This window comes from Diabrotica virgifera, chromosome 3 (assembly GCF_917563875.1).
Source record: "Diabrotica virgifera virgifera chromosome 3, PGI_DIABVI_V3a".
Lineage (NCBI taxonomy): Eukaryota > Metazoa > Arthropoda > Insecta > Coleoptera > Chrysomelidae > Diabrotica > Diabrotica virgifera.
Window position 1 is genome coordinate 80,544,754 of NC_065445.1, and position 288,358 is coordinate 80,833,111.

Below are 288,358 nucleotides of genomic sequence, written 5' to 3' on the forward strand. Positions count from 1 at the left end.
ATTAATATTAAAACCTAAGGTTCTTTGTAATACTATAGTAAATACCTATTATTGTACAGTATGTCCCTGTAAGTTGTATCCATATGGAAAAGTTTTTTATTATTAATTTTACGAAAAAAAGTTATTCTTCATAAAAAGCTCTGCATGGTCATAAACCTACGGTTCAACCATCAGATATCAAATTTTATGAATATTATACGAGGTATGTCAAAAAGTTTGAATTTCACTCAAGAGTAAAGTAGCTTTATTTTACACAATATTGAAAATTGCTATTATGAAAAGTTGTTTGGGATTAAAAATTCTATTCGAATATGCAATTACATCCTTCTAATTGACAAACATTTTTTTTGAAAAATTATGGATAATAACATTATTTTCAGTAATTTTAATTCTAATAATTCTTTTATTAATAATTTTACGAAAAAAGTGATTCGTAATAAAAAGTTCTTTATGGTCTAAAATACTCTAAAACCTAAAATACAACCATCGTATGTCAATTTTATACGAGGTGTGTCAAAAAAGATAAATTTAGATCAAAAGTAAAGTACCTTTATGGTTCAAAATATTTCAATAAGAAGGATGTAATTACATACTGAAACATGGTTTTTAATTCTTAATAACTTTTCATAATAACAATTTTCGATATTGTGAAAAATAAAGGTATTTTACTCTTGAGCCAAAATCATATTTTTTTACATACCTTGTATAAAATTGATAAAATTTGACATAAGATGGTTCTATTTTAGGTTTCAGACCATGCAGACCTTTTTATTAAGAATCACTTTTTTTCGTAAAATTAATAATAAAAGAGTTATCAGAATTGAAATAACTGAAAATAATGTTAGTTATCCATAATTTTTCAAAAAAAAATTTTCAATTAGAAGGATGTTATTGCATATTAGAATATAGTTTTTAATTCCAAACAACTTTTCATAACAGCAATTTTCAATATTGTGAAAAATAAAGCTACTTTACTCTTGAGTGAAATTCAAACTTTTTGACATACCTCGTATAATATTCATAAAATTTTATATCTGATGGTTGAATCTTAGGTTTTCGACCATGCAGAGCTTTTTATGAAGAATGACTTTTTTTCGTAAAATTAATAATAAAAAAGTTTTCCATATGGATACAACTTACAGGGACATACTGTATATTGCAATAATATAATATATTATATTAGTATTATATAATTGCATTATATTATTATTGCATTGTGTAGCAAAGAAGTGAACATAAAATACATACTTATTGAACTGATATGTAAATGAAAATAGAGTCTGAATTTTATACTCCATTAAAATGATCCCCACATGTCTTCTGTGAAATATCTTTCTCATTTATTTTGCATGTCTTTAACCATTTTATTCGACGTTTTTGATCTTGAGTTACACGAATAAATAATATTCAGGGCGTTTTATAAGTGGTATTGAAACACATGGAAAGTATACAATATTTGTAATATTGTTTTTGTGTTGCTTCCATTATTATTATCAATATTATTAAAGCACAGATAAAAAGAAATTATACACGAAAAAAATCTAACCTTCAAAACACAATTTTTTAAATTAACGAACTGTCAATTTTAAATACAAACAACCTTCCAGTGTTGCCAGTTCTTTGCTCTCTTATCAGCGTGGTACGAGCAGCGTGACGTCACATAGCGTGCTGCGCTTTTCGTGTTGATAGCTGGCGATCACAACTTTTAATGTTCATTGTAAATTGAATATTGCGATTTGAGGATTGATATTTGGTATGTGTTGTTTCTATATGTAGACAAATATAATAAATCAATAAAAAAAATGGTCAAGTTCCCTATTTCCATTGTTGGAGCCTTATGTTGAAAACCTATAACGTGAAATTTCGATGTTGAGTTTTGGTAACGAATATGAAGCATTTGAAATATGTCTAAAAAAGGCTGAATTTAATGTTTCATATTACAAATGATCTTAAACGTTTAAAACTGATTCTTGTCGATTACACATCAACGTATTTCTAAACTACGCAACTTCAGCTTAATGCCCAGTCATTGGAAGTGATAATTTTTTATGATCTCATGAGAATCATAAAAAATGGTAAAACATAATGTAACCTTAATGTCTGCTCTTCATTATCGCCGATGATGGCCGATCATGTGATTGTCTATGATCGGCACACTCATCGTGCAAGTGTCCACATAATCGTCCGTAGTCCGTAGCATGTTGAACGACAACCATCAAGATGGACGTGCAGTCTGTTGCTACTGCAACAATTTATTTAATAGCGGTATGCAACCATTATGTCAATATGGCCCAAAGAAAAGTTGTAAAAAAATGGAGGAAAAGAAGAGTGGCCTTTGACAACTACCTTTAAGACATGCTTGTTCGAGATAAAATCAAATGAGTTTAGATACATCAAACTTCGCAATTCGATAAACATATTTTTCACTCATCGCTGTGCACTTAGATATACTTTTCCAAAAAAATTATGGAGAATCTGCTTGCTGAATTATTGGTTAAACCTTCTGGAGAATTAGAAAACTTTATACGTATGTTACCGAGCGATTTCAATTAGGTATTTGGTACGAAAAATATCCCCATTAGTAGCTAAACAAGACACTACTTTCAGAAAGTCCATACCAGTTAAAATACGACTTGCAATCGCACTGAGATTTTTCGGTACGGGGGGATAATTAAGTCTGCATCAATTTTTAGTATAAAAAATTACACCTGTTTTAAACTAAGCACAATATTTTCCGACGGGAAATGAATGATCGGTGATCGCGTGTGATTCCCTTTGAAGCGTCTCCAAAAAAACCGCAAAATCACGGATCGTCTGCAGTCATGGGCGATCATAGACGATCATGGGCAACTATAGCCGAGTATGCCCTCTACACAATCGTGTTCGCGCTTGATCGTCTGTAATCGCCGATTATGTAGAGGAGCCACACATATTTAAAGCTTTACAGAAACTAACTTCAGTTGCAGCAGAATGCAAATAGTGCATACAAAATATATTATCTGCGTCACCTTTAAAACGAATTTTGATTTTTATAGATAGGGCACTATTTTCAAGAGATCAATTTAATACAAATTTTATTTAAAAAATTATTATCGCGCGCATAATTGACATTCAAAATAGCCGGTCGCTTCAAGCGTTATTTCCGTGAGAACGATTCATTCTACACAAAAAGTATAGTAAAACCAATTTGTCTATAACCGTGAGGAGAAGCGATGACAGACGTTCGTTTATGCGCTGCAACTGACCTTGAGGGTTTTTGTTCACTCTGGTTACCTATACCTACTAATACACATTTTTGTTCAAATTCATCTTAGCTACATTTCTTGTTTTAAACATTTTTTTACCGGCGCGCGCCGGCATACGGATTCTAGGTAAATCAATGTTTTCCCTTTTTCCTCACGGGGGAGGGTAGGGGAACCCGCAAAATTCAGCTTGTTTGTATGATTTTTAGAGATCGAATCTCTGAATACTGGACCGCTCTGGTTCAAAGTGTATTATTATTTTTACATTATTGATTCCATATTTACTTATTATTTATTTAATTTTGTCACTGTAAGGCGTAAGGTGTAAAGAAAACTGTAGGATAAATAAAACGGTAACACCTGTCATAAAAAATGGCGTATATTTAATATAAATAGAGATTAAAATATATATTGTCAACATTTTCTTAATTTATTATGTTAAATAACAAAATTCAATATCATTACAAATATTTTGCAATTGATGTGGTGATGGTCAAAAAATCTACATGAACAAATGTTTCCAACAAACAAATTACCTAATACAACAAATAACGACTTTCGAATATCTGGGAATTAATCTATCAGCCGACAACAACATCGAAGAAGATGTAAAAGACCAAATAATTAAAGCCGGATATAATAAAGTAGAACGGCCGGATGCCGAAACGACACAATTTGGAAAAACAAACACCTAAGAGTGGAAACAAAGGCCCGAATATACAGAGTGAGTCTGTAATTTGGAATAAATTCAATAGTTCAAATATTAATTGTTTTTTTGAAAAATGCTCACACCTGTTGATTATTATTTCAAATCGAAATTTACAATTTACAAATTTACAATAATAATGTATAGAGTGTCCCAATTTAGAGATATGACGTCGCCGTTGGTTTTCTTAAGTGGGAACACTGTCATTTTCATAGCTATAGAATAGAAATAGAAATATGCTTTATTGTCATGAAAAATTTAACAATTTTATAGACAAAGCTTACAAGAATCATAAATAAGAACAATAACAAATACAATTTACTAAAATGATATAAATCGTCAATATAAATAAAATATAATGAGTGAAACAAAAAACAGTAACAATCTATTGCAAAATTTTAAAAAAAATTGCAAATTGCATAATTTACCTTAAGAAATTTAATAAGTTAAGTTAAGTAATTTAATAAGCTACTGCATATGGTATTATATAGCTATTTTGATAGGGTGTGTAAAGTTATACATAACTGCAAAATATCAAATTTTTATTCCGTACCATTTACAAGATAATAAAAAATAACAAAGTTATGTCAGTAATTTGGAATAAATTCAATCGTTCAAATACTAACTATTGTTTTTCTGAAAAAGTATCAGACCTGTCGATTAGTATTTCAAATCTAAATTTTTTACATACAATAATAATGTATACAGGGTGTCCAAATTTAGAGATATGACGTCATCGTTGATTTTCTTAAATGGCAACACTGTCATTTTGATAGCTACTTTGATAAGGTGTATAAAGTTATACATAACTGCAAAATATCAAGTTTATATTCCCTACTATTTATAAGATGATCAACGATGACGTCATATCTCTAAATTGGGACGCCATATATACATTATTATTGTATTTAAAAAATTTCGATGTGAAATACTAATCAACAGCTCTGAGCATTTTTCAAAAAAAAAAAACAATTAGTATTTGAACTATTGAATTTATTTAAAATTACAGACATAATTTTGATATTTTTTATCTTGTAAATGGTAAGGAATAAAAATTTGATATTTTGCAGTCATGTATAACTTTACACCCCCTATCAAAACAGCTATCAAAAATATTCCAAATTACAGACTTACTCTATATAAGTCAGTTATTAGGCCAGTTATGAATTACACGGCCGAAACATGACTAGATACAAGCAAAACACAAAGACATCTGAGAAATGAAGATCTTAAGAAGGATTGCTGGAAAACGCTGGGAGACAATATAAATACCTGGGTAAAGAACAGAAAAGAAGAGTGGAATCAACACGTAAGCAATATGTCTGAATCAAAGATAGTAAGGATAGCCAGGGACAAGTCACCGTTAGGCAGAAGAAGTATAGCACGCCCAAGGAAAAGATGGAATGACAATTGAGGGGCAAAATGAAAGGCACCGTTGAAGAAAAACAGGCAGTACTGTCTATATAAAAAAAAGAAGAAGAAGAGGAACTCGCGCCTATTGAGAAAGTTATATCTGATTCCAAATGACAAATTTATTTCTGATGAACATAAACCAAAAATATAGCATCCGTAATAATAACGACAGCGGATATAAATGGTAATATATTTGAAGCTTTCCAGAATATTGTCGTTCGGAGTACACATTTTCACCCACAGGAATAGCTAGACGGAGCAACGACAAAACAAATGGATCACATCCTAATAGAAACGCGAAAAACTTTTCCAATCTCATAAATATAGCAGATATTTCGTAACGCGACAGTTAGTAAGCCCAAAAATGGTAACGGCCAATACGTAATGCATTTCGTAACATCGACAGTTCGTAATTATTCGCAACAGTATAATTTGTAACGTCAGAAAAGAATTATTCTGTTTAACAGATAAAATCATTCTTTTAAACCAGCATCAGGATAAATATTTTTAATATTTCGTGTAGAGTATTTTTATTTTTCGAGAGTTTCAAGAGTAGAGTTTTCGTATTTTTATTTCAAAAAAATATATTTTTTTGAAAATTTTGTTATAAAATAAATATAAATCTACCTGTAACAGTAGTTTTACTACTTTAAAGTGATAACTTGGCTTTAAAGTGATAAAAAATTAGAAAAATACTCTTTAGTTGTCAAATTTACAAAAATATATGAAAAAATGGTGTGAAGTATACAGGGGTCGGCATAAGTCAGGCAACAAATCTGCATTAACCCCTTAATGCACAATTTTTTGGAAAAAGACCGGCCAAAAAAAATCAATTTATTTTAAAGCAAAAAGTGATCCTAGCGCGCAGGTGAGCCCAACTAGTACTTGCATTTATCCGATTACTAAAATAATCGTCACGAAACTGTCACTAGACGATCACAATTGTTGTTGGAATAATGCAAGGACGATACGATGAACGATAATTTTTCAATCAAAAATGAGCGAATCAGAATACAAAATTGTCTGAAAGCGGCTCACAACAAAGAGATAAGTCGTAAGTGATACTTAACTAGAAAAAGGAGTATATTTTTTCTTAAATATGTAAGTTTTATAGCTTACAATTCCATGTATAGCATACAAACCAATTGTTATTTCTTACTTTCACATTATTATTTTCAATTCTCGATCGCATTAGAGCGTGAAAAATTATAGTAACATAAAGTAAAATGCCGCTCGAATTATATCGAGAGTGCACATTTTGGCCAGTTTAGCGCTCTCGAGTTAACTCGAGTGTGCACGTTAAGGGGTTAAGAGAAAATAATGCACCGTCAAAATTATTTTATTCAAAGAAATTAGAAGAGGGATTCGAAAAAAGGTTACTGTAAGTGTTCAAATTTATGCCAATCTTGATCAATGCATTTATTGCAACGTTTCGCAACGGAGAGGCAGGTCCAGCGAAGCACGTCAAGCTGACAGCGAAGATATTCAAATTCCTCTTCAATTGTAGTTCGGAGGTTGGGATGGGAAGGGTGCGTAGTTCCCTTGCAAAAGCGCAGTCCTTTAGAAGGCCCCACAGGAAGAAATCACAGGGTGTCAGGTCACATGACCATGCGGGCCACTCAACGATTCCTCGTCTGCCTAGCCATTCTCCAAAATGAGCATTAAGGTACTCCCGCACACATGCCACGTAGCTCGCCACGTAGTTTGCCTGACTTAAGAGCGTTGCCGGACTCATGCCGATTTTTCAAGAGCGTTCCCTGGCTTATGCCGACCCCCGTATATTAGAAGAAGTAGTCTTATGATGGCGTTACGAATAGTTATAGTTACTAAACGTCGATATTTCAAAGTGTCACCGTTACTAAGTAATTACGAATTGTCCGTTACCAATTGTGAAGTTACGAACTGTTGCGTTACGAGATGTCATGGAACTCTAAAATATATAGGATCATTAATGAATTCATTCTGAAATGCATATTGTTTTCACCCATTTTACATTAAAATGTGAAAACCTTGAATTATCCATGTCTGTCCGTCCGAGAACACAACTCCTTCGTTATTAGAACAGATATACTGACAAATGAAGTGTCCAATGAGAACTTATAACCCAAAGATGGTATTAGTGGAGTAGAAATGTGACTTCCGGTTCCATAATTATAACCGGAAGTACCGTTTTAAAGTCGCCGAAATATTATAAGCGGTATATTATTTGACGGGTCTTAGCAAGACAATAACAATTATATACATCCTGGTTTGATATAATTTCCGGTTAAAAGCCACGTAAAGTTACACGAAGAGTTCAAATATCGACTTTCTGAGGGGTTGGGTGAAAACTTAGGACTTGCGAAGTTCATATTTTTCTTGCACCCTTCCCAATTATCACCATTACATATTAATAAATTCTCTAATTTGTTACTTCCTTTTTTGATATCTTCTTTAGTTTTTTCCCTTATACAGGGTGATGGATTAGTGGGGTAAAGCTCAATAGATCCGCTATAGTAATAGATAGCAATAAAAATTAATAGCAAAAATTGTAGCCAACTTTGAGCTTCACATTACAAAATTAGTTAGAATGTTACAGGTTGTTCGATAACACAGTGGCAGATCAAACTTATGTTTTTTAAATGAAACACCCTATATTTTATTTTATATTCGAAATCCTGTTAACTTCTCCATTACAAAAATATAAAGGTTTGTTATCTTATACAGGGTATTTAAAAAGTTATAACCAATTTTGTATGAAAATCGTAACAAGTTCAACTCCCTGTATATATAAAAATAAGCACAACAGCAATGGTTTATTAATGGCATATTTTTTATTTATTGTCAAAATTTTCAAGAATTATTGACATTAATAATTTTCTTTATATCAAATACAGGGTGAGTCAAAACGCAAGTACATTATTTTCTCAGTAATGTTAAATGGAACACCCTGTATTTTATATCATTATTAAAAAGTAAAATTGCCGTACTTTAATTTTTATATAACATTCCCCATGTCCAAATTTATTAGTTTTCGAAATATTTTCATTTTTCAGAGCAAATTATTTTAGGTGTCTAAATGTATCTAAATTTTAAGTAAGCCATGACTGAATTGACAATTGACGATTACTGACTATCAATCCGCTAATCAATGTAACAATGTAGCAAATAAAGAAATAAAAATAATTTAAAATAAAAAATATTTAAAAAATACAATTAAAACAATTAAAAACTACTTAGTATGTACATAAATGTAACAAATAAAGAAAGAAAATTAGTAATAAATTTTACAAAAAAAACACACAAACCCAAAATATAACATTTTTTGAAGACAATTAAACACTACTTTTGTATGTAAATGTAACAAAGTAACAAAAAAAGAACGAAAAATAATTTATCAGTAATACATTTTGCAAAAAAAAACATGTTTGAAAAAATTAGAAACTACTTTTAATAAAATATTTTTAATATTTAATTACATAAGTTGTTCAAAATTAACACTAACACACCTCCTAACACACTTATGCATGCCTAAAAACGATCATTGAATGAGCTACTTACTCTACGAAGCATCTGTAAATTAACACATCGAAATACACTTTGTATTCTATTTTTCATCTCATCAGTTTCTTAAATTCTGGTGATTTGGGTGGCCACGCTACTGGTCCATTGAAAAATGAAAATATCTCGAAAACTAATAAATTTAGACATAGGGAATGTTATCTAAAAATTAAAGTACGGTAATGGTACTTTTCAAAAGTGATATAAAATACAGGGTGTTCCATTTAAAACTACTGAGAAAATAATGTACTTGCGTTTTGACTCACCCTGTATTTGATGTAAAGAAAATTAGCAATATCAACCATTCTTGAAAATTGTGATAATACGTAAAAAATATGGCATTAATAAACCATTGCTGTTTTGCTTATTTTTATTTATACAGGGAGTTGAACTTGTTACGATTTTCATATAAAATTGGTTATAACTTTGTAAATACCCTGTATAACATAACAAACCTTTATATTTTTGTGATGGAGAAGTTAACAGAATTTCGAATTTAAAATAAAATATGGGGTGTTCCAATAGAAAAAAACATATGTTTGGTTTGCCACTGTGTTATTGAACACCCTGTAACGTTCTAACTAATTTTGTAATGTGAAGCTCAAAGGTGGCTAAAATGTTTGTTATTAACTTTTACTGCTATCTGTTACTATAGCGGATCTATTGAGCTTTACCCCACTAATCGATCACCCTGTATATATATTTATTGACTATTGGTTATTAATGGTATCAACGTTATTTGTATGTCGCATATTCCGTAAGAGGTATATTAATAAGATGTTATCGTCTGGTTAGGATTTTTTCTTCAATCTTTATCAATCTAAATATTCTTTTAGTCTTTATTTCATAAAAAACTATATAGAGATAATAACTTTAAATAAAAACTAATTTTTATGACTGACTTCAACAAAGAGAGTAATCAACTTATAATAAATTAGTTACAAAAATGTCATTTCCTTGAAGATGTGTCGGCCCATGTGCTGCTTCAGGTTTGATTTGATCTTGGTCGTGAATTTGCATCCCCTAACTTCGCATTTGAACAAGGGCAATTTTCCACATTCGAACTTTTTATGCCTGTGCAAGGACTGTTTGTGTCTGTAACATTTGTAACATCTACTACAGCTATAGAGAATATTTCCTAAAAACATACCATGATTACTAAACATTAACAGTGTCTTGGGTTTAGCTGAATATTTAACATACAAAAAGCTCATAGACAATGACAACAATGAAGGACAATCTTGAACTAGTTTTGTGTAACCCACGCCATGTCCATGAATCTCTCATTTTTTTTAAACCAATTGTTATAGAATATCACAAGGAAAAAATTACTGTAACCGGGTGTATACCGTAAGTCGCAAAAATAAAAACCTTATCTTGTAAAAGGTATATCTAAAATCCCTAAAAGGGTTATATCACAACAGAACGATTTCGGAATCAATATTCCATCATCAGTATTATGACAGGTTTTAAGGACACATTACATGTTTTAAGCCACAAAGGTATACGGGTAAAAATCCTTAAGTTGTTTTAAATTGTGAAGTTATTTGTGTAAGAACAATATATTACAAAAAATTTGAGGGATGTTAAAAATATTCCCAAATTAACTCCCGACATTACATGACATCAACCATATTGGTTGTCATATTTAGAGGTAGAACCTCACATGGCCGAGTTTAGGTGACAACTGGGGCCAAATGGTTGTCACCTAAACTCTGCCATGTGAGGTCCTAACTCTAAATATTACAACCAATATGTAGTTCAGAGAAATAAGGAAAAAAATATTCTGTTGGTGACACAAGCCCCTCCAGGCCGAAACCAAATTTTTTGAGTAGTATGGACATCTATGTTAATAACCTATTATGTTTCCTGCAGCCAATTTTGATGATATACATTCATAGTTATAAACAAATGAAGATCAAAAAACGCTAAATTTTCGCTATTTTCGTCTATTACTAAAAAGTGAAGCATTTTAAGCAAATTTGAGTGTAAGAAACTGATAAATCGTATAAAAAACTTCAATATGGCGTTCGCTGAATATGCCTATCCTTATTGGTTGCTTAGAAAATTGCAAAATAAATCATAAATTTTGAGTTTTTATAAATATTCGTAACTTAGAACGATGTATGATTTATGTAAAAATTAACTTAGAACCTCCTTAATACACGGAATGCTGAGACTTCTGGTGCTCAAATCATACCCTAAATTTCAAAACAATTGGTCAAATAGTTTAAAAGTTATTTAATTTGTTTATCCCAAATTAATTTTTTTTGCAACAATATAAGTCAGAAAATGACGAAGTTACAGTAATACTTTGAATAGTATGTATATGAAAGAAGAAGATTTACACTATTAATTTAATTTAGAAAAAATGACAAAAAATAATTCTAAATATTGCAAAATTATTTTGCAAGAACATGTGAATTAAAAAAACGGGGGCTAACTTCGTCCCTAATTGTCCTAGGACAATTGTTTTTTTTTTCTAAATGTGTATAAAAATTCAGTCTTTCTAAATATGAAAAAATAATTTTTCTACGGGGAACGGTCAAAAAGTTATTCTAATTGTTTATAAGTAAGCAAAAAATCGACATGTATGTGCAAAATAATTTTACACTATTTAAAATCACTTTTTGTATTTTTATTAATTAAGTTAATAGTATAAAAATGTTCTTCTTTCATAAACTTTCCGAAGTATTACTATAACCTCATAATTTTCTGACTTATAGTGTTGCAAAAAAATGAATTTGGGATAAACAAATTATATAACTTTAAAACTATTTGACCAATTGATTTAAAATTTAAAATATAATTTAAACACAAGAAGTCTCAGCATTCCGTGTATTAAGAAGGTTCTAAATTAATTTTTACATAAGTTATGAATATTTATAAAATCTCAAAATTTATGACTTGTTTTGTAATTTTCTAAGCAACAAATAAGGACAGACATATTCAGCGAACGCCATATTGAAGTTTCTTATACGATTTATGAGTTTCTTACTTTCAAATTTGTTTTGAATGCTTCACTTTTTATTAATAAACGAAAATAGCGAAAATTTACCGTTTTTTTAACTTCATTTGTTTATAACTATGTATATCGGCTGCAGGAAACATATAGGTTATTAATATAGGTGTCCATATTACTCAAAAAATTTGGTTTCGGACTGGAGGGGGATGTGTCCTGAGAAAAATCTTATTTCTTTGGACTAATGGTTGATGTCGTGTAATGCCGGGAGTTAATCTGGGAATATTTTTAACATCCCTTAAAATTTTTATAATATAATGTAAACTTCACAATTTAAAACAGCTTAAGGGTTTTTACCCGTATATCTTGTTGGCTTAAAACATGTAATGTGACCTGTGATAGCACTGATGATGGAATATTGATTCCAAAAACGTTCTGTTGTGATATAACCCTTTTTAGGGATTTTAAATATACCTTTTGCAAGAGAAGGTTAAGAGCCTCGGGCTGATACAAACTCACGCCCAGCCGTCCGAAAAAGGCTTCTGGCAATTTCCCACTTCAAGTGGATAGCTACAAAAGTACCATCTACTCTGATGGCCATAAACCAATGATACCGATTCATACACAGAAGGTTTGATGAATTGTTCTATTGTTCCATATATTTGGCTTTAAATGCATCTAAGCGACAGCAAAGATTTTGATGAATCTTAAACTTTTCACAAATTTCGGCAGCTCAAAGGTACAGAAAACGATTCTTTCGAACTGTGTTTCGTTTATGGTCATCAGAGTAGATGACGCTTTTGTAGCTATCCACTTGAAGTGGGGAATAGCAAGAAACATTCTTCGGCAGGATGAGTGTGAGTTGGCTTGGCAAACCAAGACCTGTCACTAAGCTATGGATGCTGTAAAACGTCAATTTTAATCATTCAGAGAAAATGTCCCATAATACTGGACTGTGAGATTGGATTTGGTTCCAATGGTTCCGATTCAACTTTCCAGCGCAGTAACCTGTGCCTGGAGGTTGTTATTACAATGTCTCACCATACACAACAAATAATAACCACTTTATATCCCATATTTCTTTTTAAACGAAGTAAAAAAATTGGTCTAGCATACAAAACCTTAGATATTGAACATTATACTCTATGTCCATTCGTTAGTTAATCCTCCGTGAAGCTCCGGAAGTAACCGCATGCAGTGACGCATAGTTTCTCGCTTCAGCAGTATTTGATATGTCATATTAAAGTTAAACTTAAAACTGACATAACTTTAGTGCTCGAGCACCTAAAACTTTGCATAGACTCTTAAAATTTAGGTTTTTTCACATATTTTCATAATTCGTTAAACATATGAGATAAACCATTAACTTTAACATGTGTTGGCTGACGTATGAAGCAAGACGCCAAATTTTTATGGGGACAAAAAAATAGTTAAAGGCTTGGATCAAGAAATTCAATAAGTAGGGATTGTTGCATACATATAGAAATACCTTTGCCGAAATATTTAGGCAATTTAATATTTTAAAAAGTGCGATTTTCAAACATCAGTGCGAAACAGAGTTCAGTTGAGAGATTCAAGTATAGTCCTGAAAGAGAAAAATCGAAGAAGTGGCTCTAATTATGCTAAATGAAACCAATTGTGTCGCAAATTCCTCGGTAGAATGCAGTAGGGTGTGGGTCCCTATACTAAAAGAGGAAGTCAATAGAAATAAAATACCACGATTAGTAAGTCAACAACATATCGAGGATAGCACATTTTAAATTTTAGTATTATTTATATATCTGTGTATTATTAATATTATTTATAATTTAAATAACATATATACATTAAATTCAGAATTTAGTATTCGCTTTGAGAGAAAACTAAATGCAAGACCAAATACTTACGATGTCGGGATAGTATCACAAGGTTTTATCCTGGTTTTTCCTAGTGATTTACTATTGAATCTCCAACGCGAGAATTTTACTGTCACCGTTGCATGTGTTTGTCTTTTTAAAGACAGATCACATGCTATGATTTTGGGCGGATATTCTTGCGTTGGGTTTGATTTCAATTAATCGAATGAACTATCTTTCAGTCAAGTCGTCCCAGGAACGCAACTCATAAATATTGGCAATATCATTGTAAAGTCTTCTACTTTAAAATGTATAATATATATGTCTGAATTGTCTGAATTTTTTACTAAGCAACATTTTTGTTTAATTAATTAATATTTTGTAATTTGACAACGACATCCGATGTGGACGTCGAAACGTTAATAAAATCATTTTTTTAGTTAATTGTGGCTTATTTCCCATTTAGAATAGTTGATTAAAAACTGGCTATTTTTAAATAGCCGTATCTTCATATAAGTACACTAAAAGGATTTTACGTTACAAATGCTTATTTGAAAGGTATTTAAAAACCCTTCCATTTGATGATTTCTACATCTCTTTCCTCGTTTAGTTAAATTTTGAAAAAATTTAGTTGAAAAATCATAAAAGGTTTCTTTTCGTTCTTCTTAACGTATAAAATTTACCATATCCTTTGCGGATTTGCAAATTATTTCATCAAAAAGTTGACATTATAACAATAAAAATGATACTCTACAAAAACAACAAAATTTTGTGTAATATGTATAATTTAATGAAGAATAAGTATAAAATAGTACTAAAATAAATTGCATAAAAAACAATACGGTAAAATAGTTGCCGTTCTCTAAAGATGGCGGGCCATATGTTGTTTAAGGTGACCTTTTCTCCTGGCTCTATATGGGCAATACGTACATTTGAAAATTGGTTCTTTTCCACACTCAAATTTCTTATGGTTGTATAAAGACTGACTGTGCTTGTAGGTTTTGTAACATATTGGACATATATACAAACCTAAAATTTTAAAAACTATAACAATCCTGTAACCCGACCCGACGTGTTTATTCAATTTGTCTTTGATATTAACAAATTTGAACATTAAAAGAGGTCCAATATTCGCGGTGTGCAAGTACTTGGAAGGGAAACGAGAAACGACCGTGCGCGAGTCGCGGAGAAATATTGCAACTATCTTAAATAATTCATATTGTCAATTGAAATTGTCAATTTTTTCGATTGTCGATTTTTCAACCCCAGGAAAGGGATGCCGGGTCAATTACCAACTCATCCACCCGAAGCTGTTTGTCAGTAAGTGGAATATTGCAATGTAAGCATATCTTCATAAATAAGTAAAGTTTGTTGTATTGATGCCGAATTAAGAACATATATTGGTTTAATAGACCAGGACGCATCTGTAAAAATATTAGTACATTCGGATGTTGAGAGGTGACTCATATTTTTTTGCAGAAATTGCTTGAAGGTAACTCATATAATAATATTTATGAGTTATCCTCCCACTCAAAAAGGTCCGGAACATTGTTTGAATAATCAAAATGTTTCGGGAAACAGAAAAATTTCGATCTTTTTCTTCCTTTTTTGATTATAACTTTAAGAAAAGTATTCACTGAGGATGCATGAGGATGCTAAAATAGCTATATGGAGATGGTGGTCCAACTCTGAATCAAATATAAACAAAAACTGCCTTTATCTTTAAAAGTATTCATTTCCGAGAAAAGTTGCACTGACATAAAAGTTGCGTAATTAAATTTTCTACAATATAGGATTAGTTAACAATTTTAGAAATTGTCACCATTGTTGCAAAATAGCAATAATTGCGAAAAAACTATAAACGAAAGAAGTATTCGCATTTTACGTTTTTCAACCATTTATGCTACACTTAGGACCTTCATATTTCAGCAGGAAAAACTTTATGATATAGTAAAACAATGCTGTAAATTTTAATAAGATCGGTTTAATAGATTTTGCAAAATAAATTTTGCAATCCAGCTTTCGCAAAAAAAAATTCATTTTTTCAAAATGTTGCAGGGCTGAAAATAAAGCAGACAGCAAGTTGATTTTTTTACATATAGAAGAATACTGTTCCTTTCATTTGCAATTTGCAAAATTAAAATCGGTTAACTACCACGGCGTCAGGATTTTTTTAAATAAACATTAATTTTTGGTGCTACGCGCAGGACAGCAGATACGTTTGCTCTGATTGGGCATTCCAATGACCTTTGATAATTATTGATAAATTTTAATTTTTACTACATTTCGATATAAATAAATAAATTTGTTCATTGCAAAATAAAAATACCTGTACTTTGAAATTACACTTTTTTAGCAAAATCTTTCTTTGTTCATATCTTCGTCTTCTTTAAGTACCGTGCCCAAATTTTTAGGCGTGGGTAGCTTCCATAACAATTTGCCGATATCGTTCTCGATCTTGTGCGGCATGTAACAATTGATCTGCTTATAAGCCAGTCCATTGACGAAGGTTTCGGAGCCAGAATATTTCTTTCGACCAATTCCTCTTTTTCCGTCGATCTTTCCATTGAGTATTAACTGCAGCATCCTGTATCTGCTACCTCTCATTATATGCCCCAGATATTCAAGTTTTCTCTTTTTTATCATTTTCATTAAGTCACCTTCGCCTTGACCTACTCTGTTTAAGACTTCTCTGTTTGAAATGCGTTGAACCCAAGATATTCTGAGCATTCTACGATACGACCACATCTCAAAGGCTTCTAATTTGTTCATCATGTTAACCTTCATGATCCAGGTTTCACATCCATATAGTAATACAGGATACACATAACATTTTAGGAACTTGATTCTTAGTTGTAAATTCAGCTGAGAGTTGCTCAGAATAGATCTAAGTTTCATAAATGCTCCTCTTGCAATTTCTATACGAGTTTTAATTTCTTCATCCGGATTTAGTGTCTCGTTTATCCAACATCCTAGGTATTTAAAATGGTTAACTTTTGTTATTGATTCATCACTGACAATTAGTTGCATAGGGCCGACGTCTTGTTTACTAACCACAAGTAACTTTGTCTTTGTTGCATTTATGTTAAGTCCGTTATTGGAGCATTCTCTAGTGACTCAATTTGTTCATATATTTTAACTTAAAAAATAAAAGTTTATTATTTTTAAACATATGCAATTGTTTAAACAATATTTCACAAACAATAATCAAATTAGTTTGATTTTTGTGGAATTAAAATATTAAAATACAACAAAATATAGAGTAAAAAAAAATATATTAGATAAAGGTTGGAAGAAATTTTGGTGGAAATCAACTTTTGTTAATCGAACACCGCTGTCCTGCGCGTAGCACCAAAAATTAATTTAAAAAAAATCCGGACGCCGTGGTAGTTTTAATAACCGATTTTAATTTTGCAAATTGAAAATGAAAGGTACAGTATTGTTCTATATGGAAAAAATAGTTCAACTTGCTATCTGCTTTATTTTCAGTCCTGCAACATTTTGAAAAAATTATTTTTTTGGGAAAGCCCGATTGCAAAATTTATTTTGCAACATCTATTGAACCGATCTTAATAAAATTTACAGTATTGTTTTATTATATCATAAAGTTTTTTAGGGTAAAATATGAAGGTCATAGGTGAAGCATAAATGGTTGAAAAATGGAAAATGTGAATACTTGTTTTTTATAGTTTTTTCGCAATTATTGCTATTTTGCAACGAAGGGTGACAATTTTTAAAATTTTTAACCAATCCTATATGGTAGGAAATTTAATTACGCAACTTTTCTCGGAAGTGAATACTTTTAAAGTTATAATCAAAAAACGAAGAAAAAAATCGAATTTTTCTTTCATTTTTTGACATTTTGATTATTTAAACAATGTTCCGGACCTTTGTGAGTGGGAGGATAACTCAATTATTATTATATGAGTATTTTCCAAGCAATTTCTGCAAAAAAATATGAGTCACCCCTCAACATCCATCTCAAAACAGATGCGCCCTGGACTATAAATAAAGCTTCTGGTGATAAAAATGCAAACAATTGAGGCATGCACCGGAACAATGATTGTTACATATTGGCAACATGTAACATAAATCGTTGTAAAAAAGAATAACTTTGGGAAAACATAAAGAGTGTCGGTGGATCCTTCATTGCTCATATAAGTTTGCTTTTCTTAAAACTTTGTAAGATTCGTCGAACTATAGCATCTTCTTCTTCTTAAGGTGCCTATCCGTTCCGGATGTTGGCGACCAGCATGGCTATCCTAACTTTGCTTGCTGCTATTCTGAATAGTCCGGTTGTCGATGTATTAAACCACTTTCTCAGGTTTTGAAGCCAAGATATTCTTCTTCTCCCTGGTCCTCTCTTTCCAAATACCTTGCCTTGAAGAATGAGTTGCAACAAGCCATATCTCTGTTCATTCCTCATAACATGGCCAAGATATTCTAGTTTGCGCTCTTTGATTATGTTAATAATCTCGCATTCCTTGCCTATTCTACGTAGAACCTCAATATTAATCACACGATCCACCCACGAAATTCTCAAAATGCGCCTGTAACACCACATCTCAAATGCCTCGAGTTTTCTCAAAGAAGCCTCGGAAAGTGTCCAGGCATCTACTCCGTATAATAACGTAGAAAATACATAGCATCTGATGATAGAGATTTTGGTAGCAAGAGGTAAATCGTGGCTTCTGAAAAGAGACTTCATCATTATGAACGCTGATCTCGCTTTTCCTATGCGTTGTTTTATTTCACTTGAGTGGTCCCACTGGCTGTTTATGTTGGTACCTAGGTATGCGTAGCTGTCGACCCTGTCAATTAGTTGTTGGTTAACCAAAAGCTGTGTATTTAATATTTCGCGCTTACTGACTACCATATACTTTGTTTTTTTCGTATTGAGATCAAGTCCGTATTCTCTACTTATATCTGATATGCGCGACATTATTCTTTGCAAACCATCAGACTGTCTGCAAAAACTACAGCGTCGTCGGCATATCTAATGTTGTTCAGACGCACTCCGTTGACTAATACGCCTTCCTGTAGTTCTCCCAGCGCTTGCTCGAAGATACATTCAGAGTATATATTAAACAGCACCGGGGACAGGATGCATCCTTGCCTCACTCCTCTATCTATGGAGACTGCCTCTGTTAATTGGTCTTCCACTTTAATATTGGCAGTTTGGTTGTAATACAAATTATATATGATTCTCAAGTCTCTATCATCTACTCCCGCTTCTTTCAAGATGTTTATGAGTTTATCATGTTTTACTCTATCAAACGCCTTTTTGTAGTCGATAAAACAAATATACACTTCACAGTCAACATCCCTGCATCTTTGCATAAGCACTTGGACAGCGAATAGAGCCTCTCGGGTGCCTAAGGCATCGCGGAATCCAAACTGCGTCCATGATATCTGTTGTTCGCATTTTTTATATATTCTGCCATGTATCACCTTCAGAAACGTTTTGAGTAAGTGGCTCATTAGGCTAATTGTTCTGTAGTCTTCACATGTTTTGGCATTTACTTTTTTGGGTAAAGTTACGAAGGTCGACTTTAACCAGCTTTGGGGTATTTTTCCAGTTACGTATATTTTGTTGAATACGGTTGTTATCCATTTTATTCCTTGTTCATCCATAAGTTTTAGGAATTCTACATAAAACTGGTCAGGCCCTACAGCTTTACCATCTTTAGTTGTTTTAATAGCTGACGTGACTTCTTCAATGGTAATCGGGGGTCCTGTTTGACATTCAATGTCTTCAATGGTATTCTGCCTTTCATCTGCAAAAGTTACTTCCACATATTTCTTCCACGTGTCTAGTTTTTCTTCCACACTTAACAGTGGTTTGCCTTGGTTATCTGCCAAACACCCAACTCTTCTAGGTTTGTATAAGCCTGCAGCTTCTTTAACTTTTTTGTGCATATTGAATGAATCGTGTTTATGTTGCAATTGCTGGATTTCCGCACACTGTTCTCTTAGTCGTGTATCCTTAGCTATTCTAATTGCTTTTTTGATATCTTTATCTATTCTTTTGTATAATGACATGTCCTGATCTTTGGACTTTCGCCTCTCTTCCATCATATCTAAAATCTCGTTTGTCATCCACGATTTCTTCTTTATTTTTGGTGGTTTGAGGAATTTCTCACGTATGTCTTGTGAAACTGTATGCAACTTTTCTATCTCCTGGTCCATTACATCCGATTGAATAACGGTATTCAAGTTGTTCTGTATATACCGTTTTACACTCTGTTCTGTGTTTTGGTCTTTTAATAGCCTTATGTCGAATTTTGGATTGACACTACGTCTAACCTTCTTTAGCCTGAGCTTAATTTTGCCAATCAGTGGGTTATGGTCTGACTTGATATCAGCTCCTGGGTATGTCTTGACTGATGTTATGCTGTTACGGAATCTTTTATTAATCATGATGTAATCTATTTGATTTCTCACTATGCGGCCTGGAGTGTCTTGAGGTGATTTCCATGTATATAATCTTCTGTAAGGGAGTTTGAAGTAAGTGTTAGTAATCACAAACTCTTCTTCTGCCACAAATTCACCCAGTCGGTCTCCTCGCTCATTTCTTTCTCCAAGTCCAAATTGCCCTATGAATTCTCCCGATTGTCCCCTACCAATCTTAGCATTTAGATCACCCATAATCAAAGTTAAATCCTTTTTGGGGAGGCATTTTAAGGTGTTGGATAGTTCATTATAAAATGCTTCAATTATCTCGTCCGGTTTGTCAGCTGTAGGGGCATATACCTGGATAATGTTAGTTGTAATTGGGTAGGTATTAAGTTGAAGGAGGAGTATTCTTTCCGATATAGGTACAAAATTTTTAACATGTCTGGCAGTTTCTTGATTTAAGATTATACCTACCCCATTTTCGTGTCTTCCATTAGGGTTACCTGAATAATATATGTGATGATCATTAATTTTACATTGCCCAGAGTTCGTCCATCTCATTTCACTTATTCCCATTATGTCTACTGATAGTCTATCCATCTCCTTGATTGCATTATGAGTCTTACCTGCCTCGTATAATGTTTTAACGTTCCATGTGCAGATCGTGAGGTTTATCTTTACACTATATTGGCAAGGATTTCTTCTGCTGGCGACCGAGAAGGCCTTGCCGTCTTGTGATTGTCCTTCTCTGCCGGATCTTGGTATCCGAGTTCCATGATCAGTAATATCGTTTCTATGATTTGTCGTAGTCATGCTAATTGTACTAGGGGTACTCTCCGAGTCTTTAATGCAGTGGTTCCCCGTTGCCTTCTGCATCTTTATGCCGTTGACCGTTACGTTGTTATTAGGTTCATCCGCCTTCGAGACCGATTTATCAATCTCAGGACAAAAAGGTGCCCTTCCACTTATCAGCTCATCCGCCCGAAGCCGTTGGCCAGTAAGTGGGAACTATAGCATACTTAGTAAATACACATGTTTTATGTGTATACCTTTTTCTTCAAAATATTGTCACCTTAATTTTCATAAGTTAATTATTTTATATTATTATTTCAGTATTGAAAAAAAAATAAATGGGGACTTAGAGGACATCGTACTTAAAAAAAGTAAGAAATTAGTTAAATGGTAGAACGATTATTATTATCTAAGATAAATTAATAAAGAAATTAGAAATACACATAATTTAAACTATTAGTGCCTTAATAGATGTCGCTGTAAATGATATCTTCGCTTAAATTTATAATTACAAATATGACAACTAAATTTTTTTGTGCCACATTCTTTTTCGTGAGTGATTAGTGATGTATGATATGTGTAAATTTTGGCACATTTATCACACTGGAAAATTGTACCTAAAAATAAACCATTATACATAAATATATATATAGCTACTTTATTCAAAAACAACCAACATGCAAAAAATTCAAAATAAAACAAGGTAAAGGAACACGAAACGTAGAGGAACACAATATCATAGCTTAACAACCCGATGGTGGCTTTGAATGGTGCAGATTTATTTGGTGGAGCAATCAAAAAATTCCCTGTGGAAGATGGAAGTTAACGAAGAAGATCCGAAGACGGCAGTCATTTATTACAGTCTGCTAATAATCAGTAGTAGTCCAAGTAATGAAGCTTAAAATAGGACAAAACCTCGCAATTTTTACAGAATGGATCGATTTGCTTGAAAATTTGAGAATACGTAGTGGATAATCCAAGTATCAAAATCTATATGAGGCCGAAAGGCGCTTTTACCATGGGGTGGTTGCCACCCCATCTCGGGGGTGAAAATTTTTATTTTATTTTGACCGCAAAAGTTGGTAAAACATTCATTCTAAGCAAAAAACTTTCTATACATTTTTTTCATAAAATTAATAGTTTTCGATTTATTCGCTATCGAAAGTGTTAGTTTTATATCGAAAAAATCAATGTTTTTAATCAGTTTTCTGCTAATAACTCAAAAAGTTTTCGTTTTATCAAAACAACTTTTCTTAGCAAAAATGTACCTTTTGAAAAAATAAACAAAACAATCGTTTTTTATTTTTCTTTAAGACCAATAGTAATCGAGCTATATATATATACAATAGCACTAAAGGCCTTAGATGCCCATGGCTTGAAAAGTTTGTTTTTTTTTCTTTCTTCATTTTCACGTTTCTTTATGTGCTGAGCTTTCTCTGGCTTGATATGTGATTTTCCTCCATTCCTTCCTGTCACTCATTTTTCTTTTTTGGCCCTCTAGCCCCATTCTTTCCAAATCTTTTTCGACGTCTTGCTTCCATCTATTTTTCGGCCTTCCTCTTCTCTTTCTTGAAGTTATAGTGTAGTTTAGTACCTTCTTTGGAGTCCTCGTGTTTGGCATCCTTTCAATGTGACCTCGCCATCTAAGTCTCTGAGCCTTTATCACTCCTATTATATTAGGTTGGTTGTATAATTGTTTTAACTCATCATTTGATCTTCTTATCCATAAACCGTCCCTTATTTTTCCTCCATATATCTTCCTTAGTATTTTCCTTTCCCAGATCTCCAGTAAATTTTGTTCATTTTTTGTCATTGTCCATGTCTCACTGCAGTATGTTACTATTGGCTGTATAGTTGTTTTGTATAGCTGTACTTTTGCCCTTCTTGATAGAAACTTGCTTTTCAACATTACATTAAGCGCATGTACACTTCTATTGCCTGCCATTATTCTAGCTTGTATTTCTTCTTTAATGATAGGTTTACGTGATATTATTGCCCCTAGGTATGTAAATCTTTCTACCATTTCGAATTCGTATGATGTTCCTTCTTCTACTTCTACTTTAAACTTTTGACCATTCCTAAACTGACCATCTGTCCACTCCATACATTTTGTTTTAGTTGAATTTATATATAGTCCCATTTTCTTCGCTGCTTTTACTATTCTCTGTACCATCTCATGTAGCTCTTTTTTTCCTCTTGCCAGTAACACCACATCATCCGCAAACGCCAAAACTTTATATACCGCATACTTCATTATATGTTAGCTCTTCTTCGCCAAATGCTAAATATTGTAGTTTCAAAGTCAAAAGACGGAAAAACTATGCATTTTTCGAGGATAACTTGTTGACACTATTTTAAAGTATTTAAAAATATTTATCTCCAGAAATAAAAAAATAGTCTCTAGCTCAAAAATTAAGTGACTTATAATAAAAAGAATGTCAGTTCCTATTTCTTTCAGCGAAAAAGTGATTGGAAACTTCCCCCTACTTACCACCCTAATTAAAATTAGTCATTGACCTTATTTGGTCTTCTTTATGTATGCTTTGTTAATAGGTTCTAGAGGTTTGACCGTCTTAGAATGATTAATTTAAAAAAAAATGGAGTTAAAAACGAATAACGAATTTTTGTAGTTTGGTAAAAAATGCCCTTTTCTTCAGAATAGAAAGATTAGCATCAGAGATACGAAAAAATATTTAAATATAAAATTGTACCTTATTTAATTCCCAAGAACTTGGTTTGCAAAAATTTTTTCTACAGCAAAAATTGAGTGAGCTATATTGACAATTAAAACTTATAATAACATGCAAAAACCAACTTTACCAACTCTTTCAAAGGCACCTTTTTTGCGACTGAGGTAAAAGGATTTAATATTAATAGCCCAATAGATCATATAAAAACCTACAAAATTCTTTTTTACCAAACTTTCTAGGATAAAAAATAGTTACGGTTAAAAAATCAATATATTTTTTTGAAAAAAAAAAAGGAGAAATCCAATTGGAAGCATAATAATGTAAGTTAGCGGTGTTTTTAGTCATTGTCCTTATTCATACACTTCTTTATTTATGTATTATTAATAGATTCCAGAAGTTTGACTGGCTTAGAATGATTAATTTAAAAAAAACTGGAGTTAAAAGCGAATAGCGAATTTTTGTAGTTTGGTAAAAAATGCCATTTTCTTCGGAATTTAAAGATTAGCATCAGAGATACGAAAAAATGTTTAAATAAAAAATTGTAGGTTATTTATTTCCCAAGAACTTGGTTTGAAGAATTTTTTTCTACGGCAAAAATTGAGTGAATCGTAAATGAGTATAATATCGAAAAACTTTGATTTTTTCCATATAAAACTAACACTTTCGATAGCGAATAAATCGAAAGCTATTAATTTTATCAAAAAAATGTATAGAATATTTTTTGCTTAAAATTAATGTTTTTATCAACTTTTGCGGACAAAATATAGTAAAAAATTTCCACCCCCGAGATGGGGTGGAAACCACCCCCATGGTAAAAGCGCCTTTCGGCATCATATAGATTTTGATCCTTGGACTATCCACTACTTATTCTCAAATTTTCAAGCAAATCTATCTGGTCTGTAAAAATTGCGAGGTGAAAAGCTTCTGTTCCTGGACTATAATAAGTGATAATGTCGGTTTCATGAAAGATTGACTTTCTTTTTAATTTAAAAAGTAACAAGTTCTGTAAGTTTAAATGTACTTGTTTATTTTGAACTGGCAACCCTAGTTTCAACATGCTGGTCACCGTGGCACCTAGTGTCCAGGATGTTCCTCGTATCCTAGGTCCTAGAGTATTCAGTGAATTCGCTAGAAAAACAGTGCAACCTTGTTACTCGGTATTTTTTAGGATCGCTGAACATGAATAAAAAAAACAAATATCATGTCAGCTATGGTTTTTGGTGCCCACGACGAACTTCGCCTCCTGGAGTTTTGTGAAAATTTAATACAAGATCAGTACCTACTTGTTACTAGGGGTTTTTGGACTCGCTGAACATGAATATCATGTGGGCGATGGTATCCGAGGCATCTGGTGCACTGGAAGAACTGATTTTGTATTGAATTTCCATAAAACAAAAGACGCGCCCCCTCCTGGGCACCAGGTGACGCGGAGACCATTGCCGACATGATATTCATCCCAATTCGTCCCCATTCGATATTAGCGACCCAAAAAAACCCAAATATCGAGTTTGCACTAATTTAGTAACGAATTTTCACAAAGCTCCTAGAAAGGAGGCTCGTTATAGGCACCAGGTGCTTCAGAGACCATCACCGACATGATATTCGTGTCCGGCGGTCCCAACAACCTTCGAGTAGCGAATTTACACTGATTTTTTATCAAATTCCTACAGAAGTTAAGGAGATGAGCCCATTCTGGACACCAGCTGCCTGTGAGACCATCTTCGTCATAATTCGTGATCAGCGACCCCTGATCAAAATTCCCGAGTAATGAATTTGCACTGAGCTTGTACGGAATTTTTATACTCCTGAAGATGCCAATCCTAGGCACCCGGTGGCTTGGAGGCTACGGTCGTCATGATATTCGTATTCAGCGACCTCAGAAACTTGCCGAATAGTAATATTGAACTAATTTCCGTCAAATATTTCCGTAGTTTATTATTTTTCACCATTTCGAAGTGCAATTTGAAAAATGAATTTTTCTTATCTATATAATATATAAAAACTGGTTATTCCATATAACTTTATATTAAATCTATTATTAGAACAAAGGAATTAGAAATACAAATAGTATCAGATTTTAGTGAGTTAATAGATGCCGCTGCAAGTGATATTTTCGCTTAGCTTTATAATCACAAATATGACAACTATAGGCTGGTTCTTTGCCGCATTCGAATCTTTCATGATTATATAGTGACGCATGGTGTTTGTAACTTCTAGCGCATTTGGCACACGTGAAATGTGTACCTGAAAATAAAATTTTTAGTTATTCTAATCACTATTGAATCTTATCGAAGCAGTGAATAGGTCATCTTCGATCACTGTGTAACTGTATTACGAGGGTCATTCGTAAAAAAAGGTTCGAGAAATCCGGCAACACACCTTCGCCTTGCTACATTGCTCAATGTCGTCCTAGCAGCCTTCGAAGATGGAGGTCCCGGACCGCCAATGTGAAATTCATGCTGTGATACGGTTTTTAGATGAAAAATGGATTTCATCTATTGAAACGTCACCTATTGACATTCATCGTATATCGATATTTATGGGTAAATATGCATATATGTTCAATGTACAGTAGACTCCTGTAAGTTCGGCCTCGGTTAGTTCAGTCTCCGCTTAGTCCGGCTGGCTCTCTGAGTGTAGCGGCCACCAATTTTTCTGCAAGATTTAAAAAAATCATGGGTGACCTAAACTTGAACCCAGAGCAAATAGACAGCGTCGGCGAAACTTGCTTAAATTTTAAACTTCTGCCCAGAAAAACCTTAGCCACCCCGTAAGAAACATCTGCTGCGGGGTTTAAAGTCAGCAAAGAGATGATAACGGTCGCCTTGTGTTCAAATGATTCTATGATCCACAATGACCCCTATTTGTCGTTGGCACAGCAGAAAAACCGAGAGCGTTTATGAACATAAACGTGGAAACTCTCCCAGTGTATTATCGGTCGCAGAAATAAGCGTGGATGGATACATATTTGTTCAGAGAATAGATCGGTTACGAATTTGTTCCCAAAGTGAAAAAACATTTGACAAAATTAAAACTGCCCATCAAAGCACTTCTACTTCCTGACAACGCGCTTACTTACCAGGAAGATGTTCAGTGTGACGATGAAAAATAAAGTAAACTGCTGTTCCCAGTCTTTAACAGCCGATGGACTCAGGGGCCATTGAGTGCTTCAAGAGGAAGTATCCCAATAGGAAGTTTGGCCGAATATAGAAAATAAGATTGACCAAGCAAACACAACAGCAGATGATCCAAACGAACGATGTTAACGAACCTGATGACAATGCAGTTCTTTCTCACGATCTTCAGCAACTACCGAACCGTTGTCCCATTGTTGAAAAAGGTGTTCTGGAGTGGATCAACTTTGAAAATGAGAAGGATAACGACGCAGATGCTGCTTAGATAGAGAAGGGAAGATGAATGAAATAAAATAAGTAACGCTGAAGGCAAAGCAGCTTTGCAACTGGTAGCTACCTATATCGAACAAAAAATAGCAGATTTTTTTAAGTGTTTACGAAGCCAAACCATCAATGTACAGTAATATTTTTAAATTTTATTAGGCCTACTTACAGTTCTGTAAGTATTATTTTGTAGTGTTTTGTAACCTACTGTCTTTTCATATGTGTTAAATATATGTCATAGTATCCCTCTGTGTTGTATTTTACATGGTGTGCAAGTGTTTTGTGTTTGCTAGATACTTACAAACAATAAATAAGCATTTTTTAGGTAGACATCGGTAAGTTCGGCCTAGGGTCTAGTCCCGAGGTGGCCGAACTTACGAGAGTCTAATGTCTAATGTATTCACAAATGGTCGAAGAAGATCGCAAAATATCTCAGCGGAAGGCGTTCAGATTCATCGTGAATTTTCGTTCGGCCTTCACTGAATTCTCTACACCATTTGCGAACATGTTGAACAGGTATGCACTTATACCCATAAACTTCGATTAACTGACAATGAATGGCAATAGGCGAAATCCATTTTGCAATAAAAAAACGTATCACAGTATAAAGTTCACATTGGCGGTAACAGCGACCGGCACCTCCATCTTCGAAGGCTGTTAGGGCGACACTGAGCAATGGAACAAGGCGAAAGTGGTGGAGTAAGAGGGAGAGAGAGAGATGATGCGTAGGGCAGTGTTGCCAGATTTCTCCCAGCACTGCCGCATTCTTTAAGCTTTTTTTACGAATGAATCTCGTATGTAGCCTTGAAATTGTGCTTGTATATCTCGTCAAATTTAGTAACACGTCTTACGATGTCTTGTATGTCAACATAAAAAACGAGAATACATGCGAAAGAACGTAGACACTGTATGTACAACCAAGTCACTACGAGATTAATTTCGCATAGCAGTAATATAGTTATATTTCGTTCAACAAACGTTCATATAATATCCAAATGTAGACATTTCAGTCACTATAAAATTTTATAACTTACCTACAGGATCTCGATTCCTCGACTGTCACTTTGGGATTCCGGACCATTGCTATCCGTGCATCTTTCTCACTTGTAAGTTTACTACTAGAGCCGAGCTTTTCTTAACAAGCTTGTCAATATTTTAGCTAATACCATTGTTTATATTCGCGGTGTGCAAGTACTTGGAAGGGAAACGAGAAACGACCGTGCGCGAGTCGCGGAGAAATATTGCAACTATCTTAAATAATTCATATTGTCAATTGAAATTGTCAAATTGACGTATATTTCATATCTTCTGTCATTGAAGCAAAAATTTTTTATATTGCTCCACAATATTGATATGATTTGCAATTATTATATAAAGGTAAATTTAATTAATTGTATTTTGCTTGCAGTACTGCATTTTAATAACTAACTTTATTTACTACATACAATTGTTGAAGTTTGCATAACATAACCTGCATCTTATTTTTTCTTCTTATTATTTTTTTGAACTATGGCCTTGACAATTATCCAGCAACCAGGACTAATATAATTGGCCAATATAATTAAAAGTGCGAATAAAAGTACAGAGCGTAGAAATAGAGGTCGGTTTGCCGAACTTGCACGGTCCCAATAGGGAGATAGTTGGTCAGCCCAATAGGAAAATTTGTTTGATTCAAATTGAGACAGTCACCAGATGTCCCCACAATTTCTGTCAGATTCGCAACGTCAAAATGCATAGACACCAAGTTGGATACGATCCTATTCATAACACCCCAACTCGCATACATATTAAGAAAAATAAATATATATGGAAGAATATATTTAGAAATTGAATTAATGGTGTCATGCTACTATAGATTATATATGTACAATAGCATGACATCATTAATTCAATTTCTAAATATATTCTTCCACATATATTTATTTTTCTTAATATGTATGCGAGTTGGGGTGTTATGAATAGGATCGTATCCAACTTGGTGTCTATGCATTTTGACGTTGCGACCCTGACAGAAATTATGGGGACATCTGGTGACTGTCTCAATTTGAATCAAACAAATTTTCCTATTTGGTTGACCAACTATCCCTATATAAACAATGCTAATACTCTAATACTTTTTCTAATTCATTTATTTCTGTTACGACTGATACTTTTGTTTCAGAATAAGTAATTTAGACTACAGATATGTACTTTCAATATACCGGTTGTTCGTAATAGGTATATGGAATAAATTCCAACAGAGCCCTCCTCGACTCAAAATATTCGAGCCGAGCCGGCAATAGTGATGTTGATTATAGTTAATTTCGAGTATTCGTTACAAATCGTTACTTTTGTATAAAGTAATCATTTACAGTATTCGTTACTTTGATTACTTTTGTTACTTTTGTATGTATTTGAGTACCGGTAATCATGTCGAGAATCGTATTTCTCAGTAGGTAGGTATTTTGTATAGGTATTCCGATATAATAACGACCTTCACGAAGTACGAAGTAATCAGAGTAATCAAAGTAATCAAAGTAGATACAATAGTCGTTACTCGCTGGAATACGATTGGTATGAAGTAACGAAGTAATCAGAGTAATCAAAGTAATCAAAGTAGATACAATATTCGTTACTAGCTCTGATACGATTGGTACGAAGTAATCAGAGTAATCAAAGTAACGATTTGCCTCTCTGTATAGTAATCGTTACTTTCGCTATTCGTAAGTAACGAGTACTTTGTAACGAATAGTTACTTTTTCAACATCACTAGCCGACACACTTATTCTACCATTTCATCTTTTTTTCTTTGCTCATACTGGGATATCGTCCTACTCGAACATTGTAATGTAGATCATAACCTATAGTCCAGGGTAATAAGGTTTTTTCCATGACACTTCAACAGCCAGGGTACTGAAGCGTTTTTTCGACAGGTAATACCTCTAAGAACAAATTGTAACTATTTCCTGCGTAGGATCTGGCGGCCATTTTTATTTATAAACAATTGTGTCAAAAAACGGTCTTTTTTCCTTTTTTTGTTCAAATTAATGTAAAACGCTAAGACTTATGGTTTTATTAGTACAAACATCTTCGAGAGAATGGAAGAAGCTTTAAAATGGCGTATTATAAAGTTTAATATACTTATTTATTGTTAACATAATTGCGAAAGAAGGTCGAAATTTCAAAAAAATTAATTTTGCAATAATTATTGTAAAAGTAAGTGTACAGCTTTGAAGTTTTTGTCAAATGAGGGCTGCTTAGTGCTTAATATGTGACACAAATTTCAAAGCGATTCATTCAATTGTTTAAATTTTATTTAAATTGTTTATCCCAGAGAGATTTTTTTGCCGTAACATAAGTCAGAAAAAATTATGTTAGAACCTTCTACAGGTGTCAAATGAAAGAGTATGAGCTAAAATATCAAATTGGTTAAAAAAAGTGAATAAAAAATGCATTTATTAGTAATAAATAATTATGCAAAAGTAGGTTCAATTTTTCCTTATAAACTTTTTATTTTTTTATATAATAAATTATATATTATTTAGTACAATTTTTCATCAATTATCATATACATAACATTACTTGGTAGTTGTGCATCTAAAAAAGGGTAAAAAATAGATTTTTTTGAAAAAAGTTATTCAAAAAGTTTATAAGGAAAAATTGACGATACTTTTGCATAATTATTTATTACTAATAAATGCATTTTTTGTTCACTTTTTTAAACGAATTTGAAAGTTTAATTCATGCTCTTTCATTTGACACCTGTAGAATGGTTCTAGCAATATTTTTTTCTGACTTATGTTATTGCAAAAAAAGCTCTCTGGGATAAACAATTTGAACAAAATTTAAACAATTGAATGAATCACCTTGAAATTTTTGTCATAGATTAAGCACCAAAGAGCCGTCATTTGACAAAAAGCTGTACACTTAGTTTTACAATAGTTATTGCGAAATTATTTTTTTTTAAATTTCGACCTTTTTTTGCAATTATATTAACAACTAATGAGTGTATTAAACTTTGTAATGCGCCGATTTAAAGCTTTTTCCATTCTCTAGAATATATTTGTACGAAGAAAACCATGTCTTACTGTCTTCCATTAATTTGAAAAAAAAAGGAAAAATGGCCGTTTTTGACACTAAATTGTTTATAAATAAAAATGGCCGCCAGATCCTACGCAGGAAATAGTTACAATTTTTTCTTATTGGTATTATCTGTCGAAAAAACGCTTCAGTACCCTGGCTGTTGAAGTGTCACGAACAGTGTATATTTTTGTCTTATTACCCTTGCCTACTATGAATAAGACACTAATTGGTTGTAAATTAGGAGTAACTAGGGTAATTTCGCCTGTTCGCGTCCATTTAGTGCAGTTGGTAAGTTTGAAGAAGAAAATAGAAATGTCCCAGCACTTATTTCAATGAAAGATTTATGTAATGTGTTCATTATATAGTCTATTTTAAGGTTAACTCTTAGTTTAGTTCAAAACATCTTGTGTTTTTCTTTTAAATAAACAAATTTCAGAATTAGGCGTTTCACCCACTTTGCGTCCACAAAATCCAAATTGCGTCCACTAGTAGACCATTTGGCGTCCACCAGGTTAGAATAGGAATGTAAGGCTAATATTTTTAAGATCATGTAAAGAAAGACTGGATTTTAACAATTTCTTTATTTAAGAATATATAGTTATTTAAAAATCAAAATTATCATGTTTTTGGCTATATCATAGTCACAAAACAATACAATAATTTTGTCTAATCTTACCACCACAAGAAATGTTGAATCATATTAACTATGAGACAAGGTATGATTATTAAGGCCTTAGAATTTTAATCAATGACACAAGTCACATTAAAAAGACTTTGGCCTCTAAATAACTTAATCCTACAAATCGAGTGCATTTTAGATGATACCATCTAATACACTTCTTGTCACAGCCAATGTTTTTCTCATCGTCATCTTCTACATCTGAAATTAGTACATCGTCACATTCAGGACATTTTACTCATTCCACGACTGGTTAATTTTCTTTCTTAAATGCTATATCTACCATTTCCTGTGTGACTTCTTGAAGAGGATGTATCTTCTTTTTTCGTTTCGGAGCAGTTTTACGAACCATGTTAGAATCTTTTAAAGTTTTTTTCTGTTCTTGTTTCTCTATTCCTTCTAACTTTCTTTTTTTGTATTGCTTCCTGCTTTTCGTTCTTGATCTTCTCTTTATCTTCATAATACTTTCTCCAAGCAGCAGAATATATGACTGCTGGAGTTCTTTGATTTTCTTTTCTTGCTTTGTTAGAAATTTCAGGCAACATCAGGTGGTTTTTAAATGGATCAGGGATTTTCTTTTGTTAATTCTCCAACACAGCTGAAGCTGGTCGTACTCGAGGAGACTTTTCTAAAAAGGTTGGTAGCGATGCAATTGATGCTGATAAGTCGAAGAAGTCGAAAGCGGTTCTGGCTTTTGTTCCTTAGTAAGAGTATCTAACAATTCCTGTTTTTTTAGCCATGCACCTTTTTTCATCTACTCCTAGCGCTGGCTCCGGTCCAGTTTCTTTACTCCATCTGGTCTGCGCCCACTGATTTTGTCCAATATTGTGGTCTTGGGAATAGCATATCCTTTTCATATTTGTCTTATCGATTTCTTCTTCTCTCGAATTTCTTTTAACGCTTTTTTTAAATCTTCTTCTATGTATGTTCTCTTTTCCTTATTTTTCCTTGTCTCTGAAGAACTGATCTTAAACAGAACATTTGGAATCAAAAAAATTACTTACTTCATTCAAATCATTCATTTCAATCAACTATATAATACATTTTAAATTTCCAAAGAATTTAGTCGTATGTTGAAAAAAGGACGCAATTTGTTCTCTTGATATCCCTTGTAGGTATAGTTTGCGTCCATTGCGGACGCAAAGTGTAAGTTTTAGAAATTCGGTGTACTAATTCGCGTCCACCTTATTTTAACTGTTAACTATAAAAAATATAAGCAAATTCATAATTAATATTACTCCTTTTTTAATTATTAAAGTCTAAAAACAGCTATTTATCGTAAAATTCACATAAAAAAATAAAATACTTACCGTTAACCGTGCTGCTGCACACTATTTTTTTCTCAATATAAGGCACATCCGCACTTTCTTTTTGACAAGACAAAACTAAAAATTATTTTAAACAGGATTGGTTGGGCGTATGAAAGTTTTGTCTGTGTGTGCATGTGTCTTATATATTGAGGTATTAGCGGTAATAACTCTTCGTTTTATTGGCGCGTTAGTATACTTATTTTCGAGAATTTTCAAAAGAAGAGCCGTAAAATGGACGCGAATTGGGCGATGGACGCGAACAGGCGAAATGACCCTATATCTCCTAGCCAATTGAGGACATGTAAGGTGAGCGTGACTTACGAAAGTTCGCGATTGGTCGCTTCCTACTATTACATCAGTTGTGGCAGTTTACATTACTACGACTCACTAATGGAGTGCGGTGGCATATGAAGCATATTTGAGGTTTGAAACTTTCCTGAGGTTTCATTAGCTTTGTTCGCAGACAGTCCATAACTGGCTTCTGGCTGATTCGCATGCGCAGTTACGATTTCAAGCGCTTAAAAACGGAACTGTGCAAGCGACTCGTTCAGAAACCAGTCATCGTCTGTCTTTGCGCACAAAGCTAATGAAAACTTTTTTGTAAACCGATCAGAAAGCAAAATATTTGTTTTGAAGTTACGTAATTTTTTGTGTGCACTGTATAATTTATTAAAGCATCAAATATAATTAAAAACAACATGTTATAAGACAAACTTTATTGAAAAATATAGAATATTACTATTGTTAATAACAACTTTACACAAAACCTAACATTATGTTAAATAACGGCTTAACAATAAATATTCAATTTTTAATATCTTCAGATGATAAAAAAAATTAATAAAACAAAATCCTGTCGTTCAAAATAAAGAACAATAACAATTATATGTAACTAGAATACCATATTTCTTGGCATATAAGATGTAGTAGAAGTTTATAATGTGTACATGTGTATAGTACCTATAAAAATATATTAGTAAACTTTAATCGTAAGGATATAGGAATTGAGTCAATACTCGCAATCTTAAGTTTGTATTTTATTAGTTGTTACATAATCATAGGGCAACCGGTTTCGAGTCTTACAATTTATCACTCATCTTCAGGACCAGTACAAAAAGTCTTCACAATACAAAAGTCTTGTATTGCATTTTGGGAGTCCGAAATAAGTATCCCAAAAATTAAATTTGTATTTAGGTACAGTGTGTTCGTGATTATCTGGAACGCAAAGAAATCACGCTGTGCCAAATCAGGACAATATACAGGAAGGCCTAAAAAACGATGTTTTCGTATTGTTCTGAGGCAAGAGGATGTGACAATTTCGGTTATATTTGCGGAGTTCGTCAATTATTTGTGGTAAACAAATGGTTGTATAACATTCATCATTGACTAACACAGCATTCATTTGTTTGCTAAAACTGCACTCCTTCCGTTGATTGGTTTCTCGGTTCAGGCTCACAGCACTGTATTTGAGCTACCAAATCTGAGCTGCCTCCGCTGAATCATTTGAGTGTGGCGCAGCACCAATCGACATATGCCCTCTTATAGCAAATAAATTGTGTAGAATCCACCAACTGCACATCTTTCTCACTACCAAACGTTTATGCAAAAATGCTTGTATTTGACTCATGCCTATGCCCAATGAGTCTCTCTCTTCAATCCTGACCCCCCTGAGGGAGTGTAGTGGTCGACGTGATGTCGTGTATTGTCCGTCTCCAAAGATCTCTGCCTCAGGTCATTTCTTTTAACTCATGCATAGGTCTTTTACATATTCCTGTAATTTGATCGATCCATCTTGTTGGGGATCTTCCTCGTGATCTTCGGCCTTCCTCCTTTCCTTGTATGATGAGCCTTTCCATGTTTTCTGTGTTTGCTCTCATAACATGTCCAAAGTATTTTTATTGTTGCAGATGGACTTTACTGGAGAGTCGTTGGCTAACTTTTAGCTCTCTTAGAATTGAATTATTTGTTCTATGGTCGGTCCAAGGAGTCCGTAGCATTCGTCTCCAACAGAACATTTCAGTGGCGTCTATGTTTCTTATTTCCGAATTTCTCAGGGTCCAAGATTCACATCCGTAGGTCAGTATTGGGAATATTAAGCAGTTGATCAACCTCATCTTTAACGCTTTTGAAATTTGACAGTCCTTCCATATTGTGGTCATTTTTGCTGTGGCGACTTTTGCTAGATCACATCTACGTTTTATTTCTTCCTGTAGTGACCCTGTGTTTGTGATTAATGATCCCAGATATAAGTATGAGCTCACAACCTCAAACCGATCAATTGTGGTTATGTGTGGATGATTGTTATGTAGTCTATCCACTATCATGATCTTTGTCTTTGATATGTTTAATTGCAGACCAAATATTTGACTTTCGTTTTCAACCAGTCGTATAAGATCAATCAGCTCTGCTTGACTATTTGCAAGAAGGGCTGTGTCATCTGCGAAACGTAGGTTGTTAATTTTATGACCATTTATTGAGATGCCTTTTTCCCATCCTTCAAATGCTCTTCTCATAATATGCTCTCCATATATATTGAATAATTGTGGAGATAGTATACATCCCTCTCTGACACCCCGTTCTGGATGAAATTCGGTTGAAAGTGTGTCAAGCACTTTAACTGATCCATTAGTGTGTTCGTATAGTTCAGTTATAGGCGAAATAAGGTTTTGGGGTACGCCTACTTCTTTTAGTATTCGCCATAAGTGTCTCTACTTGACCCTGTCGAACGCCTTACGATAATCTATAAAGCATATGTACAATGGAATATTGAATTCCCTAGATTTTTCGATTATCTGTCTTATATACAACAGGTGTTCTCGAGTACCTATACCTTTGGTAAATCCAGTTTGCTCTTGTGGAATTTCTCTTTGAAGGAATGATTTTAGTCTCTCATTGATTATATGTAGCATTATTTTACTGGCATGTGATATAAGAGAAATAATTCTATAATTGTCGCATTTATGGAAGCTGCCTTTTTTATGAATTATCGTTATTGTAGATTTTGTCCAGTCTTCAGGCCATTGTTTAGAATGTCATATTTGGTTACAGAGTAGATGAAGTAATTTTACGCCAGTTTCTTCTGTGGCTTTGAGCATTTCGGCTGTTATCATATCTGGACCTGGTGCTTTATTATATTTGAGCTTACTGATCGCGAGTCTTACTTCATTTTCAAGTATATCAAGTTCTTCTTCCACCTCGTCAAAGATTTGGTTAACAGGTCCTTGGCGTTGATCATCTCTATACAGGTCCCTGCAATACGATCTCCATGTCTCTGCTATATCTTCTCTTAGTGCGGCAGATATGTGAAACAATTGCACATTTAATGATACAAGCATATAATTTGCACCACATATACTACACATGTAAAGGTTCAAATTTAGATATGAGGCCATCTCAGATTTTGTCTTTTACAAAAACGGCGGGCGTTCAAAATGGCGGCTATACTTATGTGTTTAATAGTACCATAACTTTTGAACGAAAAGTCTGATTTCAACCAAATTTGGTATATAGGTTTTCTTTTTGATTTACAAGAGGGATATGGTGAACCGGAAGAATCGGTTTACCAGAAGTTGTGTTTTTACTGGTTGTTTATGTAAAAATATGTTTTTTTTTCAATTTTTTCCCTCTGTATATATTAATTTTTCAAAAAGGTAATACCGCAATTGAAAAGAGCGTAAAAATATTTTGTAGAAAATATTTTGAAATTTTTAGTTATGTTAATTATCATTTAACAAATGCATAACGTATCATCACAAGTACCTATGTGTGGCAAATTCGTGCAAACATTATAAGAATTATTATTGTGCATTTAATGGTAGAAGCATATAATTTGGAACACATATACTACACACATCAAGGTTCAAATTTAGATATAAGGCCATCTCAGATTTTACCTTTTACAAAAATGGCGGGCATGCAAAATGGCGACTATACATATGTGACTTATAGCACGATAACTTTTGAACGAAAAGTCCGATTTCAACCAAATTTGTTATATAGATTCTTATTTTGATGTGTTAGACCAAGGTCTTGAACCGGAAGAATCGATTTACCAGAAGTTGTGTTTTTCCTGATTTTTATGTAAAAACATGTTGTTTTTTTACCAATTCTTTCACCCCGTATATATTAATTTTTCAAAAAGTTAATACCGACGTTGAAAAGAGCGTAAAAATATTTTCTAGGAAATATTTTGAACTCTTTAGTTATATTAATTACCAATTAATAAATGCATAACGTATCTTAACATGTACCTATGTGCGGCGTATTCGTGCAAATAATATAAGAATTATTGTACATTTAATGGTAAAAGCATATAATTTGGACCACACACACTACACATACAAAGATTCAAATTTAGATATGAGGCCATCTCAGATTTCGTCTTTTACAAAAATGGCAGGCATTCAAAATGAATCTACCGCACATAGGTACATGTGAAGATACGTTATGCATTTATTAAATGGTAATTAACATAACTAAAAAGTTCAAAATCTTTCTTAAAAAATATTTTTACACTATTTTCAATGGCGGTATTACCTTTTTGAAAAATGAATATATACAGGGTGAAAGAATTGAAAAAAACAACAACATATTTTTACATAAAAAACAGTAAAAACACAGCTTCTGGTAAACCGATTCTTCCGGTTCAAGACCTCGATCTTATTCATCAAAAAAAGAAACTTGATACCAAATTTGGCTAAAATCGGACTTTTCGTTCAAAAGTTATCGTGCTATTAGTCACATATGTATAGCCGCCATTTTGAATGCTCGTCATTTTTGTAAAAGGCAAAATCTGAGATGGCCTCATATCTAAATTTGAACTTTTGTATGTGTAGTATATGTTGTCCAAATTATATTACTCTACCATTAAATGTACAATAATTCTTATAATATTTGCACGAGTCTGCCACATATAGGTACATGTGAAGATACGTTATGCATTTATTAAATGGTAATTATAATTAACATAACTACAAAGTTCAAAATATTTCCTAAAACATATTCTTACGCTCTTTTCAATAGTGGTATTACCATTTTGAAAAATTATTATATACAGGGTGAAAAAATTGAAAATAAATTATTTACATAATATAAAATAGTTTTACATAAAAAACCAGGAAAAACAAAACTTCTGGTAAAACGATTCTTCCAGTTTACGGCCTCGATCTTGTAAATCACAAAACGAACCTACGTACCAAATTTGGTTGAAATCGGACTTTTCATTCAAAAGATATCGTGCTATTAGTCATATATGTATAGTCGCCCATTTTGAATGACGCCATTTTTGTAAAAGGCAAAATCTGAGATGGCCTCATATCTAAATTTGAACCTTTATTTGTGCAGTATATGTGGACCAAATTATACGCTTGTATCATTAAATGTGCAATTCTTATAATATATTGCACGAATCTGCCGCACTATCTATTTGTTCTCAGAGTTCTAGTGTTGTCTTCAATGGCCCAAGTTCTGGCTTTAAAGTCTCTTGTTAAGTAGCGTATTTTTCTAAATAGATCTATCGGCTGATTATTCTGATCATGTCTCTCAATTTCTTTGCATATACTTTGATAGTACTGTTTTTTATCTGCCTTGCATCTTCGTTTTATTTCTCTATTGAGGTTTCTTAAACTAGCTTTTTCCCTTTCACTATGCACTTTGACAAAGATTTCTTCTATTCTCAATGATTTGAATGGTTTCATCTGTTATCCAGTATTCCCGTTTCACACGATTATTTATCTTTGGATGATCAATTGGTGTTGTTACACAATGTTTAAAAGTCTCCCATATTTCTTGTGATGTTCCGTTACGAATAGAGGGCATTATTTTATGTACTTCCTAGGTCGTCCTTCTTTCTTAGTTCTATCCTATTTGTCTCATTTCGTTTGTTGGGAGCTTTAAGTTTAAGCTTTACTTTAGTTACGAGTAGAGTATGATCGGATCCGCATATCGTCCCTGGATATGATCTGACTGTTTGAATTGACGATCTCCAGCGAATATTGGTAAGGATGTAATATATTTGATTTCTAGACCTGTCTCCAGGATGAGAAACGAATCTCATAATGGGTAACATGTGGAGCTGCCTCAATCATTACGAAAATTTCACGGCTTAACAATATCTGAGCCGCATTGGACTGCGACAGATTTGCCAATGTAGTCGCTAACTTCCACTAAAGTACACAGCACCACAAGCAAAAGATCCAAAGATTCATTCAGGTTGCCTCAACCAAAATATTACTACCATACTTGCCATGCCATATTAAGTGAAGTAACAAGCAGTTGAAGCGTATAACTAACTTTATTGACCTCATTGTATACACTAGTTCCAAACAGCACCTGACTAATCTTCTAGAGTCCAAAATTGTTCTTGGCGTACTTCTATGAGATTCTCATTATAATAAAATGATACTCGTACACCAGCTTTAAAAAAAATCATTACGATACTCTTGGATTCTAATGGATTATTTTAAACAAATGTCACAGGATAAAAATGTTAACCGAATACTTATTAATAACTACAACAACTTACATGTTGTTCAGAACTTTTCTCCAAACAGAACCTTCCAAACAGTAGTCAAACGTTTGAGGCTGAGGTAGGGATGGGAACAACCTACCGGTTATAACCTAAAACCGGTTTTTTTCTTCTGCAATAATCGGTTTTTCCGGTTGTTTTTCTGTCACGGTTATAACCGGTTTTTATTTTTAAAGTAATAACCGGTGAAAAACCGGGTAAGTGGAAAAAATACTGAATTCAGAGAAAAAATGTGAAAATTTTTCACCCACCGCGCGAAAATGAGAAATTTTAAGCTGACTGAAACCGATTTCACAACACTGATGACTGATTGCTATACTGATATGGACTGATATCCATTCGAATGGAGTATCGCAAACTGAAGCGCAATGTAAATGTAACCTATTGGGTATTGGCTGTGACTAAAAAAACCGAACACCGGTTTTTGGAACAACCGGTTTTTTTGACCGGTTATAACCGGTAGGTTAAACCGTAGGTAAAAAAACCGGTATAGCCGAAAACCGGTGTTTTGTCAACAACCGTCATCCCTAGTTTGAGGGAGAAGAACACTACAGCTCCCGGAATGAACCATGGCCGGTGGCCAACGGTGTCGTCGGTCGTACACCCACCTAAACTTTACGCAGGCAGGATTTCTCTCATCGGCCATGGTTCGGTCCGGAAGCTGTATATTATCTTAACCAGATTTTCAATCTGGTAGTAGAACTTGAGAATCAAGTGAGATGCAGTCAATCATTAACAATAATGAATATAATATATAAAATTAAACACGAGTTTATACGCCAATCAATGGGAGCAAGAATTGGATAATACCTCCGAATTCTATCCTACTGCATGGATTTTAATGAAATTTTGGAAATAACCTCTACTTATCTCTTAATTCAAAGTCTACCCTATGCCGATGTGAGCTTTTATCTTGGGGTGGTTCCCACCCCTCCTCGGGGGTGGATAATTTCTTGGTTAAAATAACCACGGAAGTGGCTAGAGAACCTAATTCTAAGCAAAAACTGTTCTATAATTTTTTTTAAACTCAACAGTTTTTGAGTTATTCGTGGTTGAAAATTGGCCATTTTCATTGAAACATAACACCTTTTCGAATGTTTTTTGCGAATACCTTAAAAACTATGCATCTAACTAAAAAAACAAAAAAACAATATAAAACATTTTTGTATCTTATAAAAAAACAGGGCCGGCGTAGCGCAGGTGGTAGTGTGCTTGCCTCGCATGCGGGTGGTCCGGAGTTCAAATCCTACCGCCGGCAAGAACAACTAGACATTTTTAAAATGTCTATAGGCCCCAGGTCGACTCAGCCTGAATAAAATGAGTACCTTGGGTAAAACCAGGGGTAATAATAGGCGGTTGAAGCGTAGCACTGGCCCTGTTACCTTCCTTGTATACCGTAGACCCTAGATATAGCAGACTACCCTGCTATACTCCCAAAGCCGCGTGCGGTATAAAACGGGAGACTATTATTATTATAAAAAAGCAAAGAGTTCCTTCATAAATCTTCTAGTTATAATACAAAAAGAGATATGGTAGGTGAAAATAGTTTGTTTTTTTGGTGCATGTACAAATCGGTGTATTCAACATGAAATAACAGAGAAACGGTTGATTTTAGGTGTATAATGCTACCAATACCTTTTGTAGTGCTTGAAAAGGCCTTTCAAATAAGCAATATTAAAGGTCGATTACATTTAAACTAAGCGAGATATGCTGCAAAAAATATTGATGACTAATGTATTTTAAGAAAAAATTAGAAGTTTATTTGACCCCTCATCGACCCAGAATTTTAATGCATCACTTTACTTCTACAATACCCTTTATTATAGTGTTATTACTATGTTCAAAAAGTTGGACGGGTTTAAAATGAATGGTCTTTGAAAAAAATAAGATCAATTTATAGAACGCATTTTTAAATTTTCTTAAAAATTTTCCTTTTTCTATATGTAACTTGAAAATGATAGGAGATACAATAATGAAAAACAAAAACAAATTTTTTACCTAATAAAACCCTACATTTTTGTGTGGTATCTTTTTTCGTATCTCTTATCATATTCGAGTTACATCGAGAAAAAGAAAGATTTTTAAGAAAATTTAAAAATGCGCTCTATAATTTGATCTTATTTTTTTCAAAAACCATTCATTTTAAACCCGACCAACTTTTTGAACATAGAAATAACACTATAATAAAAAGTTTTGTAGAAGGATAACAATGCATTTAAATTCTGATGGATGAGGGGATAAATATACTTCTCATTTTTTCTTAAAATACATTAGTCATCATTTTTTTTTGCAGCATATCTCGCTTAGTTTGGATGTAATTTACATTTAATATTGCTCATTTTAAAGGTCCTTCGAAGAACTACAAAAGGTATTAGTAGCATTATTCACACAAAATCGACCGTTACTCTTTTATTTCAAGTTGAATACACCGATTTCAGCATGCACCAAAAATCAAACTCTTCTCATCTACCATACCTCTTTTTGTATTATAACTAGAAGATTTATGAAGGAACGAATCTGTTTGTTTTTTATAAGCTACAAAAATACCCTTTATAGTTCTTTAATTAGATGCATAGTTTTTAAAATATTCGCAAAAAACCGCCTGAAAAGGTGTCATTTTTCAATGAAAACGGCAAATTTTCAACCACGAATAATAAAAAAGTATTGCGTTGTCAAAAAAAAATTATAGAACAGTTTTTGCTTAGAATTGTGTTCTCTAGCTACTTCCGTGGTTATTTTAACCAAAAAATTTTCTACCCCCGAGAAGGGGTGGGAACCACCCCCTAGATAAAAGCGCACATCAACGTAGGGTAGACTTTGTTTCTTGAGCTCTTCTCTACTTACTGTGAAAATATGAAGTAAATCGATGTAGTAGGATGGAATTCGGAGCCAAATAACCTCATCGACTGCCCTATTAAAAGTTTTAATAATTTTTTAAACATAATACTTACGCCTACTATATGCCGAGGTATCTAATAATTGATTGTATAAATATAAATATACATTATGTATGTGTACTAAGAAATATAGATATAATTTCAAATCAACAACGATTAGTTAAATGCAAAATTACATTCAAATTTAATAACAGCTAATTTGCGAGATTTAAACATATCACTATTATTGTAATCACCACCTTCTTTCAAATCTGAACCTTATTTTAATATTGAAAAAAAAAATAAAAAAAATAAAGTACAAAAGTTTAAGTATAAGCAACTTATAATTTTCGGAGCCAAAAGTTCAACGAAAAAGAGATTTATAATAGTCATCTGCCTCAAACCAATATAACTAGCAGAATTGCTAAACAGGAAACAGCTAGCAAAATGGATAACATGAATTTCATTTTTTGCTTTATACTCCGTCCATTTCAATCTTACTTCAGAAGTATCATTGGTACCATTTTACTATTTTTGACACAACTGAAAAATATGCAGTTATAGATTTCACAGAAGTCGATTGACCTCGTAGACCTTTCGACGTAGAAGATCTTCTGCGTATAGGTACCCTACATACATATATATTCAGTCAAATAGGTCTAGGTTTTTAAGAAAGTTGGAAAATTGATCTTTGTTACCTGGTCAGGCTTTAAAAAGACCTATTCCAGATACTTACGGCGTTGATAAACAATTGCCTGGGATTGACAACAATACGTTCGACCGTTTCATCCGCATGTTGCTCTTTACCCATTAGCGAGCAGAAGGTTGTAATCACCTTTTCCCTTGACTCTGGCCTGAAATATTTTCCCTGTAGTAAGTTTATCCCTACACTAAGTTTTTGTTTTTTCCCTACACTAAGTTTCATTTCCAATTTTGGGCCTTCCCCCAATATGCATTTTCTTACACGTAGAACGGCTCTGATCCGATCTTCTTGTTGCAGTACCGTCTATCGGAGGTTGGCTACCATCACAGCAATCTTAACTTTGTTGGCTGCAGCTCTGAACAACTGTATTGAACTGCACCCATACCACTCCCTTAAATTTCGCAACCAGGAAATCCTCCTACGTCCCACATTTCTCTTTCCCGAGATTTTTCCTTGGATTATGAGTCTTACCAGAGAGTACTTTTCTCCTCTCATTATGTGGCCTAGATATTCCAGTTTTTTCGTCTGTATGGTTTTTATGACTTCGCATTCCTTCCCCATCTTCAGCAAAACATCTTAATTGGTTACTCTTTCTGTCCATGGTATTTTCCACATTCTCCTGTAGCACCACATCTCGAATGCCTCAATGTTTCTGATCCGATAAAAGACGTATTTGCTCCTTCTTTAGCAAGATTATCGACAATGGAACCGGGCATATGACGGGATTATGAACTAGAACTAGAAACACTTCGCATTCTTCGCATACTCGCTTTGCTAGAATTGGTTGTGATGAGCCAGATCTCAAATAACGGGTGCGGCATGCGGGCGGTGTCGTGAAGGAATGGATGACGCAACATGGGAGAGACGACCAAGCCCTTATTCTGGAAGGCAAAAGAAACAGGCGAAGAGTAGAACTGCAACACACGGAGGCATGTCTAACACCCAAGAAACCTGGGAGTGACCTTGCATCACAATGAAAAGTAGGGAGAGTAGGTGCGGATAGTGGTCTGAAAGGCTGCGAAAAGTGCGGTTGCGCTGGGGAGGATAATGCACAACATTGGGGGGACGCAAACCCGAAAGTAAGAGGGCCTTACATGGTGTTCTCTACGTGACACCAGTCTAGAATGAGGCGGTAGATATAGCGGCCTACAGAACAATCATGACACGAGTGGGCAGAGCAAGTAGTCTGCTGTCGACGCATGCACCTACAGGACTGTCTGCGTCAGTCTAGTGGGCTATCACTGGATGTGTTCCTCTGTATCTGTTGGCAGTGGACAGAAAACAACTATATGAGAGAAGAAACTTACACCTTACTGTCGACGAGGAAAGACAAAAAAGTGAAATGTCATTTGAAAGAGGGCAACAAGAATGTAACAGTCGGAACAAGACGGTGGACCAAAGTGGACAAAGATGCTGTTCCTTGATTATTAGGGACTACTTCACACTCACCTCAATCCACCCAATCTCTTAATTCTTAAGAGATTGTGTGGTCTGTGGTCACAGATTACTGGATTATTTTCTACGCAGGTGCTCACAGGATTGGGGTATTTTAGGACCTACCTCTCCAGGGTCGAAAAGGCTAACACGGATAAATGTCTATACTGCGGACATCCGGACACTGCAACACATGCGGTGTTTTAGTGTGCAACACATGGATGGCAGAAAAGAGCAGAATGGAATAAAGACAGGTATGAATTTTGTGACAGTGAGAAAAATAACTGAGAGAATGATTGAAAGCAAATTGAAGTAGTCTACATCAGTACATTCATGCAGTGATCAAAAAAAAGAAAAACAGATCAACGGCAAGGTAAGAGGGAACGATCTTGTAAGTTGATAGTATAAAGAATACGTCTGGAAGAAAAAGTGGTCAAGGCCATTTTTACAATTTCGTTTTGTGTTACAAAACACTACAATACATAGTATCAGTTCACAATTGTATTTTACAGACATAATGCATGTTCATGGATTCTATAGGAAATTACAAGTGTTCCCATATACGATCCTTAGGGGAACATGTAATTGTTACCATATTTTAAATTTTATGACAGAATATTATAAAAAAATATACAAATTTCTAGTGAATTTGATTCGAAGGGCTCATAAAATATGTAGGGTTTAATATATAAAAAATTAAATTCTAAACAATTAACTACCATTAACATAAATGTTTATTAGAGACTTACTCTTCTTTAGCTAAATACACAGTCTTTATAAAATCATTAAACTTATTCATAAAGTTTCATTTACGTTCAAGATAGAGCAACAAAATCTAGGACAACTAAAAATAAAATGAGTACGTAAGTATTGTATATAACGAAGATTTGTTCTCAATATTGTTTTCAATATAATATATTTTATTGTATGAGATTAGAAAATTCAGATTTGATATCAAGTTGGATCTTTTAACACAAATTAATTTGCTATCTTTAACAAATGATCCGGATAATTGTATATCCATACATATAAACATGATTGTAATTTGAGAATAAAATTTTAGAAAAATATAGTATTAATGCAAGTAATAATTTATATATTGCTTTTTAACAATTATTATTGTCTTTTTATTACTTAAATGAAAAAATATACTTATCTACAAATAATATACAGACTATTTTACAGCGTGCTAAAGGCCGATTTCTCATATCGAGTTCAACTCCAGTTTAACCTGAACTTCTAGTGAACGTCAGTTTAAAGTCAAAATCGTCTTTCTCAATTCACGTTCAACCGATGATACCGATGGCAGTTTAACTACGATCAGGCTTGAACCATGATACTATAAATAAAGAGATATTATTTTCCCGTAGCTCAAAATACGTCCGAGGTCGCGCATTGGTTACGTAACTGGAGACCGGAAGTTGAATTTGAATTCTTGTTAAAGTTAAATGGGATTTGTATGCATTATGTGATGAAATTATTCAATTAGCAAAATAACATTAACTTCAATGTATTCGAAAAGAATTTAGAGTCGAGATTCCAGTCAAAATAACTGTCAAAGATAAAATATAAAATACAACCGCGAACAATTCAAAATAATCGGACATTACGAATGATTACGAACCATTACGAACTTGCCGGTCTCCAGTTAAGTCACGACTTCCGGATGTGCAATATATTATCTTGTTATTTACAGTATCATGGCTTGAACCTTTCTTGAACGGTGAAATTCGGCCGTTCAGAACAATCAGAACCCAGTTCAGATGATTTCACGGATAACGCATGCGTGGTATTATTGCAACTTATTATGAGACGCATATTAAGCATAACGATAAACGATAACATTATTTTTGTATATTAGATTTATTTATAATTATTAAAATGACTGTTTGACTATTAATACTTAAATTTAACTTTATTCAGAAACAGCATAAAGAATAGTAATACAAAATGGCGATGGTTTTACCGTACTCCATCTATTGGCATTTCTCGAAAGCTGTAGAACTTGAACTGACAATGAGAATTACATTTCCAAACAAACCGACGTTCACGGTTGAACCGTAGTGAACTGAACTACAGATTAACGCAGGTATAGTCTGTTCGCTAAACTCAGACGCAACTGGCTAGATATTTTAGTCGGTAATTTTGCCAATTTTACTAAAATTGGCAAAAAATAATTACTAAATAGTCAGTAATTTTGCCAATTTTTGCAAAATTGGCAAAAAACAAAAAAATTACCGACTAAAATATCTAGCCAGTTGCGTCTGAGTTTAGCGAACCGACTATATGAGAAATTGACCCTAATAAAAGGGATTACCCAAATGAAAAAATTTCAGAACCATAAATGATAAAATTATATGTTGCGAATGCACAATAAGCCTTTGAGATAGTTAATAGGTGCAATAATTGATCGAGCAGAAGCTAGGAACTTACTCGCTTTTGAAACTTTGAATCATAACTACTTTTCGGAATCCAATGCCCCGTGAAGAACTGGGAGAAGGGAAGTTTGAAAGCCTAAGGGCCGATTTCTCAGTTTAAAGTCAAAATCGTCTTTCTCAATTCACATTCAACCGATGCGATGGCAGTTTAAACTAGTTTCAGCTTGAACGCTGAAATTCGGGGGTTCAGAACCCAATTCAGATTATTTCAAGGATTACGTATGCGTTGTATTATTGCAACTTGACATAAAACGCTGTCGTAATATAAAATATAACCTATTATATTATATTAAGCATAACGATAAACGATAACATTATTTTTATTTTTATTAGATTTATCTATAATTATTAAAATGACCGCTTGACTATAAATAGTTAAATTTAACTTTATTCAGAAATATCATAAAAAAGGTCATCCAAAATGGCAATAGTTTTACTTTTTGACATCTATTGACATTTCTTGAAAGCTGTAGAACGTGAACTGACAATGATAATTGCATTTCCAAACAAAACCCAAGTTCAAGGATGAACCTCAGTCAATTGAACTATAGATTTACTCAGGTATGAGAAATCGACCCTAAAAGGTAGATATATCAATGTGTTCTTCAGGCTAACTTCAAAGTAAAATACAGATGAAGAGACCAGGACATTTTTAGAAGAACGAATTACAGAGTATTGTGAGATGGATTGTGAATAACGAACATTACATCACAATTGAAAGTACTAGATTAATATATCGGAATCAGGAAGAGTAAAAAAGAAATAGGCATGTACAAAGTAACATGTAAAAGACAGTATGGCAAGAGATGGAATACCAGAATAAACAGGATCATCAATGAATCTAGACTTTTGCGACGATGTTTGTACATTGTGTTAGGGGTTTATAGGCATTGATCTGAAATTGTTTCTTCCTGATGTTTTACGTACACCTAGGGCAGAGATTCAAAAACATTCCAAGTTAGAACTCAAAGGCGATGAAGAGAGTACGAAGGGGTAACTTCCAATCGCTTCTATCAGTCTATCATATACTTGGAATACTGCGCTGATGAGTGTGATGTCCAACATTCATCATCATCATCAGTAGCTCGACAACCCTTTTTGGGTCCTGCCTTGTTCTAGGATTTTCCGCCATTCTGTTCTGTTCCTTGCTTTGTTCTTCCAGTGGGTAATCTCAAGTGTTTTCAGATCTTGTTCCACTTGTTCCATGTATCTAAGTTTGGGTCTTCCCTTTGACCTTCTCCCTACTGTGTTTGCTTCATTATATGTTTTGGTGTTTCGGTCTCCAACATTCGTTCAACATGGCCCATCCAGCGCAGACGTCCGATCTTTATGGATATTATGACGTCGGGTACGTTGTATGCTGCGTATAGTTCAAAATTATATCTTCTGCGTCATTTTCTTTCACCCCCTTATATATGTGTCTAAGGATTTTTCGTTCAAACGTGCCTAATAAGTTCTCATCGCTTTTCGACAGTGTCCATGTCTCTGATCCATATATAAGGACCGGTTTTATCAGGGTTTTGTATATTTTGCATTTGGTTTTTCCAGTGATGTTGTTAGATCTTAGATATTTAATGAGTCCATTATATGTTTTATTATCAATATGTATTCTTCTCTTAACTTCTTCGCTGACATTGTTATCTGCGGTAACTAGTGAACATAGATATGTAAAAAATTTTACGTTTTCGATGTTATAGTCTCCTATTGTCAGATTCTGTAGGTTTCTTTGGCCTGTCGATTTGCTGGCCTCCATGTATTTGGTTTTTATTTCATTGATATTTAGGCCACTGTTTTGTGCCGCTCTTTCTATAGTATTAAATGCTTCTATCATGTCTCTTTTGCTTCTAGCTATGTCCAACATTGGGAACCCAAATTCTAAAGCAGGAGGGCTCTACACGGTGTTGTAATGTCAGTCACCCTTTATGTGGCACCAGTCTGACGTGAGGCGGTAGAGATACTGACCTAGAAGGGGCTCATGATACGAGTGGTCAGAACGAGTCTGTTGTGAGTAGCATGCGCCTACAGCACTGTATCTGCAGCGGTCTAATGGACTATCACAGGTTATGTTCCTGTGCATGCGTTAGCAGTATAAAGGAAACATCTCTATAAGAGAAGAGAGCATTTGACTACAGCCACAGTATAAAGAGGGACAGTAGAACCACTCTCCGAAAAATTGGAAGTAAAATCTTTATCCGTGCATGGCGACCGCGCAACATTCGCAGTCGCTTTTGCCCCACTCTCGCATTGCTAGTCGCATAGAAACGTACGGGTTTTAACAGGGAAAACCCGCATCCACCACTGGTGAATTACCAATTGCGTACTGCCGGTATTACTTCTTGAGATCAAAGTGCCGACATGGAAGAGGTTTTACTGTCCTTCTTTATACTGTGCTACAGCCATAAGAAAAGAAGAAAGGAGAAAAGATCAATGGGACTAAGATGCTAATCTCGAGTCTAAGGGACTGGGTGGACTGTGGCCACAGGCGACTGAATTACTTCCTGACGCAAGTGCTCACAGGACACGGATGTTTTAGGGCCTGTTACTCTTAGAGAGAAGTAGAATGCATAGAGAAATAGGTATGAATCCTGTGACGCAGGGAGAGATATGATCGCAAATATGACGGGAAGACGGGATGGATGGAATAGTGTGCAGAATTACGTTCGTGCAGTAATTACGAAGAAGAGCATAGATAAGATGTAGATAAGGGAACCCGGACCAATGGCATAGATAAGATGTAGGTAAAAAAAGTATATCAGTAATTTAATGACGATCTTTGGTGAGTGGTAGGAGCGAGAGAAGGTTACGTCTTCTTTCGTATCCCCATGGCTTTTTATAATGGCTATCTAGGCCATGAGACTCCAGAAAGAAACAACTCCAGATTACGGGTTATAAACCACATTACAAAAAAGATGTTTTGTTACAAAAAAATAAAAGAACGTACTATAGAACAACCACACATGGGAAGATCCAGCAAAAATAAATATATTTATTATCTTCACTAATGATAACAGTTCATTTTTTAAAATTATAATAAATCATACCAAATGATTTTATCTGTATAGGTACTGATATAAACTCTTCACTAATCTATTTCAATTTTCGTCACTTTAGTCAAATGTCCACTAGGCACTTCGATTTTGTGTTTGGTAGCATAATGCATTTTCATGTTAAATCTTCTCTTGGACGTGAATGGACAAGCTCTACAAGTAAAAAAACTGGTCTTCATGCAATCAAGTGACATGTGGGCCCGTAGACTGTTGACATTCTTGAATGTTTTTCCACACGTTTGGCAAGATGCTGGTACAATTGTCGGATCTAAAAGGAAAATGGTTAAAAATATTGAGTAAATGCATCAAAATACCAATCCATCCATTTTTTAAAATATTCAATATGTAAAAAATTGTTTTATTTTGGAAAACACGACAATACAGTGATTAGAAAGTCAAAATCAGTGGATAAGCAAGTGTTTTTCTAGCGTAGAATTGTTTTGACCTTCTATAAATAAATATAAAGAAGTTTATAAATGAATATATATGTTATAGTCAAAGCCCGAATTTCAGGCACTCCTAGGTTTGACTAGGCAATCCTCAGGTCTGACTGACGGTCTTAGTCAAAGCCCGAAATAAATTACAGTTTCGGCCTTTAACTAAAGTCAAACCTAGGAGAGACTAAGTTGGTCAGGCAAAGATCGAAATTTAATTTTATGAAATCGGGGTTTGACTAGTCAAACCCCGATCAGCTTTTAAAATGTCGTAATTTGTTAGATTAGGTTTAATAAAACGCCATTTTTTAATTTTAATGCTAATTATTTTTATATTGTCGTAATTAAAATAAAAAAATTAGTGTTGATTCTCACATGTTGAGGCATTATGGCATTTAGTTTTTCCAGTATCTCCAGCTCCAGAACACTTCTATTTAGAAAAATGAAAACTGGAACGCTTATTTATCTCCCAGAGATAGAAGGGCAACGGATTTGGCCCTACAACGTTGTTGCCCGATGTTGCATACAGTTGCAACAGATATTTCATCGCATAACTTTTTTATCATTGACTTCTAAGCACTTTTGACACTGGATTATTAAATTGTGAGGTTTAGAAAAAAGTACCTTTTAGTACTATAAGTCGGTAGGATGCACCGTTTCTAGAAAAATCGATTTTGAAAATTTTTCGTTTTTTTTTAATTTGAAAAAACATAAAAAAAAACTATTTAGAATAACGAAAACTGGTACCTTTTTTGCGAAATTCTAGTACAGGTCATATACGTCCGTTTTGGGTAGGTCGACGGTTATTTTATCGCATAACTTTTTGTCTCTAATTTTTAAGCATTTTTGATACTTGATGATTAAATTATGAGGTATTCTAGTACTAATAGCTACTTTTGTTTTAAGTGGGTAAAATACACCGTGTTTTTCTGATTATTTCATTCATAGGAGATTCTGACCAATAGAAAGCTACAGAAATGCAAATTAAGGTGATAATTTTTGATAATATCCCGTCGTTAAGTATATTACGTCAGATGCCCTTCGTTGCTACGAAAAAATACATTCAGTGACATTAATGACAATTAATGTTTTAAAAATTATAAAAGTGATGACTTTCAATCGTCAAATATTTATAAAAACTGTGATTTTAATGGTACTAATTTGTATTTACATAAATAAATTACAATAAAATTTTGGTTTTGAACACTTTTATTCATGAAATAATAGCAACAAACTGCACACGATATCTGAAATTAATATGCTCTCGCGACACTTTGACATAATTTCACTCGCCTTCGGCTCATGACATTAAAACTGTCAAAGTGTCACTCGGGAAAATTCAATAATTTCAGAGCTCTTGTGCAATTACTACTGATTATTTCATTCATAGGAGATTCTGACCAATAGAAAGCTACAGAAATAAAAATTAAATTGATAAATTTTTAAATTATCCCGTCGTCAAGCATTACGTCAGATGCCCTTCGTTACTATGCAAAACTGAACATTCAGTGACATTAATGACAATTAATGTTTTACAACTTGTCACAGAGAACACCAAGAAACACGTTTAGCAAATATTCGGGTAAAGATATTAATGAAATATTAGTTCAAATTATTAAAAAAAAAACAGTTTTATTCATGAAATAGTCTCAGCCAATTACCCTGGATCTCTAAAATTATTATCGACTTGTTGCCCTCGTGCCACTTTGACATAATTTCACTCCCCTTCGGGTCGTGAAATTAAAACTGTCAAAGTGTCACTCGGGAAACAAATTGATAATTTTAGAGCTCTCGTGCAATTATTATTGAACAATTTTTCCAAATTCAAAACACTAAAAATTTTGAAATCGATTTTTCTAGATAACGGTGCATTTTATAGACTTAAAGTAAGAGTATCATTTAGTACTAGAATGCCTTATAATTTAATCCAGTGTCAAAAATGCTTAGAAATTAAAGACAAAAAAGTTATGCGATAAAATAACCGTTGCCCTACTCAAAACGGACGCCTATGACCGGTACTAGAAATTCGTAATTATTGATGGAATCGATTTATCTCTGGAAGATAAATAAGCGTATCAGTTTTCGTTTTTCTAAATATAAGTGTTCTGGGAATATTTAAGAAAAACTAAATGCCACAATGCCTCAACATGTGAGAATAAACACTAATTTATTTTATTTTCATTACGACCATATAAAAATAATAAACAATAAAATTAAAAAATGACGTTTTATTAAACATAATCTAACAAATTACGATATTTTAATAACTGATCGGGGTTTGACTAGTCAAACCCCGATTTCATAAAATTAAATTTCGACCTTTGCCTGACCAACATAGTCTCTCCTAGGTTTGACTAGTCAAAGGCCGAAACTGTAATTTATTTCGGGCTTTGACTAAGACCGTCAGTCAGACCTGAGGATTGCCTAGTCAAACCTAGGAGTGCCTGAAATTCGGGCTTTGACTATAACATATACACAAAATTGGCCAAATGCAAAGGCAAAGACCTCCCCTCATAAGATAGGCAAAATACCCTCTCTCAAAGAATTCAATTGTTTTCTCATTTTTTACAATATATGCGATTAAAATAAGACTCAGCGCAAATTTTAACCCTCCTCTGTCTTCCCCCTCGTCCTCGCCAAAAACGTCACTTTTTTGTTTTTATTTTTTTCTAGGTGGGATGCAATCAATTTAAAAATTTCAAGAAATTCATTGTTTTGGAGATGGCTGAAGCATTTACTCCTTTCTATTGTGTATATTTTATCAAAAATTGTATTTCTAATTTTTTTCAGATAAGTACCTTCAAAAAAACCGAACAACTGTTTTTTAGGAGTTTTGGTCATTTTCCAATTTAATAGAGTTAAATTAAATCAAGGAATTAACTGAGTCCTTTAGGACATTCAAAGATTGGACGATATACGTTCAAACCTCCACAAAATACCCTCATAAAAATACTAAAAATCCAGCTTTTCAGGTTTTTGAATGTGGCGAACCAAAATTCTGAAACTTATAATTAGAAATACAGTTTGTGATAAAATACACGAAATAAAAAAAATAGAGATGCAACATGCAACTTGGCCTATCTTAACGGGGGGTACCCTTTCTGAGAAAACGTTATGTTAACACTTACATAGTCTTAATATGTTTAAACATACTATAACAAAAACATGGTATAAAATGGTTGGATTGGTTATCAAGTTACTACTACTACTTACCTATATTTCTTTTGTCTTAAAGGTTCAATAAATTACTACACTGTATAATTCAGCATGCTTTAAAGTACTTTTAGTTTTGCACTCCCCCACCCCACCGACCGTTTTCTGTACCATCAAGCATAAATTAATTAATTTGGATGTAAATGAACTAACATAGTGGCCTTAGCGTTGATAGTTTTATTTTTTTAGTGGTACAATCATAAGAAATGGTGGAAGGACACCCACCATTTTGTAAGATTGTTTTAGATAGGCTCACATGGCAAAGAACCATGGACCTGTTCGACCTATGAATAATGAATAATTTCTTCGTTAAATAAAGAACTTTTTTTTATTTTTTCATTCATCTTATAAAAAAACTATAAGGTTCAGTTAGCCAAAAACTTATTAATTTAAATTATGTGGTTCAGAGAATAGTTGTGGAGAAACTGCAGTAGGCGTACTAGACTGATTTTTTATACCAATTTAAATCTGTTTAGTGTGTAAATTTGCATGTGATATTTTTTGATAGGTTTTCAAGTTATTTTGTTACAAAAACACCGCTAAACAAGCTGTACAGCGATGAGCGTGCTAATATCCGGCAAAATAACGCAAAAAATGGAAAACCTATTAAGTTGTGAGATAAAAAATAAATAAATAAAAAAACTTACAAACTTACATTTCTATTGTTTCCCACCTTTACAAGTATCAGAGGAGTATATCAACTAAAACTGTCATTCTCACAGTGGCAGTTGCCAAACTCGTCCGATACGTCTAAAGGTGGAAAACAATAAACATAATATAAATTTATAGATTTTTATCGCTAAAGTACCCCGCACAAACCTTATGGAAATTAGGTCCCAGTGGATTTAGTTCATACTTTGGGAAAATACTCTTTGAAGCATTGTGATGAAAAGTTCTCATGGGCACAACTCAATCGTATGGAGGATTTTCAAGATATAGAGGCACAAACTCGGAAAATTTTAAGATTTACTGGGTATTCCAATTCTTTGAGTTATCGTTATACTGGTTATCTGGCAACATGTAGAAGTTTGGATCATAGAAAAGTACTAGTAGTCTAGGATTTTTTCCTGGCTATCCAATGGCGACCTATACTTTGACCTTGACCTTCAACGGACGTCATCTTCTAGAGTTTCGAGGGTTTTCGGCATTAAATTGATAAAAACAGATTACTCATGGGTTTTTGGGATCCCTAAACACGAATATGCCATCAGAATTGACCTCCGGAGGACGTCATGGCCAGGGTCACTGCAAGGGACGTCATCTTCTAGAGTTTCGATGGTTCTGGGCATTTAATTGATACAAATGAATTACTGGAGGGATTTTTGAGGTCGCTAAACACGAATATGCCACCAGAACCGACTCCCGGAGCACCTGGTTTCCAAGGTCAATGAAAGAGGCCCCTGGAGATTCGAGTGTCTTCGGTACTACATTAATGCAAACGGGTTAGTTACAGGTTTTGGGGGTTGCTGAAAACGAATACGTGATCAGCACAGACACAGGAGCACCTGGTGCCTAAGACAGGTTATCTTCTGGAGTTTCGGAGGGATCAAATGGATTACTCTTCTTAGGTTTTTGGGGTTGCTGAACTTGCATACACTATCAGATCCGACGTACGAGTCACACTGTGCCTACGGCACGTCATCTTCTGGAGTTTCAAGGTTTTTCGGCATTAAATTGATAAAAACGGATTACTCATGGCTTTTTGGGGTCGCTAAACGTCACGTTCAGCAGCCCTAAAAACCTGTGAGTAATCAGTTTACATTAATTTAGTACCGAAAGCTCTCGAATCTCCAAAGCATGACGTGCCTTAGGCACCAGGTACTCCGATGTCCGTTCTGATGGGGTATTCGTGTTCAGCAACTCCAAGAACCTAGGAGTAATCCGTTTGCATCAATGTAGTACCAAAGACCCTCGAAATTCCAGGAGCCCCTTTCATTGACCTTGGAAACCAGGTGCTCCGGGAGTCGGTTCTGGTGGCATATTCGTGTTTAGCGACCTCAAAAAACCCATCCAGTAATTCATTTGCATCAATTAAATGCCGAAAACCATCGAAACTCTATTCTCTGGCCGCTGAAAAGATGGACTGATCACGTGAACGGCACGCACTCTTAAACGTTCATCTCTCGATGTTATCACTTTTCCTACGTTTACATGGCTCAATAAAAGCGAACTAACTCTCGCTATAATATATTTTATACGGTTTGTTACGGGTGATTGATTAACACTAAATTTAAACGTTATGTTGGCTTTTGCGTATGGATTTAAAATCTAAATTTCAATTTTTATATATAGGGTGGACAAATAAAAAAGTTTATAATATGTTAAAAGTAATAAACTTAAAAAAATAAGAGATAAATTCGGTTTATAAATTTGACGGAAGGCGATTCGTTTGAATACAATAGAATATCTTTATGCGTAAGAATCGGTTGAAAAACAAATATATGATTTAAATGATTGAAAAACACGTTTTTGTTTCGATGAACCTTATAAAATTTAAATTTAGTAAACTTTAGTAAAATTTAAAATTAATAATTGTAAAAGTAAATGTTAAATATATGTATGTATAGTTTGTTATTTCCTGACTGTGCTTATTGAAAATGGCAAGTAGCTGAAACGTTTAAGCAAGAATAAAGTGTTATTTATCAAACCGACAAACCCAGGAATAAAAAAGTTTCTATATTTGGCAGTAGTTATTAGATTTTAAGGAAATGCCGAAACAAGTCGATTTTTGTTCTAAGGGGGGGTGGCACATTTTTTCGATACATACATCTGTCATTTGTCAACCCCCACCCTTCCACGTCCCTGACACCTTATTCTTAAATAGGGAATAGTGATCGTGTGGTAGCTCATTTAAAAGAGAATTCAATTCTCTATTCAGTAATATAAACATTATCAACAGAACCAAGAGGCAGGTGGATGGCGGGAGCTGGCTTGAACATTAAACAGCGAAAATCAATGTTTATTTGTGAAATAAACATTTATTTCTGTTTTCTGGCAACAGTAAAATGTATTTTAAATAAAATAAATTACATACATTCTTCTTTTTTTTTAGGGTTCTGCTAACTCTTGGGATGCTTTTTTATAAGTGTTCATTATTACACCTTTTTCCTCAACAGTTAAATGTCTTTTTTTTTATCTTTTTCGTGGAGGTGAAAGAGTGTTTCCATTCATATTTAATAAACGTAACACACAATTAATAATACTCGTTAATAAACGTAAAACGTAATCCACAAAAATTTAATACAAATTAATTTACGTACGCGTAAACTCTACAAACAAATTTGAGCAATGCCCGACTGCCAACAAAATAATTCACCAGCCAGCGGAAGTGCAAAACACAAATAATAATAATGACCGTGTAAACAGTTTCTTAGAAGGTCTACTTACGGACGGCCTGTCGATGCCTGCATCGACTGAACACGCGACCTTCGATTCCATCTTTTAGGCGGTTCCACTATAGAAGATGACGTCCCTTGCAGTGGCCCTGGCCACGACGTCCTCCGGAGGTCAATTATGGTGGCATATTCGTGTTTATCGATCCCAAAAACCCATGTGTAATCGGTTTATATCAATTTAATGCTGGAAACCCTTGAAACTCTAGAAATTGACGTCCGTTGAAGGTCAAGGTCAAAGTAAAGGTCGCCATTGGATAGCCAGGAAAAAATTCTAGACTACTAGTACTTTTATTTAATCCAAACTTCTACATGTTGCCAGATAACCAGTAACTCAGGGAATTGGAATACCCAGTAAATCTTATAATTTTCTGAGTTTGTGCCTCTATATTCTTGTGCTCTGTTTGTGCCCATGAGAACTTTTTATCAGGATGCTTCAAAGAGTATTTTCCCAAAGTATGAACGAAATCTACTGGGACCTAATTTCCATAAGGTTTGTGCGGGGTACTTTACCAGCTCTACTAGTTTCATTTCTTTTTATCCCACAACTTAATATTATATTTTCCATCGTTGTGTTATTTTGACGGTTATTAGCGCGCTCATCACTGTATAAGCTTATATAAGCTTACTCATACAGCTACATTTTTACATAGCTATATTTTTATAATATACATATTATAAGTAACAAAGATTCGTGTCTTAGTTTGTTTTTTATTGTCTATTTGATGGGGTAATTCCAATATATACAGGGTGAGGCAGATAAAGGGCCTATTAGAAATATCTCGAGAACTAAAGCCAACAGAATCATGAAAATTGGAATGAAGGGGTTTTGAAGAGTGATCTATTTAATGAAAATATTTTCATCTATTTTCTACTTCCGGTTATACCGGAAGTTGCTTATAACTTCGTTTTTTTAAATAGGACACCCTGTATATTTTTACATTTTTGTATTCTCCTCGACGTCTCCTTTCTTAAAATATGAGGTTTTATATTATTATACAGGGTAGTTTAAAAGATAATTACGTGTTTTTAGTAATTTCGTAGCAACTTTCACACCCTGTAGAATTATAGTAGTTTGACATCAAAAACTCTATTTACGTTCAGATGATTTTTAATATAGTCTACTATTGTTAAACATTATTAATATAGCTATATATTGAATTTTAGTATACAGGGTTGGTCAAAACACGGAATGAATATTTTCTGAGTTTTCTTAAATGGCACACCCTGTATTTTAGTATTCTAATGAAATGATATTTAATGGTACTATTTTATTTTATAAACATTCCCTATACCTAACTGCTTTAATTTGTGAGTTATTGGTGATTCAAGCCAAACATTAATTGCAACAAAAAATACGTGAAATTTTATTAGGTTGGCCTTGAAAATATTCAGTCACAACTAATTTTTCGGAAATAAATACATATTAATCTAGACTGATCGTTAAAATTCCCAATAATTGTTGAGCTATCAAAATACTTTATGTAGTTAAGATTGTTGGCGCGATTAACAATTAAGCACAAATTAAAGCAGTTAGGTATAGGGAATGCTTAAGAAATAAAAAAAGTAACATAAATATTATTTCATTACAATACTAAAATACAGGGTGTTCCATTTAAGAAAACTCAGAAAATACTCATTCCGAGTTTCGACCAACCCTGTATATTAAAATTCAACAATTAGCTATTCTAATAATTTCTGACAATAGTAGACTATATTAAAAATCATTTGAACATAAATAAAGTTTTTGATGTTAAACTACTCCAATTCTACAGGGTGTTAAAGTTGCTACGAAATTAATAAAAAAAACGTAATTATCTTTTAAACTACCCTGTATAACACTACAAAACCTGATATTTTAAGAAAGAAGACTTCGAGTAGAATCCAAAACTGTAAAAATATACAGGGTGTCCCATTTAAAAAAATGAAGTTATAAGCAACTTCCGTTATAACCGGAAGTAGCAAATAGATGAAAATATTTTCATTAAATAGATCACTCTTCAAAACCCCACTCTTTTCATGAGTCTGTTGCCTTTAGTTCTCGAGATATTTCTAAATGGCCCTTTATCTGCCTCACCCTGTATATAAAACGACATTGTCTTTTTTATTATACATATATGGTGCGTTTAATTGTTTTCATCCATTTTACAAGAGTAAAATGTGAAAACCTTGAATTATCCGCCTGCCAGAAACATAACTCATCTGTTATTAGAAGAGATAGATTGGCAAGTGAGGTGTCGAATGACAGCTTATAACCCAAAGATGGTTTTAAAGGTAAGACATTTGACCTCAGACTTCCAGTTTCAGAGTTGCAGCCGGAAGTATTATTCGGAAGTTCGGAAGTTTTAAAGTCTTCGAACTAGTACAAGCGATATATTACTCAGCACCCCATAGCAAGACGAGAATAAATATATACTTCCGGTTTTATATCACTTCCGGTGTAATCATAAGTGCCACAATATAGTCGCAGAATGTATAGTATAGAGTACATGTAACCCCATGGTAACCCATGGTAACCCCATAAATGGATGCGTATTAAAAACTCAAACTCAAATTTTTAGTTCTGGTTTTTGTCGTTTCCGGTTAAAAAGTTCTGAGCGGAAGTTTGGCAAAAATGATTCCGGTCGCGTTGAGTTAAAACTTAGGACTTACGATATGGACAATACCTACCTACTGATGAAATAATGAAATCAAAAATGTTAATTAAAGTATAATATTTCTGGGCGTTTCTTTTCAATCTGTCACCTTCTTCCATATTAATTTTATTATAAGTGTAGTGACTTTACCTGATATTTTTCAAAAATGAGAATGGTTTGGGCTTTTAAGTTCAGTTTGATTATATGGTTTTTTTAGTAGATTATTTGCTACAAATATGTTTTACTTAATTAGATCTTCCAGTTCTCTTTTCAACCCAGTTAATTAGCCAGGTTGCCAACCCCTTATTGAGATTTTAAGGAATCGAGGTAACTCCAAATCTAGCAACTACTAAAGAGGCCATTTATGAAAATAGATTCCAGGAAATCTTGAACGTTGTCTCCTTCGTTCTTTTTGAGTAAGAAGAGATGGCAGTAAAAATTATTTATTCAACTATAATATACATATTTTTGAAAAACGGAAGAGTATATCAAAACATTTCAACAATGTAATAACATTAATCTTAAATCTAACCTGATAATAAATGCTTCTAAAAATATCGCATCAATAGTAACCGTTAAGTCTCTTCTCACAAAAAAACTGCCAATTATTAAAAAAGTGAAAAATTAAAATAGGAAATGTCAAAAAAAACAGCATAAACAAAGGTTCGTAAACAGTTTTGATGAAGTACAATAACATCTAGGACAATCTACGTACATGTAGTTCATAGCACTAAAAATTTTTTCTACCCAAATTAATTTTATTTTTTGCTGCACAATTTTAATTAAGATTCTTTTTTTTTTCTAGTACAATTTTGATGCAGAAGAACTAAATGGTATATATTTCTAGTAACTACAGCAGTATGTAATGGGAACAATGGTATAAAAATTGATACAAAAGGCACTAGGTTGGTACTGTTTCTAAAAATATGGTAATAACTGTAATAAGGCAGTGTTTTTCTTTGACATGTAAAGAAATGGAGTAAATTAAATGTAGAATAATTTTAAAAATATTGTCTTGTAGTGGCTCAGCTTTAAACACATAGCATAATTGCAACACAAGTTATAATTATAAAACAAACTATGCACTTGACGTTTCGGCTTCTATTTAGAAAGCTATTTTCAAAATACAGTGTTATCACGATCACATACAGTTGGCAAAATGAAAGAATACCCATGAACGAACATATAAAACACTCTGTATTTTCCTGTCACCGTGTCACAAAGAAAATTGCCCAGCGCAAGTACATGTAATAATAATTATTACATGTACTTGCGCTGGCCAATTTTTTGTGTGACATGGTGACAGGAAAATACAGCGTGTTTTATATGATCGTTCATGGGTATTCTTTCATTTTTCCATTTTTACAATCTACTCTATATAGAAAGTAATAAGTAAATGGTATGTAAGTCAATTAACATGGGTTAGGTACCTTCCAGTGACGGTTCTCTAAGCATTATTGTGGTAGGTCGTCTGGCCATATTCTCTTCAGTCTTCTTTCAGCAAGTGGTTGGGTGAATAAATTATTTATCAATTCGTTGGTGTGGTCAGTGGTGCGATTTTTATATTTTATTGAATAATTCCTTATTAAGTCCTTGATTAGTGGGATGTCCAGATCATTGTGAAGTGTCTGGTTGGACACGTACCATGGAGCTTTACTTATCATACGGAGTATTTTGGACTGGAATGTTTGGAGTCTCTTCGTATTTGAAGGTTTACTGCAACCCCGTAGTTCTATTTCGTATGACCAAACTGGTATAAGTATTGGTTTGTACAGAAGTAGTTTATTTTCAAGAGATAACTGAGACCTCTTGTTAAATAGCCAGTTGATATTTTTGAGTTTAAGATCTAATTGTTTACGTTTAGTTTTAATGTGCGTTTTCCATATGAGTTTTTCATCCAGATGCAATCCCAAGTATTTGACAACTGGTTTGATGGGAATCGGAGTATTATTTATAGAAACTTGAGAACATGAAGATTTTCTGATTGTAAAAGTAATTTGTACTGATTTGCTGGCATTAACATTTATTTTTCATCGCTTGAGCCAGTTTTGTAATTGGTCTAAATGATTTTGTACTTTTTGTGAGGCTACATTAGGGTCGACATCCACTGCTAAGATTCCCGTATCATCGGTAAAAGTAGCTAAGAAGGTATCATTTCTGGTTGGAACGTCGAGTGGTTTGAACATATGAGAGAGTGGTTTGGCTGTGCCACTAAGGACTCTTTAGGTCAGCTGTAAACAAGATCGGGATATCCTTGGTGATTTCCAATCTCCGATAGGGGTGTCACAAGAAGAAGAAGAAGAAGGACCGTAAGAATTTTATACGAGATATGCCTATCGAATTAGGATTGAAGTCAGTCCTGATAACTTACAAATTTTCAACGATAGAATATTTATAAGAGTACATAATATATTTGTGAATTTTTTATAAACATTTGTATTTGAATAAAAATATTCGGATATGTTAACAACATTCAAAAATTATTCTACACCTAGTTTACTTTTATTGCATGTCTAAACAATCATATAAAAACTAAAAAATGGAAGTTAATATTATTTATACAGTTTGATAATCAGTAAATATTAACACTTATTTGGTTAAATTTTAGGCCGTCTTCATCTAGCCAGCTAGGTACAGTCACACATATGGAGTAAAAAGTTATCTTAGAAATGTTATCTACAATGCCATCCTATTATAATTATGAAACTTTACGATAGACTAAAAAATGCAGCTATTTTTACCTGTCAAATCATGATAATTATTTCCTTTTAAAGGAAAAAACGTTTGGTACTATTTTTATTAAAAATATTCAGGATCATATAAAACAATAGATAGTAGATAATTTTTGATTTGAAAGTATGTAGAGAGTACTTTATCAAAATAATAAATATAATGAAAAGATTATTATAAAATCACACATTTTTAAAAAAGTTCACCAACAGATTGCAACAATTACCGTACTTCAAAAAGGCCTATGAATTCTATGGGAACTGTGTATCCATTATGTGCCTAAAATATGGACATTAATTTTCTATGGACTAAGACTATAACACTAAATCTGGTATGGGAAGAAGCCCCAACTAGAAGAAGACCATGTGGACGCCCTCGACTCGGGTGGCGAGATAATATAGCAGGAGACTTGAAAGCTATGGGCGCGGAGAACTGGAAAATTACTTAAGACAGAGAAAAATGGAGGATTGTTGTCGAGTCGGCTAAAACTCACGAAGGCCCACGGAGTAAGTAAGTAAACTGATTATCCCGATTTGGCTCTATCGGAAACGTCTCTTAAGCTGGCAGAGCAAGGTCAGCAGAATCGAAAAATTTTTTGTGCAAAATTTAAGGCTAATTAAAGGCTAATTAAATGCCCTAATTAAAAATTTAGGGCTCAATTAGTTTGCCGTAAAATGAATGTTCTGCTAGCTTAAGTTTAAGTCAGCAGAACAATGCGAAAAACAGTGCTAAAACTATTTAATTCGCAATTCTATTGAGCCCTGAATTAAAGGCTATTTAAAGGCTCTAAGAAAAACCAAAAATGAAATTGATTGAATAAACGATTTTCCGAAAAATTAACCATATCTATAATCAGAAGTTCGAACCAGCAGAGCAATGCAGAAAAAGTAATAAAAACTATTTTAATCGAATTTAATCCAACGTCATATTTAAAGGCTATTTAAAGGCTCTAAGAAAAACCGAAAATGAAATTGATTGGAAAAACGATTTTCCGAAAAATTTCCCATTTCTATAATCAGAAGCTCGAACGAGCAGAGCAATACAGAAAAAGTTATAAAAACTATTTAAATCGAAATTTATCCAACGTCATATTTAAAGGCTTTTTAAAGGCTCTAAGAAAAACCGAAAATAAAATTGATTGGAAAAACGATTTTCCGAAAAATTTACCATATCTATAATCAGAAGCTCGAACGAGCAGAGCAATGCAGAAAAGGAAATAAAAACTATTTTAAACGAAATTTATCCAACGTCATATTTAAAGGCTCTTTAAAGGCTCTAAGATAAACCGAAAATGAAATTGATTGGAAAAACGATTTTCCGAAAACTTAACCATTTCTATAATCAGAAGCTCGAACGAGCAGAGCAATGCAGAAAAAGAAATAAAGACTATTTCAATCGAAATTTATCCAACGTCATATTTAAAGGCTCTTTAAAGGCTCTAAGAAAAACCAAAAATGAAATTGATTGGAAAAACGATTTTCCGAAAAATTTACCATATCTATGATCAGAAGTTCGAACCAGCAGAGCAATGCAGAAAAAGTAATAAAAACTATTTGAATCGAATTCAATCCAACGTCATATTTAAAGGCTATTTAAAGGCTCTAAGAATAACCGAAAATGAAATTGATTGGAAAAACGATTTTCCGAAAAATTTACCATTTCTATAATCAGAACCTCGAACGAGCAGAGCAATACAGAAAAAGTTATAAAAACTATTTAAATCGAAATTTATTCAACGTCATATTTAAAGGCTATTTAAAGGCTCTAAAAAAAACCTATAATGAAATTGATTGGAAAAACGATTTTCCGAAAACTTAACCATTTCTCTAATCAGAAGCTCGAACCAGCAGAGCAATGCAAAAAAAGTAATAAAAACTATTTTAAACGAAATTTATCCAACGTCATATTTGAAGGCTCTTTAAAGGCTCTAAGGAAAACCGAAAATGAAATTGATTGGAAAAACGATTTTCCGAAAACTTAACCATTTCTATAATCAGAAGCTCGAACGAGCAGAGCAATGCAGAAAAAGTTATAAAAACTATTTTAATCGAAATTTATCCAACGTCATATTTGAAGGCTATTTAAAGGCTTTAAGAAAAACCAAAAATGAAATTGATTGAAAAAACGATTTTCCGAAAAATTAACCATATCTATAATCAGAAGTTCGAACCAGCAGAGCAATGCAGAAAAAGTAATCAAAACTATTTTAATCGAATTTAATGTTATTAAAGTTACTACCTATTAAACGAGGACTGTAAAACAATTCTTTTTGTACATTAATGAAACTCACGTCTGGCTAGAGGGTTGTAGTATTTTTATTTATTTTTTTAAATTATTGCAGATGGCTGATGGAAGAAAAAAACTTTCTGGTTTCCAATATCGGAAACGGAAACTGGAAAAAGAAGAAAAAGTGAAAAATTTTTGGATAAAAAAAGTTGGATAAATTTCGTTTAAAATAGTTTTTATTACTTTTTCTGCATTGCTCTGCTCGTTCGAGCTTCTGATTATAGAAATGGTTAAGTTTTCGGAAAATCGTTTTTCCAATCAATTTCATTATAGGTTTTTCTTAGAGCCTTGGAATAACCTTTAAATATGACGTTAAATAAATTTCGATTTAAATAGTTTTTATAACTTTTTCTGTATTGCTCTGCTCGTTCGAGCTTCTGATTATAGAAATGGTAAATTTTTCGGAAAATCGTTTTTCCAATCAATTTCATTTTCGGTTTTCCTTAGAGCCTTTAAATATGACGTTGGATTAATTTCGTTTAAAATAGTTTTTATTACTTTTTCTGCATTGCTCTGCTCGTTCGAGCTTCGGATTATAGAAATGGTTAAGTTTTCGGACAATCGTTTTTCCAATCAATTTCATTTTCGGTTTTTCTTAGAGCCTTTAAATAGTCTTTAAATATGACGTTGGATTAAATTCGATTAAAATAGTTTTTATTACTTTTTCTGCATTGCTTTGCTGGTTCAAACTTCTGATTATAGATATGGTAAATTTTTCGGAAAATCGTTCTTCCAATCAATTTCATTTTTGGTTTTTCTTAGAGCCTTTAAAGAGCCTTTAAATATCACGTTGGATAAATTTCGTTTAAAATAGTTTTTATAACTTTTTCTGTATTGCTCTGCTCGTTCGAGCTTCTGATAATAGAAATGTTAAATTTTTCGGATAATCGTTTTTCCAATCAATTTCATTTTCGGTTTTCCTTAGAGCCTTTAAATATCACGTTGGATAAATTTCGTTTAAAATAGTTTTTATAACTTTTTCTGTACTGCTCTGCTCGTTCGAGCTTCTGATAATAGAAATGTTAAATTTTTCGGATAATCGTTTTTCCAATCAATTTCATTTTCGGTTTTCCTTAGAGCCTTTAAAGAGCCTTCAAATATGACGTTGGATAAATTTCGTTTAAAATAGTTTTTATTACTTTTTTTGCATTGCTCTGCTCGTTCGAGCTTCTGATTAGAGAAATGGTTAAGTTTTCGGAAAATCGTTTTTCCAATCAATTTCATTGTAGGTTTTTCTTAGAGCCTTTAAATAGCCTTTAAATATGACGTTGAATAAATTTCGATTTAAATAGTTTTTATAACTTTTTCTGTATTGCTCTGCTCGTTCGAGCTTCTGATTATAGAAATGGTAAATTTTTCGGAAAATCGTTTTTCCAATCAATTTCATTTTCGGTTATTCTTAGAGCCTTTAAATAGCCTTTAAATATGACGCTGGATTGAATTCGATTCAAATAGTTTTTATTACTTTTTCTGCATTGCTCTGCTGGTTCGAACTTCTGATCATAGATATGGTAAATTTTTCAGAAAATCGTTTTTCCAATCAATTTCATTTTTGGTTTTTCTTAGAGCCTTTAAAGAGCCTTTAAATATGACGTTGGATAAATTTCGATTGAAATAGTTTTTATTTCTTTTTCTGCATTGCTCTGCTCGTTCGAGCTTCTGATTATAGAAATGGTTAAGTTTTCGGAAAATCGTTTTTCCAATCAATTTCATTTTCGGTTTATCTTAGAGCCTTTAAATATGACGTTGGATAAATTTCGTTTAAAATAGTTTTTATTTCCTTTTCTGCATTGCTCTGCTCGTTCGAGCTTCTGATTATAGATATGGTAAATTTTTCGGAAAATCGTTTTTCCAATCAATTTTATTTTCGGTTTTTCTTAGAGCCTTTAAAAAGCCTTTAAATATGACGTTGGATAAATTTCGATTTAAATAGTTTTTATAACTTTTTCTGTATTGCTCTGCTCGTTCGAGCTTCTGATTATAGAAATGGGAAATTTTTCGGAAAATCGTTTTTCCAATCAATTTCATTTTCGGTTTTTCTTAGAGCCTTTAAATAGCCTTTAAATATGACGTTGGATTAAATTCGATTAAAATAGTTTTTATTACTTTTTCTGCATTGCTCTGCTGGTTCGAACTTCTGATTATAGATATGGTTAATTTTTCGGAAAATCGTTTATTCAATCAATTTCATTTTTGGTTTTTCTTAGAGCCTTTAAATAGCCTTTAATTCAGGGCTCAATAGAATTGCGAATTAAATAGTTTTAGCACTGTTTTTCGCATTGTTCTGCTGACTTAAACTTAAGCTAGCAGAACATTCATTTTACGGCAAACTAATTGAGCCCTAAATTTTTAATTAGGGCATTTAATTAGCCTTTAATTAGCCTTAAATTTTGCACAAAAAATTTTTCGATTCTGCTGACCTTGCTCTGCCAGCTTAAGAGACGTCTATCGGAAATCAAAACGTGTTTTGATTTCCGATTATACAGATTATAAAAAAAAAAATTTTGAAAGCCTAAACAATCAAGAACTTTTCAGACCACATTATTATACCTAACCAAATAGGTATTGGAATAAATCAATTCAGTTAGGAAAACGGCTTGTTACTAATTTATAATCGAGAAGTTATGATCCTAGTCATAGATTGTCCCTATAAATATTGAAACAAATTTTATCTAAAATTAAAAGTTTTTTTTGGGATGCAATTTATAGAATATTTTTATTGAAGTACAGTACAACCTGAAACATCCGGACCTGTCATATCCGGACCTCCCCATATCCGGACGGTTCTGCCGTCTGCATCTACTGAAATCTACCGAGAAAGGCAGTCCTGCTGTTGGATAACTCACCCTCTCATCACCACCCAAAAGAACTAAACGATGGCGAAATAAAGTCTCTTTTTTGCCCCCAAATGTGACATCCCTCTGTAAGCCTATAGATGTGTGTCTATCGACGAAAGTTATTGACGGCGTTGATTACTGGAATGTATGAAGGAGAAAACGTTTCAGAGACTATAAAAGAAGTGGCTTTGATATCCGGAATTTTTCATATCCGGGTCGGTCTGTCGCCACATTGATCCGGATATGACAGGTTTTACTTTATACAGTGCTAGTCAAAAGTCCGTACCCCCCTCGTATCTTTTGAACGGTTATACCTATAATAGTGAAATTTGGGGGAGAAAATAAACGGACATAAGCTTCTTAACTAGTCATGACAGGTAACGTAATAGTGACAGATGCCGTTACAGAGCCACTGTGACCGATAATTTTAAATAGGACCTTATGGCAAGTGATACCTCGTTTGAAAGGCATTCAAAATACCTATTTAGCCGTACTAATTGTTTTGGGTTTTAGTTGATTTTGATTTTGGTGAATAAATTAAATAAATATAATATTGTAGTTTCGCATTTAATTAATAAAAATTCAAATGTCCGCCTATGGTTTTTTGTCAAAAAAGTTGACGTTTTTTAATTCTCTAGTTGCTTTTACGTCAACGTCAACCTTTTTGACACGGAATCATATGCGGAATTTTGAATTTTTATTAATTAAATGCGAAACTACAATTTTATATTTATTTCATTTATTCATCAAAATAAGCTTAAACTCAAACAAAATTAGTATGACTGAATAGGTATTTTCAATACCTTTTAAACGAGGTATCACTTGCCATAAGGTCCCATTTAAAATTATCTGTCACAGTGGCGCTGTAAAGTCATCTGTCATAATTACGTCACCTGTCACTAGTTAAGAAGGTTACATCCGTTTATTTCCTCTCTTTAAATTTCACTATTATAGGTATAACCGTTCAAAAGATACGAGGGGGGTACGGACTTTTGACTAGCACTGTATGTAAATGGAACAATAAAACTGCATTTTAAATAGGGCTTCTATAAAAGTAACCAATAAGTATTAGATACTTAAACTGAACACTATAATAACTTTATGGTGCTTCTTCTTCTGTATACTTCTGATTTGACAAAATACGTAATATTTAAAAGATCAACAAAGAAATCGAACAAAAAATTGAAACGATTTCCATCTATATAATTGTTATTGATCATAAATATGCAGACATACTTACATACTCACAATATATGTTTTCTAGAATCAGAATATCTATGAAAAAGATAAGCAAGTTTCATACTTTTATATTTTGTCAAATGAGATATTTACAATTAAAGCTTAATAAGTGAGAAAAGTCAGTACTTAGTAGAGAGAAATATGACAATAAATACTTATTTCTCTATTCTGTGTAAAAAGTTTATGTAAAATAGAGACTGATACTGTAAGTTTCTGTTCATGTGCTCCTTTATTTAAGATCTTACTAAAATGAGAAAATACGAACACGTGTATTGAGCACGTGCACGAAGCACTTATTGTGAATAAGTTTGATCTATTATTTATTCTGAGATGAGCCCACTCAGATGAACACATTTCTCTATTCTGTGTAAAAAGTTTATGTAAAATAGAGACTGATACTGTAAGTTTCTGTTCATGTGCTCCTTTATTTAAGATCTTACTAAAATGAGAAAATACGAACACGTGTATTGAGCACGTGCACGAAGCACTTATTGTGAATAAGTTTGATCTATTATTTATTCTGAGATGAGCCCACTCAGATGAACACTTGCAATGATTGATATAATTTTTAAATTGTCAATAATTGGAGCTGTCTCTTAATAGTGAACATGAACTATAAACAATCACTTACATGTATCAACCTCCTCCTAGAATTATAAACATGTACAGATATTCTTATTGCTTAGAATATAAAAATATATATGTATAAAACTGGTAAAAAACTACTGATGTATAAAAGGCACATTGGGTATAATATAAGTTGTAGGAAACTATATCATTAGGAATCTAAAACGGCAGCTTATGGGGCAGTAGGAAGATTTTTATCACAAAATTTATTTACTTTTTTATTAATAATTTTGCAGTTGCGTTCTTGACAATGTAAAAAAATACTACTTAATGGAAGTATGATATATATTATAAAGAAAAATAGCAACAATATTAAAAAATATATTATAATTTTATAAAATTTTTACGTAAAAATTGTTTAAAATCAAACACAAATCTCTAGGTGCATACTGACTTAAGCATTTTTTTCCGAACGAACCGAACGAGCAGTGCACGCTGTAACAAATTGCTCTAGTTAGTACGTGTTCGCGAACAAAATTCTGCCAAACCGAACGAACCCATCATTTTCGAAGAAGTGTCGGTAACCGTTCAACGTATGTTGAAACAGAAAAATGTTTAGATCGAATTGGGCAATATTATAATAAAATAAAATAAATGATTGAACAACAAGGATTCAGATCCGGAAGATCCTGCGTAGACGCCTTATTTGTACTAAGACAAATCACAGAAAAGGCTATTGATTACCTACAATAAACCAGCATATCTATGTTTTATAGACCTGACAAAGGCTTTCGATTGCATCCAAGTCGAAGACGTCTTACATTTATTTTATAGATGAAACATACCAAACAATATTATACAAACCATCGAAAACATCTACTTTCATAATCGAATACAGCCAAAGATAAATGTAAAACTAACGCAGTTTATACCAATACAAAGCGGAGTCAGACAAGGTGACTCATTAAGCCCACTGCTCTTTAATATAATAATGTACGAAATAATAGAAGCAGTACGTAAAGGTCATGGTTACAGAATGGGGAACAAAGAAATCCAAATATTATGTTATGCAGACGACGCCGCATTAATCGCCGAGACAGAAGACGATCTCCAAAGATTAACACACATTTTCAATACAACAGCTAAGAAATACAATATGAATATCAGCAGAAAAAACCAAATGTGTGACAACATCTAAATACCCACTACGATGTAAAATAGAAAATGATGGGAAAATAATAAAGCAGGAAGCAAGGTTTAGACACCTGGGAATAGATATAACCAGTTGCGGAGATGTTGAAGAGGAAGTACAACAACAAAGCTTAAAAGCAAGTAAAGCGGCGGGATCTCTTAATGACACAATCTGGAAGAACAAACACCTAAGACAAGATAGAAAAGCAAGAAGCTATAAAGCAGCAATTAGACCTATATTAACATACACGGCGGAGACAAGACCTGACACATCTAAAACGAGATGATTACAAGAAACAACAGAGATGAAAATACTCCGACGAATATCACGGAAAAGTCTGTTGGATAGGGAGGGGTGACAAAACGGAAACAGGAGTGGAACGAACACATTATAGAATGGCAGAGGATAGGACAGTATTAGTTGTCAAATATAGGAAAGAGTTTGAAAATCTTACAATCGCCATGCGGTGTTATGGCGATTGTGAGATTCTCAAACTCTTTCCTATATTTGACAAGTAATACGAATAGCACGAGATAAGTCACCAAATGGACAAAGAAGTATTGGCAGACCAACAAAAAGATGGTGCGATAACTTAAACAATTTAGGAGGCTAATGTTGAAGAAGAAACAGGCTTTAAAGCCTACATACAAGAAGGAAGAAGAAGAAGAAGAAGAAGAAGAAGAAGAAATAAATGATGATTGTATATTGATAGCTGAAATAGTAGAATTTACCTCCGAAGAATGTACGTTAAAGAACCTGAGGAAATGGTTCTCCGCAACACAACTAATCTATTTAAAGCATCAGTTAATAAAATAATTATAGCCAGAATGACTATAAAGACTTCAAGAAGACAAATGGCAAAAAGTGCCAAATCGACAAGTACAGGAAAATATGATTTTTTCAAAATTCTTACCACAACTAATAATAAGATTATTGTTTACTTTTTTGGGAACGGATGGAATATAATATGTGTCTACCTAAATGGTTTGCTTTTTCCTCTATACGTTCTTATCGAATGTATTTTTGATGTGTTTTTTTAATTTCTTTCTATTTGTAAATTGAACAGGAAAAAAACTACAGCAAGTATAACCAGATTCTCTGCTTCCATGGTCGGACGAACACTGAAGTAAAATGAACAGAACCTGAGCATTTGCTTGCTTGTGTGTGCTCGGTTCGTTTGGTTCGTTCGAATGAAAATACTCTTAGTCAGTACGCACCTTAAGAATGATCATGAAATTTAAAATCCTCTTAATGTTTACATAAATAAATATAGAATTTTTAGATCATAATTTCAAATCTTATTGTGTACGTCATTCTCTCACTGTTAAATACATAAATGTATTGTTATGAATAAAGAATGTCTTACTCAAAGAACACAATTGAAAAATTGTTAATATTTATGTATATTTATGTAATTTTTAACTATCACAATAATGTATGGATATTGTTCTTTCACCTGTATACTTAAAATCTAATAGGTAGTTCTTAAAAATTATTTTATAATAATGTAAAACTGTAAGGTCCTTCGGGTAATATTTTTCAGAGTGAATATTGGGTAATATGTTTCTGGTTGTATAGATTATCGTTTAATTAATAGTAGCTGTGATATAAAACAACATAAAAGAAACACTGTTTGTAATTTCGACAAAATATAGTCAGCTTGAAGTTCATCAGATTTCTCAGAAGAACAATAATTTGAAGCTAACTACATCCTATCATTCTTTTGAGAAACTTGATACTTCAATGAAACATATCAACTCAAGAAAAATTAGAAAACAAAACAGTGTGGGGTTTTAAAACTGTAGACTTGTGGCATGTTTAAGTAAAATGTTAATGGGATTAGCCACACTTTGGTTATAAAAACAATTATGTTAACTAAAAAAATACTTAACGTTTCGATTTCCATTCCGTAAATCGTTTTCAAAAGGTTAAAGAGAAATATATTGAAAAATGTGTTTAAATCACTATGTTGTATCTACTGTTGTATAATCACTAGTTGTTGTTGACGTTATGGTCGTATATGTTAGGTTATAATCACAGTCAAAAAAATTTAAGGTCAAACCAGCAAAGGAGTGTATGTTCTCAAAAAATTGATAGTGTGTAAAAAATGTTTTATTATCAGCTAAGTACTTTGAACACATAACGTGCGATCATCAGAGCTTCCTAAAAGGACATTTAAGATAAGATTTTTTTATATAAAGATGAAAGATTGAAAAACTTACGTCCTCTTATAAAACCTTCATAGAAGAGCAATTGCTAAACGACACAATAATAAACATAGATCCTGGGCAAAAGCCACAGATATCGGGTATAACAACCCCTTAAATTGAATAAATTAAATCTAAATTCTTTTTTATTTTAAAAAGACAACATGGCTGAGTAAAACCATTTTTGAGCCCACGTGAACAGCTGAGGAGGACTGTCATTCATTAAAATGATAAAGAAGGAACCACTATCCTATGCGACCTCTATATTTACGAATATTTACGAAAATAGAGGTCGCATAGGATAGTGATTCCTTCTTTATCATTGTAATGAATGACAGTCCTCCTCAGCTGTTCACGTGGGCTCAAAAATGGTTTGACTCAGCCATGTTGTCTTTTTAAAATAAAAAAGAATTTAGATTTAATTTATTCAATTTAAGGGGTTGTTATACCCGATATCTGTGGCTTTTGCCCAGGATCTATGTTTATTATTGTGTCGTTTAGCAATTACTCTTCTATGAAGGTTTTATAAGAGGACGTAAAATTTTCAATCTTTCATTTTTATATAAAAAAATCTTATCTTAAATGTCTTTTTAGGAAGCTCTGATGATGGCACGTTATGTGTTGAAAGTACTTAGCTGATAAACCATTTTTTACACACTATCAATTTTTTGAGAACATACACTCGTTTGCCGGTTTGACCTACTTAGAAGTGTGTACAAGTCTTACAGTCTTTTCCAAAAAAATTTAAGTTTGAATGTACTTGATTTGAGGCTGAATGTTTTTGTACACTTCTTCCTCTTCTAGCGCCATCTTTACTAATGAAGGTTGGCTATAACCATTAGAAATTCGCCTGTATCTTTTGCTTTTCTTAAAAGCGTCTGCGTGTTTAACGTGGTTTAGTCTCGAATGTTTTTTAACCAGGATATTTGTTGTCTACCAGGACACTTTTTTCTTTCGATGTTACCTTCATAATCAGCTGCAACAACTCGTACTTGTCATTTCAAAGTATGAGACCCAAATATTCTGTCTTTCGCCTTTTAATGTGGTCAAAAGTTCTATGTTTCTTCCCATTCTGTGTAACACCATTTTGTTCGTAATATGATTGGTCCATCGTATTTTCAAAATTCTCCTAAAAAGCCACATCCCAAAAAACGTCCAGCTTTCTCAATAAGTTAATATTAACAGTCCAGGATTCGATACCATAAAGAAGAAGAATAGTAGAAGAATAATATGAAGAATATGCACTATCAAATTCTCGTAATTCATCAACTGTTCGTAATTTTTGGGGCAAAAATTTGGAAATTTTGTTTTTGTGTATTTAGCCCAAGGCGCATCTGTTTTGAGATGAACGTTGAGAGGTGACTCATATTTTTTGCAGAAATTGCTTGGAATTAACTCATAATATACTAATAATTAAGTTATCCTCCCACTAAAAAAGGTCCGGAACATTGTTTAAATAATCAAAATGTCAAAAAATGAAGGAAAAATTCGATTTTTTTTTTCGTTTTTGATTATAACTTTAAAAGTGTTTCTTCCCGAGAAAAGTTGAGCTGACATAAAAGTTGGGTAATTAAATTTCCTACAATATAAGTAATAAACCATAAAAAACAAGTATTCGCATTTTACGTTTTTCAACCATTTATGCTACACTTAGGATCTTCATATTTCACCCAGAAAAACTTTGATACAATAAAACAACACTGTACATTTTATTAGCATCGGTTCAATAGATTTAGCAAAATAAACTTTGCAATCCAGCATTCGCAACAAAAATGCATTTTTTCAAAATGTTGCAGGACTGAAAATAAAGCAGACAGCAAGTTGAAATTTTTTATAGATATAGAACGATACTGTACCTTTCATTTGCTATTTGCAAAATTAAAATCGGTTAATCTCGGTTTGCTCTGATTGGGCATTCCAATGACCTGTCAAAAACTATCGAATATTGCGGCTGTGGACAAACAAATGTGTTATTGTTAATAATTGTTAAGTTGATGTGTTAGTTTTTATTGTTTTGAGAACAGAGACACTAAGTTGATACTTGTAGTGACTTTTTAAATAGTTTTTAAAAGCAACAGGTACTTAAGTGTAAATATTTTAGAATTGTAATGAAAAATTATGTATTCTATTTGGAAAATGTAAAATCTTCGATTCACACAAGTTGATTTCCACCAAAATTTCTACCAATCTTTATCTAATATATTGTCTTCTTACTCTATATTTTGTTGTATTTTAAAATTTTAATTCCACAAAAATCAAACTAATTTGATTATTGTTTGTGAAATATTGTTTAAACAATTGCATATGTTTAAAATTAATAAACTTTTATTCTCTAAGTTAAAATATATGAACAAAGAAAGTTTTTGCTAAAAAAACTATTATTTCAAAGGACAGAGTATGTGTTTTTATTCTGCAATAAACAAATTTATTTATTTATATCGAAATGTACGAAAAATTAAAATGTATCAATCATTATCGAAGGTCATTGGAATGCCCAATCAGAGCAAACGTATCCGCTGTCCTGCGCGTAGCACCAAAAATTATTGTTTATTTAAAAAAATTTCTGACGCCGTGGTAGTTAACCGATTTTAATTTTGTAAATTGCAAATGAAAGGAACAGTATTCTTCTATATGTAAGAAAAACTCAACTTGCTGTCTGCTTTATGTTTAGTCCTGCAACATTTTGAAAAAATGCATTTTTTGCGAAAGCTGGATTGGAAAATGGAAAATTTATTTTGCAAAATTTATTGAACCGATCTTAATGAAATTTACAGCATTGTTTTATTACATCATATAGTTTTTCTGAGTGAAATATTAAAGTCCTAAATGTATCATAAATGGTTAAAAAACGTAAAATGCGAATACTTGTTTTTTATGGTTTTTTCGCAATTATTGCTATTTTGCAAGAAGGGTGACAATTTTTAATATTTTTAACCAATCCTAGATTGTAGCAAATTTAATTACGCAACTTTTATGTTAGTGCAACTTTTCTCGGAAATGGACAATTTTAAAGTTATAATCAAAAAACGAAGAAAAAATCGAATTTTTCCTTTACTTTTTGACATTTTGATTATTTAAACAATGTTCCAGACCTTTTTGGGTGGGAGGATAAATCAAATATTATTGAGTTATTTTCAAGCAATTTCTGCAAAAAAATTTGAGTCACCTCTCAACGTCCAAATCTACTAATATTTTTACAGATGCGCCCTGGTCTAATTGTGTGTTATATGTGTATATTGTTTGATAGAGATGTGTGCTTCACATTTTCCTATCCTCTATTATTGGTATCTTGTTGTTGTTCACTTCCTCTTTAAGTATTGGCAACCAAAGACTGTTGCGTCCTCCTGATGGATTTGCTATACATTTTTCTTCATTTAGTAGGATGAGGGCTGCTTCTTCGATTTTACCCCTTTTCATGTATGTTTCTCTTGTGAGAAATTTCATGAAAAGAGTATTTTGCGGGTTTTTCTACATTTTTTGGAGATTAACAGTCAGTTAAGAGATTGGAAGTGAATGATTATCCTTTTATAAACTAGGAACAATTTGGATGATGACATAATTTGTTTATTTTTACAATCTGATTAATAAAGTAAGATTCCACAAGTATTGTAAAATGTGGATGAGACCTTTTCGTAAGGTTTAATGACGGTAGATTACCCTATAGTAACTACAAACGATAATCTATACAGAGTTTTTACATACCTTAGGACCTTATGTTCTGCTTATTTCTAAAAAAATATCAATAAACACGTTTTGACTTGCGCGTATATGAAAAACTATTTTAATTGAGAACACTATGGATTAAAGTATATCGGAATGGGAACTACGAATAAAGGAAGATATTTACTGTTTGATTCTGCTAGAATATTCTCTGTGAAAATACGTCTCTTACAAAATGACAAAACTCACATCAACTATTGGTTATATAACCATCTAGTTAATAAATCGGTAACTCCGTAAGAACCAAACTATTTTTTCCCTTCCTTTTTTGTTAACTAATGGAAAACACTATTTTAATTAAAGAAATCACAATAGTCTTTTATACGTATTATTTTGTTCAAAAATTTGATCACCTAAATATCAACAATTCGAATTTATTTAAAACATGTTGTTCAGCGTGACCCGTCAAAAAAGCCCCGTCAAAATAGCCCGGAAACAAAATAGCCTCGACAAAATAGCCCGCAACCAAAATAGCCCCGACAAAATAGACCGCACACAAAATAGCCCCGGTCAAAACAGCCCCGACTAAAATAGCCCCGGCTAAAACAGCCTCTTAGAAAACACCTCCAATAAAAAGTTTTACCTTTTAAAGGAGTACCATTTATTTTAAATTACTATTCTAATTGGGAAATAAGCCACAATTTACTTAAAAAAAATATTTTATTAACGTTTCGACTTTCACTTCGGACGTCGTTGTCGAAATACAAAATATTAATACTTAAATTAAACAAAAATGTTATTCATCACTAAAAAAATCTAATAATTTAATTTAATCTGACTCATTCATATCGGCAATTCAGACGTAGGTACAGTATGGTGCAAATGGATGGAATAAATTCGTTATTTCGTAAACCGGTGACGTTAAGGATAAATCCTGAAATAGATCGATTTTTATTTTTAAATTACGATATTCTGTTATATATGTCATACTAGTGACGTCATCCATCTGGGCGTGATGACGTAATCGATGATTTTTTTAAATGAGAATAGGGGTCGTGTGCTAGCTCATTTGAAAGGTTATTTAATTCTCTATTTAGTAATATAAACAATTACATAATTATTTATACAAGGTGTCCAAAAACTTTTTTAAATTTAAATTATTTGACAAAAAAGAAGAATGTATGTAATTTATTTAAGTTAAAATGCATTTTACTGTTGCATCACAAACAAACATTTATTTTCGATTAAATTAAATGTTCAAACTTCCAAGAGGCAGAGAAGACAGGACTCTGAAAAGGCCATTTTTATTTAATGTGGTTAAGATAAACATTTGAATAGAGGATAATTACCATTTCCAAAAAAATGTATCTTTAAGGGATTATTTCATGATGAATTATGAAGGAAGATTTTTTGTCTGGGCTATTTTGTCGTGGCTATTTTGTCGGGGCTATTTTTTCGGGGCTATTTTGTCGGCGGGCTATTATTCCGCGACTATTTTGTCTACAGGCTATTTTGTCGGAGCTATTTTGTGTACGGGATATTATGTCGGGGCTGTTTTGTCGGAGGTTTTTCGACGGGGCTATTTTGACGGGGTACCGTTGTTCAGTTGAGAAATACTATTCTTATTATAGGATTATTTTCTGTTTACTTTCAATAAGACAGAAGTGAAGATTGTGAGACATGAGCAAGTATGAGTGAATAACAACTAGTGTTAGGACAGGAGTGGGAAACTGATAAATTTCATGTGAAAATAGGAATGCCTCAGGGTTCAGTGGTTAGTCCTTAGTTATTCTCAATAGTGTTCGATCAGATACCAGTGAAACTACAGACTAACGTTCTCTGATTAATGTATGCCGATGATGTAGTATTAGTAGGAAATACTGAAAGGATTTAGAATTTAGAACAAAAACTGAAACAGTGGAGACAAGTTCTTGAAGATAATGGTTTAAAAACAAAGTACTATTTGGAATGTTTATTTTAAGTGGAGTTAACTTTGGATCTACAAAGATCTACAAGAAAGATCTACAAAGAATTTTAGATAAGGTTGTTGCAACGAGTGAAGAATTTGGTTTGTCACTAAACATAAAGAAAACAAAATTCATGGTTATATCAAAGAAAAATATTACGAAACATCAATCTACACGTGAATAATAAGACGATAGAACGAGTTCAGAATTGTAATTATTTAGGGACAAACATTAGTGAAAAAAACGATTATACCAAAGAAATACGAAGTAGAGTAGAAAAGGCTAGAAGTGCATTCACTAATATGAAACAAATATTGTGTAGTAGAGACCTCAGCCTAGATCTTAGAAAGCGAGTACTAAAATGTTATGTATTTTCTGTTCTTTTGTATGGTGTGGAGACATGGACTCTTAATAAACAATGCCTCAATAGATTGGAAGCATTTGCGATGTGGACATATCGAAGAATGCTGAGAATCTCCTGGACAGACAGAATAACCAATGAGGAAGTACTAAGAAGAATACAGAACAGCAGGGCGATACTGGATTCCATCAAAATAAGAAAATTTGAATACATGGGTCATATAACACGTGGTGACAGAACTCCTAAAACTCCAGAACTCCTGGTGATGAACTCCTAAAATTGATTATGCAGGGAAATATTCAAGGAAGGCGCAGCATAGGTAGGAGAAAAAAATGTCCTGGCTGAGAAATCTCAGAGAATGGTTTGGATGCAGCTCAACTGAACTCTTTCGGGCTGTAGTGTCAAAAGTGAGAATAGCAATGATGATTGCCAACCTTCGTCGCGGAGATGGCACGTAAAGAAAAAGAAGAACTTTGGATGGCGAATGAATTGTGAAAAATAATAGTTTTAAGTAACTGGTACCACAAATGTATTAGTGGTATAAGTGGTATTACAAAGTGATGAGAAAATAACTAACTAAGCTAATAAGTAAAAGGAATCAAGAGGTGTGGTCACGGAAATATATCAATGAAACGGAAAGGAAAATTGTATAAAATATATACCAATCCAGCTACAATGTTCTGAAACGGTACAGTCAAAGAGGTACAAATATATGTGGCGGAAATGAGACTGCTTAAATGGTTCGGGCATGCTCAAACGTTGAGACGCTAATCATCCAATACGAAGAATTCTTAGTTTGCAAACTTTTGGAAGGAGTAGGACGGGAAACCAAATAAGACCTAGGGGGAGCCGCTTAGGCATATCCTGTCGATAGAAGATTGATGTTGGTATGAAACAGGAGAGAATATTATGGATAAATATACTTAGGAATGGTAAAGAGAATGATGATGATGCATGTCCTAAACGAGTATAACATAAATAAGACCATAAATGAGATTTTTTACAAAAATGCTTCAGTCTCCTCTCAGAATCACCAATACCTTTGGGCAGCCGCGGATCTAAAAATTCATAATAGGGGGACCAGACTTACCGCAAATATTATATTATCCAGATTTAGCCATACGACTCACACTTACTCTAAGGATAAAATTCACTCATCCCAGATATTTATCTGGGATAATAAATAAATACGGTATTAAAAGGATTGAGATCTGTTGGGACTATTTCCGTGTTACGGATGAAACAGAAAATAGTCCGGTGGGGTCATGGGTGGGTGTCCAATACAGTAGGGGGGTCCATGGACCCGTTGACTCCCCTGCATCCGCGCATGCCTTTGGGCATAAGAGTGATATTGAAAAATAATAATAGTATAACTTACAAGATATTTTCCATAAATTCGTATTTGTCTTGACTTAAATGTTTTAAAATATTCTACGAATAACTCTCATTCTTACTGAGACAAAATGTGTTTATGGGTAACTGGAATAGTATGTAACTTATAATAAAAAGCTCGATTTCGTATTTATAATAAAAGAGTATTCATTCTAATAACTAAACAAAACCAATATATTACCAAGCGAAATAAAAACAAGGTTAAATAAGACAGATTCCGATTCTATATAGACATATAACGCAGACAACATTTACGACCACTGGGAGAATCTGAGCAGCGTATTTAGAAAAAAAGAAATCGATTTTCAAATACAGCTCCTATGGACTTGCAATTTTTTGAATTGTATTGAGGATGACGTCAGGAAAAACTCTACAATTGATAAATGGGTGGAAATGCATAATTACATTAAATTGCATAAAATGCATTTCCACCCATTTTCCTATTGTAGACTTTTTTCAGACGTCATCCCGAACAAAATGCAATTAGTTGCAAGTCCATAGGTGCTGTATTTAAAAATTGATTTATTCCGGTGTGTTTTGTTCTAAATGCTCTGGTCTAAAACTAGAATATCTTTAATGATAATAAAAGTAAAATTCAAGGAATAATGAGTATGAGTCCTGTGCTGCTCTAAAGAAGCCAAAAAATACAGTTCGAGAATGCACTTTAGAACAGAAACAGACGAGCCACTCTGCAGCGCTACTGACTGAGTGGATTCACAAAGTGGCTTACTTAAACAAGCGATTTTGTAGCGCCAATGATTTTGTAATGGACGCCAATAGCAGCGAGGATCGCCTATCGCCGATCCTAGTTGCTAGTGGCGTCCATTACAAAGTCATTGGCGCTACAAAATCGCTTGTTTAAACCGCTTGTTTTGTTCCACTTTGTGGAACCACGAGTGGCTCGTCTGTTTCTGTTGTTCTTCGCCACATCAACAAGCTGTATAGTTTCGGTGACCAGGTTTTGGTTCGCTTTACCGTTACTTATATAAATGCGTGTCTCTTGATCACCGATCCTAGTTGCTAGTGGCGTCCGTTACAAACTCATTGGCGCTACAAAATCGCTTGATTAAGCCACTTTGTGGAACCACGCAGTAGCGTTGCAGTTGGCTCGTCTGCTTCTGTTGTTCTTCGCCACATTAACAAGCTGTATAGTTTCGGACACCAGTTTTGGTTCGCTTTACCGTTACTAATTTAAATGCGTGTCTTTTGATCACCGATCCTAGTTGCTAATGGCGTCCATTACAAAGTCATTGGCGCTACAAAATCGCTTGTTTAAGCCACTTTGTGGAACCACGCAGTAGCGCTGCAGTTGGCTCGTCTGCTTCTGTTGTTCTTCGCCACATTAACAAGCTGTATAGTTTCGGAGACCAGTTTTGGTTCGCTTTACCGTTACTCATTTAAATGCGTGTCTCTTGATCACCGATCCTAGTTGCAAATAGCGTCCATTACAAAGTAATTGGCGCTACAAAATCGCTTGTTTAAGCCACTTTGTGGATCCACGCAGTAGCGCTGCAGAGTGGCTCGTCTGTTTCTGTTGTTCTTCGCCACATTAACAAGCTGTATAGTTTCGGTGACCAGTTTTCGTTCGCTTTACCGTTACTAATTTAAATGCGTGTCTTTTGATCACCGATCCTAGTTGCTAATGGCGTCCATTACAAAGTCATTGGCGCTACAAAATCGCTTGTTTAAGCCACTTTGTGGAACCACGCAGTAGCGCTGCAGTTGGCTCGTCTGCTTCTGTTGTTCTTCGCCACATTAACAAGCTGTATAGTTTCGGTGACCAGTTTTCGTTCGCTTTACCGTTACTCATTTAAATGCGTGTCTCTTGACACTTTTTAAACGTTAATCTTGCACATAGGCTGTTAACGTGTTCCCAAAAGATCTCCTTTCAAGATCTGAATTTTACTTCTTAATGCAACTTATGGCCCTCATTGAAGATTGGCAACAAGATGCATCCTTGTCGTATCTCTAGTTGCCTTTATTTAGTCTAGTTGCGTTTAATCCTATTCGTGTGCCACTAATGGAATCTGCAAATTTTTATTTCGAATATTTCTTGCCCTGTATTGGTTTAATTTAGCTTAATATTAATTAAAATATCTAGTTACTTTTTGAAATTCCTTCACAACTTAACGTATAGATGAGAGTTTTTCTTATAACAGAGAAAACATTACTCAGTTCTTTCCACGGAACAGAATTGTAGTATTCGACTTATTATAGTGTATTCTCTAGGCAGCAACTTTTAAAAACATTCACCATTTTCATCTATTCTAAAATCACAATAAAGATGCATTAGAAATAAAGAAACCAAGACACGAATGTTACAAGGGACACTCCCGAATCATGATTTACAATGTATAAACTTTGTAAATCATGATTTGGGATTTACAATGTACATACATTGTCAATTACGATTTGCGAGTGCTCCTCGTAACATTCAACGTGTCTTGGTTTGTTTATTTCTAATGCATCTTTATTGTGATTTTAGTATAATGGTCGGTTTAGAGACTATTAACAATAGAAACATTTCTCCAAAGCAATTCCTTGAATTTTCTTAATTTCTTTTTAACGTCTATCAAAAACTATATTTTAATGTTACTTGTCACTAGGACAATTATTATTATATTTCGCGAGTAAGTAAGTAAGTATAAGAAATAAATTTGAGCAAAGACAATAATATCAATAAGTTAACATCAAAATCTGTCAAAACGCTTAATGTAAACTATAAATATAAAGGCAACAATATTTACACCCGCACGTAAAAAATTGGTAATTTTTTAAAGGAAGAATGCATACATCTACGCATTTTTACAAGGGTAGACAGAACTATGTTGGAAACGACAGTAATAACTGTGGGGCCAATATTAATGTCGACTATTTTTTAGTGGTTTTATCGCTCTTTTTTCGATGGCCTTTTTTTCAATTTATAATAATTGTATTATCAAAAGTAAAGCAACAATTAAGCCCACTGAAACAATTTGAATATTAAACCCTTTATTTTTTTATACAAGCAAACTTTGTTCAATTAAACATTAAAAATGCTGAACTCTTTCCCCCTCTCCCAACTACTGGTATAAAGTCTAGTAGAAAAAATACCATTATTAACCATTCATGACAAGAAACAATAAGATGTAAGTAAGATACACAGTCCGGGATATTTCCCATGATAGATTAATAATTTAAAAGAGCGATATAATGACAAAATTATGTTTGTAACGTCGGCAATAACGATGTCCCCTTTTTGCCTGTCTACCCAATATAGGCCACTTTATAGTAGATCTTAAAATATTAAGAACCTGACAATCATGTGTAACATAATTCGACGATATGTACTTTAAACTACATAATTGATAAACTATAACCAAAAATAAATTTATCTATGTCAACTTTAAAAGATCTGTTGTTAATTTGTTTTTAGTATTATTTTTTGTTACAAAATTCATGTAAAGTTTGTCTCCTAGTACCTTATCATCTCAGCTTTTCCTTGCTTATAATTTTGTTTGTTTTGAATGTTTGAATGTTTATCACAATTGTCTTTAATAAACACCTTTTTGGCATTTTTTCAAAATCTGGTGGGATTTTACCACATATTTATCTAATACAGATGATAGGAAAGTATATCGTTTAAACAGGAAACGCCACCACAAGATATACTTTAAGACATACTTAACACAAAATTCACATATCACTTCATTGTTTAAATAATATGATTAAACACCCCAGTATTTTCAGTCCAGAAAGCATCCGTTAGGAAAAATATTCTGATTCGGATTTTTTGCAGTCTTACTCAAAAAAGGCCCTTTTAACAAATTTGCATGTTGCCAGGTCCAAAAGTAAGTCAAACATTTTTTAAACGTTTTTTTTTTTGTTTTTTTCTTCCTAAAATTATTTTTTTTTGCAGCGAACAAGTTTTTTTATGTTTTTAGGATCCTTCCAAACAGAAAAGGTATTCAGTGACGTTTCTCTAAAGTTGATAGTTTCTGACATATAAGCGATTAAAAATTTAAAAATTGCGAAATCGGCCATTTTTAAACTTCAAAAACTATGTGAAAAACTGAAAAATTTCAATGTTGCCAAGGCAGGTAGATATTCTTTAAACATCGATTGATGAAATCCTTAAGAGGAAACAGTAGCGATCAACAGGTAGCAAAAACGCGTTCCAAGATTGCGGCTGTAATTTTGAATATTTTTTCGAGATATTTGGCACACGTATTCGTAATATAATAAAGAATGGCGGTACAGAGCCCAATTTGAAAAATATATTAATATGTGGAAATTACTCTGTGATTAAATACAATATTAAAAAAACGAGCCTGTACCGCCATTAAAAGAACAAAAAAATACACTTTATTTAAATAAAAAATTTTATCCGATGCCTAGATTTTGTGTCATTTTGGAACTACTAGAATTTTTTATTTCATTAGTAGTTCCAAAATGACACAAAATCTAGGCATCGGATAAAAAAGTTTATTTGAAAAAAGTGTATTTTTTTGTTCTTCTTAATGGCGGTACAGGCTCGTTTTTTAATATTGTATTTAATTACAGAGTAATTTCCACATATTAATATATTTTTCAAATTGGGCTATGTGCCGTCATTCTTTATTATATTACGAATAAGTGTGCCAAATATCTCGAAAAAATATTCAAAATTACAGCCGCAATCTTGGAACGCGTTTTCGCTACCTGTTGATCGCTACTGTTTCACCTTAAGAGTTTTTTGCAATACAATATCGAAAACCCCATTGTTTTTAAATTGATAATCAAGCAGGCGCGACACTATTTTCAACCGTTGCATGTATGTAATATGCGTAAATATATGTGCGGAAAAATATTCTGATTAAATTTTTTTTTACCATCTTGCTTGAAAAGGTCTCCTTTTAACAAATTTTCATGTTGCCAGTGGAATCAAAAGGCAGTAAAAAATTTTTTTAAACGTTTTTTTTTTGTTTTTTTCTGAAACTAATGTTTTCGCATCGGACAATTTTTTTTTAATTATTTGGATCATTCTAAATAGAAAACATCTCAAGGAAATTTCTAAATGTGATAGTTTTCGAGGTATAAGCGATTGAAAATTTAAAAATTGCAAAATCGGCCATTTTTAACCCTCGAAAACTATGTGAAAAACCGAAAATTTCAATGTTACCAAGGTACGTAGATATTATATGAGCATCGATTGATGAAATACTGAAGAGCGTTTTACAATACAATATCGATAACCCCTTTGTTTTTTAATTGCTAATCAAGCGGGCGCGACACTATTTTCAACCGTTGCATGTAGATGTAATCGGAAAACATTTGAGGTTTAAAAAATTGATTAAAAAATTTTTTGACCCATTTTTGACTCTGGCAACATGCAAATTTGTTAATAGGGAACCTTTTCAAGCAAGATGGTGAAAAAAAATTGAATCAGAATATTTTTCCGCACATATATTTACGCATATTACATATACATGCAACAACGGTTGAAAATAGTGTCGCGCCCGCTTGATTAGCAATTAAAAAACAATGGGGTTTTCGATATTGTATTGCAAAAAACTTTTCGGGATTTCATTAATCGATGTTTAAAGAATATCGAACTACCTTGACATTGAAATTTTCAGTTTTTCACATAGTTTATGAGGGTTAAAAATGGTCGATTTTCGCAAAAAAAATAAAAGAAAAACAAAAAAAAAACGTTTAAAAAATGTTTGACCCACTTTTGGACCTGGCAACATGCAAATTTGTTAAAAGGGGTCCTTTTTGAGTAAAACTGTGCAAAAAATCCGAATCAGAATATTTTCCTAGTGGATGCGCAGTGGCTTTCTGGACTATATGTAAGTACACTAATTGTAAGTACACTCACCGGCACAAAATTCCACCACCCAAAATTTTTGATTAAGTTTGACAATCTATAACTTTATTATTTGTACTCCGATTTTCAAGATTCTTGCATCCCGTAGTAGGTACATATATTGATATCGTTTATTATTCCGGTAACAAAAAATTTTTGATTAGATGGCATTATACGGGGGTGAATTAATATAAGCGTTGTTTTTTCTCCTAACTTTAAAAAATTCTGCGGAAAAATTGGAGGGCTGATTTTGTTTCATACTCCTTTTGTATTATCCTGGAGGTATAACTAAGGTTTTGTTTTTTGAATTATCCGAAAATCTCTTTTCTTGTAAGAGCTGTAAATAAAAACACTGCTTGGAAGGTCTATTTAATTAAAAATATCAAACGCACTAAAATTAACAAAACAAAACAAAATTAACAACAAAACAAAACAATTCAATAGCGGGTATGTCCACCTCTTGCAGCAACGACTGCTCGCAATCTGTTTAGCAACGAATACAGATGTGTTATTCTTGCCTGGGGAATAACCCAATATTCCTCTACCAGGGCCATAACTGCACCAAATTTTCTGGAGGCCTAGGATGACGGCGAATAGCTTTTTTTAATACATCCCATAAATGCCTAATAGGATTGAGATGTGGGCTGCATGCGGACCATTCAAATCTTATCAATCCAACCTCTATTTTATGAGTGTTTTTATTTACAAAAAATGGTACAGCCCTTACAAGAAAAGAGATATTCGGATAAATCAAAAAGCAAAATTTTAGTGATGCCTCCGGGATAATATGACAGGACTATGAAACAAAATCAGCTATTCCATTTTTTCACAGAATTTTTTAAAGTTAGAAGAAAATACAACGCTTTTGTTCACCCCTGCATAATGCCATGCAAGCAATTTTTTGTTACCGGAATAATACCAAACGATATCAATACATGTACCTACAAACTGGTGCAAAAATCTTAAAAATAGGAGCACAAATAATAAAGTTATAAATTGTCAAACTTGATCAAAAATTTTGGGTGACGGAATTATGTGACGGTGAGTGTATATTAGCAAATCAAGTTAAGTTAGCTTATTTCATAATAACACTGAACAGAGAAGTACCCAACACCGAAATAGCTAAAAAAGTCTGAATATTGGTAAATTGTGATACACGTGTAAAAATATAATGTATCAAAAATATTATGATGTATACCTACAAAAACGAAAATACTTGTTAGTCCAGAAAGCCACTGCGCATCTGCTAGGAAAATTATTCTAATTCAGATTTTTTGCACAGTCTTACTCAAAAAGGACCCCTTTTAACAAATTTGCATGTTGCCAGGACCAAAAGTTGGTCAAAAATTTTTTAAACGTTTTTTTTGTTTTTTTCCTAAAATTATTTTTTTTTCATGGAACAAAGTTTTTTTAGGTTTTTTGGATCATTCCAAATAGAAAAGGTCTTAAGTGACTTTTCTCTAAAGTTGATAGTTTTTGACATATAAGCGATTAAAAATTGAAAAATTGCAAAATCGGGCATTTTTAACCCTCAAAAATTATATGAAAAATTGAAAATTTGAATGTTACCAAGGTAGGTAGATATTCTTTAAACATCGATTGATGAAATCCCGAAGAGTTTTTTGCAATACAATATTCAAAACTCCTTTGTTTTTTAATTGCTAATCAAGCCTGCGCGACACTATTTTCCACCGTTGCATGTGTATACAGTATGGTGTAAATGCAAGGAATAAATTCGTTATTTCGTAAACCGTTACCTTTAAGCAAAAATCCCAAAGCAGGTCCATTTTTTATTTTTAAGTTATGATATTGTGGCGTATATGGCATACTAGTGACGTCATCCATCTGGGCGCGATGACGTAATCGATGATTTTTTTAAATGAGAATAGGGGTCGTGTGCTAGCTTATTTGAAAGGTTCTTCAATTCTCTATCCAGTAATATAAAGATTTACATAATTATTTATACAGGGTGTCCAAAAAAATTTTATTAAATTAAATTATATGACAAAAAAGAAGAATGTATAAATAATTATGTAAATGTTTATATTATTGAACAGAGAATTGAAGAAGCTTTCAAATCAGCTAGCACACGACCCCTATTCTCATTTAAAAAAATCATCGATTACGTCATCACGCCCAGATGGATGACGTCACTAGTATACCATATATGCCACAATATCATAACTTAAAAATAAAAATCGACCTGTTTCGGGATTTTTCCCCTTAAGTCGACGGTTTACGAAATAACGAATTTATTCCTTGCATTAACACCATACTGTATACACATGTAACGGTGGAAAATAGTGTCGCGCAGGCTTGATTAGCAATTAAAAAACAAAGGAGTTTTGAATATTGTATTGCAAAAAACTCTTCGGGATTTCATCAATCGATGTTTAACGAATATCTACCTACCTTGGTAACATTCAAATTTTCAGTTTTTCATATAGTTTTTGAGGGTTAAAAATGGCCGATTTCGCAATTTTTCAATTTTTAATCGCTTATATGTCAAAAACTATCAACTTTAGAGAAAAGTCACTAAAGACGTTTTCTGTTTGGAATGATTCAAAAAACCTAAAAAAACTTTGTTCCATGCAAAAAAACTAATTTTAGGAAAAAAACAAAAAAAAACGTTTAAAAAATTTTTGACTAACTTTTGGTCCTGGCAACATGCACATTTGTTAAAAGGGGTCCTTTTTGAGTAAGATTGTGCAAAAAATCTGAATTATAATAATTTTACTAGCGGATGCGCAGTGGCTTTCTGGACTATGTTGACAAGAGGCAGACTAAATAAAAGTTCGAATTTTAAAAAGTGGCTGTAAATAATTAATTAATCATAACTAATTTAGGCGTTTTGGACTTCGCTTACTCTTCATACTTCATTATCACCCATATAGCATTTGTTTCAATATAACATTTAAAGCACATCTTTTAAAGTTAACTCCACTGGTATATTAAAAAAGCTATTTAAATTTATCTATCACCACGTTCAAAAAATGGAATGATCTAATTGGTATAAATGCTAATACACTAGTTCGTTGCATTGGAATTAACAGCTTCAGCAGGTTCTTCTTTCTTAACAGCAGAATAATCAATAACTTTGTGCATTCTCTCGATATGTCTTGTAATGTGCATCTTCTGTTTCGCTTTGTATGTGCAATAAGGACACTTGAACTGAGGTTCTTTGCCACATTCCCATTTCATGTGGTTGCGTAAGGAACTTTTTAGTTTGTACCCTCTGCCACAAGCAGGACAAAAAACTTTAGGCTCATCTGGACTTCCGAATTCCGACTTCACTCTCGTTATGCTCAACATCGAATTTTTCATGTTTTGTTTCATTAGTAGCATCGGTAGTACTAAATGAGGAGGTATGCCACCGAACTTGTTTGCATTTGGACCTAAAAATAAATATAGTTAGTAACAATAAAAATTGGGTAGGGGGGCATAATCGTAAGCTGCACCGAGGCATACTGAAGGCCCCAAACCAATCTAGCACTATATATGATTTTTAAATACCATTAAAAGGTATTAGACGAAAAAAGTACATAGTTTTTCAGAATACCTTTACACTTATTTTATAGCCAAGCAATGAATGATTTAGATTTACAGAAATAACTATATTATTTCATTCATGGAACAGCTATTAAACAACACTCAAACATGGTAATGTATGCCACAAGTCACTGTGTGTGCAAGCCACTTCGGCGACTTGTGCCGGTGTGCAGGCGACTTTGTCTTTATGACAAAAGAAACTGTTTTTACGCCTATCATCACAAATAAGGAGTTACCTAGATTATAAGGACTTTATTTATAATATAATAATTATATTTTATAAATAAATAATTCTATTTTAAATTTACAATTTTTTTTTTGGAAAAAATTATTTCCTTAAAATTTAATCGATGGGGAGGGGGCATTATGACCTGAGAATACTCCCATGAACTCAGATATAAGAAGTTTGAACTTTGTTTTGAGAAATCGTTTCAAACCTTAGAAAATGCATGGATCATCCTGATAACAAGGTTTATGGTAGTCTTGGCAATGTAACAAATTTGTAACAAATTCAAATTTGGTACTTATCCGATACTTTGGCGATACTTTGGTACTACTTGAAAAGGTACTTTGGCGATCAATTAAAGGTGAAATATCTATTTCATAAATTTTTAAATAATTCTAGAAGGGCATTAGTAGAAAGAAAACAGAGTTTTCACATTTTTATTTTGGTTTGCCAAGAAAAGGGTTAAACGAATATTATGACTCCTGGTTTTAACCAAGGTACTCATTTTATTCAAGTTGTGTCGATCTGAGTCCTGTAGGTATTTGAAAAGCATTACGATATTTAAGATGAAGAAGTCAGACACTCCTGAGCCTGAGCTACACGACTGAGACACCGCCTGAGCTATAGGGCTTATTAGTGATTTTTCACTTTACTATTATCACTAATTACTTACCTTTAAAATTTCACTACTTTCATCTACCAGGAAAGCATAGAAATACATACAAAATAAATATGATTATGGACCGTTTAAAAATACACATTAACTATTACAATTAAGTAAATACCTCATTAAAATTATTATCAGATAAACATCATATAAACCATGCTCACAATTATTATAGTGCCTAGACTTAAGTATGCATAATTGTGGTAAGTGGTAAACCAGGAAATAAACACAGCGGGGGATTAAGAAGCTTTGAAACTTTCAAACTTTCAACAATTGATGGTTTATAAAGGGGGGCTATTTTTATTACTTTACCACCATTTTTAAGAGGCCATTATGATAATGAAGTCACTACTTATATTTGAGAATCTTCTTACCTACCTAAATCAAAATAAAAATAAACAAAAATGCATATGGAATCTCTAGCCAGTAACAAACAGAAATAATTATTACTGTAACATTTTTGTCTGAAGACAACTACTTAAATTTCTTTTCTCACAAAACTACCGATTTTATACAGAGCAGTTTAAATAGATTCGGAAAGAGGTTCAAAAATAAATATAACCTTCTTTAAGATATAATGCTATATTTCACTACAATTCGAAACAAATATAATTAAATTGCACTAAAAAAGTATACACACAAAAGGAAATAATACAAAGGTTCTTTAGTTTTATTGAATGTAACAGATACAGTATAATATAGTTTTAAACTTAGTGTATAAGTATAGTTCTTTTTTCTCTATCAGTCGAGTCTAATAAACAATAAAAATATTATGGTGTTAGAAAATATTCTACAACACGGCTAAAACCCTCTCAATCATCAAATAATTAGTCATAATTTTTAGGCCTTTAAATGTATTTAAATGGATTTGGGTCCAATTTTAATCGTGGTATAAAAGAGAAAAGCTACCAACGAGACACAACCAAAGTGAGAGGGAAAGTGGTAAAACTTATAGGCAAACTGAAAGACAACATAAAACTAATAGACTACATCATGGGGTATGAAATCTGCAAGGTCACTTTTTGGCGTCCATAAGAATAAAAGAGGGAAGCGAAGTGGGAAGAGAAACATAAAAATAAGGCACCATATGTATATAGATAGTACAAATAGGCAGCAACTAGTCTTCTTTTTCAGCCAGTTTGCTTTCACAATAGGGCTTTTCATCGATTGTCATTTGTTTCGAGCTTCTGTCATGTGTCACATAATATTAATATATCTACGTCATACGTCTTTGGTTTGTGTCGTGGTATCATAGAGTTATATATTAGCATAGAGAGAGTGTCATTCGGAGCGAAGTAACGACGCCATCTTTTTTATTTGGATTAGTGCTGTTTCACTCTTACGCATAGTAAAGCTGCTACAGTTGTCCTCCCCTTCCGTGCCTATACGCACACTAAATGTCATCGCAGATTCTCGATACAATGTGTTAGAAAGAGATGCCGCAAACCAGTCCATGAGATCTTGTCGTCAGGAAGCGCGGAAAGTAGGCTTACTCTATGTTAATATACAGCGTGTCTACTTAAGTTGGAAATATATGGGAAACTTTTTTGTTATTCATTTTACGAAAAAAAGTTATTCTTTATAAAAAGTTCTGCATGCTCTAAAACCTAAGATTCAATCATCAGATATCAAATTTTGTCAATATTGTACAAGGTATGTCAAAAAATATGAAATTCGTTCAAGAGTAAAGTACCTTTATTTTTCACAATATTGAAAACGGTTATTAAAAAAGTTGTTTAGAATTAAAAACTATGTTTCAATATGCAATTATATCCTTATAATTGAAATATTGTGAAATATAAAGGTACTAAAATCTTGAGCGAATTTCATATTTTTTGACACACCTCGTATAAAATTAATAAAAGGTAATATATCATGGTTGTGTCTTAGATTTTAGACCATGCAAAGCTTTTTATGAAGAATAACTTTTTTTCGTAAAATGAATAATAAACGAGTTATTCTATTTGTAATAATTAAAAACGATGTTGGGTCTCCATAAATTTGAGAATTTTTTTTTTCAATTAGAGGCATGTAATTGCATATTTGATCTTAGTTTTTAATTCCAAACAACTTTTTATCACAAGAATTTTCGATATAGAGAGAAATAAAGGTACTTTACCCTTGACCGAAATTCATATTTTTTGACATACCTCGTATAATATTGAGAAAATTTGGTATCTGACGATTGAATCTTAGGTTTTGGGGCATGCAGAACTTTTTATAAAGAATAACTTTTTTTCGTAAAATTAATAATAAAAAAGTTTCCCATATGTTTCCAACTTAAGTAGACACGCTGTATACCTCTATGCGTGGTATATATCAATAACGTATGACGTAGATATGTTAATATTATCTAACAGATGACAGAAGCTCGAAACAAATGACTGTGAATGAAAAGCCCTATTGGACAAAGACGTCCCCATGAGTTCTCCGCGCTTTTCTGTTTTGTGATTCTTGACACCAATTTCTCCCCACTTTTACTTTGACGTCGTCTAGCAACGGCTTTTGTGATCTAGGTACTGATATTACGACTGTGTTGTAGTGGTCAACGTTAACGGTGAATATATAACGTTGAATGACATAAATTTAGAAACAGTAAGAGAATACATCTAATACTGGGACAGATAATGAAAGTTAACAAAAAAAAAATCAAACTGCCGAAATTACCAAAAGAATAAGGTTAGCGTGAGCAGGATTTGGAAAACTGAGTTGGATCTTGAAAACACTAAAGTAGAACAATATTTGAGAACCAGAGTTTATGATCAGTGTATCCTCTCTATACTTACGTATGGACACTCACCAAGGCCAATATGGATAAAATAGTAAAGGCACAAAGAGAGATGGAAAGGTCAATGCTCGGGGTGAGGCTTATATACAAAAAAAAAACAAATAAATAGATTAGAAGCAAAACCAAAGTAAAAGACGCAGGAGAACATGCTGCCAAATTAAAATGGAGCTTCGCAGGAGACAATGCCCGACTGAAGAATAAAAGATGGAATCACGAAATACAACAATGGAGACCGTAGTTAGGAAGAAAAAGCAGAGGAAGACCACAAATGAAATGGGCTTAAATTGGGGAGGCCTAAGTATGTCCAAAGTTGGATTACTGAAGGCTGAAGAAGAAGAAGAAGAAGAAAAATAAGAAGTTATGGTGGTCTTCAATATACAATGTTTCTCGTCCATCTTTCGTTGTCTTGTCGTGCCACGTGTCCCATTACATCTTGCACCTTCGTCCTGCCTCATAAGTCTTTATATCGGTCAGAGAACTTCCTAACATAGTTGTGTCACCATCTTCATTCCTTATACCATAACTGGTAGAAGATAATTGTTGAATACCCTTTTCTTTAAATTTATTGCGTCCTATTTGTTTTTCAACACTACACTGAGTCTTCCTTCCGCTACCCAAATCATTCGGATTCTTCTAGTGATATCTGTCATTTGGTTCTGTTTTCTCAGTTTGATCGTGTGATCATCGGCAAATCTTAGATGACATAAAAATCTTCCATCATTTTAATTCCACATTGTTTCCAATTTAACTTCTTAAAAACATATTCTAATGAAAAAATAAACAATATTGGAGAGGTCGTGTCAGTTTCTCTAACTCATTTTTTCGATCTTATTTATTTATTTGTTATTGTATATCTAGGCACACATTTCAATGTCAAAACTGAAAGACGTGTAAAGGAAATACTCAACCCCAACACTCAGGCTCCCCTTCGGAATATTCCACACGTATAAAAATTTTCTTCTAAATTAATCCTAAATTATTTTGCTCAAATAACATAGACTTTGCCATATTCACACAGTTTTGTAAAACACTGCACCATTCTATATTATAATATTAATTCCAATTGTGTTAATAAATGTGTAAAAAAATCTTAAATGTTAACAATATATATATATAAAATACTTCCTAATACAATATTGTACGATAAATGTCAGTCATACCTAACACCAAAAAACTCTATTTTTTTATTTTTATATAAAACCCCACCACAACAAAAACAAAAAAAAATCAAACTTAATATAAAATTAGAGATAAGACATCTATAATAATTATTAAAAATATTTGGTATATATGAGACAACAGTGGATTGACGTGTGCAACACTTCAGATTTTTTCCAATTATATAAATCGGAAATAACAATAAAAATTCATATTAAAATATGTCAATTTTTGAAAACATTGAAGAATGTAAAAATTTTTTTATTTGACTCACAAAAATATTTAATTTTTAGCTAATTTGTGTCATTTAGTTTTTTTATTTGCCTCCAGTGGCGGCTTGTCCTATGAGGCAGGTGAGGCAGTGCCTCACCAGTATATCAATCGACTATTTACGTTATTTCGTTATTTCATTATCAGTTTTTTAAATATAATTTAGTTTTTAGAAATTTCCTAAATATCTTTATTTTTATGAAAAAAATTAAAATCGGTACGGCCCTGACTCTTAATTTTGTATCCGTCTTCCACGTGCCAGTATTATATGCATCATGCATCTCATTCCAACTTTCTCAAATCATTACAGATGAGGCTTGCTACAAACCTCCTTGTCTAGCATACTACCATTTCTTAAAAAGGGACAGTAAAAGCGGAAAAATTTGAAAAATGTGCCACCAATTCTGAGAACGAAATTCATCCATCCTTGAGGCACGCTTCAAACATGTGTTTTTTTAGTTATGAAGTTAAGTACTTGACCTTGCTTCCCTTATTTGCTATGGACGCTTGTATTGTAGTTTTGTAAAGTAGATTTAGATATAGTAGTCCAGAAAGCCGCTGCGCATCCTCTAGGAAAAATATTCTGATTCGCATTTTTTGCACAATCTTACTCAAAAAGGACTCCTTTTAACAAATTTGCATGTTGCCAGGACCATAAGGTGGTCAACAATTTTTTAAACGTTTTTTTTTTGTTTTTTTCCTAAAATTATTTTTTTTTTCATGGAACAAAGTTTTTTTAGGTTTTTTGGATCATTCCAAACAGAAAAGGTTTTTAGTGACTTTAAATATAAGCGATTAAATAATGACTTTACATATAAGCGATTATAAATTGAAAAATTGCGAAATCGGCCGTTTTTAACCCTCAAAAACTATGTGAAAAACTGAAAATTTGAATGTTGCCAAGGTAGGTAGATATTCTTTAAACATCGATTGATGAAATCCCGAAGAGTTTTTTGTAATACAACATTCAAAACTCCTTTGTTTTTTAATTGCTAATCAACCGTGCGCGACACTATTTTCCACCGACAGTATGGTACAAATGAAAGGAATAAATTCGTTATTTCGTAAACCGGCGACTTTAAGGAAAAATCCCGAAACAGGTCGATTTTTATATCATCCATCTGGGCGTGATGACGTATTCGATAATTTTTTTAAATAATAGGGGTGTGTGCTAGCTCATTTGAAAGGTTCTTCAATTCTCTATTCAGTAATATAAACATTTACATAATTATTTATACCGGGTGTCGAAAAATTTTTTATTAAATTAAATTATTTGACAAAAAAAGAAGTAGAAGGACACCCTGTATAAATAATTATGTAAATGTTTACATTACTGAATAGAGAATTGAAAAACCTTTCAAATGAGCTATCACACGACCCCTATTCTCATTTAAAAAAATTATCGATTACGTCATCACGCCCAGACGGATGACGTCACTAGTATACCGTGTATGCCACAATATCACAACTTAACAATAAAAATCGACCGGTTTCGGGATTTTTCCTTAAAGTCGCCGGTTTACGAAATAACGAGTTTATTCCTTTCATTTGCACCATACTGTCGGTGGAAAATAGTGTCGCGCACACTTGATTAGCAATTAAAAAACAAAGAAGTTTTGAATATTGTATTGCAAAAAACACTTTCGGGATTTCATCAATCGATGTTTAAAGAATATCTACCTACCTTGGCAACATTCAAATTTTCAGTTTTTCACATAGTTTTTGAGGGTTAAAAATTGCCGATTTCGCAATTTTTCAATTTTTAATCGCATATATGTCAAAAACTATCATTTTTAGAGAAAAGTCACTAAAGACCTCTTCTGTTTGGAATGATCCAAGAAACCTAAAAAAACTTTTTTCCATGCAAAAAAATAATTTTAGGAAAAAAACAAAAAAAAAAAACGTTTAAATAATTTTTGACCACATTTTGGTCCTAGCAACATGCAAATTTGTTAAAAGGAGTCCTTTTTGAGTAAGATTGTGCAAAAAATCCGAATCAGAATATTTTTCCTAGCGGATGCGCAGTGGCTTTCTGGACTAATATACTTTTATATTAGTTTCTTAGATTATGTTTAACATTTTATCAATGTCATACTGGCTGTGTGGCATTTATCAATGCCAATTAAATATGTAAATAAATAAAAAATTTAGAAATCATGCTTTCTTTCATAATGATTTATTTTCTAATAAGCACGCTTTTTATAAAAAACATAAAATAAAATACCAAAAAACGAAGTTTAACCCTTAGTTTACGTAACATAAAAATCAATCTTATAATATAACAGTAATTTGCTTACTTGCTTGTTTGTATTTCCCTATATTCAATACATTTACAATATAAGATTGGTTCTAAAATGAAGTTATCACGTGTTTATGGGTATATTGTTTGCGTACAATAATTTCATTTTGGCAACTGATTAATATTAACAGAATCAGTTGTCCGTTGTTGTCATGTAGTAGGTATGTAATGTAAAGTTTGCTTAATCTGGCTGTACAACGCTGATGAGACCAAGGAAGGACGAAACATATGATTCATATTGGTTTGATATGTGGTATTATAGTAATTATTTTTAGCTAAAAAACAGCTCCTATGTGTGTGAACCTGTTGCAGGCTTAGAGCTTTCGTTGCTGTTCTGTTGCGAATAAAATTGTTATTTAATATTTTAATATCTAAGCATTAAAATAAATACGGTGCCATTCTGTAGACGCCCTAGCGAGGGTTCGGCAAATAATCCCCGGACAAATAATCCCAGGACAAAAAATCCCGGACAAATAATCCCCACAATTTTTTTTGGACAATGGCAATGTTTTGAACATAGTTATTCAAATCAGAGTAAGCAAAAGATTTAAGCAAATAATATTGGAACATGATTCTCACAGCCTTACCTCATTCCCCATATCTTCCACGATTTTTGAAAAAACTCACACTGTTTTGTTTGAAGTTTGTACGTAAAATTCACGTAAAATTTGAAGTTTTCGATATGGAATTGGAATTCAAAATAACTCTATACACTGAGGCTGAAAGCGTTTGAGTCGATCGCATTCACGGGAAAACTTTTAGAGAACTAATCGGCAGCAAATATTTCTTAAGGATTTTCTGTCCGGAATTTTTTGTGGAGATATTTTGTCTAAATAATTTGTGGAGATTATTTGCCCGGGATTTTTTGTGGGGATTTTTTGTCCGGGGATTATTTATCTGAGGATTTTTTGTCCAGGGATAATTTGTGGGGATTTTTTGTCCGGGATTATTTGTCCTTGCTTCGTTCTAGCGTTATGCCGTCACAAAATCGACCTTCCGGCCATTAAAGAGAACCATCGTAATAAAATTCCTCAGGTGTAGTGTGCCTCACCACCTTCTACTATCACGAGCCGCCCCTGTTTGCTTCACAATTTGTAAATTCTTATTTAATAAGTAATAAGGTAATCAGGGGATCAGGTAAAAAATAACTAAAAATAGCTGTACACCAAAGTAGTAAACTGTTAAAATTACCATGGTTAAACTATCCGGTTCCACGACATTTCGTAACGCGACAACCGGTAACACCACAAATCGTAACGGCCGATTCGTAACGCCGTCAATTCGTAACGCCGTCAATTTGTAATGGCGACAATTCGTAACATCGACAGTTCGTAACTATATCTATTCGTAACGGAAGAATTCGCAACGCCAATATTTAGTTGTTTAGCAAATTTAGCATTACTCATTGTCTACAATGTATTTTGCATACTTTCCTACACTAAAAGTTGAAGTACTTTTTTAAGAACACTTCTTTTTAAATATATATTGCACATATATTTTTACATATATTTGTGTAAATATGAAAAATAAAGAATATATTTTTTAACTTTTATCTTAAAACTTAACTCTTACGACTTAAAAAAGGATACGACACTGTGCCACAAAGTAAACTTTGGGAAGCCCTCGTAAAAACTAACATCAGTCTGAACCTCATTAAAGCTGTAAAAAATCTATACAACCACAATATAGCACCACAAGCTAGGCAAGGAAATCTCATCAGGATTTGAGTGAATAAGGATCTGAAACATCGTCTAAGGATCGTCTATCGCCGACGCTATTTAAAATATGTTTAGAGCAAGTTTTGAAATACTGGAAAAAAATATGGATATACCACTAAATGAAAACATGTTTTACGCTCTATGTTTTGCGGATCAGATTCTTATGGCCCAGGATTATCACGGTATTGAATATATGAACAGCAAAATCATAGAAGAGTACCGGAACTGGGGTTTAGAACTGAATACCAAAAAGACGGAATATATTATGTGCGTAGTAATCATACAGTAGGATCTAGCGTTGGAAAATGAAACAACTGTTAATCAATGCGTCAGGAATATAAATACCTGGGCCTAAAAATTACACAATATGGAACATTAGGACAAGAATATCCAAGAAAGGTGCACACAAGAAAGGAAAGCTATCGCATTATTGAACACAAGCCTATGGGACCAAAGATTTCCAAAGAAAATCAACATAACATAATATGTAGTAACAGCATTGTTAAGAGCATTATAACATATAGCAGCGAAATTTGACTACTTAAAGGAAAATCCGAAAATATGCTCAGAACAACTGAAATGGACTTCTGGAGAAGACCTGCTGGTATATCAAGAAGAAATAAAATCAGAAATACAAGAATATTGGAGATAATTGATGTAAAACATAATATATATATATACTTGACGATATAAAAACAAAGCAACTAAAATGGTTTAACCACGTACAACGTATGGAAGACGAAGGATTACCCAAGCAAGTGGGTACGGTGGGCCCCAAAAGGACGGCGGAAAGAGGAAGACCTAGGAAAAGCTGGAGAGACGGAATTTATAGGTAAATTAAAGAAAGAGGCTTGAACGAAGACATGTGTTACGAGAGAGAACAATAGCGATTGGGAATCGGAAGACGTCTTAGAACGTTATGAACCGATTATATATACCTATACGAATTGTTAGTTACCATTTGTGCGGTTACGAACAGTCGCGTTACGAGATGTTTTATCACAAAAATATCTATCCTGTTACTTTTGTTTGTTCTTACATTCTTCAATATTTTGGATTTATTTTTGAACTATATGGTTTAACCCGTGTATATACTCTCATATCTAATGAATAATCGTATACTCCTCAAACTGAATGACGCACTTCAGCTTTTGGTGCCTCATCAGATTCTTCTTTTCATAATACGTTCGACCGCAGATGCAACGATAATCTCCTCTACCTTTCGGTCTTCTCATAGGAGTAGTCGGTCCTGGAAATTTTCGAAAACAAAAAAAAACAATGAAAAAAAAAGTAAAACAAAAAAGACATCCCATGGCACCCGTTAGAAGCACAATCATTAGTATAGCACTAGAAGTTAGTAGTGAAATGTAAAAGCTGTTAATCGTTAGAGTTTGTGGTTGGCTCAAACCATGAGTGATTTAAACAATCCTGTAAAATGAAAATGTAAGTAAAATGTAATTCAATTAAACGATCCTGTAAAATGTAATTCACTTTCCAAAGTAATAAACTAAAGACATGTATCCACTATGTCCGCGCTCTTCTTGCGCTCCGCGCTCCTGCTCTAAATAGAGGATACGCTCAGCGGTCCAATCGATGAGGGTTTATATGTAGAGGAGCACATGCCGTATCCATTGGAGCAGTTGCAGTGAGCACGGAGCGCAAGAGCTTCGCGAACATAGTGGATACGTGCCTTTACAATTATTAGTTTTAAAACACAACCGACATCTTATAACACTTTTTTTGTAGAAACACACACAATAATATTTTGCGTATATGTGTCCTTGTTCCTTTTAAAAAACTCAACTTGAACTCATGTAAATATGAAGTTGAATATTTAATATCGTGAACAATTTAATTCAACAATTAGCATCAATGATATAGAAACAGAACACACTGTAATTTATAATTACTTTGTTGTTAAGTCCATTGCGATAACAACTACTAGGCATGGAAAAAGTGTACTAAGCAATGAACATTAAAAAGCTAGAAGTGTTTCGAGTAACACATTCCGGAGGATGCACCAAAGAAATAAAAAGAGGGTCAGTCACGGCCAAGGCAGCAATGGCAAAGCTCTCCAAAGTATGAAAAAGCTACAACATTACCATGGATACAAAGATAAAGCTTGTAAAAACGATGGTCTTCTCCATTTTTCTGTATGGATCCGAATGCTGGTTTTTCTCTTCTTCTTCATGTACCATGTCCTTCCAGAACGTTGGTTACCATCATAGCTATCTTAATTTTATTCACTGCCACCCTAAATAGCATGCTTGTATTAACACCATACCAATCTCGCAAATTCTTCAAAAATGAGGTTCTTCTTCGTGCTGGACTGCGTTTGCCTGCTATTTTTCCTTGCATTTTGTAGCAACCTATATTTGGGACCTCTCATTACATGTCCGAAATACTCCAGCTTTCTCTGCTTGATGCTTTTTATGATCTCAGTAGTCTTGATGAGACGTTCTAGTATTGTGGAGTTTCGAATCTTCTTCACCCAGGAAACTTTTAAAATTCTTCTATAGCACCACATTTCGAAAACCTCAAGGCGATTTAGATCGATTTTATTCACAGTCAAGGACTCCATAAAGTAAGACCGAGAACACGTAGCAGCGAAGTAGGCGGATCCTCAATGCCAATTTTAGGTCTCTGTTACATAACACCTTGGACATCCTTCTAAAAGCGGCTCTAGCCTGCTCTATCCTAGATCTAATTTCGCCGTGACTTTCTGCGTTATAAATTAATTGCTATCCAAGGTAAACGATTTTATCAACTTGCTCAAATTTGGTATTATTTACATATATAGATGGTTTTATATGCTGTTGTTTACTTATTACGAGTATTTTGGTTTTCCGTATGTTCAGATCCAGACCTGCCTCCCTACAAATCTCAACGACACTATCAGGTAGTGTTTGCAGATCTTTTTGACTAGAAGCTAGGAGTACTGTATCGTCCGCATATCGCAAATTATTGATGACTTCACCGTTCACAAGTATTCCTTCTTGTTTTTCAGAAAGTGCTTTTCTGAAAATTCTTTCGGAGTAAACGTTGAAAAGCAGGGGTGACAAGATGCATCCCTGCCGTACTCCTCTTTTAATATTAAGAGCCTGTGATTCCACACCATCTACTAAAACTGATGTTGCTTGATTCCAATATAAATTTGCAATTATTCGAACATCTCTGCCGTCCAAGCCAATGTCTTTTAGAGCTTCGATCAATATAACCAATATAATCAATATAAACAACAGTATATGTCTACAGATATATCTCGACATCTTTGAGCAAGTAGGTTCATTCCAAACAGTGCCTCTCTCGTTCCAAACCCGTTACGGAAACCAAACTGTGTGTCATCCTCGCATTTTCCTCGCATTTTTTGTAGATACGACCATGTATTATCTTCAGAAAAATTTTCAAAAGTGGTTTAAAAAACTGATGGTTCTATAATCAGCACAGGTTTTTGCTGTTATCTTCTCAAGTAGAGCTATAAACAGTGAATTAGACCAACCATTAGGTAGTTGTCCGCTGGTATAAATGATATTGAAAAATGAAGTTATAGCCTCTAAAACATTGCTATCATTTATAAGCTTGTATATTTAAAAAAAAATGTATATTTTTTTAAAAATTTAGTAGTACTTTAAAAAACTTGTATATTTTAGTTGGAATTTCATCATGACCAGTCGCTTTGCCATCTTTTGATGATTGTATGGCTTTTATAACCTCAGAGCGTGTTATTAGGGGTCCGTCGCAGTTAGTAATATCGGGAGGTGAACTACTCCTATCATCTTCGAATAGGTTCGTAACGTAATTTTCCCATTTTTTTAAGTTTGTCCTCTACTTAAATAATACTTAATAAATATTACTTTACCATGTTCATCCTGTAGCAATGCAGTTGTGTCTTATTGAAGATACCAGCCGCTTCTTTCACTTTTTTATTCATGTTAAACGTGTCGTATCTGTTTTCAAGTTCTTTAATGTCATGACACTGTTTGGCTAGATGTTGACTCTTTGCTTCTCGTATTTTACGTCGAATTTCTTTTTCTATGCTGTTATAAAGTGTTTCGTTGTCTTTCGCTAGTCGCCGTTGTTCCATCAAATCCAATATGTCATCTGTCATCCAAACCTGCTTTTTTTAGCTTTGATCTGCCTTGTAAATTTCTCACACAGATTTCTTTTACTGTTGTTACGATTTTATTTAAGCCCTCATCGACATTTGGTTCATGCTGGTCTTTGAAGGAAGTTAATAAATGCAATATAGAAGCATTTGAAATGTTTTGCTGGCGAATAATGTTGCGACTACCCTGGACCGCAAGAACAGCGCTTACTTTGGTCATGTAGTGAGCAGAGATGGTCTGGAGAAGCTGACATTACAAGGATGGATGGTGCAAGGAGCGAGAGCCAGAGGAATATCACCAACAAGGTATGTGGACCAGATTACAAAAAAGATCGGAGCTCCACTAAACCTTTGGTTCAGAGTTGCAGAGGATAGAGAAAGTAAGAAGAAGTGTGAGTGCTATAGGCATTTATATCAAAGTAGTTTCATTGAGAGTTTCCCTGGATGTTTGTTATGCCGAATTGTTATTGTTGGAATGAAATATTCTAAATATTCATACTACTGAAAAAAATGTTTAGTGGATTAGGTAACCTATAAAAAATTGGAAAAGAGTTGGACACATATATTGCAAACTTAGAGGAAAACGAATGAACTAGAGTAGGTTGAAAAGACGATGGAACAGATATTAACACCGTAGTGAATAAAAGATACTGCACGAATGGAGGGTACTTTAAAGGAAAGGATAAAAGATAGCAACTTGTCAATAAGTTTTGACATTTGATCAAGGCAAGGGAAAAGAAAAAGAGATAAATACTTTACTATAACACGCTATATGTCCAGACCAATAATAACGAACAAGTGAATACTATGACAAAGAAATATATCCAAGCTGAAATGAAAAACGGGGTTTTACTTTGAAAATTTTAAAGTTGCCCCTTCTCTCTATCCCAAGGCTGTGGTGGTGGAGGGTCGTGTTTGGTGTTACTCGATAGATTCTTTAAAAATAATAAACAAGTGTTTTTTGTCAAAAATGAATAACCATTTTCAAATTCTATTGAAAATGCTATTGTTTATTATATTTTTATTTTAATTATTCTAATTGTTTTAAAAGTAGTAAACTTTGTATCTAGGGCTTTTCGTTGTTTTCCTCGTATTGCGAGAGATGTCGCTAGATTGCGTCTCAAAAGGTGGAATCATTTTATCGCGATGGTTTCCCTTAAATAGGCAGGGTTGTTAATATTCGCTTCAGAGTTTTGACTGCACAGCTTCACTGAAGATGCATGGGATGCTGAAATACCTATATGGAGATGGTGGTCCAACTCTGAATCGAATAAAAACAAAAACTGCCTTTATTATTAACTTTCAATTTCGTTGCAACACGAAACTACAGCTGCATCATTATTCCAGTTCAATCAGAGAGTGCAGCAAGCACCTCTACCGGTTTCGAAACTATGAAGAAACTCTACCTATAGATTCTAAACCGGTAGAGGTGCTTGCTGCACTCCCTGATTGAACTGGAATAATGATGCAGCTGTAGTTTCGTGTTGCAACGAAATTGAAAATGGTTATTCATTTTTGATTTACATGTTTACTCTGATTGGAGTACGAAGGGAACCATTCTCGTTGGAACTTTACCGCGATGAGCAGATGGGAAGTGAATTATAAATTGTAAAATTCCCTCATCTTCCTTAGTCTCAGCATCCGTTATAGCTTGCAAATTGTAGAAGCCTCGGAGGTGTTACCAGAGAAGGTTCCCATTGTTTTCAATCTGGTAGGATGTACAGTAACATTTTTGGATGTTGTTTTATGTGCTATTAGATTGAAAACTTAGTTTTTTAAGTGTTTTTTGGTTTTGATTTTTGGTTATGATATTATTTCCCATAATTTTCCTAGGATATCAGGACCAATCGTTTTTTTTTCGATTACAGCGCCATCATTCCACAATTCGACAAAAAAAAATTATTTATTTTTTTATGAAGAATCCAAATCTGCAATAAAAACATTGGGGTTCGCATTTACGATTTTAGAGTTGGTCCCTGTCCGCCCACAGATGGGGTGGCTGGGGGATCGTGTTTAGTGTCATTCGATAGATTTTTAAAAATATTGAACACATTTGGGTATGTTTTTCGATCCCTTGTACATTTCGTGAAATAATCTACCGTCCCGTTTCTTTTGGTACACCAGAGATATACTGTTTCAAATGGATCATATATTTTAAAATAAAATCAAAAAATTTACGGAGTAATTTCGAAGTATTTTAATTCACTACAATAATTAAAAGTATACATACAGTCTAGAGATAAATAAATAAATAAATAAATTAAATAAATATCGTTACACAGCTTTCATGAAAGTACATACTATAATATACACTACTCTTAAAAAAACATCCTAATAATTTATACGTTGTCTTTACAAAGATAAACCCATATTGCAAGTTTGACTGATTTTACTAATGTATAAGTCTAGTGTTCAGTGAATACTAAGATAAGTCAAAGAGAGTTAATTTTATGAAAGGGTCAACCATAAAGTGATCTGTTATTACATAGAAGAGATCAATATACGATTTCCGAACAGGACAGTAAGGCCGTCATGTATTATATAGTTAACTCAAAGAAAGAAAACGATATGAGTATTAGGGTGGTGCGAAAAAAGTCAAGTTGATAATTCCGTGTCGCTATAGTGCGGAAAAGTTGCGATTGGTAATTAGAAGAAAAACAAAAAACAATTATTCAAATCGGACTTTATCTTCCGATCCCGCAACGGGCCTAAAGATTATGAAAAAAATGAAATGTTACCTATTTTTCAAATTTTTTTATTTATTATCCATGTAAGTTTTATTTATCGCTATAGTAAAATTTATATACAGTTTGCATGGTTGAGTGATAAAAAAATAGTTTTGCGCATTTAACGAATATCTTCCGATCCCGCAAGGTCAATCAAAATATATAAAAATTTGAAATTTTTGATGATTTTGATAAATTAAAAAGCATTTAGTTATCCCATTTTTCTGTTACATTGTAAAGCTCTTCGCTTGTTTAGATATTGTGTGATAATATTAAAACAAAACAGAACTCAAAACGAGGGGGTGGTTGCAATTCTGGCTCCACACGCACTCTTTTCTCTAACCAACCAATGAGTGTGTGTGTTTTACATTATTTACATATATACATTTCTTTTTCATCTGTTTGTGTCCAGCTTTTAAACGCCAACTTTGTATTGTGATTTGGTTGTAAAACCTGGCAGCATGGACCTTGACTTAAGTGTTGCCCTGATAAATCCATCCCTTTGTTGAGGCCCACATACATTATACATTAGACGATGATTCCATGACCAACTTTGCGCACCGCCCGACAGCTTGCTTGTGCCACGGATAGTTTTTTATATTACTGCCTGGCATGTAGCCTGATGTAATGCAGGAACTTATATCTTCATGTGAAACTCTTCGAAGAACTGATGGAGAAGTTAGTTTTGTAACATTCTAGTTTATTATTTCAGTGTAGTCCTTTGCTCGAAAAGGACATCGCACACATCTTATGGAAAATATAATGTCACTCAAATTCAATAAAATTTATACGAATAGATTTGTTTTAAATTAACGGTCAAATCTTATCATTGCGCCAACTCTTAATTATGATTAATTACGGCGCAAATTGCAATTAAAGTTTATCGAAATCACATTTTTTGAGTCAGTAAAAGTGTCAGTTACCATCATTATTGCTCTGGGTGCTATTTAAAAGAGCTTAAACCCCCCGCTGGGCCTAAGCGAATTAGTGAAACTAATCCTCTGATTTATGGAGTACCGACAATTTGGGTGTTTTAAAATATTTTTTCTCTCTCTAACTTATGTACGTATCCATTTGATTTCAGATTTATTTATATCAATTTCTGCTCTTATTATTGAAAATATAGAGTTGGCGCAATGATAAGATTTGACCGTTGATTTAAAACGAATCTATTCGTATAAATTTTATTGAATTTGAGTGACATTATATCTTCCATAAGATGTGTGCGATGTCCTTTAAAGGAGGAGGGATGAAATTTCTAATACTTCTGCCCTTGGCTTTAGTCTGTCCGGCTTTTAACACTCTCCTTAGTCCTAGCTCTCTAATGTGTTCCCTTTCTCCCTACTACTTGAAATTTTGAAGCATAGGACTAAACTAAAATAATAGACTGGAATGTTACAAAACTATCTTCTCCACCACTTCCTCGAAGAGTTCTAAATAAACATATAACTTCTTGCATTAGATAGGGCGACATGACAGACTGGAATGTACAAAACTATCCCTGCCACACGCAAGCTGACGAGCGATGTCTAAAGTTGGTCACGGAAGCATTGTCTAATGCTAATTATGTGGGCCCCAATCGAGAGATGGATTCATCAGGACAACACTTAAATCAAGGTCCATGCTGCCAGATTTTATCAAGAAATCACAATACAAAGTTGGTGTTTAAGAGCTGGACACAAACAGATGAAAAAGAAATGTAGGTACATATGTAAATAATGTAAAAAAACACACACTCATTAGTTGGTTGAAGACAAGGGTGCATGTGGAGCTAGAAGTGCAATCACCTCCTCGTTTTGAGTTCTGGGTTATTTAAATATTGTCCTACAATATCTTAACAAGCGAAGATCTTTACAATGTAACAGAAAAATGAGATAACTAAATGTTTTTTAATTCATCAAAATCATCAAAAATTTCAAATTTTTATAGATTTTGATCGATCTTGCGGGATCGGAAGATATTCGTTAAATGCGTAAAACTATTTTTTTTTTGTTACTCAGCCATGTAAACTGTAAATAAATTTTACTATAGCAATAAATAAAACTTACACGAAGGATAAATAAAATTTTTTGAAAAAAGGTAAAATTTAATTTTTTTTCGTAATATTTAGGTCCGTTGCGGGAGAACTGAAGTCAGATTTGAATAATTCTTTTTTTGTTTTTCTTGTAATTACCAATCGCAAGTTTTCCGCACTATAGCGACACGGAATTATCAATTTGACTTTTTTCGCACCACCCTAATGAGTCTACAGGTCCAACATTCAGAGAACCCATATAAAATGTTTTCCATTGATTTACGAATTTTCTAGATGTATACAGGGTGAGTGGGGAGGAACGCAGCAAACTTTAAGACTATAACATACGTAATAATAATTAAAAACAACTCATACGTTGTTATTCGATTTTCATTTGTTTCCGAGATTCAGGGAGTAAAAGTTTTCTTACAAACTGGCGATTTATTTAGTGCTCTAAAACCAGTTGAGATGTGTAAATGAAATTTGGTGGGTTTTAAGACGTAGTTATTGCGCATTTTTTGACATACAATTAAGAATTTTACATTCACCATTGGCACGCGTACGGGTAATAGTCTGAAATGTTTTAAAGATAAAAATGGTACGCCACTGAGATATTTCAAATTAAAAATCTTTCTTGAATTCCTCGTTTAATTTGCGATCTAGAAAAATCTATCTTCCCTTTTTTTATGTGACACAGGTAGAGAAGACTTAATAACCCTTAGGAAAAAGGAAGACTGAGAGGGGTAAGACACCTTGCACACACACACAACAGAACAATTCTTCCAAACGTCTTTATGTCAGTCTAGATGTAAATGATGATGAATGGTTTTATCTAATTGTGAAATATCTTTCAAGTAGCATATCTTACAAAATTCGTTTTAACTAACTTAACGAGTACACACTGAATGTTTCACTTAAATGATTTACTTAAATGACTTGTTAAAAATCACTGATTTTGAATCTAACCTCTACATGCGTATGGGCACCTTTATTCTAAATATTATTCAGTGACACTTTGAGTAGCCATAAAATGTTGCTGCCGAATGTGCCGCTTCAAGTGATGACTGTAGAAATAAGCGGCACTACAGAGGCTACAAAAAAACGTTCGCTTATTCTCGCAGGAAAATCTGAAATGAGTGTACATAGCTTTTCTTGATCTGTAAGGTTTTCCGCATCGTGTGCACGGAAAGATTTTGTTTCCTAAAAATCAAAACATTAATGTCGAGAAAATAGGAGTATGTTTGTTTGGCGACGTTGGGCTGTGTGATAGTAAAAGTGTAAACCGCAGTTTGATATAATATCCTAATAAACCTGACCCAACCTAACCCTACTCCCTACTCAATAGCAAGTTATTAGTTTGCTAATTCATTTCTATGATTCTGTTTTTTTTTATTTATGTTGTGATAACATTTTTGTAAAAACACCTCCGTAGCTCAGCGGTAAGAGAGCCTATCTTTGGACCCAAGAGTTCAAAGTCCCAGTGGGTGAAAAAGATAATTTCTATCCTTGTGGGATCGGTACTCACCTGAGGGACAGCAGCCGTTCGGATATGAGTCTCTTTGTAAAGACAATAAGTCGATTTTACTAAGTAACAAGACATTTCAGTACTGAACACAGACAAAAATAGAAGTACAACTAAGCGAAACACAGTTTGGTTAGAAACAAACTTGGAAGCAGAGAACCATTAGGGTAAGAACAGAACAAGTGGGTCGCGGTGGAGGTATAGGTCGCGGTCGATGTCGATATCCATGTAAAACAAACACATTGTAGTGAATGGAAGAGAACAGAGCAGGTAAGTCGCGGTGGAGGTTTAGCGCGATGCCATCCAGGAGGTTTACATCGATACTTTTGAAAATAAAATGAATTTGTTTTACATGGATGTCTACAGCGCGGCCTACAAGGATGCTTCCCTGTGATTGGTCCGTTCGAAGCCAAGTTGTTGATTCTTTTTATATAATCCCTTTTTTGTATTCAGTTTGTTTTTGAAGTTCTAAAGTAGTGATGTGCCGTGGGTATTTACCCGATGGGTAAATATATAAAGACCGGGTATTTATCGGGTAAATACCCAAAAATATATTTACCCACCCAAATTTGGGTTTTTTCCTCTTTTTAACCTTAACTTTGTTTTTACGATTTTAAAAGCTTGCAAGCAGGCAAGAAGAATAAAATCAAACCTAACCTCATTTTTTTCGCGTTTTTCTTATATTTATTTCGAAGTAAGAAATTAGAATTGTTAGAAGTTTATTTTCATTAAAAATTCTTCCACTTGCACCCCTTGTACCCCGTTATAAACATGCCACGTAAAAAGCATGGCGTTTGGAAAATGTGGAACATTAACGAGAATAAATCTGTTAGTTGTAAATACTGTTCGAAGTGTTACAAGTTTGCGAATGTGAATAAAATGACTGGCCATATAAATAAATGCCTCAAGTATCTCAAGGAAGCAAAGAAAATGATCAACCTAAAATCAGCTTCAACTTTCGAGTCAGCCAAGGTTGAGCACAGAGAAACTGAGCAGGTAGGAAAAATCAAATAATTGAATTGTTTAATTAAAAGGAAAGGGTAAAGGCGTAAAGGTAAAGGTGACATATATTTTTTCAGCTGGATCTAGATGAATATGTAATAATTGATCCACCACAATGTTTGAATCCAAGCACGCCTGCGAGAGAAAACCGTCCAAGTCCAAGCTCATCATGTCTATCTTCTTCATCCATGTCAGGAATGTCAGGATGTGCTTCAAGGTGTTCCATTCCATTTAAAAGTACACACATTCCAGAAACTCCAATGAAATCAATAAGAAACAGGACTTAACAGGAGGACCCCTAGCTCTATATCTTGTTCACCCCATGCCTCTGCGGTTCCCTCTGCCTCTGGCTTCCAGTGACTTGGCCAATTATATTGCAAAGGATGGACTATGGAGAAAAGAATTTGTGTAGATTTCTGCAGCATCAGTGTCGCCATTATTATGGTGGAAAGGGATCTGCAAAGGTAGTCGTCTTTCAGAAGTTGCTGTTCGCATATTATCAGCTCCAGTTAGCTCTGCAGCAACTGAAAGATCGTTCAGTACGTTCAGTTGGATCCACAATAAAAAACGTAATCGTTTGACAAACACTAGGGCTGGGAAAATTACATATTTGGATCACAACTGGAAATTACTACACGAAAACGAAAAAGGGAAACATGAAATTGATGAATTGACAACAGGCCAAGCTGAAGAGACACCAAATCCAAATAATGACTATATTGACTTCAGCGATGATACTAGCGATGATGAGGGTGAAAATGAGAGTGAGATCAGTGAGATAGATGGATATTCCGTATAGAGATGATAGCTCAACAGCTAGTGAGAATGAGAATCTCAGTGATTTACATTTTAGTATGTAATATGTGTTAATGTTTCAATTTCTTGAAAAATTTTTTTTTATTAACAACTAATTTTTTAATAAAAAAAAAACATAAATACCCAAATCGGGTAAAAACTCTGGGTATTTACCCAAAATATATTTACCGGGTATTTACCCATCACTATTCTAAAGTAATTAAATACAGTATATATATATCGGGTGTTCTACAGCATTCGCCGTTTCCCGCATCCTATTCGCCATGCTTTTCGGTCACGAATATCTTCCTCGTTGAGTTGTCTACTGTTCATTGCTTTCTCTACATCTTGTATCCATGTTCTCTTCGGTCTGCCTCTTTTTCTTCTCTCGGGTGGTACATACTGGATCATTTTCTTGGGCCATCTTGTTGGTCCCATTCTCTGGACATGCCCGTACCATATTAATCTTTTTTGTTCTATTCTGTCTATAATATCCTTTTCTACTTCCATTCTTTCTTTTATTTCTTCGTTTGGGATACGCTGCAGTTTAGATATTCTGCAGCTTCTTCTAAGCGCGTCCATTTCTAAAGCTTGAAGTCTTTTATTTTGTCGGTCTTTTACTTCCCACACTTCCGAGTTGTACAGGACAATTCCTTCCACGATAGTTTGGTAGATTTTTTTCTTTGTCTGATTTTGCAGTCCTGTACTCCACCAAATGCCATTTAGCTGTTTTATAGCTTTTCTTCCTTGGCTTATTCGATATTCTATATCTTGATCGCATGTGGAGTTTTTGTCAAAAATTGAACCTAGATATTTAAATTCATCACATCCTTTTATGTATTCCCCTTCTAATTCTAAGTCTTCAGTATCACCTCCGACTACAAGGTATTCAGTTTTCTCCATGCTCATTTCCAAACCCCATTTTTGGTACTCCTCTTTCAATTTTCTAATCATGTAACTGGCGTCATCTTTATCAGCAGCAATCACAACTTGGTCGTCAGCAAATAGCAACGTATACAAATAAGAATCTCCTACTGGTATCCCCATTGTTTGGCATTTCCTAATCCAATATTTTAACACATGTGTAAGGTAAATTTTAAATAAAGTGGGCGACAGACAGCATCCCTGCAAAAGGCCTTTCGAAGTTTCAAAGGTATTTGAAAGTTTCGTTCCAATTTTATACAGTAAATTTTTGAAATATGAAGGAGGATCTGATTATTTACAGCTGACATTTCATCACTATCATCACTTGACTGACACAACATTGCAAAAATCACAGTCTTTTTGTCATTCAAATTTCATTAAACTACTTTACTTGATAGTGGTTCTAGCTCGACTGACAGCGTAGATGACCTTGCTATGTGCTGTCGACATCGACCGCGATTAAACTAGTAGCATCCACCGCGACCTACACCTCCACCTCGACCCACTTGTTCTGTTCTTACCCTTATTTAGTTTGCAGGTCATGGTTCAAAGATCTAGGGATATACAACAACTGCTGTATATATGTGTTTTATCGACTTCGAAAAGGCCTTTAACCGACTGACCCGCGACAAACTGATAGGTGTCTTTCAACATGTGGGAATTGATGGCCAAGACCTCCGTATTACCAAAAATTTGGCATCAATGTGCAAACATATGAATTAGTCAAAACACGAAGAAATCAGTGGAAAAGCGACGTGGAGAGAGGCATTTTATAGCCTCTTCTTCTTCTTCAGATGCAAATCCACTAGTGGATGTTAGCGATCACATTTTTCATTAACTCTCTGTTTCTTGCCATGTGTATCACAGATTGAATGTCGTTAATCCCTGTCCATTGCCTTATGTTTCGGAGCCAGGACATTTTCTTGCGTCCTATTCCTCTCTTGCCTTCAATTTTACCCTCGATTATAAGTTGAAGGAACTGGTGTTTTTCGTTTCGCATGATGTGAACCAGATACGCCGTTTTTCTTTTCTTGGTGGTTTCGAAAAGTTGGCGTTCCTGGTTGATTCTTTTAAGGACATCTACATTTGTGAATTTCGCCGTCCATGGTATCTTAGGATACGGCGATAAAGCCACATTTCGAAGGCTTCTAATAATTTATTTATATCCCTCGTGTTAAGTGTCCAACCCTCTACGCCATATAGCAGCACCGACCATACGTAGCACTTACTAAGCCTTAGTCTCAGTTGAAGATCGAACTCTGAACAGGTCAATACCTTCCTGAATTTTACGAAAGCTTGTCGAGCTTGCTCAATGCGACATTTTACTTCCCTGTCCGATGCCCAGTCTTCAAAAAGCCACGTCCTCAGGTATTTAAATTTATCGCCTCTACTTTTTAATCTCCGAATTTATTTTCAAAGACGCCTCAGTTGGAGATGCAGGCATTAAAATCAACGGAACTAATGTCAACAATCTCAGATTCGCAGACGACACGGTACTGATTGCTTCCAATGAAAAAGGTCTGCAACGACTTAGTAACAGAGTGCCGCTATATATTCCCCACATTGCTGTAGATATGGCATGGAGAGCTTGACCTTTACGAGATATGGATCCACATTGCTGTAGATATGGCATGGAGAGCTTGACCTTTACGAGATATGGATCTACCGAAGAATATTGCGGATAAGTTGGGTCGATCGGATAAGAAATGAAATAGTTTTGCACTGAATGAAAAAGAGCACACAAGTAACACAAACAATACAAATTCGAAAGTTACAATACAGTTACATTTCACAAAGAAATGTTCATTTTTCTGAGACAGCCATTAATGTACTTACTGGCTGCAGGCAAACATTCAAATTACAATTTTAATCTTTCTGCAATGTCTTTCTTAGCACGTCGTTGAACACACTCAATATCTTATAAATATATTATTATCGATACTTCGATATTTGTATAAACATAAAGTGTGAAACACATAAGCTTTGAAAGTCGCCAAACAAACAAAAAAATTGGTACTAATATACTTAACTAATTTAAAAGAAAAACACAAGCAATTCGCTATTGTCTAAATACGTACATTCGTAAACGTGCTAAAATAAAATGAAATGTAAAGAAATTACAATAAAATTTCATAAAAAACAAAAGTTAACATCCGCAACAACTAAATTCTTCTTAAATAAGAAATTTTATTAAGGGATAACACATATTATGGAAAATATAATGTAACAAAAAGGCAATAACATTTACGTAAATAAATTTGTCTCGAAAATATAATCATTTCATATAATTGCGCTAACTCTGAATTTTGATTAATAACGGCACAAACTGTAATTAAAGTTTATGGAAATTACATAAAACCAGTTCATAATACTATCATCCATAAACATTATTAGTCTAGTAGCTATTGAAACTAGCTTAACTCAGCATGAGCTAAGTCGATTAGAGGAACTATATACTTTGGTTTGACCCACTAAATTATACCTAATTTATTATCTATAAGATAGAGTAAGTCTCTGCCTTAATACCTGCAAAAAGATTTATGAACTGGCGATTCACAAAATTTTTTTCTCTCTTTGACTCACGTAAATTGCCATTTGATTTTAGATTTACTTATATTAATTTACGCCGTTATTAATCAAAATACAGAGTTAGCGCAATGATATGAAATTATTGTAATTTTGAGACGAATCTATTCATGTAAATTTTATTGCATTTGAGTGACATTATAATTTTCCACAATATGTGTGCAGTGTCATTTGAAAAAAGCCACTGAATAAAATATTTTGAAAAATAATTAAAAATTTTCTTGGGGTCATAAGTAGCTTGTTCTTAACTAATATTTTAGTATCCGGTTAGTCGCTGGTCCAAACATGAAACCAAATATTTGCTTTGATTTTTCCGTAATATATTTTTGATTGTAGTTAGTAGGTATACATTTAATTTTGTATCAATATTTTACCTGTTACAACTGGGCTAGATTATTATAGAAAAAAATATTTGTTAAAAGAAAGAAGTAACAACTAAATAAGTCCCCCATTTGTTGAAAGCAATCCCAGAAGTGTAAGACCAAAGATGTAAACAAAAGATGATTTTGGTTATTTTGCTGTTTTTGGAGCAACAAATTATGTACTTTAAAAAAATACGCCATCTTGAAGGTTTGTCTATCTATTAACAGTAAAAAAGTTTACATTTAAGTATAGAGTGATGAGTACGTTAATAACCGGCAAAATAACGCAAAAGATGAAAAACATAATAAGTTGTAAAATAGAAAGAGATGAAACCAGTAGAGGTGGAAAAGTTAGCGATAGAAATCTATAAAGATTATATTGATTGTTTCGCACCTTTAGCCGTATCAAATGAGTATGTCAACTAAAACTGTCACTGTCACACAGTGGTAGTTGCCAAACTCGTCCGATACGTATAAACGTGAGAAACAATCGTTATAATGTAAATTTATAGGTTTCTATCGCTAAAATCCCCACCTCTAATAGTTTAATCTCTTTTTATTTCATAGCTTAATACGTTTTATATCTTTTGCGTTATTTTATCGGTTATTAGCGCGCTCATCACTATAAATACACAGCTTTTAATGGTAGGTAAGCCAAAATTCGAAAAAATCACATTTTTCGCATGAAATTGTTAATAATTAGAAAACCACGCTATTTTGTTTTTACCGAAAACGTATAAGTTTGTTTAATATACACTCACCGGCGCAAAATTCCGCCACCCAAAATTTTTGATTAAGTTGGACAATTTATAACTTTATTATTTGTGCTCCGATTTTCAAGATTCTTGCGCCAGTTTGTAGGTACATGTATTGATATCTTTTGGTATTATTCCGGTAACAAAAAATTTTTGCTTGCATGGCTTTATACAGGGGTGAATGAAAGCGTTGTATTTTCTCTTAATTTTAAAAAATTCTGTGGAAAAATGGAATAGCTGATTTGGTTTCATAGTCCTGTCGTATTATCCCGGAGGCATAACTAAAATTTTGTTTTTAGAATTATCCGAATATCTCTTTTCTTGTAAGAGCTATACCATTCTTTGTAAATAAAAACACTGATTGACTCATAAAATATAGGTTGGATTGATAAGATTAGAATGGCCCGCATGCAGCCCAGATCTCAATCGTATTAAGCATTTATGGGATGAATTAAAAAAAAGCTATTTGCCGTCATCCTAGACTTCCAAAAAAATTTGGTACCGTTATGGCCCTGGTAGAGGAATATCTGGCTATTCCCCAGGCAAGGATAACACATCTTTATTCGATGCTAAACAGATTGCGAGCAGTCGTTGCTGCAAGAGGTGGACGTAGCCGCCATTGAATTGTTTTGTTTTGTTGTTAATTTTGTTTTGTTAATTTTAGTGCGTTTAATATTTTTAATTAAATAAACCTTCAAAGCAGTGTTTTTATTACAGCTCTTACAAGAAAAGAGATATTTGGATAATTCAAAAAACAGAACCTTAGCAATACCTTCAGGATAGTACAAAAGGAGTATAAAACAGAATCAGCCCTCTAATTTTTGTGAAACTTGAGAACAGAAACTTAAGTCAAAAAACAAAAATAACCATATATAAAACCCTTATACAACCAGTGTTAACATAATATAGATCGGAGATATGGACCATCTAGACTAGAAGGCAGATGAAAACCTCCTGCTTATATTTGATCGAAGGATCCTGAGAGGAATATTCGGTGGCATCTGTGAAAATGGTGTTTGGAGAAGAAGGTACAACTATGAGGTATACCACAGATATAAACCTATATTTGGTGGTAAAGACGTAGTATCTCTAATAGGAAGACTAAGATGGGCAAGTCATCTAGCAAGATCACAGCAGAACAACCCTCCTAGAAGAATCCTTATGTCACAACCTGTGGGAAGTAGAAATAGGGGTAGGAAAAAACTCGGATGGAAGGAAGGTGTGGAGGAGGATGGGAGAAAAATAGGCGCAGCAAACTGGCAACGGTTGGCAATGGATAGGACTGACTTTCGTAATAGACTTGGGAAGGTCGAGGCTCTTTCATAGGGCTGTAGCACCATTGATGATGATGATGATGACATCTACCATATGGTAAATGGTGAAAAATGGAAACAATTCTTACCGGTATATCAATATTTATTTCTAAAAGTATTTGTTAGCATCTAGAAACGCCATGCTTTATTTTAAGATGTTTGTCTAGGGTAAACTTTCTATGCGTTTTAAAACCGCAACGCTCAAAACTACACGCGAATGCGGGGATTTTCCCGCATTCGTACTTCATGTGTCTATTTCTTGTGCCTATCTGTTTATAGGTTCGACTACATCTAGGACATTGCAGTAAACCTAAAATAAAAATAGTTAATATAGAACCATCGAACAAATCCTATAGACCTGGGTATTTAGAACAAAAACTCCGGAATAAATCGATTTTTAACTACAGCACCCTGAGACTTGCGACTTTGTGCGTTGTGTTCGGGATGACGCGACGTCAGTAAAAAAGTCTATAATAGAAAAATAGGTGGAATCCATAATTGCATTTGAAAGTGCATAAAATGCATCCAAAATTACATAGATGTGCCAAAATCAGTATATGAAGGGTAATCGGGAATTTTGGGGATGCTGAACATGAATACGCCATCAGAACTAACCCTCGAAGCACCTGGTGCCCAGGGTTACCACTAAGGCACGTCATCTTCCGAAGTCTCGAGGGTATTCGACACTAAATTAATGCAAACCGATCAAGGGTTTCTGGGGTTGGTAAATAAAAATACGCCATCAGAACCAAGCCTTGAAACAAATGGTGCCCAGAGTCACTGTTAGGGCACATAATTTTCTGGAATTTCGAGGGTGGCTTCTGATGCCATATTCGTGTTTAGCATCCCCAAAAACCTCACAGTAATCTATTTGCATCAATTTATTGATGAAAACCCTCGAAACTCAGGAAGATTATGTGTCTCAGCACTGAGCCTGGACGTCAGGTAGGTACTCCGGTGGTTGATTCTGATGATGTATTCATGTTCAGCGATTCCAAAAACCCATGGATAATCTGTTTGCATCAATCTAGTGCCGAAACCCCCCGAAACTCAAGATGACGTGCCTTAGCAGTAACCCTGGGTACCAAGTGCTCCGGGAGTCGGTTCTGATGGCGTATTCATGTTAAGCGACCCCAAAAACACCCATCTAACAAAATTTGGTCCTTAATATACAGACTTTGACATGTTTATGCACTTTTGAATGCATTTTATGCACGATAAATGCATTTCCACCCATTTTTCCATTGTAAACTTTTTCGTTATGTCATCCCGAACACAAAGTCCATTCTTTCACGGTTTTTGCTCTAAATTTTAAAGAACCGCTTGGTTTGACATGAAATTTGGCATACAACGTATAGCTTACATGTCAAAGAAAAAAAGTGATATTGTGCCGACGTGTGCTTTTGTTCTGGGGGTGACTTTCACCCCCTCTTGGGGGTGAAAAAATATATGTCCCAAATAAGTCCGGAAATGGGTAAACTGACTAATTTTAAGTAACTTTTGTTCTATAGAGCTTTTTCGCCAAGTCAACACTTTTCGAGTTATTTGCGAGTGAATATGTTCATTTTTCAACAAAATAACCACATTTTTTGACGGTTTTAACACAAAAAGTAAGTATTTTGTCGAAAAAAACGTTCTTAAAATATAGCACATAAAAGAGTAAAAAAATGGTGTACACGTTAGGTCTCTGGATCTCGTAGAACCAGAGTTATAGCCAATGAAAATAGATTCATATTCACCAAATTTCAAATAGATTATTTCGACGTAAAATATCCAAAAAATTAAGCACTTTTTGGGGAAAACCCATTATAACTTTTTTAAAGTGTTTAAAACAAGCCTTATTTCTGTTTTTACAAAAAGTTTCTAGCATTAAATTTAAGCAAGTTACGCTCAAAATAAAGTTGGTTTCTTTTGTTTTTGCAAAAAAAAATCGGGAAGACCACCCACTAATTAGCAACTTAAATGAAATTATTCGTTACCGCTCCACAAATTATTTTACTTATGTTGTGTTTATATGATCTGTAAGTTTGATTGAGTCAAAGTGCTTAAAAAATAGAAAAAATTTGGTTTCAAAATAGAATTTTGAAAAATTTAAATTTTGAAAAATATGTTTTTTTCAAAATAACTTAAAAATTGTTAGAGATACCAAAAATCTCGAAAAACAAAAAAAGTCAGATTTACTTTTCTGAATATCATGTATTTTTTGCTTTTCTGTTAGACAAAAATTGATTACGATTTGGTGTTTCTAAATTTGCATACATTCGTGATCAGTGACTCGTTCAACCCGTTTTAACTACAGCCCTTTCAATAATAAGTACTTTGAACCGATGAAACTTACAGATCATATACACAATATATACACGAGTCAAGAAACTTGTGAAGTCGTAACGATTAAGTTCATTTAAGATACTAATTAGGGGGTGATTTTCTCGATTTTTTTACCAAAACCAAAAGGGACTAACTTTATTTTGAGCGTAACTTATTTAATTTTGATACTAGAAATTTTTTTTATAAAACAAAAATGAAGATTTTTTTAAACACTTTAAATAAGTTGTAATGAATTTTTCCCGAAATGTGCTTAATTTTTGGGTATTTCACGTTAAAATACTCAATTTGGAATTTGACGAATATGAACCTATTTTTCATTAGCTATAACTATGCTTTTACTAGGTGTAGAGACGTGATATATACACCATGTTTTTAAATTTTTTACAGGCTATATTTTTGGTAAGAATGTTTTTTCGACAAAATACTTACTATTTGAGTTATTTACGAAAAACCCTCTAAAAGCGTAGTTATTTTGTTGAAAAAATGAACATATTCACTGTCAAATAACTCGAAAAGTATTGACTTAGTGAAAAAACTCTATAGAACAAAAGTTACTTAAAATTAGCCAGTTTATTAATTTCCTGACTTTCTTTGAACGAATATTTTTTCACCCCCAAGAGGGGTGAAAACCACCCCCAAGGCAAAAGCACATATCGGCACAATATCACTTTTTTTCTTTGATTTGTTAGCTACGTGTATGCCAAATTTCATGTCAATCCAAGCGGTTCTTTAAAATTTAGAGGTTTTGCAATATTTTACCGTTAAAGAACGGACTAGCAATGCACAATATTGGAAGCCGATGAGTGCTGTACTTATTTATACATCGATTTATTTTTTCCTAAATGCCCTGAGCTACTAACTAGGATTGGCTGCGCAATAAAAAATTCCTTTGATTGGGATTTTACACGGTTTCACACAAGATCCACACAAGAGTAGCTACATAATACAGACATATTACATAACCCGCTGCTTATAAGGTTGTGCTTTCAGCTTTCACAAACATAAGAAAATATGAAAATCTAAAACAAAATCATTCTACTTACCTTTATGAGATCAATATGAGAGTTATTTATGTTAAAAAGACCCTTTCGAACTACATCACAGAAGTTTTCGGAATGACAATTACATCAACAGTAGTGCTAACAAGGTATACCTACATGGTTGAGCCACTAAAAATATCTGGGTAAAAACCCTTTAAGTAAATGGTGTACCTACTATATAATGGTGTAGTTATAATGTTTCATTTTTATAGTTCGTATTATGTGATGTTAGAACTTTTACTTGATTTTACATCATGACAAAGCAGCAGGTACTCCCAACTATGTACGTTGCTGACCCTGAGGAGAACAAAATTCGTTTGTAAACTAAATGAAGACCATGGGAAACACATTTCGGCCCTGTTGTATTTTTTGCTGGATGTCCCGTTTCGATATTCCTTCCTTGGCTATTACTTTCCTATAAGATATTTAAATTCTTCGTATTTTTTGATACCTCGTTCCCGATATTCAAATAACAAAAAGTTATAACTAATTTTACAATGACAAAATATTCTGACATTTTTCAATACATAGGTATATATAATATGTAAATATAATGGTAAAACTGGTAATATACAGCAGGTAATATGAAAACTGTTGATGAGGATTGTATATAAAAAAAAACATGAGAATAAATAATAAATACTTAATAATAATAAGATCCACTCCGGACATTAGAACGGTTTTGGCAATGCATACCTAATATTTCAAATAAACAAATAAGTTGTTCTTTATTGTTCATTGGTTCATACCAGAAAATTCGTATTAATCACAAATACACTTTTCATAATTCCAAATAACTAACAAAAAAATAAGACATTAAAAATTCATACTTTTTCTGCTATATACCTGCATCCTGGTGACGCCGGCAACACCGCACCGAAGTTCAAGTTCAAGTAAACAATATGTAGGGGAGAAAGGTGTTTATTTGGCAAGTAAATATGAAGTGGAAAAATTGGGAAGTAGATATTATTATTTACGTCTGAGAAGCCGCAAAGTTCTCAGTTAAAATTAGTACGTGGTCCATCATTAAAACGATCTATAAACTAAGATGGTTAATGGGCAATAATTTATAAAACAGACCTACTTTTTCCGGCATCTGTAGTTTATTTTACTAGATCAACATTCTTGTAGGTACTTTTAGTGATTTTTGAATTTATATCATATATTTATAAACTATCACATCACATAAGTAAGGAAAATATTTTAATATAGTGCACTATTTATTAAAAATAAACAAGTAAAATCCTTTATAAAAGGTATATTTATTAAAATTCCATAACAAGGGCTAAATTACAAGCAGAACTAGTTTTCAATCTGATAACAGATCATCATCAGTGCTCACCTAATAAGTTAAAGCAATATTTTTGAAGTGTTGACTACGGTTAAAAAGATATAGGTTATACTCACAAGATGCTGGCAACAGTTAACCACCAAAATGAAAATATTAGGGTAAAAACCCTTTAAACTTATTTAGTCATGGAAACATTGACTATAATTATTAAATTAAACAAGGATGCATAAGATATCACACGTACCATGCCCAGGGTATCATCTGACCCCAAATACCCTGGCATAACACATGTGATATCTTGTGCATCCATGTTTAATTTAATAATTATAGTTAAGTTCCTATGACTGATTAAGTTTAAAGGGTTTTTACCCTAATATTTTCATTTTGGTGATTAGCATGTCAGCATCTTGTGAATATAACCTATATCTTTTTAACCATAGTCAACATTTCAAAAAGTTTGCTTTAACTTATTAGGTTATACTTATTTTAGGTCAGCACTGATGATGATCTGTTATCAGATCGAAAACTAGTACTGCTTGTGATGTAGCCCTTTTTAGGGAATTGTAATAAATATACCTTTTATAAAGGATTTTACTTGTTTTTTTGTAATAAGTATATGGTATACAGCCAAATACAGGAAAACCTTTTTCCTTGTGTACCAAATGTACACAAATGTGTACCTTGTGAAAACCAAATTTTAAATTTGTAATGAAGATTTGTGTGCTTTTTAATTTATCCATATCTGTGGTTTCTAACCACGTTGGCTTGGGATCATATTTTAGAGGTTAAAAAGAGATCATTCGAATAACAAGGTAGACCCATTCTGTATAAAATGTTTCTGTGATAATATACCTAAGGTGAGTTACGTTAAGATTTGCACAGTCAAATGCCTTTTGTAGACCTAGATTAGAGTAGATCGGGACGTTACGAATCTAATGATTAATTCACGATTTGTTTCGTGAAATAACCCCTACGTTTGTACATAGTATATATGGAATAGTTCTACTTAGTAGGTTCAATTAGTTCAAAGAGTCATAGCTCGTGTCTCTTTGAGCTAACTATTTTTCGGTAAGTTCCGATGCTGTTTCTAGTTTTTCCTTTTCTCTCGCAAATTGTATTTGCTCTATTTTCAATGCTAGTATATTCTGATACAATTTTTTGGTTGATGTTTACCAGTCTGTCAATGTTTATTCTTTGACCTTTTTTCACACACACTTAACATACCCTAACAACAAAAATGACAATTGGGTTATGTACAGTGTTAGCCAAAAATCCCCACCTCCTTGTATTCTTTGAACGGTTAAACTTATAATAGTGAAATTTGGAGGAAGGGAATAAAAGGACGTAGGTTCCTCAACTAGACATAGCATTTGACATAATAATCATATAGCCCGAACAAAGAACAATCTGACCCCAAAAAAAATAAAGGAAGGATGAAAATTTGGGAATAGGTAGTTGAAATTGTCTATTATTATATAAGAAAAAGTTTACAATTCTATATCCCCTCCATTTTACAAAAATTGGAAAATAAGGGGTGAAAAAATGCTCCCCTCTTAAAGGTAAAAAAAATACATTCAAAATAAGACCGGAATTGGATAAAATGACTAATTTTAAACAACTTTTGTTCCATAGAGTTTTTTCACCAAGTCAATACTTTTCGAGTTACGAGTGAATATGTTCATGTTTAACAAAATAAAACATGTTTTTGAACGGTATTTCGGAGACAACTCAAAAAGTATTTTAGCGAAAAAAATATTATTAGCCAAAATATAGCTCATAAAAAATTGAAAAAAAATGGTGTATACATGAAGTCTGTAGACCCAGTAGAAGCAGAGTTGCAGCTAATGAAAAGTAGGTTCTTCTTCGTCAAATTCCAAATCGAATATTTCAATGTGAAATAACCCAAATACGAAGCACTTTTCGGGGAAAATTCATTTTAATTTTTTTGAAGTGTTTAAAAAAGGTTCATTTTTGTTTTTTAAAAAAACTTGTAACATTAAAAGTGAGTTAGGCTCAAAATATTGTTAATCCCTTTTATTTTTTGTTAAAAAAATCACGAAAATCACCCCGTAATTAGCATCACAAATAAAATTTATCATTACCACTTCACAAGTTACTTTGTCTATGTATTATTTATATTATCTGTATGTTTCATCGGTTCAAAGTGCTTCTTTTTGAAAAAGATGTATTTAAAATGGCTTGAGCGAGTAACTAATCACGAGTTTAGGCAAATTTGGAACAGCCCTAGCATAACCAATTTTTGTTTAACAAGAAAACAAAAAATCAAAAATATTCAGAAAAGCAAAAGGTACATTTTATAACTCTTTGAGATTTTTGGTATTACTAATAATTTTTAAGTTAATTCCATAAACAGATTTTTTTTAAAGTAAAAGAAAATGTTTTATTTTAAACCCTATTTTTTCAAAACTGAGCACTTTAAACCAATGAAACTTATAGATAATATAAATAATACATAAATAAAGTAACTTGTGAAGCGGTAACGATTAATTTTATTTGAGAAGCTAATTAGGGGGCGATTTTCGCCATTTTTTTACCAAAAAATAAAAGGGATCAACAATATTTTGAGCGTAACTCACTTACTTTTAATATTAGAAGTTTTTTAAAAAAACAAAAATAACCGTTTTTAACACTTTAAAAAAGTTGTAATGAATTTTCCCAGAAAAGTGCTCCGTTTTTTGGTTATTTCACATTGAAATATCCGATTTGAAATTTGACGAAGAAGAACCTACTTTTCATTAGCTGCAACTCTGCTTCTACTGTGTCTGCAGACCTCACACATACACCATTTTTTTCAATTTTTTATAAGCTATATTTTTACATACATATTTATACAATATTTTTTTCGCTAAAATACTTACTTTTTGAGTTATCTCTGAAAAACCGTCCAAAAACATGTTTTTTTTGTTAAAAATGAACATATTCACTAGCAAATAACTCGAAAAGCATTGACTTTGTAAAAAAACTCTATAGAACAAAAGTTGCTTAGAATTAGTCATTATATCCAATTCCGGACTTATTTTGAACGTATTTTTTTTCACCCCTGAGAAAGTTTTTTTATACAATAATAGACAATTTCAACTACCTATTCCCAAATTTTCATCCTTCATTTTTTTGCAGATTTTCGCAAAATTTTGTGTTCCTTGATCAGGCTAATAGATAACGTTACAGAACCACGTGACCGATAATTTTAAACCTGGTACCTTATGGCAAGTAATATCTCGTTTGAAAGGTCCCGTAAATGGCCTTTGAAACGAAGTATTATTCGAATATTTATTTCTACAGGATTAACCAAAATTATGTAGGTACTTATCTAATTATGATGTAAAAGTATAGAATAAATTTAGAGACGACTTATCGACGACCATCAATTGCTATATATTTGTTGGACATTGCGTCATCAGTGTTGGCGTAATGACGTAAGCGACGATTTTTTTAAATACAAACCGAGGTCACGGAATACCTCATTTGAAAGATCTCCTAATCGGCTTTGCAACAATATGCTATTTTAATATTTATTTCTACAGGGTTTGGCAAAATTATGTACTTAGTTAAGTAAAATGGGATTACAATAAAAACTCATTCACTAAACTAAAATATGTTACGATTATTTCTTATAATTTTACTGTACCTATGTTACTAAACATTTATTAAAGTCAATTACAATAGTAAACCAACAGTTTTGGTTAAGCTTGTAGAAATAAAAATTAAAATATTTGTATCGTTGCAAAGCCGATTAGGCGTCCTTTCAAATGAGGTATCCCGTGACCTCGGTTTGTATTAAAAAAAATTGTCGATTATATCATTACGCCAACACTGATGACGTAATGTCCAACAAATATATCGCAATTGATTCTGTTTTAAAGTCGTGTGTTTTTTAACTAATGAATTTATTTTCTACTTTTGCATCATAGTTGACTAAGTACATAATTTTGGTTAACCCTGTAGAAATAAACATTCGAATAACATATCGTTGTAAAGCTGATTATGAGACCTTTCAAACGAGATATCACTTGCCATGAGGTCCCATTTAAAATTATTGGTCACAGTGGCCCTACGACGTTATCTATTTACAGTTGAGTCCGTGAATCTTTACCCGTGCGTCATCATTTAAAGCATAAGAAATAAGTCGATGATAAGTCGGAAATTGAAATTTACTAAATGCAACAGCAAGTGACAGTAAGTGACTTGCTGTTGCGTTTAGTAAATTTCAATTTCCGACTTAGCATCAACTTATTTCGTATGCTTTAAATGACGATGAACGGGTTAAGATTCGCGGACTCAACTGTATATTATGTCACTTGTTATGACTAGCTGAGAAGCCTGTCCGTTTCTTTCCTCCCTCCAAATTTCACTATTATAAGTATAATCGTTCAAAAGATACGAGGGGGAGAGAACTTTTGGCTAACATTGTATACATAGTATCTATTATTATTATTTACAGTCGGAAAAATAAAAAATTACACATGAACGATCATATTTATATCAAGCACATATTTTGTATTTGCTGTCTTTTTCTATAAAGAACAAGCGAGAGAGATAGATTAATCTCCCTCATTAGTTATTTATAGTAAAACAGAAACACAGCAAATACAAAATATGTGCTTGATATGATCGTTCATTGGTAATCTTTTATTTTTCCGACTGTACTTTAAGTATACACTATAGTGCAAAAGGAATAAATTCGTAAACCGGCGACATTAAGGAAAAATCCCAAAACAGGTCGATTTTTATTTTTAGATTATGATTATAATATTTTAGCATATATATAACACGCGTGACGTCATCTATCTGGGAGTGATGACGTACTTAATCGATATTTTTTTTAAATGAGAATAGGGGTCGTGGGCTAGCTCATTCGAAAGGTTATTCAATTCTCTATTTAATAATATAAACATTAACATAATTATTTATACAGGGTGTCCAAAAACAATTTTTTAAATTAAATTAATGGACAAAAAAGAAGAATGTAATTTATTTAATACAAAATACTTTTTACTATCAGAAAATAGAAAAAATGTTTATTTGAAAAATAGACATTGCTTTTTGCTTAAATTCAATGTTCAAGCCAGCTCCCGATAGGCACCTGCTTTTTGGAAGTTTGAACAATTAATTTAAGCGAAAAGCAATGTTAATTTTTCGAATAAACATTTTTTCCTGTTTCCTGACAGCAGTAAATGTATTTTAAATTAAATAAATTACATACATTCTTCTTTTTTTGTCATTTAATTTAATATAAAAAAATTGTTTTTGGACACCCTGTATAAATAACGACGTTAATGTTTATAATACTGAATAGAGAATTGAATAACCTTCCAAATGAGCTTGCACACGACCCCTTTCTCATTTAAAAAAAATCTCAATTACGTCACCACGCTCAGATGGATGACGTCACTTATGTAATATATATGCCAAAATATCATAATTTAAAAATAAAAATCGACCTGTTTCGGGATTTTTCCGCAAAGTCGCCGGTTTACGAAATAACGAATTATTCCTTTAGTTTGCACCATACTGTATAGGGTTTCTCATCGATTGTCATTTGTTTCGAGCTTCTGTCATATATTGTATAATATGTGTATAATTATTAATATACACGGTTTAGACAACATATGACAGATGATCGAAACAAATGACTGAATGAAAAGCCCTATTTAAGAAACATAAAACAGTAGAGCTAAAAGTGTCAAAACACTCCAGTTTTCCCCAAAACTAAATGGTTTTCATGACTTGGAGCGTTTTTTTTTACATCGATCATCGATCCAATTGTGTTTTTCCGATGACTTCATAGTTGTTATTGACATTGTTCTTAATAATATTTTGAATACTTATGTATGTTTAACAAACAACCTTTATATTGATACGAACAAATACAGGGGCGTCATTTAAAATTTTGATTTGGGGGGGGGGGGGGGGGAACAAGCATTATACAGTGAGCACGTAAAGGTTGGAATAAATCCATTTTCTCGAGAATGCACAATTTTGGAAAAAAATCCCGAAGCAGGTCAATTTTTATTTTTAAATTACGACTTTTTGGCATATATATCATACTAGTGACGTCACCCATCTGTGCGTGATGACGTAATCGATCATTGTTTTAAAGAGAATAGGTATCGTGTGATAGCTCATTTGAAAGGTAATTCAAATCTCTATTCAGTTGTATAAACATTAGCATAATTATTTATACAGGGAGTCCAAAAAAAATTTTTTTAATTAAATTTATTGACATAAAAAGAGGAATGTATGTAATTTATTTAATTCAAAATACATTTTACTGCTCTCAGAAAACAGAAAAAAAGTTTATTTAACAAATAAATATTGTTTCTTGCTTAAATTCAATATTAATGCAGGCACCCACCTGCCTCTTGACAGTTTGAACATTTCATTTAAGCGAAAAGCGATGATTATTTTTCAAAATAAACATTTTTTTCTGTTTTCTGAGAGCAGTAAAATGTATTTTGAATTAAATAAATTACATACATTCCTCATTTTATGTCAATAAATTTAATGCAAAAAAATTTTTTTGGACACCCTGTATAAATAATTATGTTAATGTTTATACTACTGAATAGAGGATTGAATTACCTTTCAAATGAGCTATCACACAACCCCATTCTCATTTAAAAAAATCATCGATGACGTCATCACACCCAGATGGGTGACGTCTCTACTATGATATATATGCCAAAAAGTCGTAATTTAAAAATAAAAATTGACCTGTTTCGGGATTTTTTTCCAAAATTGTCCATTCTCGAGAAAATGAATTAATTCCAACTTTTACGTGCTCACTGTATATAGAATACATTAAGTATACATTACTATAGTAATAAAATTGATGTATGTTTTGTAAATTTCAGTCATTTTCAGGGTCAGGGGGGCAAATAACGCCCCTGGACAAATACAGTCGGAAAAATGAAAGAATACCCATGAACGATCACATCAATCACTTATTTTGTATTTGCTGTCTTTTTCTATAAATAACAAACGTTTGTTATAGAAAAAGATAGCAAATACAAAATAAGTGATTGATTTGATCGTTCATGGGTATAGGGCTTTTCATTCACAGTCATTTGTTTCGAGCTTCTGTCATGTGTCACATAATATTAATATATCTACGTCATACGTTATTGGTATTTTACAATGATACAAACCAAAAGCGTATGACGTAGATATATTAATATTATGTGACACATGACAGAAGCTCGAAACAAATGACAATCGATGAAAAGCCCTATTCTTTCATTTTTCCGACTGTACATGTCGTGTAAGTACTCATATTATTTATGATTTGGGAAAAGGGTCAATTGCCAACACCTACTTACTATATAAATGTACATAAATTAACTCTCGGGTCTAATTTGGTACATATATAGTTAACAACTGATCGCATTAATTATGTAGGTATTTTATAAATTATAATAACGGCTAAAAATAAAAAATTGGCTATAAAATTTAATAATTATAATTGCTTCTCAATTATAGTTGCTTCTCATCTCCATCATAAAAAAATAAATAGTATCCTAAACAGTGTAAGTGTCACAAGAATAGGTATAATATCTTCCTCCTATGTAATGTTGTACCTTTAATAATGTATATTATCTACTTTACCTGATGAAAGTGCATAGTATTGACACTATTGACTAAATTGAAACAATATTATACACACAACTAGTACCTAATATTAATTTATAGATATGTAAATAAACAATTGACTGACTTTGTATACCCTCTAGAAGAGACGAAAATTCTTAATTATTTTGAAACAAATCCATCAACAAAACAGTAGGGATTTGACAGTTACAGCTACAGCAAAAATTTTCGTTGTAATATGTTTACAAATACCATGCAAAAATACTTACCCCGCTCCTCCCTACAGGAATAATCCAAACACTGACCGATAATCCAAGATCTAGGTTAGGAACTTCATACGAACTGTATCACTGTCAACACAAGCACAATTAATAATTAACCATATTCACAATCACTTCGATTTGGACACAATATTCACCAAAAAACACTAAAAACTAACGAAAAACTACCGATCGGAAAATTATAGAGCCACCAATAAGCCTCTAAACGCGTAGAATCAGCCATAACTAACCTCACTAAGTCTTGGCAGTTTCCCGCCAGGCATGCATAGCTGTCTGACGTCACCGTCAACGTCACGGCCTACTTGTTGGTTTAGCGGTTCTCAGTGCCATTTTCACGGGCGCAGTGTTGCCGCTGATGACATTTATCCCCAGTTAGAAGAACTTTTGGAAGTAGTTTAAAAATATACATGGAAATTAGAAAGAATAAGAGAGGGTCTGTTTCACTGCACTAGATTAAAGGTATTAGGCGTTGATAATAGTATAAAAAAGTTATATTTTTTTCTAATATTTAAAATAAAATAGTAGCACAAAAATTAAATAATTAGATATAATTAGATATAGGATTTAATTATGAAAGTAAATAATTAGATATCAAATAAGATATAAATATTAAAAGGTGAATTTGGACCACAATGTTAACACTGTTGTGTGGTAAATACGTGTGGTAAAACCAGCAGTTTTTTTCTCAAAAATAACTATGCCGTTTTCTCAATTCGGCGTGAAATTTATTTGTAAAACAGCATGTTTGGCATGAGGTACATCGGGGAATGTCTTGAAAATTGTCTTGAAAAATACGGAAAAATTGACACGGAAAAATACGGAAAAATTTGTTACAATATACTAAACAAATTCTGCATCCCGTATTAAAATCGATAAATTTAGTAGAATTCGATAGATCTATATTATCAGAAGTGCCTTTTGTCTTTAAGTAGGTATATAAAAAACGCAATATTAAAAAATATTCCCCAACAAGTTAGCCAGACTAGTTCTCTTATCAAAAGCTTGCTAAAATATGTATGTTGAAAAACGCTACGAATTTTGTTCTAAGCTGATTCACTTTGCAGACTCTTGATGCTCGCTTTAAAGAAGAATAATTTAATGAAGACCAACTAATGGCAGCCATAGACTTCATTTCTGAAATGGCTTGTTTACTACTATGGCCCGGTCTTTTCACCTCCGAATATCTAGTTATCGGGAAGTTTATTTGACAGATTTACATGTAATCTGCCGGATAAACTTCCTGATAAGTATTTATTTGGAGGTGAAAAGACTGGGCCTAAACCTAGATGTAGGGAAGTGGTGGCAAATCTAGCCCAATTTAGAATAAAAACTGGATTTTTTAGTCGAAATTCTTTATGGGATGGTGCAAATATGTAGTACTAATCCCGTTATATGGTAGCAAGATTTATGGAAGCATCCATAAACTACGTCGTTGAAAAGGGGGAGGGGGAATTTGCTTATTACGACGGTATACGACAGGGGGAAGGGGGCCATAAGTGCACATCCGACGTCGTTTGAAGTTCACAAAAATAAAAAATATACCCTATTTTAGAATGAAAAAGAATTTGTATATTACTTTTATCGTATACTTTTCATTTCGCTTTTATCACTCACAGCCTTATTAATATTGCTAGCAGTTTTATACAGAATAACAAACAAAAAACATTGTCCTATGTCTTTAAGCAAACGCTTCGTTTCCGAACAAAGTCTGGAAGCAATAAATATTAAGCTGTACACTTATTTACTGAATATTCTGTGTGAAAAATTTCTTAAAGAATGAATAGAAATAAAATATTCTATTTAGTTAGTACATTGTATCTATTTATACTTAATAAAAGAAATGGCATTGAAATCAAAACAAAATAAGTAAAACTCCGGAAAAATAGGAACTCCGATAAAATTGTTGTCTTTTGTCCCTATAAAGCTAATTATTAGTTGTACAGTGAATTGAGAGAGTACGAGGAAATTAATGAGCTACATAGTAATACTGATTTGGATAAGTTCGTAAATAAACTTTGAGAGCTAACTTTTAAAAATCTAGGAATAACATGGAATTAAAAAAAATTTAAAGTACTCATGGGAGTGCATATACGGGATGACGGTCGCTAATTCAATACTTTTTCCCCATCTAAAAAGACACAACGTTTCTACAGACGTCTTCACTTCAAAAATGTATTTCGCCGAAGCAATGACGGTCGCTAATTTAATACTTTTTCCCCATCTAAAAAATGCACAACGTCCCTAAAGAAGTTTTCATTTCAAAAATTTATTTCGGCGAAGCGATGACGGTCGCCAATTCAACACTTTTTCCCCACCTAAAAAGTGTATAACTTCCCTAAAAAAGTTTTCGCTTCAAAAATTTATTTCGTCGAAGCAATGACGGTCGCTAATTTAATACTTTTTCTCCATCTAAAAAGTGCACAACGTCCCTAAAGAAGTTTTCACTTCAAAAATGTATTTCGTTGAAGCAATGACGGTCGCTAATTTAATAATTTTTTCCCATCGAAAAAGTGCAAAACTTCCCTAAGGAAGTTTTCACTTGAAAAATTTATTTTGCCGAAGCGATGACGGTCGCTAATTCAATACTTTTTCCTCATCTAAAAAGGGCACAACGTCCCTAAAGAAGTTTTCACTTCAATTTATTTCGTCGAAGCATTGACGGTCGCTAATTTAATACCTTTTCCCCATCTAAAACGGGCACAACGTCCCTAAAGAAGTTTTCACTTCAAAAATTATTTCGTCGAAGCAATGACAGTCGCGATGACGGCCGCTAATTCGATACTTTTTCCTCATCTAAAAAGGGCACAACATCCGTAAAGAAGTTTTCACTTCAAAAATTTATTTCGTCAAAGCAATGACGGTCCGGATGACTGACGATAATTCAATATTTTTTCCCCATCTAAAAAGGGCACAAAGTTTCTACAGAAGTTTTCACTTCAAAAATGTATTTCGTCGAAGCGATGACAGTCGCTAATTCAACACTTTTTCCCCATGTAAAAAGTGCACAACGTCCCTAAAGAAGTTTTCGCTAATTTAATGCTTTTTCCCCATCTAAAAAGTGCACAACGTCCTTAAAAAAGTGTTCACTTCAAAAATTTATTTCGTCGAAGCAATGACGGTCGCGATGACGGTCGCTACTTTAATTTATTTTTTCCCATCTAAAAAGTGCACAACGTCCCTAAAGAAGTTTTCACTTCAATAATATTACTCTTATTATACGTACAATATAATAATATACGTACAAAATTTATTTCGTCGAGTCGAAGCGATGGCGGTCGCGAAATCAATCCTTTTGCCCCATCCCAAAATAGATTTTACATATATTTTAAATTTATATACTTCTACACAATGTATATACATACACATAATAAATATACATACAAAATTTATTTCGCCGAAGAGATGACGGTCGCGATGGCGGTCGCGATGACGGTCGCGAAATAAATCCTTTTTCCCCATCCTAAAATAGGTTTTACATTTATTTTAAATTGAAATACCTCTACACAATAATATATAGCATAAGCAATGACGGTCGCGATGACGGTCGCGAATTCAATGCTTTTTCCCCTATCCAAAAATCGCACAACGTCCCCAAAGAAGTTTCACTTCAAAAATCACTAAAAAGGGGGGTCATGAGTTGCAATTGCGACGTCGGTATGAGGGGGGGTCAATTGCAAACGACGCTTTACGACGGAAGGGGGTGAGGGTATTAAAAACTCCAAAATTTTTACGACGTAGTTGATGGATGTTCCCTATGTACATCGCAGCCACTTATGCCAATTGCCTCCCGAATTTTAAATGGACCTCCATCTTCCACCTCTTCAGAAAGAAACTGGTCTTTACACGGCCTCATATATACAAGCGATTGTATAGTTGTTGTTGCTATTCATTTAAATTTGGTTATAAACGAAAAACATATTTATTTACTATACTAGACTAGATCCACTTTTAAAAGAGACTGACAAAAATTATGTTGTGTTATCCGTTCAGGATGGTGAAGCGGAGATCGAGTCTGAATCAGATGCTTGGTCTGAAGATTCAGATTCAGACTAAGATAAAAGTATACCACTGAGCAATTTGGTTAAATAATGTGCTTTCTACTTTTGAAGTTTCGGTTTTGACACTTACAATTAAAGTCTCTTAATTTAATTACACTTAAGTCTAAATTAAAAAATATTTTCAAATTTTCCCATTTTTTCCAATTTTTCCAATGGTCTGGAAAAAACGGAAAAACCTGTTTTTTCCCAAGTTTTCCCGTTTTTTTCCGATATGTTAATTCTCTAGCGCATTCTCAAAATATCATGGATGGCGTCACTAACACGCAAGTACTCCAAACTTTAGACAAAGATGCGAAATTATAAATGAGATAAAAACTAGAAAGATGGAATACTTGGGGCATATTATGAGGGGTGAAAAGTACGAACTTTTAAGAAATATCATGCAGGGCAAAATTAAGGGCAAAAGAAGTGTGGGAAGAAGAAAAATATCGTGGCTTCGAAATCTACTTGAATAGTTCGGGTGTAGTTCGATTGAACCTTTTAAGCTCGCTGCTAACAAAGTCGCAGTGACCATGATGATTTCCAATCTCCGCTAGGAGTGGCACGTGAAGAAGAAGCAAATATGGTAGCAGTGGTAGCCAACATGATATCAACCGATCGATAACGGTCATGGACCTAGAAGAAAACGGGTTTAGAAGTTGCACCACTTGTACGAGTAGAAGAAAAAGAAGAATAAAAAAAATAAGAATATTATCAAGGAGAATAATATATAAAAAAGAAAAAGATGGTGAACAAACAAAACAAGGATTTATATGAACTAGAATAAAATAAATTAAGCTATTGATTAATATTTTGACAACTTAACGTAAGCAATTACGCGTAATCAAATAATTATTATTACTAAAATTTAGACCTAACAAAAATCCCTCGTAGTATTAATAAAATACCACAGATTTTTCTTGCCTACTAAAAATTCACAGTACCTCACAGAAAATTAAAAACAAAAAGTAGGACACCTCTGATGAGAAATTTTTCTATTCGAATACAGTTAATTTCTAAAGTGCTTGGCACAATAAACGAAGCAACTTTCTAAAATACGTTGATACAAAATACCGTTAAGAAAACTATACAATACATTCAACTCAGGATTTAAATAAATTTATTTGATAATTGCCAAAGGTACACTTGGCAACGCTGTGAGGTAGTATGATAATGTTTTACACGTGCTTTCATAGAGTGTTGGTCCCTAATCACAGAACCGGGACATATTATTGCGTTGTTGCCGGTAGTTGCGTAGGGGGAAGTGATATGCATGTTGTTGACCCAAGCTGGGGGCATAAATATTTTTATTGATATTATTTATAAATAGGTATTATAGTAGGTGTCTAGACGTAATCAGGTAAAGAAAGATAGTACGATTATTATGTAACAGAAATTTATATAATATTAAATACATAAATAGTATTTTTTGATTTTGCTACTAACTTATTTTTTTAATTAAATGGTGGTTTTAACCCTTAACTACAGAGATCCGGTATTTTTTACCGGCGGGCATTCCCAAAATGTGGATTTCATGGTAACCTTACCACTTACAAGTTCATGTGTCTCTGTACCTCTCGGGTAGTTTGTATAACAATTCTAGTCAAAGCGTGTAGTGTGTATTGTCAATATTTTCTTTTCTAGCATACATCAAAAATCTTAACCGGTAAAAATTACCGGATGTCTGTGTTAAGTAAGTATTTTTATATGGGTACTATATTTGTAAATCTGAAATGTTTATATTATTTTTTGGAGTTTGTAGGAAAAAAGTAAAGAAATGGACTGTGGAAGTCATCCTGGACCTTCAATGAAGGTTAAATTTGACGATAAAAATTTTGAGGTCACTTTGCAAAAATGGAATTGCCATTTAATTTTGTGATAATTTTACCCCTTGTCGATTTTTTCTCATGGATGTAAAAATTTTTGTAAATGCTATTTTATGTTTCCTTTGTGATTCTATGTTACGTTTATTTGTTAAAAAAAAGTCTAAATTTTTTTTCATAGCATTTATGGTCGTTTGTTTCAATAGACCAAAAATGTTACCAAAATTCTGGTTTAATAGATTATTCTTTAAAAATCTTGTATTATATTATTAAAATCACTCGTTTTACCATTTTTCCCATATCTAGAGACTCCATAAAAACTCATAATGCAAATTTTTTTTGTTTTTTATTATTAACTTTATATTTTGACTCTATTTTATTATGACCGGTAAAAAATACCGGGGATCTGTAATTACGTGCTAATATTCGGATGTCTGTAGTTAAGGGTTAAACAGAAAGAAAAATGATACAAGTTAAATTAGAATATGATTTTGTTATTATAGCCCGATAAATGACCGTTTTGGAGTTTAATTTTCAGGGGCAACTCCGAATTGCATCAAAATTTGGATTTAGGTTCTACTTACCCTCCACTTCAAAGTTGAATTTGTGCCGTTGGTTGCTTTTACTTTGGAGGTGACAGTCAACCGTTCTCGGGGGGTGAAAATCACGTGTTTAAAATAAGCCCGGAAATAGGTAAATTGACAGATTATAGGTCTTTTCGCGGTGCACATCCTGAATGTACTCTGAACTTAACCCAGATACAAATATATGCGCAAGCGTGTCTCCGAATATATTCTGAATTTGTTTCTGCACGAACAATTTCCGGATGTTTTTTGGGTTGCATATGCCAATTGCCTAATTCTTTATCTTTATCTACGCTACGACATAACATCGACAATCGACACCTCCGAGACAGGAAAAGTAATTTTACATATTTAAAAAAAATGCATTTTTTGGAACATTTAAAAGTTCTACAATCCCTTCCAAATCTTCATCACTTGAACTGAGGTTCATCATCTAAAAAGGTTTTAAAAATAAGAAACTGAATTAGATAATACAATTTAAAAAACCTTATCTTTTACAAAATTTTTATGATAACAACAATTTAAAATCTGTTAAAAATTTGTTAGGTTAGAAATAGAATCTCGAATCTCTAAACAAAATAAATAAATTTGTCAAATCAACTTCTGCACATGTGCGGACAATAAATCATCTCTTTAATCCCAGAACTTGTTGAACGCATTCCGAATACGTTCAGGACAAGTTGTTACGCTCCGCGAACAGAGAACTTTTTGAGGATTTTTGAACACCGCGAACAGCCAAAATTTTAATGCGCAAGCGTTCTTCCTCTGAACACGTTCAGGATGTGCACCACGAAAACACCTTATAAGCAACTTTCGTTCTATAAAGTTTTTTACTTAAGTCAATACTTTTAGAGTTATTAGCGACTGAAAATGTTGATTTTTCGACAAAAAAACTATGTTTTCAGACCGATTTTCGCAAATAACTCAAAAAGTAAATATTTTATCGAAAAAAATATTCTTAGCAAAAGTGTAGCTTATAAAAAAAACGAAAAAAAAGGTGTATCAACAAAGTATATAAATTGAGTAAAAGCAAAGTTGTAGCTCAATAAAAATACGTTCTTATTCGTCTAATTCCAAATCGAATAACTCAACGCGAAATCGCCGAGAAATTAAGCACTTTTCGGGAAAAGCTTACTAACGTTTTTAAAGTATCTAAAAATAGCTTTATATTTGTTTTTTACAAAACTTTCTACACTGCGGTGCAAAATTAACCGGACACCTTAAAAATGGGTCGTTTTTGATGTCTCGATATACTTTATTGTATATTTTTTAACATACAAGTAAGAATTTAATATTCACCATTGGCGGGCATACGGGTAATATGAGCCGTCATATTACCCGTTTGCGCGCCAATGGTGAATATTAAATTCTTAATTGTATGTCACAAAATGTGCAATAACGACGTCTTAAAACCCACCAAATTTCATTTGCATATCTCAACCGGTTTTAAAGCAATAAATAAATCGTCAGTTTGTAAGAAATATTTCAACACCCCCTATCTCGGAAACGAGGCATTTGCGGATATACCGTTTATAAAGTACATTGTCATTATTTTTTAATGCAGGATTACCCATTAAAGTTTCCCACACTTATTTAAAAACAACCTGTATTGAGAAACACCTTGAAATATTCGATATGGAATTAGACGAATAAGAACGTATTTTTCATGAGCTACAACTTTGTTTTGACTCGATTGATAGACTTTACTGATACACCAATTTTCTCGGTACTTTATAAGCTACACTTTCGCTAAGGATAATTTTTTCGATCATATATTTACTTTTTGAGTTATTTGTGAAAAACCGTCTGAAAACGTAGTTTTTTTGTCGAAAAATAAATATTTTCATTCGCAAATAACTCGAAAAGTATTAACTTACATAAAAAAACTTTATAGAACAAAAGTTGCTTAAAATCTGTCAATTTATCCATTTCCAGTCTTATCTTGAACGTATGTTTTTTCACCCCCGAGAAGGGGTGACTGTCACCCCCTAAGTAAAAGCAACCAACGGCACAATTTCAACTTTGAAATGGAGGGTAAGTAGAACCTAAATCCAAATTTTCATGCAATTCGGAGTTGCCCCTGAAAATTACACGGTATCGCCGTATTTCCCGTTCATTTACTGGGCTATTAAATGTAGTTGAGCAATAGATGAGAAGTGTATTATCAGTCTTAGCATTTCATATCGCTGTCCCCTCATTACGTGTCTCAGATATTGTTACTTTCTTCTTTTTATTGTGTTTATTATTTCCTATTATTTGCCCATTTCTCGCAATACTTCCGTGTTCGTTTTCTTCTGTGTCCATGCTATTCTACGCATCCTTCTGAAACACCACATTTCAAATAACTGTAGCTTATTTATGTGTTCTTGCTTTACTGTCCAGCTTTTAAGTCCATATTGCAGTATCCAAAACACGTAGCATCTCAAAGCTCTTAGTCTCAGTTCTAATTTAAGGTCTTTATTGCCGAGAATTGTTTTCATATTTAAAAACGCACTTCATGCTGTTTCTATCCTGGCCATTATTTCTGTTTTTTGATCATTATTGTCTGAAATCTAGGTTCCTAGGTATTTGTATTTATCAACCCTTTCTATCGGTACATTTCCCAAATGTATGCTTGTTTGTCTGTGTGTTTTCTTAGTTACTGTCATGTATTTGGTCTTTTTTATTTTTATTTTTAGTCCATATTTTTCACAGAAACTGCTTGTTTTGTTTAGTAGTAATTGGAGTTGTTCAGCTGAGCTTGCCATTATCACGGTGTTATCTGCATATTTTATGTTGTTAATAGATCTTCCGTTAATTATTATTCTTTCACTTTGAGATAGTAATGCTTCTTGAACTAGTAATAAGATACAATACTTGTACCAAAATGTGAATATCCGTAAAGATAAAACCACAAAAGCCAAAAAAACACAACCAAAAATTCAAGTCACCAAATTTGACACTGTTTTTTACAAACACATTTTAGTAAGATCTTACCAACATAAATTAAAGGTTGATTCTACTTGTCCTCCTCATCGGCCCTTAATCCCTTATAGGCATGGATCCCGCGTACCAAAAAAAAGTTGATTAATAGCAAGCTGAAAATTTGTTAAGAGCTTAACAGTGTCTTGTCGGACAAACAGTTTGTTAAATTGACCTCTCCTCAATAAAGGTTATCTACTACAATTGAAAACTCTTCTCTGTCTTCAGTTGTTCTTATTATCTGTTCAAAATGTATCCACGTCTATTATCGAATATTTCTTAGCAACGATAAGAAATTCCTTTCCTTCCTAATCCACTCCTTCCCTCGATATTTCCTTTTACTCTTAGTTGAGTACTTACTATTTCTCAGTATCTGGCATAGGTATGAATGTTTTTAACTGTGTTAAAAAGTTTTCATTCTTTGTGTGAAATTTTGAGGATTCTTCGGTAGATCAACATTTCAAAGGCCTCCAATTTATTTGGGTTGAAGGGTCAACGTCTCAACTGCGTAGGGAAGAGTCGATCTGGCGTAGTCGAATTTCGAGTTTTATTCGAGAATCACATAGCAGTTTTTTGATTTCTGCTATGTATCTCCTTTTAAGGTGTTTTAGTCTGAAACTGTTATAATAATATTAATATGTACTATCGTATGGCATTTTTGCCGGGGAAATCCTTTCGTATAGGTCTCGGCGCCACTTGCATCGTTAACCCTGTTTGAAGTAGCTAGTGTCGATGCTCACACTAGCCCAGGAGGACCGACGGCTTAACGTACCCTCCGAAGCACGGTGAACGGCTCGTATCATTTTTAGAAATGAAAATGTCGTTGTTGGTGCCGGGAATCGAACCCGTGCGCTCTGGCTTATGTAGGGGTCGACAAGACAAAAATTCTTGTCTTGACAACAACTTCTTGTCTTGTCTTGAAAAAAAATCAAGAAATTTAAAAAAATCTTGTCTTGGCGTTTTCTTGATATCTTATATCTTGTCGTGACTCAAGAAATTTCAAGATCTTCATAAAATTCACGTCAAAATACAGTTAATCCCATTTTTTTGTAAAAACATTGTGAAAATCTCCACCTATTTAGCAACCCAAATGAAACTAATCATTATCGCCTTACAGATTACTTAACTTTTTCATATTACCTGTAAGTTTCACCGGTTCAAAGTGCTTTTTAAGAGGGTTCTAGTTAAAAGGGCTTGAACGAGTCACTAATCATGAGTATATGCAAATTTTAAACAGCCATATCTTAACCAATTTTTGTCTTACAGAAAAACAAAATAAAGCCAAAATATTTATAAAAGCAAGACCTACAATTCTTTACTCTTTGAGATTTTTCGTATCTAAGTTATTTTGAAAAAAGGCATTTTTTCAAAATAAAAAAACTTTTTTACTAGGAAACCAAATTTTTTCAAAAATAAGAACTTGGAACCGGTCAAACTTACAGATTATATAAACAATAAATATTTAAAGTAAATGGTAAAGCGCTAATGATAAATTTTATTTGGGATGCGAAATAGGGGCAGATTTTCACGATTTTTTTTTTACCAAAAAAGGGGCCAATTTTATTTTGATCGTATAGTTTTGGTGCTAGAAGCTTTTATAAAAAATAAAAATTAAGCTTTTTTTTAAACATTCAAAAAAGTTTTAATGAGTTTTTCCCAAAAAGTGCTTCATTTGTTGGTTATTTCAGGTTGAAATATTCTATTTGGAATTGAACGAATAAGAATAATTTTTCATGAGCTTCAACTGTGCTTTTACTGTGTCGATAGACTTCACGAATAAGTACACCATTTTTTTGTATCTTATAAGCTACATTTTTGCTACACAAATTTATATGCTATATTTTTGCTATATTTTTTAGATATCTAATATTTAATTCGATAAATACTTATTTTTGAGTTATTTGCGAAAAACCCGTCTGAAAACGTTGTTTTTTTTTGTTGAAAAATAAACATTTTCACTCGCAAATGACTTGAAAAGTAATAACATAGATAAAGAAACTCTATAAAACAAAAGTTGCTTATAATTAGTCAATTTATTATTATCACTTCCGGACTTATTTTAAACGTATGTTTTTCACTCCAAGGAGGGGTGTCACCCCCCGAAGTAAAAGCAACCAACGGCATAAATTCAACTTTGAAGTGGAGTGTAACTAGAACCTAAATCCAAATTGTCAAGCAAATACGTCCGTCGTGACGCTGATAATTTCACTCCAAAACTGTCATTTACTGAGCTATTATTGGTGTATTCATGAATTGTTTATGACGACTTACATTTTTCATCTTCATTGGTATAGCATAAAATAGAACAAAAATTACTAAATGATTACGTTAGTATTATTTTGAGATGAACAACTTTCTTCGTGCACTATCTACTATCAGCGAATATATCTACAATTTTATTAATTCGGATGGGCAACTTCATTTTCAATACTGCACTGCTTAAAAAACGTATGTATGCAAATAATATAACAACACATTTTTACATATTATATTAGACAACAAGATGGGGCCCTTGACCTATTGGGGACCCCTGTAAGCTTCATGCTGCGGGGGCCTCCGTTACGCCTCTGGATAAATGTATCGAAATACTAAACGTAGGTAAAGATCAAAGAGAGAAAACCCATTTCTAGATTTAGAAATATTGTTCTAAAATTCGGCAAATTGCAATTCATAGTTTATTGTCGTCATCATAAAGTTCGTGAGACCGGAAAGGATTAAGTTTCTAGATATGAGATGATTCACTTGCCGAATACGCCTATTTAGAAATTTACGTTTTTAAATTTAAACACAAAAAGTAAAATCATATACCTATAACAGATTTTTACATAATATCAGACGACAAGATGGGGCCCCTGTTAGATTGGGCCCCCCGCAAGCTTCACGCTGCGGGGGCCTCTGTTACGCCCCTGTGGGTAGGTATTTAGTTTTTTCCACATTAATTTCCAAGCCCCTCTGTTCATATTCCTCCTTTAGTTTTCTTGCCGTTTACTCTAGACTCTAGATCGTCGTAAAATTAAATACCTTGTCAAAAAAAAATAAAAAACTCAGGGCAAATGCAACTTAACAGTGCTGACAATCTTGGAAGTATGAAATTGAAAAATGCTTAAATGAGCCTAGGTCAGAAGATTCTGAGAATATACTTGATTGCTGGAGAAGACACGAAAATACCTACCGGTCATTACCGAAAATAGCCAAGGATTTTCTCAGAACACCAGCAACATCTGTACTTGCGGAAAGGCTATTTTCAAGAGCAGCTTTAATAATAACTAAGCCCAGAAATCGGCTCGGCGTTGACTCCATGAGAAGTGTTATCTGCCTTAATTCATGGCTTACCAATTTCGATTTAAAAATGTGCTAAATTTGATATTTAAAATAAAAAAATATGAAAAAAAAATTTTTAGGAAACGCTTTTCTTTAGTTCCGAGTGACTAAAATTAAAAATATTAAAAAATCAACTAAAAAGCAAAAAATAAAAAAAAATTGAAAAAATCCAACACATTCGTCAAAGAAAAGCGTGGTGCGTCTTCATCGAATAAACGGTTTTCGCCCCACGCTTTTCTTTGACGAATGTGTTGGATTTTTTCAATTTTTTTTTTATTTTTTGCTTTGTAGTTGATTTTTTAATATTTTTAATTTTAGTCACTCGGAACTAAAGAAAAGCGTTTCCTAAAAATTTTTTTTTCATATTTTTTTATTTTTTACTTTTTAGTCTTACACTTTTCAAACATTAAAATATATCGTCATGTTTATTAAAATATGTATAAAACATATGATGAACAAACATGAAAAGTAGTCGGAATCGGCAAAAAATTTGGAACTCTATTGTTTATTTATGAAACATAACGTAAACAATTAACGTAAAAAGTGAAATTATATAGTTCATACAATTAGCTACAATCTGTATTGTTTATTTATGAAACAACGTAAACAATTAACGTAAAAAGTGAAATTATGTATAGTTCATATAATTAGCTACAATCTGTAAAAGTTTCAAGTTTCTTCATTGTAAAAAACAAGAGAATTGAAGCATTTTCTGGTAAAATCGTTTTTATATTTAAACAATTAACAAACATAAAAAAATTATTGACTATTCGTGTATTGTTCCCGCGAATGCATATGTCTGCAAATTTTTAGTCATTTGCATTGAAGAAAAGGCAGTAAAATTAACGTCCAAAAATTTAACCCAAACGATTGAACTAAAGAAAAGCGTTTAATTAATACGCCAAAACGAATTCTAATGTTAATTGTAGCACAAAACGTCTCCACCGGTGGTTTTTCTAAGACTACGATAAAAACACGAATTTTTTTAATTCGAGTTTTGGATGAGGTTCTGTTTCGTATTGTATTGAAATTTGACACGAATAAGTGCCGATTTTTATATAAACAAATATATTTTCGTTCAATATTTCCTTATAAGCGTTCAAAATTTGAAACTTTATTGTTTATTTATAAAGCACAACGTAAACAATTAACGTAAAAAGTGAAATTATGTATAGTTCATATCATTAGCTACAATCCATAAAAGTTTTAAGTTTCTACATTGTAAAAACAAGAGAATTTAAGCATTTTCCATTAAAATCGTTTATTTTTATTTAAACAATTAATAAACATAAAAAAAATGTTTATTGACTATTCGTGTATTGTTCCCGCGAATGCATATGTCTGCAAATTTTCATTCATTTGCATTGAAGAAAAGGCAGTCAAATTAACGTCTAAAGATTTGACGCAAAATATTGAACTAAAGAAAAGCGTTTAAAAAAAAGAAGAATATGTGTAACTTATTAAATTTAAATTAAAATACATTTTACTGCTGTCAGAAACCAGACAAAAATGTTTATATCACAAATAATCATTGATTTTCGCTTAAATTGAATGTTAAAACTTCCAAGAGGCAGGTTTCTGGCGGGAGCTGGCTTGAATATTTTTTAATTTAATCGAAAAGCAATGTTTATTTCTGAAATACACATTTTTTTCTGTTTACGGGCAACTGTAAAATGTATTCTGGGTTAAATAAATTACATACATTCTTCTTTTTTGTCAAATAATTTAATTAAAAAATTATTTTTGGACACCTGTACAAATAATTATATAAATTTTTATATTACTGAATAAAGAATTGAATGACCTTTCAAATGAGCTATCGCATCCCTATTCTCATTTAAAAAATCATCCATTACGTCATCGCGCCCAGATGGATGACGTCACTAGTATGAAATATATGCCAAAATATCGTAATTTAAAATAAAAATCGACCTCTTTCGAGATTTTTCCTTAAAGTCGCCTTTTTACGAAATAACGAATTTATTCTTTTCATTTGCATCGTACTGTATAAACAAATATATGAGTGTTCAAAATTTAAAACTTTATTGTTTATTTATGACGCATAACGCATAACGTAAACAATTAACGTAAAAAGTGAAATTATGTATAGGTTATATCATTACCTACAATCCGTAAAAGTTTCAAGTTTCTACATTGTAAAAAACAAGAGAATTTAAGCCTTTTTCCATTAAAATCGTTTTTTTTTATTTAAACACTTAATAAACATAAACAAACATTTTTTGTTGTCTATTCGTGTATTTTTCCCGCGAATGCATATGTCTGCAAATTTTCATTCATTTGCATGGAAGAAAAGGTAGTCAAATTAACGTCCAAAGATTTGACGCAATCTATTGAACTAAATAAAAGCGTTTAATAAATTACATACATTCCTCTTTTTTGTCAAATAATTTAATTAAAAAATTGTTTTTGGACACCCTGTACAAATAATTATATAAATTTTTATATTACTGAATAAAGAATTGAATGACCTTTCAAATGAGCTATCGCATGTCCCCTATTCTCATTTAAAAAAATCATCGATTACGTCATCGAGCCCAGAAGGATGACGTCACTAGTATGACATATATGCCAAAATATCGTAATTTAAAAATAAAATCGACCTCTTTCGGGATTTTTCCTTAACCCTGGATTGCTACAATTATTTTCTAAACTCAATCTGCTACATCGAGGTACAGTGGTACCCCAAATAAAATCGACCTAAAATATTTATATATGTATGTTTTAAGAACTTATGACAAAAACAATCTTAATATAACATGCTAAGAATTTATTTTGAATACAAAAATATTTTATTATATTATTATTCACAATTTTCTACACCCAGTACTGCAAATTGGTGTAACTTACAAACAAGGTTGGGGTACAAATGTACCCCAGGTAGCATTCCAGGGTTCAAGTCGCCTTTTTACGAAATAACGAATTTATTCCTTTCACTTGCATCGTACTGTATAAACAAATATATGAGTGTTCAAAATTTAAAACTTTATTGTTTATTTATGACGCATAACGTAAACAATTAACGTAAAAAGTGAAATTATGTATAGGTTATATCATTAGCTACCATCCTTAAAAGTTTCAAGTTTCTACATTGTAAAAAACAAGAGAATTTAGGCCTTTTTCCATTAAAATTGTTTTGTTTTATTTAAACAATTAATAAACATAAACAAAAATTTTTTTGTTGTCTATTCGTGTATTGTCACCGCGAATGCATATGTCTGCAAATTTTCATTCACTTGCATGGAAGAAAAGGTAGTCAAATTAACATCCAAAGATTTGACGCAATCTATTGAACTAAATAAAAGCGTTTAATAAAATCTAGTTTCCAATTTTATTTTTAACGGGATTAAGTATTATCATTAATTCTGATTTTTAATTTACATTTTTGTAAATCGTTTTAGGAAAAAAGTGTTCAATAAATTAAAATATGTTATGTTATGTTAACATAATGTTATCTTTTTCACAAATAAATATCAGTCAAGATATTTCAAGATTTCTTGTTTTCTTGACAAGAAATCTTGGTATTGACATAAAATTTCTTGTCTTGTCTTGTCTTGAAATCTAAAATTACTTCTTGTCTTGATCTTGTCTTGAAGTCAAGACAATATCAAGACAAGGTCTTGAAATTTTCAAAAAGTTGGCGACCCCTAGGCTTATGAAGCCAGTATCTAGCCGCTGAGCTACAGCCGCCCGCCACACAAACTGTTATTAAAACTACAAACTTAAAACATATTTTATTATAAATAAAAGAAAATATAATACTAGTTATTCAAAATTTTCCCCGATTCACAATATAAAATACGATAAATCAATACAAATACTGAAAACATACAACAAACAACGAATACACACAATAATATTCGGAAGATTTGAAGCCGCTAAATTAATCAGTCTGTACAAAGAGATCAAAAATTTCATTTACTCGTAAAGTAGTACCAGCTATCTAAGACACTCATTAATATTCAGCTCAGCGGGTGTTATTGTTCGAGGTGTGGAATTCCATAAACAAGGGATCTACTTGTTTTATGCAATAATCCTTTGTTTATGCAATTTCACACCTCCAACAATAGCATCCCGCTTAGCTGAATATTAATAAGTCTTTTAGATAGCTGGTACGGGTATAACTACGAACTTCTCCAAAAACGTTGTCAAAATTTTCCTATTCTACTTTTTGGACCGTTAGCGATTTAAAAATTAAGGTTAGACTTTTCGACAGACGCAGTTTCTTAATTATTGTTCCTATTATTGAACATTGCTCTTACGAAAAAAAATATTGCTTTATAAATTTAACGCTGTAAGAACTAAAAAATGGAAAACGCGAAAATTGCTTAAAAAATTGCAATGGCTGGTTAATAGTTTTATCAAAACCCATTTTGATACGTCCCATTCTTTGGGTAAAATATATCGGATTGTACGTAAAATTCCTGGACAGAGCAAGTAGTCCACACAATATTAAAAATAAAAAAATAAGATGACTTAAAAAAATAAAAAGTAATAAACAGTTACAGAAACGTAGCATTCAAGTTTAGCTTATTCCAATTTATAACTTGTATAAAAAAGAGCGTAACATTATTTAATGTTTCAGGAACTTGATAAACTGGAAGAACTCATCGAGATTTTTGAGTGCACGGCGTAAATCCGGCATATTTTCTCAGCTATTGCCACTGCTCTGACTGAAATATTGCCCGAAATACGATATCGACGCGAGTGAGGTGTTCATGTTCACATCAGTTCCTCGCCAATGTCCTCACAACTCATTACCGAACGACTCACAAGAATGGAATGTGACGACAGCATCGTCTTGCTCCCTTCGCTTTGCCGGCGGCGCGGCAAGTGAGAAGTGAGAGAGTGAGTAGTTGAATGTGAATGCTTACTCGCGCTCGCACTGCCAGTTCTTTGACTTCCATCTCGAAAACCGACTTTTGACGCATCGTCGTGCAATGGCAGTAGCATGAGCGTGAGCAGCGCAAGTGAGCTATTTACACATTCACGCTGCCCACTTCCCTGTCCAACAGGACTGAGTATAAATGCGGTATATGAAACCGCCGACGACATTTTAATACTTTAACGTCACATATGTGACTTATATATTAAAAAAAATGTGCAAATGCACCCATTAGCAGACCAACTTAATATAAAATATATTCATAAAAAATGAATAACCATTTTCAATTTCCTTGCAAAACGAAAATACAGCCGCATCATATTCTAGTCCAATCAGAGAGTGCAGCAAGCACCTCTACCGGTTTCAAAACTTATTAGTCTCTCATCAGGAGGCACATATGCTGCTCTCTCTGATCCAACCAAAACAAACCCCGGCGTGCAGTCACGGATTGCAACGAACGAAATGGCATAAATGCCCTAGCGGCAACTGCTAGCAAAAGACTAAGTTTTCAATCAAATGGCATATAAAACAACATAATGGTATTCTACATCCCACCAGACTGAAAACAATGGGAACCTTCTCTGGTTACACCTCCGAGGCTTCTACAATTTTCAAGCCATAACGGATGCTGAGACTAAGGAAGATGAGGGAATTTTACAATTTATAATTCACGTCCCATCTGCTCAGCGCGGTAAAGTTCCAACGAGTTCCGGGGTTTGTTTTGGTTGGATCAGAGAGAGCAGCATATGTGCCTCCTGATGAGAGACTAATAAGTTTTGAAACCGGTAGAGGTGCTTGCTGCACTCTCTGATTGGACTAGAATATGATGCGGCTGTATTTTCGTTTTGCAACGAAATTGAAAACGGTTATTCATTTTTGATTTACATGTTTACTCTGATTGGAGTACAAAGGGAACCATTCTCGTTGGAACTTTACCGCGCTGAGCAGATGGGACGTGAATTATAAATTGTAAAATTCCCTCATCTTCCTTGAGGTGTCGGAGGTGTCACCAGAGAAGATTCCTATTGTTTTCAGTCTGGTGGGATGTAGAATAACATTATGTTGTTTTATCTGCCATTGGATTGAAAACATACTCTTTTAAAATATATTCACTTCTGCATATTTTTAATATCAACACTGACCAGGTAATACTCTCTTTGAGTAATTATAAGAATAAATGAAACTTCACGTTTTTATTAAACCATGCCATGCCATCAACCATGCCATTGCAAATTTTTTCATTTTCAACTATAATTTTTCAAGGAGATTAAAAAACCCGTATTTAATCATAATTCACTTTTTTCAATGTAAATGGAAAATAAATATTTCTATAATAAATAAATAAAATAACAATAATAAATCTTTTTCAGAATTTTAGAAAATATATATACACTAATAGGTTTTCTGAATTATTTGTACAACTAAATTGATAATGCTACTACAAAAATCATTTTTAAAGTAACCCAACATCTGTATGTGTTCATAACAAAGCACGTTTATAATAATGTAGTTCGAAATAAAAATGAAAATTACAAACTGGCTACAGTCGGAAAAATGAAAAATACTCATGAACGTTCACAACAATCACTTATTTTGTATTTGCTGTCTTTTTCTATAACGAACATTTGTCATTTATAGAAAATGACAGCAAATACAAAATAAGTGATTGATGTGATCGTTCATGGGTATTCTTTCATTTTTCCGACTATACGCTCTGAGCTTCGCTGGTATCGCTCCTAGCGGTTACTAATTCAACTTTTACTGGTAATTTTTAAATTTATTATTTAATTGTTATCGCTTAATATTTACAACGCAAAAAAGTAATTAAATTGTAATCGATTTTTTAAGATTTTTCTAATCATTTTGACGTTCTATTGATAAAATATCAATTTCTTACTTCGGATACTTTGACAATAATCGTGTAGATGGCGCTAAGATTATAATAGATTATTTATAATTAGATATTACTGAACATTAAAAAAACTTAAACTCAGTATTTAAAACGTAAGTATATTTAAGGTAAAAATATATACCACAGCTTTGACCAACTAATATTGTTTATAATTAATGATTTTAATTTTAATTTTAAATTAATCACTTTGACATTTATGTCTTTCCGGTAAACGTTTACAAACTTGTCACTACTGGCGTTCGCGAATTTGTAAATATCCCCTCTACGTACGAGCTCACAGCGTATATATGAAAATATAATACCTACAAATTATTGTAATTGGGAAATGAGCCAAAATTTAAGTTGAAAAATGATTTTATTGAAGTTTTGACCTCCACTTCGAATGTGTAACGACATCCGAAATGAAGTCGAAAGAAATCGAAATACAAAATATAAATAAATTAAACAAATTTTGTTTATAGGCGAAGCAATAAAGCAATAAAATCGGTCTTACCTCCAAAAAACAAACGACAAGACGGATCTTAATAATTCTTTTTGCATTCGATTCGTGAATGCGCCAGGAAACTTTGTGACCCGCAACCATGATATAATATTGAAAAACTGCATACAAAAAATGCATTCTAAAAAGTGCATCTCAAACAGACAATAAAAGAATTCAGAACTCGTCAATTATCGGCGGAAATGAGTTCAATTTTGTTACTCTGGGGTTTTTGGAGTCGCTGAAAACGAATATGACGTCGTAAGTGATCTGCGGCGTACCTGGTGCCCAGGGTATCTACTGTTTACCACGTCATTAAAATTCTGGTGCCCAGAATACCTACTGTTTACCCCGCCTTGTGGAGTTTTCTGCAAAAAATTTATTAAAAAATTAGTCAAACATCATTACTTGGGGGGTTTTTGGGGTCCCTAACGACAAATATGACATCGAAAGTGATCTTCGGAATATCTAGTGCTCAGGGTACTTCGTCTTCTGGAGTTTTCGGCAAATTCATTAAAAAATTAGTCAAAATTCATTACTCGGAGGTTTTTGGGTCGCTGACGACGAATATGACATCGGAAGTGACCTGCGGAATACCTGGTACCCAGGGTACCTACTGTTTACCGCGTTTTCTGGAGTTTTCGGCAAATTCATTAAAACAATAGTCAAAATTCATTACTCGGGGGGTTTTTGGGGTCTCTGAATACGAATATGACATCGGAAGTGATCTCCGGAGTACCTGATGCCCAGGGAACCTACTGTTTACCTCGTCTTTCGAAGTTTTCGGCAAATTCATTAAAAAATTAGTCAAGAATCATTAGTCACGAGATAAACAGTAGGTATCCTGGGCACCAGGTACTCCGGAGATCAGTTCCGATGTCATATTCGTCGTCAGCGACCTCAAAATCCCGCTGAGTAATGATTTTTGACTAATTTTTTAATGAATTTGCCGAAAACTTCCGAAGACGAGGTAAACAGTAGGTACCCTAGGCACCAGGTATTCCTGAGATCACTTCCGATGTCATATTCGTCGTTAGCGACCGCAAAAACCCCCCGAGTAATGATTTTTAACTAGTTTTTTAATAAATTTTTTTGCCGAAAACGCCACAAGTCGAGATAAACAGTAGGTACCCTGGGCACCAGGTACTCCGTAGATCACTTCCGATGTTATATTCGTCGTTAGTGACCCTAAAAACCCCCCGATTAATGATTTTGACTAATTTTTTAATGAATTTTAATGACGAAGTAAACAGTAGGTACCCTTGTCACCAGGTACTCCAGAGATCACTTACGACGTCATATTCGTTTTCAGCGACCCCAAAAACCTCAGAGTAACAAAATTGAACTCATTTCCGCCGATAATTGACGAGTTCTGAATTTTTTTTTATTGCCTGTTTGAGATGCACTTTAAGAATGCATTTTTTGTATGTAGTTTTTCAATATTATATTATGGCTTGGAGTCACAATGTTTCCCTGCGCATTTGTTTTTCGGAGGTTCAATGCTTTATTGCTTTGACTATTATGTTGCTTGGTAGAAAAAAAATCCTTAAATAAAGAGAAAAAAAAAACGAAAATACAATGCAACAATTATTGGAAGAAATTGAGGAAATTACAAAAATAAAGATATAAGAAATCTATATCGAGGGGCAAAAATAAAAAGAAAGGATATTGTGTTAAACCTCTATTTATAAGAAACCAAAATAGAAAAGCTCTAAATACATGACAAAGACATTTTAAACAGATGAAAGGAATATTTCGAACATTTGCTGAATGGACAAGAAAATCTGGAAGTTAACATAGATAGAAGAATATCGTAGTACACAGACAAATCCAAATCATATCGACCAAATGTCTCCCAATAGGGAAGAAGTTAAAAATATTATAAATAGACTAAAAAATAACAAAACTCAGGGAAAAGGAAACGACCAAATAACATCTGAGATGTTCAAATATGAAGCAACTTGCATACATGAAGGAATGCAGATATTAATACATTAATATATTTTATTTATATAACGACGTCCTAGGTGGAAATCGAAACGTCAATAAAATCATTTTTTGTTAAAATTTTGGCTTATTTCCCAATTAGAATAGTTAATTAATTAAATTTTTTGCCGGACTTAGTTTGTATAGCGTAAAGTTTACAAGCCAATACAAACTTTTGTTTAATTTAAAAAATATTAAATATTAAAAAATATAATCTATCCGCTATAATTTATACATTAGGATACTTTGAGTTAATGTATGTTTCTTTAGTATCTATTTATTAAATTATATTAAATGGCCTAAAATAAAATATAACGGAAAACTACTGTACCATTATGATCAACAAGAAAACTGTGTGTGTACAATGTATATCGATTAATAGAAGAGCAGATGTTAAGGGATGTATTCCCCTAATTATGTGAATACCCAGATATCATACAGATGTTGGGTAACATGCTCATTGTTCAAGATCGCATGACTACAAAGCATACAGTCAGACTTCAGAGGAAGGGCCATGTCTGATTTGTTCAAATAACAGTATTTTTTACAATATGAAAAATACTATATATTACAACTTTTTAAACTCATTTTATATCCATTTAATATATAAATATGAGCATTAATTATTTATTGATTGCTATTAAAAACACTTACATATATAAAATGAAATTGAATGTTATTCTGGCAGTTAAATCTCAACTAAAAAATATATTTCAAAAATATCTGCATCATAAATGTGACCAGAGTCTCCAGACAATGAATAATTTTGATTATATTTGATGTCTTAATAAATTTTCATTTCCGTTTTTAGAATTAAGTATTAAAACAAACATTCATTGAAACAAACAAAAATCGATAACAACAACACAGATATCTACTTTTGTCTAATACATGTAGTAGATTCTTACTTCGCTTAGTCTTCTTTATGGCACCATAGTGTGACATACATTAGGTACAAGACAATTGAGAGAATCTTAAAAGGATATATGTAAAATAAAACATACAAAGAGTTAAAAACCAAAATATAAAAAGTAATTCATATTACTTCTTCTTCTTTGGATCATCATCACTATATTTACCCTATCTACCGCTACTCTGAAGACTTCTATTGACTGCATTAAAACCAGAGTCCCTTAACTTTTTCAACCATGACACTCTCCTTCTTCCGATACTCCTTCCTCCTCTTATATTTCCCTGTATTATCAGTCTTAGCATTTTATATCGCTGTCCCCTCATTACTTGTCCCAGATATATAACTTTCCTATTTTTGTTGTGTTTATAATTTCAAACCACATTTCAAATGACTGTAGACTGTAGCTTATTTATATATCCTTGGATTTTTCAAACGCAATTCTTGCTATTTGTGTGTGTTCTATATTACTTTAGAATATGCTTTACTCGTCTACTTTACGCGTCGATTTGTTCAGTATCTGTATTGTTTATTAAATTTGTGGATATTCCATTGTGTATATGCAATATAATGAATTTTTTCATTAAATAGAGATTAAATACAATAAAAAAATAGTTGTTTTCTCATTTATCATGGATTATATTTTATTTTTTAATTATAATCCAAGTTCTTACTTTAATATCAGTAAAATTACCAGTAACGATATTATAGCAGGTGCAAAGAAATTAAAAAACAAATTTTCCTGCGGTCCTGATAACTTTCCTGTTTCGATACTTAAATGTCACGTCGAGTCATTCATAGAACCACTTGTTGTAATTTTTAACCTCATTCTTAAGACAACAACATTTCCAACTGCGTGGAAAAATACAAGAGTTTGTCCTATTTTTAAATCAGGTTCAAACTCTGATATATCTAACTATCGACCTATCGCTCTTATATCAGCATTCTCTAAACTGTTCGAAATTATTTTGATAGATTACTTGTATGCTCATGTGCATTGTTTGATTACCAGCAGTCAACATGGTTTTGTGAAGGCTCGGAGTACGGCAACAAACCTTTGTATATTTACAGAATATGTTTCGTCAACTTTAGATTCAAGACAACAGGTGGACGTCATATACACTGATTTCAGTAAAGCGTTTGACCGAGTCTTACACAATAAATTGCTAACAAAATTAAATCAGTTTGGAATTTCCAATAACTTTCAAATATTACTGAAATCATATTTAACTGATAGGAGTTTGTTCGTAGAATATCAAGGCTTTCGATCTTTTCGTTTTGTTGCCACGTCTGGAGTAGGTACCTCAGGGATCAAATCTGGGTCCCTCATTATTTCTCCTTTTTGGTAATGATATCTGCTCCATCGTAGACTCTGAAACACTGTTGTATGCGGACGATATGAAAATATTTCGCAAAATTAACCATATTTCCGACTGCGTTAAGCTTCAACAGGATATCTCTGCCATTAATGAATGGTGTTTCAATAATCAACTATCCTTAAATATAAAGAAATGTAATGTCCTATACCCGAAAGATCAATAACATACATTTCGATTATAAGGTCAACAACATTTTACTGTCTTCTACCTCAGAGTTTAAAGATCTTGGTGTTATATTTGACAGTCAATTAACATTCTCAACTCATATTAATACCGTGGTCTCTAAAGCAACCAAATCTTTAGGATATATTATTAGAAGCTGCAGAGATGTAACGTCTGTTGAAGCTTTGCGAAGTTTATATTTTGGACTTGTTAGTAGTAGACTTAATTACTGCAGCGTGGTATGGAATCCTAATCATGCAGAACTTGTCTCTAATCTTGAGTCTGTTCAAAAAATATTCTTAAGATATTGTTACCTCAAAAAATATAACAGATATCCGGTTAGAGGCTACAGCTATAATTTACTCCTTTCTGAGTTTGGATTCCATTCACTGCGTAAGCAGCGTGAAATAAACGACCTAATATTCATCTTCAAAATTGTCAATTGCCTAATTAATAGCGATGTTTTGCTTAGTCTTATAGACTTTAATGTACCACGAGCTGTGTCACGTTCAGGTGTAACTTTTCATATCTCGGTGCCTAATTCGCAACATAATTTCTATTGTCCAATAAAAAGTATGTGCAGAAGTGTTAATAACTTAAGATCTGTGGACATTTTTTTTCTTAGTTTTAACATCTTTAAACGCGAAATACGCAATAGCTTATCGAATTGATGTCATGTTATTTTTCTTTATTAAGGTCTTTGTTTTTTTTTATTATTGTTTATGTGTATTAGCAACAGAAACATTTTTGGTTATTTTTTATTTAATTTTATATTTTGTCATCAAGTGTTCAGTCAATGTAGTTTTCTTATGTACACCTTTATGGGTTTATACCTGGTGGATGTATATTTCAATAAATAAATAAATATCAATTTCGACATGATTCATTATAAACCGAAAGTATAGCATGGCACTGATATTAAGTTATCTTCCTAGGACTTCGTGTAGGAAGCATATTATCCGATTGGGGGGGATTAACTTAAGGAGGGGTATGGTTTGAAATTTCCAATTTTTTTTTATGAAAATGTATAACATCAAGAATACTCTGAAAACTTCAGGTTGTTCGCAGTTCCGGTGTGGCGTGTTCGCTCGCGGGCAGACCAGGCTCAGGAATCGTTTCGGGGTCGTAGGCCCCGATAACATAATTGAGTTGGCATTGGGAAGCAGGGATAATTTCGAGTTCATAATAGACGTGATAACAGATATAATTAAAGATAGGGCAGCGCGTGAAAGGGCACAGCAGGGTGTAAAAAAAAAAAAAAAAAAAAAAAAAAAAATAATAATAATAAATCCTATGTCTATTGGTTATTGGTGGTATGGTGGTAGGTACAATATTTTATAGTGTAGGTAAGTATGATTTGCGTATGTCGGTTAGTAAAGGCAGACAAGGGTAGAGAGTTACATAATGGGCTTGAACTAGATATACAGGTAAAAAATAAATGTAGGGGGAAAAAAAAAGAAAAAAAAAAAACAGGCGGCCCTCCCGTCTAGGGCCGCCCCCAGTCCCATGAATAGTTCCAACCGTCTCTTCGATCCCACATAGGGATCACGTAACCCAATTACGGCCCTATCGTTTCCGATAGGTGCATAAGAAACCCCTCCTTGTAGGGACAAGACACTCCAACTCTCCCCCTACCGTTTTTAGGTAGGGGGAAGTATATAGGCCATTTTCAAGAACATGTTTACGGACAGCGCGGGATGTCCCCATGTATCGTTCTCTACAGAACACGTCCAGGGACATTCCGGGTCGGAAGAAGGGGTGGTTTTAGTTGGTAGGCGGCTGGTTATGGGGGGCACGCGGGATGCATCGACCACACGTGGTTTGCGCATCCTAGCGTGTTCTCCTCTCCTGTCGAGTCCAACAGTACTAGGGACATCTTCCCTAGTCAGCTATGAGCGTTCCCCTCGGTCAAAAAAAAAAAAAAAAGGTTGTTCGCAGTCAAATTACCAAAGATACAACATGTTGAATATTCCTCCTTTCAACTCGGTTGGCACCCGTGTTGAGCTGCCCCCCCCCCCCCCACTTGCAAAAATCAAAAAACAAATAGCCCTGATTTATGAGCTATTTATGAGCTCTCATATTCCGCAAACTAAAAATTTTGAGCTCGTTCCACTGAGCAGGAATTTGATACTTTAGTGGGGGGGCTGAGTCAGCCCCCCCCACTACTTAAAAATAGGAATATTGAATCGGTTTTTGCGGCAGAATTACGAGCTATTTATGAGCTCTTGAAATTATATAGTTTCGATTTTTGAGCTCATCCCCTTCACCCTTAAACAACCCTTTAATTGATTTTACTTAAGAGAAAAATGCTGAGAAAACTTAAAATATGTCGTATTGCGGATATAATTTCTATAGCTTATATACTCTAAGAATAAACTATTAAATCACGTGCATTTCGATTATTGAGCTACAACCCCTTCGCAAGAAAACCACCCTATCTTCCCGGCTTAAGAGAAAGTTGTACTTCAAATGCATTAAACTAATTATTTGGCGACTACATATCCTTGAATAATTTATAAGCTTGAAAATTACGCGCATTTAGATCAGTAAATTGCAATTTATTTTGTATAGTGCAGTCACTGAAGGTAAAAATCAACGATTACCTTCAATTTCGGTGAACCTTCATCGATTTTCACGAAAATTGGTCAGTGATTAGGGGATACGTCAAGAAACAAAGGTGACATGGTACCACCTTGCGCCTTAACCCTAAGGGTGGATGCCGCCCCTTCTCGGGGGTGAAAATTATTTTATTAAAAATAACTGCACAAATCAATAAAAGAACAAATTAAAAGCAATATTTATTATATAAAGTTAATAAAATAAGTCAATACTTTTTAAGTTATTAAAGATCAAAGATTTTAATTATTTGTGAAAAAAATTCATGTTATGAAGCGGTTTTTCGTAAATCACTGAAAAACTGTAAGTTTTTACAAAAAAGTTAATAGTAGTTTAATTCGTATAGCTTATATTCTAAGAATAAACTCTTAAATCACGCGCCGTTCGATTATAGAGCTACAACCCCTTCGCAAGAAAACCATCCCATATTCCCGGCTTAAGAGAGAGTTGTACTTAAAATAATTTAAATTGATTATTTGGCGACTACATATCGTTTAATAATTTATGAGCTTGCAAAATATACCCATCTAAATTATTGAATTGCCATTTTCTTTCTATAGTGCAGTCACTGAAGGTAAAAATCAACTATGACCTTCGATTTCGAAGTACGAATTAACAATAACAACTTGGGGTTTTAACCTGAGGTATATGTCACCCCTTCTCGGGGGGGGGGGAATTACTTTATTAAAAATAACCCCACAAATCGAGTGAGGGACAAATTGTAAGCAAAATTTGTTATACAATGTGATTAAAATAAATCAATACTTTTTGAGTTATTAAAGATCAAATATTTTAATTTTTGTGAAAGAAAATGCATGCTTTAAAGCAATTTTTCATAAATAACTCAAAAACTGTAAGTTTTTACAAAAAAGTGTTTATCACTTAAATTGAAACTAATAAAAAATATAATAAATTGCTGACTTGAAAAACCCTTTAATGTTAATTTAAAGAAGTTATTGGTAATTAAATGTATATTTTTTCTGCGACTGTTCAAATCTAAGGATTCAAGCTTAAATAACGGGAAAGAGATGCATTTTATAACTTAGGTACTAAATATTTGTCAAAGTACTTAGAAATACCTATCAAAAATGAGCTCCAGAAAAAGTTGATAGCATCAAAATCCGCTCACCAATTTTCGTGAAAATGAATGGAGATTTACCGAAATCGAAAGTCATAGTTGATTTTTACCTTCAGTGACTGCACTTTAGAAAGAAAATGGCAATTAAATAATTGAGATGCGTATATTTTGCGAGATCATAAATTATTAAACGATATCTAGTCGCCAAATAATTAATTTAAATTAATTTAAATTATTTTAAGTACAACTCTCTCTTAAGCCGGGAATATGGGATGATTTTCTTGCGAAGGGGTTGTAGCTTAATAATCGAAAGGCGCGTGATTTAAGAGTTTATTCTTAAAATATAAGCTATACGAATAAAACTACTATTAACTTTTTTGTAAAAACTTACAGTTTTTCAGTGATTTACGAAAAACCGCTTCAAAACATGCATTTTTTTCACGAATAATTAAAATTTTTGATGTTTAATAACTTAAAAAGTATTGACTTATTTCAATAACTTTATATAATAAATTTTGCTTATAATTTGTTCTTTTATAGATTTGTGCAGTTATTTTTTATAAAATAATTTTCACCCCGAGAAGGGGCGGTATCCACCCTCAGGGTAAAGGCGCAAGGTGGTACCATGTCACCTTTGTTTCTTGAGGTATCCTCTAACCACTGACCAATTTTCGTGAAAATCGATGAAGGTTCACCGAAATTGAAGGTAATCGTTGATTTTTACTTTCAGTGACTGCACTATACAAAATAAATTGCAATTTACTGATCTAAATGCGCGTAATTTGGAAGTTTATAAATTATTAAATTATATGTAGTAGCCAAATAATTAATTTAATGAATTTTAAGTACAACTTTCTCTTAAACCGGGAAGATAGGGTGGTTTTCTTGCGAAGGGGTTGTAGCTCAATAATCGAAATGCACGTGGTTTAATAGTTTATTCTTAGAGTATAATATACGCTATAGGAATTATATCCGCAATACGATATATTTTAAGTTTTCTCAGCATTTTTCTCTTAAGTTAAATCAATTAAAGGGTTGTTTGGGGGTGAAGGGGATGAGCTCAAAAATCGAAACTATATAATTTTAAGAGCTCATAAATAGCTCGTAATTCTGCCGCAAAAACCGATTCAATATTCCGATTTTTAAGTAGTGGCTAGTATTAAATTCCTGCTCAGTGGAACGAGCTCAAAATTTTTAGTTTGCGGAATATGAAAGCTCATAAATAGCTCATAAATCAGGGCTATTTGTTTTTTAATTTTTGCAAGTGGGGGGGGGGGCAGCTCAACACGGGTTCGGTTGGCCGTGGTTTAGTGCCAGCACGCTTGAGCGTAGTGAGAGACAGAGAAACGTTCAACAACTGTTCTCCTTTTCTTTTGTAGATTAGTCTGCGATTCAAAAGTATATTCCGGTGTGCATTACTTTACGATTTGACAGCCAAACAAGAAGACGAAGACGAAGTTGTCAAAACTTTAAACGCGTTTTTCTCAAAACTGCTTTTTCAAAGGCGGTGGACATTGTAACTCAAAAACTGTTTGACCAATCCACCTAAAATTTTGCATACAATTTCTTTAGGCACGCTGTCGAGATATATTTATTTTTATGCTTATTTTTTGTTTAACAATAATAAATATGTTGATTTTCACCCTTTTAGTTTTCTTTGATTTCCGAGTGATACCATGAACTTAAAAATCGTAAAGACCTTACTAATAAGCCAATAAAATTTTTATGAATTTTTTGTTTTACATGATCTAGTGACAAGTTCTGATGTCCACCGCAAAATCCATTTTTTTAGGTGTCTCTAAATATTTGCCACCGTTGGCGTTAACTTATTTTTCAATATTTTTCTTGAAAATGTTTTTGAGTTTCTTTGAATTGTAATAAGATTATTTAATTTAAAAATAAAATAATTGTAACATGGTTCAAAAAACACAAAAATGTGATCGAGATGTTGATTTCAAATCATACTCCCCTCCTTAACATGAAATATTAATTGAATATAATATACAAACAAGGGCATTTTAAGCCGAATACTCTGCCATCTGCCGTCTCTTCGCTATACTGAATTTACTGAAAGGTAAATGCGGGATCACTCCTCATCTCAGAGTTGCCAGTTGCCACTACTGCATCTTCAACAGATGACGCTGACTGTACGCTTTGCTCTCATGTTTGTTACATTTTTAAATTACTATAAACTACACTAAATAAAAAGGTAACCAATAGTTTACACATCTTTGTCTTTTTAAGGTACTTTAGAGATATATAATAAATTCGGGAGTTCAGGATATTACAATTATATACTTCTGAAATATTTTGTCGCATTTCATTGTAAAAAAATCACGTAAGTAGTTTAAAATTTACAAAAGAAGTACAGTGTCAGCCATAGAAAACGTTTAAAATCTGTGCCAGTGTATGTTTACTTTTAATGTTATATTATGAAACCGTTTTAAATAAAAAATGTAAGCTGAAGTTCAGTGGAATTAGAAATGTGGAAGAAAAAGAAGAACTTACAACTTCCCAAGGCAAATTGTTTAAAAATAAAACGGGATAGTTCGCGAGAGTTGGCTGTATACCATCTAGTTAATAGACCTGGATCCCGCATACCAAAAAAAGCTGATTAATAGCAAGCTGAAAATTTGTTAACAGCTTAACGGTGTCTGGTCGGACAAACTTTGATGTATGGGAACACTGGAACAGGGGAAGTTTTAATTGTGGAACAGGTTAAAAATTTTGAACGTCAGACTACGAAAACTTTCCATGTATTTTGTCGGACAGAACTTCGAATTGATTTGTTACCATTTTATTAAACTCTCATGCAAAAATCAGACTGGTGTTTATCACCAATCTGGACATTCTAATGAGTGGAACACGAAGAACATGTCAAATGACAGGAATCACGTTGGTTAGTAATAGCAGTCTGATTTTTGCATGAGAGTTTAATGAAAGGGTAACAAATAAATTGGATGTTCTGTCCGACAAAATACATGGGACGTTTTCGTAATCTGACGTTCCAAATTTTTAAACTGTTCCACAATTAAAACTTCCCCTGTTCCGGTGTACCCGTACATCAAAGTTTGTACGACTAGACACCGTTAAGCTATTAACAAATTTTCAGCTTGCTATTAATCAACTTTTTTTTTGATACACGGGACCCAGGCCTATAAGTAACTTTTAACATGAAGTAAAAACTCCCTTGTGTAGTTGGTATAAAATGTAATAAAGAATTAAAATTTTAAAAATCCAAAAAATTACATTTTAAATAATAGTCCATGTGGTGAGACCGCTCCCGTCTGGAAAAAATTTCTGATTCGGTTTCTTTGTGGATTCCTATTCAAAAATGTCCCCTTTAAACAAGTCTGAAGGGTGCCCGGCGGAAGTTTTGGGCAGAAATTGTTTAAACAATTTTTTTAAACAAATACAAAAGATTAAGTTTTTTTGCCCTGGAACATATATTTTTAGGTTTTTTGGGTCATTCTAAACTAGAAAGGTATCTTGTTATTTTTCTTAAAAATTGACAGTTTTCGAGTTATAGGCGATTTAAAATCTGAAAAATGCGAAAATACGCATTTTCGAGGCTTAAAAACTCATATTTAAATTAGTATTTTTGAGGTTGCCAATACTTAAATAGAAGATTAAACATTCCACTTCAATATTCTGAAGAGTGATCGCGTCTAACCTTAATTTATACCGTTGTTTTTTAATTGTTAAATATGCGTGTTTATCCGATTTTTTGCCGGTGCGGCTCGCTCTATTTCAAAAGTCTCCTATTTTCCTCCGAAAAATATTTTTTCTAGATTCTTTGGGATATTCTAAATAAAATAAGTTTCTTGACATTTTTTTCAGAAGTTAATAGTTTTAAAGTTATAAGCGATTTAAAATCCGAAAAATGCCAAAAAAACGCATTTTCGGATTTTAAATCGCTTATAACTTTAAAACTGTTAACTTTTGAGAAAAATGTCTAGAAACTTATTTTATTTAGAATATCCCAAAGAATCTAGAAAAAATTCTCTTTTGGAGGGAAATTGGAGATTTTTGAAATAGAGCGCGCCGCACCGGCAAAAAAATCGGATGGACATGCATATTTAACAATTAAAAAACAACGCTTTAAATTAAGTTTTGACACAATCACTTTTCAGAATCTTGAAGCTGAATGTTTAGACTTCAATTTAAGTATCTGGCACCTCAAAAATACTAATTAAAATATGAGTTTTTAGGCCTCGAAAATGCGTATTTTCGCATTTTTCAGATTTTAAATCGCCTATAACTCGAAAACTATCAATTTTTGAGAAAATTTACAAAATACCTTTCTTGTTTAGAATGACCCACAAAACTTAAAAATATATGTTCCGAAGCAAAAAAACGTGATCTTTTGTATTTGTTTAAAAAATGTGTTCAAACAATTTCTGCCCAAAAATTCCGCCCGGCACCCTTCAGATTTGTTTAAAGGGGACATTTTTGAATAGGAATCCATAAAGAAACCGAATCAGAAATTTTTCCAGACGGGAGCGGTCTCACCACATGGACTATAAGTGAAAATAATGTAACTAAACGTCCATCTCGCAGACTAGCGTGGTCCAAAGTAGACGTTTAATTATGTGAAAGCACATAGAGTACTCACATGTGTTTGGAGTTTTTGGAATGGAACATTTCATCTAACCAGTGTTTGGCATTGTGGCTATTTTGCAAGGACACGGAGTTCACTGAAGATGGACTGATAAGTCCGAAAACGTTCGTTCTGAACAATCAATGTAATCCTTTTGAACAAATTTTATACCAACTATACAAGGGAGTTTTTACTTCACGTTAAAAGTTACAGATTGTTTCTTTTAAGAAATCTTAACTCCAGAAAGACAATTTATGACCGTCGACAAGAAGATTATAGGAATAGAAAACGCTGCATTGAAATTCCACGAATTCACAGACGAAGAAAAGCTATGGCACCCAAAAGAAACATCCTCTAACGCAGACAACGATGAATAAACAAAATACTGACTTGAGTACAAAAATATGCTCATTGGTCAGAAGAACACTGTATTATTTTCAATTGAGACGCATTCTTTTGTGTAGGGGTACCTATCAAATTTTGTACGGAGAGGTGTGGACGAAAAGTTACGTTTAGCTCAGTTGGTCCAAACAGGGACCGACAGCTCCCTTGGGATGTTGTGGGTCTGTAAAAACAGACGACCAGAATTACAAACACTCACCACCATAAATTCAGGTCACGTTTTATATTAGAACTCAGAATAACCGAGACAAAGACCCACACATAAGCGGAGCAGCAATATTATTGATCAGAAGAAGCAAAATCGGGGATAAAAGGGTAGAATGCGAAAACATGGAGTTGATTCCAGCTTACTCCAATTAGCCTCTTCTACTCAAATCCAGCTCTCACCTTCACGCTGGTGTCCCCTGTAAATCGAGTAACCCAACTTGAGATCCGGTATCCAACCCCGGGCGGATCGGGAACTAACGAGAGCGGGTGAAATGGCTCTCTGAAAAGGGGGTTTGGGGTTGGGTTACTACCCAACCCTATAAAAAGCCTATTGTTATGAGAGCTACAAAAAAAGAGACCGGTCTAACCTGCAACGAACTCGCAAAAGATGGAGGGAAGTTGCCAGGACTAGACAGGAGTGGCGACTCCTTTACGAGCAGGCCAAGATTCACAACAAATTGTCTTAATATCAGGTAGGGTTAGTTATACAGGGTGTCCAGAAACTCTACCGACAGACGAAAACAGAAGATTTCTCAGATAATTTTAAGACAATTTAACCCAATTCATCTAGTCCGAAAATGCTTCGTAAAGGAGCTAGAGCTATTTGAAGATGGCATCTGGTAATTAGTTTTTCTTAAATATCTCCAGAACGCTTCTATTTAGAAAAACGAAAATTGGTACACATAGGCGTCCGTTTTGGGTAGGGCAACAGTTATATTATCGCATAATTTTTTGTTTTTAATTTTTAAGCATTTTTGAATCTGCATTATTAAAACCTAAGGTATTATAGCACTAAAAGATACTCTTACTTTAGTTCAATAGAATACACCGTTTTCTAGAAAAATCGATTTGAAAATTTTTCGTTTTTTGAATATCAAATAAAAATTTAAAAAAAAATATTTAGAAAAACGAAAACTGGTACGTTTATTTATATTCCAGAGATGAATCGATTTCATTAATTTCGAATTTCTAGAACCGGTCATATGCGTCCGTTTTGGGTAGGTCAACGGTTATTTTATCGCATAACTTTTTTGTCTTTAATTTTTAAGAATTTTTGACACTAAATTATTAAATTATGAGGTATTCTAGTACTAAAAGTTACTCTTGCTTTAAGTTGGTAAAATACACCTTTTTTTGGAAAAATTTTTTCATTTTTTTTTAAATTCAGGAAACGAAAAATTTTCAAATCGATTTTTCTAGAAAACGGTGTGTTTTACCGACTTAAAGCAAGAGTACCTTTTAGTACTAGAATACCTCACAATTTTATAATCTAGTATCAAAAATGCTTAAAAGTTAAAGACAAAAAAGTTATGCAGATAAAATATCCGTTGCCCCGCCGAAAACGGACGCCTATGACTGGTGCTATAAACTCACATTGGGTGGAATCTATTTACCTCTGGAAGATAAATATGTGTACCAATTTTAGTTTTTCTAACTATAAGCGTTCTGGAGGTATTTAAGAAAAACTAATTACAAGACGCCATCTTCAAAGAGCTCTAGCTCCCTTAGGAAGCATTTTCGGACTAGGTGAATTTATTTAAATTGTCTTAAAATTATCTGAGGAATCTCCTGTCTTTGTTTGTCGGTAGAGTTTCTGGATTCCCTGTATATGTAGCCCTTCAAATATCGTAATGATACAGATTACAGCTAATATAAGTATATGCCTCACAACAAGCGCTGCAGAAAGAGATAGAACATAATATGTATGAAGATGGCACGAAAAGTAGAAAACTCGAACTACTGCATCATTTTGGACGATTGTAACGTCAAAATAGGTGAAACAAACACTTGAAATATTTCATTTCGTGTGAACGGTCAACAAATAGCAAGAGTAAAAACATAACCTACCTTGACACGAATCAAATATAGGAGAGAGAAAACAAGATTTAAAAAAAAGGCTAACCTATTCAAATGACATGATGTATCAATGCCCATAAAATTCAGGTTAATAGCATGTCAGGTTATTATCATATATTTCCTATAATATTGTAATGAGTTGAGACGTGGACTCTCACAGACGCCATCTGCAAGAAAATTAAGGCTTTCGAAATGCGGTTTTATCGTCAAAACCTGAAGATATCTTATACCAACCGCGTTACTAATCAGAACGTTTGATTAGGAATACAAAAAACAAAAGAGCCGTTAACTACAATAAAAACAGAAAAAATCGAATACCTCCGTCACATCATAAGGAACAGTGATATGAATTGTTTCAACACAATACGCGTTTCAACATAATAACCACAAATCTTTTCAGAACAGTAGTGTGCAAATTACCTACAAATTGTCATGATGGTCGCCAACTTCCTACACGGACAGGCACTGCAAGAAGAAGATGACCAAATAAAATCAATATCAATAATCAAGGGAAGAGGAAAGCAGCAAATAGATCCTACTCAATACTATTTTCTCTACATGTTAAATGGAATAGTATGATCTAATGTCTACTATTAATATCTTGTACCAAGATGGATATTTTTATTATTATTGTTTACTTAATTTCACATTTTAATGAATAATAAATAAGCGTATTTAAGGGTATTAAAATAGTCCAGTTGAGTTAGACTAATAACAGGCCTAACCTTGCATTAGGAGCTGCCCCATATTTTATTTTTCTAATCTTTAGGGCGGTCAATAGTAGCGTAAATTTAAAATCTCGGCAGAATTCCGGCATTGCGTTAGTCGCCATCTTGATTTTAAACGAGAACCGTTTTTGCTCAATATCTCCGCCATTTTCAACTGTTCGACAAAAAGTATATCATTTCTATTTTTACAATTTTTTCGTGCCGTCGATATTTTCCGAGTTATGGCGGAAAATAATGACAGTTAGAGCATAATTATTCAATTATATCGTTTATTATTAGTTTTACGACACAAATGTTTCTATACAACAATAGAGAGAATTAAATTCTACACAATTTTAATCTCTTTCATTTCTTTGCTAAAGTTAATATTTAAGGTAGTACGTATGCGATAATGGCGCGAGCGTAAGACCAGATTGATTTTGTAGCAATTGTTTTCGTTCAATATCTACGCCACTTTTAACTAAAATTATTCCAAATATGATTTCCTACAATTTATTTTTAAAAAAATTTTTCATGCGGTTGATATTTTCCAAGTTAAGCGGGAAAATAGTAAAAAGTGGTGGGGGAGCATAATTACTGAATTGAATCTTGTTTCCGAGCTGCCCCAAATTTTATAATTCTATCCTTTAGGGGAGACCAATAGTAGTGTAAATTTAAAATCTCTTTAAAATTTAAAAACAATTGCTATAAAATCAATCAGGTCTTGCGCTCGCGCCTTTACCGATGCGTACTACCTTAAATATTGATTTTAGCAAAAAAATGAAGTAAATCAAAATTGTAGAATATTTAATTCTCTTCATTTTGTATAGGTTCAAATTTGTTGTAAAACTAATAATAAACGAGATAATTCAATAATTATGCTCTGTCACTATTTTTCCCCATAACTCGGAAAATATCGACCGCACGAAAAAAATTATAATAAACTAAATTATAGAAAATCGTATTCTTAGTAATTTAAGTTTGTACATTTTGTCGAAAAGTTGAAAATGGCGGAGATATGGAGCAAAAACGTTTCTCGTTTAAAATCAAAATGGCGGCTAAAGCAACGGTCAAATTCAGTCGAAAGATTAGAAAAATAAAATTTGTGGCAGCTCGTAATGCAAGGTCAAATGCTATCCCGACTGGGCTAAAAATTTATTTAAAATGAGCCTCTTATCCATTAAAAGGATTTGCTAGGTTTTGCAATAGCTAACACAATAATTCTTTTATATAATTTTACAAACAGAATTAACGAAAATATTGCTAATGTTGATATAAATGTCGAATCAGTTCTCCTCTGTCGCTACAAACGAAATCACAATTATCAGACATACATTTAAATTTTTCTGGTTGGTTTCCGGCAGCCATTTTTGATTCAATGTCACATTTGACACTTTCAGTCTTCATACTCTCTGATTGTTCTTTTTCTGAGTCATCAGTCTCTTCCTCTACTTTTTTAATGCCTTTTAAGTATCTTATACATTTTTTGGTACTTGTTTGGTAGCGCTTTGGTTTTACTGTTTTATCTAAAAGAAAAAACTATGTTAATATACAAAACAAATTAACAAATAAGAAATAAGTTTAAAAATAAAACCAGTCTAAATATCTTTCTCTTAATGTGCCTCTTCGTGACGAATGTTGGCGATCATCATGGCAATCTTTATCTTATCTGCAACAGAGCGGAAACGCTTCACAGATGTGTTGGACCAGGTTCTAAGGTTCCTTAACAATCATGCTTTTCTTCTTCCAGGACCTCGCTTTCCAATTTTTTTTTCTTGAAAGATATCTTGTAGGATTTCAAATCTGGATTCATTTAGCATATTGTGTCCGAAGTATTGTATCTTTCGAGATTCGATGGTAGCCAGTAGGTACCTCTCGGTTGTTCTTCATTCTTCTGCGGACCTCCTAATTTGTGACCCGGTCAGTCTCTGGGATTTCCTATTTAAGTCTAAATATACATTGAACGATATACAATGACCATTAACCATAACATCAGAAAGGAAAATATTAGAAATAGTCCAAGTATTGAAGCTTAAAATAGGACAAAACCTCGCAATTTTTACAGAATGGATCGATTTGCTTGAAAATTTGAGAACAAGTAGTGGATAGTTCAAGGATCAAAATCTATATGAGGCCGAAAGGCCGAAAGACCGCAAAAGTTGGTAAAAACATTCATTCTAAGCAAAAAACGTTTTATACATTTTTTTGATAAAATTAATAGTTTTCCATTTATTCGCTATCGAAAGTGTTAGTTTTATATCGAAAAAATCAATGTTTTTAATCAGTTTTCTGCTAATAAGTCAAAAAGTTTTCGTTTTATCAAAACAACTTTGCTTAACAAAAATGTACCTTTTGAAAAAATAAACAAAATAATTGTTTCTAATTTTCTTTAAGACCAATAGTAATCGAGCTATACATTATTATGTGGTACCTCTTCTTCGTCAAATTCTAAATATTGTAGTTTCAAAGTTAAAAGACGAAAAAATTATGCATTTTTCGAGGATAACTTGTTTAAACTAATTTAAAGTATTTAAAAATATATATCTCCAGAAATAAAAAAAATCTCTAGCTCAATAATTAAGTGACTTATAATGAAAAGAATGTCAGTCCCTATTTTTTTCAGCGAAGAAGTGATCCGACACAACCTCTTAATCACCACCCTAACATAAGTTAGTTATTGACTTTATTTGGACTTCTTTATTTGTGTATGATAATAGGTTCTAGAAGTTTGACTGCGAGTAACGAATTTTTGTAGTTTGGTAAAAAATGCCCTTTTCTTCAGAATAAAAAGATTAGCATCAGAGATACGAAAAAATGTTTAAACATGAAATTGTAGCTTATTGGATTCCCAAGAAGACAGTTTGCAAAAAAATTTTCTACGGCAAAAATTGAGTGAGCTTTTGACAATTAAAACTTGTAACAACATGCAAAAACCACCACCAACCCTTTCAAAGTCACCTCTTTTTCCGACTGAGAACTTTAAAAGGATTTAATATTAACAGCCTTATAGACCTTGTAAAAACCTATAAAATTCTTTTTTACCAAACTTTTTAAGACGAAAAATGAAAAAGCTACGGTTAAAGAATCAATATATTTTTGGAACTTGGTTCGAAAAAATTTTTTCTACGGCAAAAATTTAGTGAATCGTAAATGAGTATAATATCGGAAAACATTGATTTTTTCGATATAAAACTAACACTATTGATTAATAAATCACTGAATAAATCGAAAACTGTTGATTTTATCAAAAAAATGTATAGATAATTTTTTGCTTAGAATGAACGTTTTTGTCAACTTTTGCGGTCAACATATAATAAAAAATTTCCACCCCGAGATGGGGTGGCAACCATCCCCATGGTAAAAGCGCCCTTCGGCATCATATAGATTTTGATCCTTAGACTATCCACTACTTACTCTCAAATTTTCAGGCAAATCAATCCATTCTGTAAAAATTGCGAAGTGAAAAGCTTCGGTTCCTGGACTAAAAGGAAACTGAAGTAAAGAATGTGATTAATATACGAAGATCACGATGAAAAACTTTTTTTACCAAATTCGTGCCAAACAGAATTATTATGTGTCAGTCATCTAAAAACAGCTATGATTTAGTAGGGAAAGCAATGTAGAAATAAACGTACTAATTTTTTATAGTTGGATGGATCCCAAACTTGTTGCATTCGACTCGTAAGAGCGTTAGGAAATGTTGTGAACTAAATTGATGATGTCGAAATGAAAACTGCATTATTGAATAAGAAAAATGCATTTTTCAAAGTGCATTTCAAAATGATGAAGTGATACATAAATTTGTAATTCGATAATTCGATTGGTAATTCGAGTTTTGTGAAAATTCGATAAAAAATCAGTGTAAAGTCGTTACTAGGGTGTTTTCGGGGTCGCTGATCAAGAATATCATGAATGTGATGGTTTCCAAGGCACCCGGTGAACAGGTCGAGCCTCGTCTCCTAGAGTTTTGTGAAAATTCGAAACAAAATCGTTACTCGGGTGGTATTTGTGGTGGCTGAACACGAATATCATGTCGGTAGTGATCTCCGAGGCACCTGAGGCACAGGAGAAGACTTGTCTCCTGGAATTTTATGGAAATTTGCTACCATATCAGTTCGTTTTGGCCTCCAGGTGCCGCAGAGACCATGGCTGTCATGATATTATTGATCAACGACAGTTAGTTATTTCCGCGAAATTTCCGTTTTTAGGCGAAAACGGCAGGTTCGTTGGGAAAAATATTCCCATGGAATTTTTTTGCATAATCACATTCGTGCGACATCCCAGAATAAGATTCAACAAGTCGCCCACGTGAAAAGTGGTCCAAATTTTTTTAACAATTTTTTTTAATCAAATTGCAAAAATCAATATTTTTGTCCCGGACAATATTTTTGTAGATTTTTTGGACCATTCTGGATAAAAAAGATCTCTTATAATTTTTCTCTAAAGTTGATCGTTTTCGAGTTATAAGCAATTTAAAATTGGAAAAAAAACGAAAAATGGCGATTTTCAAGGCTTAATAACTCGGTTAAAAGTTATTAATATGAAAGTCAGAAAGTGACTAAATCAAAGTTTAATGCCCCCCTACAAGATCCTGAAGAAATCTTTGTCATTATTTTATTACTAAGCTGTTATTTTTAAGTAATAATAATGAGCGCCATGCACGTGTTAGGCGGCCGTAAATGCTGAGTGCGAGAGAGATGCCATTCCGGCAGTCCAATTGTGTATCTTACTTGCACTCATATTTACAGCCGCGTCAATACGATCTAACCGCCCATTGTTATTAATTAAAAACATCAGCTTAGTAATAAATTTCTAACACAGATTTCTTCAGGATCATGTAGCAGAGGCTTTAAATTTTGATTTAGTCACTTTCTAACTTTCATAATAATAATTTTTAACCGAGTTATTTAGTCTTAAAAAGGGTCATTTTCGCGTATTTCAAATTTTAAATTGCTTATAACTCGAAAAAGATCAACTTTAGAGAAAAAGGATAAGAGACCTTTTTTGTCCAGAATGGTCCGAAAAACCTGAAAAAATTTGTCCGAGCCAAAAAAATTGATTTTTTGCAATTAGATTAAAAAAATTGTTAAAAAAAATTTGGACCACTTTTCAAGTGGGCGACTTCTTGAACTTTATTCTGGGATGTCTCACGAATGTGATTATGAAAAAAAATCTCATTGGAATATTTTTCCCAATGAACCCGCCGTTTTCGCTTTGTCTATGTTCAATAATGCAATTATCATTTCGACATCACCACTTTAGTTCACAAAATTTCATAATGCTCTTACGTATCGAATGCAACAGATCTCCTTGAGGTATATCTACCTGCAAAAAATGGTAAGTTTTGGGCTTTATTGTTTCATTTCTTGCTTATACCCGTAGATCAACTTGTATTTGGTGGGCATCGCGTCGGTTTGAAAAGTTCATCATCAAAATTCTTGAGCAGAAAAACATGAAGCAGAAGAACTATAAATACCAAGAATTAATTATTAATAAACTTAACAACAGAAATACAATAAGTGTATCAATGAAAGAGGCAGTATGAGAGGAAATGCCTAGTATACAAAAGCACAATGATAAGTACAAAGAGAAAAATCAAAATCTATAAAACAAGAGTAGAACTTATGTACGCCACACAATCCAGAGCAGAAATACCGACGAAAAAAAAAATGATTTGAATGGCCGAAATGACAGTATTAGGGAACTAACTCATAAGGGAGAAATAGAAAAAGAAGCCAGGAAAAGGAACAGGGAGTACCTACATGGTATGGAGTAGTGGATTAGAGAACAGTAGTAATTTTGGACATATCACGTTAACACGATGCTAGAAGATAGACGGAAACTTCAAAACCAAGATTCAAAAACTAAACAGACGGAAATTATTAACACGAATTAACACCAACGAAAAGATGGTAAGAGAATTGAAAGTCAACATCAGAAGATGAGTTTACAGGTAATAGGCTATTGATTATGTTCAAAATAAGAGAGCTAAAAGGAACTACATACAACGTTAACGAGGTTTTATTGTTTGATGTGGTCTATGAAAATCTAGATATGAAAAACCGCGGAGTGCTACTATTTAAAGGGGTGCGTTTTGGGGAATTGGGTGAATTAGTCTCCAAACACATGGTGCATTAGGGTGAGTTCTAGTACTTTTGGTACCAACATGTTTACAGAAACATTGTTACAGGTTAAATTTATTATCTAAATATCACCTTTTAAAATCAGAAATAATTTCTTTACAAAAATATAATAAAAAAAATTTCAAAAAAAAAACACGAAAGAAAGCAATTTTGTTTTTTGCCCCATAACTTTTTTCCACGGGGATATAAGTATAGACATTGCTTCACAGAAAAAAAACTTCTGTCCTTTCTCTTTAAAACGGCGTTCAGTAGAAGTCTTTATGATTTATAATTTCCGAAATGTGATTTTTCAAATTTCGTCACTCACAGCATTTTTGGGTCATTTTCCCTATTATTTTTTCAAACATTATTCTTTAACTTTGTTCTACGCGGGTTTAGGTATATGTAATGGTACATTTGGTAGGAAGAGAAGTCAATTGCTTCTAGAATGGTCCATTATAAAAGGTTGTATGACTTTTTACATGTCATGCAACGGTGGAAAATAGTGTCGCGCACGCTTGATTAGCAATTAAAAAACAAAGGAGTTTTGAATATTGTATTGCAAAAACTCTTCGGAATTTCATCAATCGATGTTTAAAGAATATCTACTTACATCGGCAACATTCAAATTTTCAGTTTTTCACATAGTTTTTGAGGGTTAAAATGGCCGAATTCGCAATTTTTCAATGTTTAATCGTTTATATTATGTCAAAAACTATCAACTTTAGAGAAAAGTCACTAAAGACCTTTTCTGTTTGAAATGATCCAAAAAAACCTAAAAAAAACTTTTTTCCACGCAAACAAAATAATTTTAAGAAAAAAACAAAAAAAAACGTTTAAAAAATTTTTGAACCAGTTTTGGTCCTGGCAACATGCAAATTTGTTAAAAGGGGTCCTTTTTGAGTAAGATTGTACAAAAAATCCGAATCGGAATATTTTTAAGATGTTTATATTAAATAATATTAAATAGGCTTATATCTGATCTTAATGGGAATATAATCTAATACCATACAAACCTTAAAAATATATTAAAACTGTTTTTCATATTTTAAACTTTACCTTGTAAGCTCAATTTGTCCAATACTTTGCGCAGTGCAGAAGGCATCTCGTTCATTCAGTTCCAACAAAATCTTCAAAATCTGTGTCGAGCCAAAAACTGTTAAATACCTTTATAAAAAATGTGTCACATTACGACATTCATACGGCTTTAATACCAACTATTAATTGCAACTGAAAAGAACTAAAAGCAGGTGATTCACTAACGAATGGTCGTTCGCAAGTAAATAATAATAAATACCTACCTAGAGATAACAACAAAAGAAATTTGAAAGACATTAAGCTCAATTAATATCCGGAAAATGTTTAGTCAGCATTGTTATTATAATAACTTACAGAGATAAGAATCACTGTTTATTAAATTATTGTTTGAAGATTATTGATTGTTGACAACAACTTAAGGCTGTTTTATCGGTGCACCAAAACCTAGGGACAGTGTTTTCTCTGTTATTTACCGACAGAATGTCTCGAAATTTGGACACGTTGTTCGAAATTATGTTGCCTTTAAAATGATGGTTTTACTTTTTTTATTTTTTTGAAAATTCTGTTGAAAAATTAGATTATAATGTTTAACGTTCTATTATAACCAAACTTTTTACTCCCATCACTCGAAAGAGTTTTTTTTTCTGTAATCGTTGATTTTTTTTTCACCTTTCTGTGTCCAGTAATAATCGAGAAAAGCGTGTTCCAACTTTGAAGAAAATTTGCTAAAAATATTGAAATCTAATAATGAAACGAGTTACGCAGCATTGGCGATTAGTTTCATCGTTATCGCCTTCGTGACGACAAATCTCATGAACGTACGGTCAGTCGGTCAGTTCGCTTGAATTATTAGAATCCATTTCCAGTTATTCATTCTTGTATTTTCTTCATCAACTTGCTTAGTGTTTACAGTTTACAGTATTCTTAGTTATTTTGAAAACATTAAACTTATTTAGTTTACTGGTATTTTAAGTACATAATATATTATTAGTTTAGTGGTATAAGTTACAAGTTCTTTTGTTTACGCGTATTTTTAAGTATTACATTAGTTTAGGGATATAAGTTGACAAGATAAGAAATGAGTCCCAGGGTGTTTTAAAATAAGACAGAAAATTATACTACTATCCACGATTTGTGTTTTATTCATCAATTGGATACTTTTTTTATGTAACTGCAACCTATAAATATATTAAAATAATGTATATGTTACCGGCCAAACCCGATTTCGGGACAAACTAGTTTGGCCTAGGCCAAACTACTTTGTCCTAACCGCCTAGGATAAACTAGTATGACCTAGGTCAAACTAGTTTATCATATCACGCGTAGGCCAAACTAGTTTATCCTGATATAAATAAACACACTTCAGGCCAAACTAGTTTAGCCTAGGCCAAACTAGTTTATCCTGATATAATAAAGATTCACACTTCAGGATAAACTAGTACGGCCTTCTTCTTATTCTTCTTCTAGTGCCTATCCGTTTCGGATATTGGCGATCATCATGGCAATCTCTACTTTTCTCACTGCTGCTCTGAAAAGACTTTTAGTGGTTGTGTTGAACCACGTACGTAGATTTTTCAGCAAGGTGTTAAATGAAAGCTTTTAATACAAGGATGGTACTAAAAGTTAGGAATTTGAACTAGGCTGTCTGTCTGTCGGTCTGTCCGACCGCGAATATAACTGCTCCGTCACTATACCAGGTAGAATGACAAATGAGGTGTCAAATGAAAGCTTATAATCCAAAGATGGTACTAAAAGTGACAAAATTGACCTATGCTGTCTGTCTGTCGGTCCGTCCGACCGCGAATATAACTGCTCTGTCACTATACCAGGTAGAATGAAAAATGAGGTGTCAAATAAAAGCTTATAATCCAAGAATGTTACTAAAGCCCAAACTAGTTTGGCCTGAAGTGAGCGTCTAGAACCGGAAGTCCTAGAACAAAGGACCTCGCAGAAACTTTATGGGAAATGGCTCTCTGTCAAATGCTCTGAAACTTAGGATTGTGGTAATTCTTGATGTGTAGAACAAAAGACTCCATGGACGCGTAGCTCCAAAAAATCATAGTTCTAAGATATAAGCCTCTGAAGATATAGGTATAGAGAGGACGTTTGAGTTGGAATAAATTCATTTTCTCGAGAATGGGCGACTCTGGAGATAAATTACGAATCAGGTCAATTTTTATTTTTAAATTATAATTTTTGGCATATATATCATACTAGTGACGTCATCCATCTGGGCGTGATGACGCAATCGATGATATTTTTAAATAGGAATAGGGGTCGTGTGATAGTTCATTTGAAAGGCTATTTAATTCTCTATTCACTAATATAAACATCAACATAATCATTTATACAGGGTGCCCAATTTTTTTTTAATTAAATTAATTGAGACAAAAAGAAGAATGTATATAATTTATTTAATTCGAAATACATTTTACTGCTGTCAGAAAACAGAAAAAAATGTTTATTTGATAAATAAATATTGTTTTTTGCTTAAATTCAATATTAAAGCTGCCACCCACCTACCTCTTAGCAGTTTGGACATTTAATTTAAGCGAAAGGCAATGTTTATTTTTCAAATTAACATTTTTTTCTGTTTTCTGACAGCAGTAAAATGTATTTCGAAATAAATAAATTATATACATTCTTCTTTTTGTCTCAATTAATTTAATTAAAAAAAAGTTTTGGCCACCCTGTATAAATAATTATGTTAATGTTTACATTAGTGAATAGAGAATTAAATTACCTTTCAAATGAGCTATCACACGACCCCTATTCCTATTTAAAAAAATCACCGATTGCGTCATCACGCCCAGATAGATGACGTCACTAGTATGATATATACGCCAAAAAATTATTATTTAAAAATAAAAATCGAGTTCATTCGTAATTTATCTCCAGAGTCTCCCATTCTCGAGAAAATGAATTTATTTCAACTCAAACGTCCTCACTGTACCTATAATTTCAGAGGCTTATATCTCAGAACTATAATTTTTTGGAGCTACGCGCCCATGAAGTCTTTTGTTCTACATATCAAGGACTACCAGAATCCAAAGTATCAGAGCATTTGACAGAGAGCCATTTCCCATAAGGTTTCTGCGGGGTCCTTTCTCACCTTTAGTACCAGCCTTGGATTCTAAGCTTTCATTTGACACCTCATTTGTCATTATATCTGGTATATTGACGGAAGAATTACATTCGCGATCGGACGGAAAGACGGACAGAAAGCCTCGCTAAGATTTCTCACCTTTAATAACATCTTAGGATTAAAAGCATTTATTTGACACCTCATTTTTTATTCTACCTGGTATAGTGACGGAGCAGTTATTTTCGCGGTCGGACGGACCGACGGACAGACAGCCTAGCTCAAATTTCTCACCTTTGGTACCATCCTTGGATTATAAGCTTTCATTTGACACCTTATTTGTCATTCTACCTAGTATAGTGACGGAGCAGTTATATTCGCGGTCGGACGGACCGACGGACAGACAGCCTAGGTCAAATTTCTCACTTTTAGTACCATCCTTGGATTATAAAGGACGTAATTTGGGAATTCCCCGCATGTAAAAGTCCTTACATGTTCGTCAAATTACTTTCGACTCGGCTAAATTAGTGTAGGCTAGGCCGTACTAGGCGAAGGATTTCCTGGCTGAAAAATCTACGTACGTGGTTCAACACAACCACTACAAATCTTTTCAGAGCAGCAGTGTGAAAAGTAGAGATTGCCATGATGGCCGCCAACATCCGAAACGGATAGGCACTACAACAAGAAGAAGAAGGCCGTACTAGTTTATCCTGAAGTGTGAATCTTTATTATATCAGAATAAACTAGTTTGACCTAGGCCAAACTATGTGACAAAAATGTGATAATTCTTTTTAAAATATTATCCACGATAAAATCAAACAAACAAGGTATTCCCGACAAAACTAATTTGAATGGAGAATAATGCATTTTGTTGTCATTAAAATACTTGTCCGCCGGCGCCACTGAGTAAAGATCGAAGTGTCGGTCGCACTCCCTACTTCCAATCAATTTCAAGTAGGGAGTCACGTGTGTCTGACGTAAGCAGTCTACGAAAGTAAGTGATACGCCCACTTAACATTGTAATGTGCTTCAACTGATAAAACAGCCTTAATTCAATAACTGTTGATTAGGCATAGTTAAAAATGTTACTAATGTATTAAATATGTTTACATAATGAGGGTATTATTTATGGCACTTAAATTCGTAATCGATTATTTATGTGTTATTATTAGATTAAGTTTCCTAACCAAAGATATAATAACTAGTAGATTAGGCAATGTATGGACCGCTCTGTGCATCGAGGTGTAACCTATCTTAAGCCATCTTTGTCTGTCACATGCGTGGGATCGCTTGGTTAAGAGATAGATAGACTACCGATCGACTGCTTTCGCGTTACGCTTTTTGCTCAGTATCCCTTGTCTACCCTTAATATGTCTATGTCTCTGACAATTGAAAGGAACTAGCTAAATACCTGAGTTTACAGAAAAATCTGAGAATTTTAGGCACTTTATTTAATAGCTCTAGAAAGGTAGAAAGGTAACCTTCGCAGAATACCTACATGTTAAAAGTACTCTTCGTACATTTTACCAGCAGATATTTGATGATAACTTTTTGCGGTTTTATTTTTTTTTAACAAAACCATAGTTATTATTGAAAAATAAAACTTTATTAGCTAAAAATTAGACCAGGCCATTTAGAACAAAAAACACCGGAATAATTCGATTTTTAGATACAGCACTGTGTTCGGGATCACGCGTCAGGACAAAAGTCTGCGTCAGTCTGGGCATGAAGACCTTCAATCGCCTTTCCTTTACTTATTTTAATCTTTTCTGTCTGTGCACCACGCATGCATGTAACTTCTCTTTCGAAATCTTCATAGTATGCACCAAGTGTGCTATCAGCGCACACAACATGTACCACCTGATTACAAATTATGCACGTATGTGCGTCAGAGCTCTCTCTTTGGCAAATACAACAAACCACATCTGAAGAAGTAATCTGAATTTTATTGTAGCACAAACAGATGGAATGGGAATGCCATCGTCAACTGTGAAAGAAGATATTGCAATCGGAGAGAAAACTAAGGATCACCATAATACTAACAAAGCCCTTGGACCGTCGCACAGTGGTCCAAAAACCCGAAAAGATGGCCAAAATATGAAAGCGTTTTTTGATTTGCATAAAATTAGGCATGTAGGGGTTTTCGAGGTCGCTAATTACGAATCCGAAGTCTAAACTGGAAAAAACAAAATGGCGGATGTAATATGGCAGGTTTATGTATTTTAAATATATTTAATACCGTCAAAATCCGGCGATATCCGGCGGATTTTGAGGTTGCTGATTACGAATCTGAAATCGAAATTTTAAAAAACAAAATGACGGATGCAATCTGCTAATGTTTTATTCCAACGTTAAATTCGATTATTAATCATATGAAAGTCAACACTAATTTTTACTTTATTTTTCAACAATACTGCACCTGACCATTTTATCTACGCTTTTACCCTACGATACTGAAATAACTAAAGATCTACGGTCATAACAACTACCTGAATGCCGCGGCATGATCTGTTTATTCTGCGTTGTTAACGGTTAATATTGAAACTCATAGCGCAGAGCGCTTATACAAAAAATTCTAGCAAAACCAAAGGGACAGATAGTGGCAGCCAATTTTTTTTATATCTTAAAGAGATAAATATAAGCTAAAAGATGATAGTAGTAGCATCTTGGAATTTGATGGAATACATAACTATTTGGCTATCTAAAAATTTAATTATTTCAAAATATATAATTTTTTATTACTTAACTTCAACTTAAAATTTACTAAATATAACACATGTACAAATATTTTGATAATATCGGGTTTTATTTTGCTCTATTTATTTTGCTTTTGATAATATGCTCCATTTTGCAGAATTGAATTTGCGCACTTCGTTTTCGAGATACACGCACGTATAAAATATTCGTTATTCTTAACTGCAAGTATGTTCAGTACGAAGGTCAACTTTGAACTGAACTGGAAATTCAGATATAGGAGATATAGCTCTAGGGTTGCCAACACTGAATAGGGAATTTTTTTTTTACTTTTGGCCAGCTTTTCGGGATTTTGGACCACTGTGCGTCGTCACTAGGAGAGGAAGAAAATTGTCAAACAATTCAGATTACTTCTTCAGATGTGGTTTGTTGTATTTGCCAAAAACAGAGCTCTAACGCACATACGTGAATAATTTGTAATCAGGTGGTACATGTTGTGTGTGCTGACAGCACACCTGGTGCATACTATGAAGGTTTTGAAAGAAAAATTGCATGCATGCGTTGTGCAGACAGAAAAGATTAAAATAAGTGAAAAAAAATTCCTCCAATTTCGATCGGAAAAACTGTAACAATACCTATCCCCAGCTTTGATAGAGCCAAAGGAGATGCTCGAAATATTTTGGGTATCATAAAAGATAAAACAATTGACGGTTTATTTAAGTTGGTACGAAATACGGAACAATAAACACACTTTTTCAAGAAATCAAATTAGAGAATGGAAAGAGAATTTTGTTAACTTCTAAGATTTTCCCTTACGTTAAGCTGTCTCTAAGAGAAATTAGTACAAAAGATTCTAAATTTGGAGGACAGGGCTTTATAAAATGCTACTGCAATAAGAAATACTCTTCAAAATTATGTAAGAGTAAAAGGTCTAACGTATTGTGCAACTTTAAATGCCATAATGCCTCAACATGTGAGAATAAACACTAATTTTTTTATTTTAATTACGACAATATAAAAATAATAAACATTAAAATTAAAAAATGACGTTTTATTAAATCTAATCTAACAAATTACGACATTGTAATAGCTGATCGGGGTTTGACTAGGCAAACCCCGATTTCATAAAATTAAATTTCGACCTTTGTCTGACCAACTTAGTCTCTCCTAGGTTTGACTAGTCAAAGGCCGAAACTGTAATTTATTTCGGGCTTTGACTAAGACCGTCAGTCAGACCTGAGGATTGCCTAGTCAAACCTAGAAGTGCCTGAAATTCGGGCTTTGACTATATATCACATTTGTGGATTTGTGGAAGTTATCTCAAAATGACTAAACTATTTTTATAATATGTAATAATATGTATCTTACTGTTTGTGCATGTCGTGCTAATAACCCTTAGTGGCTGATATATAGTGGCTGGGTATATTTGTGTTAATTAGAAAAAAAAAAGAATATATGTGATAATAAGATCTGGTTACAAAGATCAACGGCGTAACCAGGATGGCTTTAGGGGGTTACAAGGCACTAAGGGGGGGGGGGTCACAACTACTGGAAGCTCTCTAGCGGGTATGGTGTTAAGCGTATAGAGCTCAAAGTACATCCCAATGGGGTGTTATAACCCCCAAAACCCCCCCTGGTTACGCCTATGACAAAGATATGAATTGCGATCAAAATTGTTATGAAAAAATTTAAGATCTATGCTTTTTAAACTAAAATGTAAAATTATGTATTATACGCAGAAATAAAAGCCATTCAATATTAAAAGTTATATTTATGGAAAACTAAAATTCCCCCTTCTAGCATTATACTGACATCTTTTAGACATTTGATGGCTCTTGAGATGATCCAGATGCTTGAATTTACTATTGCAGGAAAAACAGACGAATTGCTTTTCAACACCACATTCGTACTTTATATGCCTTCGTAAATGGGACTTTTGCTTATAACTATGGAAGCACTTAAGACATCCGAAACGTCCCTCGTCAGTAAAAAAGAATTCTATATCTGAAAAAAATAAAGGTTGGTAAAAATATTCATTGTGTACAGATGTGAAAAAATATGTATTTAGATTTTGCATACAATAACACATTCATTGTGTATAATTTCACGGAATTGTGCACTTAGTGTCTATTTTTCCGGAATGGGACGTTTCATCGCCGCCGGTTCATCGCCGCCGTTTCGATGCCGCCGGTTCATCGCCAGTCCATTTCATCGCCGGCCGTTTCATCGCCAGTTAGTCAGTTGATCTTGTATTATGGGAGATGACACGACACGACGTTAAATTCAGTTCAAAACTTATGACAAATAAATAGATAAAAAATATTATTATATTAATTTACTGTTCTATTTCTACTTCCCCTAAATTTGATACTAAACAGTATTAAGTGAATAGTGTTAAATTATATTTTATATTATTAAAGTTTAAAAGTCTATTAAAAGATTAAGTATGGCAACGGGAATGGTCATATCTCGCATTTCCTAGAATTCCTAATTCATACTAAAAATAAATAATAAATATAACTGTCGAAAATTGGTCGAAAATTCGGAAATATATCAGTTAGCGATTAACTGACTGGCGATGAACAGGCGGCATCGAAACGGCCGGCGATGAATCAGCCGGCGATGAACTGGCGGCATCGAAACGGCGGCGATGAACTGGCGGCGATGAAACGTCCTAGACCCCTATTTTTCACTGCACTTTTAATATTCATATTTATTTAAAATAAAAACATAGACGGTTGCGTTTCGATTCAATTCGAGTCTCTTACCACCCTCACACGTGTTTCTAGGTCTACCCGTCATCATAGAGGCTCGTAAGAAAACTGTAACTGAATCAAAACGCACCGACTGGTTGGCATATTAAAATATTATACCAACGCATGGCTTTAATGCTCTCTCGATAGAGAGAAATGAGTGTCGATAGCGATTAAGGTAAACTGCAAATCCAAGCATAATCACGCCACTAAGAGCGATGCTCGGTATATTTTTATTCCACTAATGCATCAACAGTTTACCCTTCTAAATTAGCTTCATTTTGTAGTATGTGTAGAGTAAGAACGTGAAACAAAATAAATATAGACAATTACAAATGTTGAATGGGTTGCATATGTGAGTTAGTTTTAATTGAAGTAAAGAAACACACACACTCTCTTATTTAATCAATTACTCACAATCATTTAATAATAGTTCGACGACCGGTTTCGATCTCTACAATATTCAGATCATCTTCAGGTCGGCGTTACAAGTAGTTAAATGATGCCGTTACAAGGGATGCTTTGTAAGTTCATCGATAACATGTTTAAACGTCCAGATTATGCTAATAGGATAGCTAGGTGAGGGACTGGGTAAGCGGACATGCTTCATAGGTTAAAACACAGTGAATTGGAATGGATCCTGAAGGCAGATGTGTGATGTGAAACAGAGACAGATGTATTAGTTATGAGGAAGACAACGTTCGGGTGGGAATGTTCATAAATGCAGCTAAGGTGTAAATTGACTTATTGTAAACCCTTGTACGATTGTGAAGGTCTTTGCTTTTAGGTATTTTGAGCTATGGGCAGAGGTCGAAGTAAGGAAAATGACAAATAGGAATAAATTTCAAGTTTGTATTGTTCCCGGTCACAGGACTACGGGATGTCAGTTAGTTTGTATCATTGTAGGTGCCTAACACTAGGAAATCTATGAAATGTAGAGAACTATAAGAAAATTAATTAGATAAAAAGAATGTCAAATTAAAATTGGTTGAAAAACTGTAGAATATTAAAGGTGATCTGAGAAAGGAAGGGGTTTGTTTAAGCTATTGTATGATAGTGTATGTTCAGAAAAAAATATTGAATAAATCATTACAGGGTGTAGGCACTTACATTCAGAAATTATTAAAATAAATAAATAAATTAACACAGAACACATAGGATTATTATAACTACACAGACAAAACAACAAGTGGTTTAAATTTTGATGGGAAGTAGCACTACATTTGTAAAATTCACTTAAATAACCGATTTTTATTTTTTTAAAAATCAAACTTAGTTTTTGTGTTTCATCTTATGAAGATGAAACAAATGATGATCAAAGAAAAATGATGATCGAAGATGAAACACAAAAACTAAGTTTGATTTTTTAAAAAATAAAAATCGGTTATTTAAGTGAATTTTATAAATGTAGTGCTACTTCCCATCAAAATTTAAACCACTTGTTGTTTTGTCTGTGTAGTTATAATAATCCTATGTGTTCTGTGTTAATTTATTTATTTACTTTAATAATTTCTCAATGTAAGTGCCTACACCCTGTAATGATTTATTCAATATTTCTTTCTGAACATACACTATCATACAATAGCTTAAACAAACCCCTTCCTTTCTCAGATCATCTTTAATATTCTACAGTTTTTCAACCAATTTTAATTTGACATTCTTCTTCTTCTTAAGGTGCCGAGACCGCTTGTCGATCGTTGGCTCTCATGTTGCCCAGCATATTAACAATCATTGTCCTATTTACAGCCGCACGAAATAGTACAGTGCTAGTTTTCCCAAACCATTGGCGTAGGTTTTTAAGCCAAAAAGTTGTACGGCGGCCCACACTTCTTTTTCCCATTATTTTACCTTGCATGACAAGGTGAAGTATGTCATATTTTTCTGGGTGACGCATTATATGACCAAAGTATTCCAATTTGCGCCTTTTAACCGTGTTCACTACTTCGCAACTTTTATTCAAACGTTGCAAAACCCTTTCGTTTGTGACTCTTTCTACCCAACTGATCTTCAGAATACGGCGGTAGACCCACATCTCAAATGCTTCTAGGTTTTTTAAAAGCGATTCTGTCAGGGTCCATGCTTCAACTCCGTAAAGTAGTACTGGGAATATATAACATCGAACCATTCTTATGCGAAGTTCCAAATTTAGATCATGACTGCACAGGATTTTCTTAAATTTCATAAAACTTGTTCTTGCTTTGGCAATTCTACTTTTTATTTCTATATTAGGGTTCCAGCTTTCATTAATATGAGTACCCAGGTATACAAGATTACTTACTCGTTCAATTGAGTCATTACCGATTGTTACGTTATAGTTATTATTATTTACGGCTGCCTGTTCACTAATAACCATAAACTTTGCTTTTCTTGCGTTGAGTTTGAGTCCATATATCTCGCAGAATGCCACCATTCGGTTCAATAACGCTTGAAGATGTTCAATTGATCCAGTCAGCAACAGTTGTTCATAAGCATACCATTAATGAGTATTCCCTCTTTTGCGTTCTCCAACACTTCATTTAAGATTGTTTCAGCGTAAAGATTAAACAACATTGGTGACAATATACACATACAGCCTTGTCGAACTCCACGCTTGATTTTTACTTCTTCAGAGCACTGATTCGCAACCCTAACACATGCAGTCTGGCCCCAATACAAATTTGCGATTATTCTAATGTCCCTACAGTCCAGATCGGTAGTTTTGAGAATATGTAGCATTTTTTCATGGCGAACTTTATCAAAGGCCTTTTCAAAATCAATCGCGCACATGAAAACGTCATGATTTACATCTCTGTATCTTTGAATTAAAACTTGGGTTGCGAATAGTGCATCACGCGTTCCAAGGCCACAGCGAAAACCGAATTGAGTACTTGAGATTCTTTCCTCAATTTTTCTATATGTTCTTTGATGAATTATTCTGAGAAACGTTTTCAATACATGACTCATTAGGCTGATAGTGCGATAGTCGCTGCATTTTGTGGCTCTGTGTTTTTTTGGTATTACAACAAATGAGGATTTAAGCCAATCTTTAGGAATTTTTCCGCTTTCGTAGATTAAGTTGAATAATTTCGTAAGTATCTTAAGTTTGGTCTAGTTATACAATGGTATTGCACTTCTTTCTTAGTTATTGGAGGACCGCTTATGTCATTTAGCGTTTCTAGTTCGCTTCTTTCATCATCGAATAATTCCTTTATATATTCTGTCCATCGTATTAGTTGACCTTCGATATCGATTATAATTTTTCCGTTTTTATCTTCGATTAGTGGAGGATTACATTTTTTATTCAGTGCTGCAACTTCTTTCAGTTTTTTGTGCATATTGAATGCATCATAGATACGCTCGTAGTTCTCAATTTCTTTACATTGTTGTTTATGCCACTCTGATTTAGCTGATCTTATTTTTCTTCGAATCATACTGTTTAGCTTTTTGTATTCTGTCAGATTAGCATTCTTATACTTTCTTCTTGCATCCATCCACTGTTGCTTATTCCTACGTTGATTTTCCATTAGATGGTCTTCTTGGACTATTCCCAATGTTTCTTTGCATGACTCCCATAATTGTTCTTCTGAATTTTTATTTCCCAATTTCTGAAACTGATCTTCTAATTTATCGGTTACTATTTCTTTCACTTCCGCATTTGAAAGTTTATCTTTGCTGATCCTAGGAGATATTTTGGGTTTTTTTAATCTTTTTAAATTTAAGTAATACTTTAGCTGCTAGTAAGTTGTGGTGTGTGAATTTGACATTCTTTTTATCTAATTAATTTTCTTATAGTTCTCTACATTTCATAGATTTCCTAGTGTTAGGCACCTACAATGATACAAACTAACTGACATCCCGTAGTCTTGTGACCGGGAACAATACAAACTTGAAATTTATTCCTATTTGTCATTTTCCTTACTTCGACCTCTGCCCTTAGCTCAAAATACCTAAAAGCAAAGACCTTCACAATCGTACAAGGGTTTACAATAAGTCAATTTACACCTTAGCTGCATTTATGAACATTACCACCCGAACGTTGTCTTTCTCATAACTAATACATCTGTCTCTGTTTCACATCACACATCTGCCTTCAGGATCCATTCCAATTCACTGTGTTTTGACCTACGAAGCATGTCCGCTTACCCAGTCCCTCACCTAGCTACCCTATTAGCATAATCTGGACGTTCAAACATGTTTTCGATGAACTTACAAAGCATCCCTTGTAACGGCATCATTTAACTACTTGTAACGCCGACCTGAAGATGATCTGAATATTGTAGAGATCGAAACCGGTCGTCGAAGTTTTATTAAATGATTGTGAGTAAGTCTGTGCTTCTTTACTTCACTTTACTTCACACACAATTACGTTTCGATTCAATTCGAGTTTCTTACCATCCTCTGACACGTGCTTCTAGGTCTGCCTGTCATCAGAAAGGCTCGTAAGAATACTGAACTGAATCAAAACGCACCCACTGGCTGGTAAATATATTGAAATATTATACCAACGCATGCCTGTAACGACCTCTAACGAGGAAAGACGAATATGGTAAACTGTTGATGCATTAGTGGAATAAAAATATTCCGAGCATCGCTCTTATAGGCGTGATTACGCTTGGGTTTGCAGTTTACCTTAATCACTATCGACACTTGCCTATCATGATAATATTTTATTATATTTACCAACCAGTAGCTGCGTTTTGATTCAGTCTTCTTACGAGCCTCTCTGATGACGGTTAGATCTAGAAACACGTGTCAGAGGATGGTGAGAGACTCGAATTGAATCGAAACGTAACCGTTTATGTTTATTTTGTTTCACGTTCTTACTCAACGCAGAGTACAAAATGATAGTGATTTAGATGGGTAAACTGTTGATGTTGGGTGAACTGTTGATGAAACCAAGTATCGCTCTTAGTGGCCTGATAACACTTATGTTTGCAGTTTACCTTAATCGCTATTAACACTCACTGAATTTAAAAAATATTAAATGTATTCTATGTAAATAAAAATTATTCTGCGATTTTATCTGGCAATACCGCAAATTCACTGATTCCCTGCACAATGCATGTTAAATGGATGTTTACTCTTTATACCAACGCCTTAAACTGAAGTCCCCTCTCCTTGACTTGCTACTTTAGAGACCTTCGCGGTTTCAGATATTTTTGTACATTTGTACTTTTGAACTGAAATACACACTTTATAGTAAAAATCTTAGGTTAGAATGAAACATATGTTTGAGTAAGTATTTATTAATCTTAAAATCGGCAAAAATGAAATATTTCGTTGATTTTGAGTAAGTACACCATTATTTTAAAGCAAGAATCGGGGCAATGCCAAAATTAAGATAACTCTCAAAAGAGAAAATAATGAAAACAGTAATGCTACAAAAAATTTGTTAAAATCCTCTTCATAATATTAATTATTAGGTGCCGTTATAGTATGCGGTCTACCGTCGTATTTCTGTTATAGCCTGCGGTCTACGTGGGATGCGGTGTATAACCTGTATTATATTACAGTGCCAGGAAAATTTCTGTGGCTTGGTTCTAAAAGGGCCAATGTCAAATTTTTGCTTTTTTCTACTGCTTTCTTTAGAATTTAATAGTGACAAAGCAAAACACAAAAAATTGACATTGGCCATTTTAACACTAAGCCACATAATGTGGATTAATGCTAAAAGGGCCAATATCAATTTTTTGGATTTTGTTTTGTCAATATGAAATTCTAAAGAAAGCTGTACAAAAAAGCAAACCTTTGATATTGGCCCTTTTAGAACCAAGCCACAATTTTAATTGTACAAATTAATACCTTGTCCTATCAATTTACTATTTTAATTGGGAAGAAGAAGTCAATTTTGTGGCTGCCTACTGTCTGTGACTGTGTATTTGTCCGCCTAAATCTAAATTTGCCATAATCTTGTTGAACACAATAGTGAAGAAGGGTTTACACACAACAATGAAAGATAACAAACCGTTTGTAATCTAACACTGTTACTAATAAACCAAGTATAAAAGTTATACTGAGAATAAATCAGGTATAGGCAAAATCACTACCAATAAACATGGAATAACTTAGATATAGTTTATACGTGGTATAAGAATTTAGTCCAAGTTTATACCGACCCACACCCTTGTTTAAGTCTGGTATAACCTATTTTATGACTGTCAATGTCATCAGAGGCAAAAATATATTATATTTTGATTTGTTTTGTGAGTAATTATATAATAAAAAATGTGTTTAAGGGGTGTTGCGGCTGTCGAAGAAGTTGATAATTTAATTAACATAATAGAAAATACACGAAAAAGGAAACTTTTCAAAGATAGAATAAATCCCTTTTCACAATACACCGATAAGGAATTCAGAATTAAATATCGGTTTTCTAAAGATGGTGTAAGGTTTTTAGAAAATAGGTGATTCACTTATTTGAATTTGATATTGCATGAAAAGCTGAGTCAAACAGTCCATAATATAATGCACAAAAAATTTCAAGATGATTCGTCAATTAGTTTAAATTTTATTTAATTTGTTTACCTCTATGAACTTTTTGAAGATATTCTTATTTAGCGGCGAAGCGATTGAGGGTAAAATTTGATTTATCCGCGCGCATGCGCACACCGACAGTATGGTATTAGTTGTTATACGGGCTCTGATTGGGTGTTGAAATTTTGAAATGATCTGTCAATAATTGTTCAATATGGAGGTTATCGGTAAACAAAAATATTGTATAATATTAGTTTTTATTGATGTGTGGACAGAAATAAAATCAAATTTATAATTATGGTGACTTTTTAAATAGTTTTGAAAAGCCGCAGGTACGTAATTCTAAATATTTCAGTTGGAAATACCTAATAGTTTCAATACCTATCTATTTGGAAAATGTAAACAAAATAATGTAGTTACCTATTAGTAGGCAATGCTTTAATTTACATAATCTGATTACGAACAAACTTTCTACAAATCTTCATCTCATGTATCGTTTTCTTACTCTATATTTTGTTGTATTTTATTTCGACAAAAATCAAACTAATAATTTTATTAAATTCATATAAATTTATGGTGTAAACGTTTAGTTTGTGTATATTCCCACATGACGTATACGAGAGTTTGGTGCAGTTTGAAATGGCGTCAACTTTCGTACGGCGCGGTCGACGTGAAGTGGGTTCAAGCCCCAAGCAAGTTATTTTTTTTATTTTTTTTTATAGATTTTATGATTGTAAGGATATTATTATATAATTTTTGAAGATATTCTTCTTTTTTGAAAGTGGTAGATAAGAAAGTTAGTTTGATTTTTAAATAAAATAAGTACAAATAACCTTTTAAGTATATTTACTTCGGTTAAATTACCTATTATATAATAGAAGAATATCTTCTTACGTGCGTACAAAGTAGACACACATTCTTTTTTTTGCAATGCTATTGTTCAGAAAATAATAATGACACAGCAATTCTGTGGAATCCATATGAAAAAAGTATACTGGTATTTAAAAAAAAATCAATAAAAACTCATTTTTATCATTCCGAAAACTTTTCGCCTAGGTTAATTTGGTTTGTCAGTTATAGAGAAAAATCAAAATTGACATATTTGACACAATATATCATTGTTCTATGTATTTGTGCAGAAGATTGCAACGTTGCCAAACTATTATTTCGGAATAAAGTGGGAATACTTATATCTAACTTATACCGAGTTTATTAGTAACGAATTATTTTCGTACTATATCTACCTTATACTTAGGATAACTATTCTAGATATAAATACGGAATAACCTTAGAATACGAGTGTTTTATTAGTAACAGTGTAAATGTTTGTTACTGGTGAATAATTTTTTTTCTACAAGAGTTTTCTTACAGAATTTTTGCACATTGCGATCGGTAGACTGTACACTATAATAATAGATCTGCACATTTAGACCGCATCCTCGGAGAAGATCGCATACTATAGTAGCACCAATCATTAAAAAATTAATAATCTACAAGCGTGTGATATTTTTCGAAACATTGCAATAAACAAAGAGAGACGCCGCATTTAGAACATTTGTACGTGGTGTCACTTCTTCGTTGATGTTTATAACAAACAACGCATCTTCTCCGTGGAGCCTTCTTATTTTCGGTAGCCATAATTTTTGAGACAAAATGTCTTTCTGTCAAACGTATTGGAAGCCCTGCGTTGTTTCTTTCAAAAGATATCCCTAAAAATGTTTCTGTTACATAAATAATATAAACGTATTAAAATTGTATGCTTTTTAGTAAACGCTAGGTCTCTAAGATTTTCTGAAAAAAATGAAACAATTTTGATCAATATCTTCGTCATTTTCAAATTTCACACAAAATAGTCCATCCAGTTCCCGACGCATTGAATTGGGAACAACCGCCACGTATTGACAAAAAATATAGACCGTAACTTACAAAGAATATAGACGTACGTCTTTATTCTTTGGTATTCAGTCGAGTATTGACGGATCACTTCATTGGTGGTGGCGCACTGAACCACGCGAGACTATGTGTGGTTATTCCGTATTGTGGAATAACGTGGTTGCGACACTGGCGAAGCGTCCATGTAACAGTTAAAAATCTTGCAAATAAATATTTTATGACGATGAATAATTCTATTTACCAATAGAAATATATTATTATATTATGTGGTAATAGTACCTAACTCAGTAAATAGCCAACTACTCGTAGACACGAAAATATTGGCGAGTTTATGTGACTCAGTTGCACTTTATTATACTCTGTTACCAGACTCATTTCTGGTTACAATGGTTATATACCCACGCTGGCGCTCGGGACCGGCTAGTGACTAAAAATTTTGAAGAAGCGACGGCATAAGCGCGCTGTGTATCAGTAGCGCTGTTACCACATTTAAAATTGGTGACAGTACCTATAAAAAGTGTGCGTGCAGTTAACCATGGATGAGTGTCGCTTCTTAATCGATCAACTACTTGAAAAGTAATTCTCCTTGTATAATTTTGAAGAAAAAAAAATGAGATTAAAAATGAAAGACCTATTTTAAACAATTTAAAAAAGGAATCAACAAAAGTAGTTCGATATTTTAAATTTAGTTGGTACGGTGAAAATCCTTGGTTAAATTATGGTTGCAAGAAAAATATACTGTATTGTTGGCCATGTCTTCTGGTTGCTACAAAAAAATGGGTGGACCAGGTTCACGATTTAAATAGTGTTAGATTTTTAAAAAGGAGACATGAAATTTCTTTGTTACCTACATGTAAGATGTATACCCAATTTGATTAAGTTTGGCAAAATAAAAATCAAAAGTTCTCTTAACCAAGCTTTTAAAGCAAATATTGCTAAACATAATGAGTTTGTTAAAAAATAGATAGGTATATCCTTAGCACACTTATAATAGATACTGTATGTTTTTGGGCCAAACAAGAACTAGCGTTTCGTGGTGATTTTGAGTGCGACGACTCTGACAATCCAATCAATTACAGGGAATTGTTAACATTAATTGCCAAAAAAAGATCAAAAATTTTGTCAACATCTAGAAAAATCTGTTTTTTCGAGAGTTTCAAGTGATATACAAAATGATATTATTGAAGCTACACTCACCGGCACAAAATTCCGCCACCCAAAATTTTTGATTAAGTTTGACAATTTATAACTTTATTTTTTGTGCTTCGATTTTCAAGATTCTTACACCAGTTTGTAGGTACATGTATTCATATTGTTTGATATTATTCCGGTAACAAAAAATTTTGCTTGTATGTCATTGTACAGGGGTGAAAGAAAGCGTTGTATTTTCTCCTAATTTTAAAAAATTCTGTGGAAAAATGGAATAGCTGATTTTGTTTCATAGTCCTGTCATATTTTCCCGGAGGTATCTCCAACATTTTGTTTTTTGAATTATCCGAATATCTTTTTTCTTGTTAGAGCTGTACCATTTTTGTAAATAAAAACACTGATTGACTCATACAATTGAGGTTGGATTGATAAGATTAGAATGGCCCGCATGCAGCCGAGATCTCAATCATATTGAGCATTTATGGGATGAATAAAAAAAGCTATTTGCCGTCATCCTAGGCCTCCAGAAAATTTGGTACAGTTATGGCCCTGGTAGAGGAATATCGGGCTATTCCCCAGGCAAGGAAAACACATCTTTATTAGATGCTAAACAGATTGCGAGCAGTCGTTGCTGCAAGAGGTGGACATAACCGCTATTGAATTGTTTTGTTTTGTTGTTAAATTTGTTTTGTTTTGTTAATTTTAATGCGTTTGATATTTTTAATTAAATAAACCTTCAAAGCAGTGTTTTGAATTACAGCTCTTACAAGAAAAGAGATATTCAGATAATTCAAAAAACAAGACCTTAGTGATACCTCCAGGATAATACAAAATGGGTATGAAACAAAATCAGCCCTCCAATTTTTTCACAGAATTTTTAAAGTTTAAAGGAGAAAAACAACGCTTACATTCACCTCCTTATAATGCCATCTAAGCAAAAAATTTTTGTTACCGGAATAATAGCAATTGACATCAATACATGTACCTACAAACTCGTGAAAGAATCTTTAAAATCGAAGTACAAATAATAAAGTTATAGATTGTCAAACTTAATAAAAAATTTTGGGTGGCGGAATTTTGTGCCGGTGAGTGTATATATACATTTAGCCATATCTTCATTTTTTTTAAATAATATTTTTTGCATCTGGTTTTGGTAACACTTCAGAAAAAGTCACGCGTCGCCACTGGGTTGCGAGTCTGGGTGTAATTATTAAAACGTTGCTTCCATACTGAGGAATAGCGTGATTGCTTCTTGTATTATACTAAGATTGTAACTGCATTTTTTATACAGTCGAACCCGCTTATTGGAATAGCCTTCGTGCCAAGCAAAAGTATTCCTATAACCGGGATATTGTAATAACCGATCATTGGTGGCTAATATAAACGTTTTGGGACCTCAAATTTCTATTCCTTAAACCGGAATATTCCTTTAGCAGGTATTCTAATAAGCGGGTTCGACTGTAGTAGTAAACACAATTTTGTTTTTCTTTTACAGTCATCCGCCAAGGGGCTTTCCTCGAAGGCAGAACGAAGAGGAGAATATTGTTTTATGTTATTTATATTTGATTTTACTATGTATCGAAAGAACAAGAACATATTTATTTATTTTAATTGGCGCCCGAGCAAGGGCTTAAGCTCTAGACTCCCTGGCTAAATAATATACGTAGTTAGTGAGCTAACTGGGCTGCGACGGATTGAAGCGAAGCCTGCTTGGGCGGAAAAATTCTGTATTGACGAGACGCTTCGCTTGTAATTAAACCTGTGTAACCGCGTAGTGAGCGGTTGCTTCGATCTCCGGTCTGGAGTCGTTATATGGGTCTGGGTGGGTGGTTGTTGATATTTTGATTTCGTGATTGCGAGACTGGTTTCGTGGTTATCCAGTATTGAGGAATAACCTGGCTGCGAGTCTGTGCGTAATTATTAATACGTTGATTCCGTACTGAGGAATAGCGTGATTGCTTCTTGTATTATACTAACATTGTAACTGCATTTTTTATAGTAGTAAACACAATTTTGTTTTTCTGTTACAGTCATCCGGCAAGGGGCTTTCTTCGAAGGCAGAACAAAGAGGAGAATATTGTTTTATGTTATTTATATTTGATTTTACTATGTATCGAAAGAACAAGAATATATTTATTTATTTTAATTGGCGCCCGAGCAAGGGCTCATGCTCTAGACTCCCTGGCTAAATAATATGCTTAGTAAGCTTACTGGGCTGCGACAGATTGAGGCGAAGCCTGCTGGGGCGGAAAAATTCTGTATTGACGAGACGCTTCGCTTGTAATTAAACCTGTGTGACCGCGTAGTGAGCGGTTGCTTCGATCTCCGGTCTGGAGTCGTTATATGGGTCTGGGTGAGTGGTTGTTGATATTTTGATTTCGTGATTGCGAGACTGGTTTCGTGGTTATCCAGTATTGAGGAATAACCTGGCTGCGAGTCTGTGCGTAATTATTAATACGTTGATTCCGTACTGAGGAATAGCGTGATTGCTTCTTGTATTATACTAACATTGTAACTGAATTTTTTATAGTAGTAAACACAATTTTGTTTTTCTGTTATAGTCAGCCGGCAAGGGGCTTTCTTCGAAGGCAGAACAAAGAGGAGAATATTGTTTTATGTTATTTATATTTGATTTTACTATGTATCGAAAGAACAAGAATATATTTATTTATTTTAATTGGCGCCCGAGCAAGGGCTCATGCTCTAGACTCCCTGGCTAAATAATATACTTAGTAAGCTTACTGGGCTGCGACAGATTGAGGCGAAGCCTGCTGGGGCGGAAAAATTCTGTATTGACGAGACGCTTCGCTTGTAATTAAACCTGTGTAACCGCGTAGTGAACCGTTGCTTCGATCTCCGGTCTGGAGTCGTTATGAGTGGGGTGAGTGATTGTTGATATTTTGATTTCGTGATTGCGAGACTGTGTGTGGTTATCCAGTATTGAGGAATAACGTGATTGCGAGTCTGTGCGTAATTATTGATACGTTGATTCGTACTGAGGAATAGCTTGTAACATATTATACTAACATTGTTATTGAATTTTTTTGGTATTAATAAATACAAGTTTGTTTTTCTTTTACAGACGTCCGCCAAGGGGGCGGAACGAACAAAAAGGATAGTGTTTTAGTTTATTATTTTTAATTTTACTTTGTATCGAAAGAACAAAAATATATTTATTTATTTTGAACCTGTTATCTGTGTTTTATTGAGTCTGTTGTCCAAAAACAACATTACCCGTTACAAATTAACTTGCTGATCTCCTTTTTTGACTTGCCCGGGAGGTAGTGTCAAATTTGACCGGAGCATTTTAGCATGGCTTCTTCTTCTTCTTCTTGACTGGCTTTACAACTCGGGGTGAGTCTTCGCCTCATCCACTATGGCCCTCCATCGTCTGCGATCTTGCGCTTCGATTTGCCATTGTTGTACCCCAATCCTAGATAGATCGGTTTCAACATCATCCTTCCATCTTTTCTGGGACGGCCCACTGATCTTCTACCGTCTGGTCTCTCGAAGAACACTGTCTTTAGCACTCTGTCTTCCTCTGATCTTACTACATGACCTGCCCATCTTATCCGATTAGCTTTTATATGTCTGACGATGTTTTCAGTACCATATAGAGTCACCAATTCAGCATTGCGGCGCCTTCTCCACTCTCCTGTCAATTCATCTCTTTGAGGACCAAATATCATTCTGAGGACTTTCCTTTCAAATATCAGCAATTTATTTATTTCTCGCTGATGTAGAGTCCATGTTTCACTCCCATATGTAACAAATGGGCGAATAATTGACATGTACAGTCTTAATTTAGATTGTCTTTTCAGCAGCTTAGATCTTAATAATGATGATAGGGAGTATAATGCTCTATTTCCCGCAGCTATTCTTGCTGAGACCTCTTTTTCTATGTGATTGTCATCTGTGATTACTGCTCCCAGATATTTAAACTCTTTTACTACTTCAAAGTTGTGGTCATTAATAGTTACGTTCTGCCTAACTCTTGGTCTTGGTTATTTGGTCACCAGCATATATTTCGTCTTCTCTTCATTTCTTCGAAGGCCCAGGTTACCTGTTTCCTCCTCGAGCTGTGAAAACACCTCTCTTACGTCTCTTGTAGAATGAGCGACTGCATCTAGATCATCGGCAAAGGCCAACAATAGTTTTGATCCTCGATTTGCGAATCCCCCTGTTAGTTCAGACGATATTTTACTTATTGCGTATTCTAAAGCCAAATTGAATAGCAATGGTGATAAAGGGTCTCCTTGTCTAAGCCCTGATGTTATAATAAATGGCATCGATGTTCTGTTTCCTATCTTTACCTGTGCATATGAGTCTGCCACGCACATTTGAGTGAGCTGCACTAATTTTCTTGGTATTCCCATTTCTAGCATTGCTAGCCATAGTCTGCTTCTTTTTATCGAGTCATATGCTTGCTGGAAATCTACGAGGATTTGGTGTACATCTCGGTTGAATTCCCTCGGTTTTTTTCTAATATTTGTCGGATGGTAAATATTTGATCTATTGTTGACCTTCCACTTCGAAAGCCGCATTGGTAGTCGCCTAGAATATCTTCCGAATACGGAGTGAGTCTCTTTAGTAAGATAATTGATAGAATCTTATACGCTGTACTAATAAGCGATATGCCTCTGTAGTTTCGGAATTGCTCTTTATTTCCCTTCTTATGTATGGGTATTATAACGCTTCCATTCCATTCTCTAGGCATTTTCTGCTGTTGCCATACTCTGAGAATAATGTCATACAATTTTTGATGTAAAACGTTTCCTCCTTTTTTTTATCAATGGCTGTTTTTAGCATGGCTGTTTTCTTTTTATTTAGTTAGGTGTTCCAAAGCTTATTCACAAATAATGTGTCAGCTGGCCCAAAACCGGTGATTTTAGACAAGAAAAAGTAAAATATGAAACTTGATGGAAAAACGCTACAACTTATATGTCAAATATTTATCTCTGTGGCTTACGTGTATAATACCCTAGAATACCTAGCTACTGGCTTTCACCCAAGCGACTCGGGTTCAATTCCTGCCGTTGGATTTTTTTTGTTTTTAAAATTGACATTTTGATTTGAAAAACAATTATTTTTTGATAATACCACGTTTTTATTATTTATACGACACAATATAAAAAAGTCTGTATGTCTTTTATATAATCCTAAACTAAGCATTTGATCATATTATTATGATTGATCTTAAAAAGCAAATTTGTTGTACATGACCCCCGAAGGTTCCTGAGTTGGTACGGCCAATCTAAGTGAAAAGGGGGGTCGTACCAACTCAGGAAGCTTTCCTTATGTACAAAAAATTTGCTTATTAAGTTCAATCATAATAATATGATCAAATGCATAGTTTACGATTCTATAAAAGCCATACACACTTTTTTATATTGTGTCGTATAAATAATAAAAACGTAGTATTATCAAAAAATAATTATTTTAAAAATTAAAAACAAAAAAATTCCAACGGCACGAATTGAACCCGAGTCGCTTGGATGAAAGCCAGTAGCTAGGTATTCTAGGCTATTATACATACACGTAACTCACGGAGATAAATATTTGACATATAAGTTGTAGCGTTTTTCCATCAAGTTTCATATGTTACCTTTTCTTGTCTAAAATCCCCGGTTTTGGGCCAGCTAACACTTAATTTGTTAATAAGCTTTGGAACACCTAAATAAATAAAAAGAAAACAGCCATGCTAAAATGCTCCCGTCAAATTTGACACTACCTCCCGAGCTATTATAGTCTAATTTAGGATATATTAAAGTCGTATAATGAAAATATTTTATTAAAAAATTCTATTAGTACTTGTGCTTACAATATGTTTTTTTTTTCAACAAAAAATTATGTACAATAATACAACTTTGATTGCACTATGTAATCTTCTATTCCTTTACCGGATTCGAAAACAAGCTTATGTCTGTGTAGCAAGTGGCTCTTGAGGTTGCTTTTGTAATTGCAAGGATGAAAACATAGTTTACAAACAAATTGTCCGCTTACACCGCACTGGTATTTTAAATGTCGCATAAATGTTGATTTCAGAAGAAAAGGTTTGTTACATTTGGCACATTTGTAAGCTGGATCTGAAAAACAAACACGTATTAATAAAAAAATATCATTAAAATTATATTTATTTTCTATATCATACAACAGTACCTATAGGTAGTTAAAATATAGTTATAATGGAAATTTATTAAAAAATACTAAATACATTATGTAAAAAACAAGTTTAATAAAATAATAAAATACAAAGGTTTATATACAATTAAAATTATTATTTAAAAAAACTTAACTTATATATTAACCATCTTTGAGGATAGAGAATACTATTTTTCACTAGGTACTATTTTCACATCACATATCGAAACAACACCAGCAGACACTCGGGCTACCACTCAAATTTTGTTAATTTCAAAAAAGGTAATCATCAATCACCAACAAGCGTTTCATAGAAGGAAAATTAAAACCACAATGAAATTTTAATTACAACAATAATTGTGGTTCAATCTCATATCAACATAATACTTAAATCATTAAATCATCCAAAAATGTATCTACACAGAGGATATCCAAAAAAATAATCCAAAAAGATACCTCAATATCTGCTAAAAATATTTTCAATACACTAATGAAGATGGGTAAACAGAGCCAAAAACAGATAGCCAAACAGAGAGCAAAGAAAGCAAAAGATTTTAATCAGATTAGTTGTATCCGAGATGAAAATAACAAAAGACTAGTTCACGAAAGGGATGTCAAAAAGAGATGGAGAAAGTAGTTTGACAGCTTATTAAATGAAGAATTTGACAGACAGCCTGTAGTGTCAACGGAGACAGTAGCAGCAATGGTCACCAAAATAACAAACGCGGAAACGGCTCAAGCGCTTCAAAAATAAAGAAAGGAAAAGCGGTAGGACCAGATGATATTCCTGGGGAAGTATGGAGAGCATTGGGAGAGACAGGAACAAGGTGGCTAGCAGGTCTATTTAATAGAATTATGGAAGTTGGACAAATGCCAGACGAATGGAGAAGCAGTATACTGGTACCTGTTTACAAAAACAAGGGAGATATACAACAATGTACAAACTACAGGGCTATAAAACTGCTTAGCCACACCATGAAAATATGGGAAAGAGTAATTGATAGACTGACGTGAAGAGACCGAAATATCCGAGAATCAATTTGGCTTTATGCAGGGCAGATCAACAACAGATGCAATTTTCATTATAAGGCAGTTGATGGAAAAATACAGGAGTAAAGAAACAAACGCTCATATGGTATTCATTGATCTTGAGAAAGCATATGATAGAGTACCTCGAGAGATTCTGTGGTGGGCACTCAATAAAAAAGGAGTCCCTGGTGAATATGTAAAAATTGTGAGGGATATGTATGAGGGTGGTAACGACTAGTGTTAGGACAGGTGTGGGAGAAACTGATAAATTTCAGGTGAAAGTAGGATTGCACCAAGGCTCTGTGCTTAGTCCGTATTTATTCTCATTAGTTTTGGACCAGATAACAGCGAAACTACAGGGTAACATTCCATGGTGCTCAATATATGCTGATGATGTCGTGTTAGAGTAGGAAATAGTGAAAGAGCCTTAGAACAAAAACTGGAACAGTGGAGGCAAACTCTGGAGAAAAAAGTTTAAAACTTAGGACAAAAACAGAGTATTTGGAATGTTCATTTAAAGATGGAGTTACTACAAATAAAATGGTATCTTTGGATGGTGAACTGATTGTAAAAAGCAATAGTTTTAAGTACCTGGGATCGGTATTACAGAGTAATGGAGAAATAGATGGAGATGCATGCAGTAGAATTAGGGCTGGATGGATGAAGTGGAAAGAAGAGAGTGGTGTGTTGTGTGACAGAAAAATTCCAATGAAGCTAAAGGGAAAATTCTATAAAACAGCCATAAGACCGGCTATGATGTACGGAACTGAATGTTGGGCAGTGAAGAAGAAAGAGGAACAACGAATGCATGTGGCGGAAATGAGAATGCTTAGATGGATGAGTGGAGTGACAAAGAAGGATAAAATTAGAAATGAGTATATTAGGGGAAGTCTAGGTGTGGCACCAATTGATGCCAAAATGAGAGAGCCTAGGTTAAGATGGTTTGGTCATGTTCAACGTCGACACGTTAATCACCCAATACGAAGAATAGCTGAAGTGCAGATTCCTGGAAGGAGTAGGAGAGGAAGACCAAAGAAGACCTCAGGGAGACGATAAGGCAGGACATGTTGGTAAAGGGGATTGACATTGATATGACCCAAGATAGAATTGTGTGGAGAAATGCAATTAGGGAAGCCGACCCCGCATAGGGATAAAGCAAAGAGAATGATGATGAATGAAGATGCGGAACAGGAGACTTGAAGAAGCAGGACTGGAAAGTACACCACAGCGAGAAATCCGGTCCAGCAAATGCTTGGACTTTCTCAATAGACGATCCATCTATAAAGGCCTTGGAGAAATTAAATTTCAGACCCTTATCCGGATTTGGTCAGATCATCATGACACCTAAGGGTACCAGGACAAATGAGACATCTTCCTCTGAACAACCAAGGCCGAAGAAAACGGAAGCAAGGGGTGAACCGTCAAAATCTCCGAAAAGCTTAAGCAGACGGCCTAAAGAGAAAGGGGAAACATCCATTTCCTCACAAGGACAGCAACCGCGAAAAAGAAAGGAGAGGTAAATGAAAACCTCTCTAAATACCAAACCTACTAGAGGTACAGGTAAAAGTGGAGAAAACAAAGATAGCTCTATACCAACAGATTTGGAGGGAAAAGGCCCCCCAAGAGAAAACACGTTAAGTTCATGCAGGCGAATTTTCAACATACCAATGCTAATACATAATATACCAGTGGCAGCACTAATCCAGAAGCATTGGTTTACTCGTTTCATCTAACTGTTGCTCAAAAGAGATAAAATGTTGGGTGTGTATTGTACGTAGAAAAGGTATTAACCATATCTTGCCTTCAGGTTCAGAAGATGTGATGGCACCACCAATCAGTATATGTGAGGAAGGGGACAGATGGCATATAATAGTATGCTTCGCATACTTCCCAAGTAATAGAGCAGCAACAAATCTCCCTCATATGGCGATTAGAAAACTAACTGAATACTGTAGTAGGAACAATTTTATGGGGACTACAAGTCATTATCGGCTCTGATGCCAACTGGCATCATATGGTATGGGGAAGAAAAAGAACCAATGAACGAGGTGAGTACCTATGTACCTATATTCTAGAATGAGGGCTCATATTAAATAATATAACTGAACCTATCTTGTTATCATGAAATGACAAGGATTCGGCACCGGGATTAGCCCAACTTAAAAGACCCGATGGTACCTTCCCTGAATCTAAACAGGAAACGCTAGAGCACTTACTATGGAACCACTTCCCAGGTACAACAATTATTATTGACGAGCAGACTCAGGCTGAAAAGCTAAACCTACCTAAAACTCCTAGGAAAGAAGACTACAAATTATCTGCAATAAATATCAAACCGTAGAATATACAGTGCAAAGTGAATATTATGTCAGTTAGAAGAATCTCAGAAAGTTCAGGTTTGTCAAGTCGATTATATTTTGAATTGTTATTACAAGTAATTTTTATTTCTAATGATAATGTTTTTTATGTAGGGTCGACATAAAACTGTGATTCCTATTATGTCATGTTAAAATTGTTACCTGTTGTCTATAACTAATTAGTCCAGAAAGGCACTGCGCATCCGCTAGGAAAATATTCCGATCCGGATTTTTTGCACAATCTTACTCAAAAAGGACCCCTTTTAACAAATGTCCATGTTGACAGGTCTAAAAGTGGAACAAAATTTTTTTAAACGTTTTTTTTGTTTTTTTCCTAAAATTATTATTTTTGCATCAAAGAAAGTTTTTTTAGGTTTTTTGGATCATTTGAAACAGAAAAGGTCTAGTGACTTTTCTCTAAAGTTGACAGTTTTTGACATAAGCGATTAAAAATTTAAAAATTGCGAAATCGGCCATTTTTAACCCTCAGAAACTATGTGAAAAACTAAAAATTTCGATGTTGCCAAGGTAAGAAGATGTCCTTTGAACATCGATTGATCAAATCCCGAAGAGTTTTTTGCAATACAGTATCGAAAACCCCTTTGTTTTTTATTTGCCCGTCAAGCGGGCGCTTGATTGGCAACCGTTGCTTGTATTAACATGCGTAAATATAAATGTGCGGAAAAATATTTCGATTCAATTTTTTTCTACGAGCGTGCAAAAATGTCTACTTTCGCGCACGCATTTTAGTTTAGAAAGTTTTACTTTTCCGCACGCGTGTTACTTTTCCGCACGCGGTTTACTTTTCCGCACGCGGTTTTTACTTTTCCGCACGCGTATCCACCGTCATGGAAACCAAGATCGTCGTCATGCTAACTAATTATATTGAAAGTTTGGTTTTGACAACATTGTCAAAGAATTAAGTCAACTTTTTAACAATTTTATTATTATTAAATACAAAATATGTAATTTTAATTATATCTATTTATTATTTACAATGTTTATATTGAACGTACAACTGAATCCTACGCTTTTTTCTTCAAATATGCTGTTAACTTAAAATAATCGCCTATATTGACATTTTTTTCAATTTTTAATACTGACTTGAGCATGGAATAGCGGGACCACAAAGTATTTGGTTTGCAGAATTTGGATAGACTAATAAAATAAGCCAAAAAACACTTCTTTTTTTAAGCTATTTACACTTTTTCCTTTACACCAACTCATAAAAATATTGTATTCTTTCTTGTACCTGTTTGCTAATTTTTCCGGTAACAAATTAAGATAATTGACAACGTCGAGGATAGATGGAGGTAGTTCTTCGTCAGTTGAGGCCATCTAAATCACTGAATTATTTTTTAATTCGTAAGTAAAGATAAATTTTAAGGTATGTGACGTGCTTCTTGACAATAATTGCTTTGTTTGACATCGTTGTTATGCCTTTAAAATATTAAAACCTGTACATAACAGGTATTTAGGCACTGCATTGAATTTAATTCGGTGTTATTAGATCGTCGTCATGCTAACCAATTATATAGAAAGTTTGGTTTTGACAACCTTGTCAAAGATTTAATTTGTGTATGTATTTTTATATTAATTCAATTAATTGATTAAGATTTGGTCATTTTTAAATGCTCGTAGAAAAAATATTGTTCCTAACTCTTGCAGAAAGTCTCTTTTCCGCACTCGACTGCTTGCCGAACTCCGCTTCGCTTCGTTCGGCAAACTGCAATCGCGTGCGGAAAAGTATGACTTTCTGCACTTCTTAGGAAAATAACTATTTTGCACCATCTTGCTTGAAAATATCCCCTCTTAACAAATGTGTATGTTGCCAAGATCAAAAAGTCGAAAAAATTATTAAACGTTTGTTTTTTGTGTTTTTCTAAAACCAATTTATTTGCATCGGACAAATTTTTTAGGTTTTTTGGATCATTCCAAAAAGAAAAGACTTTAAGTGACTTTTTTGTAAATGTGATAGTTTTCGAGATATAAGCGATTGAAATCAATCAATGATACAAGCATTTTTAACCCCCAAAAACTATGTGAAACACCAAAAATTTCAATGATACCAAGGTACGTAGATATTCTAAGAATATCGAGTGATGAAATCCCGAAGAGCTTTTTGCAATACAATATCGAAAACCCCTTTGTTTTTTAATATCTCCGTACCTTGGTATCATTGAAATTTTCGGTGTGTTACATAGTTTTTGAGGGTTAAAAATGGCCGATTTTGCAATTTTTAAACTTTCAATCGCTTATATCTCGAAAACTATCACATTTACAAAAAAATTAACTTAAGATATTTTCTATTTGGAACGATCCAAAAAACCTAAAAAAATTTGTCCGATGCAAAAAAATTAGTTTTAGGAAAAAACAAAAAACAAACGTTTAAAAATCTTTTTTTGACTTTTTGCTCCTGGCAACATTCAAATTTGTTAAGAGGGGATATTTCAAGCAAGATGGTCAAAAAAAATTGAATCGAAATATTTTTCCGCACATTTATTTACGCATGTTACATATACATGCAACAGTTGCCAATCAAGCGCTCGCTTGATTGGCAATTAAAAAACAAAGGGGTTTTCGATGTTGTATTGCAAAAAACTCTTCGGGATTTCATCAATCGATGTTCAAAGAATATCTTCTTACCTTGGCAACATCGAAATTTTCAGTTTTTCACATAGTTTCTGAGGGTTAAAAATGGCCAATTTCGCAATTTTTAAATTTTTAATCGCTTATGTTATGTCAAAAACTATCAACTTTAGAGAAAAGTCACTAAAGACCTTTTCTGTTTGAAATGATCCAAAAAACCTAAAAAAAACTTTGTTCGATGCAAAAAAAAAATAATTTTAGGTAAAAAGAAAACGTTTAAAAAATTTTTTACCCACTTTTGGATCTGGCAACATGCAAATTTGTTAAAAGGGGTCCTTTTTGAGTACTATTGTGCGAAAAATCCGAATCGGAATATTTTTCCTAGCGGATGCGCAGTGGCTTTCTGGACTAAATGTATATTTCTATTACAGTGCCATCCTGACTGTATCGTGGAAACGTGTTTGATTCTCAACATCTTAAGAAGATTCTTCTATTGATGATACTTGCCAACTTGATGTTAATGCTTGAACAGCCAAATGAAACACTGGTCAAGCATTAATGAACGAACGAAACACGAATAAATAACGTGCTTCGTTCGTTCGTTAATGCTTGACCAGTGTTTCATTTGGTATTGGACAATTAGTAGGTAAATATACTGTGTCAAAATATTTAAACCAGTTTTTAAATTTATTTAGGTTTCAGTTAAATACAAAAAATACCAATTTATTTATACACATTCTTGTGGCGAATGGAAATATGCCTCTTCATATTTGACTTAAGAAATGTTTTGTAAGGACAGACTGGACAAAATATTGAAGCTGTTTTTCCGCAGTACACTCTCTGATGATGATATAAACAAGGTTTGGATTTATATCCATCCTTTCCACACGTTTCGCATCTATATCCTAAAAATAACTTAATTTTAATCATCAAACTAAACACTTTTGTTTTACATAAAAGACATATACTGTATGGTAATAGTCCAGAAAGCCACCGCGCATCCGCTAGGAAAAATATTCCGATTCGGATTTTTTGCACAATCTTACTCAAAAAGGACCCCTTTTAACAAATTTGCATAATGCCAGGACCAAAAGTGGGTCAAAAATTTTTTAAACGTTTTTTTTTGTTTTTTTTTCTAACATTATTTTTTTGCATGGAACAAAGTTTTTTTTAGGTTTTTTTGGATCATTCCAAACAGAAAAGGTCTTTAGTGACTTTTCTCTAAAGTTAATAGTTTTTGACATATAAGCGATTAAAAATTGAAAAATTGCGAAATCGGCCATTTTTAACCCTCAAAAACTATGTGAAAAACTGAAAATTTGAATGTTGCCAAGGTAGGTAGATATTCTTTAAACATCGATTGATCAAATCCCGAAGAGTTTTTTGCAATACAATATTCAAAACTCCTTTGTTTTTTAATTGCTAATCAAGCGTGCGCGACACTATTTTCCACCGTTGCGTGTGATACAGTACATATGGTGCAAATGAAGGGAATAAATTCGTTATTTCGTAAACCGGCGACTTTAACAGGAAAAATCCCGAAACAGGTCGATTTTTAATTTTAAGTTATGATATTGTGGCATATATGGTATACTAGTTACGTCATCCATCTGGGCGTGATGACGTAATGGATGATTTTTTTAAATGAGAATAGGGGTCGTGTGCTAGCTCATTTGAAAGGTTCTTCAATTCTCTGTTCAGTCATATAAACATTTACATAATTATTTATACAGGGTATCCTGTATACTGTCCTGTAAATTTTTTGGACACCCTGTATAAATAATTATGTAAATCTAAGACTTTTCGCTAATAAACTGCTTTCTGGCTGCATCTCGTATCTCCGGATTTTACAATATATAATCACAAGAGACGACGAAAGTAGGAGAAAGATAATAGAGGACGCTTAGGCCACGCATTTACCTTCCCTTTGTCAAGGAAAAGGACCGAAAGACAGTTTCTAAATACTCAAACTGAGTAAAAATGAAAAAGATAAAAAAGATCAAGGCAGGTTTTGTTTATATTTGATTCAGAGTTGGACCACCATCTCCATATAGCTATTTCAGCATCCTTATGCCTCATCAGTGAAGCTCAGAAGTCTCAACTCTGAAGGAAATACAAACAATTCTGCCAATTTAAGGCAAACCATCGCGATGCAATGAACCCACCTCTGAGACGCAATTTAGCGACATCTCTCGTATTACGAGGAAAACAGCGAAAAGCCCCAGATACAAAGTTTACTACCTTTTAAACAATTAGAATAATTGAAATAAAAATATAATAAACAATATTTTAAATCTAAGACTTTTCGCTAATAAACTGCTTTCTGGCTGCATCCCGTATCTCCGGATTTTACAATATATAATCACAAGAGACGACGAAAGTAGGAGAAAGCAAATAGAGGACGCTTAGGCCACGTATTTACCTTCCCTTCGTCAAGGAAAAGGACCGAAAGACAGTTTCTAAATACTCAAACTGAGTAAAAATGAAAAAGATAAAAAAGATCAAGGCAGGTTTTGTTTATATTTGATTCAGAGTTGGACCACCATCTCCATATAGCTATTTCAGCATCCTTATGCCTCATCAGTGAAGCTCAGAAGTCTCAACTCTGAAGGAAATACAAACAATTCTGCCAATTTAAGGCAAACCATCGCGATGCAATGAACCCACCTCTGAGACGCAATTTAGCGACATCTCTCGTATTACGAGGAAAACAACGAAAAGCCCCAGATACAAAGTTTACTACCTTTTAACAATTAGAATAATTGAAATAAAAATATAATAAACAATATTTTAAATCTAAGACTTTTCGCTAATAAACTGCTTTCTGGCTGCATCCCGTATCTCCGGATTTTACAATATATAATCACAAGAGACGACGAAAGTAGGAGAAAGCAAATAGAGGACGCTTACGCCACGCATTTACTTTCCCTTCATCAAGGAAAAGGACCGAAAGACAGTTTCTAAATACTCAAACTGAGTAAAAATGAAAAACATAAAAAAGATCAAGGCAGGTTTTGTTGCTTGGCCTAAGCGTCCTCTATTTGCTTTCTCCTACTTTCGTCGTCTCTTGTGATTATATATTGTAAAATCCGGAGATACGGGATGCAGCCAGAAAGCAGTTTATTAGCGAAAAGTCTTAGATTTAAAATATTGTTTATTATATTTTTATTTCAATTATTCTAATTGTTTAAAAGGTAGTAAACTTTGTATCTGGGGCTTTTCGTTGTTTTCCTCGTAATACGAGAGATGTCGCTAAATTGCGTCTCAGAGCATCGCGATGGTTTGCCTTAAATTGGCAGAATTGTTTGTATTTCTTTCAGAGTTGAGACTTCTGAGCTTCACTGATGAGGCATAAGGATGCTGAAATAGCTATATGGAGATGGTGGTCCAACTCTGAATCAAATATAAACAAAACCTGCCTTGATCTTTTTTATCTTTTTCATTTTTACTCAGTTTGAGTATTTAGAAACTATCTTTCGGTCCTTTTCCTTGACGAAGGGAAGGTAAATGCGTGGCCTAAGCGTCCTCTATTTGCTTTCTCCTACTTTCGTCGTCTCTTGTGATTATATATTGTAAAATCCGGAGATACGGGATGCAGCCAGAAAGCAGTTTATTAGCGAAAAGTCTTAGATTTAAAATATTGTTTATTATATTTTTATTTCAATTATTCTAATTGTTTAAAGGGTAGTAAACTTTGTATCTGGGGCTTTTCGTTGTTTTCCTCGTAATACGAGAGATGTCGCTAAATTGCGTCTCAGAGGTGGGTTCATTGCATCGCGATGGTTTGCCTTAAATTGGCAGAATTGTTTGTATTTCCTTCAGAGTTGAGACTTCTGAGCTTCACTGATGAGGCATAAGGATGCTGAAATAGCTATATGGAGATGGTGGTCCAACTCTGAATCAAATATAAACAAAACCTGCCTTGATCTTTTTTATCTTTTTAATTATGTAAATGTTTATATTACTGAATAGAGAATTGACGAACCTTCCAAATTATGAGCTAGCACACGACCCCTATTCTCATTTAAAAAAATCATCGATTACGTCATCACGCCCAGATGGATGACGTCACTAGTATACCATATATGCCACAATATCATACCTTAAAAATAAAAATTGATCTGTTTCGGGATTTTTCCTTAAACTCGCCGGTTTACGAAATAACGAATTTATTCCTTTCATTTGCACCATACTGTCGGTGGAAAATAGTGTCGCGCACGCTTGATTAACAATTAAAAAACACAGGAGTTCTGAATATTGTATTGCAAAAAACTCTTCGGGATTTCATCAATCGATGTTTAAAGAATATCTACTTACCTTGGCACCATTCCAGAACAAAAATTGGTTGGATTCCAAAAAAAAAACAAAAAAAAAACGTTTAAACAATTTTTGACCCACTTTTGGTCCTGGCAACATGCAAATTTGTTAAAAGGGGTCCTTTTTGAGTAAGACTGCGCAAAAAATCCGAATCGGAATATATTTCGTAACGGATGCGCAGTGGCTTTCTGGACTATAATAAAAAAGCAAAGTGCAGGATACCTTTAATTCTTTTGAAACAATATAACAAACGTCAAAACTAAGAAATGTTTTGCGATTAAAAAAGCAGCATCTAACTCAAAAAACTAGTTCTGTATTTTATTATTATTCTGTCTAGTCCAGTCGGGATAGCATTTGACATTGCATTACGAGCTGTCCCAAATTTTATTTTTCTAAGTTTTAGGGGGGCGGCGGTCAATAGTGTAAAATTAAAATCTCGACTGAATTCCGCCGTTGCGTTAGCTGCCATCTTGATTTTAAAGGCGAACCGTTGTTGCTCAATATCTTCGCCATTTTCAACTTTTCGACAATAATGTTAGGAACTGAAATTATTTCAAATGCGATTTCCTACAATTTCTATTAAACAATTTTTTTCTTCCGGTCGACATTTTTCGAGTTAAGGGGGGAAATAGCTAATAGGGGGAGCAAAATATTATATTGAATCTCGTTTTTGATCTGCCCAAAATTTTATAATTCAAACCTTCAGAGGAGGTCAATAGTAGTGTAAATTTAAAATCGCGACTGAATCTGTTAGTCATGTTATACGTTAGCCATTATCCTGATTTTAAAGGAGAATCGTTGTTGCTCAATATCTCCACCACTTTCAACTTTTCGACAAAAATGGTAGGAACTGAAAATGTTGCAAATGCGATTTAATATAATTTCTTTTCTACAATTTTTTTCGTGCCGTCGATATTTTCCGAGTTAAGAGAGAAAATAGTGGAAAAGGCGGGAAACATAATTGTTGAATTGAATCTCGTTTATTATTAACTTTACGACATAATTGTATATGGACAAAAATGAAGAGAATTACATTTTATACAATTTTGATATCTTTAGTTTTTTTCCTAAAATCAATATTTGAGGTCTTACATTCGTTTTTGTTTATGGCTTACTGCTTATAATGTCAGCGTCTATTGTTTGTTAATAGTTTGTGGCTCGTTACGCTTGTCATAGGCATAGGTCGTTAAATGTTGATTGTAGCATAATAAATCAAACAAATCCAAATTGTATAAAATTTAATTCTCCCTGTTTGTTCATGTTTATTTATCCATTGTTCTATAATTTAATAATAAATAAGATAATTAATTTAATAATGATCTTAGTCACTATTTTCCACTTAACTCGGAAAATAGCGACCGCACGAAAAAATTTACAAGAAAGAAATTGTAGGAAATTCCAATTGCAACAACTTAAGTCTTTACCAATTTCTCTTCTGCATGAACGTAGAAAAAATAATACAAAAATATAGTTTGATCAAAAAAATATCAGCCAAACTTAAAGATAAATTTTATATTACACAACACAGACTGCTGTGAAATTAAATATTAGATGAAATTAGAAGATATTGTACTAAATGTTTGATACTTACCAAGAAAAACCAAGAATAAGAAATGAATTATGAAAGAAAAACAACAAATATTTAACAAATATTTATATTTAACAAATAGAAACAGCCAACGATATACAGTAAATCAAAACTGAAAATACAAAATCAAAACAAAAATTTACAGTAAATACACATCTAGGAATTACAAAGGTGTACAACTTTACAAAGTACCTAATGACATTATAGTCCATTGAAATGTTACATTTAGGGTTGCATTTCTTAGAGGAGTCAATTTAATTTTTTTAATATGTAGAAGGGTTCAGTAGAAGCTTAAGTTTAAGTTTTTGGGGTCGGCACCCTTGTCCCCCGGCCGCCATCTTGAAAAAAGGGGTGCAAAGGACTTTTGCGCTGTATCTCCTAAACTATCAGCCCTACAGAAAATTTAATTACACATAAAATGTATCAAATTAAATTTTTTACAATTTCATATCTATTACTTTTTATCGTCAAGTGACCAACAAAAAAGTTATAAACAAAAATAAGAATAGAGTTTTTGTAGAGGATTTTTCAACGAACAATTTCCATTAAAAGTTGTTTAATTTTATTTATTTATCTAGGTTTTACAACGCTCCAAACTTGACCAGATTCTCGAATTCTCATAGGAATACAATAAAAACAAAACCTTAGGCTTACTTTTCTATCTATATATTTATTTATTATGATTTTAACATTCCCATGCTATTATTAAGCTATTTTTGACTCTTTTACCCGCCACCTAGGAGGTAGAATCTGGAGAGGCGTTTTTTGTGTGATATCCCCAATAGGCCTAATCCACGGAAAATTTCTAGACAAAATAATATTATTTATTATTATATATTGAAAAAGATATATATATATATATATATATATATATATATATATATATATATATATATATATATATATATATCGGTTTTAAAACGTTCTCCTACGTCTTCCGATGCCTAGTCGCCATTCACTTCGGTCCATCCAAAGGTCTTCATCCAATTCTCTTTCTCTCATTTCTCGATTTATGCCTTCTCTCCAACTCAGGCGGGGTCTTCCTCTTTTTCGTCTACCATGAGGGGTCCACGTTAGGATTTGTTTCGGGAGTCGTTCTTCGGACATTCTTTGTACGTGTCCATACCATCTAAGCTGTTTGGTACTAATGTCATCTACTATTGTGTGTTTCACATTCATTATTTCCCTAATTCTGTTGTTGGTTACCCTTTCTAATCTTGATTTTCCTACTGAGCGCCTCCAGAAATCCATTTCTGTTGCTTCAAGTTTTCTCTTGTATCTTTCTTTTATTTGCCATACTTCACTGCTGTAAGTGATTATACTCTTAACAATTGTATTGTATATTCTATGTTTGTTGTTGTTTGATATTGACTGGTCCCAGAGGATGCTATTAAGAAGGGTAATTGCTTTTCTTCCCTGGTTGTTTCTTTCTTCTATCGTCCGGTCTACGCTTCCTTCTTGTGTGATGGTCATACCAAGGTATTTATATGCGTCGCAATGTTTAATAATTTCGCCATTCCCCAGTGTAAGGTCCTGCTGTGTCCCACCGATACACATATATTCGGTCTTCTTTATGTTTATTTCCAAACCACCTTTTTTGTACTCCTCTATTAATTTCCTTGTCATATATTCTATATCATCGTAGTCTTGCGCTAGTACAAGTTGGTCGTCTGCAAATGACAAAGTGTATATTGTATTTATGCTGATCGGTAATCCCATGTTTTTGCATTTGCGTTTCCAAAGTTTTAGAGTTTGTTTGAGGTAGATCTTAAATAATGTCGGTGAAAGGCAGCACCCTTGTTTTAGGCCTTTGCTAATTTGGAATCCTCTCGATAGCCTGCTTCCAACTTTCACCCTTGATGCAGTTTTGGTATACAATTGTTTCGTCGCTGTTATTAAATTTGCGCTTATATTGGTTTTCTCTAATGCTTCCCATAGTTTGTTTTGTGGGATGCTATCATACGCTTTTCTTAAGTCCACATATAACAGATGCACCTCCTGGTTGACGGCCAGTTTCTTCTCAATAATCTGTGTAATACAAAACAGATAGTCAACCGTTGATCTCCCTGCCCTGAATCCTGCCTGTTCTTCAGCTTCTATATCTTTATATCGAATGTATTCTATATCTTTATATTGAAAAAGATATATCGTAGTTATTATTTTTTCATTTATTTCGATGGTCCAGGCTGCAAGTCAAGATATGAGTAAGTATACGAGGTGAATTTTTGTGGTATAATGAGAGTTAGAGTTGGCGTTATTGTCGGTAATTAATCTTTCAATTCATTTTCTTCAATAATAATTAATGTTGGTATGTCTAAAATGTTGCTGCAACTTTCACCACCATAATGGAGGCACACTGCTGAACATTTGAGGCCTGCTTTTGGGCAACCACATGCAGTTCCAGTTTCCATTGCATCTGCAAAAGATGAATTTAATAAGCTCGGGGATACTGGAGGCTTGGAATTTGGGATAGGTATCCAAAATTTTCCATGCTTTTTCCAGCCCCAATCTTCTGGATCACAGTGTTTACCGAGCCATGACTGAATCTGGTGATACACTCGGAGTCTATGGAAACTGGCTGCATCTTGTGTTGAAGGAAGTGAAAAGAGATGAAATGCATTTTTTGTCATTGTTCTAACGAATCGTTTGTATCTCAGGGTTTCCAGAGAATCGTCTTTATTTCCGCCATATAAAGAGACGAAAAACGTTCAACGACAACAGTGAGTAAAGATGGCTCGACTTTCTCACTGACAAATAATTTTCCCCAGAGGTTTCTTACAAAAAATAAAAGAACCGCCACTCATAATGCGCGCTTACAAAAAAACCCAAAATGCTTATCTAATCACACAAATATAAAACTCAAAATACTTTTTACAACAAAAATAGGTAGCACAACTGTAAGAATAAGTTAAGTAGAAGGGAAAAACTGCTGTGCCACCTAGGATAAATTATAATAATAAAAGTAATAGCAGGCACAGTGGCGTAGCTAGCCCCACGGGGGCCCCATATCAAAGTTTGTTGCGGGGCCCTTTTCCACGACTGATATGGGATAGTGCTAAAAAAATGTTCAAAAAAAGAAGCAAACCGCTTGTATAGAATAGAATAGAAATATGCTTTATTGTCACTGAAAATTTATATCAAAAAAGCCGCCGAATTTTGGCATTTGCGGATGATGTGGTGTTACAGGCAAGGGGAAAAAAGAGCTATAAAAGATAGTACAGAAAATAATAAAAGCAGCGAAGAAAATGGGACTGTACATAAATGAACTAAAACAAAATGTATGGCGTGGACAGATGGTCATTTCAGGAATGGGCAAAAGTTTAAAGTATAACTAAGAAACATCATACGAATTCGAAAGGGTAAAGATTTACATACCTAGGAGCAGTAATATCACGTAAACCGAACATTAAAGAAGAAATACAAGGTAGAATAATGGCAGGCAATAGAAGTGTACATGCGCATAATGGAATGTTGAAAATCAAGTTTTTATTAAGAACGGCAAAAATACAGTTATACAAAACAACTATATAACCAAGAGCAACATATTGCAGTGAGACATGACCAATGACAAAAAATGAACAAAATTTATTGGAGATCTGGGAAAGGAAAACCCTGAGGAAGATGTATGGAGGCATAATAAGGGACAGTTTATGGATAAAAAGATCAAATAATGAGTTCAATTCAAGGAATTATACAATCAACCTAATATAATAGGAGTGATAAAGGCACAGAGACTTAGATGGCGAGGTCACTTAGGAAGGATGCCGAACACGAGGACTCCAAAAACGGTATAGCTTCAAAAAAAGAGAAAAGGAAGGCCGAAAAATACATGGAAGCAAGCGGTCGAAAAATATATGGAAAGAATGGGACTATAGAAGACCAAAAAAGAAAAATGAATAACAGGAAGGAATAGATTACAATCACATATCAAGCCACAGGCGATCTCAGTACATAAAGATAAGTGAAAATGAAGAAAGACCAAACTTTTCAAGCCATGGGTCTAAGGCCTTTAGTGCTATTGTACATAATATATTATTACAAAATAAAAGATAATGAAATAAAACAAAACAATATATGGCAAAATTTAAATAAATTGCAAATTTCATAATATATACAACCCTAGGAACTAATATGTTCTGCGTATAACACCCAAATATAGATAATAATAATAAAACTAATTAGCTCTAATAAATCAAAGTTGGAAAATAGAATTGTATTGTTGAGACTCATTGTTTGAAAACAGATTCAGTTTTTTCAAGCCAAGAGTAAATGGACATTGAAAATGAGCTTAAACAAAGAAGCTCCGTTCTAACGGCCAGCGGCCGGTACATAGATGTAGGTACATAAATACGATTGATAGATAAAGAACAGATTACACCTAAATATACCCAAACAATACACAAAAATTGCAATTTGGCATTATACATTATACAATGTCTCACACACAGCCAACGCAACGGTGAATGGACAATGAAAGGTAGCTTGAAATCAAAAAGCTCTGTTGATGGAATAGCGGCGAGAGGTAGAGAATAGAAAATAGATACCTAAATATAATTTATATACCTATAGATAAAGAATCCAGTACACGAAAATGTCAATATCCAAACAATATACACTATTTCAAAGCGTTTTAATATTGAAATAATTGTAGAATATTTTGTTCAACTTTTTTAAATGGAATTTTGTGTCTACATACTGCACTGGGGCCTCTGAATGTCGGGGGCCCCGTATAATTGATACGGCTGATACGGCGGTAGCTACGCCTCTGAGCAGGCAGATATTTAGTCCGGTACGGAAGAAGAATGACGTAACTGCAAATTTTGACCATTCCTGTTTATCGCGCAATTAGCTTCTAAAATACTATGTACAGATGATACAAAAACGACCGAACTGTAAAAATGTGCTGAGCCACTATAGGGTAGTTGCGTCGTTACTGAAATATACGCTGTTAGACCTTGTTTCAGATGCATAATGACGCAACTGTAGATAGGGTTGAAAATGGGGCGATTAAATTAAGATAATAAAATTCGAACCAATATCGATGAAAATAAAATCCATCGTTGTCAAAAAACAAACGCCATACCGATACTCCAGGGCCTGGATTCCGTGCACTGTAGATATCTACAGTCGCCTTCTATCGATGCCAATTGTCATGAAAATATTTGAATTTTTAGCTTTAATTGAATTATTTTCTAGTTTTGCTAGGTTATACTCTAATTGATGCTGAAGTGACACTTAGTAAAACAAGAAAATATTTGAATTAAAACTAAAAATTCAAATATTTTCATGACAATTGCCATCGACAGAAAGCGACTGTAGATATCTACAGTGCACAGAATCTAGGCCCTGGACGATTACTCTTCATTTAATCCCTATTTTAAATATCTACAAATTGGTTTTTTGCTCTTCTGAAGAATTTTGCATTTTGCGGTTACGTCATTCTTTTTCTGGACCGGCGAATTTGTCCTCAAACAACTTCTTGAGCCTTCTCTATATATGCTTAGGTTCTCTAAGTTTTATAGGGAGGAGAAAGGTCAAAAATAGATTAATAATAGCATAGGAATGTTAAAATCATAATAAATTGTATGAATAAAAAATATATAGACAGAAAAGTAAGCCTAACGTTTTGTTTTTATTGTATCCCTATGAGCATTCGAGAATCTGGTCAAGTTTGGAGCGCTGTAGAACCTAGATAGATAAATAGAATTAAATAACTTTTTAGTGAAAATTGTTCGCTGAAAAACCCTCTATAATGTTATTTAATTGTAAAATGAACTGGAAAAAAGTTATAACCTCCAAAACAAAACTTGTTAAAAAATTTTCACTTATTTTTGTTTATATCTTTTTTGTTGGTCACTTGACGATAAAAAGTAATAAAAACAAAATTGTAGAAAATTTAATTTGCTACATTTTATGTTTTACTATATTTTCCGTAGGGTTGGTAGTTTACGAGATATAGCGCGAAACCCTTTTGCACACCTTTTCCAAGATGGCGGCCGAGGGACAAGGGTGGTGACCCCAAAAACTTGAACTTCAGCTTCTGCTGATACCTTCTATACATTAAAAAAATAAAATTGACTCCTATAACAAATGCAAGGTACGGCCTAAAAAATGTAACATTTCAATGGACTAATAATAAAGGCCGATATTGAAGTACCAATACATAAATTGTTGAATGAGATGAGCATTGAAGAAGAATTACCAAATGAGCAGAAGAAGGGTTCAACAAAAATTCAACAAAAATATAAAAAACGGGAATCTTAGTAGCTGCCAAAATTGAGATAGAAAAGAACTCTTCAATCCCGCATTCCAAATAATGACCGACTTTGTATTGGAAAGACTAAAGTTGGAATTGGATAAATAACAAGAGACCAACCAGGTATCCTTCCGAATTTCTATATAGATCACATATGTACCGTTCGTATGATACACATATCAAAGACAAAGATAATGATAGTGGATAGACTACATAACAACCATCCACACATAAACACAATTGACCGGTTTGAGGTTGTGAGCTCAAAATTATCTCGGGGATCATTGATCACAAATACAGGGTCATTACAGGAAGATATTACAAACGTAGATGTGATCTAGCAAAAGTTGCCACAGCAAAAATGACTGAAATATGAAAAGATTGTCAAATTTCAAGAGTGTTAAAGATGAGGTTGATTAACTGCTTAATATTCCCAATACTGACCTACGGATGTGAATCTTGGACCCTGAGACAATCGGAAAGAAGAAAGATAAGACGCCACTGCAATGTTCTGTTGGAGACGAATGTTACGAATAGGGCTTTTCATTCACAGTCATTTATAATAATAATAATAATATTAATAAGGAGTTTATAATAAGGAGAGAGGACTTATGGATATAGGTGAGCAATTAGATAAACAAATTGCTAATTTAAGATCTTATTTTCAGATGCAAGCTGAGACATCTACTCTACATCGCGCTATTTGCGCAGTAGATGACGCAACACCGATCAAACTGAGGGAACTAGAAATGCGCATAAACCACCTCACTAAAGACGAAAAAATGCGCACCTGGATGGGTAAACCTTTGCACGGGCGACATCCCAATGAGGTCAGCCAAGACTATGTCGACAATGCAGCGTCGAACTATTGGTTGACATCAGGAAAGATGTTCCCTGAAACGGAGGGACCAGAAATTACCTGAAATATATCATCAAAGACCCTCAGGTTCAAAACGACAGATGCCGATATGGATGTCAAGCCCAAGAAACCATCCAACATCTTACAGGGGACTGCCAGGCATTTGCTGCAACTGAATACAAGGAACGGCATGACGCAGTGGGAAAAATCCTTCATCAAGAGATAGCTATCTCTATATAGCTGGGACTTCTCCAAACGGACCATCTCCCGTATTATCAATACGTCCCTGAGAGTATGCTTGAGGATGGCAACTACAAGCTATACTGGGACCGCACTGTGCTCACAGACCAAACAGTGGCACATAATAGACCAGATCTCGTACTAGTTAATAAATTAACAAGACAAACAACACTAATTGATGTGGCGATACCTAACAACAATAATCTACGTAGTAAATTTACTGAAAAGATCGCCAAGTACAGAGATCTGGAAATTCAAATACGGAGACAATGGAAAATGCAAAGTACCCAGACAATACCGATTATTATGTCTACTACTGGAGTCATTCCGAAGACCCTCCTCGAAAGCATAAGAAAGCTGGGTCTAAATGAACACCTTTATAAGACCATGCAGAAAGCTGTACTACTTGCGACGGCCAGATGCGTACGAAAATTTCTGGGAGAAACTCCAGCATACCAAGTCACCTAGGGCTCGAAAACACGGAAAGAGTCCCACCAGAGCTCAATCCTTTTGATACCGTAGGTATCTGGGATGAGTCAATTTTCTCCTTAGAGGGAGTGTGAGCCGTATGGCTAAATCTGGATAAGGAGTTTATTTTATTTTACATTTACATTTTTTACATATGCATGAATATGTTGGATAACATAATTAAAGAAGTTTATCTTTAAATTAATTATAATATTACAATAATCAAAATTAAAAGTCTGTCTTATATTACAACCAAAAGTTATATAGCATTTACAAAGTAAAAAAGAATATGAAATTATTAATTATTTTAAATAAATATAACTTATGGAAAATTTTATTAGTAACATTGTCCTAATATTTATATATTTTTTACAATTCATACATGTCACATTAATGCTTTTTCAAAATAAACAAAAAATCCCATTTATGTCCGGTAGGATGCGCATGGGGTATTTTTTATTCAACAGATTATATTGTAATGGTTTCTACAATATGTATATTATTAATATTTTTTTTACCAAACTCTATTAATAAAAAAAAAGAAAAACGAAGGAATTGCCTAAATTATAAAAAAAAAACAAGTAAAAATTAAAACAGTTATAACTACTATAAAATATTAGGTTGAAATTACTTTAATCTGCATCTCTTTCAATCAGAGAATGAATAACAGACCTCTCAGTGTTTAAAATGAATGATTTAATAAATGACTTAAAAAGACCTTTTGAGTTAATGGTCGTTAAATACATTTTATATGTAACTGGCAAAAAATTGAAAATTATGATACTTAGAAAGCTTAATGATCTTTGTCCTATGGTCTTATTTTTTAAAGCAATTTGTATGTTATCGTCAAGTTTATATCTTGTATTATAGTTATGTTGAGTTGAATGAATTATGGAGTTATTCTTATAAATATGTAAAACGACATTAAGAAAATATGTTTGCCTGATATCCAAAAGTGTTGTTTCTTTAAATAGGGAGTCTGATGGGTAAGTGTTGTTTTTATTATAAATTCTTTTTAGGATTTTTTTTTGTATTATTTCTAATTTTTTTAGATGAGTTTTCAAGGCAGAACCCCATGAGGTGATTGCATAATTGACTCTGGATTCAACGAGTGCCTGGTATACAATTTTAAGGTGAGTTGTTTTTAAAATAGTTTTCATATACTTTAATTTATACAATAATGGCCTTAAATTATTCGTTACGTTATTTATATGCATATCCCATTTAAGGTGAGAATCAATAATTATGCCCAAGTATTTAATATGATTTTTTAATTTTATTATTTTATTTCCTATTTTATCGGTCTGAAGAACTGTAAATTCGGGTAAAGTATTTTTATAGCTGCAGAAGGGATAAAAAAGGTTTTTTCATAATTAATTGTGAGTTTTTTGTAGTCGAACCATCCAGAAATGTTTTTAAAATCGTCCTCTATTAATTCTTTTGACTGTTGCCACGTATCGCCTTGGTAAAATATTGCTGTATCATCAGCAAATCCAATGATGTTTCCTTTAGTTTTTAAGTGAAATAAATTATTAATATATATAGAGAACAAGATTGGCCCTAGAACGGTACCCTGAGGCACTCCAAAATTAATTTTATTATTGTTACTCAACGAATTTCCTATTCTCACAGCTTGTTCTCTGTCGTTTAAGTAACTTTTAAACAGGTTTAAATGTACTCTGCGAATTCCTATATCCTCCAAGGTCTCCAACAGCTGACCGTGAGATACAGTGTCGAAGGCCTTGGCAAGATCCAGAAATATACATATAGATGGTTTGGCTGAGTCTATTGAATCGTAAATTTGGTTTACCAAAGTAATTATAGCATCATTCGTAGAAAAATTATCTCGAAAGCCAAACTGAGATTTTGACAAAATATTATATTTATTCAAATAAGCGGATAATCGTGTTTTTACACTTTTTTCAAAGATTTTTGAAATTGTTGAAAGCAGTGAGATTGGTCTATAATTTGATAAACATTTCTTGTCTCCCTTTTTGTGCAATGGAGTAATAATGGCCTTTTTAAATTCAACTGGGCATTGTCCTGTTTTAAAAATAGAATTTATTAAATCTACTAAATAAGGTGTAATCATTTCAGAAGTTTTTTTAATTACTTCGGATTTAATCTTATCTATACCTGGTGCTTTTTTATTTTTTAATGTTTTTATTAAATTTATTATTTCTGGTTCTGTTACGGGTGTTAAGAAGAATGATGCGTTGTTAATTCGGAACTGATTTTTATTAAATGTAGGGTTATTCGAGACATCTATTTTTTCTGCCAGTTTTTCTCTAACACTACAAAAAAAGTTATTGAATTCTTTTGCTATATGTAATGGATCCTTAATTGCGGTCCCATCCTCCGAAATTATTTCCTCTATTAATTCTTTATTTTGCTTATTACCACAACCTTTAGTTAGTGTCCACAGGTGCTTGGAACTATTTTTGTTTTCTGTTATTTGTTTTTCATAAAAATTTAGTTTTGCTGTCTGAATAGTTTTGTCAACAATTGCGCGGTAGTTTAGATACTCCAGTTTTTTTGCATTATCTGTACGATCTTTGTTAAATTCTTTGTAAAGTTTATTTCTTTTTTCAATAGAGTTTATTATGCCCTTAGTTATCCATTGCTTTCTTTTAATGTTTTTACGCTGTATTTGTGTGCTATGTGTGTGTTTTTCAATGTATAAGTTTAGTACTTTTGTTATTAACGTTGCTTTTTGGTCCACGTCATCATCATCGAGGTGTTTGTATTGTGTCCAGTCATGTTTCTGTAAGTCTTGTCTTAAGTTGTTGTAGTTTATATGTGTTATAGTACGGTCATGCTGAATTTTTAATTTTGGAATTAATATAAGCCGTATAATCCGTGCATATTAATATTATATACAGATTATACAACATATGACAGAAGCTCGAAACAAATGACAATCGATGAAAAGCCCTATTCCTTGGACCGACCGTAGGACAAATACTTCAGTTTTAAGAGAACTACAAGTTAGCCAACGACTCGCCAGTACTGGTCTAAGAGCTAGCAACGTTTTTGAGAAATCATTTTAAGACGGCTGAGTCTTTCATATATTGTTCCCTATGCTTCCTCGAACGCCGTACCGGCCATCTGGCTGCTGATACAGGTTGCGTTCGTTACTTCGCAGCACACCTCTACAGGTAAACAGAAAATCAGGGTGATTGATTAGTGTGAAAAAGCTTAGTAGATCCGCTATAGTAATAGATAGCAATAAAAGTGAATAACAAAAGTTGTAGCTAACTTTGCGCTTCACATTACAAAATTAGTTAGAATGTTACAGGGTGTTCGATGACATAGTGGCAGACCAAACTTTTGTTTTTTTAAATGGGACACCCCATATTTTATTTTATATTCGAAATCTTCTTAACTTCCCCATCACAAAAATATAAAGTTTTGTTATGTCATACAGGGTATTTACAAAGTTATAACCAATGTTCTATGAAAATCGTAATAAGTTCAGCTCCCTGTATAAATAAAAATCAGCACAAAAGCAATGGTTTATTGGTGCCATATTTTTTTGTTGATGGTCAAAATTTATAAAAATGGTTGATATTGCTAATTTTCTTTATATTGAATACAGGGTGAGTCAAAACGCAAATACATTATTTTCACAGTAGTTTTAAATAGAACACCCTAATTAATAACTTGCTCTGAAAAATGAAAATATCTCGAAAACTGACAAATTTAGGCATAGGGAATATTATACCCTTCTTATTTTTGCAGAGGCTAGTCTTCGGTTTGTATCCCTGTCTTAAATGTTTGATAAGTTGGTATAAGAAGGGTGGTACAAGAAGGGTGAAATCATTAGCGATATGGACGAAATTAAGATAACCTGGATGACATATTTTAAGGAAGTATTAACCAGAGGGGCACAACCACCATTACAACAACAGAGGCAACAGCAGGCACGGCAGGTACAACAACAAGAGCTGGGGGAAGATGGAGAAGAAAATGAATTAACCAGACCCCCAACGCTAGAGGAGGTCCAAACGGCAATCCACATACAAAAAAGCCATAAAGCACCGGGAATAGATAAAATACCGGCAGAACTACTCAAGCAAGGAGGAAGGAATTTGACACAACAGATATACCAGCTAATACGAGAGATATGGATAGAAGAAGAAATCCCCCCAACAATGGAAGAAAAGTATAATCTGCCCTATTCATAAAAAAGGAGACAAACTGTTGTGTCAGAATTATAGAGGCATCTCTTTACTTTGTTCGGGATACAAAATATTTACAAACATCCTTAATCGAAGACTTCAACCTCTCACGGAAAAAATCATCGGGGAATATCAAGCAGGGTTTAGGCAAAATAGATCTACCATTGACCAACTATTTACAGTTAAACAAATACTAGCCAAAGCATGGGAATATGACATGTACGTTTACAATCTCTTTGTAGATTATAAACAAGCCTATGATTCAATAGATAGAACAATTCTACCTAATATATTGGAAGAATTTGGCATACCATCAAAATTAATACGACTAGTGCAAATGACAGAAACAGAAGCACAGGTATGTATTCAAGGACAGATCACTGATGCGTTTACGATAACGCAAGGACTGAAACAAGGCGAGGACTGGCTCCAACGCTTTTTCTTGAATATGTAATTAGACGGTTGACGGTGAGCGGAAATAACATACTTACAAACAAATCTACCCAATTAGCAGATGATATAAACATAATGAGCAGAACAATGAATGCAGCGGAAGAAACCTACGTTGAGTTGAAACAGAGTGCAGAAGCAGTAGGGCTAGCAATAAATACAAATAAAACAAAACTACTCATACAAACCAGATCAAATAGACCGGCGCAACAACACTTTATTGACGATATAGAACATGTGAATAGATTCACGTACCTAGGAATGGATCTGGTCGCAAGCAATGAAGAAGAACCGGAAATAAATAGAAGGCTTGTGCTGGCAAATAAAGCCTATTTCGCGATGGGCCACATATTCAAATCGCGAGACGCACACCGAAAAACAAAACTCCGGGTATATAAAACAATAATCAGGCCCATAGTAAGTTATGGCTGCGAAACATGGGTTTCAAACACAGAAATCTGCCAATGCATTAGATGTGTTTGAAAGAAAAATATTACGTAGGATACTGGGCCCAATAGGTGAAAATAACAACTGGCGAATTAGGTATAATAGAGAAATATACGAACAATATAGCGAACCAACTCTAGCACAATACACTTAACTGCAGAGATTACGGTGGGCAGGGCACGTGGCCCGCATGCATGAGAATAGAATCCCCAGAAAATTGCTAAATGCAAGAATGCAGGGAAAAAGACCTGTTGGAAGACCTAAAAAGTGATGGGAAGACGAAGTCGATGAGGATGCCAGGAACTTCCTGGGAACGCGTTCATGGAAAAGAACAGCGGTAAATCGAAATGACTGGAGAAGCTTGTTGAAGGAGGCCAAGGCTCGATTTGGGCTGTAGTGCAATTGGATGGATGGAATATTATACAAAAATTAAAGTACGGTAAGGATATTTTGCGATAGTAATATAAAATACAGGGTGTCCCATTTAAAATTTCTGAGAAAAGAATGTACTTGCATTTTGACTCACCCTGTATTCGATATAAGGAAAATTAGCAATATCAACAATTCTTAAAAATTTTCGCAATCAACAAAAAATATGGCACTAATAAACCATCGATGTTGTGCTTTTTTATTTATACAGGGAGCTGAACTTGTTACGATTTTCATAAAAAAATTGGTTACAACTTTGTAAAAGCCCTATATAACATAACAAACCTTTATATTTTTGTGATGGGGAAGTTAAGAGGATTTCGAATATAAAATAAAATATAGGGTGTTCCATTTAAAAAACATAAGTTTGGTCTGCCACTATGTTATCGCACACCCTGTAACAATCTAACTAATTTCGTAATGTGAAGCTGAAAGTTGGCCACAATTTTTATTATTAACTTTTATTGCTATCTATTACTATAGCGGATCTACTGAGCTTTATCACACTCATCAATCACCCTCAATATTGAATTTAAATTATTTTAGGACGAAAATTGTTTTTGTCATTACTTTTTAAACCACAGAAATGTCTGGCAATTACAGTTCATATTTCTAATAATGTTTAAAAAGTAATGACAAAAAATACACGAAATTACGTCGACCATTACACTCCCTTCGGAGGGTCAGGATTGAAAAGAGAGACTGCATTCCAAGAAACTTAAAAAGTCAAAAAGGTTGCCGTAAGAAAGGTACTACAGACATACGTAACAAAGGTACAAAAATGAATTCACTGCAAAAAGTTTGACAAAGATTTGACATGTCGAAAACAACATTAAAATATTAATATTTTTACAAGGGGAAACTTACAAAAGCTTTCTTAATATATTTAAAAAACTGAAGATTTATCGGCCCAGTAGAATAACCAATAGGTACGGAAGGAACTATGGGAACGAACAAAACAAAACAACACGGCTGGAGTCCAGAACAAAAAATGGAGGGGAAGACCGGATAATAGTTGAAACAGTACTGATGAACGCGAAAAATCTGATTGTGAGGGGGAAAGTAAAAAAAGTTCAAGAAGTAGAGAAGAATGGAAAGAACTTGTTAATAAGTTTTCCATATATAAAAAAAGGAAGGAGGTGCGCTGATATGATATAGAAACCTGGAAGCAGTGGAAGCTGCCAATACTTCACAAGGAGTGATGATACCAAAGGGATAGAGAGTAAGAATAACATGAGTGAAATACCAATGAAACCTTTAAAAAGAAATATACAAGGAAAATATAAATACCCAAATAAAAGAGCACAAAATACAGCCGTAACGGCTAAGACAGTATGGAAAGAAAAGCAAGTTCGACCTTGAGAGAGACAGACGGACAAAGCTACCTATAAACAGTATTCATATTCCGTAAGATCTTATAATTAATAATTAGTAATTAACAGTAGTATTAAAAATTAGGACATTCTTCATATTTTTTAAAAATATCTTCAACATAAATCTCTTTAATTTTATAGAGTGCAACTATAGTATGCGGTCTACCGCGAGGATGCGGTCTACCTGTGCATATTTATTATAGTGTAAAGAATAATCCAATTTTGTGGCTTATTCTGAACTAAAATAGTAAATTGATAAAACAAATTATTAATTTGCAAAATTAATATAATAGTTCTTTTTATTTATGCGTTTTATTTACTTTGTAAAGATTTTTTTGCAGGCACCGTAAACCTGTGCTGGTACCAACACGATAATATCTTTTCAGAAGGGTTTGCACACAATAATGAAAATAATTGATGGATTCGACCGTTACTTGATGAAAGTTCATTTTATCTAACAATAAAACACTGAAAACGTTTGTTTTCTATACTTCCACAAAATTTATTATAACTAAGTGACTACAGCTGTTTCGGCGGAGTGCCTTTCTCAAGTGATACAGTTTACAATGTGTTTGCCTTTTTAAGTCTTCAACTGAAGAGGTTGAGGAGTGGGGAGCTGTTTGTCTCGAGTTGGTCATTCAGAATTATATCTGTATTTTTCAGTTTATTAATTTCCATACATTCTAAAAAAGATAGCTTAAGGCCTTTATTTTGAATATGTAGAATTTGAAACTCTTCATTGAAAGAATGATTATGATCTAGAAGGTGAAGTGCGTATGTAGAAGTGTCTGTTTTTCTATTGTTGAATGCCCTTTTGTGTTCTGCTATCCGTTTGTCAAAAGTTCTGCCAGTTTGACCGATGTACGTTTTCGGACAGTCACCACAAGTTAGTTTGTACACACCACTCTGTAGTTGCTTTCTCTTTCGGCTTTTATTGTTCTTAATATATTTGCTTAAGTTGTTGTTAGTTCTGAAAGCTGGTGTTATTCCTTTCTTTTTTATGTATCTGGCTATCTTTGTTGTTATCTTGCCAGTATATGTGACAGAGCAGAAGGTACTGGGTTCTTTCTGTGGTGGTGGATACACTAATTTCAGGGCTTTCTTATGGAGTTTTTGGTTTAAAATTTTGTTAACTGTTTGTTCGTTATAGCCGTTGTTTGCTGCTATTTGTTTAATGATGTTTAGTTCTATCTCGAAGTTATTTTTTGTCATGGGAATTTCTGTCAGTCTATGTATCATGCTATGGAAGGCTGCTAATTTGTGTTGTGTAGGATGGGATGATGAATTGTGTATAGTTGTGTCAGTATGGGTAGGTTTATGGTATACGGAGAACTCATGTTTGTTGTGTAGTCTGGAAATCGTTACATCTAGAAAGTTTATGGAGTTATTCTGTTCTGTTTCTATTGTAAACTCAATATTATTATGAAGTGAATTAATATATGATAGAAATTGGTCAAGTTGTCTGTTATTACCTGTAAAGCATACTAGTATATCATCCACGTATCTCCACCAATATAAGAACTGTTTAAATACGGGATGTTTAGAAATTGTTGTTTCAAGTTGGTTCATAAATATATCTGATAGCAATGGGCTTAGAGGGTTACCCATAATAAGTCCTGCACTGTTGTTTGTGTATATTTGATTATTGAATTCAAAGTAGTCTTGATTTATGCAAATTTCAAGAAGGTGTAAAATTTCAGATGCAATGATCGGATTTGTACTATTATGGTCTAAAAGATTTTTAACTAAAACAAAAGTTTCTGTAGGAGGAACACTAGGAAAAAGATTTTTTACGTCAAATGAAATTAGTCTGGAGTTGTTGGGCAATTGAAAATGTTGTATTTTATTAACTAGTTCTAGTGTATTTTTTACGGTGAATTTAGGTGAAAATTTAGTGTATTCTGTAATAATATCTGACAGTTTTTTTGAAAGTTTATATGACGGAGCTGTATAAAAAGAAACTACAGGTCTTATTGGGTGGTCAGGTTTGTGTAGTTTAATAAAAGAGTATAATTTAGGAGGTTGTGGGTTCATAATATTAAGGTATTTCTGTTCTGTTGGATTTAGTATTGATTTTTGATTATTGATTATTGATTATTGATATAAAAGCCGAAAGAGAAAGCAACTACAGAGTGGTGTGTACAAACTAACTTGTGGTGACTGTCCGAAAACGTACATCGGTCAAACTGGCAGAACTTTTGACAAACGGATAGCAGAACACAAAAGGGCATTCAACAATAGAAAAACAGACACTTCTACATACGCACTTCACCTTCTAGATCATAATCATTCTTTCAATGAAGAGTTTCAAATTCTACATATTCAAAATAAAGGCCTTAAGCTATCTTTTTTAGAATGTATGGAAATTAATAAACTGAAAAATACAGATATAATTCTGAATGACCAACTCGAGACAAACAGCTCCCCACTCCTCAACCTCTTCAGTTGAAGACTTAAAAAGGCAAACACATTGTAAACTGTATCACTTGAGAAAGGCACTCCGCCGAAACAGCTGTAGTCACTTAGTTATAATAAATTTTGTGGAAGTATAGAAAACAAACGTTTTCAGTGTTTTATTGTTAGAATAATGAAAATCTTTACAAAGTGAATAAAACGCATAAGTCAGAAGAATTATTATTTTAATTTTACAAATTATTACTTTGTCATATCAATTTACTATTTTAGTTTGGAATAAGCTACAAAATTAGCTAATTCCAAACTAAAATAAGAAATTGGTATGATAAGTTATTAATATGTAAAATAAAATAATAATTCTTCTGATTTATGCTCTTTATTCACTTTGTAAAGATTTTCACTGTAATATTGGTATATCTACAGGTCAATTCAGGTTTTACAGGTTATGTACAATACGGGTTATACACATCCCTCGGTAGACCGCAAGCTATAGCAGATATGCGACGGCAGATCGCACACTATATTAGCACCCTTTACAGTACATGCTTATCTTGTCTTCTTTTATTGCTATTGCTCATGCCTCCGCAAAACATGCCTCTTCATATTAGCAGTAATGAAAGTTTTATATGGACAATGAGGACAAAATATGGAAGGCTCTTTTCCGCAATAGACTGACTTATGTATTCTTAGACATTGGATATTCTTGTAAATTTTTTTACATGTATCACATTTCCAATTATTATCTAAAAAATAATAAGATTATAAAATATAATTTAAGATACATTATACGTGGTTTTGAAATATCATCTAAAGTATGATACAAGTTTACTAAAATCTACTTAGGTTTACTTATAAAAAATAATTATTATCATTGTACTAATAATAATATCAACTATTTTAGGGTAATTATGTATTTCATCAATTAGCCTATATTTGTCCACTGCTGAACGTAGGCCTCCCGTAAAATTTTCCATCTGTCTCTGTCTTGTGCTTCCTGCATTTAATTTGTGGTGATGCGCTTTATATCATTCGTCTATCAGTCAATCTAGTCGGTGGTCTTCCTCTGCTTCGATATGCCTCTTGCCTTGGTCGCCATTCCAGGCAATTATGTATTTAAAATTAGTAAAATATGGATATAAATATGCATTAAAAAGTGTGCACTGAAATCTGCATATACAGGGTATCCAGAAACTCTACCGACAAACGAAGACAGGATATTCCTCAGATAATTTTAAGGCATTTTAACCCAATTTATCTAGTCCGAAAATGGGAGCTAGAGCTCTTTGGAGATGGCGTCGTGTAAATAGTTTTTCTTAAATACATCGAGAACGCTTCCATTTAGAAAAACGAAAATTTGTACAGATATTTATCTTGCAGAGATAAATCGATTCCATCCATTGCGAATTTCTAGTACCGGTCATAGGCGTCAGTTTTGGGTAGGGAAACGGTTATTTTGTAGCATAACTTTTATGTCTTCAATTTTGTAGCATTTTTGATACTGGATTATTAAATTGTGAGATATTCCGGTAATAAAAGGTACTCTTGCTTTAAGTCAGTAGGACAAACCGTTTTCTAGAAAAATCGATTTGAAAATTTTTCGTTTTTCGAATTTCCAAAAAAAATTAAAAAAAAACCATTTAGACAAACGAAAACTGGTATGTTTATTTATATTCCAGAAATAAATCGATTTCATTAATTGCGAATTTCTAGTACCGGTCATATGCGATCGTTTTGGGTAGGTCAACGGTTATTTTATCGCATAACTTTTTTGTCTTTAATTTTTAAGGAATTTTGGCTCTAGATTATTAAATTATGAGGTATTTTAGTACTAAAAGTTATTCTTGCTTTAAGTTTGTAAAATTCACCGTATTTTTTTGAAAATTTTTTCTTTTTTTTTTCAAGTTCAATAAACGAAAAATTTTCAAATCAATTTTTCTAGGAAACTGCGTGTAGAATACCTCACAATTTAATAAACCAGTGTCACAAATGCTTAAAAATTAAAGACAAAAAAGTTATGCGATAGAATAACCGTTGTCCTACCCAAAACGGACGCCTATGACCTGTACAAGAAATTCGCAATGGATGAAATCGATTTATCACTGGAAGATAAATAAGCGTACCGACTTTTGTTTTTCTAAAGAGAAGCGTTCTGGTGGTATTTAAGAAAAACTAATTACAAGACGCCATCTTCAAAGAGCTCTAGCTCCGTTAGGAAGCATTGGATGAATTGGGATAAAATGTCTTAAAATTATCTGAGGAATATCACGTCTTCGTTTGTCGGTAGAGTTTCTGGACACCCTTCATATAATATCTACATATAACAGGATTACTACGTTATTATTAAAAATACACAAGCACACATTTTTTTGGAGTATATTAGCAGCATAAACAGGCATTCTTTTCAAACCGAGATAACATTTTCAAATCAAGATATCAAATAAAAATTATGAGTAATAATTAAGAGAATTCTAAAATTATCGATTAGTAGGTATCCCGATTTTCACTTTGACAGTTTTAATTTTCACGGCCCGAAGGGGAGTGAAATTATGTCAAAGTATCAAGAGGGCAAATCAAATCAATAATTTTTAAAAGCTAGAGAGTAATTCGGTAAGATTATTTCATGAATAAAACTGTCTTTTTAAATCATTTTAACTAATATTTTATTGATAGCTTCACCTGAATATTTGATAAACATGTTTTTTGGTGTTCTCTGTGACAAGTTGTAAAACATTAATTGTCATTAATGTCACTGAATGTTCATTTTGCGTAGCAACGAAGGGCACCTGACGTATACTTGACGGGAAATTATCGAAAAAAATTCCCGCTGTAATTTTTATTCTTGTAGGTTTCTATTGATCAGAATCTCTATGAATGAAATAATCGAAAAAATTACCAACATTAATATATTACAAGAGAGTGAGAATAAATTGACAATAAATTGACAATAATGTAACAATTTGTCGAAAGCTTGTTGCCTGGCAATTGACAGGAGAGCCCGAAGGGCTCGAGTGAAAAAAAAATTGAACAATATTTTCTTATTTATTCTTATTATCGTGTGATATTCGACAAGTTATTTTTTAATACAGTGGAACCCCGATAAGTCGGCCCCCGATAACCCGGAAGTCCGGCTAACCCGGACCGAGTTTCACCAGATAAACATTTTGATTTTCAATATTTTGTATTTTGACAACGACCCGATTTGGGCGTCGAAACAATAAAATTATTTTTTTTAGTTAAATTGTGGCTTATTTCCCATCAAAATAGTTAATTATCAGACAAACATTTCAACAATAAAAATGTATGTAATATGATATTTGAGAGATAATGTGTATTTGTGTAATTTGAACTATACGATAGTAAAAATGAGTCATAGCACACGGCGCAGAAACAACAGGCACCTGTCTGTAGTACCTATTCATTTTTATTTCAAACTGTCTTAGCAATGTTTAGGAAAGACTATTTAAAAAATTCTTTTATAAACAGTGGTCTTTAGTTTTCACTGTTCCTTGTGACTGTATTGTGTGGCTTGTATTGTTCACTTCCGTTTGCTTACGTTTGTGTTTGGTGTTTTAAGTAATTTAGATGTGTAGGTACTGTGCATATTTATAAATATATTTCATGTTATTTCAATTCTAACGGAGTTTATCTGTAAGTATACCGTATTTTATTAATTTTTACCATATTCTCCGGCTAACCCGGATTTTCGATAACCCGGATCGGCCGCGGTCCCGATTAATCCGAGTTATCGAGGTTCCACTGTACTTACATACAAAATTCAAGTGTATAAATACATTCAGTGACATTTATCCCAATTAATGTGACACACAGTTTTCAACTTGTCCAAGTGAACAGCACAGTTTATCAAATATTCACACGAAGATACCAATAAAATATTAGTTAAAATTATTTATAGATATAGTTTTATTCATGAAATAATCCTACCAAAGTAAATTCGAGCGCTTAAAATTGCCGATTTGTGTTGTCCTCGTGACAATTTGACATTAGATGCAGAACTAAAAGTTTATTATAGTTCATTTTCTTAAATGTGACAGTTGTAAAAACTAGGAAACTGGTCGTAATTAAACAGAAACAGTCTTCTTATAAATTATTCCCACTATAATAATCTAGGTAGAATGTTCCCGCTGTAATAATATTCTGATTGGGCAGAATTAAACACGTTATGAAAAAACTACACGATTGGAAGTTAAAATCATTAAAAAAAACGGTGTAATTTGTATTCGTAGGTTTCTATTAGTCAGAATCTCTATGAATGAACTAATCCCAAAAATTAAACTAATATGTATCTAAAAATTGGTTAATAAGTATCGGTTTCGTTTAACCATGTGATACATTAAATGTTCAAATTGAAATTTCCTTGTGTTATCCGCAAGCGTACCTTCATTCATATTCACAAAATATTCTTTTAAAATCACATGATACAATTGGAGCATATAGCGCTACCATCTTAGATTTTTTTCTTTTTCTCCAAATTGCTTTTGTTTATGTGCCAGTAAGAATTATCCAAAGAACCACCTCCACATATTCTGAGCAACGCGGCCATCGTTTTTTGTGGTACACATCAATGTGTTACAATGTCAACTAATTCTCTTGGATAATTTTGAAATTTAAATACATATACCAATTACAAAAAAAAGTATTTTGCACTTTCTTTTTAATTTTACTATGACAATTATTTAGATATTACTATATTCACACCGGTATATGAGGAGTTAACGCCCTTCCGGTAGGGATTTATGGAGAATCACTGACCCGCAAGCCCTTATCCCCCATAGGTCGATCAGACAACAGTGTATTCCAGCCTCAGATTCATACTATAATTTTAAACTACTGCGTTCGCCTTTTTGTTTTTCCGTTTACCGGGCAAGGGTTTACCATTGAAGAAGTCACGTCAGCTATTAAAACAACTAAAGATGGTAAAGCTGTAGGGCCTGATCAGTTTTATGTAGAATTCCTAAAACTTATGGATTAACAAGGAATAAAATGGATAACAACAACTGTATTCAACAAAATATACGTAACTGGAAAAATACCCCAAAGCTGGTTAAAGTCGACCTTCGTAACTTTACCCAAAAAAGTAAATGCCAAAACATGTGAAGACTACAGAACAATTAGCCTAATGAGCCACTTACTCAAAACGTTTCTGAAAGTGATACACGGCAGAATATATAAAAAAAAAATGCGAAGAACAGGTATCATGGACGCAGTTTGGATTCCGCGATGCCTTAGGCACCCGAGAGGCTCTATTCGCTGTTCAAGTGCTTATGCAAAGATGCAGGGATGTTGACTATGACGTGTATTGTTTTATCGACTACAAAAAGGCGTTTGATAGAGTAAAACATGCTAAACTCATAAACATCTTGAAAGAAGCGGGAGTAGATGATAGAGACTTGAGAATCATATATAATTTGTATTACAACCAAACTGCCAATATTAAAATGGATGACCAATTGACAGAGGCAGTCTCCATAGATAGAGGAGTGAGGCAAGGATGCATCCTGTCCCCGGTGCTCTTTAATATATACTCTGAATGTATCTTCGAGCAAGCGCTGGAAGAACTACAGGAAGGCGTATTAGTCAATGGAGTGCGTCTGAACAACATTAGATATGCCGACGACGCTGTAGTTTTTGCAGACAGTCTAGATAGTTTGCAAAGAATAATGTCGCGCACATCAGATAATAAGTAGAGAATACGGACTTGATCTCAATACGAAAAAAACAAAGTACATGGTGGTCAGTAAGCGCGAAATATTAAATACACAGCTTTTGGTTAACCAACAACTAATTGACAGGGTCGACAGCTACACATACCTTGGTACCAACATAAACAGCCAGTGGGACCACTCAAGTGAAATAAAACAACGCATAGGAAAAGCGAGATCAGCGTTCATAATGATGACGTCTCTCTTCAGAAGCCACGATTTACCTCTTGCTACCAAAATCTCTATCATCATATGCTATATATTTTCTACGTTGTTGTACGGAGTAGAGGCCTGGACACTTTCCGAGGCTTCTTTGAGAAAACTCGAGGCATTCGAGATGTGGTGTTACAGGCGCATTTTGAGAATTTCGTGATTGGATCGTGTGACTAATGTTTGAGGTTCTACGTAGAATACGCAAGGAATACGAGATTATTAACACAATCAAAGAGCGCAACTGGAATATCTTGGCCATGTTATGAGAAATGAACAGAGATATGGCTTGTTGCAACTCATTCTTCAGGGCAAGGTATTTGAAAAGAGGGGACCAGGGAGAAGAAGAATATCTTGGCTTCAAAACCTGAGAAAGTGGTTTAATACATCGACAACCGGACTTTTCAGAATAGCAGCAAGCAAAGTTAGGATAGCCATGCTGATCGCCAACATCCGGAACGGATAGGCACCTTAAGAAGAAGAAGGGCAAGGGTTTGAACTCGTGCCTCGCAGGGTGAGGTACCTCGCAATGACAAGAGGTGAGTCGACCAGCGTTCCGCTTGGCTATCTGACCGATATTTTAGATTATTTCATTCATAGGAGATTCTGACCTATAGAAAGCTACAGAAATAAAAATTACAGCGATAATTTTTGATAATATCCCGTCGTCAAGCATTACGTCAGATGCCCTTCGTTACTACGCAAAAATGAACATTCAGTGACATTAATGACAATTAATGTTTTAAAAATTATAAAAGTGATGACTTTCAGCCGTCAAATATTTATAACAACTGTGTGTTTAATTGTACTAATTTGTACTTACATAAATAAATTACAATAAAATTTTGGTTTTGAACAGTTTTATTCATGAAATAATCGCAACAAATTGCACTCGATCTCTAAAATTAATATAGAATTTTAGAGCTCTTGTGCAATTACTACTGATAATACAAAATGTAAAAGCGATAGGATCAATAAATAAATTAGATATCCGATTAACTAAATTTTTATTTAATTAGTAAATACACCTTTTATCGTTAAAGAAAACAATTATCATCAATAATCAAACATTGAATTTGTTCATACATATTAATATCAAGTCTAATTGTATATCAAAATATTTAAAAAATATCTGGCTTATTGAACACTGTAAACTGTTTGTGTTGCAATATGTAACCGAGTGACTATATTTTTTAAACGTTAGATAGGCTTAATCATGAATATTAAAAAAACACATATTTTTCAATTTTGAAAATATAACTTTTTTGCAAAACTATAGGTATACCTTTAGAATTCGTTTGAACGTTTTTTGATTTGATTTATTTTTTGTTTAATAATGAAAATAATATAGAAAATAAAAAAACTATACTAGGCATGTACTGCAGAATTGAAATTGCATAAACTAGCTAGTACATAAAAAAGGTAACGGTTCATTTTTTCAATATGAATTTTTAAATTATTTTCAACAACAATTGTAATACATGTGGCAAAAATAAACGATGCCTAAATCTTTGTGTATATTAGTCTAAGATCCGACTATAGTTCGACCTGCACCCATCTGCTTTTGGGATGAAACATTTTTTTTTATTAAATTTGGTACATAGACAAATACTTCTAGCATTAGTGCCTATCAAAATCGTGTCATAGCTATCTTTAAAGGGGATCGTAGGGGTTGAAATCAATACTTCAAGCACATTTTTTTAAAGTATGGTAGAATAATTATTTTATTTTTAAATTAAATAGGCATATTCAGTATCATTCATTTATTCAAGAAAAAATTCAAGAAAAAATATTGAAAAATAATTTTGCGGTGGATATCAGAACTTATTATTGGATCATGGTAAACAAAAAATTCAAAATAATCTTATTAGCTTATGAGTTCTGCGAGGTAACGCTGTCGATTTTTTGACTGTTTGACTGTTTGAATCACTCAGAAGTCAAAACAACGAATTTTTTTTACAAAAATATAAAGCATAAAACAAAAAATATCTCGACAGCCTTACTTCAAGGAATGTCTTAAAGAAAATATATACAAAATTTCAGGTAGGTCGGTCAAGTAGTTTTTGAGAGTATTTTGAAAAAAGCAGTTTTGAGGAAAAAGCGTTTAAAGTCTGATCAACTTTTATTTTCAATTTATTTTTTGTCTGTCAAATCGTCAAATTTTGCACACCGAAATATCTTTTTGAATCGTAGAGTAACTTACAAAAGAAAATGAGAACAGCTGTTGACCGTTGTTCACTACGTTCAAGCGCGCTGTCGTGAACCTGCTGCAAGGCAAGTCGAAGGTGGGGATATTTCACAATCTCCCTACATCCCTACCTTTGACTCGCTTTGCAGCAAGTTCGCGCCAGCGCGCTTGAGCGTAGTGAACAACGGTCAACAGCTTGTTCTCATTTTCTTAAATTACTCCGCGATTCAAAAACATATTCCGGTGTCCATCACTTTCCGATTTAATAAACAAAAAAAATTAAAAATAAAAGTTGACAACACTTAAACCGCGTTTTTCTCAAAACTGCTTTTTTCAAAGGCTGTAGACATTGTAACTCAAAAACTACTTGACCAACGCATCTGGAATTTTGTAGAAATTTTCTTTATACATTCCTTGAGGTAGGTAACGCTGTCAAGATATTTTTTGTTTTATGCTTATTTTTTGTTTAACAATAATAAGTATGTTGATTTTCACCCTTATTTTGCAAAAAAATTCGTTGTTTTGATTTCTGAGTGAGATCAAAAAGTCAAAATTCGATAAAACTAAAAAACTCGACAGCGTTAACTCTTATACTTAAAAAAAAATTATGCCCTCCGCCCCCCCCCTTAAGCATAACTATGACACGATTTTAATAGGCAACCCATGCTAGAAGTATTTGTCTATGTATGAAATTTAATAAAACAAATGTTTCATCCTGAAAGCAGATGGGTGCAGGTCGACCTATATACTGATTGTCGTCAGTTCCAAAAATTTTCTTTCTTTGTTTTTATTGAACCTCCTTTGACCTGTCGGTATACTTGCCACCAAATTATTGAAATAAACCGTATCTTAATACTACACCAAAGTCATTTGTATTTGAATGGCGTTCTTAGCTTCGAGAGGTAAACATACTTAATAGCGAGTAAATGGACAATAGAATAACATTTATGGCTTTCTATCTGTGCCGTAAACTTAACCACACCACTAAAATACAAATGGCTTAAGATCAAGGTTTGCTACAATAATTTGATGGAAAGTATACATGCTATAGAATAGTACAGTGGAACCCCGATAAGTCGGCCCCCGATAACCCGGAAGTCCGGCCAACCCGGACCGATTTTCATCAGACAAACGTTTCAACAATAAAAATGTACGATCAGTTGCAAGATAATTCGGATGGAATTCCCCAGATTATTTTGTGCTTGATATCGGCCCAGTCTCATAATCTGGGGAATTCCATCCGAATTTTCTTGCAAGGGATAGTATGTAATATAATATTTGAGAGATAATGTGTATTTGTAATTTTAACTATGTATACGATAGTAAAAATGACTCATGGCACACGGCGGCGGCGGCGGCAGAGCGACGGTCATTGTCTCGGATTTATCGGAAACAACAGGCACCTGTTATTCCTTTATTTATTTCAAACTGTCTTAGCATTGTTTAAAAAAGACTAAAAGACTACCTATTTAAAAAAACCTTTTTTAAACAATGGTCTTAGTTTTCACTGTTCATAACATCGTTCCGATTGTGACTGTATTGTGTGTAGTACAGTCTTGTATTGTTTGCTTCCGTTTGCTTAGGTTTGTGTTTGCGTGTTTTTAATAAATTAGATGTGTAGGTACTGTGCATATATATATATATATATATATATATATATATATATATATATATATATATATTTCATGTTATTTCAATTATAACGGAGTTTATCCGTAAGTATACGGTGTTTTATTAATTTTTACCATATTCTCCGACTAACCCGGATTTTCGATAACCCGGATCGGCCGCGGTCCCGATTAATCCGAGTTATCGAGGTTACACTGTACTACAATCTGTCGAAGAGACTCATTAATATTCAGCTTTTGGAATACTGAAACTTAAAATAGAAAGTGACAAATCACAAGCAATAAAAATACGTAAAGGAGTACGAATAGAAGGAGTACGAGAATCTATAAAACCTTAATTCGACCAATAGCATGCTATGGCAGTGAAACATGGGTCCTGAAATAAACATCCAAAAACAAACTCGACACATTCGAAAGGAAAGTACTGAGGAGAATACTATGACCTGTGAGGGAAAACGGAATCTTCAGAAACCGATAAACAACGAGCTTTATCAACTTTATAACAAGGAAACACCCCTGTCACACTTCATTAGAATACAAAGATTGCAATGGGCCATACATGTGATAAGAATGGGAGAGGATAGGTTACCAAAAAGAACACTGAATGCTAGAATGCAGGGAAAAAGACCGGATGGAAAGCCAAGAAAGCACTGGGAAGACACAGTAAACAGCGACGCAGAAGCCCTTTTAGGTGTCCGTGTATGGAGAAGAGCAGCCACAGACAAACAAGGGTGTAGGCAAAAAATAAAGGAGGCCAAGGCTCAATTTGGGCTGTAGTGCCGTAGATGAAGAGGAAGAAGAAGAGGAGTACGACATGGATGCATTTTGTCACCACTGCTATGTAATGTATACAGTGAAAGCCTCTGCCAGGAAGCCCTTTTATAAGCAAACGAAAGAACCGTAATGGAGAGGTTGTAAATGATATTCGATACGATGACGATACTGTACTAGTTGCAAGAACAGTAGAAGAATTACAATGATTACTTACAAACATAAATATTGCTTGCAACAATTATGGCATAAACATCAATATAAAAAAAACAAGTATGTATATGGTCTTCAATAAAAACAGGATACAACCTGCACATATTAGTATAAACGACATTCAAATTGAAAAAGTATCAAGTTACAAATACTTGGGAACTTTAATAAACGAAACTGGAGACCAAAACAATGAAATAAAAAGACGTATCGAAATTGCCAGAGCCACCTTCATAGAGATGACAAAATTCTCTGCTACAGAGATATAAGCATCTCTCTACAATTAAGAATGCTTAATTGAGGCTACGAGAATGCGCAATTAAGGCTACGTATTTAACACGCTATTATACGGTGTAGAGGCCTGGACTCTCAAACAGAACAACATAAAAAATATTGAAAGTTTTGAGATGTGGTGCTACCGTCAAATTCTAAAGATAAGTTGGGTTGAAAGAGTCACAAACCTTGAAGTAATACGAAGGATAGGAAAAGACCCAGAAATTTTCTTAACAACAAAACGAAGAAAACTCGAATATTTGGGTCACCTGATGAGAGGACGTAAATACTCATTACTTCAAAATATAATGCAGGGAAAAATAGAAGGAAAACAGAATCCAGGCCGTAGAAGAATGTCATGATTGCGGAATTTGAGAGAGTGGTTTGGCTGCACCACTAATGAACTCTTTAAGTAAGCTGTAAACAAGGTCAAGGATGATTTCCAATCTCCGATATTAGTGGCACAAGAAAAAGAAGAATATTCAGCTAAATACGGGATCTACTTTTCTTGGTATGCCATGGAATGATCTCTTGTTTATGTCTGTACACATTATGAATAATAGCACTACTAAGCTGGATATTAATGAGTGTCTTAAAAAGATTGTAGGACTATACTATAAAATTACCATGCATATTGTTCAAGAAACGTTTAAACACTGTTCAATAGAAATTGGTACAGTTTTACAATTATTGCATATTTTCTGTGGGTTAATGTTTTTATAATTTTATTATATTCACATACGTATATTATTTACAAAATTTATGTTACTTAGAACTCATCCAATCAAACTATTTTTTAAGAATGTGTATCTTAACAATCCAAATCAAATTATATTAAATAATGGACACAAAGATTTGTTCAAACTCACTAAAGAACGTAACCAATAATAATGTTGTAAATCCTAATTTCCTGGTGAAATCAAAATAGGTATCCAGACAAGTATCTTATGCAAGTAACAATACCAAGAGATGGCCTAAAAATTTGCACAAACTGATCCTGAACTACATTACTAAAAAAATGAATTTCAACATCCAAAAATTCAACCCCAATAAAATAACACAGCTTAAAGTCTTAATTCAACTAATTCACCCAGACATTCTCTGTCTTTCAGAGTGCTGGTTCTTATGTTAAAATGAAGAAATACACCTACCTAGGCGAAATCCTGAAATTTGACAGAGAACCAAAGTGCAAAAATTACTAAGCTAGCAAGACTAGCATGGGAAGTATTTGGAAAACTTAGTTGAATACTTAAGAACCGCAAAATACCCCAATACTTTAGGAGCAAAGTGTTCAACCAGTGCATCCTTCCTATCATGACAAATGGATGTCAAACCTGGACCCTAACCAAGGCAAGTATGAATAAACTAGCCACAACAGAAAGAGCAATGTTAGGTATACGAGTGTCCGGTAAAAAGAGGAACAACTGGGTAAGATCAAAAACAAAAGTCGAGGGCATAACAACAAAAGTTGCCAAACTTAAATGGAACTTCGCAGACCACACTGCTAGACAAAAAGACCAACGTTGGAATGGAACAATACAACATTGGAGACCTTAAGAAAGTAAACGACCGAGAGAAAGACCACAGATGAGATAACATATGTAAAGTAACTTTATTAAGGGTGCCAATCAGGTACAAAAGAAGTGCACGTAACGAGACTGTATCTTACTAAAGAAAGACTCTTACTCTTCTTTAATTGGGCCAGACCCATTCTTTTTCTCCTTTAGGCATCATAGTTCTGAATAGGTCTTTGCATGTCTGGCTATGTCTTTCCATTCAGATCTCTTTTGGGCACTTCTCCTCTATTGTCTTATATTCAAGATTTTCAGGTCTTCTTTCACGTCATCCAACCATTACGTTCTGGGCAATCCTTTTATTTCGTCTTCCTATTGGCTTTCATTGTAATATTTTTTTGCTATTTTTGCATCTTTTTAACTCTAGACATATCCCAGCCATGACAGTCTTTGACTTTTCACAAATCTTACAATATTATACCCTTCATTAAATTCATTATGTAATTTCATCGTTTCTCCTGATTCTCCATGTGCCGTTTTCGTCTTGCACCTTGCCATATACTTGTCTCAATATCTTTCTCTCGAATGTCCTCAGTTGGGCTTCATCTTTTTTCGTTATTACCCAGGTTACTACGGGATTACCAACGTTATTCAAGTATCAGAACCATTCTGTTGTATTTTAAAAAGTCGCATCATCCCATGTTGTAAAACGGAAAATGAACTAAGAGAATCCTTCTTCTTTTTGCAATACCGTCTCCCATCGGAGGTCGGCTACCATCACAGCAATATTAACTTTGTTGGCTGCAGTTCTGAACAATTATATTGAACTGCATCCGTACTATTCCGTTAAATCGTAACCAGGAAATCCTCCTACGTCCCACATTTCTCTTTCCCGAGATTTTTCCTTGGATTATGAGCCTTAGCAGGGAGTACTTTTCACCTCTCATCATGTGGCCTAGATATTCCAGATTTCTCGTTTGTATGGTTTTTATGACTTCGCATTCCTTCTCCATCTTCAGCAAAACATCTTGATTTGTTACTCTCTCTGTCCATGGTAGTTTTCACATTCTCATGTAGCGCCACGTCTCGAATGTCTCATTGTGTTTGATGTTTATCTTTTTTATTGTCGAAGCTTAAATGCCGTACATGAGAACGGAGAAAATATAGCACCTTAGCATTCTCGTTCTCAATCTCAGATTTATGTCTCAACAGCATAGGAACTTTTTCATTTTGATAAATGATTGTCTCTCTAAGAGAAAATAGGTTTTTTGAAGATATTCTTCTTTAGGCGTGATTCGATTGAGGGTAAAATTGTACATAAATCTGCGCGCCTGCGCAGACAGTATGTACACAGACAGTATGTAGTTCATTACTAATCTTTCAAGATAGGTATGTATGTATCTGTAACCGTGCAAATAAGTCATTAAAAGAATATAGTAGTGTTTTTAGGAAATGTATTATTTATTATAATTCTTGTGTTTTTGGATTTGTGTTTCTCTGTAGTAAAATAATAAAATATTATGTAAGCATAACATTTTTACACTATATGTCGCCGTGTTGTTTAATTATATCCGAAACTTACATGTCAATTACAAGGACCTCGCTGGAGTAATTGGTAATGCGTTAGCTCTGAGATTGGAATGACGCGGGTTCAAATCCTGGGCGATTCATATTTTTTTTTATTTTTGGTTGTTTTAATAAAATTTTTTGAAAGTGTTAGATAAGAAAGTTAGTTTGATTTTTAAATAAAATACAAATAACCTGTTAAGTATATTTACTTCGTTTAAATTACCTATTATATAAAAGAAGAATATTTTCTTACGTGCGTACAAAGTACACACACATTCTTTTTTTAGAATATCAACGGAAATGAAACTTACGATCCAAAACGGATAATAGGTTTTCTAGAAGTCGAGATCTTTTGGACTAGAATTGGAACGGTCTACGTAGCCAAATTACTGATTTCAAATCTATAATCTACAATGCAGCGAAAGACATGAGGCGAATTTAAACATTTTGGATAATTCCTATTCTACAATAACTATTAAATTCAGAGTGTCACCAGAAAATTTCTTTTCATTTATGTGGAAACAACATTACCTTGAATCTTAAATTTAGATTAGTGAGATGTTATGTCTTCTCTACTCTTTTGTACAGTGTCGAAGGTTGGACTTTAACAGATACTCTTCTCAAGAAATTGAAAGTCTTTGAAATCTGGGTAAACCGGAGAATCCTACGAATAAGTTGGGTGGATAGAGTTCGTAACGAAGTTGATTTGCACCGGATGGAAAAAATCACGGAAGTCGTCAGAACAGTTAAAAATCGAAAACTGGAATATTTTGGCCATGTTATGCGATACCCAGAGAGATATAATATACTCCATTTAATAATACAAGGCAAGGTAGACGGAAGAAGAGGGCCAGGTCGAAGAAGAACGTCATGGCTTAAAAACCTGAGAGAATGGTTTAACATATCCTCTGCATCCCTTTTCCGAGTTGCCGGCAACAAAATTACTATAGCCAATTTGGTAGCCAACGCTCGATAATCGAGCACGGCACATGAAGAAGAAGAAAATTTCTTTAGAGCCGGACTAAATAACCAGGCTATCGTCAAAATGGAAACCAAACATCATCTTAAAAGCTAAAATATACGATACACATTCTTACGTTAGTATATTAACACATTACTACTATAAAATTATTACTATTTAACTTGTAAAAAGTCCATGAATATGTCTACAATGAGCATTCAAAGTGTATTTTTGGTAGAATCTCTTGGAACAAAAAGCGCAGGTAAACATAGGCAACTTCCTACATTCATATTTGATGTGACTAGATAAATGTCTTCGATGCTTGTAGCTTTTGTTGCATTGCTTGCAAAAATATCTTTGGTTATCGGGATCAAAAAATCCACCTAAAAAAGAAGAGGTGAGTATTTTTACAACTACAAAATAAGTACTGAAAATAACATTGTCATTAACATAAACAATGAATTTAGAACTTCATAGGGTATTTTCTTGATTTTCTGAAATCTACACTTCGAAATAGTTATTTACGCATACTTTTTCTCATAGACTTCTTTCAGAGTGTCACAGTTTTTCGATTTCTTTCTAACGAATTATGTTGGAAGTGACAGAGAAAAAGGTACGTCAGTGATGATGTTCATTTATAATATTTATTCTAGTTATTGATAGATGGCGCTATAATAAAAAAAATGATTTAGGTATTATGTATACGACCATAATCTGTACAATTTATACGACTATACAAATCAAAGAACATACAGCTTCCGGAGCGAACCATGGCCGATGAGAACGCTGTCGTCGATCGTACGCCCATCTAATCTTTACGCAGACAGGGTTTCTCTCACTGGCCATGGTTCACTTCGTGAGCTGTACCTTATAAATGCAATAAACACGAGTGATTTGTTTTTATACCAAATTGCAAATAAAACGGTTGATTTAACTAAATATCTAAAACTGTAAAAGGGTTGATTTAACCAAACTATCTGATAACTGTCAGATTTAACTGAAATGTCATGCAATGAATCTCTACATTCTTAAAGTCATATATGACGTCAAAATTAATACCACACTGAAAGACTGAGAAGAACTTACGTAAATAATTTTTTTCTGATTACAGCGCCATCTATCAACAACTAGAATAAATGTTATGACTGTGTATAATCACGGACGTATCTTTTCTTTTGTCACTTGTGAAACATTGAAAAAAGCCTCTGAGAAGCACCATATCAACGACATAAAAAGTTTATTCAACGGGGCATAAACATGGAACTTATTGTCAATTCTACACAATTACACAACCACTAATGTATGGGACAAATTATAATCTTTGTGTATATTTTAAACAAGAACAAAAACCGCTAAACGCCGTAAAAATGAGTGGCGCACACAATATTCCTGCTACAAAAGAGCTGATATGAATATTACGTGGCGCGAAAATGTATTTTCATTTTGATGGACAACAAAATTCTAGTTTTATTTCGAAAGATTTTTTCCATAACATTTTCTAAATTTGAAGTAAAACGAGCCACAAAAGAGTAACTTTGATACAGTTTGCATTTTGAGGCTCTTTTGTGGCGCGTTTTACTTCAAATTTAGCAAATATTATGGAAAAAATCTTTCAAAATAAAACTTTTTCCATCAAAAAGAAAATACATTTTCGCGCTACGTAATATTCATATCAGCTCTTTTGTAGCTGGAATATTGTATGCGCTACTCATTTTTACGGCGTTTAGCGGTTTTTTATTCTTGTATCAGGAGTTTCTCAAAGTTTTTTATAAATTAAATGTATGAAGTTGAATGTAATGTTTCTAGGTTACACGTTAAGCGTTATAAATGGTCGCCTTTGTCGTATTCTCTCCCAAATGATCTAGTAGTTACGACACCAGACTTGTAATAAGATAATCCGAATTCATATACCAGCCATCCTAATAATTATGGCTGGCAAATGAACTTAGATTGCCCGGTCAAACTTAGCGTCGTAACCACTACAACTACAAAAACCATTTCGGCGATAATGGTTAAATGGATTATACTTTTGGAGCTCGATAACTTCTGAACAGCTTAACCGATTTTGAACATTAAACATTAGTTTGAAACGTATTGACAAGTAGTATCTGATGCATACAAGGTCAGGTAGGATAACGAGATATTACAGGAATTATTGAGCTTGAAAAACCGTTTTCCCATAAGAAATAGATTTGGTCATACTTATGAAGCCTATAACTTAAAAAATTCGAATTTTCCCAGACAAGTGGTATACACCGTTCTACGGGTCTAGGGCCCTCCTACAAACGCTCAGTTATGGGCGCAATTCGTAGGTTGAAATTTTGAGTAATTGTCGAAAAACCAAAATATTCAAAGTTTAATTTTTCAGTTTTTCGGCTATACTGAGCCATGTGTAGGTACCACCATTTGAAAGCTTGATTCAATGATATTGATTGGTATATTTGCGGTTTTCCTGGCTCTCCTTGAACCTAAGATAATATACGTTCAAAAAATATGCCATTTTGTATCTACCGAGCCCTACAGTTGGCTTGTGGGTAGTCAAAAGTCACAAACTAAACCGGTTCTAAATCGGCCCTGACCCCCTCTTAAAACACAGAAAAAAAATTCAGATCGGTGTAACTTTTCCACACACATACATACATACATACATATCCACAAACATTTTCCCCTTTTTAAATAAAAATTGAGTCATACTTCTGAGCTCGGTAACTTTTGAATGGTATAACCGATTTTCAAAATGAGACATGCGTTGAAAAGGTAATGATTAGTGCTATCAGAAGCCGCAAAGGTCGGACTTAAATTTTTTAAATTTGTGGGAGTTTTGGGGACGAGAACGAAAAACAGACCCTAAATGGGAAGGGCCGTAAAATCCACACATTTGGACCAAAATGGAGAGTTGACATATGGATGGGCGAGTCTTCTCCCAAAGTTTAAAATGGGATTTGGCCCAATTTTCAATTCAGTCAGATTTAGAAAATCGAAAATTTCGTATATTGTCACATGTAGAGGTATTGTGCGCCACTGGCGAGAACTGCCGTTCTCTGGTAATTGTGTAGTTATTAGGTAACACTACAATACGATAATTTATAATGCTTTAGCTATTTAATAGTCAATAGCTTTAGCTATTTCATATTTAATAGCTTTAATTTAATGGCTATTAATAATATTTCACAACTGGAAACACTTTCTTGGGAATTAGTTCTTCTTCTTAGACTTCTTTCTATTATGAGTGTGCCGTTTTCGTGGTGCATCAATAGCACTCTGTTCTCCTCGTCACATTCTCTGAGGTCTCTATCTACCATAGCATATCCTATGTAAGTTTTCCATCTCATAGTAAGCCTCTCTGTCTTCGACCTGGCGGACCAATTACAAACAAGCTGTACGGCGCGGTAAATTTGAGTTACTCCTCCTGATTAAAAAACAGACATTAGTATGCCCACTGTTCCATATTTTCTATACCATCTTTTCAAAGCCTGATCGATGTATATGTTAAAAAGTGTAGGTGATAGACCACATCCCCGTTTGAGTCCTTTTGTTGCGATGATTGTACATATATTTGCTATTTGTCTCTGTTTTTGTCGGGTGTCATGATTCAGAATCGTTTATTCTTACACTTAGTGCTCTTGCAGGTTCTCCCACACAAAAATTGTTACACTCAGAGGGTGTTTTATAGATGCAATTCTTTGATCTCTCCTCTATGTTGTTTGGTTTGGCGTTTAAAAGTAGGTTTTTTGAGTAATAGAGTAGGTTCTGTATACAGAGTAATATTATTTATATAGTAGTTAATATAGGTATTACTTAAGAATCACTACATACAACTTAAACATTTTTTATTCTTTCAACTAATCAAAATTTTACAAACAAGTTATTCGTAATTAAAAACTAAGTACATACATTGTATTAATAGAGACTCTTGTTTACAAATCATAAGACAAAATAAAACTTTGTTCTTAAAAAAAAGGACAAAAGAGCATTAAACATAATTTATAAGTACTTTCTTCAATGTCTTAATTAAATTAAAATATAGAGCCATCGAAAAACATTGTAATTAGAGCTGCATTCGGAATAAAACTCCTATTTTTAGGATGGCAAGTTACTCCCCATTCAAAATAGATATAACATAACCTAATTTGTGTTTACAATTGTCAGTTTTTGTTTTTGTCAATTTTACAATTGCGGTTACAATTTTCACTGGATCTGTGTTGCAAATCGTCATTAGTAATATATGGCCGTTTACTTTTACATCTATCTTCTTCTTCATGTACCATGTCCTTTCAGAACCTTGGTTACTCTCGTAGCTATATTAATTTTATTTACTGCCACCCAAAAGATTCGATTCCGACAACGACTGCAGACGGCAGACGGGCAACTGCAAGCGGCAGTTAGAGTTGTCGCCATGACGACGTCATTACTTTGCACTATTAATTTGTATATTTATTTAGTCCAGAAAGCCACTGCGCATCCGCTAGGAAAAATATTCTAATTCAGATTTTTTGCACAATCTTACTCAAAAAGGACTCCTTTTAACAAATTTGCATGTTGCCAGGACCAAAAGGTGGTCAAAAATTTTTTAAACGTTTTTTTTTTGTTTTTTTCCTAAAATTATTTTTTTGCATGGAAAAAACTTTTTTTAGGTTTTTTGGATCATTCCAAAGAGAACAGGTCTTTAGTGACTTTTCTCTAAAAATGATAGTTTTTGACATATAAGCGATTAAAAATTGAAAAATCGCGAAATCGGCCATTTTTGACCCTCAAAAACTATGTGAAAAACTGAAAATTTGAATGATGCCAAGGTAGGTAGATATTCTTTAAACATCGATTGATGAAATCCCGAACAGTTTTTTGCAATACAATATTCAAAACTCCTTTGTTTTTTAATTGCTAATCAAGCGTGCGCGACACTATTTTCCACCGACAGTATGGTGCAAATGAAAGGAATAAATTCGTTATTTCGTAAACCGGCGACTTTAAGGAAAAATCCCAAAACAGGTCGATTTTTATTTTTAAGTTAAGATATTGTGGCATATATGGTATACTAGTGACGTCATCCATCTGGACCTGATGACGTAATCGATGATTTTTTTAAATGAGAATAGGGGTCGTGTGCTAGCTCATTTGAAAGGCTCTTCAATTCTCTATTTAGTAATATGAACATTTACATAATTATTTATACGGGGTGTCCAAAAAAATTTTATTAAATTAAATTATTTGACAAAAAAAGAAGTAGAAGGACACCCTGTATACATAATTATGTAAATGTTTACATTACTGAATAGAGAATTGAAGAACCTTTCAAATGAGCTACCACACGACCCCTATTCTCATTTAAAAAAATCATCGATTACGTCATCACGCCCAGACGGATTACGTCACTAGTATACCATATATGCCACAATATCATAACTTAAAAATAAAAATCGACCGGTTTCGGGATTTTTCCTTAAAGTCGCCGGTTTACGATATAACGAATTTATTCCTTTCACTTGCACCATACTGTCGGTGGAAAATAGTGTCGCGCACGCTTGATTAGCAATTAAAAAACAAAGGAGTTTTGAATACTGTATTGCAAAAAACTTTTCGGGATTTCATCAATCGATGTTTAAAGAATATCCACCTACCTTGGCAACATTCAAATTTTCAGTTTTTCACATAGTTTTTGAGGGTTAAAAATGGCCGATTTCGCAATTTTTCAATTTTTAATCTCTTATATGTCAAAAACTATCATTTTTAGAGAAAAGTCACTAAAGACCTTTTCTGTTTGGAATGATCCAAAAAACCTAAAAAACTTTTTTCCATGCAAAAAAAATAATTTTAGGAAAAAAACAAAAAAAAAACGTTTAAAAAATTTTTGACCACGTTTTGGTCCTGGCAACATGCAAATTTGTTAAAAGGAGTCCTTTTTGAGTAAGATTGTGCAAACAATCCGAATTAGAATATTTTTCCTAGCGGATGCGCAGTGGCTTTCTGGACTAATTGGCAACTGTAAATTAGCAACTTGTAAAAATACAAAAAGTTGCATAAGAGTATACTAAGGGAAATAAAAGGGACAAAAGAAGCATGGCTGATGGAGAAATGTACCGAAATTGAAACACTACAACGCAAACATGACGATTTCCATATGCACAAAAATATTAAAGAAGTACAGAACATCAGAAAACAACGCAATACAGGCATAGTCGTAGACGTCGAAGGTCAGATTTTGACTACAATTGAAGATAAATTAAGAAGATGGAAAGAATATATGCAAGAATTATTCGAAGATGCTGCACGAAGTCCGTATGAAATAGACAATCCCTACGGCCCAGAAATATCAAACGAAGAAGTAACTATGGCCTTTAAGCGGATTAAAGATGGGAAATCACCAGGAACTGATGAGGTGCATGGTGAAATTTTAAAGCTATTAGAGGCACACCAAATTACAGCTCTTACGAAGTTATTCAACAACATATACGAGACTGGTTATTTACCAAAAGACTGGCTACTATCAATATTCATTCCACTTTCCAAAAAAGCCAACGCTAGAAAATGTGAAGAACATAGATTAATTAGTTTGATGAGCCATGTACTTAAAGTATTGTTCTGAAGCTATTTTCTTGTGGCATTTTTACAATTTCAACTATTTATAATGGGAAATAAGCCACAATATTATTAAAAAATGATTTTTATTAACGTTTCGACGCCAAAATCGGGTGCCGTTGTCAAAATACAAAATACTACTGTAGTATAATAATACAGTAGTATTTTGTATTTTGACAACGGCACCCGATTTGGGCGTCGAAACGTTAATAAAAATCAATTTTTAATAATATTTTGGCTTATTTCCCATTATAAATAGTTAAAATTGTACTTAAAGTACTCCTTACTATCATTCACTCGCGCATATACACCAAATTAGAAGAACAGCTGAGTGAAGTTCAATTTGGATTCAGAGCAGGACTCGGAACGAGGGAAGCCCTTTTCAGCTTACAAGTTCTAATACAGAGAGCCAGGGATGTCAACTGCGATGTGTATGCATGTTTCATAGATTTCGAGAAGGCATTTGATAAAGTCCCACATGGAAAACTAATCGATATCCTAAAAACATCAGGACTCGATGGTAAGGATAGAAGACTCGTCAAACTTATATCTCCAACAAAAAGCAACAGTTCGATTCGAAAATGAACTGTCCGAAATCTTCACAGTCGAAAAAGGAGTCAGACAGGGTTGCATACTGTCACCAGCATTATTTAACATATACTCTGAAAACATCTTTAGAGAGGCCTTGGACGAATCAGAAGATGGTATTGCAGTAAATGGACAACTTATAAATAATATTAGATATGCAGACGATACAGTATTGCTGGTATTGCTGGCAGATAGTGCGCACGGGATCCAAAGGATCATGGATAATATTGTAGAAGCATGTAACAAACACGGCCTAAAACTAAACTGTAAGAAGACAAAAATATTGATCATTAGTAAAAACACCAACATAAACGCCCAAATTACAGTAAACAATACACCCCTAGAGAGAGTACAGAAAATATGCTATCTGGGCTGCAACATTAAGGATACTTGGGATCATAGCTACGAAATAAAAACTCGTATTGAAAAAGCCAGAAGCTCTTTTAACGGTCTTAGGAAAATTCTGTGCAACTTGTCTTTAAGTATCAATATACGCATAAGAATTATTCTTAGATGTTACGTCTTTAGTGTCCTCATATACGGGGTTGAAAGCTGGAGCCTGACAGAAGATGTCAAAAAACGGTTAGAGGCGTTTGAAATGTGGCGCTACCGACGTATGTTGAAGGTCTCATATATACACCACACAACTAATATAACTATTCTCCAGAGGCTAAGAAAAGGCAAAGAAATAATTAACACCGTAAAGAAGAGAAAATTGGCTTACTTCGGCCACATTATGAGTAATGAGAAATGCCGACTGCTACAGTTGATTCTACAAGGCAAGATTGAGGGCAGGAGAGGCCCTGGACATAGACGTATATCCTGGCTGGCCAATCTTAGGAAATGGACTGGTCTAACGTCAACTGATCTATTTCGAGCCGCCGTAAATAGAATAAGATGGGTCAATGTGGTCGCCAACATCTCCAGAAGATAGGCACTTTTAGAAGAAGATTAGCAACTGACATTCTGCCGGACAGCAGTTGCTAATAAATATACAAATTAATAGTGCAAAGTAATGACGTCGTTATGGTGACAACTCTAACTGCCTCCTGCACTTGCCGTCTGCAGTCGTTGTCGGAATCGTACCTTAAAGAACATGCTTGTATCAATACCATACCAATCTCGCATGTACTTCAACCATGAAGTCATTCTTCGTCCTGGACTTGGGACCTCTCATTACATGTCCGAAATACTCCAGCTTTCTCTTCTTGATGATTTATAAAATCTCCGCAGTCTTCCTGAGATATTCTAGTATTGTGGAGTTTAGAATCTTCTACATCCAAGAAACTGTTAAAATTCTTCTATAGCATCAGATTTCGAAATCCTCAAGGCGATTTAGATCCATTTTATTCACAGTCCAAAACTCGGCACCATAAAGTAAGACCAAGGACACGTGGCAGCTAAGTAGGCGGATCCTCAAGCTGATATCCAAGGTAAACAATTTGATGTCATGGCTTTCTTAAATTACGATTTTTGTAGATGACTCTATATTGCTACTATAAAAATATATAATATATTTTACATTAACCAACAAGAACAACTTCTTAATTTTTTAGATAAAATTTCCTTGCAATTATTATTTCTGTTTTCCCAATTATTGAAGAATATTAATAGACCGAGCAGTATCGTCGCCCCCGCTAGCGAAATTATTCCGATTCGATTTTTTTGCACAAACTTACTCAAAAAGAGGTCCTTATAACATATCCACAGGGTGCCGGGCGGTGCCGTGGTCGAAAAATTGTTTAAACAATTTTTTTTAAACAAATTCACAAAAATAATTTTTTCATTTCGAACAAATTTTTTTTAGATAAATTGACGTATTCTGAACAAAAAAGGTCTCTTGTCATTTTTTCCTAAAATTGATTGTTGTTGAGTTATATGCGATTAAATATTTGAAAAATGCGAAAATTGCCATTTTTAAGGCTAACAATTCGAGTAAACATTATTATTATTGTAACAAAATAATTATTGACCTACCCTCGTATACCAGCTCCCGTCTCCGGACAGACAGAACACTATCGATGTTTCGAGATACGCCGATGCAGCGACGATGACGTGCAAGCGGTCACATGGACATAGCTGGAGATATATAGATATTTCTGGAATATCTGTATCGCATATATAAATAGGACATATTTGTAAATAGAGTTAGTCTTAAGCTAAAGTTTGTAAAGTAAACTTGTATAAATATAAATAAAGTCGTATATAAATACGAACCGCTAGTTTTATTGTAATTAGAAGTAATTACACTAATAACCGCTACAGTTGGTGTTAACGGTGTGGAGTGTAAATAAATGAAAAGTGAAAAAAAAGACTTTTGAACTTTATTCGTCGGGAATAATCGGAGTGCGTTAATTGTTCGGTATTCGGAAAGACTTTTGAACTTTATTCGTCGGGAATAATTGAAGTGCGTTGATTGTTCGGTATTCGGAAAGACTTAGACATTTTGAAAAGTACGTGTGTGCCGACCAAAGATGTTGCTACAAGAACTGACCATAAAACAGCTCCGTGAACAATTAGAAGAGTACGAATTAGACAGCAGTGGGTGCAAGATAGTCCTACAAGCACGACTCAAGGATGTCCTCACGAAGAACGGAGATGACCCAGAGACGTTCCACTTCCAGTCAGCAGAACAAGTAATCTTATCGAAATTAAAAACTGTTTCTGAAACGATCGATGAAACTTCTAGACAGAACAACGAGAAACTTGAGGAAGTTAGTAGACAGAACAACGAGAAACTTGAAGAAGTTAGTAGACAGAACAACGAGAAATTTGAAAGTGTTTCTCAAAAGATCGATGAAACTTCTAGAAAAAGCGACGATAAATTCGAAAATGTTGCTAAAAGATTTGACGAGACTTCTCAAGTAATTAAAGAAGTTTGTAGACAGAGCAACGAGAAATTTGAAAGTGTTTCTCAAGTAATTAAAGACGTTTGTAGACAGAACGACGAGAAATTTGAAGAGGTTTCTAGAACATTCGATAAGATACAGAAAAGCGTAGACGACAGTAAAGAAATGTTAGAAGATAAGATCAAACAACTAGAGACTATGGTAACCAATACGAAAGTGCTACCTTCAGTTAATGCAGTAGTTTTGGCCGTAGAAGAGAAGATCAAAGAATTAGAGAGCATGATAACCGATACAAAAGTGCAACCGTCAGTTCATGCAGTAGCTTTAGATCCTGTAGTGAAAGATGAACTACCGAGAGAAGAAATGTCGCATAATATGAGATTCAAATTACCACCATTTGATGGAAAGTCCTCTTGGTCCATATATCTTAGACAGTTTGAAGCTATTGCGACCGCCAATCATTGGACCGAACAAGAAAAGGCTGTTTCCTTGACTGCTGCTTTACGAGGTGATGCTGCAGATATATTAAGGTCAATTCCCAAGGGTCAAGAAAATTGTTACCAGACCTTGTTCACTCGTCTAGAAAAACGCTATGGAGATGCCCATCTACAACAAGTATACAAAGCACAACTGCGAAGTAGAAGTCAACGAGCAAGTGAGAATCTGCAAGAATTTGAAGCAGATGTGGCTCGTGTGGTGCGGTTGGCTTATCCAGAGGTGCCAGACAGCGTTTTAGAAGAAATTGCGGTAGACACCTTCGTCAATGGGCTGAAAGATAGTGAAATACAGAAAGCTTTACGACTAGCAAGACCGAAAGTTTTAGATGAAGCACTTGCTATTGCCTTGGAACACGAAGCAGCTAGCCAAGCTTCACGAAACAATGGAGTAATAGCCATGGAAAAAGGCGATAAGAGAAAAGATGAACGTTTGGTGGAAATGGTACGGAGGGTGATTCGTGACACGATGCCGAAGAGACGCGTGAAGAGGGCTGGAAGAGTTCGTTCAAATATAGATGCTTCCTCGATACGGCCATGCGGTGAAAGTTGTAATCACCGGCTTAGAGTAGAGGAACAGCGTTGCCCCGTGAGACGAACCACCGTAATTAATGAGCAATGGCAGCCCCAACAGTTACAAGAAGCCCAAGAAGACGATCCATGTATAAAAAGAGTATTGGATTGGATGCGTCGAGGTGAGAGACCTAGTTGGCAAAACATTAGTGCATGTAGTCCGGAAGTCAAGGCCTACTGGAGCCAATGGAATTGCCTGATACTAAAAGATGATCTTCTGTACAGAACCTTTGAGAACGATGATGGTACAGAATCTAAGCTTCAGTTGATTGTACCTAAAAGTAAAGTGTCAGAAGTATTGCGTCAGTTGCATGACGGTACATCAGGTGGACACTTTGGTATTACGAAGACTCTGCAAAAGGTTCGAGAACGGTTCTATTGGGTGAACTGTAAAGATGATGTAAGAAGATGGTGCCGAAAATGTGAACTGTGTGCATCCGGTAATGGTCCGGTTGGTAAAAAGAGAGCACCCATGAGACAGTACAATGTTGGAAGTCCTATGGAAAGAGTAGCTATCGACATTGCAGGTCCATTTCCAGAAACCGATGCTGGAAATAAATACATCCTGGTAGCCATGGATTATTTTACAAAATGGACTGAGGCCTATGCATTACCAAATCAAGAAGCTGCTACCGTTGCAGAGGTACTTGTTAAAGAATTCTTTAGCCGATTTGGTGTTCCCTTGGAGATCCACTCCGACCAAGGGCGAAACTTTGAGTCAGCTCTTTTCCAAAACGTTTGTAAATTGATTGGTGCCAATAAGACCAGAACAACACCCCTGCATCCTCAATCAGATGGGATGGTCGAGAGGATGAACCGAACGATGGGTAAACACTTGTCCAAAGTTGTATCTGAACATCAGCGAGATTGGGACCAACACATTCATTTATTCCTGATGGCCTACCGCTCGGCCGTAAATGAAACTACAGGTCAAACACCAACCTGCCTGATGTTGGGTCGTGAAGTTCGGTTGCCCTGCGACCTAGAGTTTGGCTGCGGACCTTCCGAGGAACATGTTGCAGGCGAAGACTACGTTGACCGCCTGAAATTACGAATGAACAACATTCATGAACTTGCCCGACAACACATTCAGATAGCCAGTGACAGAATGAAAGATCAATATGATTCTCGATGCAAGAATGAAAGCTTCGAAGTAGGTGATCTTGTCTGGCTTTATAATCCGCAACGTCGTCGAGGCTTGTGTCCTAAACTGCAAAGACAATGGGAAGGTCCGTATGAAGTTAAGAAGAAAATAAATGACGTAATATATAGAATTAAGAAGTTGCCAAACGGTAAACCAAAAGTTATTCACATAAATCGTCTTGCACCATATGCTGGCTCAAATGAAACAGAAGAAGCACGAGTCCTCCAACAGGAGATGAAAGATGTCGCACAGCCAAGTTTTAATCAATTTATGTCAAATTACGCAGAAAGAAAGAGTGCTAGATTCGGCGTGACCACAGAAGTTCAGCAAGATCTGTTTGGTGTTCCAGAAAACGTCTCTCTAGCCCACTGTGTTGCACAAGACCTCGAGATGACTAAAGGAATCTCGTCCGTATTCAATAGAAAGTTCGGCCGCCTGGACGAGTTAAGGAATCAACAACCTAAAATTGGAAGAGTATTGCGATTGGAAGATGGTCCTCGATCTTTGCTGTATATAGTGACCAGGAAGTCTTATACGGACACGCCAAGCTACGAGAACATATGGCGTGCTCTAACTAATTTGAAGAAAATGGTCTGTAATTATGACATCAAAGATTTGGCTTTACCAAAAATTGGCCATGCAGTAGAAAATCTGGATTGGAAGATTGTGAGAAGCATGCTGGAAGTGATCTTCAGAGAAACTGGCGTACGGATTACTGTGTGTTGCATGAACCCGAAGATGTCATACCCTTCAAAGACAGTAGACTGTTACTTCTTTTCTAGGGGTGTATGCAGAGCCGGAGAATCCTGTAGATTCCGCCATCCTGGGCCATCTAGAGTTGCTGATCGGGACGCTCAGATCTTAAGAGGGGAGCAGTGTAACAAAATAATTATTGACCTACCCTCGTATACCAGCTCCCGTCTCCGGACAGACAGAACACTATCGATGTTTCGAGATACGCCGATGCAGCGACGATGACGTGCAAGCGGTCACATGGACATAGCTGGAGATATATAGATATTTCTGGAATATCTGTATCGCATATATAAATAGGACATATTTGTAAATAGAGTTAGTCTTAAGCTAAAGTTTGTAAAGTAAACTTGTATAAATATAAATAAAGTCGTATATAAATACGAACCGCTAGTTTTATTGTAATTAGAAGTAATTACACTAATAACCGCTACATTATGAAATTCAAAAAGTGACCAAATCAAGTTTCAAACCCCTTCTTCAAGGTCCTGAAGAGATCTTTGTCATTATTTTATTACAAAGCTGTTATTTTTAATTATAAACAATTAGCGCTATAGTCCAGGATTTATCCGTCGCCTCCGTTAGTGAAATTATTCCGATTCAATTTTTGGCCAGAAACTTACTCAAAACGAGGTCCTTATAACATATCCACAGGGTGCCGGGCGGTGCCGTGGTCGAAAAATTGTTTAAACAATTTTTTTTTAAACAAATTCACAAAAATATTTTTTTTATTGCGAACGATTTTTTCAGATAATTTGGTTTATTCTGATCAAAAAAGGTCTCTTGTGATTTTTCTCTAAAATTGATTGTTGTCGAGTTATATGGCCATTTTAGCATTTTTCAAATTTTAAATCGCGTATAATTCGACAACAATCAATTTTAGAAAAAGTACCAAATTATCTAAAATTCAGAATGTACCAAATTATCTAAAAAAAAAATGTTTACTAACGGGGGCGACGATACGTCCTGGACTATATCACTAATTGTTAATAATTAAAAATAACAGCTTTATAATAAAATAATGACAAAAATCTCTTCAGAACTTCGAAGAAGGGATTTGAAACTTGATATGGTGACTTTTTAAATTTCATAATAATAATTAGTCCATTCTTTAACGGTAAAATATTGCAAAACCTCTAAATTTTAAAGAACCGCTTGGATTGACATGAAATTTGGCATACACATAGCTAACAAGTCAAAGAGAAAAAGTGATATTGTGGCGATATGCGCTTTTGCCCTGGGGGTGGTTTTCACCCCCTCTTAAGGGTGAAAAAATATTCGTCCAAAGAAAGTCAGGAAATGGATAAACTGGCTAATTTTAAGTAACTTTTCTGCTATAGAGTTTTTTCACTAAGTCAATACTTTTCGAGTTATTTGGCAGTGAATATGTTCATTTTTTCAACAAAATAACCACGATTTTAGATGGTTTTTCGTAAATAACTCAAATAGTAAGTATTTTGTCGAAAAAAATTCTTAGCGAAAATATAGCCTGTAAAAAATTTAAAAAAATGGTGTATATATCACGTCTCTACACCTAGTAGAAGCAGAGTTATAGCTAACGAAAAATAGGTTCATATTCGTCAAATTCCAAATGGAATACTTTAACGTAAAATAACCAAAAATTAAGCACATTTCGGGGAAAATTCCTTACAGCTTATTTAAAGTGTTTAAAAAAAGCTTCATTTTTGTTTTATACAAAAAATTTTTAACATTAAAATTAAACAAGTTACGCTCAAAATAAAGTTAGTCCATTCTGGATTTGGTAAAAAAATCGAGAAAATCACCCCCTAATTAGTATCTTAAATGAACTTAATCGTTACGACTTCACAAGTTTCTTGACTCGAGTATATATTGTTTATACGATCAGTAAGTCTCATCGGCTCAAAGTCCTTATTATTGAAAGGGCTGTAGTTAAAAGGGGTTGAACGAGTCACTGATCACGAATGTATGCACATTTAGAAACACCAAATCTTAATCAATTTTTGTCTAACAGAAAAACAAAAAAATACATGATATTCAGAAAAGCAAATCTGACTTTTCTTGTTTTTCGAGATTTTTGATATCTCTAACAATTTTTAAGTTATTTAAAAAAAAGCATATTTTTCAAAATTTAAACTTTTTAAAATTTTACTTTGAAACCAAATTTTTTCAAAAATAAGCACTTTGAATCGATGAAACTTACAGATCATATAAACACAACATAAGTAAAATAATTTGTGGAGCGGTAACGATTAATTTCATTTAAGTTGCTAATTAGGGGGTGGTCTTCCCGTTTTTTTTTTGCTAAAACAAAAGGGACCAACTTTATTTTGAGCGTAACTTGCTTAAATTTAATGCTAGAAACTTTTTGTAAAAACAGAAACAAAGCTTAAACACTTTAAAAAAGTTATATTGGATTTTCCCCAAAAAGTGCTTAATTTTTTGGATATTTCACGTCGAAATATTCTATTTAAAATTTGGTGAATATGAATCTATTTTTCATTGGCTATAACTCTGGTTCTACGAGATCCAGAGACCTAACGCGAACACCATTTTTTTTTACTTTTTTATATTCAATATTTTTGCTAAGAACGTTTTTTTCGACAAAATACTTACTTTTTAAATTATTTGCGAAAAATCGTCTAAAAATGTGGTTATTTTGTTGAAAAATGAACTTATTCACTCGCAAATAACTCGAAGTGTTGACTTGGCGAAAAAGCTCTATAGAACAAAAGTTACTTAAAATTAGTCAGTTTACCCATTTCCAGACTTATTTTGGACATATATTTTTTCACCCCCAATAGGGGGTGAAAGTCACCCCCAGGGCAAAAGCACACATCGGCACAATATCACTTTTTTTCTTTGACGTGTAAGCTATACGTATGCCAAATTTCATGTCAATCCAAGCGGTTCTTTAAAATTTAGAGCAAAAACCGTGAAAGAATGGACTAAATGTTTAATCGAGTTATTAAGCCTTGAAAATGGCAATTTTCGCATTTTTCAAATTTTTAAACGCATATAATTCGACAACAATCAATTTTAGAAAAAAATGAAAAGAGACCTTTTTTGCTCAAAATAAGCCAATTTATCTAAAAAAATTTTGATCGAAATGAAAAAATTATTTTTGTGAATTTGTTTAAAAAAAATTGTTTAAACAATTTTTCGACCACGGCACCGCCCGGCACCCTGTGGATATGTTATAAGGACCTCTTTTTGAGTAAGTTTGTGCAAAAAAATCGAATCGGAATAATTTCGCTAGCGGGGGCGACGATACTGCCTGGTCTATAACTTATTTCCCCTTTATAAAAAATTATTAGTTTTTAAATTTAGATACAATTAATTTGATAAAAAATAATCTTTACTTATATTGAGAAAGCGAGACTATCAGCTGTAGGGCATACATTTTCTATATTATAACCTACCTGTTGTAACCCGGAAACCCCAAAGAAGTCGGTTTAGATGGAAAAGACACCAAATTACTAAAAAACTTGTACTGGAACCAAAACGCCAGAGGTACGATCGAAGGTTCCACATCCGCAGAAGTAGAAATTATGAGGTGAGTTAGGCAAGGATGTGTTCTGCCGCCCCTGCTGTTTAATCTTCACTCCGAGTATCTATTAGGCAGTGGACGATTCCAAGGATAGAGTCGAGATGAACGGCGTAAATATCAACAGCATTAGATACGCCAATGATACGGTGTTGATTGCGGATTCCGACTTGGGTCTACAACGACTCATCGACAAGACTTAACTCGATCTGTGAGCAATTTGGTATGAAAATAAACATTAAAAAAACCAAAGTGATGTCAATCCGAATAACCAAAACATAGCTCAATCTTGCACAATAAATGGGCACATTTTAGAACAGGTCAATAGATTTAAGTATCTGGGATGTTGGATCGATAGCAGCCTAAAACCTGATCTAGAAATAAGATCGAGAATAGAATAGGCTAGAAATTCTTTCGAAAAAATAAGAAAATTGCTTTGTGATTCTCGAATAAACTCGAAATTCGACTACGTTTATCAAAATGCTACGTGTGGTTAACTCTTCTCTATGCAGTTGAGACATGGATCCTTAAAACATCAATCGTAAATAAAATGGAGGCCTTTGGAAGTGCTGCAGATAATAGGCAAGGAAAGACAACTTCCCAACACACTGAAAGTTAGAAAAACATCATACCTAGGCCACATATTGAGAAATAATAAGTCCCAATATGCTCAACTTATAGTGAAAGCAGGGGCGGTTTCTCCATTGGTTCACTTGTGCAGTGAACACCCAATCAAATTTCATTAAAATACATATTATCATTAAGTATATAGTAGTATCATTAAAATATAAACGGATTTTTAAACAGTTTTGACAAACCCATTTCATTATTCGTAACTTCTGCCTCCACCTTCACCACCGAAGAAGCGCCATCATTCAGTAGGTATCATATTCTGCACAAAACAAAAAAAGTGACATCCTGACTAATCGGGTCAAAGATAGGTTTTATTTTACAGAACATCTTTTGGCGAGGCCCCAAAAATTTTTCGCCTGCGGCGCGTATTCACCGTTCGTATAATTACATTCTTTAATTGAACACCCTCCTTAAATTACCACGAGCCGCCACTGAGTGAAAGTGAAGATTGAGGGAAAGAGAGGACTAGGAAGGAAAAAAAATTCGTGGCTAAGAAACATCTAACCATGGAGAGGGCTAAATTTTGAACAGCTAAATACAGAGAAGAGTTTGCAATTGCAGTAGCGAACCTCCGCTCAGGAGAGGGCACTTTAAGAAGAAGATGATGAAGCCCGAGCTGATACGAACCTATTGCAAATAAAAATTAGAGACACGGAACTAAAAGTACCTAGTAACTAGCTTCCAAGTCAACTCTGCAAACACAAACACACACACATAGTATCCATTAATGCGTTCGCGAATGTTATATTTTTGTCACAGTCCAAGGATTAAAATCTATATGATGCCGAAAGGCGCTTTTACCATGGGGGTGGAAATTATTTATTATATTTTGACCGCAAAAGTTGATAAAAACATTAATTTTAAGCAAAAAATGTTCTATACATTTTTTTGATAAAATTAATATTTTTCGATTTATTCGCTATCAGGTACTCATTTACGATTCACTCAATTTTTGCCGTAAAAAAATTGTTTTCAAACCAAGTTCTTGGGAACTAAATAACCTACAATTTCAGATTTAAACATTTCTTCGTATCTCTGATACCATATTTCTATTCTGAAGAAAATGGCATTTTTTACCAAACTACAAAAATTCGTTATTCGTATTTAACTCCAGTTTTTTTAAAACTAATCATTCTAAGCCAGTCAAACTTCTAGAATCTATTAATAATACATAAATAAGAAGACTAAATAAGGTCAATGACTAAGAGCACCGCTAACTTACATTATTGTGCTTCCAATTGGACTTTTTCTTTTTTTTTTCAAAAAAATATATTGATGTTTTAACCGTAACTTTTTTATTTTTTATCTTAGAAAGTTTGGCGAAAAAGTATTTTGTAGATTTTTACAAGATCTATAAGGTTATTAATATTAAATCCTTTTAAAAATCTCAATCGCAAAAAGAGGTGACTTTGAAAGGGTTAGTAAAGGTGGTTTTTGCATGTTATTACAAGTTTTAATTGTCAATAGCTCATTCAATTTTTGCTGTAGAAAAATTTTTTGCAAACCAGTTCTTGGGAATTAAAAAAGCTACAATTTCATATTGAAACATTTTTCGTATCTCTAATGCTAATATTTCTATTCTGAAGAAAAGGGCATTTTTTACCAAACTACAAAAATTCGTTATTCGCTTTTAACTCCATTTTTTTTAAACTAATCATTATAAGCCGGTCAAACTCCGAGAACCAATTATTAATAATACACAATTAAAGAAGTCCAAATAAGGTAAATGACTTATTTTAATTAGGGTGGTGATTAGGAGGTTGTTTCCGATCACTTTTTAGCTGAAAAAAAATATGAACTGACATTCTTTTCATTATAAGGCACTTAATTTTTCAGCTAAAGACTTTTTTTGTATTTCTGGAAATAGATATTTTGAAATACTTTAAATTAGTTTTAACACGGTTTTCTCGAAAAATGCAGAGTTTATCCGTCTTTTGACTTTGAAACTACAATATTTAGCATGTGACGAAGAAGAGCTAACATATAATAAAGTATAACTCGATTACTATTGGTCTTAAAAAAAATTAAAACAACCGTTTTGTTTATTTTTTTAATAGGTACATTTTTGTTAAGTTAAGTTGTTTTGATAAACGAAAACTTTTTGAGTTATTAGCAGAAAACTGATTAAAAACATTGATTTTTTTGATATAAAACTAACACTTTCGATAGCGAATAAATCTAAAATATATTAATTTTATGAAAAAATGTATAAAACATTTTTTGCTTCGAATGAATGTTTTTACCAACTTTTGCGGTCAAAATATAATAAAAAATTTCCACCCCCAAGGTGGGGTGGCAACCACCCCCATGGTAAAAGCGCCTTTCGGCATCATATAGATTTTAATCCTTGGACTATCCACTACTTATCCTCACATTTTTAAGCAAATCTATCCATTCTGCAAAATTTGCGAGGTTTTGTCATATTTTAAGCTTCATTACTTGGTCTAATAATCAGCAAAAATATGATATTAATTATTGGGAAAACCTAAATATAAATGTTGTATAAATTTCAAATTAATTTTAATTGCAAAATTTTTCTTGTTAGTTATAACTTATTCTTTTGTATTTTTGTACTTTTAATATACTCACGGACAAAAATATTGCATATGTATGTGGGATGAAATTATTTGTGCTGTTATCTTTAGCTCTCCTCTATCAAAGGAATAGGATGTCCTTTTCGAATGCGATGTTTTAAAGTATCACATGATCTTCTAAAAAGTTTTTAATGTACATATTAATTGGCATTCGCCTATTCACCTTCACGTGTCCGGTATGTCCTTTCAAAGCAATACTGCTCCGTAGCACCATGCCGCCACCACCACACCTAACGTTCTGTATTAGTCTAAGAGCTAACCCTTCGACTAACATTCTTTCTGTAATCCTAGAAATTTGTATAGTGATAATTCATAGCACACCAAGGCTAAAAACCATGACCTGGTAGGCATTAGCCCTGCACGTGTATCTACCAGGTAAATCGAAAAGTGCATAGTTAAGAGAAAAAAACTTTATCAAGTTCAAATTTAAGTATGTGTTTGAGTAACTCTTTCTTCTTCTTAAGGTGCCTATCCGTTCCGGATGTTGGCGACCAGCATGGCTATCCTAACTTTGCTTGCTGCTATTCTGAATAGTCCGGTTGTCGATGTATTAAACCACTTTCTCAGGTTTTGAAGCCAAGATATTCTTCTTCTCCCTGGTCCTCTCTTTCCAAATACCTTGCCTTGAAGAATGAGTTGCAACAAGCCATATCTCTGTTCATTCCTCATAACATGGCCAAGATATTCTAGTTTGCGCTCTTTGATTATGTTAATAATCTCGCATTCCTTGCCTATTCTACGTAGAACCTCAATATTAGTCACACGATCCACCCACGAAATTCTCAAAATGCGCCTGTAACACCACATCTCAAATGCCTCGAGTTTTCTCAAAGAAGCCTCGGAAAGTGTCCAGGCCTCTACTCCGTATAATAACGTAGAAAATACATAGCATCTGATGATAGAGATTTTGGTAGCAAGAGGTAAATCGTGGCTTCTGAAAAGAGACTTCATCATTATGAACGCTGATCTCGCTTTTCCTATGCGTTGTTTTATTTCACTTGAGTGGTCCCACTGGCTGTTTATGTTGGTACCAAGGTATGCGTAGCTGTCGACCCTGTCAATTAGTTGTTGGTTAACCAAAAGCTGTGTATTTAATATTTCGCGCTTACTGACTACCATATACTTTGTTTTTTTCGTATTGAGATCAAGTCCGTATTCAAGTATTGAGTAACTCACTAAGAAGAAATGTGTATAATGACAGGCGATCCTGAACAGCATAAGACCTTGCCAGGCGAGGGGAAAGAATAGGGTTTTTTCCTAAAATTATTTTTTTTGCATCGAACCAAGTTTTTCTAGGTTTTTTCATCATTCCAAACAGAAAAGGTATTTAGTGACTTTTCTCTTAGGTTAATAGTTTTTGACATATAAGCGATTAAAAATTTAAAAATTGCGATATCTGCAATTTTTAACCCTGAATCGGGCATTTAACTGAAAATTTCAATGTTGCCAAGGTAGGTAGATATTCTTTAAACATCGATTGATGAAATCCCGAAAATTTTTTTGCAATACAATATTGAGAACCCTTTTATTTTTTAATTGCTAATCAAGCGGACGCGACACTGTAGTATAAGTGAGGACGTTTGAGTTTGCATAAATTTATTATCTCGAGAATGGGCTTTGAAGAGAAATCCCCAGACCGGTCGATTTTTATTTTTAAATTAGGAGTTTTTGGCATGTATATAATACTAGTGATGTCATCCATCTGGACGTGATGACGTAATCGATGATTTTTTTAATAGGAGTAGGGGTCGTGTGATAGCCCATTTGAAAGCTTATTTAGTTCTCTATTCAGCAGTAATATAATTATTAACATAATTATTTATACAGGGTATGCAAAAATTTTTCTTCTCTTTGTGTAAATTAATTTAAAAACTTTTTTTTGTACACCCTGTATAAATAATTATGTTTATGTTTATATTATTGAATAGAGAATTAAATAACCTTTCAAATGAGCTATCACACAACCTCTACTCTCATTAAAAAAAATCATCGATTACGTCATCACGCACAGATGGATGACGTCACTACTATTATATATATGCCAAAAAGTCCTAATTTAAAAATAAAAATCGACCTATCTAATGATTTCTCTTCAAATTTGCCCATTCTCGAGATAATGAATTTATGCAAACTCAAACGTCCTCACTTACACTACAGTGTCGCGCGCCCTTGATTAGCAATTATAAAACAAAGGGGTTTTCGATATTATATTGCAAAAAACTCTTCGGGATTGCATCAATCGATGTTTAAAGAATATCTACCTACCTTGACAACATTGAAATTTTCAGTTAAATATCTGATTCAGGGTTAAAAATGACCGATTTCGCAATTTTTAAATTTTTAATCGCTTATATGACAAACACTATTAACCTAAGAGAAAAGTCACTAAAAACCTTTTCTGTTTGGAATGATTCAGAAAAGCTAAAAAAACTTTGTTCGGCGCAAAAAAAATAATTTTAGGAAAAATACCTAATCTTTCTCCTCGCCTATTAGCAAGGTCTTATGCTGTTCAAAATCGTCTGTCATTGTACACATTTCTTCTAAATGAGTTACTCAAACACATACTTAAATTTGAACTTTACAGGAGAAAGTTTTTTTTCCCTTAACTATGCACTTTTAGATTCACCTGGTAGATACAAGTGCGGGGCTGATGCCTGCCAGGTCATGGTTTTTAGCCTTGGTGTGCTATGAACTATCACTATACAAATTTGTAACCTTACAGAGGAAGACCGTTAGTCGGAGGGTTCACTAGCTCTTAGACTATATCAGGTTACAACTGACATACTGCTCGCCAACTCGTTTGTAGTTTTGCAAATTTTACTTCCATATGGTGAACGGTATGCCAGATGTAACCTCATACAGAGTGTTAATTTTGGTGGTGGAGGCATAGTGCTATAGAGTGGTATGTATTGGAAAGGAGATACCGAACTTGTGGAGGTGATTGGGTGAATGACAGCTGATATGTATATTAAAAACATTTTAGAAGATTATGTTTTGCCATTTACCAGCCATATTGGATAACAAATTCGTGTTAATGCACCATGACTCATGTCTTCATGTCGGTAGAATAGCGAATACTTCATACCTTGATAAGTAGAGTTTCACGATATTCGATAAAAATATCGATATTGTATTGATATCGTATCGAAAACCAATACGATACCGACCAATACATACCTTAGCAATATTAATGTCGATACGATATTCATTATCTGAAATCAATACAATACTCTTGTATTGTCGATACGCTTGCCTCGATATTATTGAAAATATCGATATCGAGAAAAAAAATAAATCAAACGCCACAGTTGTTTGGATTATATTTTGTGGAATAGGTATTTAGATCATAATTATTTATTACATAAAAGTATAAGTGATCTGCAACCCAAGCATCAGCTGTTATAATATTTTACACTTGAGTGCATGAACTTGAAATTCTTGAGAGTGAGTAAATGTCTGTTATGATTACACTGTTTATATCATGTGGCATTTGTGGCAATAGTATGGAAGTAAGTGATGATGACTCAAAAATACATACATACATAATCACTTGCCTCTTTTACCATTAGGTGTCGAGGATTCCTCCTTTATATAATACTCTCTGCAAATTTACGCCACTTCTTCCTATCTGCTGCTAAAACTTTTGCTTCTTGCCACGATGTTCCTCTTTTCTTGAGTATTTCGTTTACACTAGTGTTCCAGCTTTTCCTTGGTATGCCCCTCCTGCTTTTACCCACTGCTTTGGCCTCCCATGTCATTTTTACTTGTCTCTCACCACTCATTCTTATCATGTGTCCAGCCCATTTTAACTTCTTTTCTTCAACTTTTTCGTTGAGCGATTTTACCTGTAATTCATGTCTTATATCTTCGTTTCTTCTTTTGTCTAATCTTCTTGCTCCCACCACTTTTCTTAAGTATCTCATTTCTGTAGCTTGTAATCTTTTTCTTTGTCTGTCATTAAGTACCCAGTTTTCTGCCCCATATATTGTAATTGGCATATATACAGTTTTATATACTCAAAAATAATTCTTAACAAATACTGAATTGCGATTTATTCCGAATCTCCGGGGATTTCCCTATATTTTCAAAAGTAGTTTTTAAACAATACAGTATTTGTCGACTTTCAAAGAAGCATTCAGCCATATTCAATCTTTTTAAGAATATACATATAAGTTATAAGCAATATTCGTAATATTTTTAGAATAACGTCCATTTGCCAAGCATGCAAAAGTGGGCATAAAGGGCCTACACAGCTCAGATGTATAATCCTTTTTATGTCGATATTTTATAGAGTATTGTATCGATATCGTATCGAAATCAATATCAATACGATATTTTTATAAGAAAGTATTGCCGATACTCGATACGATACTTCATTGGCATAACCAATACAATACTCAATACTTAAAAAGTATCGATATTGTATCGTATCGTGAAGCTCTATTGATGATATTCAATTTAAAAATTATATTGGTTACCACATACCTCATAATAAAAAACCTGAGTATACCATTTATATGATACATTAAAACATCGCATTTCGGAAAGAAATTCTATTTATATGATACTGGGGGCACCACAAAAAATTTTAATTCACACTTTAATTTTAAAATATGCAATGTTTTTGTCCGTGAGTGTATAAACCCTAAAATCACCTACTCTTTTTGTCTCTGTCTTTTGTATTTGGTATTATATAAACTATACGAGCACGTCAGCTTGTGATATCGTAAGTACCTCTGTTGCGAAAAGGTTCGATCACATAATTCACATCTATAGTTTTTTGGTTTATTACATTCATACTTGAGATGAGCTACTACGTTCCTTTGATACTTGTAGGTCTTGTTGCATTGAAGACATATGTAGAGATTATTAATTTCATCGAAGTGGTAGGCACGAACTAAAAAAAATTAGTATAATAATCATAAGAAAAACAGTTTGCTACTTGCAACTAGCTATCAGTTAATAAGAACAAATTTTTTATAATCGTTGATTGACTGCAAAATTCGTAGGCTAACAGAAAAAAAAATTTGATAAGATTTGATTTTATTTTTCAATCTAAATACCTTCGAGGGCGATACGGGTCCCGGTGAATTCGTAACTATTTTAATCCCCCATCCTAATTACAGGCCAACTGGTAACTCTGGCGCGCACGTAATTTTTCGATAAGCCTTAACTACCGGTGAATTTGTAACTTTCATTTTTTAAGTAATGTTGATAATCTAATACCGGTATTCCAGGTATGTACCTGTATAAATTACCCTCTTTCAAGGTGGTGTAAAAGGTATTCATCATTTATGTATTGTCTCTTTAAAGAGTTACTAGAAAAAATCCAAATAAATTTTGTGAAAACGGCTGAAATTCTTGTAACAGATTTCGTAATGAGTGAACGTGGGTGTAAGTTATTGGTGGTAAATAATTTTAAATTTCACTTAAAGAAAGTCCTAAAAGGTGGAAAACATTTATGGTGCTGTTATGCATCTGGTTGCAAGGCAACCTGTTATACCGATGGTAAGTTTTTTTTATTATCTTGAGTAGTAATAAACACTTATATTGGTTATCAACAATTTGATGTCAAAAATGCACATTTTTGCTATTTTTTGTCTACCCGTAAGAAAAAAAGCATTTAAAACAAAATTTAAGATAATAACATTATAGTGCATGTAAAACAATTTAAACAAGGTTTTATAATTCTTGCAATACTTAATTCTTGCTTATAAAACTATACATTAAGTCAGTTAAACGTTAATAACTTAAACGTTAATGTAAAAATAAAACTTCTATCTCGATATTACGTGAAATGAGTAAAAATACACGGTTTTTATGACACTCAGTGTAACTACCATATGTAACAATTTGTTTTAATTTCTATATGAATAGAATAAAATTTATGTAAATATGACCAATTTTTTCTAAATTTATTTATTTATTGACAATTTAAATGAAAAATAGCCGATTTTAAGAATTTTCGTCTATAAGTTGTAACATTTTACCAAAAAACTGAAACAAAACCGATTAGGTAGTTAATTGAAATAGCTTTAAAATGAGTTGAAGTAAAATAGAATTGGAGCTTTGTTTATCAATAAACATTAATGAAATGTATACATTTGCGATAGGCCCCGTGTTCGCTTAATCCGTTACTGTTCAAATTTATTTCTTACGTTTTAACCTAACTACCTGAGGTATTAGATTTAATCCACGGTTTCGAATTCACCTGTAGAACGTTTCGAGTTGGCAGGTCCAGGTAGTAGAAAAGTTACGAATTGGCAGGTGTACATTTTAATTTGAAAATGTTTGTCATTAAAAGTTACGAAAAAGTGTGTCATTAAGTTTGTTTACTATTAAAAGTTTGTTACAACTTAAAAGTTGTCATGTCCGGCGATATAACGATTATAGCGGTCATACAACTTTTCAATACCATTTTTATAATACAATGTGTCTTTAGCCTCAAAATAAGCCTCAGTTTCGGCGATTACCTCTTCGTTGGCGCTAATTTCTTTCTTGCGAACATTCTCTTAGTCAGCGAACGGATCTAGGACGTTTCGATACCGCCAGTTCATCGCCGCCGTTTCGATGCCGCCAGTTCATCGCCGGCCGATTCATCGCCAGTCAGTTAATCGCTATCTGATATATGTCCGAATTTTCGACAGTTACATTTTTTATTATTTATTTTTAGTATTAATTAGGAATTCTAGGAAATACGAGATATGACCATTCCCGTTGCCATACTTAATCTTTTAATAGACTTTTAAACTTTTATAATATAAAATATATTATAATGATAATCTTTTAAATTTCACGGTCAACATTTCCAACCAAGAGAAACTGTTTCTTAAATTCGAGAAGAACCCAAAATTTCTGTACAAAAATTTAGGGGAAGTAGAACAGTAAATATAATAATATTTTTTATCTTTTTAATTGTCATAAGTTTTGAACTGAATTTAACGTCGTGTCGTGTCATCTCCCATAATACAAAATCAACTGACTAACTGACGATGAAACAGACGGCGATGAAATGGACTGGCGATGAACCGGCGGCATCGAAACGGCTGCGATGAAACGTCCCATTCCGCAGCGAACAGGTGGTTGTTGCTGGGAGCCACATCTGGTGAATACGGTGGCTTTGGAAGTAATTCGAAGCCCAATTCATAAAATTTTGCCGTATTTTTCATTGATTTGTGACACGGTGAGTTGTCTTGAGGAAATAGCACTTTCTTCTTCTTCAAATGGGGCAGTTTTTTCGCGATTTCTTCCTTCAAACGTTCCGATAACGCAATTTAATAGTCGCTGTTGATGGTTTTTCCCTTTTTAAGATAGTCGTTGAATATTATACCATGCACATCTCAAAATACTGATGCCATAACCTTGCCAGCCGACCGTTGCGTCTTTCCACGCTTTGGAGTGTGTTCATCATGTGCAGTCCACTCGGCTGACAGTCAATTATTGGACTCCGGTGTGAAACAATGGAGCCATGTCTTATCCACTGTAACATGTCGACGCAAAAATTCGGTTTTATTACGATTGAACAGATTCACTGATTGAACACTTCTCAGAATGAATTCGTTGTTTTTTTTTATTTAGCTTAATGCCTCGACAACTAATGGCCATTGGCATAGTACAGTGGATTTTTCCAATCAGGCACTTAGTGTAATGTGTAGTGTGTGTTGAGTAAATGGCTTGTTAATTAACAAAGTCGACGTCATTGTCTTTGCAAAGAGACGCTAATTGTATCCGAACGTCTGCGGTCCCTTCGGTAATTCGTTATTGTTTTTGATCTATTGTGAGCTCTCGCGGCACCCACTTTGCACGGAGCTTTCGCATACCCAAATATTCATGCAAAATATATCCAATACCTTCCTTTGACATCCTTAGTCTCAGCTATCTCGAACAACTTCACTATACTGTCATCTAAAACTATTTTGTGGACTTTTTTGATGTTTTCGTTGGTAACAGTCTCTTTGGGGCGTCCACTACGTGCATCGTCCTCGGTGCTAATTTCGCCTCGTTTAAATTTAGCAAACCACTTCTCAACGGTTGATTTTCCTGGTGCAGAGTCCGAATAATATTTATCAAGCAAAGCCTTGGCTTCAGCAGTATTTTTTTTTCGCCAAAAAGCCATGCTTTATTAAGACACGAAATTCCTTTTTATCCACTTTTTTAAACTAACACAAGTTGTTTAACTCATTATGCTATATCTCATAAACTAATAGTTCGACAGTTGTCCAATTTATACACGCATCTTTTAAAGGTTATGGTAGTAGTGCCATCTATGTGTCAGCCTACGAACTTTTCATCCCACCAGGCTCTATTCTACGGTTATTATCATTATTTTTGAAAAACCGCAACAAAAATAAAAACTTTATTTTTTTTATTTAATAAACACCAATGAGATGCTTAACAACATTACTATCTGATCAAACAATATGATCAATGAGCAACTTTTGTCTAGCCGACATCAAATTACTACTAAAAACTTAAGACTAAGTTTTGTCTTGTCTTGTGACAAACTCACTACTACAGTGGAACCTCGATAACTCGGATTAATCGGGACCGCGGCCGATCCGGGCTATCGAAAATTCGGGTTAGCCGGAGAATATGGTAAAAATTAATAAAATACGGTATACTTACAGATAAACTCCGTTATAATTGAAATAACATGATATATATATATATATATATATATATATATATATATATATATATATATATATATATATATATGCACAGTACCTACATATCTAAATTACTAAAAACACGCAAACACAAACCTAAGCAAACGGAAGCGAACAATACAAGACTGTACTACACACAATACAGTCACAATCGGAACGATGTTATGTTATTTAATAACAGTGAAAACTAAGACCATTGTTTAAAAAAGAATTTTTTAAATATACTTTTAGTCTTTTTCAAACAATGCTAAGATAGTTTGAAATAAATAAAAGAATACTACAGGTGCCTGTTGTTTCCGATAATCCGAGCCAATGAACGTCGCTTTGCCGCCGGCGCCGTGTGCCATGAGTCATTTTTACTATCGTATAGTTCAAATTACACAAATACACATTATCTCTCAAATATTATATTACATACATTTTTATTGTTGAAATGCTTGTCTGATGAAAATCGGTCCAGGTTATCGAACGCCGACTTATCGGGGTTCCACTGTATCCCTTAGATTCTGTTAATTTATTGCACAAATGATAGCCTGTACCATCACTTGCAGTATACTCTGGTTTTCACTTAACTAACTCAAAGGGTTTCTTCCTCGTGAGTCTTCAAGCCAGATCCGTTTTGTCGAGGAGCTGGATGGCCTCAACATTGATGCGTTGAAGAAGTCGTTGTGCGTGACTCTTGGCAAATTTTTCTTTGTCCAGGTCTCCGTAGCGGACAGTGTAATTTCAAGGTATTTTATTTCCATTACTTCTTCAATACGGATGCCATAAATTTATATTTTACATCTGATTGGTTCTTTGCGGATTACTGTTGTTTTAGTTTTCTGAGTTGAAACTGTCATTTCTTACATAAGAAGTGTAATTAATTAAACAATATTTTGGGGCAGAACGTAATGCTGGCACCTCCGCCATTTCAAATAAACTTAGCAATAGTCGAATACAAAATATGTAATATTATTGTAGATAACTACAATGTTGTTACAAATCTATTAATATATCATTTATTTTTATCACTAAAATTAAATAATAAAAATAGTTCCGCAGAACTTGTGTAAGGTAATTGGTAAGTATAATAAAATAATAACATATTACTTTTAATTACTTATTTATTTATATAAAAACTTAACATTTCAATGTAGCTAATAAGCTGTACACGATTTGCTAGACAGAACTACTTCTACATACTCGTATTATGTCTTAAAACACCTCATAATACTATTATTCTATACAATTTTTTTCTATTGTATAATTTTTATTGTATGAGCTGACTTAGACAATTTCCGGAAGCAGTGACCAGTATAAAGTTCCGGATTTTCCAGATTTAACCAGGTAGCTATATATTTCCCCATGGTACCAAATCTGTTAATTCCCACCTTTTGAGTAGTGCATTTTCCTTTGTGATAATTTAGAAAAAATGAAGTGTCACAGCCTTTTTTGGGTCGAAGATCACTGTACTTTTTGAGAATCTTATAAAACTGCCCACCCATCGTAAATTTTCTAGGAGTTCCTGTTTTTTGATTGGGAATTTCAACCGAAATTGAAGATTCCAAGTCTTTGAGATGATGGGTTTTCATATTATAGAGTTCTTTTTTATGACAATTACACATGACGCCCATTATCAAAATTACCTAAAATAAATGTTATTAGTCTACTTGTTTGACAGAGACTTTGAAACTTACTATACAGTTTAGTCCATGGACCTTTACCCGTGCGTCATCATTTAAAGCATACGAAATATGTCGGAAATTTACCCCACGCAACAGCAAGTGACAGAAAGTGGCTACTGCTCCGATCACGGATTATATTATAAAATTGTTCGTTATTAAATAAATATAATGTAAAATGGTACTTTTGCTTTTTTTCTAATTAAAAGTACTCGATTAAATTTGAAACCAGTTCTTGTGCTTGTAGATGGAAAGGTAGCGCTGAAAAATCTCTTTGAATTTACTAAAGCTAAATTTTTCACACTTGATTACTGTGATTGTGTAGAGAAACATACTGCGGTCGGTCAAGCGAAACCTAGAACAGGGATCACTGAGAGGGTAACAAAGTTGCTTCCCTACGAAGGAAATTAAATCCATTTACTAAGGCTAAAAATCAGTACACACATTCTAAATTGAATATAAATAAAAGTTATTATAATCGGTCAGCTGTATGACGGCACAGAGACGGGCGGCCGGCCCCAATGAATGTACAGGGTTATTCACTATATTTTGAGCCCCTTGTAAACTGCTTTATTTACAGAATTAGAAAAAAATGTAAAATGCAAAAGTTATTCGATTTTTAATTATGATTTTTTGACATATATATCGTACTAGTGACGTCATCCATCTGGGCGTGATGACGTAATCGACTTTTTTTTGAAATGAGAATAGGGGTCAGTGCTAGCTCATTTGAAAAGTTATTCAATTCTCTATACAGTACTATAAACATTAAGATCATTATTTATACAGGGTGTCCAAAAATTTTTTTTAATTATTAATTAATCAATTATTTAATTAAAATTTTTTTTTTTGGACACCCTGTATAATTAATTATGTTAATGTTTATATCACTGAATAGGGAATTGAATAAACTTTCAAATGAGCTAGCACTCGACCCCTATTCCCATTTAAAAACATAGTCGATTACGTCATCACGCCCAAATAGATGACGTCACTAGTACGATATATATGTCAAAAAATCATAATTTATAAATCGAATAACTTTTGTATTTTACATTTTTTCTAATTCTGTAAATAAAGCAGTTTACAAGGGGGTCAAAATATATGGGGCCGACCGACCGGCTCTGTCCCGTCATACAGCTGACGGACTATAATAACTTTTATTTATATTTAATTTAGAATGTGTATACTGATTTTCAGCCTTAGTAAATGGATTTAATTACCTTCGTAGGAAAGCAACTTTGATACCCTCCCAGTAACCCCTGTTCTACGTTTGGCTTGACCGATCGCAGTATGTTTCTCTACACAATTAACTGTGAAAAATCTAGCTTAAGTAAATTCAAAGAGATTTTTCAGCGCTGCCTCTTGGACTATTGTGAGGTAAGAGTTTTTCCAGGCATAATCTAAATATCAATAAAATATTTTCTTTTTGTCATTTCTTTCACTTTAGCGGAAACTTAAACAAAACCGTTGTTTTTACAACATTAATTGTGAAAACAACTGTTTGTGTAATATAAATAACTTCTAAATGCAAAAACAGGACAAAAAAGCAGAAAATCCAACAAACCGACAGCCACAAGTAAACAAACCAGGTAGGTCACAAATTATACTTAAAATCTGAAAACGTTCCCAAGCGTCTTTTTTGTACCTATTTCTTTTCGATCTATTGACTCTAGAGCGTTCATAAAAATAACATGTGTCTGTACTTAATAACGGGAGGTAGTTGGTTTGTCTTTAGTTTCATGCGTGGAAGACAATAATGCTAGATAAAAAGTATGTGCTTTATCTCGCCAGGTATTACTGACGCATGGGTAAATAATCATGGACTCAACTGTAGACTGTAGTGTATTTTAAAAGTAATGTAGAGTAAGTTCTCAGAACACTAGTTTGTAGTGTAGTTAGTGTAGAGACCCAAAATACATATGCGTGCGTAACTTAAAAATGCTACGTTTTATTTCATTAAGTGTACAATGTGGGATGAATATATAGGGTGAAAGGCACTTACGGAATAAAATTATTTCTGTTCTTATTTTAAAAAATTATAAAAAATACTGAGTCCCGTCGATTTTCATACATAAATGTGCGCTTTTTAAACATAAACTTTAACGCACGCGTAGCATAGTCCCTATAAGCTTTATTTTTATTGAAACACCCTGCATATTTTTATATTTTTAAAAGCTGCCTAACACCCTGCTTTCAACGAACTACATATATCATGTAGGGCAGGGGTCATCAATTAGTTTCCCTGAGGGTTCGTTTCGAAAACTTATGACACTTCCGGGGTCCGGATTTATGCTGCCTGTGTCTGACTGTTCTGATTCGGTTTCTTTGTGGATTCTTGTTAAAAAATATACCCTATAAACAAATCAGAAGGGTGCCGAGCGAAATTTTTGAGCAGAAATTGTTTAATATATTTTTTAACAAATTCAAAACATCACCTTTTTTGCCCGCGAAAATATTGTTGTAGAATTGTTTTTTTTTGTAAAGAAATTCAGAAAAAATTAAATTTATATCAACGACCATGAAATCATAATTTTTCATCACCCTGTATATGACCAAATTTGTTTAGAATTTAATTTTGCAATTAAGCAAGTGTTTCGGGAAAAAATGAAACGATAAATAAATGATTCGACGAAATAGACGAACATGAACAAACAATGCGGTGATTAGAAAGTGGACATCGTGGTCGAAAACAAAGACGGTTTTAAGATCCTTTCCGGGAAGGTTTTTAATGTGGTATACACATTGTATGAGTTTTAGATGTTAAAGTAGAAAGTAGGAAAGAACTAATTATGATATCTCTTGAAATATGACAAATTGGTAAAGTTCTGTGAAAAAATATTTGGTCCAGAAGAAATGGGTATGAAAGGTTTGGAGAGAGGCGTGTTTTGGATTGAGTGGGAAAGATGAGGTAGAAGGGAGTCAGAATTTTGGCGAGAGACGAGAGGTCACTGTATAATTAACATCGGTGGAAGGCAGTCCAGTTTTTTGTTTTAAAAGTTTAGTAATCAGTGTAGAGTGTGTGTGATCAGCCTTTGCGAGCAGAATCAAGTTGAAACCAAATTGTCGACCGGCTGAAGACTCAATTTTTCTTGGTCCGAGGGAGCTTCCTTTGTTTTGTCTAGAACGAGTAGCGAGTAGCTGATTAATATCTTTTTACACAAGATATCGAACAAGGAAACTGAGTAACAGAATTCGAGCAAATCCTGTATGATTTTTGGAAGCAGTCTTGACGAGAGGGACTTTTTCGCAACATCCAGAGAGTACGTGTTGAGAGAATCAAGGACGGAGCAATCCAGAGAACGAGGGAGTGAAGAAACAAAAAGGTCAGTCAAATCATTTGTCGGAATGGAGAAAATTTGTTTATATCAAACCCATATTTGTTTATTTGTTTATTGAACTTTTTTTACGCAGTTAGTTATTTAAAATTTGAGAAATCAAGTCAAGTGAAGAAAAGTAAATTTTATTAAATTTTGTATGAGTAAATGATAAATTAATTAAATAATTTTTTTTTGTCAAAAGAAGGAGATATCAGAGTTAGAATTTAATTTATTAAGTAAGAAATTGTTGCAACAAAGTTTAAATTTAATATTTTTTGAATCACATGTACACAGCTTATTTGATAAAAACAATAGATTACATTTATATGATATTGAGTGTTTTCAATTTCCCTGTTTCCACCTTGGAAGAAGTAAGCAATCAGAAATATTAGAAGCCACAGATCACAGATATTGTATCCAATACAAGATTAGCCCTGAGAATAAAATTGATTAAAAAATTTATTTTGAATTTAGTTTTGTTTTTACATAGGCAATAAATAAAATAATTGAATAATTAATTAAAGTAAGAATTTGCTAATCAATCTAATTAAATAGATATAATAGAACAATAACAATATATTTTTAGCATTTTTGGATCATTTTAAATAAAAAAGATTCTGCCATTTTATTAAAACTTAAAGTTTTCAAGCATCGCAAATGCATATTTTCGCATTTTTCAGATTTTAAATCGCTTATAACTAGAAAACTATCAACTTTTTAGAAATATGACAAGACACCTTTATTGTTTATAATTACCCAAGAAACCTAAGAATACATTTTTCGAGGCAAAAAAGTAATTTTTAATTTGCTTAAAAAATTATTTCACCCGGCACCCTTCTGATTTGTTTAAAGGTGACATTTTTGAACAGGAATACGCAAAGAAATCGAGTCAGAAACATTTTTCATACGAAAGTGGCCTCACACATGGACTAATATGGAAAGGAAAACTAATAATATCTGATTGTTTTTTGGTTACTGTATACTTTTCTGTAAGTTTTCCTGGTACAATAAATAAAATAAAAATTCATTGTGTATTCTTTTGATGTTATTATCAGTATATTTTGAAGACAGCAGTATTGTAAATTGTTACTGAGAATATTTTAAAAATTAGGAATTTATATTTTGGATGCTAATGAAGTTTTTAGACATCTTCAATTTTGTAGAAAGGAAACTGAGGAATTTAAAATAAGTAATCATAGTACAAAATGCTAATTAACATGTTATCTTTTCTACATTAGTTTCAATGCAAGGTGTTTGTTGCAAACTTATTAAATCTGAAAATTATTTTAACTAAATGCACATCTGAAAAGTACTCCTACTTAACATATAGTAGAGAGGAAATGAATATAAAAAAATGCACATGACAATTTTATATTACAACTTACTTAATTTCAAAATTAATGATTAGTAAGTATAACAATAAGGGGAAAAACTCTTTACAAAATTAAATTATCAGAGAGAAAAATGACATTTTTTTTATGTACAACCTGTCTGAAGTTTGGAGTGAGTTTAGTGCAATTGAGTCTCATTAGGGAGTTGAGATATTCATCTGTTAATTGAGATCTCTACCGATTTTTAATAAAGTTCATTCTTGATAAAGCGGCTTCGCACACATAAGTTGAGCCAAACATAGTACACAATTTCATGGCCAAACATTTTCAAAATTGCCAAACACTAGGTATATTCTGAATTTATTGACGGTCCGCACAAAACTAGCTCACGGTCCGGATGCGGACCGCGGTCCGCTAATTGGTGACCCCTGATGTAGGGTGTATTATGAATAATACAGGGTGGAATTTTGAAAATGTAAATAAAATTGTTTGTGACCTTATTTTAGAAAATTATAAAAACTCTAGGATACGTCAACTTTTACATTCAAACGAGAACTTTATAAACATAAATTTTAATATACAGAGTGACTCCCGCAAGTCTAGCATAGTCCATGATCTTTGGTTTTAGTGTAACATACTGTATATTTTTATGTTTTTAGAAGCTACTTAGCAACCTCATCTCAAAAAATTGTATCATGTAGGGGTTATGAATAATATGGTGAAATATTGAAATTAATAATTTATCACAATTTAAATAAGGGTATTATTTTTTAAATTAGCTATATAAAGACATCAATTTTCTAAAGTAAGTATCAATAAATTGGGTTTTGTCTTTAATGTCTTGACGAAATTTATAATTTCAAAATTTCACCTTGTATTATTGATAATAGACCCTACATTATACACTTTTTGAGATGAAGTTGTTAATTAGCTTCTAAAAACATAAAAATATATAGGGTATTTCATTAAAACTACAGATCATAAACTGTGCTAGACATCCTGTATAATTAAATTTATGTTTATAAAGCGCTGATTTGAATTAAAAAGTTGACATATCCTAGTGTTTGTTATAATTTTCTAAAATAAGGACACAAACAATTTTATTCAATAAGTGGTTTTCATATTTTATTATTTAAAAATTTCACCCTATAAAACTCGACGGGTTTTTTATAATTTTTTAAAACTAGGATATAAATAATTTTATTCCATAAGTGCCTTCCACACTATACACATATCGTCACCCTAATTACGAGACTTCGTAACTCCAATTTTACTCAATTTGTAAATATATGCGCCATCTCTTTGTAAATTAATTCTTTTTTAACCAAATTAAGTAATTATAGCTTTTAACCAAATCCTGTAACTCCACCTAAATCTAGAAACTAAATAAAAGCGAAAAAGAAAACCTTGTAACTCCGTATCAGCTTTTTTTGCATCTCCTGAACAATTTGTCGTTTTGGAGTTACGAGTTTTGCTAATTAGGGTGATAATATGAAAAAATACATTATCGAAATATATACGAAAATACGACAACTGTAAACCTTCAATGCATGTGAATAAGAAGATAAAAATTGGCAGCAGGGAGATACCTTCTCGCCAAAACTATTTGTAACAGTCATGTAGTATGCGATTAAGCGATTAGAGTGGGACGCAAAGGATGTATTATTCAATGGAAAGAAGACCAGAAAAGAAAAATGAATAACAGGAAGGAGTGGAAAAAATCACATATCAAGCCAGAAAAGATATAAGTACATAAAGAAAATGGAAAACGGGGAAAGAACAACCATTTTAAATCATGAGCTCTAAGGCCTTTAATGCTACTCGTATTTTATACAGTATGTCCCTGTAAGTTGTATCCACATGGAAAACTTTTTTATTATTAATTTTACGAAAAAAAAAAATTATTCTTCATAAAAATCTCTGCATGGTCCAAAACCCAAGATTCAACCATCAGATATCAAATTTTATGAATATTATACCAGGTATGTCAAAAAGTTTGAATTTCACTCAAGAGTAAAGTAGCTTTATTTTTCACAATATTGAAAATTGCTATTATGAAAAGTTGTTTGGAATTAAAAACTATATGCTAATATGCAATTACATCCTTCTAATTGAAAATTTTTTTTTGAAAAATTACGGATAACTAACATTATTTTCAGTTATTTCAATTCTACGAAATTTTACAATTTTACGAAAAAAAAGTGATTCTTAATAAAAAGTTCTGGATGGTCTAAAACCTAAAATACAACCATCTTATATCAAAATTTATCAATTTTATACGAGGTATGTCAAAAAAGATAAATTTAGGTCAAAAGTAAAGTACCTTTATAGTTCAGAATATTTTAATTAGAAGGATGTAATTACATACTGAAACATAGTTTTTATTTGTAAATAACTTTTCATAATAACAATTTTCGATATTGTGAAAAATAAAGGTATTTTACTCTTGAGCGAAATTCATATTTTTTGACATACCTCGTATAAAATTGATAAAATTTGACATAAGATGGTTGCATTTTAGGTTTTAGACCATGTAGAACTTTTTATTAAGAATCACTTTTTTTCGTAAAATTAATAATAAAAGAGTTATCAGAAATAAAATAACTGAAAATAATGTTAGATATCGATAATTTTTCAAAAAAAAAAAATTTCAATTAGAAGGATGTAATTGCATATTAGAATATAGTTTTTAATTCCAACCAACTTTTCATAATAGCAATTTTCAATATTGTGAAAAATAAAGCTACTTTACTCTTGAGTGAAATTCAAACTTTTTTACACACCTCGTATATAATATTCATAAAATTTGATATAATTTGATGGTTAAATCTTAGGTTTCGGACCATGCAGAGCTTTTGATGAAGAATAACTTTTTTTCGTAAAATTAATAATAAAAAAAAGTTTTCCATATGGATACCATTTACAGGGACATACTGTATAATATAATCTATAATACGATAATAACATTAGCATATAAATTTTACCTTTGCGAGTAGATGATCAAAGTCAGGTGCTTCTTTAATAAACTTGTTTATTTCTTCCGAAGTGAATACCTTGGATTTATTTGGCAGATAGCCTTCATATTTTTCCTTTAAAAATTTCTTCAAACTCAAAAAGTTGGCTATATTGATTCCTTTATAAAAAAGCAATGCTGTGTTTAGTATAGAATAATGTTTCCATAACGTCGTTGCTTTCAACGTTTTTGACAATTCCTCAAAATATGCCAGAAGTACTTCTTCAGTAACTTCTATTTTTTCTTCAATAACTTCATTCATTAGGTTTTGTTGTTTTCGCCAATCCATGAACCTCTTGTAGGCAACCTGGTATTGAGATCCCTCAGATGTCACTGTCATAGCAGGAAAAGCAGCGTAAATATCTAAAAATTAAACAGATTACTTATATATTTACTGGTAAAAATACTTACTGTTCTGAAAAAAAAATTCTCTGGGCCAAGCTGTCGACGTCCTCTCTGACGTCATCTTCTGCCAGGAATGCCGGGGTCTCAGTCTCCTGAGGCTCCAGACATTACACTCTTCACTACTCTATTCTGAGACGCGACTTACAAGTTTCAGACAGGAACACTTATTTGTAAAAAATATTATTTATTTTGAAAAATACAAAGTCCGTAAATATAGGTACAATTATTATGAATATTAAGAGCAATGCTTCTTCTCCAAAGTTTATGAACAGAATGAATGTACAAATTGAACAAAACGTAATTATTGAAAATAAAATTTGCAATTACGAAAATGCAAACTAATTAATACCATAGTTCAATAAATCAAAACACGATGGCAGAGAATATCCTTTCCGTATCATCTTTTTGTTTAAAGTTTTCTAATACTTTGTTGAAGGTTCTGAGCGAGGAAATTTAAAAAAATGCGCAGAATATTTGCGCTTTGAATATTACGCAATTTCAGAAAACCTTTAAGTATTTACTTACTTATCCTTGGGTTTTAGACGGAGAGCTAGAGCCGAAAAATCATCGTCATAAGTAATATGGAGTTTTTCCTGTGAAATGTGTCCATTGTATATCGACAATTATGACCCCTTTCAGGCTGACACCTCAGTGGATGCAGGAAGTAGCAATAAGGGATGAAAGGGGAAAGTTAGTGCAGTCTTTAAAGGTTTTTACCTCCTATTTTGTTAAACCTCCATCGATTTGCATGAAAATTTGTGACTAGTTAGAGCATACCTCAAGAAATAAAACTGATTTGGTGCCAACTTGCACTTTTACCTGGTGGTGAATACCACCCCTTCCCGCGGGTCAAAACAATTTTATTAAAAATAAACCCACAAATCGATAGAGGGACAAATTTTAAGTAAAATTTGTTATATCATGTTATTAAAATAAATCAATACTTTTTGAGTTATTAAAGATCAAAGATTTGTCTATTTAAGAGCATATGCGTGAAGTTACGGATGATAAAAAGAACATATTAATTAATTGTATGTTAGTAAAATATTATTTACACCTACCTCTACCGAAAGTATACTTTCCCGGACCTGATTGTAGGGAACAAAGTTGTACTTTTCCTCCCTAGGGAGGAAAATATTTTTCCTCCCTAGGGAGGAAAAGTAAAAGTGACGTCATGGTATTTCATTCATGAAATGTAACTTATTGACGCCCTGTACAATATCTATTTTCTATTACGTAAGTTTCTATACATTTTAACGTTTATTTATAAAACACTCTGTATTTTGCAGAATGGTAAAAAACCGTAAATTTTTATTTTGATTTAACAATGTTTACATTATTATTTTGACTTATATTTGACAGTTGACAGTTATATTGTACGTACTTGTTAGTTTTAGTTCTAATAATTTTTGTTGGTTAGTTACATAAATAAATTAAGTAAAAATGAAAAAATGACTTGTTATTTGAGGAAGGTGGAAAAACCATATGTATAACATGGGAGTAAAGTGCCTTTTCCTCCCTTGAATGATTACTGCCCTCCGCTACGCGTCGGGCAGTAAACTTCATTCTCGGGAGGAAAAGTAGCACTTTCCTCCCTTGTTATACAAATAGCTATTTTTATATTATTTCGATATTTAATTGAATTTTTTCGCTCAATACAGGGTGTCCAGAAACTCTACCGACAAACGAAGACAGGAGATTTCTCAGGTAAATTTAAGATAATTTAACTCAATTCACTTAGTCCGAAAATGCTTCTTAAGGGAGCTAGAGCTCTTTGAAGATGGCGTCTTGTAATTAGTTTTTCTTAAATACCTCCAGAACGCTTCTATTTAGAAAAACAGAAATTGGTACGCGTATTTATCTTCAAGATATAAATCTAATCCATACATTGCAAATTTCTAGTACCGATCATAGGCGTCCGTTTTGGGTAGGGCAACGGTTATTTTATCGCATAACTTTTTTATCTTTAACTTTTATGCATTTCTGACACTGGATTATTAAATTGTGAATTATTCTAGTACTAAAAGGTACTCTTGTTTTAAATCGGTAGGACACACCGTTTTCTAGAAAAATCGATTTGAAAATTTTTCACTTTCTGAATTACAAAAAAAAAATTTCAAAAAAAAACTGTTTCGAAAGACAAAAACTGGTACATTTATTTATATTCCAGAGAAAAATCGATTTCATTAATTGCGAATTTCTAGTACTGGTCATAGGCGTCCGTTTTGGGTAGGTCAACAGTTATTTTATAGCATAATGTTTTTGTCTTGAATTTTCGAGCATGTTTGACACTAGATTATTAAATTATGAGGTATTCGAGTACTAACAGTTACTCTTACTTTATGTTGGTAAAATACTTCGTTTTTTGTTGAAAAGTTCTTTCAATTTTTTTTCAAATTCCAAAAACGAAAAACTTTCAAATCGATTTTTCTAGAAAACGGTGCATCCTACCGACTTAAAGCAAGAGTACCTTTTAGTACTAGAACACCTCACAATTTAATAATCCGGTGTCAAAAATGCATAAAAGTTAAGGACAAAAAAGTAATACGATAAAATACCCGTTGCTCTACCCAAAACGGACGCCTATGACCGGTACTAGAAATTTGCAATCGATGGAATCGATTCATCTCTGAAAAGTAAATAAGCATACCAATTTTCGTTTTTCTAAATAGAAGCCTTCTGGAGTTATTTAAGAAAAACTAATTTCATGACGCCATCTTCAAAGAGCTCTAGCTCCCTTCAGAAGCATTTTCGAACTAGGTGAATTGGGTTAAATTGTCTTAAAATTATCTGAGGAATCTCCTGTCTTCGTTTGTCGGTAGAGTTTATGGACACCCTTTATAAACTGAATATGTTCAGAAACTGGGGGTGTCCAATAATGGGTACATTTGACATATTCGAATACACTTTTGCTAAATTTATAATATCGAAATAATATAAAAATAATATTTTAGTAACATACAATTAATTAATATTTGTTCTTTTCATCATCCGTAACTTCACGCATGTGCCCTCAAACAGACAAATCTTTGATCTTTAATAACTCAAAAAGTATTGAATTATTTTAATAACATGATATAACAAATTTTACTTATAATTTGTCCCTCTATCGATTTGTGGGGTTAATTTTAATAAAATAGTTTTCACCCCCGAGAAGGGGTGGTATCCACCTCCAGTGTAAAAGTGCAAGTTGGCACCAAATCATTTTTATTTCTTAGGGTGTGCTCTAACTAATCACCAATTTTCATGCAAATCGATGGAGGTTTAACAAAATAGGAGGTGAAAACCTTTAAAGACTACGCTAACTTTCCCCTTTCATCCCTTATTGCTACTTCCTGTATCCACTGAGGTGTCAGCCTAAAAGGGGTCATAATTATCAATATACAATAGATACATTTCACAGGAAACACTCCATATTACTTATGACGATCATTTTTCGGCTCTAGCTCTTAGAATTATGTTTGTTGTTTACTATGTACACCTGGTTCCAAAAAAAACTGATACGACTCTTGACGCGTATTTTGTAGAAAATTGAGCAGTGTATTTTGAAGGATAAATACTTAATATTTACATACTGTCAATGTCACTGCCAAATCTTAAAATTTGTCAGATAGCTTATTCTGTTCCACGGTTATTAGACTTTATTATTAATCTTTATTATTAATACTTTCTCCGCAACTGAGGGTATCTTATCAACTGTATTGTTTTTAAACAATAGATGATAAAATAAAAATATTGACAGTTCAAAAATGTGAACATTATTGCATTGTGTGTGGCCTAAGTTTGGGCTGAAAACTGAAATTTATTACATTTTTACAAAATTTTGGAATATGTTTAATTACGTAGACCAATTTTAACAGTTGTTTTCAATACAGATTTCAATGTAGTTTCTAATGTCTTTTGATGCCAAATAATTAGGGAAGCTGGAATTCAACAGTTTAGAATTTTACAATTGAGTTAATGCAAAATTGTGACGCATGTCAAAATTCTCAATGTATTTTAATTGTATTCATTTTTTTTTCGAATCCTGAGAAAACTAATAAATATTTTTGAAAAATTTAAACTCAGAATGAAAGACTACATTATTACCGAGGGCTGAAAGTCCCTGAAAACTTCTATAATATTTATTTTAATAAGTTACAGGGCTGAAAATAAAAAAAGTGTGATATTTAATTTCAAATATTTCATTCAATAGAAACTGCTTGTTTATTCTAAGGGGCTTTCCGCCCCCGGTAATAACGTAATCTTTCATCCTGCGTTTAAATTTTTCTAAAATACTTATTAGTTTTTTCATGAATCAGTTGTTTGTTGTTTGTTTATTTTATTATTTGTCTGTCATAATAAATATAATGTCAGGTCAATCAAATACACTGCTCAACATGATCAAATCTTACTAAGAGTCGTATCAGTTTTTTTAGGAACCGGCTGTACATGATGAGCTTGATGCTTAGATGAAGAATTTAGCTGAACCAAACAATTCGAATTACACATGAATTAGTTAAATAAAAACGATGAAGTAATACCTTTTTGTTATGCTGACGTGCACCTGGTAAATTATCTTAAAACCTACCTAAACTCAATTTTTCACTACACTTATAGATAGATAAAATTGCAGAAGTGCTAACTTACGTAATACTCTGGGCTAATTAGCAAAATACAAGGAAAAGTTATTTACCAGCAATTTTATTGCTGGAATCAAATCTTATGATTCTATTTATTAATAATATAGGTATGCAAAGTCCGCAGATAGTATGCTACTTTTTTTATAAATAAAATGACGCCCCTAAATCGTGTTTTTTTTTCAATTATTTTCAATTATTCAGAGATTTTAACTTTACATCAAAAACAACCAAATAAAAATTCACCGTAATTAAATTCTGCATAGAGACATGTTTTTCCCAATTTACTTTGACGAAAATTTTCCTCGGAACATGCGGGGTTTTCCAACAAAATCTTTAATTTTCAACTAAAATTTTAGGTTAGTAATTATTTATCAATAATTAAATAACTTGATATAAGAACCCTTTTGTTATACAGTATGTCCGTGTAAGTTGTATCCATATGGAAAACTTTTTTATTATTAATTTTACAAAAAAAGTTATTATTTATAAAAAGCTCTGCATGGTCCAAAACCTAAGATTTAATCATCAAATATCAAATTTTTTGAATATTATACGAGGTATGACAAAAAGTTTGAATTTCACTTAAGAGTAAAGTAGTTTTATTTCTCACAATATTGAAATTTGCTATTATGAAAAGTTGTTTGGAATTAAAAACTATATTCTAGTATGCAATTACATCCTTCTAATTGAAAAAATTTTTTTTGGAAAAATTATGGATAACTAACATTATTTTCAGTTATTTCAATTCAGATAACTCTTTTATTATTAATTTTACGAAAATAAGTGGTTCTTAATAAAAAGTTTTGCATGGTCTAAACCCTAAAATACAACCATCATATGTCAAATTTTATCAATTTTATACGAGGTATGTCAAAAATATGAATTTCGCTCAAGAGTAAAATACGTTTATTTTTCACAATATCGAAAATTGTTATTATGAAAAGTTATTTAGAATTAAAACTATGTTTCAGTATGTAATTACAGCCTTCTAATTGAAATATTCTGAACTATAAAGGTACTTTACTTTTGATCTAAATTTACCTTTTTTGACATACCTCGTATAAAATTGATAACATTTAACATAAGATGGTTGTATTTTAGGTTTTAGACTATCCAGAAATTTTTATTAGGAATCGCTTTTTTTCGTAAAATTAATAATAAAAGAGTTATCAGAATTGAAATAACTGAAAATAATGTAATTTTTCAAAAAAAAAATTTTTTTTTCAATTGGAAGGATGTAATTGCATATTAGAATACAGTTTTTAATTCCAAACAACTTTTCATAATAGCAATTTTGAATATTGTGAAAAATAAAGCTACTTTACTCTTGAGTGAAATTCAAATTTTTTGACATACCTCGTATAACATTCATAAAATTTTATATCTGATGGTTGAATCTTAGGTTTTGGACCATGCAGAGCTTTTTATGAAGAATAACTTTTTTTCGTAAAATTAATAATAAAAAAGTTTTCCATATGGATACAACTTACAGGGACATACTGTATATTATATTTCCAGAAGCCGATGGAAATCGAATGAACAGTTTAGCAACAATTAAATTGTTAATCAAAAGTTTTCGGTCGCTTTAATAACCGTAATAATTATGATACATAAGAGTAACTAAAATTTTTGTATAAAAGGCACCATACCTATCTAATGTACTTTACAGAATTTAAATTTGACTATTTAAGCGGCCTCAGGAAAATTTTAAAATTATAAACAATTTTTTGTCTTATAAACAAATAGAATAACTCGGCAACTATTAAATTAAATTAAATTATGTAGGATGCTTCTTTTAAAAGAAAAAACGTTTAATTGCGATATGTTGTTCCTGAGATACAACCGGTCAAAGTTGACCAGCATATACGGTGAAGATACAAACAAGAGGATTGTAATTTTCGAAACGTCACCTTTTTATTTCCGTACTCTTTCTCCATACAAATTTTCATATCTTTAAAAGACTCATAACATAATATTATAATAACAAAAATGATCTGTATTACGAGTGAAAAATACCAAAAATACCAAAATTTCAATCAACAAATCAGATTGGAGAACATTGAATTTCAAAGTTCAAAATCGGTTACATTAAAAAATGCATTTTCTCAGCTTTCCATGAAGAAATTTTCTTCATTTTTTTTTTGTTCCCAAGTAACTCGAGTACAGCCACCTAACTAACGCATTATTAAATGTCAAAGTTGCTTCTGTTTTGTTATCATAAATTAATTTATTTATTATAACAAAAATTGTTAATTTGTTTAAAAAGATTGTTTAAATAAGAACACAGCTTTAAAATGAGAATATTTGTAATTTAAACGTTAAAAGGTACACTTGTGGTAAGTTTATCTAAAAAAGTCTACAACTGGAAAAAATATGTAGTTTTATTGCATGAGTTATATGGTTCTACTCGAGCTACTTGAAAAAATGAAGAAAATTGCTCCATGGGAAGCCCAGAAAAGGCGTTTTTTAACGTGTACCGATTTTGAACTTTGAGATTCCATTTTCTCTAACCTAATTTTTGATTGGAATTTTGGTATTTTTGGCGTTTTTCACTCGTAATATCAATAGATTTTTTATTATAATATGTATATGTTATCAGTCTTTTAAAGATGTGAAACTTTGTGTGGAGAAAGAGAACCGAAATAAAAAGGTGATGGTTCAAAAATTAATATCTCTTCTTAAGACTTTCTCGTTTCTCACCCTATCTGTCCATTGTATGCGGAACATTCTTCGCAAGGTCCACAATTCGAAGGACTCCAACTTATTAATGGAAGATATTTTCAACGTCCATGTCTCCATGCCGTATAACAATATGGACCACACATAGCATTTAACCATTCTGTAGCGGATATTGAAGGGAAGATTGCAGTTACAAAGTAGCGGCTTAAATTTAATAAAAGCTTGTCTTACTTGTTCGGCACGGCATTTTATTTCTTGTTGAGGATCCCATTGGTCATTCACCATAATTCCCAAGTATTTGAATGCTTTCACTTGCTCAATTGGAGCATTATCTACTTGCAGTTGTACTCTTAAAAGTGTGCCCTTTCTTTTTGCCATGCATTTAGTTTTTCCAGCATTTATCTTCAAGCCATATGTTTTTCCTACGGTATTTATTTTATTTAGCATCAACTGCATATTTTATCATGCTCGTTATCTGTGATTATCGCGGTGTCGTCGGCGTAACGAATGTTATTGATCGGGTACCCGTTGACCTTTACAGTCAGTGTCTTCAAGTGCCTCTGCAAAAACATTCTCCACCTATGTAGAGGTTGAACAGCACAGAAGACAAAATACACCCCTGTCGCACGCATCTTAAAATTGTAAATTCCTCTGTGTTCGTTGATTTGTTCAGCCCCACTCGTGCTTTTTGATTCCAATAGAGATTCTGGATAACCCTTATATCTTTCTAATCAATATTAGCATTAATACGTAATAGTTCAGAGAAATAAGGAAAAAAAATATCCTGTTGGTAACACAACCCCCTCCAGGCCGAAACCAAATTGTTTGAGTAGTATGGACATCTATAATAATAACCTATATGTTTCCTGCAGACGATTTTGATGATATAGATAGTTATAAACAAATGAAGATCAAAAACGGTAAATTTTCGCTTTTTTCGTGTATTACCAAAAAGTTAAGCATTTTAAACAAATTTGAGAGTAAGAAACTCATAAATCGTATAAAAAACTTCAATATAGCGTTCGCTGAATGTGTTTATCCTTATTGGTTACTTAGAAAATTGCAAAATATATCATAAATTTTGAGTTTTTATAAATATTCATAACTTATGTAAAAATTAACTTAGAACCTTCTTATTACACAGAATGCTGAGACTTCTTGCGCTTAAATCATATCCTAAATTTCAAAGCAATTACTCAAATAGTTAAAAAGTTATCTAAAAAAAATCGACATGTTTTTGCAAAATAATTTTACACTGTTTAAAATTACTTTTTGTCATTTTTTTTAATTAAGTTAATAGTACAAATATTTACCTCATAATTTTCTGACTTATAGTGTTGCAAAAAAAATTAATTTGGGATAAACAAATTAAATAACTTTTAAACTATGTGAGTAATTGCTTTGGAATTTAGGGTATGATTTAAGCACCAGAAGTCTCAGCATTCCGTGTAATAGGAAGGTTCTAAGTTAATTTTTACATAAGTTATGAATATTTATAAAATCTCAAAATTTATGATTTATTTTGCAATTTTCTAAGCAACCAATGTGGTTAGACATATTCAGCAAACGCCATATTGATGTTTTTTAAACAATTTATGAGTGTCTTAACTCAAATTTGTTTAAAATGCTTAACTTTTTGAAAATAGAAGAAAAAAGCGAAAATTTACCGTTTTTTGATCTTCATTTGTTTATAACTATGTATATCATCAAAATCGGCTGCAGGAAACATATAGGTTATTATTATAGATGTCCATACTACTCAAAAAATTTAGTTTCGGCCTGGAGGGGGATATGTCACGAGAAAAATTTTATTTCTCTGGACTATAATACCAAAAGAAATTAATTACTTTTAATTTTTTAGATGTGATTTTTTAAAAAGCCTCTCGAATAAAATAACCTATTATTATTCAAACAACACCTGTTTAAAACACATATTCTCGATATATATTTTATATTTTGACATTATAATACACCACAAAATTTCTACATGCATCATTGTGAATCTCAAATATTGATGTACTATTATCTAAAACGTTAAGGGCGTAGGCTCAAAATTTCGCGCCAATATGTTTTAAATGCATTCATTTTTTTCGAATCCTGAGAAAACTAATAAGTATTTTTGAAAACTTAAACGCAGACCGAAAGATTACATTATTACCGATGACCAAAAGTCCCGGAAAACTTCTATAATGTTTGTTTTAATAACTTACAGGCGTGAAAAAAAGAGAAAATTTAGTATGATATTTAATTTCAAATCTAATTATGTAATCCTTCATTCTGTGTTTAAATTTTTCAAAAACACTTATTAGTTTTCTCAAG

General features: G+C 33.3%; 2 protein-coding genes across 2 annotated transcripts; both read right to left on the reverse strand.

Annotated features, from left to right (window-relative positions):
- Positions 1-9,726: 9,726 nt before the first annotated feature.
- Positions 9,727-172,466, reverse strand: LOC126882525 (zinc finger protein 782-like). The gene is made up of 5 exons (XM_050647492.1): positions 172,421-172,466; positions 166,574-166,765; positions 89,041-89,384; positions 80,614-80,704; positions 9,727-10,039 (listed from the first exon to the last, which is right to left on the reverse strand). Exons 1-5 carry the CDS (start codon positions 172,464-172,466, stop codon positions 9,840-9,842), a joined length of 873 nt encoding a protein of 290 aa, XP_050503449.1. The 3' UTR covers positions 9,727-9,839.
- A 97,627-nt stretch (positions 172,467-270,093) lies between these two features.
- On the reverse strand, positions 270,094-278,725 carry LOC114339362 (uncharacterized). Its single transcript, XM_028289994.2, has 2 exons — positions 278,305-278,725; positions 270,094-270,633 (listed from the first exon to the last, which is right to left on the reverse strand). Exons 1-2 carry the CDS (start codon positions 278,671-278,673, stop codon positions 270,244-270,246), a joined length of 759 nt encoding a protein of 252 aa, XP_028145795.1. The 5' UTR covers positions 278,674-278,725; the 3' UTR covers positions 270,094-270,243.
- Between the last annotated feature and the right edge of the window lie 9,633 nt (positions 278,726-288,358).

Coding starts and splice junctions, on each gene's coding strand:
- LOC114339362 (XM_028289994.2), bottom strand. CDS start 278,673: ATGACAGTGACATCTGAGGGATCTCAATACCAGGTTGCCTACAAGAGG. Junction 270,634..278,304: donor TTGATCATCTACTCGCAAAG/GTAAAATTTATA, acceptor CATTTATTTTAG/GTAATTTTGATAATGGGCGT.
- LOC126882525 (XM_050647492.1), bottom strand. CDS start 172,466: ATGCCTTCTGCACTGCGCAAAGTATTGGACAAATTGAGCTTACAAG. Junction 89,385..166,573: donor CCAACCAGAAAAATTTAAAT/GTATGTCTGATA, acceptor ATTTATTTTTAG/GTCCAAATGCAAACAAGTTC. Junction 80,705..89,040: donor AAGAAGAACCTGCTGAAGCT/GTTAATTCCAAT, acceptor CAGAGCATTTAG/AACAAAACACACCGGAATAA.